At 40.8% G+C, this 288,358-nt stretch overlaps 1 protein-coding gene and 1 non-coding gene across 4 annotated transcripts; one reads left to right on the top strand and one right to left on the bottom strand.

Annotated features, from left to right (window-relative positions):
* Nucleotides 1-85,033: 85,033 nt before the first annotated feature.
* slc23a1 (solute carrier family 23 member 1) lies at nucleotides 85,034-224,391 on the bottom strand. 3 transcript variants are annotated; one of them, XM_073067581.1, is made up of 15 exons: nucleotides 224,255-224,391; nucleotides 152,705-152,788; nucleotides 131,295-131,414; nucleotides 129,918-130,075; nucleotides 128,101-128,189; nucleotides 127,541-127,608; nucleotides 123,187-123,368; nucleotides 121,901-122,021; nucleotides 113,133-113,289; nucleotides 112,269-112,416; nucleotides 111,841-111,946; nucleotides 97,210-97,339; nucleotides 96,375-96,518; nucleotides 90,211-90,306; nucleotides 85,034-85,807 (listed from the first exon to the last, which is right to left on the bottom strand). In XM_073067581.1, exons 1-15 carry the CDS (start codon nucleotides 224,285-224,287, stop codon nucleotides 85,560-85,562), a joined length of 1,884 nt encoding a protein of 627 aa, XP_072923682.1. In that variant the 5' UTR covers nucleotides 224,288-224,391; the 3' UTR covers nucleotides 85,034-85,559. The 3 variants fall into 3 exon arrangements, with proteins under 3 accessions (XP_072923682.1, XP_072923681.1, XP_072923683.1); XM_073067580.1 differs by lacking the exon at nucleotides 224,255-224,391 and adding an exon at nucleotides 154,878-155,007; XM_073067582.1 differs by lacking the exon at nucleotides 152,705-152,788.
* LOC140739632 (U6 spliceosomal RNA) lies at nucleotides 120,922-121,028 on the top strand. Its single transcript, XR_012101700.1, has one exon. It is a non-coding gene; the product is annotated as a U6 spliceosomal RNA (small nuclear RNA).
* Nucleotides 224,392-288,358: the final 63,967 nt, after the last annotated feature.

Below are 288,358 nucleotides of genomic sequence, written 5' to 3'. Positions count from 1 at the left end.
TCCCAAGTCGAAGGAAGAAATTTTAAACCTGGCAGATCGCTCACAGAGTGAGTCGGGAAATAGCGGGGCCCCCCACTCTATTGTTACGCCAGGGTGGGGTGTGAAGAGGTTGCATTCGAAATGCTACCTGAAAGAGGAGTTGGAATTAAAAACAAATAGCCTGAAGGGTCTTGACAGTTTGGGGCATGGTGTTGAAAAAATAGCCCCGATGAACGAGGCGGGCGGGAGTTCACCACGCCAAATTACTCAAAGTCCCAACGGGGGGACTCGCCAGAAAAGAGGTGACGGTTAATGGGGATGCCATTTTTTTTAAACAGCAAAGCAGGTTTTACGGGTTGCGCCAAAGCCTGTGAATAATAAAGACAGACCTTTGGAGACCTGCCGGCGAAGTAAACCGACCGAAACGATTAGTATTCGCATAAACTTTTGTAGATGCACCTAAGCTAAGATCACACCTCCGCAGTTTTGTTGCTGAAAACAATAAATAAATAGGTGGTTATTGAATTGAAGTCTGATGTTACAAGACTTTAGTACGGTACGCAATGTTAAGATATTAACTAAAGGGACACTGTAATTGTTAACTGTTTAGATGCTGACTTGAATGTATAACTGTATTACTCTGTAGTGAAAAGAAAAGCTTCTGTATTGTGTTAGATTCAAAATTTCTGTAAGACTCTGTACCACTCTGTGTTTTTAACCGCTGGTAAAAAACCTTTAAGAGGGGAGGTGTTATGATACCAACCCCCTCCTTTGTGAGAATTGCAAGAGCCCTAGTGAAAGGGGGGTCAATGACCCGAGAGAGAGAGCAAGAGAGAGAGAGAGACAGGCCGAATGGACACAGGAAATGGAAAGACAGCGACGTGCTGGATACCGCATTCCACTGGGACAAAAGCTGGCGACTGTGGCATTGTTCTCAGGAGACACCTGGGAACTGCAGACGTGCCAACTCGCAGGGACATTGTAAAGCCCTCGGGCAAAGTGGGCTGGTTGAGAGAGAGATTGCATCACCTGCAACCTGATTGACACCTGAGATCCCGTGAGGCAGTATAAAGAAGGGTCTGAAAGAGGACGACCCTCAGACGCACCAAGGAGACACCAAGAAGCACAATACCGCTTCCCGTGGGAACGGGAAGCCATTTTGAAGGAAGCCACGTGCGTTAAATTCCGAATGCGGAGTTTGTGGCTAGAACCAACGGAAGATCGCTTTTAACTAACAACGGGGAAGATCGCTCCCCTGATTCCACGGATGTTTTGGGCAAGTTTTTCCGTTTATCTCTCTCTCTCTCTCCAACACGTGAAACCAAAAGGGAAAAGCCTGCAGACTTCAGAGTGACTCTTTATATTTCCAATTGGACTCAGTATTATACCCTAGACAACGAAAGAGCTTATTTCTGAGTGATTATTAATGTACCTGCGTTTTAGATTGAGTATTGACGCATGTTATCTGAATGTTTGTATTAACCTTAATTTTTGTGCCCCTTTATTAATAAAACTTTTGAAAATAGTACCATTGGACTTCAACTGACATATCTATCTTTGCTGGTAAGTGAAACCAGTTACTGGTTTCATAACAAGTGGGGTTCTCGTCTCGGGATTTGACACCAAAAAGGGGGAGGTCAGTCAATCGGGATTGTAAGTCAAAAAAAAATAATTTGGATCTGGTACGCAGGTAGCCAGACAGAAAAACCAGCAAAGATGGACGTGTGTGAATTTATGAAAAACGCGACTGTGGCGGCGCTAGAGGTGAGCACCAAATCAGACTTGTTAAATTTGGCGAAGGGGTTAGAGGTGGAAAACGAGCAGGATCAAGCTGAGAGGCAAAGACAGCATGAAATTCGGATCAGAGAGTTAGCAGCAGCCGAGAGAGCGGCAGCGGGGAGAGTAAGAGAGAGGGAGGAGCTAAGGAGAGAGCGGTTTAATGTTAGTCGGGAGCTGAGAGTAGTACCTCCGTTCGAAGAGACGGATGTTGATAGTTATTTCTTGTTTTTTGAAACGGTGGCAGCTATGATGCCGACCCGCAGACTGGCGAGTGCGGTGGCCCCGCCCCTAGAGTCCCAAAGCTATCGCGCATGCGCGGTCACACGCAGCCTGTCCAGAAAAGCAGTGAGCAGTTTAAATCGGGCCAGCAGTAATCTGGCCAAGATGTTTTTTCCGACCCTGTACCATGAGGGTTCCGAGGGTGGTAAAACAGAAAGCAGTAAAGTAAAAGGGGGTAAGGGAGAGGAAATAGCCCTGCCCTTAGTGAAGAGAAAGGTCCTAGAGGTAGGAACTAAAGTTGAGAAACGGATAAAGTTGTTAAAATGTCCAGAGTTGGACATGGTTAATCTGTCTGGTTTAGCAGAATTGTTTGAAGAAGTTCAGAGTTCTAAAGGTGTTCTCGATGGTCCCGAGAGTGAAATGAGGGCAGTCTTAGAGAGGAAGGGTATCCTTGCTGTGGAGAAGTCAGCTGAAATGGCCGAGGAGGTTGTTTCAGCTCGCAGGGTTGCGCCTTCCCCAACGGGGGGCTGCCTAGAGAGTAACTGGAAGGATCGGGAGACGTTAGAATTTGAAAAAGGTACGGGTATTGAAAGCCTGGAAGGGGCCAATGTCCCGTTTGAGTGTGTCCAAGATGGGGGCGCACGTGGTGCTGAACCTGGTAACAGAGCTCAGGGGAAGTCTGAGGTGTTTGATTCAGGGGGACGGGGCGGCCGTCTTTGTGGATCAGATAGGGTTGGTTCAGTAGGAAAAGGGTTAACCTTGGTAACCGTGGGAAGTGTGAGTTCCACGGTGTTTGTATTCGAGAGTGGGGCCAAGGTTAATGCCGAATTTAAGGGGGGAATGAGGATTGTTATTGAAGGAAACGGAAAGTCTGTAGTTCCCAAGTCGAAGGAAGAAATTTTAAACCTGGCAGATCGCTCACAGAGTGAGTCGGGAAATAGCGGGGCCCCCCACTCTATTGTTACGCCAGGGTGGGGTGTGAAGAGGTTGCATTCGAAATGCTACCTGAAAGAGGAGTTGGAATTAAAAACAAATAGCCTGAAGGGTCTTGACAGTTTGGGGCATGGTGTTGAAAAAATAGCCCCGATGAACGAGGCGGGCGGGAGTTCACCACGCCAAATTACTCAAAGTCCCAACGGGGGGACTCGCCAGAAAAGAGGTGACGGTTAATGGGGATGCCATTTTTTTTAAACAGCAAAGCAGGTTTTACGGGTTGCGCCAAAGCCTGTGAATAATAAAGACAGACCTTTGGAGACCTGCCGGCGAAGTAAACCGACCGAAACGATTAGTATTCGCATAAACTTTTGTAGATGCACCTAAGCTAAGATCACACCTCCGCAGTTTTGTTGCTGAAAACAATAAATAAATAGGTGGTTATTGAATTGAAGTCTGATGTTACAAGACTTTAGTACGGTACGCAATGTTAAGATATTAACTAAAGGGACACTGTAATTGTTAACTGTTTAGATGCTGACTTGAATGTATAACTGTATTACTCTGTAGTGAAAAGAAAAGCTTCTGTATTGTGTTAGATTCAAAATTTCTGTAAGACTCTGTACCACTCTGTGTTTTTAACCGCTGGTAAAAAACCTTTAAGAGGGGAGGTGTTATGATACCAACCCCCTCCTTTGTGAGAATTGCAAGAGCCCTAGTGAAAGGGGGGTCAATGACCCGAGAGAGAGAGCAAGAGAGAGAGAGAGACAGGCCGAATGGACACAGGAAATGGAAAGACAGCGACGTGCTGGATACCGCATTCCACTGGGACAAAAGCTGGCGACTGTGGCATTGTTCTCAGGAGACACCTGGGAACTGCAGACGTGCCAACTCGCAGGGACATTGTAAAGCCCTCGGGCAAAGTGGGCTGGTTGAGAGAGAGATTGCATCACCTGCAACCTGATTGACACCTGAGATCCCGTGAGGCAGTATAAAGAAGGGTCTGAAAGAGGACGACCCTCAGACGCACCAAGGAGACACCAAGAAGCACAATACCGCTTCCCGTGGGAACGGGAAGCCATTTTGAAGGAAGCCACGTGCGTTAAATTCCGAATGCGGAGTTTGTGGCTAGAACCAACGGAAGATCGCTTTTAACTAACAACGGGGAAGATCGCTCCCCTGATTCCACGGATGTTTTGGGCAAGTTTTTCCGTTTATCTCTCTCTCTCTCTCCAACACGTGAAACCAAAAGGGAAAAGCCTGCAGACTTCAGAGTGACTCTTTATATTTCCAATTGGACTCAGTATTATACCCTAGACAACGAAAGAGCTTATTTCTGAGTGATTATTAATGTACCTGCGTTTTAGATTGAGTATTGACGCATGTTATCTGAATGTTTGTATTAACCTTAATTTTTGTGCCCCTTTATTAATAAAACTTTTGAAAATAGTACCATTGGACTTCAACTGACATATCTATCTTTGCTGGTAAGTGAAACCAGTTACTGGTTTCATAACAAGTGGGGTTCTCGTCTCGGGATTTGACACCAAAAAGGGGGAGGTCAGTCAATCGGGATTGTAAGTCAAAAAAAAAAAATTTGGATCTGGTACGCAGGTAGCCAGACAGAAAAACCAGCAAAGATGGACGTGTGTGAATTTATGAAAAACGCGACTGTGGCGGCGCTAGAGGTGAGCACCAAATCAGACTTGTTAATTTTGGCGAAGGGGTTAGAGGTGGAAAACGAGCAGGATCAAGCTGAGAGGCAAAGACAGCATGAAATTCGGATCAGAGAGTTAGCAGCAGCCGAGAGAGCGGCAGCGGGGAGAGTAAGAGAGAGGGAGGAGCTAAGGAGAGAGCGGTTTAATGTTAGTCGGGAGCTGAGAGTAGTACCTCCGTTCGAAGAGACGGATGTTGATAGTTATTTCTTGTTTTTTGAAACGGTGGCAGCTATGATGCCGACCCGCAGACTGGCGAGTGCGGTGGCCCCGCCCCTAGAGTCCCAAAGCTATCGCGCATGCGCGGTCACACGCAGCCTGTCCAGAAAAGCAGTGAGCAGTTTAAATCGGGCCAGCAGTAATCTGGCCAAGATGTTTTTTCCGACCCTGTACCATGAGGGTTCCGAGGGTGGTAAAACAGAAAGCAGTAAAGTAAAAGGGGGTAAGGGAGAGGAAATAGCCCTGCCCTTAGTGAAGAGAAAGGTCCTAGAGGTAGGAACTAAAGTTGAGAAACGGATAAAGTTGTTAAAATGTCCAGAGTTGGACATGGTTAATCTGTCTGGTTTGGCAGAATTGTTTGAAGAAGTTCAGAGTTCTAAAGGTGTTCTCGATGGTCCCGAGAGTGAAATGAGGGCAGTCTTAGAGAGGAAGGGTATCCTTGCTGTGGAGAAGTCAGCTGAAATGGCCGAGGAGGTTGTTTCAGCTCGCAGGGTTGCGCCTTCCCCAACGGGGGGCTGCCTAGAGAGTAACTGGAAGGATCGGGGGACGTTAGAATTTGAAAAAGGTACGGGTATTGAAAGCCTGGAAGGGGCCAATGTCCCGTTTGAGTGTGTCCAAGATGGGGGCGCACGTGGTGCCGAACCTGGTAACAGAGCTCAGGGGAAGTCTGAGGTGTTTGATTCAGGGGAACGGGGCGGCCGTCTTTGTGGATCAGATAGGGTTGGTTCAGTAGGAAAAGGGTTAACCTTGGTAACCGTGGGAAGTGTGAGTTCCACGGTGTTTGTATTCGAGAGTGGGGCCAAGGTTAATGCCGAATTTAAGGGGGGAATGAGGATTGTTATTGAAGGAAACGGAAAGTCTGTAGTTCCCAAGTCGAAGGAAGAAATTTTAAACCTGGCAGATCGCTCACAGAGTGAGTCGGGAAATAGCGGGGCCCCCCACTCTATTGTTACGCCAGGGTGGGGTGTGAAGAGGTTGCATTCGAAATGCTACCTGAAAGAGGAGTTGGAATTAAAAACAAATAGCCTGAAGGGTCTTGACAGTTTGGGGCATGGTGTTGAAAAAATAGCCCCGATGAACGAGGCGGGCGGGAGTTCACCACGCCAAATTACTCAAAGTCCCAACGGGGGGACTCGCCAGAAAAGAGGTGACGGTTAATGGGGATGCCATTTTTTTTAAACAGCAAAGCAGGTTTTACGGGTTGCGCCAAAGCCTGTGAATAATAAAGACAGACCTTTGGAGACCTGCCGGCGAAGTAAACCGACCGAAACGATTAGTATTCGCATAAACTTTTGTAGATGCACCTAAGCTAAGATCACACCTCCGCAGTTTTGTTGCTGAAAACAATAAATAAATAGGTGGTTATTGAATTGAAGTCTGATGTTACAAGACTTTAGTACGGTACGCAATGTTAAGATATTAACTAAAGGGACACTGTAATTGTTAACTGTTTAGATGCTGACTTGAATGTATAACTGTATTACTCTGTAGTGAAAAGAAAAGCTTCTGTATTGTGTTAGATTCAAAATTTCTGTAAGACTCTGTACCACTCTGTGTTTTTAACCGCTGGTAAAAAACCTTTAAGAGGGGAGGTGTTATGATACCAACCCCCTCCTTTGTGAGAATTGCAAGAGCCCTAGTGAAAGGGGGGTCAATGACCCGAGAGAGAGAGCAAGAGAGAGAGAGAGACAGGCCGAATGGACACAGGAAATGGAAAGACAGCGACGTGCTGGATACCGCATTCCACTGGGACAAAAGCTGGCGACTGTGGCATTGTTCTCAGGAGACACCTGGGAACTGCAGACGTGCCAACTCGCAGGGACATTGTAAAGCCCTCGGGCAAAGTGGGCTGGTTGAGAGAGAGATTGCATCACCTGCAACCTGATTGACACCTGAGATCCCGTGAGGCAGTATAAAGAAGGGTCTGAAAGAGGACGACCCTCAGACGCACCAAGGAGACACCAAGAAGCACAATACCGCTTCCCGTGGGAACGGGAAGCCATTTTGAAGGAAGCCACGTGCGTTAAATTCCGAATGCGGAGTTTGTGGCTAGAACCAACGGAAGATCGCTTTTAACTAACAACGGGGAAGATCGCTCCCCTGATTCCACGGATGTTTTGGGCAAGTTTTTCCGTTTATCTCTCTCTCTCTCTCCAACACGTGAAACCAAAAGGGAAAAGCCTGCAGACTTCAGAGTGACTCTTTATATTTCCAATTGGACTCAGTATTATACCCTAGACAACGAAAGAGCTTATTTCTGAGTGATTATTAATGTACCTGCGTTTTAGATTGAGTATTGACGCATGTTATCTGAATGTTTGTATTAACCTTAATTTTTGTGCCCCTTTATTAATAAAACTTTTGAAAATAGTACCATTGGACTTCAACTGACATATCTATCTTTGCTGGTAAGTGAAACCAGTTACTGGTTTCATAACAAGTGGGGTTCTCGTCTCGGGATTTGACACCAAAAAGGGGGAGGTCAGTCAATCGGGATTGTAAGTCAAAAAAAAATAATTTGGATCTGGTACGCAGGTAGCCAGACAGAAAAACCAGCAAAGATGGACGTGTGTGAATTTATGAAAAACGCGACTGTGGCGGCGCTAGAGGTGAGCACCAAATCAGACTTGTTAAATTTGGCGAAGGGGTTAGAGGTGGAAAACGAGCAGGATCAAGCTGAGAGGCAAAGACAGCATGAAATTCGGATCAGAGAGTTAGCAGCAGCCGAGAGAGCGGCAGCGGGGAGAGTAAGAGAGAGGGAGGAGCTAAGGAGAGAGCGGTTTAATGTTAGTCGGGAGCTGAGAGTAGTACCTCCGTTCGAAGAGACGGATGTTGATAGTTATTTCTTGTTTTTTGAAACGGTGGCAGCTATGATGCCGACCCGCAGACTGGCGAGTGCGGTGGCCCCGCCCCTAGAGTCCCAAAGCTATCGCGCATGCGCGGTCACACGCAGCCTGTCCAGAAAAGCAGTGAGCAGTTTAAATCGGGCCAGCAGTAATCTGGCCAAGATGTTTTTTCCGACCCTGTACCATGAGGGTTCCGAGGGTGGTAAAACAGAAAGCAGTAAAGTAAAAGGGGGTAAGGGAGAGGAAATAGCCCTGCCCTTAGTGAAGAGAAAGGTCCTAGAGGTAGGAACTAAAGTTGAGAAACGGATAAAGTTGTTAAAATGTCCAGAGTTGGACATGGTTAATCTGTCTGGTTTGGCAGAATTGTTTGAAGAAGTTCAGAGTTCTAAAGGTGTTCTCGATGGTCCCGAGAGTGAAATGAGGGCAGTCTTAGAGAGGAAGGGTATCCTTGCTGTGGAGAAGTCAGCTGAAATGGCCGAGGAGGTTGTTTCAGCTCGCAGGGTTGCGCCTTCCCCAACGGGGGGCTGCCTAGAGAGTAACTGGAAGGATCGGGGGACGTTAGAATTTGAAAAAGGTACGGGTATTGAAAGCCTGGAAGGGGCCAATGTCCCGTTTGAGTGTGTCCAAGATGGGGGCGCACGTGGTGCCGAACCTGGTAACAGAGCTCAGGGGAAGTCTGAGGTGTTTGATTCAGGGGAACGGGGCGGCCGTCTTTGTGGATCAGATAGGGTTGGTTCAGTAGGAAAAGGGTTAACCTTGGTAACCGTGGGAAGTGTGAGTTCCACGGTGTTTGTATTCGAGAGTGGGGCCAAGGTTAATGCCGAATTTAAGGGGGGAATGAGGATTGTTATTGAAGGAAACGGAAAGTCTGTAGTTCCCAAGTCGAAGGAAGAAATTTTAAACCTGGCAGATCGCTCACAGAGTGAGTCGGGAAATAGCGGGGCCCCCCACTCTATTGTTACGCCAGGGTGGGGTGTGAAGAGGTTGCATTCGAAATGCTACCTGAAAGAGGAGTTGGAATTAAAAACAAATAGCCTGAAGGGTCTTGACAGTTTGGGGCATGGTGTTGAAAAAATAGCCCCGATGAACGAGGCGGGCGGGAGTTCACCACGCCAAATTACTCAAAGTCCCAACGGGGGGACTCGCCAGAAAAGAGGTGACGGTTAATGGGGATGCCATTTTTTTTAAACAGCAAAGCAGGTTTTATGGGTTGCGCCAAAGCCTGTGAATAATAAAGACAGACCTTTGGAGACCTGCCGGCGAAGTAAACCGACCGAAACGATTAGTATTCGCATAAACTTTTGTAGATGCACCTAAGCTAAGATCACACCTCCGCAGTTTTGTTGCTGAAAACAATAAATAAATAGGTGGTTATTGAATTGAAGTCTGATGTTACAAGACTTTAGTACGGTACGCAATGTTAAGATATTAACTAAAGGGACACTGTAATTGTTAACTGTTTAGATGCTGACTTGAATGTATAACTGTATTACTCTGTAGTGAAAAGAAAAGCTTCTGTATTGTGTTAGATTCAAAATTTCTGTAAGACTCTGTACCACTCTGTGTTTTTAACCGCTGGTAAAAAACCTTTAAGAGGGGAGGTGTTATGATACCAACCCCCTCCTTTGTGAGAATTGCAAGAGCCCTAGTGAAAGGGGGGTCAATGACCCGAGAGAGAGAGCAAGAGAGAGAGAGAGACAGGCCGAATGGACACAGGAAATGGAAAGACAGCGACGTGCTGGATACCGCATTCCACTGGGACAAAAGCTGGCGACTGTGGCATTGTTCTCAGGAGACACCTGGGAACTGCAGACGTGCCAACTCGCAGGGACATTGTAAAGCCCTCGGGCAAAGTGGGCTGGTTGAGAGAGAGATTGCATCACCTGCAACCTGATTGACACCTGAGATCCCGTGAGGCAGTATAAAGAAGGGTCTGAAAGAGGACGACCCTCAGACGCACCAAGGAGACACCAAGAAGCACAATACCGCTTCCCGTGGGAACGGGAAGCCATTTTGAAGGAAGCCACGTGCGTTAAATTCCGAATGCGGAGTTTGTGGCTAGAACCAACGGAAGATCGCTTTTAACTAACAACGGGGAAGATCGCTCCCCTGATTCCACGGATGTTTTGGGCAAGTTTTTCCGTTTATCTCTCTCTCTCTCTCCAACACGTGAAACCAAAAGGGAAAAGCCTGCAGACTTCAGAGTGACTCTTTATATTTCCAATTGGACTCAGTATTATACCCTAGACAACGAAAGAGCTTATTTCTGAGTGATTATTAATGTACCTGCGTTTTAGATTGAGTATTGACGCATGTTATCTGAATGTTTGTATTAACCTTAATTTTTGTGCCCCTTTATTAATAAAACTTTTGAAAATAGTACCATTGGACTTCAACTGACATATCTATCTTTGCTGGTAAGTGAAACCAGTTACTGGTTTCATAACAGAGGGCAACGAGGAGGAGCGTTTTGAAAGTCATGCTTTTGCTGTCACCAAAAGGCATGATGGTGTTGCCCTGACAACAGGGTGGCACAACTGTCACTATCGAACAACTTCTGCCATTGGAATAACAGCCGGATCCTGCAAAATAGTAACCTGGGATATCACCTGAGGGGAATATATTCCTTTTGTGTGCATTTAAATGTTATCAGGATTTTGACATCTCTCCTATTGTCATACAGATTGAGTTAGTTACAAGCTTGGTTCTCAATTGTTCTGATGTAGCTAGAGTGATATAAAGTAAAATTACTGCTGTCAGTGACTTTGAATTTGGAAGGAGACAGACAGGATTTTAACTCCTATCATTATTCAGTGACTTTTTCCATTAAAGAGATGTGCTTTAACTTTAGAATGTGATGAGGCTACATTAAAATGTTCCTTTCACTAAATTTTCTTTTGGTACTCACCATTTTGAAGTACAGTTGTTTTCTTGTTTACTTAAGTTGCAAACTTCTGACCTTTGAACTCCATCACATGCTTCAATTTCCTTCAGGAATTATTATGTGCAATTTGAAAGTGATTCCAAATAATACTATACCCTGCAGTAATGTGCCCACTTTCCTGGCATTGGCCATAGCCTTTTCAAGGTGTGCTTATCCTTTATAGACCATTTTTGCTTTTATCAAAAGAGATATATAGCCTGCTTGTTACCCCTTGACCTCTCCTGAGGACTGTACTGTACTAATAGAGTCATGGTGTTGTATAGCACAAAAGATGGACCCTTCAGTTCAACTCATCCACACCCACCATGATATATTTATATATTAATTCCATATGTCTACATTGGTTCATGTTCCTCTGTTTCTCTCCAACCCAAATACCTGTCCAAATGCCTTTTGAATATTGTAATAGTTTCAGCCTTTGCCACCTCCTGACAACTTGGTCAAGATGATCACCACCCACCGTGTCAAAATCTTGCCTATAGATCTACACATTCAGATTCAAATGAGGACCTCATCGTTTACAACCTTGAGCTGCATTACTGGACTGACTGCTAATTCTTTATTTTTATTCTGCTTTGATATAAAAAAGGCTGCAAAATTAGTTGTTTTTTTGGGGAAGTAATCAATCATCTAGCAAAGGTTACAATTCTAATTATAGCATACATATTTCCAAACCATAGCAAATTTCTAAGTGTAAAAAGTATCACATGAAGGAATTCCTCAATATACTTTGCAGAACAAATGTGCATTGTATTTGAAAAGAACCAAACATGTATGGGTCAAATCTGTTCTTAATATGATATACTTCAGAAAAAAATATACTTCCTTTGTTGTTTGTTATCTAAGGATTTGATAACAAAAGATTTGTCTTACAACACTTCAGATTTTCACATAATAAGCAAAATAAGAAATCAATGTATATATAAGTAAAATTATTTACTGAATGAAGCTGTATGAGCACATTGTGGAACCTTACTGGAAATCTGCAGACAGAATTTAGAAGGAATAATCAAAGCATATAGGTTCCTTCAAATTTTCTACTTAGAAATTAAAATTTTATTTGGGACCTGTTTATCTCAGGATCTCTTGCTTCATTTGACCAATTGTCAAATAAATTTGCACTCCCAAAAGCACATTTTTACAGATACCTTCAAATTAGAGATTTTCTACGTTTCCAATTAGCTACTTTTCCGAAAGGCCCTGATAAAAATTTACTGGATGATCTTTTAAATTTAAAACCTTTTATCTATAACTTGTTGATTGATTCTAGACAAGACTTTTTAGATAAAATAAAAAAAGCTTGGGAGGATGACCTAAATTGTCAGATTTCTGATGATAGATGGAATAAAATTCTTAAACGGGTTAATAAATCATCTTTCTGTGCTCGTCATTCTCTTCTACAATTTAAAGTGGTTCATAGAGCTTACATTTCTAAACAGAAGCGGTCCAGTTTTTACCCAAATGTTTCTCCACTTTGTAATAAATCCAACTCTGCTGATGCCTCTTTAATTCATATGTTTTGGGTTTTGCCCTACAATTGAAAAGTTTTGGCGGGAGGTATTTCATACCTTCTCACAACTTTTTAGGGTCCAATTTGACCCAAATCCCCTTACTGCCTTGTTTGGTATTATTGCAAATGAAGATATAACTTTAAATACTCGTAACCTGCAGGTTTTAGTTTTTACCTCTCTTTTAGCAAGAAGAGCAATCTTGCTTAAATGGAAGGAGTCTACCCCTCCTACACATCTTCAATGGCTACGTGATATTATGTCTTATTTAAATTTAGAAAAGATCCGCTGCTCAGTCTTAAATTCGAAACAATCTTTTTATGATATTTGGGGACATTTCCTAAATTACTTTTCCAATTTATAAAGTTTAACAGTGCACAGACTTTTATGTATATTTTTATCTTCTCTTCTTAAGTCAATATGTTTTGTTTCTAATTATCCATTATCATCCATCAGCTTTTTTCTTTGGTAGTTGGTAGGGGGTTGACTTTTTTTTAACTGAAAAAAAATTCTTTTACGATGTATGACTTATCTTTAAATTTTTGATTACAGAGTGGTATACCTTTATGTCTTATGCTATAACATTTTGATCAATTTTATTACAATATATGAATGTACACAAGTTATGTTGAGATGTATCTATGTGTTGCACTCTGTAAATCTTTTTTTTCTTCTGAATAAAAATATTGTAAAAAGAAAAGAAAGAAATTAAAATTTTATAAAATGAAATATTGGACTTACTATTACTATTATTGTCATTCCCCAGTTCGCACATCTCCTCGAGAAAAAGGACAATTTCTGCATAGTATAAAGTGATTAGTTTCATTTGTCACATGTACATCGATACAGTGAAAAACATCAATGCATAAAATCAAATCAGTGAGGATTGTTCTGGGCAGCCAGTGTCACCACACTTCCAGTGCCAACATAGTGTGTCCATAATTTACTAATCCTAACGCATACATTTTTGTAATGTGGGAGGAAACTGAAGCACCTGGAGGAAACCCTAGCTTAACAAAAGCAGTGCTACTTCAACGAGAGAGACAATAAAATATTGAGACATATGATAGAAAGAAAAAGCCTGGATTTTCAGCCATTAGAAACAATTAGTTAGTTAGTTAAGTTAAAGTCTGTCCCGAGCCTTATAGGCTCATCAGGCCAGTGCTTATGCCGGTTTCCGTGGCGTGAAGCGACTGAGAGTACGAGACTCTCCCCCACCCCCGATAGGACACCAGTCTATCACAAGGTTAACCCCCAGCATTTTGCCTGTACCCATTTTCAGCTGGGTGGACTGCAGCAATGTGTGGTTAAGTGCCTTGCTCAAGGACACAACACGCTGCCTCGCTGGGGCTCGAACTTACGACCTTCAGATCACTAGTCCAACGCCGTAACCACTTGGTCACACCCGCCACACTAGAAACAATTAGCTTTGACAATTAATTTCTTAGTTTGTAACTGTTAATTGTCTTCTGATAGTTTATAATTCCAGTAGAACTTAAATTTAAATGTTCGCTTAGGCCTTAAGATCCAGCTCTACACTGTAGTGCACACAAAATAATGGAATCTGATGATAAGAACAATCTCTGTTCTCCACATTACCAAAGTTATATTCCTTTCGGAGAACTTTTACCATCCATTTTATTTGTCAGAGCACTGCCATCTAGTCTTTACAGAACTAATAGCAACAAACATATATTTTTCAATAAATATATTCCTTTGTTGTGCATACTCCAACATCTTAGCAAATATACAGACTGCTTACAGTATCATTTTAACCCTAAGGAGTTCAAGCAATTTATCCTATCCCAAGCAGGATGTTTATAGAAATAACATGCTGAATGGGCCTACTAACATATGGTGTAATGTAAATATTATCACCTAAAGCACATCAGTGTATTCTATTGTTAGTTGCTATTTCAAGATCAAAGATCAAGATCCAGGTCAGGTCAAAGTAGATTTATTATCAAGATATATTTATTAATGTATAAATTATACAACCTTGAGATTTGTTTGTTTCCAGGCAGCTGCAAAGCAAGAAACCCGAAAGAACCCAATTAAAAATATATAGACCAACCCACAACACGCAGAGAGAAAGAGAAAAAAACCACAAATCATACAAACAATAGAAATGAGTAATAACAGCATTCTGAACCAAATTGAGTCCTTAGATCCAAATCCCTGGAGCAGCCTGAAGTAGGCCCAAAGCCTCAGTATTCAGTCTGTCATATTTGCAGGGCAAATCACCACAAAGTTCACAGACATGAAGCACACCCATAGCTTATGTCCTTTACTAATAGAATCAGACATGGGCTAGAGCTGTGAATGCTGCATCAATGAACATACAGCAGATTCTATATGTAAGATTGCTATTTCAGTACACTGCACTGCAACAAATTGAAATTTTATGCATTATAGGCATTCAACCTTATTAATAAATAAATTTGAACTACAGTGAAACAAGTATAATTTTTGCAAAGGTATTGATATGACATTTTTATTGGTAGATTGGTACAATTGTAAGGTATGAATCCATAAAAGTTGCATAATCTAACAATATAAAGTTAATATTTACATTATTGTAAACTGTTATATTTAATTAGTGTGATTCCCAAAACACAAATAAAAGTTTCTCAAACACCAATAAGTTTTTCACTAACTCTAATATCCATCATGATCTTTTTAGAAATTACGCACTGTAGTGAATACAATTGTCAAGCATGAGAAACTATATGACTGCATGTAAAATTCTGAGGTAAATGTGTTAGAAATAAAAGTAAATGTGTGTATAATTAGCATATTCATTAAAAATGTTAACTGCATTCCCAAAGAATATAATTAGTAAAACATTTTTCTCCAGCTTTCAATTCTGTGATAACATCCAAAATGATAAATATTTTCCATTTTATTTAGATGGAGAAGCAACTATATCATCTATTCTATCCCAGATATGTAAATGTGGCAAGTTTTTTTTTTGTATTTATCCTTCCTTCCTTCCTTCCTTCCAGTAAGGAGGAGCACATTTTCTGTTCATTGCTTTCATTGCTGATACCTCCTTTATGGGGAGAAGTCTGGGAGCTCAGATGGCGAGATGTAGCGGATTTTAATTTTGTTAGGTTAATAGTTCAGGTACTGGCTTCAAAGTGCCAAAAGAAGTGCTGGCAGAGCAATCTTTCATACTGAATCTCAGACTAAATTTGGAATTTTGCATTTTGATCCTGATCCCCAGTATTGTTTGTGAGGACTTTACGCATTCTCTCCGTGCCTCTGTGAGTACCCTGAGAGTGCTCCTGTTGTCAGGCTGTTTGATGAATCACCCACTGTAAATTGCTTCTTGTATGTAACTGAATAATAGAACCTAGGAACAGTTGATTGGAATGTGGGAAGAATTAAACGAGATTATTGTAACTGGATGCTTCATGTTTAGTGCATACTCGATCAGTCAAAGGGCCTTTTGCTGTGTTGTACGATTGATTCCATAGTTTAGTTAAAATTTTGATCTGTTCTCATGCTAATAAAATTGGCCAGTCTTCAATTGACTGTTTTCCAGTGAACTTGTCTATATCCTATTCCATCACTATTCTTCACCTCATGATGTGAAGTTTACCCTTTCCTATATTTCCCTGTTTATGCTTGTTCTATATGACTTGGTTTATTTAGTGGAACCAAGTCCAGCATTTGTCATTTGGCCTGAAATAGCCACTCCACTCTCAGATTAATTTGAACTTCTTCCACTAATGATTAGCACTAATGGACCATCTCACACATGCCTTAGACCCACTGACCAATCTAACTGCTTGTACAGGTTCCACTTTTCTCAGTACAGTTCTTAATGTTCCAGCGATCAAAAGATGTCCCCCCTGCACCATCAGTGATAACATTTACCTGTATGGCCCTCCTTTTTCTGTATTCACTGACACATGGCAAAAGTAGAAAAGATTGATTATCATTTTCAAAATGCCATATCTCAGTCATTTTCCTTACTTCCTAAGATCTGCCTGGGTCTCTTCCTTTATTGGGTCAGTGGTACCAATATGAACCGGAACCTTTAGGTACTCCACCTTTCTCCTTTAGAATATTCTGACATTGCCCCTGATCTTTTTAACCTTTGCACAAAGAATGTAACATCCTGGAATCACTTCTTCATGTTGACTCTCCTTATAAATGCAGCTGTCTTGAACTACGTTCTCCCTTCCTCTAGAACTGAGTCACCCACCAGTGATAACAGAACGTCAGTAGTTCTTATGTCATTGCCACTGGCAGGAATCCCTAGTGAAATCTGCTCTTCCATTAATACTCAGATGGCAAATGAGATGCCCTCAGGAGCCTTTTGAACTACCTGGCCTTCCTTTTAATTAAGACTCTTGTAATTATTCATTTGCTCTCTCTTAAGCAGCAGGATGACCACCAACTGAACAGTGTTTTCAGACTCACTAACAGACTGTAGTAACTTCAACTATTACTCCAGCTCCAAACTGTAATCATCTTGCTTCTGCTGTTGTTCAGTACACGAGAAGCATCCCAGGTTTATTACATTGGACTAGTAAATCCACAGCATTGAAATATCTTGCCACTTACTGATAAAAAGATTAGTTCTCGTTTCCTGCACTCCTTTTGCTCAAGCAGGTTACTATTTTTTGCACTCATTTTAAAATCGCTGAGTCTCTGTTAAAGTTAAACACTGAGATTATGTCCCCCAAGCCCTATTGGGCTGTTTTTAAATAAACTGTGGCTCCGTTTCTCGTGTTTGCTTTATTGGCTGGGGCTGTGGAAGCTACGTAACATTTACTGAGGTTTTCCTTTTGTTCTCCCCCATACCTCCCTTTGCCACCTTTTTAAAATTGTGTCCTTTTTACTCTAACCTTTCCTATTTCTGGGGAAAGGTGACCAACCTGCAAGGTCTTCTCTGTTGCAAATTTCCTGTACTTCATGTTTTAATGGGAATATGTTTGACAGTCGATTGCAGATTTATTTAACGATTCAATTCTTTTTACCTCGGAGAGTTGGGATGGATTCCTTCAGCAGTGGTACAACTTACAATGTAAGCATCAGTAGGGCTCAGGTCTGTGCCACATAGCAAGTATTACAAAAAAAACTTTGAGGTAGAACATAAGTTATCCTCTGCAACTGATAACACAGGAAATTACCCTGCGGAACTGTGAACAAAAATACAAATAGCCTTTCTTATAAGCATCAATGCCATTTTACAATGGTGCAGAACAGATGACTGGGTAAAGCAAACACTGGTTAGACTGTTCTAATTCCAGCAGCATGTGGATTTGTTTCAGCATCAGGACAGGAAAACAGTTAACAAAACACAACATGACAATGGAATTCTTGATAATAGCACACAATTCACTGAGATAAATGCTTTAAAAACCCGACAGCTTTCCATGGCACTTGTGCTTTGTAGGTGGGGATAACAGTCAAATACAAGTAAATTATAAAGTATCCTAATCAAGTTCAAATTTAGTTATCATTTAACCATACATGAATATAGCCAAATGAAACAGTGTTCCTTCCGGGCCAAGGTGCAAGACATGTTACCAACAGCACACAGCACATAACATAAATAGCACATATGGTTATGATTTCAAAAAAACATACAGTTATAAATAGAAAAAAATAATATAGCCCAAGTCCTTTGATCGATCTACTGGAGGGTTTGGGGTGGATTCTAGTTGAATAACTGCAAGAACCTCACCCCCAGTGGTACCCCCTCCCAGACTGTCTATTCAATCACTAGCGCAACCACTGAAAGGTCCCGGTTCATTTGCATTCACTCCTCAGTCAGGCTGGGTGGCTGCCTTCGTAATCCGTGTGCAATTTCCTCTCCTCCTTGGTCAGCCTTTCCATCAAGATTGTGAAACTCGATGTCTCCGCCGTAGCTCAAGTCCCTCCCCTCCATTTTCCTAATATATTTCTATTCTTATCTATATAAATAATCATTTACCTTCCAGAACCAGCCTGCATTACAAAGTTTAACATTTTAATCAATATTGATGATAGCTTGTCCATTAATATTTCACATTGCCAGATCGCTAATAAATCTTTCGTGCACATCCTTGGGTGATAAGTACCATCAACAAATGCTGCCACCAGTCGTTTGCCTGACCTTGGATGCTCTCCTCATGTCCTCTGTTGTATGATTGGCAGTCAAATCGGACGGAGAGGGCTGACATTTTTGCCTGTTTTGGTGGGTGACTTTCACATCTTCTTCCCTCCTTAGGACACTGCCTCCAACTGTTCCCCAATAGGCCACAGCTGTGACATATCATCTGTTGTCTCCTATGTATAATGTATTTTAGCAGTTCCTTGCTACGCGCCCCAGTTGCTGGCACTCAAAGCAAGTCCTCTGTGTCCACACAGCAGCTACGTCTACTTTATGACCTCATTTTCCCTTTCCGCCGGTCTGTCTCCCTGGCCCATGACACTATCACTGGGAAGGTCAATCTCACTGCTGTCCCCAGTGTAAAACTTCAATGGTTCAATGGTTCCATGTAATAACAGAGAAGATAATACAGTGTACAACCTGAAATTCTTTCTCTTCAACAGACATCCCTGAAATAGAAAAAAACCTAAAGACTGAATGACGTAAAAACATTGGAACCCCAAAGCCCCCCTCCCTCCTCCCTCACACAAGCAGCAGCAAAGTTTCAACACTCCCTCCCAAATATTTCAGCAAGAGGCATCTGCACCCCTTCCCCACCATTCATAATGCAAGCAATACCAAAGCCCCTAAAGAGAACATGATCTAGAGTCCATCAAAAAACTACAGTCCATAACCCACCACTCCAACGTGCCACAGTCTCTCTCTCTCTCTCTCTCTCTCTCTCTCTCTCTCTCTCTCTCTCTCTCTCTCTCTCTCTCTCTCTCTCTCTCACAAGGGAGAAAGAAGTACCATTCCTTTCACAGTGAGAGGGGAGACAAACAGCTGACTGCTTTGATATTACAACCTGCAGTGTCACATTTATTTCTTCAACTCGAGAATCGGCAGCAGACTCAGTCACCATCAAGAGAGAGAGTCATCGCTCAAGTGCAAAAGGCTCCGACAGTCTCAATGTTCCAATCTCCTGCGACGGTTCACCAGCAAGGAATCAGACCCCAAAGGTGCATGCCTTGCAGGCCGCTCCGGGAACTACCGAAATGCTTGGCTGCTTAGCAAGCTCCAAGAGCGAGAACCCACTGCCATAAAGAACCACATTTTGCAGCTGTAGATCAAGGACTCCAACAGAACCCCAGCCACTTTGAAAAGGAAAAAAGAAACACTAAATAAAGGAATTTAAACTGTTTCACAGATGAACTCGAAGGAATTGCCCTCTGACACCATCTTAGTTCCTCCCTAATGGGTTGAGTTCTGGCCTTCTTTCAGCAGTTTTAGGGAAACTGGATTGTTCCTCTATGGATTTTCCAACCCTGAGTATGCCTCATATGCTCGATATTTATCCTCTGCATAATCCATGACTGTCTCTGAACTACTAACATTATCATTCTCCTGATATTCTCACGTACTACCCCACCTCTCAGACTCTGCCTCACTTCTCCCTTAAAAAAGCAATATCTCTCTTTGTTACTGACATTCCTGGTAGTTTTCCATCCTGCACTCCCTGGACTGTACTATCCCACATATTCCTCCGGCATTCTGCTTTTACCAACCTGTGTTTATCTTTTGTGTGCAGCTGGTGAATTTAAATCATCTCTTCGAGCTTGTGACAGAATTCTGAATTGCCACAAGCAATTTTAAGTGAGGGCAACTCTTAACAAAATGCTTTGCTTCTCCCCTGGTGTGTGGGAGTGCTGGCTAGAAGGGCCGAATGGCCTATTCCTGTACCTACTGTCTATTGTCTATTAACAAAATGTTTTGCTTCTCCCCTGGTGTGTGGGAGTGCTGGCTAGAAGGGCCGAATGGCCTATTCTTGCACCTACTGTCTATTGTCTATTAACAAAATGTTTTGCTTCTCCCCTGGTGTGTGGGGCCTGAGAATGGTGGCAATCAGGGTCAAGGGCTGACTGGGGTCATCAGAACTCTCAACTTACCATTGTCTAACTTCAATAGATGCCATCCGGACAGGTATCCCAGGTACAACCACTCCATCCAATACCTCCACAGTAATTCCCATACTAAGCAAAATATAAGGGATGGGTAAAAATTAAACAGTACACACTTAAAGCCACGGAGTATGTACCCTGCAATCTTCTACTTCTGTGCCACTGAACCCATGATGGCTGTTGTATACCCTTTCATATAAAAGCTGTTACCCCAAAGTTCCAAACACACTCTCAAGCAATTATGCTATATACAGTATCCCCACGTATACACATAGTATACAACCGAGTATACACACAATCCTCTGGCATCCCAAATGGTCAGTAACCACCTTTTGCAACTATTGGTTCTGCTTCATCAAGCTACCCAAAACTGTACCATAGCTGCTCTTACAGAAACAGTCATATAAGTGAATCTGCAGATGCTGGAAATAAATAAAAACACAAAATGCTGGCAGAACTCAGCAGGCCAGGCAGCATCTATGGGACAATCGTCACTACCTCCTCCCATAGATGCTGTCTGGCCTGCTGAGTTCTGCCAGCATTTTGTGTTTTTACATATTTACTGTGACAGGCACCTCTCAATGTTTAAACATCTTTGTCAGAATATAATTCACACGAATAGTTAAAAAGGTTCTGAAGACAGAGCTAGACACCTAAGGTTAATGTTGTTAGGATGGTCTCTGTGTAACCGAAAAACTATTGATTCCCTATTCCTATGACCTTGTTTGATTTGCTAAGTAACAACATCAATCTGGTCTGCCAAGTCACAATGGTGTAAATTACTTAGGCCAGGTTGCCTGATTTGATGCAATTAACACAACCCTGTTGTCTTACTGTTTGGCTCATGCATATGCAAACTCTCAGGATCACCATTTTGCAAACCATATCTTTTAATCTGTTGGCTTTTAACTTCAATTTACAATAAGAAATGAAGACTGGTTCTTGCTTGAATTAAAATCTGCCATATTCAAAGAACTCCAGAATACTCCTTAACATGAGCAAAGGTTTAGGTTGATCGCAGAGTAGGTTGACACAACGTTGTGGGCTAAAGCACTTGTACTGTGCTGTAGTATTCTATATTCTATGTAGGCAGAAACTTGTGTTGGGGAAATCCAAGGGATGTGAATCTGTTGTACATTAACAAAGTTGATCCACAAACTAAATTTTATTTAGCAGTCACTGTTCTGGGGCAATTGAGTACTTTACAATTAAATGCTGGCAACGTCACCTGCTCAGGGATTTTACTGCTGGGTTCATCTCTCCAGGCGCAAACACTAAGGACACATCAAAGCGCTCCGCACCAGCTCGCAAGGTCGATGATGGACATCCTGGTGGAGGGGCACAGGACTAGCTGCCTGTTTGACACGGGCAGCACTGAGAGTTTTATTGACCCGGCCACAGTGAAACGCTGCGGACTCGTGACACGGCCGGTCCGTCGGAAGATCACCTTGGCTTCAGGGTCGCATTCCACAGACATCCGGGGGGGTTGTGTAGCGACATTGGTGGTGCAGGGCACAGAGTATCGGAACTTTGCGTTCCTGGTCATGCCTCGGCTGTGCGCACCTGTGCTATTGGGGCTGGACTTCCAGAGCCATCTCGAAAGTGTGACTATGGCATATGACGGGCCCCACCCGCCACTCACTGTCAGGAATCCTCAGTTTGGTGGGACTTCGCCATATACTCCGTTACCACACGCACATACACCCCGAACCCCACATCCCGCCCAGCACCATGTCGATAGCTGTGCTGCTGACACTATTTGCAACCTCTCCACCCTCAAGATCCCTCCCCCATCGCTGTTCACCAACCTGACCCCCGACTGTAAACCTGTGGCAACTAAAAGTAGGAGGTACAGTGCGGGGGACAGGGCCTTTATTCATTCAGAGGTGCAGCGGCTGCTCAGGGAGGGGATCATTGAGCCAAGCACAAGCCCATGGCGGTCCCAGGTGGTCGTTGTTCGGACTGGGCAGAAAAATAGGATGGTTGTGGACTACAGCCAGACCATCAATAGATTCACGCAGCTTGACGCGTACCCCCTACCCCGCATCGCGGATATGGTCAACCAGATAGCTCAGTACAAGGTGTACTCGACAATTGATCTGAAATCCGCTTATCACCAGCTCCCCATCCGCCCAGAGGACCGCCCCTACACCGCCTTCGAGGCGGGTGGCAGGCTCTATCACTTTCTGCGCGTCCCGTTTGGTGTCACAAATGGGGTCTCGGTCTTCCAGAGGGAGATGGACCGGATGGTGGACCAGTACAAACTGACGGCCACATTTCCCTATCTAGATAACATCACCATCTGTGGTCGCGACTGGTCGGACCATGACGCCAACCTCCAACGTTTTTTCCAGGTGGCCGATGCTTTGAACCTGACTTATAACAAGGACAAGTGTGTGTTCAGAACCACACGACTCGCTATCCTTGGGTATGTCGTGGAGAACGGGGTCATTGGCCCTGACCCCGACCGTATGCGCCCCCTGTTAGAACTCCCTCTTCCCACTACTCTCAAGGCCCTCCGGCGGTGCCTGGGTTTTTTTTCCTATTACGCCCAATGGGTTCCCCATTACGCAGACAAGGCCCGCCCCCTGGTCAAGTCTACCACCTTTCCCCTCTCTGCCGAGGCCCGCGCGGCCTTCAGCTGCATTAAAGGGGACATTGCCAAAGCAACGATGCATGCGGTAGACGAGACCATTCCCTTCCAAGTAGAGAGTGACGCCTCTGACGTCGCGCTGGCTGCTACCCTCAATCAGGAAGGCAGGCCAGTGGCGTTTTTTTCCCGTACCCTTCAAGGCTCTGAACTTCGGCACTCCACGGTGGAGAAAGAAGCCCAAGCCATAGTGGAAGCTATTCGGCACTGGAGGCACTATCTCGCCGGCAGAAGGTTCACCTTGCTGACCGACCAGCGCTCGGTTGCGTTCATGTTCAGCAGCCAACAGCGGGGCAAAATCAAAAATGATAAAATTTTGCGATGGAGAATAGAACTCTCCACCTATACTTACGATATCCTGTACCGGCCTGGCAGGCTCAATGAACCGTCTGATGCCCTATCCCGGGGACCGTGTGCTAGTGCCCAGCTCGACCAGCTGTATGCCCTTCATGCCCAACTTTGCCACCCGGGGGTCACCCGGTTTTATCACTTCATTAAAGCCCGGAACCTGCCGTACTCCCTGGAGGACATCAGGACGATGACCAGGGACTGCCAGATCTGCGCTGAGTGCAAACCGCACTTCTACCGTCCTGACACTGCGCAGCTTGTCAAGGCCACCCGCCCTTTTGAGCGACTGAGTATGGACTTTAAGGGCCCCCTTCCCTCCACCGACCGCAATGTCTACTTTCTCAGTATTATTGACGAGTACTCGCGATTCCCCTTTGCCGTTCCCTGCCCCGACACTACTACCACGTCGGTCATAAAAGTCCTGCGCCAGCTCTTCACACTGTTCGGATATCCCTGCTATGTCCACAGTGATAGAGGGTCCTCCTTTATGAGTGACGAGTTGCGCCGGTTCCTGCTTGCTAGGGGCATAGCTACTAGTCGCACCACGAGTTATAATCCCCGGGGGAATGGCCAGGTGGAGAGGGAGAATGCCACGGTGTGGAAGGCCATACTTTTAGCCCTTAAGTCACAAGGGTTGCCGGTCTCCCGATGGCAGGAGGTCCTCCCTGAGGCACTCCACTCTATCCGCTCCCTGTTGTGTACGTCCACTAATGCCACCCCTCACGAACGCTTATTCTCTTTTCCCAGGAAGTCTGTCACTGGGACCACCCTGCCAATTTGGCTGACGTCCCCGGGGCCAGTGCTGCTGCGTAAACATGCGAGGAGTAATAAGTACTCACCACTGGTCGAGAAGGTTCACCTCCTGCATGCTAATCCCCAGTATGCCTACGTGGTCTTGCCTGATGGGCGGGAGGACACGGTCTCTGTCCGCGACCTGGCGCCCGCCGGAGCAGCAGACCACTACCCCGAGCACTCCACGGTAACTTTGCACCCTGTACCCGAAGTGACTCCGCGCGCACCGTGCCCCACACAGACTCCGTATGCGTCTGTTCCAGGGCCCTCGCTCACACGCGAGGGATCCCTGACACCTCCTGTTGGGACAGAATTAACCCACTCTCCGCCTTCGGAGCACACACCACCTCCGGCTCCTGTGCAATTGCAGCCGGAGCTCCGTAGATCGCAGCGAACGATTCGACCACCTGATCGACTTAACCTGTAAATATACTTGGGAATTTTTTTTTTAAACAAAGGAGGGGTGAATGTGGTGAACTAGATATACCTGTCTGACTGCTCCTGTGGCTCCTCCCAAGACCCTGCTGACTACCCCTGTGGCTCCTCCCACGGACCCCTGTATAAAGGCGACTGTGGCCTGCTGCTCTCCCTCATTTCCCCAGGATGTAGTGTTCTTCAGTCAATAAAAGCCGATATCTCACTTCCTAAGTCTCGGCGTGAGTTATTGATGGTGCATCACTGGGGGAGCTTTACGGCATCATCAGCTCTGAAGAAAACATGTATCTGGACAGTTTCTTCATAATTTCAGGAGACTTCCATCGCATTATTGAATTGACTTTATTTCTTACATCCTTCACATACATGAGGAATAAAAATCTTTACATTATGTCTCCATCTAAATCTGCAGTGTGCAGTCATAATAATTTATAATAAATAGAACAGTCAATGTAATATAGAATACACTCAAATCAGTGTGAGTTATTCAGCCTGGTGGAAGAAGCTATCCCGGACCCTGTTGGTCCTGGCTTTTGTGTTACGGTACCACTTCCCAGACGATAGCAGCTGGAATAGATTGTGGTTGGGGTGACTTGGGTCCCCAATGATCCTACAGACCCTTTTTACACACCTGTCCTTGTAAATGTCCTGAATCATGGCAAGTTCACAACTGCAGATGTACAGGACATCTGCAGGACATTTTACCCAACAGCCATTTTATACATCACCATGGCCACTGGGGGAACAAACAAACTGGACCACGTTCATACAGACAGACAATGTACTTACAAAGCCATCCCATGCTACATGCCGTCATCTTGGCTTCTCAGTCCCCGTTTCCATAATGTGAATCCCAGCATGCTGACGGCAACTGAAATTGGAGAAACCTGTCATGATGACCATCACTGTATGCCCTGATGAGACAATCTCTATGGTTCAGGACTGTTTTGAAAGGACTAACTGGCAGATGTTTAAGGAGGCACAGACCTTGAGAAATATGCCTCATCTGTTACCGACTACATCAGTAGGTGTGCAGACGACATTGGTACCTCAAGAATGGCCATCTTACAGCTCAACCAAAATCCTGTGTGTGATGCACCATCAATAACTCACTCTGCGACGTAAAGGCGAGGTATCGGCTTTTATTGACTGGAAGAAGGAACAAGCAGTGATTGACCACCATACTACATCCTGGAGACAGAGAGGCCGGGCTCAGACCTCCATCACCTTTATACAGGGGTCTGTGGGAGGAGCCACAGGAGCAGTCAGCAGGGGGCGTGTCCAGACAGGTATATGTAGTTCACCACAGTGTGAACACTAAGGGGCTCTTCCTACTAAAAGCCCAGGACCATGCCTTCAAGTCTGGTGACAGAACAGCTTACAGAGCAGCCAGGAGAACCCTCATCTTAGGCATCGAAAAGGCAAAGATAACCTACACAGAAAATGTTCAGGAACACGTCTGTTAACAATCCCTGGGCATTACTGACTGTTTAAGGAGAAACAGTTTGACTGCACCAGTGACACCACCCTCCCTAATGCTCTAATCAGATTTTATGCAAACTTCAAGGTATGCAACAGAATGTCAGGCAAAAAAGCTCCCCCTCCCCCCTCCAGCCAGGTGAGCAGACACCGTCTGTAACATCAACAGATGTGAGAAGGACTCTTCAGAGAATCAGGTCCCATAAAGGTGCCGAACCCAACAAAATGCCAGGCCGAGTACTCAGGGAGTGTGCATCATACCACTGGCATCTTCACCAGACATCTTGAACACTTCACTCATCAAGGCTGCTGTCCCCACATGCTTCAAATCAGCCACCATCATCCCTGTACCAAAGAACTAAATGACTACTGCCCAGTGGCACTGACGATTATCATCGTGAAGTGCTTTGAACAGCTGGTAACGGCACACATCAAAAATTCCAGTACTGCCACATTGGACACTGGCCAATATGCTTACCGATATAACTGCTCTACGACAGATGCAGTACCATCTGCAGTGCACCTGCCTCTGACACTCGAGAAAACAAGGACACTTATGAGAGAATGCTGCTTCTAGATGTCAATTCAGAATTCAACTCTATTGTCTTCAGATCTTGGTGAACTTCTACTCCTCGGTCTAAATAAGACAGTGCAACTGAGTGTCGGACTACCTAACAAACAAGCCTCAGTTAGTAAGGATGCACAGCCAGTCCTCCCCCTCCATCATCCTCAACACTGGTCCCGCCAGTGCTGTGTGCTGAGCCCATTACAGTACACTATGCTCAAGCATGATTGCACAGCAAAACAGGTTGTCAAGTTCGCCAATGACACAACATTGGTGGGGCTCATCACCAACAAGGATGAAATGGTCTAAAGAGAGAGGGGGTAGAAGAGCTTGGGGGCTGATGCCAGACAAGTAATTCCTTCCTCAATGTCAAGAAGACGAAGGAGATGGTTATCAACTTCAAAAACTCATACCGCTTACACCCATCATTACATCACTGGTAGGGCAGTGGAAACTGCAAGCACTTTCAAACTCCTAGGAGTCCACATCTCATACAACCACTCAGGGACTCAGAACACATTTTGCACAATGAGGAAAGCTCACACCTCTACTTTCTTAGGAAGCTGAAAAGAGATGGACTAAGCACGTCCATACTCACGTCATACTAGAGCTGTGCTGTAGAATGCATCACTGCACGGTATGGAAACTGCACTGTTGCGGACAGGAAGGCTCTATAATGTTTAAGTTCAAGTTCAAGTTCAAGTTGCTTTTATTGTTATTTCGACCATAAACTGCTGGTACAGTACACAGTAAAAACAAAACAACATTCCTCCAGGGCCCTGGTGCTACATGAAACAACACAAAACTACACTAGACTATGTGAGACAGCACAAGACTACACTAGACTACGTAAAACAACATAAAAACTACACTAGACTATGTGAGACAGCACAAGGCTACACTAGACTACGTAAAACAACACAAAACTACACTAGACTATGTGAGACAGCACAAGACTACACTAGACTAAGTAAAACAACATAAAAACTACACTAGACTACAGACCTGCACAGGATGGCATAAAGTGCACAAAACAGTGCAGGGCAGTACAATAATTAATAAACAAGACAATAGGCACAGTAGAGGACAAATTACAATGTCAGTCTAGACTCTGAGTATTGAGGAGTCTGATAGCTTGGGGGAAGAAACTTTTGCACAGTCTGGTCGTGACAGCCCAAGTGCTTCGATGCCTTTTCCCAGACAGCAGGAGGGAGAAGAGTTTGTATGAGGGGTGCGTGGGGTCCTTCACAATGCTGTTAGCTTTGCAGGTGCAGCGTATTGGTGTAAACGTCTGTATTAGTGGGAAGTGAGACCCCAATGATCTTCTCAGCTGACCTCACTATCCACTGCAGGGTCTTGCGATCTGAGACGGTGCAATTCCCGAACTAGGCCGTGATGCAGCTGCTCAGGATGCTCTCGATACATCCTCAGTAGAATGTGGTGAGGATGGTAGTCAAAACTGCCTAATGAATCACTGGCACCAGTCTCTCTGCCGTCAAGTGCCTATATATAGAAAGGTGCCCAAAAAAGGCCAGTAACATCAAGTCAAGTCAAGTCACTTGTATTCTCATTTTGACCATAACAGCAGGTACCGTGCATAGTAAAAATGAGACAACGTTTTTCAGGACCATGGTGTTACATGACACAGAACAAAAAACTAGACTGAACTACGTAAAAAAAACAACACAGAGAAAGCTACACTAGACTCCAGACCTACACAGGACTGCATAAAGTGCACAAAAACAGTGCAGGCATTACAATAAATAATAAACAGGACAGTAGGGCAAGGTGTCAGTCCAGGCTTCGGTTATTGAGGAGTCTGATAGCTTGGGGGAAGAAACTGTTACATAGTCTGGTCGTGAGACCCCAAATGCTTTGGAGCCTTTTCCCAGACAGCAGGAGGGAGAAGAGGTTGTATGAGGGGTGCAAGGGGTCCTTCATAATACTGTTTACTTTGCGGATGCAGCGTGTAGTGTAAATGTCCGTGATGGCTGGAAGAAAGACACCGATGATCTTCTCAGCTGACCTCACTATCCGCTGCAGGGTCTTGCGATCCGAGATGGTGCAATTTCCGAACCAGGCTGTGATGCAGCTGCTCAGGATGCTCTCAATACAACCCCTGTAGAATGTGATGAGGATGGGGGGTGGGAGATGGACTTTCCTCAGCCTTTGCAAAAAGTAGAGACACTGCTGGGCGTTCTTTGCTATGGAGCTGGTGTTGAGGGACCAGGTGAGATTCTCCATCAGGTGAACACCAAGAAATTTGGTGCTCTTTACGATCTCTACAGAGGAATTGTAGATTTTCAGCGGGGAGTGGTCGCTCTGTGCCCTCCTGAAGTCAACAACCATCTCTTTTTGTTTTGTTCACATTCAGAGACAGGTTGTTGGCTCTGCACCAGTCCGTTAGCCGCTGCACCTCCTCTCTGTAACCTGACTCGCCGTTCTCGCTGATGAGACCCACCACGGTCGTGTCATCGGCAAACTTGATGATATGGTTCGAGCTGTGTGTTGCAGCACAGTCGTGGGTCAGCAGAGTGAACAGCAGTGGACTGAGCACACAGCCCTGGGGGGCCCCTGTGCTCATTCTGATGGTGTTGGAGATGCTGCTCCCGATCCGGACTGACTGAGGTCTCCCAGTCAGGAAGTCTAGGATCCAGTTGCAGAGGGAGGTGTTCAGGCCCAGTAGGCTCAGCTTTCCAGTCAGTTTCTGAGGGATGATTGTATTGAATGCTGAACTGAAGTCTATGAACAGCATCCGAACGTATGTGTCTTTTTTGTCCAGGTGGGTTAGGGCCAGGTGGAGGGTAATGGCAATGGCGTTGTCTGTTGAATGGTTGGGACAGTACGCAAACTGCAGGGGGTCCAGTGAGGGGGGCAGCAGGGTCTTGATATGCCTCATGACGAGCCTCTCAAAACACTTCATGATGCTGGATGTGAGTGCAATGGGATGGTAGTCATTTAGACAGGACACTGAAGACTTCTTCGGCACGGGGACAATGGTGGCGGCCTTGAAGCACGTTGGAATGGTGGCGCTGTTCAGGGAGATGTTGAAGATGTTAGTGAGAACATCTGTTAGCTGATCTGCACATCCTCTGAGCACTCTACCTGGCATGGTGTCTGGTCCAGCAGCCTTCCATGGGTTGACCCTGCACAGGGTTCTTCTCACGTCGGCCACGGTGAGACACGGCACCTGGTCATTTGTTGTAGGGGTGGACTTCCTCGCCGCCACGTCATTTTCCACCTCAAACCGGGTGTAGAAGTTATTCAGCGCATCTGGGAGGGAGGCATCACCTGCACAGTCAGGTGATGTTGTCTTGTAATTGGTGATGTCCTGGATGCCCTTCCACATGCGCCACGTGTTGCTGCTGTCCTGGAAGTGGCTGTGGATTCGTGGGGTATGTGCACGCTTTGCCCCTCTGATGGCCTGGGACAGTTTGGCCCTTGCTGTTGTTAGGGCTGCCTTGTCGCCTGCTCTGAAGGCGGAGTCGCGGGACCTCAGCAGCACACGCACCTCTGCGGTCATCCATAGCTTCTGGTTGGCATGTATAGTGATGGTCTTGGACAGAGTAACATCATCAATGCACTTATTGATGTAGCTGGTCACTGATGCTGTGTACTCCTCTAAGTTGGTAGAGTTGCCATCGGTTGCAGCCTTCCTGAACATTTGCCAGTCAGTGTGCTCAAAGCAGTCTTGAAGAGCAGAGATGGCTCCTGCTGGCCAGGTTTTCACCTGCTTCTGAACTGGTCTGGAGTGCCTGATGAGCGGTCTGTATGCTGGGATTAGCATAACAGAGATGTGGTCTGAGTATCCCAGGTGGGGGCGGGGCTCTGCCCAGTACGCATCGGAGATGTTTGTGTAAACCAGGTTCAATGCGTTCTCCCCCCTCATTGCAAAGTCCACATACTGATGGAATTTGGGGAGCACTGACTTAAGGTTTGCGTGGTTAAAATCACCGGCGACAATAAACAGACCATCAGGGTGTGCGTTCTGCCGTTCGCTAATAGCCCCATACTGTTCACAGAGCGCCTCCTTAGCATTAGCGCTGGGGGGAATGTAGACACCGAATATAAGGACAGAGGTGAATTCCCATGGCAAATAAAATGGTCTGCATCCAACAGCCACAAACTCCACTAGCGATGAGCAGTGTCTGGAAACCAGCACAGAGTTCTTACACCATTCCATGTTGATGTAAACACACAAGCCACCACCTCAAGTCTTACCGGAGAGAGCTGCATCTCTGTCCGAATGAAACGAAGCTAGCCCGTCTAGCTGGATGGCAGCGTCCGAAATCCCATCAGTGAGCCATGTCTCTGTGAAGACATACGCGGAGCAAACTCTGTACTCCCGCCGAGTATTACGTTGGAGTCGGATGTAGTCCATTTTATTGTCCAGGGAGCGGACATTGGAGAGCAGAATGCACAGGAGAGCCGGCCGACTAGGGTTTGCTTTTAGCCTGGCACGGACCCCTGCCCGTTTAACATAGAAACATCGAAACATAGAAAATAGGTGCAGGAGTAGGCCATTCGGCTCTTCGAGCCTGCACCGCCATTCAGTATGATCATGGTTGATCACCCAACTCAGAACCCTGTACCTGCTTTCTCTCCATACCCCCGATTCCTTTAGCCACAAGGGCCATATCTAACTTCCTCTTAAATATAGCCAATGAACCGGCCTCAACTGTTTCCTGTGGCAGAGAATTCCACAGATTCACCACTCACTGTGTGAAGAAGTTTTTCCTCATCTCAGTCCTAAAAGGCTTCCCCTTTATCCTTAAACTGTGACCCCTCGTTCTGGACTTCCCCAATATCGGAAACAATCTTCCTGCATCTAGCCTGTCCAATCCCTTTAGAATTTTATACGTTTCAATAAGATCCCCCCTCAATCTTCTAAATTCCAGTGAGTATAAGCCTAGTCGATCCAATCTTTCTTCATATGAAAGTCCTGCCATCCCAGGAATCAATCTGGTGAACCTTCTTTGTACTCCCTCTATGGCAAGAATGTCCTTCCTCAGATTAGGGGACCAAAACTGCACACAATACTCTAGGTGCGGTCTCACCAAGGCCTTGTACAACTGCAGTAGAACCTCCCTGCTCCTGTACTCAAATCCTTTTGCTATGAATGCCAACATACCATTTGTCTTTTTCACCGCCTGCTGTACCTGCATGCCCACCTTCAATGACTGGTGTACAATGACACCCAGGTCTCGTTGCACCTCCCCTTTTCCTAATCGGCCACCATTCAGATAATAATCTGTTTTCCTGTTCTTGCAACTAAAGTGGATAACCTGACAATTATCCACACTAAATTGCATCTGCCATGAATTTGCCCACTCATCTAACCTATCCAAGTCTCCCTGCATCCTCTTAGCATCCTCCTCACAGCTAACACCGCCGCCCATCTTCGTGTCATCCGCAAACTTGAAGATGCTGCATTTAATTCCCTCGTCTAAATCATTAATATATATTGTAAACAACTGGGGTCCCAGCACTGAGCCTTGCGGTACCCCACTAGTCACTGCCTGCCATTCTGAAAAGGTCCCGTTTACTCCCACTCTTTGCTTCCTGCTGCCAACCAATTCTCTATCCACATCAATACCATACCCCCAATACCGTGTACTTTAAGTTTGCACACTGATCTCCTGTGTGGGACCTTGTAAAAAGCCTTTTGAAAATCTAAATATACCATATCCACTGGCTCTCCCCTATCTACTCTACTAGTTACATCTTCAAAAAATTCTATAAGATTCATCAGACATGATTTTCCTTTCACAAATCCATGCTGACTTTGTCCGATGATTTCACCTCTTTCCAAATGTGCTGTTATCACATCTTTGATAACTGACTCTAGCATTTTTCCCACCACCAATGTCAGACTCACCAGTCTATAATTCCCCAGTTTTTCTCTCCCTCCTTTTTTAAAAAGTGGGGTTACATTAGCCACCCTCCAATCCTCAGGAATTAATCCAGAATCTAAGGAGTTTTGAAAAATTATCACTAATGCATCCACTATTTCTTGGGCTACTTCCTTAAGCACTCTGGAATGCAGACCATCTAGCCCTGGGGATTTATCTGCCTTTAATCCCTTCAATTTATCTAACACCACTTCCCTACTAACATGTATTTCCCTCAGTTCCTCCATCTCACTAGACCCTCGGTCCCTTACTATTTCCGGAAGATTATTTATGTCCTCCTTAGTGAAGACAGAACCAAAGTAGTTATTCAATTGGTCTGCCATGTCTTTGTTCCCTATGATCAAATCACCTGTTTCTGACTGTAAGGGACCTACATTTGTCTTGACCAATCTTGTTCTTTTCACATATCTATAAAATCTTTTACAGTCAGTTTTTATGTTCCCTGCCAGCTTTCTTTCATAATCTTTTTTCCCTTTCCTAATTAAGCCCTTTGTCCTCTTCTGCTGGTCTCTGAATTTCTCCCAGTCCTCAGGTGTGCTGCTTTTTTTTTGCTAATTTATATGTTTCTTCTTTGGCCTTGATACTATCCCTAATTTCCCTTGTCAGCCACGGGTACACTACCTTCCCTGGTTTATTCCTTTGCCAAACTGGGATGAACAATTGTTGTAGTTCATCCATGCGATCTTTAAATGCTTGCCATTGCATATCCACCATCAACCCTTTAAGTATCATTTGCCAGTCTATCTTAGCTAATTCACGTCTCATACCTTCAAAATTACCCTTCTTTAAGTTCAGAACCTTTGTTTCTGAATTAACTATGTCACTCTCCATCTTAATGAAGAATTCCACCATATTATGGTCACTCTTACCCAAGGGATCTTGCACGACAAGATTGCTAACTAACCCTTCCTCATTGCTCAATACCCAATCTAGAATGGCCTGCTCTCTAGTTGGTTCCTCGACATGTTGGTTCAGAAAACCATCCCGCATACATTCCAAGAAATCCTCTTCCTCAGCACCCTTACCAATTTGGTTCACCCAATCTATATGTAGATTGAAGTCACCCATTATAACTACTGTTCCTTTATTGCACACATTTCTAATTTCCTGTTTAATGCCATCCCCAACCTCACTACCACTGTTAGGTGGCCTGTACACAACTCCCACCAGCGTTTTCTGCCCCTTAGTGTTATGCAGCTCTACCCATATCAATTTCACATCCTTCAGGCTAATGTCCTTCCTTTTTATTGTGTTAATCTCCTCTCTAACCAGCAATGCTACCCCACCTCCTTTTCTTTCCTGTCTATCCCTCCTGAATATTGAATATCCCTGGATGTTGAGCTCCCATCCTTTGTCACCCTGGAGCCATGTCTCTGTGATCCCAACTATATCATATTCATTAATAACTATCTGCACATTTAATTCATCCACCTTGTTACGAATGCTCCTCGCATTGACACACAAAGCCTTCAGGCTTGTTTTTACAGCACTCTTAGCCCTTATACAATTATGTTGAAAAGTGGCCCTTTTTCCTTTTTGCCCTAGATTTGCCTGCCTGCCACTTTTACTTTTCACCTTACTACTTTTTGCTTCTACCCTCATTTTACACCCCTCTGTCTCTCTGCACTTGTTCCCATCCCCCTGACACATTAGTTTAAATCCTCCTGAACAGCAGTAGCAAACGCTCGCCCTAGGACATTGGTTCCAGTCCAGCCCAGGTGCAGACCGTCCTGTTTATACCAGTCCCACCTCCCCCAGAACTGGTTCCAATGCCCCAGAAATTTGAATCCCTCCCCCTTGCACCATTTTTCAAGCCACGTATTCATCTGAAATATCCTCCTATTTCTACTCTGACTAGCACGTGGCACTAGTAGTAATCCAGAGATTATTACCTTTGTGGTCCTACTTTTTAGTTTATCTCCTAACTCCCTAAATTCACCTTGTAGGACCTCATCCCATTTTTTACCTATATCGTTGGTACCACTGGCAGTTCACCCTCCCATTCCAGAATGTCCTGCAGCCGCTCAGAGTCATCCTTGACCCTTGCACCAGGGAGGCAACACATCATCCTGGAGTCTCGTTTGCGGCCGCAGAAACACCTATCTATTCCCCTTACAATCAAATCCCCTATCATTATAGCTCTCCCACTCCTTTTCCTTCCCTCCTGTGCCACAGAGCCACCCATGGTGCAATGAACTCGGCTGCTGCTGCCTTCCCCTGATGAGACATCTCCCCCAACAGTATCCAAAACAGTATATCTGTTTAGGAGGGAGATGACCTCAGGGGACTCCTGCGCTACCTGCCTACTGCTAAGCTGTCTAGTGGCCACGCCTTCCCTTTCTGCCTGTGTAGCCTTTACCTGCGGTGTGGCCAACTCACTAAACATGCTATTCACGACTTTCTCAGCCACGCGGATGCTCCAGTATGAACTCAATCACAGCTCCAGACGCTCAATGCGGTCTGCCAGAAGCTGCAGCTGGACACACTTCCTGTACACATAGTCGTCAGGGACACTGGAAGTATCCCTGATTTCCCACATGCTGCAGGATGAACAAACCACGGGGCTGATCTCAGCTGCCATGACCTACCCAATACTTGCCTCAACTTTTGAAACTTTCTCCTTTGAAAGGAACTTACCCGGCCTTACGTCACTTGGAGTGAAGCTCGTCCTCAGCCTCTGCTTGCCGAAGCTTCTGGAGACAAAGCCTTCCTACTCTGTCTCCCTCTACTCCTTCGCCCGCTACAACGTTGCCCGCTCCGTCTACTGTTCTCTTTAAATACTCCCGCTGCCTCACTGTCCGACTTACACGCGCTTGCGCAGTCGTGCCCCCGTTAAACTGCCGAAGGAAAAAAAAATTGCCTTGCTTCTGCTTCCTCGCACATCGCTTTCGTCGTCTCCATCTCCCGCTACCAGCATCAGGCAAATCCGAGGAATGTAGGCCCGTTCCCCTCAGCAAGCCAAGGTCGCGTAATTCAGCCAGCAAATCTTTGTGAAGGCTTGTTTTTGAGCGATCTCTGTATTGTAGTTGTATCTGGCGATGGTAGATAGCTGCTCTGTTATCCATGTGCCCTAATCGAAAATTGTGGATCAAACTTAAAACTTAAAATAGATCCCACACACTCTGCTCACAGCCTGGTTGTCTCACTCCGAGTCTGGGAGGAGGGTATTTAGCATCCACACCGGGACCGCCAGACTCAGAAACAGTTACTTGCCCCAAGCAGTAGGCTGATCGACACATTCCTGACACGAATCTCCCCTCTACTACCCCAACCACTGCTACTATATCATTCCTGTAAGTCACCTTATGTGCAGGCACTCCTGTGCCTAGCATCTTTATCAGGGAATCTGTTTTTGAGGAGAGATCTTAATAAATCTACAAGTCCAAAATACAGTTTTTAACATAAGCATGCAGCTGTATTTCTTTTTCAGAGCCGAGGAAAGTGAATTAGGACCATACACTGGGGTCTAGTGAATCTGGACTTCATTGGATCGCCTTTTCAGCACACTGACACAGGCATGGAATAATGTGGAATTGTTCCACCATCAGTTTTTTGATGAGTGTAGCCAGTGGAATGATGATATTAGATGTATTTTTGACATCAGAGATATATCACCACCACAAGAATAATTCATAACTGGAAAAGCTCAGCTGAGTTTTTGAAGTGGTGTTATCTAATGCAGGCTAATGCTTACAGTAGCATTCCACACTGGAAAAAGTTCTACATAACATACATGTAATTTATTGTCTTTTTTTCTCAGCTCAAGTTGGTAGAACCTGAGGTACAGACATAGCCTAAAGCACTCATTTCTCAATTGTTAGGAACCTTCCGACTGTTCTGGTGCTGTTCAGTACTTTGATTTTTTTTTGTGTTAACCACCTGATCCTGTATTGCCACAAGGCAACACAGGACCTTTTGTTTCTGGGAAGAGATCTCCAACTCTGAACCAGGCGTTTGATGCTGCCTTGTCAGTATCTCGTCTGCTCAGGTCCTGCAGATGTCTTCCATGGAGGGTCATGCTCTTCCGTTGGTTAACTTTCTCTTCTATAGTGATAATTTCTTCAATTTTCCAGATTGGTTTCGGACCAAGATGTTGTGCCAAAAGAATAAGTTAATATGGGTATAGTGAAAGTGTTTATTGCCTTTTGTTATATTTTTACTATTGAGCTCTGTTTGGCAGATTTTCTTCGGACTTGAAGTAAATTCTGTTGAAGCTATGTCTTTTAACACAATATGATCTGCTTCCTTTGCTTGTTGATATCCCAACTACTTATATGCTTCATATTCATCCATCAGTTGTACTTTTATCCTGCTGCTCTCTTTTATATTCTATTAGCTATATTGCAACTTTCTTTACGTTTAATGTCCTGCACTTATCCAGTCCAAAGTTCATGTTTATGTCTTTGGAAAATAATAATATCTGGTAGCAGCAGAGATACCGAGGAGCAGGTTGGGAGGCAGATTTTGGAAAGGTGCAAAAATAACAGGGTTGTTATCATGCTTGACTTTAACTAATATTGATTGGTACCTGATTAGTTCCAATGGTTTAGATGGGGTAGAGTTTGTTAAGTGTGTCCAGGATGGATTCCTGTCACAGAATGTTGACAGGCCAACTAGGGGGAATGCTGCACTAGATTTAGTATTAGGTAACGAACCGAGTCAGGTCACAGATCTGTCAGTGGGTGAGCATCTGGGGGACAATCACCACCGCTCCCTGGCCTTTAGCATTATCATGGAAAAGGATAGAATCAGAGAGAACAGGAAAATTTTTAATTGGGGAAGGGCAAATTATGAGGCTAGAAGGCTAGAACTTGCGGGTGTGAATTGGGATGTTGTTTTTGCAGGGAAATGTACTATGGACATGTGATCGATGTTTTGGGATCTCTTGCAGGATGTTAGGGATAAATTTGTCCTGGTGAGGAAGATAAAGAATGGTAGGGTGAAGGAACCATGGGTGACAAGTGAGTTGGAAAATCTAGTAAGGTGGAAGAAGGCAGCATACATGAGGTTCAAAAAGCAAGGAAGGAGCTTAAGAAGGGGCTGAGGAGAGCAGGAAGGGGACATGAGAAGGCCTTAGCGAGTAGGGTAAAGGAAAACCCCAAGGCATTCTTCAATTATGTGAAGAACAAAAGGATGACAGGAGTGAAGGTAGGACCGACTAGAGATAAAGGTGGGAAGATGTGCCTAGACTATACTATTCTATGTTCTGTATTTCTACTTCTTGAATTAATTGCTTTTACTTTACTGATTAAGTAGTGTATAATTTCAAATCATCTATGTATAGAAGGTATGTCAAGGTATAACTTGTTTTGCCGTCTCTGATTTGATACCCTATTTTCATCCGGTTTAGTAAATTAGAGAGCAGGTTTAAATTTAGACAAAACTATATCGTGAAAATGCCTCAGATTATTTTGATAATGGTGGTTATTCTTTTTTTGGCTATTAATAGATAGGGTGATTATAGTATGCCAATGCTTCATCAAATGATTTAAGAATTTCACAAGTATTGCATGCAGTTTATATATATTTAGAGCTTTGATTAACCGTACGTGTGGAATAGAATCAAATGCTTTTTTGATAGTCAATATAACAACAGGGAAGACTTTCGCTTTTCTGCAGAGCTTGATTTAGAATTACAGAATCTATTGTCAGTTTTTTTGACATCCTTTTGTGCACTTACAACATCTTTTATGCTCTTCTGTCAGTATATTGTGATTGTATAAGTGAGTGGTGATTAGTTGCGTGATATTACAATTTTATACATAGTTTGTAAACAAGTAATAGAATGATATTTTGATGGGTCATTTTGTGATTTTTCCTCTAGGTAAGAGATATGTTTTAGCTATTGTCAAAAACTCAGACTCTTTTTCAGGATTTTAAGAAAATTTTCGATATGTATTTATAGGTACGGATGAAGGCAAGTAAATCTTTTATGCAAATAATTGTAAATATTATCACTACAGGTACTTTTCTAGTTGTGGGTATTTTTTTATCACTGCTTTTAGCATATCCATTGTAGCTTCAAGTGTCTGCATGGCTTCAACTGTGTGAATACATTCTTTTTCCTCTCTAATCCAGCTTGCTTCTTGATTGTATGTCACCCTGTTTGACCAGATATTAGACCAAAAGTTCATTATCTCTTTTCTTTTGGTAAGTCTGTACTAAGGATGGTGACACTCTGGTGCATCAAAGTTAGCTTCAATACCCTGTATTAACCTTTTCCATTGTTCCAGAACTGATAATTCTGTTTTCTATGTCTGGTGCATTTCATGTATTTATTTAGTCTGGCTTGTACACATCAAGCTTGTGTTTTAGTGCATCTATAAATACTGCAAGGATTTTGTTAGGTTGATAAGGTTGTGTATGGACCTTATACTTCCTTAGTTTTCCCTTAGCTTTTCTCTTAACATTCTTGCTCATGTTATCCATTTTATACTCCATTAGGTGGGCTGTTTCTCCTCCCAACGTTTGAAATTTGTTTCTTAATCTCTTCTGTTATTTTGATGTTCCCATTTCATTACTCAGTTTTGGGTTTCTATTAATGAATGCTTCTATTTTGGAGACATTGCACCACTGCTATTAATGCTCTGCAGTATATTATTGTATGTAGTTTCAAATTTTCCTAAATTGTGTGATACTATAATATTATTGAGAACATTAACAATTTTTTCAAATTTTGATTATGTGTTTTGGTATGTAGGGTATTTTTGGTGGGTCAGCACCCATGCATTCTGTTACTGTGGTGTTATTAGGATAATTTTGTCTGTAAACTCAGCTTCATCATCAGCATTCTGCAAGGGCTGAATATCTGTGTTGTTGCTGGTACCATCAGGCTGTGGAGCAGTTTTTGAAATAATTCTATTTTCCTCAGAGCTTTGGGGGGAGGGGTGACATTTTCATTATTATTTGTATTATTATTGTTATGCATTTTCACTGTTTGTTTCGTTTTGCACATCAGTCTTTGTGCATAGAAATTTGAAATGTAATAGCAGTTGCAATCTAGAAAAGACGACAGTTAAGCTATGAACAACAAGCTCCAAAAAATAGTAATGTGGTACAGGTCCACAATCCCATATCTGAAATCATTTGGGCAAGTTGCATTTCGGAATTCAGAATTTTTCAGATTTCAGAATCCCTCCTTATTGGTTCCGGCACTCCCCGCAGATACCAAAATACACATATGCTCAAGTCCCTTATTTAACCTGACTCAGTGCCAGTGGACTTCAGGGCCCAGCAGAGCTCCAGACCTATGCACATTCTCTCATTTACTTTAAATCATCTCTAGATTACTTATAATACCTAATACAATGTAAATGCTATGTAAATTGTTGTTATACTGTATTGTTTCGGGAATAATGACAAAAAATTATTTCCAACAAAAACATTCAATGCAACATAAAAATGTTGGAATAAATGTAGAACTTCACTGTCACTATAAATCTTCAGTAACTTGTCTTTCTGTTTCTTTAAATCATATACAGTGGTAGTTCCGTCACCATATTCTTCAGTAAGACGCCGCACAGACACACCATGATCAAGCTACTGCAATAACTCCACTTTCTGTGTTATTGATAACGATAGATGCTTCCTTCTCTTTTTCCCATTGTTACCCATAGGAGTATCTGCAGCTCTTTTTGACATTTTCACAGTGAAATTAAACACAAAGTCAACAGTGAACACAAAAAATCAGCGAACAGCAAATGCGCGTGTAACCAGTACGAGCGTTAAGCTACAACTGATGTCTGGCGGCCTCTGCTAGTGCTGCCACATCACACCTGAGTGACGTCAGCTGTTGCTGAGAAAAACTTCGGTTTTCGGAGCTTTTTGAATTTCAGAATTTCGGATAAGGGACTGTGGACCTGGATTTATTACAATGCAGAGGAGATCATTCAGCCCACCAGCTCTATGCTAACTCAAAGCAGACAAATCCTGATATTCCCTTCCCTCCTTTTATCCTTATAGCTCTGTACTATGTATGCCCATCAATTTCCCATTGATTCTGATGTGGGAGGCAACTGGAGCACCCGAAGGAAGCCCAAACAGTTACGAGAAGAATGGATCAACTCCACTTGATCAGCTGATCTATCTCACACTTGTATGCTTCTTCATTGCCATATGAGATTTTTCAACTATGGTGTCACCTGTGAAATTATAAATGACATTTAAACTAGTCACACAGTCATTAGTGTAGAGGAGGTAGAGTAGTAAGCTAAGCAGGAATCCTCAAGGTGCGCTTGTGTTGATTTTCAGTGAGGAGGAGGAGATGTTTTCATAATTCCTTTTTTGACTGTGGTGCTTTCCTGATCAGGAGGTCAAGGATCCAGATATAAAGGAGATACAGCGGCCCAGAATTAGAAGCTTGTTGATTAAATGAGAGGATGATGGTAATGATTACCAAGGTGTGATCAATGAACAGCAGTCTGATGTATGTTTTGCTATTATTTATTCAAAGCAGAGTGGAGAGCCAGTGAGATTACATCCAGCTAGACCTGTTACAGCAGTAGGCAACTTGCAATGGGTTCAGGTCCTTGCTCAGACAGGAGTTAATTCGACCTGTAACAAAACTCGTCTTGGCAGATGTGAGTGCTATTGATCAATGGTTATTAGGCAGCTCACATTCTCGGGCCAATATCATTGCTGGCCTTTTGAAGCAGCTGGGAACTTCAGACCAGAGCGTTGAAATGTTGGAAGTGTCCTTGAACACTGGCCAGATGATCTGCTCAGGTTTTCAGTGCCCAGTCAGGTACACCATCAGCACCTGGACCAGTTGAAACGTGTTTTTTTGACATCAACCACTGAAACAGAGATCACAGGATTGCCAGGTGCCATGGGAATTTGCACAGGTGTAGTGTTACTTTTCCTTTCAAAGTGTGATAAATGTATTGAGCTCATCTGGAAGCAAAGCATCACTTCCATTAATGTTGTTAGGTTTTGTTTTATTGAATATAATGGCCTGCAAACCCTGCCACATCTATTGTGCAACTGATTGTGTCCACTTTCACACAGAATTGCTTTTGGCTCCCCTGATGGCCTGCTGTAGGTCACAGCTGGGCTTCTTGTAGAATTCTGGACCACCCGCCTTGAAGCCCATGGACTTTGCACTCAGCAGACAGTGGTTTTAGGTTTGGGAATACTCAGTATGTTGTCGAAGGTACATACCCATTTGCTCAGCTCTTGTAGTCAGTGACAGCCATGGCATATTCATTCAGCTTTGAAGATGAATCCCTGAAAATGGTCCAGTGCTGTAAATGCTCCTTGGCTCCCTTGTCCATACCTTTGCCATCTTCACCACTAATGCTATAGTCGTAAGTGTCTGCCTATATGCTGGGAGTAGAAGTAATGCCAAGTAATTAGATTTGCTATAGTGCGGGCATGGGACAGGATGGTAAGTGTTTTGATTATGGTCTATCAGCGATCAAATTTAATGGCACTTCTGGTTCCATATGTAATATGTTGGTGGTAGTTTGTCACAGACGTCACCAAGTTAGCCTGGTTGAAGACCCCTTAGTGATCAGCTAGGCATTAGAGTGTGCTGTTGTGACTGTTAATCATGGTGCTCAGCTCCTCCAATGCCAGTTTGACATTTTTCAGGAATGGAATGTATATCTCTATCAGGATAATGGTGGAGCTGGATAGAACAGATGACTTTTGACCACCAGATGTTCCAGGTCAGTGGCAGGAGGTCGGGAAGGGCGTAGGCAGGACTGAAATGTAATTGTCATGTCTGTGCGCCACAATTTGTTAATCATGAACAAACACCACCACCTCTGCCTTTAGCTGTTGCCGCCATCCTTTCCATGCAGTGGATGGTGAAGGCCTCAGGCTGGAATACTGTGTCCAGAGTGCTGGGGATGAGCCCAGTCTATGTGAAGCAGAGATCCCTCTGCTACTGCAGTCTTGTTCAGAGGTATTTGATTTTATTTTCTGGAGACTGTGCATTAGCCAGCAGGATGGTAAGGGAGGGAAACCTTAGGGCCCTGCATTTCTGTTCTACAAGCAGAACTCCTGAGTAGCCACATTTGCTGAGATAATGGAGACATTCCCTAAGCTACCTAACACTTCATGAAGCCATTGTCACAGTTCATTTGGGGAGAGTGTTTTAGGATTTTGACTCTGTAGTGCTGAACAATAATATACTTCCAAATCATGCTACTCCTTGCCCAATAGTAGAATTGGAGTACTTTCATCAAGAATACTGCCATAGTTGACTAGGGTATCTCATTTACCACCTTCTAAGTGGCAGTTATGAATGGCAACAAATGTCAGCCTAATTGGTGATACCCACTTTTTGAAAATTAATATATAAAAAGGATGATGTGTGATTAGGCTAGGAGCTGCAAACTAAAGTTGCCGGATTAGAGAAAAATAAAACTAATGATTGAATTCTGAAATATAAGAAAAACTAATTTGCAATTACATTGCAGAATAATTAGAATATAACAAAGTGATATTTTCTATGTGCACTTCCCATTACACCCTCCCATTTGCCAATTAGTTTTCCACTTTTAGTCAATTGCACTAGCTCTCATAGGTCTTTTACATCTTCAATTGTCTCATTATCTTTCCAAGTATAACATTATAGTAAGATGTTTTTGAAGATCCCAGGACAACACCAAGCAGCAAGCCTGATGAATAGTTAGCATTTTAATTATTTATCTTTTCTCAATTTTAAGTTTTTCTATTTTGAAACGTGCTTTTATTACCATTCCCCTTTTAATAGATCTCCTTAAGTAGATTTTATTGATTATATCTATCAGACATAAAGTAGGTTCATTCCAGAAATGCTTTGTAAATTGAAAGTAGATGCCACCAGACCCGATGAACATATGCAGCAAGACTTTTGTCCTTAATCAATGTTCTTTCCATTCATGTTCCAGTTGTTCACTAACTTCTGCTGTGTGTTTCTCTTTGAAGTGTTAAACTTGCCTCACTGTTAAACATGTGGACATGTGTGAGTATCCAATAATTGCTGTATCTAATTGGAAGAAATAATACAACTTAACCAGGGCAAATTTAAAGATGTTATGTTCTGTAAAGGAACATATATTCATAGAAACATGGAACAGAGAAACTAAACAGAGATTGATGAAAGAATTAGCACTCTCAAACTATCACCTCAATTCTTTACACAATTACTTGCCTTAATTTGCAAACTTTCCTAATGTTCTCCTACCAGTGAAAAATACCCTGATACAAACCCAATCCATCTGCTCAATACCACTCTGGCTACCTTATTTAGTTCAATCACATGAATCAAAGTGACATTTTGTGCAGTACTAAGAGGGTGTTGTTTTGTCAGACAGAACATTAAAAACAAGTAAGTACAAAGATATATGGCAAAAAACTTAGAATTCCCCCAGTCAAAAATAAAACAAAACAAAATCAGAAAAAAAATCGGAATGTACAGAATGCATACCTCTTTTCCCTGCATTATAACGGTAAACCTGGTACTCGGTAAAATGTGTTTCAATGAATCAGAATCAGAATTAATATCACTGACATATGTCGTGAAATTTGTTGTTTTGCGGCAGCAATAATACAGAGATTTTGAAAATGTATTAATATTAATGCAAGTATGTTCTTTCAAATAAAATTCTTGACGTATAAAATGCAGGAAAATGGGCAACTGCAGCAAGAATTCTACCGTGTGTAGATTCGGTATGACACCAAAAACTTTGACAAACTTCTATGGATGTGGGGTAATGGAGAGTTTATTGATCAGATGCATCATGACCTGGTATGGGAACACCAATGTGTTTGAATGAAAAATCCTACAAACGGTGGTGGATTCAGCCCAGCACATCACAAGTAAAGTCCTCCCAATCATTGAGCACATCTACATAAAGCACTCTCATAGGAAAGCAGCATCTGTCGTCAAAGGTCCTCACCACCCGGGCCATGCTCTATTCTTACTGTTGCCAATGGTTAGAAGGAACAAGTGCTTCAGGGCTCACACCACTAGGCTCAAGAACAGTTACTACCTTTCAACCATCGGGCTCTTGAACAACAAGGGTAACTACACTCATCTATTGAGATGTCCCCACAACCAATGATCTCACTTTAAGGACTCTTATTTTGTTATTTCATATTCTTGTTATTTATTGCTGTTTATTTATATTTGCATTTGCACCGTTTATTGCCTTCTATGCTCTATTTGATCTTCCATTGATCCTGTTATAGTTTCTATTCTATAGGTTTGCTCAATGATGCCCGCTGGAAAAAGAATCTCAGGGTTGAATGTGGTGATATATATGTACTCTGATAATAAAATTTACTTTGAACTTTGAACCTTTGCCTTAACATTCTGACTAACCTATGCTTCTGTCACTGCAACAGTTTAGCCTGCAAGGATCTGAAAGGTGACAGATGACTGGAGAGTTGGTTTAAGTGGTTGAAGTTGAGCTGTTCCTGATGAAGCTTCCTGATAAGTAAGGATTACAGCAGGCAAATACATGTCAGCTATGTGCTGATGCCTCTTAAATTCTACATCAACAATGCTACTCTGTGATAGCAGGCTTAAAGGTCTTCATATGTTATTAACATACAATACATTAAAAGGACACCTGCAGCCAAGACAATGCTGACTTAAAATATTTATTTCTTTATCCTGTTATTTTGTTCGTGCTTTTTCTAACACATATAATGGAGAATTTTCAACAAACAGAAGAATAGAAAATATCATAGTTTAGAACGGAGTCTGATCCTGAGTTCGCTCTTACCTGTGCACTTTCAGTCACTGTCCAAGTTTAAAAAACATTTATTCACTTACGTGTCATGGACGTCGCCAGCTAAGCCCGCATTTATTCCCCATCCCTAGTTGCCCTTGAGAAGGTGGTGGTGAGCTGCCTTCTTGAACCGCTGTAGTCTCTAAGGTGTAGGTACACCCACAGTGCTCTTAGGATGAAGATTTTGCTCAGATTCATTTCTGAATTTTATCCTTATAGTTATTAATTGAATGTCTACAGCCCTATTACAGGGACAGTTGAAAGAAATCTTACAGTACTCACTATTTTAAAGGTTAAATTTGACTTATTTCAGATACAAACAGAAAATGCTGTAATGACACAAAGTCAAGTGGTGTCAGTGGAGAATGAAACAAAGTTTGCATTGTAAGTCAATAATGTTTCTTCAGAAAATCAAAAGATCAGTATTTAATATTAGCAGCACCTACAGTATTCTGCTTTTGTGCTGTTACTTATATTTATATTGGTTATAATATACCCAAAAGAATATGACTAAGAGGAACAAATCCCGAGCCTGTTGGCGTGATCATAATTGATCTTCTACCTCAACACCAGTTTCCTCCCCAATCCTCATACCCCCGATTCCTGTCGTATTCTGAAATTTAGATAATTCTTAGAGATTCGATGCCTGTAGGTGAACAGCAAGCAGTAATAGTATTCAATGTATCTAAGTTAGACATAGCTGAGAAAGTACATGTGAAAGAAGAACAAAATTATGTTGCATTGTACCTGAAGATATTTAAAACATATGACACAGTAAGCAAGCAACACACACAAAATGCTGGAGGAACTCAGCAGACCAGGCAGCATCTATGGAAAAAGTACAGTTGACGTTTCAGGCCGGGACCCTAGTCCTGCCGAAGTTTGAAGAGATTTGGTTTGTCAACTAAAACACCAAAAACCTCTATAGACATACCATGGAAAGTATTCTTTCAGGTTGCATCACTGTCTGGTGTTTTGGGGGTGGGGCTACTGCACAGGACTGAAAGAAGCTACAGAAAGTCATGAAATTAGACAGCTCCATCTTGGGTACTAGCCTCCTTAGTACCTAAGACATCTTCAAGGAGCAGTGCCTTAGTATGGCAATGTCCACTATTAAGGACCCCTGGGCATGCCCTCTTCTCATTGTTACCATCAGGAAGGAGGTACAGAAGTCTGAAGGCACACAGTGATTCAGTAACAGCTTCTTCCCCTCCACCATACATTTCCTAAATGGATGTTGATCCCATGAATGTTACCTCACTTTTCTAATATATATTATTTCTGCTTTTGCACTATTTAAAATCTATTCAATAAATAAATAAATATATACTTACCGTAACTGATATACGGTATTTATTTAATTTATTCTTCTTTCTATATTACCATGCATTGCATTCAACTGCTGCTGCTGAGTTAACAAGTTTCACAACATATCCCAGTGATAATAATTCTGATTCTGATTCAATAATGGTGTAAAATAAGTACCTTTGCCCTTTTCTCCTGATTCATCGCCTGACCATCCCCAGTGAAATAATAGGGTTTGATGTATTGTGCTGGGTCTATTCTAGTGCCCCTGAGAGGGGATTCCATTGTGTCATGGTTGAAATCCCAGCCAGACAGCATTTTGAGTGAACTCATAATGTCAAATCTGTCCAGGACTTCAGTGAATTCAATGTTTACATGAATTTCCAGGACTAAGTTAACAGTTAAAGCATTAGCAGTAGCAATCCAAACCACTAGCATCAGATAGTAAGATGCTGCTGGCTGCAAAGCATAAACCTCCTCAGAGACCAGAATAACAAAATATGACAATTTATTTAACAGAATAGGTGAATGTTAAGTACATGTTTTTAAACAGAATTGTTATCAGTTAATGTAAAGTGCATGTGTGGAAGGTTGGGTGTTCGATTGTAATAATTTTGTGGATGTCATGGGGAATATTAACCTAGATTAGAGAGAAATATACCAAATCAATTCAACCAACATAATCATTCAGATTACCCACCTGGATATACAGTTTTCATTTCAGGGCCTTCAACTATTCTGTCTACCCAGGGTTAACAAACTTTTCAGACTTGCAAATTCAATGAAGGGTGGTTATCTGATAATAGCCAAGAATACTCAGAAACTATCGTAATGAGGAATAGCAAGGATAGAAGCTCATAGTTTGCTATGGTGATGGATCTGAAATTTTGGCTTACATTTTGATGATTGGGTCTTGCTGCCTCTAGTTACCCCTCTCCTTAGCTAAACAAAATTGGATGAGATCTTGCCAGTCGCAAATTCTTTGATAATTCCTTGTGCAGCAAAGCCACAATTAATATGCTGGAGAAGCCCAACCCCCAATATTTCTCTGATTTCCTCTACAGCTGGCAGACACTTAACCTGGCAAATTTCTACTGGAGGCACTTTTACCACATTGCAGATGTTTTAAATAGCTTACCAGTTTTAACTGCAAAAGTTAACTAGCAATGCCCTAATCTTAACTCACTATTGCATTCTTACAATAAGAGAATAATTGATGACTATACTTCTTGCTTTTATAAATCTCACTTCCATGTTTAACAATAGTTACACTGTCCATCATGTTGTTAATGCCAATAAAAAGTAATAACTTCCTTTAGTACACAAGTGGATAGTATCAAATTGCAGAGCAGTGAACTTTGTAGCAGCAGGATTCGTGTTATGTGGATGATGTTTCCCTCTTGGATCATTATTGTCCTGTTGCATCTAAGAGAAAATTAAAGGGAGACTGCGCCTGTCTGTAAATGGAACAAAAGCAGTTTCTGTGCTGCTCCTAGTTTTGTTCCTTTCCCCCTAGTTTAAACTTCAAATTTAAAATTTTTAGTTGCTGATTTTTGAAGGGGAACAATATGTCTTTGAGGAGTGGGAAGAACTTGTCTGAACCTAGTGATAAAGGCAACGGAAAAGGAAAGACGCAAAAGGAAAGATCTGATGAAATGCCGTTGTGGGCCAAAGATATGGTTCAGACACTGAATTCAATTAGAGACCAACTGGAAAAGAACAGTAATGAAATGATGTCATTTCACGGAAAACTTAAAGATCTGGAAACTCAAGTCATTACACATGAAGAGGAATCGAAGGTAACTAAGCAAAAATTGCTTGAAACTACAACTTGTTTGAAAAGATATCGAAATAAGATTGTAGACCTGGAAACTAGGTCTCGCTGAAGGAATATACGAATTGTTGGGCTGCAGGAAGGAATCAAAAATAGAGACTGAACTGTTTACTTTGGTAAACTTTTTAATATCTTATTTCCTACTATACTATCGCAGCCACCTACTATAGAAAGAGCACACAGATCGTTTACTTCAAGACATCAAGATAAACCACAGTCTGTTTTGGTCTGTTTTCATCATTTTAAGATTAAGAATCAAATAATGCGACAGGCAAGAAAGCAGAGAGTTTTCAGATTTGAGAAATCTGAGCTCCGTTTCTATGAAGATTATCCTAAGGAGGTAATGGAGCAAAAATCAAAATTTGCTCTGGTAATGAAACAGGCATATGAAAAGAAATTGTTTCCTTCCTTGAGTCACCCAACAAGAATGAAAGTTTTTCCTCCTGATTCTCCTCCTCGTACATTTTTTGATCCTAAAGTTGCACTGGCGTTTGTTCAAACCATATCTGCTGTAACTGCTGATTGAACTGTCTGGAAGGTTGTTTGGTTATCTGCATTAGCATTTCTGAAAGAAGATTTATGAAGGCTGATTTATGAAGATCAGGGGACGTGTTCATTATTGCATATCATCGGTTTGTTTTGGAAAGAAGATTCATGGTTCAAGTATGACTGTTTAAATGGTTATTCGGACATTCAACTGAGTAAAAGAAGATAAGAGGACATTCGTTTAACCTAATATCTGGTCTGATGTTTCTTTTGTTTCTTTCATAATTAACTAACTGGTAGTTTTTCCTACTAATGGGGCTATTTCCTTTATATATATATACACACACACACACACACACACACACACTTACTTAGCGGAGGTTTCAATTATTCATATAATATTATTAGCTAGTATTTTTTGAAAATTCAGTTGGGTTAAATATGCTATTAATGTTTCTTCTTGCTTTTTTTTAGCTTTTTAAAAAAAATTGTGTTGATTTGTTATTAAATACTATGTTTGGTTTCTCCAGGTAATATATTTTAGATCATAATAACTGCTTTTTAAAAAAAAAAAATTTCAATATATTAGTACGTTTTTATGTAAGAGAATACTATAGCGTCTTATAACTGAATTTAAAGCTTTTTGGGGGATCTAATGTTAAATTTAAGATGGCACTGGTTTTTCTTTTAAAAAGGTAATTTTTTGGTTTCCTCTTTGTTTAAAAAATGATTAAATATACTGAAAAATATGCTGGAATGTAAATGCTTTTCTCTGTTGAGACTTCCTTGTTTCTCTTACAAGATCAGTGGATCTCATTTTTTTTAACTAGGGGGCAGGGTAGAGAACCTTTTTAAATTGTTTTGGGGTGGACAGAGCAGTCCTTGGCTTTGCTTTTCTATCATAGGGTGCTTGCTTTTTTCTGAGCTGTGGCGGGAAGGGGGTGGGGTTAAAGTTAGAGTTAGGGTTTTTTTTCCATTGGGTGGTTCCAGAGCACGCGTGTTTTTTTTATGTGGTTGTATTCTTCATTGCCGCCATTTTTGATCATCCTGTATTGGTATCTGCTCTGCGCGTGTGTAAAGTAGAATAAAATTACGGTACGGTATTTAAACGCATTAATGTAATAAGTTGGAATGTATGTGGTTGGAATCATCCTATCAAACCAAAAAAAGACTTTTAAAATCATTAATCGATTCCAGCCTGATATAATTTTTGCCCAAGAGATGCATATCAGGGCAGGAGATCAAGACAGATTTTTTGGATCGTGGAATGGTTTGCAATTTCACTCTGCTTCTCACAGTAAAACTAAAGTGGTGCCTATTTTTAATAAATCCAATATTTTGTTCCTTCAAGAGGGTATTAAGTCAGATTTTAATGGTAGATTTTTAATTGTTAAAGGAGTAATTTGTAATAGAAAAGTTGTTTTGGTCAATTTGAATGGTCCTAACTTAGATGATCTTGTTTTAAAAAATGTATTTGCTCTATTGCCTGATTTAAATGAATATATGTTGATAATGGGCTGGGATTTTAACTGTTGTTTAAATCCCTTGATTGACAAGAGCTCAACCAATCAGCGACTTCCAAATCACTCTGCGTCACTTATTAATTCCTTTTTGACTGATTTTGGATTGATTGAACAATGGAGGTATTAGCACCCCGATGACAGAGAATATTCTTCTTTTTCACTGTTTATAGAAAATATTCGAGGATCAATTATATTATAGTCGACCCTCGCCTCTTGCCTAGTGTTAAGAATTGGGAATATGATACTATTGCTATATCTGATCATGCGCCTTTGAGTTTGTCTTTCAAATTCAATGATGTCATCCTTGCCCGCCCACCTTGGTGCCTATCTCAAACATTATTTCAAAATTCTGACTTAGTTAGTTTTATTGAAACCCAGATAAAAGATTTTTTTCTTTTTAATGAGTTAGGGGGTATGTCTAAATTAATCATATGGGATACATTTAAAGCATTTTTACGTGGTCGGATCATTTCTTCGTGAGCTAAGCTTAAAAACCAGACTAAAGTAGAATTAGATAAGATTTCAAAACAAATTAAAGATTTAGATAATATTTATGCGATTCCCCCTAATATTGACTTATTTAAACAAAGGGTGGAATTTCAATCACAATATAATTTATTATTAACTCATCCTATTGAAGGCTACTTGCTTAAGCTAAAAAGTCAATTTTATATGTTTGGAGATAAAAATAACAAACTGCTTGCATCTCAAATTAAAAACAGCCAGAGTCAAAAGGCAAATTTTGAAAATCCGTAGGAAAGATGGTACCCTGGCTTGGGAATATGAAGAAATTAATAAGATTTTTCAAGATTTTTAAACTGAACTTTATAAATCTCAATTTCCAGTGGATTCTTCTAAAATGAATGTTTTTTTTTAAGAAAGATTGCTTTTCCGCAAATTTCTGTTGAGGATCAAAAAACTCTTAATGCTCAAATTACTGAAGCCAAAACTCATAAAGCTATTTTTTCAATGCAATCCAGTAAGGCCCCTGGACTTGATGGCTACCCTGTAGAATTCTATTAAAAAATTGGAAAATTGCTTTCTCCGTATATGTTGGAAATGCTTAAGGACTCTTTTGTGAAAGGTGATTTACCCTCTACTTTTTATAAGGCTTCTATTTCTTTAATTCTTAAAAAAGGATAAAGATCTTACTGATTATGCCTCATATAGAAATATTTCATTATTGAATGTTGATGCTAAGATCCTGTCAAAGATAATGGCCAAATGGTTGGAAAATATATTTGGTGAAATTATTTTTAAAGATAAAACAGGATTTATAAAAGGTCATTCAGAGATTGTTTAACATTATATTTTCATTTTCTTTTAAAACTCCACAATGTATCATCTCTCTGGATGCTGAAAAAGCATTTGATCAGGTTGAATGGAAATATTTATTTAATATTTTAGAGAAATTTGGTTTTGGTGTTAACTTTAATAATGAGATTAGAATGATATATAAAACTCCTATTGCTACTGTTATTACTAATAACTGTAGATTCTCTTTTTTCAGCTTTCACGGGGGACAAGACAAGGTTGTCCATTAAGTCCTTTGTTATTTAACTTAATATTAGAACCCCTTGCTATTGCTCTTCGTGGAGCTAAAGATATTCATGGGATTCTTGTGAATGAGACCATTCATAAGATTTTTCTTTATGCTGATGATTTACTGGTTTATATATCTAATCCTGAGGAATCTATCCCTGCCTTGCTAAAATTATTTTGTGGATTTGGAGATTTTTCAGGACAGAAGTTAATTTTAATAAAAGTGAACTGTTTCCTTTAAATGAATCTTTTTCTATATATGATAATACTCCTTTCAAAGTTATGGATCCCTTTAGATATCTAGGAATTTAGTTGGAATGATAAAAAACCAAGAATTGGTAAATGTCACTTACAAAATTTGAAAAATGACGGAGGTCTTGCTTTGTAATTTAAGAATGTATTGCTGGGCTGTTAATGTGCGATATATGTCCTTTTGGTTACATTGGGTTGATAAGAACGAGCAGCCAATTTGGGTAGATTTGGAATTGAAAGCTGTGAAACAGTTTTATTTAACCTCATTATTGGAAGCTGCTCTACCTATACAATTAGTTAAAGTTGCTAATTTAAATTTATACCCTGTGATTAAGTATTCTTTACAAATTTGGCTCCAGTTCCGTAATTTTTTTTAATCCTAAAAAATTTAAACTTTGTAGCTTAATTTATCAAAATTATTTTTTAAGCCTTCCTTGAGTGATCCAATTTTTTATTTTGGAAAAATAAAGGTATTAATTCTTTTTTAGATCTATTTAAAGATGATAGACTCATGGCTTTTGAACAATTAGTTGATAAATACTCTCATTGTCACACTTCTTACAATACCTTCAAGTTAGACATTTCTTACAAAAATATTTAAGTAATTTTCCTTGCATATTAGAGGCCAACCTATTAGATGCTATTATGAGTATGAACCCTTTGATGAAAGGTTCCATTGGAAGAATTTATAATTTATTATTACAATGGGATAAGTGCCCTTTCTTTAAGATTAAACAAGAATGGGAAAAGGAACTTAATTTGACTTTTATAACGGAGGACTGGATGCAGATCTTGAAGTTGTATAACTCTTCCTCGATTTGTGCTAGCCATTCATTGATTCAATTTTAAATTGTACATCGTCACTATTTGACGAAAGAGAGATTATCTAAAATCTTTCCTAATGTTGATAGTTATTGTGATAGATGTAAAACTGAGGCAGCTACAGTGACACACGTTTTGGTCTTGTTCTATACTGGAACAGATTTGGAAGTCAGTTTTTCCTACAATTTCTAAAGCACTTAAAATTAATTTACAACCTAACAAATTAACTGTGCTCTTTGGAAGAATACCTCAAAATATCCGTGGTATTTCTTTGTCTGACCAACATGTTATTGCGTTTGTTACATTGATAGCTCGGAGGGCCATTCTGTTGAAGTGGAAGGATATGTCGGCTCCCACTCTGTCATAATGGTTCTCTCAAGTGATGTTATATCTTAGCTTGGAGAAAATTCAAAGTCGAACCTTCAAAATCAAACCTATGTTTGATTTTGAGGAAAGATGGGGTTCATTTGCTCGTTACTACCATTTGAGTTAATTGATAGATTTCCTCCACGATCTAATTGTAAATTTTGGTATAATTTTTTTTGCTGGCGGTTTGATGTTTATCGTTAGAAGCTTTTTGTATGACGCATAGCTCCGGGGTTGAACACCTAATGGGTTCTTTTTTTTTCCATCTTTTTCTTGCTTTAGTAGGTTTTTTTTCTTTTCTTCTCTTTCTTTTTGTGTCACCATATTTTTCAATACTTAATACTGTTTTCTTTTTCCCTTTGAGGCATTGTAAGTGTTACTTGCTTCGATGTACTCTTGTTATTTTGGATAATAATAATAATAAAAAGATTGAAAAGAAAGAGAAAATTTTAAAAAATAAGGAGTTAAATCTTCCAGTCTTTGGCTCTTCTATTAGAAGTGGCCTTTGATTCACTGTTTCCTTTGAAATGAAGGATGTTTGAAATACCTGCTTTTATGTCATTCAAACGCTATGATATTTCATGTAGCATTGCAAAGAAAAGTTTTTACACAGCTATCAGGACCCTTTCTTTTTTAAAAAAAGGTGACAATACTGCATACATTTTCCCAATTGTTCTTTAGCCTTCACACTATCACTCTGCATCTACAGAACGTTCCACAATAAACTCTTTATACCTTCCTAGTATACCATGGCAAGGGAGACTAGTGGCACAAGGTCATTTTCATGTAGTTCTAAAGCCATTCCTAATGAAGAGGATGATCTAAGTAAACATCTGACATATTTTACATCTCTCCTGTCAACCTCCATCTAAAATCAGCATGTTAATTGCCACAAGACAGAAACAATATGAAATACAAAGGCACTTGAAAAAGCAAAGAGCACAGGTCTGGACAGTGCACATTTTATATTTTACTTTTATGAGTGCATCAATATGTTTCCTCATCAGAAATATCACTAATCAAGAATATTATGTCTGTCTTTCAAAAGTACTTGAATAATAGTGCCAACTATTCATTTGTATAAGCAGTTTATTCATCAGAACAGTGCTGTGAATCAAAATAAAGTACATAACAGGTAACTTGCTTCCAAACTCTTTGTGAAACCAAATCAGTTAAGCTTGCACTCATGCCATTCATCATCACAGGAGAATACTTGAGGTTATAATAGGGTGGAAGGCACGAAGGACAAAACAGCAAAACTGATGAAGGTCTAGGCAAAAGAAGCAAGTAATGATGTACATATGGACAAAAAATAGGTCTATGAGGAGTATATCAATGCCTAGAAACTGTATGTTACTGCTTTTTGGTGAGATAAATGGGTGCCATCATTTGCTCCACAGCCAAACAATGTGCAAACAAAACATAGATTACTTGTTAGACGATAGGAAGAGAATTAGATAAGACATAAGACATAGGAGGAGAATTAGATCATTTTATCCCATTTCATTATGACTGATCTATTTCACTCTCAACACCATTCTTCTGCCTTCTCCTCATAACCTTTCATGCCCTGATAAATCAAGAACATCTTAACATCCACCTTTAATGCACCCAATGACCTGGCCCTCACAGCTGCCTGTGGCAACGAATTCCACAGATTCACCATCCTCTGGCTAAAGAAATTCCTCTTCATCTCCATTCTAAATGGATGTTCCTCTATTCTGTTTCCTCTGGTCCTAGACTCCTCCACCACCGGAAGCATCCTCCCCACATCTACTCTATCTAGGCCTTTCAACATCTGATAGGTTTCAATGAGATCACTCTCATTCTTCCAAATTCCAATGAGTACAAGCCCAGAGCCATCAACCTCTACTCATATGATAAGCTTGTCACGCCTGGAATTATTCTCGGGAACCTCCTCTGAACCATCTCCAATGTTAGCACATCCTTTCTTAAATAAGGGGCCCAAATCTGCACACAGTACTTCAAGTAAGGCTTCATCAGCACCTCATAAAGCCTCAGCAATACACTCTTGCTTACATATTCTAGTCCTCTGGACAGAATGCTAACACTGCATTTGCCTTCCTCCCTAACAACTCAACCTGCAAATTAACCTTTAGGAACTCCCAAGTCTCTTTGCACTCAGATTTTCAATTTTCTCCCCATTTAGAAAATAGTCTAAGCTTTTCGATCTTGTCCCCATTTTAGACTGCAACTCATCCCACTGACTGCAATTTTGCCCTGTCATCTGCCTGTTCTTCTTCACTGTCTCACTACACACAGCATCTGCTTATAAACCAACAGCCCGATTCTCAGCACTATCACTCTGATTCCCATACCTCTGTCAAATTAGTTTAAACCCTCCCCAACAGCTCTAGCAAACCTGCCTGCAAGATATTTGTTTCCCCCCTTGTGTTCAGGTGTAATCTGTCCATTTTGTTTAGTTAATACCTTCCCAAATAGACCCCAATGATCCAGAAACTTGAAACCCTGCCCCCTGCACCAGTTTCTCAGCCATGTATTCATCCGCCAAATCATTCAATTCCTACAATTCCTGGATGGTAGCACAGGCAGTAATCCAGAGATTGCTACCCTGGAGTTGCTGTTTTACAGCTTTCTACCTAGCTCCCTAAATTCTCTCCTCTGGCCCATCTCCCTTTTCTTAGCTGTGTCAATGGTGCCAGTGTGTACCAAGACCTCTGGCTGCCGACCCTTTCCCTTTAAAAAGTCATGGACTTGATCTGAAACATCCCTGACCCTTGCAACTGGAAAGGCACATGCCATCTGGGTGTCTCTATTCTGTGCACAGAATCTTGTGTCTGCTCCTCTACCTGTGGAATCCCCTGTCACTACTGCACTCCTCTTCTCCACCCTTCCCTTCTGAGCCACAGTAACAGCACCAGACTCACCAGAGGCCCAGTCATTGTTAAGTTCTTTAAAATAAATTCTCAAGTTGTTTATGCTTCTATTTCCTAGTAAAATATTGTACGTGTCTCAATGGCAGCTTATTGTAGAGCTTGAATTATTACATCATTCCTATTCTGACCACAGGGAAGCAAGTCAGAGCCTTAAAGCACACTCCCTGAACAAGCACAACAACATAAAGGCTACTGTGAAGTTGGAGAATTAGAGGGATTGGGGAGGGATGATGAAGAAATGAGAACAGGAGAGGAGTGGGGTGGACAGTCGCTGCATTCTAAATAGAGGCCCCTGTGCAATAGCCTGGCCTAATGGTCTTCTGAACTGAGATTATCAGAGGACTAGTGAGCACAGAATACACAGAAATACACAAAGAGGTACTACAGATATCTTCACTGAGATACACAGAAAGATACTGCAGTCATTGTCAGTCATGATGGGGAGATGTTTTCAGCAAATAATAATGGTCATAGCCTTAATAAGACCATATGATATATGAACAGAATTAGGTTGTTCAGCCCATCTAGTCTGCTCTATCATTCACTCTTGTCTGACTTATTATCCCTCTCAACCCCATTCTTCTATCTTTCCTCCATAACCTTTGACACCCTTTGTGAAGAAAAGCCTATCACCCTCCATTTTAAATATGCACATTAGCTTGGCCTCCATGGCTGTCTGAGGCAATAAGTTCCACAGATTCATCAACATCTGGCTACAGAAATTCGTCCTCATCTCTGTTCTGAAGGGACGTCCTTATATTCTGAGGCTGTGCCCTCTGGCCTTAGATTCTCCAACTATTGGAAACATCCTCCCCACATTCATCTTCCCAGGCATTTCAGTATTCAATAGGCCTCAATGAGATTCCACCCCCCCCCCCTCAACATTCTTATAAACTCCAGTGAGTACAGGCACTGAGCCATCAAGTTCATACATTAACCCTTACATTTCTGGAATTATTCTTGTAAAAGTCCAATGGGCACTCTCCAATGCCAGCACATCTGTCCTTAGATATCAGGCTCAAAATAGCTCACAATACTCCAAATGTTGCCTTACAAAGTCTCAGCACCACTTATTGGCTTTTCTATTCTAGTCTTCTCAAATTGAGTGCTTACATTGCATTTGCCTTTCTTTCCACCAGCTCAACCTGCAACTTAACCTTTAGGAATCCTACACTAGGACTCCCAAGGTTCATTGCATCTCCAATTTCTGAATGTTCTCGCTATTAATCCTTTGACAAAAGTGCATGACCATACATTTCCCTACATCACGTTCTGATAATTTACTTACTAGCAATGCCAGGCTCACTGCCCTATAATTTTCTGGTTTATTCTTAGAGCCTTTCATGAAATACAGAACAACATTAGCTATCCTCCAATCCTCCAGAACCTTATCTGTGGTTCAGAATGTTTTAAATACCTTTACCAAGACCCCTAGACTCCTACAAGTTCCAAAGGGACCCCTTATCAACCCAGGGATTCATGCACCCAAATTTATCTGAAGACAGCAAGCACCTCCTCTTCTGTAATTTAGATATGTTGCATTAGCTCTCTACTGTTTTGCCTAAGGTCTATAAACTCAGTGTCCGCCACCCTAGTAAACAGAGGTGCAAAAATCCATGTAAGATCTGCCCCATCTTTGGCTCCAAGCACAGATGACCACACTGATCTTCAAGTAGTCCAATGTTGTCTCTCGCTATCCTTTTGCTCTTATATTTGCAGAGGTCCTTGGGATTCCCCTTCACTTTCTCTGCCAGCCTCCCATGTGAAATTCCTGTCTTTTCAATAGGATGTGTATCCTGGATGCTTAGGTCCCAGCAGTCTTCTTTCAACCACAACTCTGTGAAGCCCACAAACATAAAACCTTCACTCCTATATTCATTTTTTCCCATTCTAAACTTTCTATCTTATTCTTTATTTTGGAGAAATCTCCTGCACTTTCTTTCCCTTTTATTTTATCCATACTTTTCCAAGCAGTTGAACCAAACTCACCACTATTTAGTTTAGTGGCCTATCATCAGTCCTCATTATGCGATTTGCCAGGACCCTGCTTCTAGCATGATTTAGGTCCCATCGGACCAGCTCCTTCCTTCCCCAACATGGATGCTGAAGTCCCATGAATTAAGATTTACTGAATAGCATTAACTCTCTGATTTTATTAACATTCTACCAATTTGTACATGGCTCAGGTAACAATCCAGAGATGATTACGGTATCTTTTTGGTTCTGAGTTTTAATTTAGTCCCTAGCTGTTCAAATTCCCTTAGCAGAAACATTTGTTTCTCTCTATGACTTTGGTACCCATATAGACCATGACAACTGGATGTTTCCCTATCCACTACAAATTCCTCTGTAGTCATATGAGATGGTTCAATAGGTCCACTTAATATCGTATACAACCTGAAACATTTACTCTCCACAGACATTCTCAAAGCAGGTGAAAAACCCCAAAAAATGAATGACAGAAAAGATGTTAGAAACCCAAAGCCCCACCTTTCCCCCTCCACACACAAGCAGCAACAGAACAATCCTCCCCCCTCCCCCTCCCTCACCTGCCTCAGCAAAAGCATCAGGACCCCCACAACGAACCATGCAAGCAACAGCAAAGCCCCCAAAGAGACCATGGTCTAAAGTTTATCAAAAAATAACACTGTTCATCTAACACGTCGATATCCACAGGCTCTCTCCCTCTCTAGCAAGGGAGAGAGAGGTATCGCTCCTGCCACAGTGAGAGGCAGACCAACAGCTCACTGTTTTTATGTAACATTCTTCAGCATCACTTATTTTGACAGCAGTGTGCACTGCTGTATCAGTATTCTGATCTTCAGTCGGTGACTCCGGCAATCAATCCAGTCATTCACAGGGCTGCACCATGAAGGTGCACATCTTCCAGGCCGCTCCTGGGGATATCAAAAACACTAGGCTAGTCAGCAAGCTCCAAGAGCAGGAACCCACCACTGTGAAGAAATGCAGTATGAATGTATCTATAGATCACCAGCTCCAGCAGGGCCCCAGTCACCTTGAAAAGGAAGGTAGAGATGTTAAATAGAAGTGTTTAAACTGTTTCACAGATCTGACACCAGCCTTAGCTCCTCCCCTACCAGGTAATACAGCTTTAGGGACTCTCAATGCTTGCAAAAGGGAATTGTGTCTATTCCAATGACTATACTGTCCCAAATTACAACTACAATTCTCCCTTCTTGAATAGCCTTCTGTTTGTTTGCTCTTCTTTTCTATAATCCCCACTCCCATCCGCACAGGGAAGAAGAATCTCAGACCTGTTGGATATGCTCAAGGCCGAGATTCCTCCAGCAACTCTTCAACCCTCAATACCTGCCTTCACTTGCAGTTGCACACTCTTGCTCCTGACTCCAGATTGAATCTAATGATGTGACAGAGTGTGCAGGTAACTCTCCCCCGCCCTGATGCATTGAAGCTCATTTGAAGCTCAGATTCCAGGTAATCGGTTTTGAGCCCGAGTTCCTTTAATATTGAAGTTTCAGCAGACGCACTTGACTTCTCACAGAATTTCTAATCCGAATTCTGAGATGTTAAATTGTCACATAGTTCTTTGTTGGACTAAGTGTTAAAACTGAATGTCATAGATTATGACTTTACAGTATATCTAATTTCATTTAAAAACACACATTAGGCATGTTGATGATATCTTCACATGCACTAATGTATATTGTAACATAATAGAATTAATCTAATCCATAATGGCAAAGGTTTCGGGTACAATTGGGCACAATTGTGTTAATACATGGATGATTCACACATATATTAAAAATATCATAGCCATGTACTTAAATTTCTAGGCAGAGAATACTCACTTCCAGCTACTATGGAGATATAAAAATGATACGAAATTGTTAAAACCGAGAATAAAATGTGTTTTCATAGAATTTTACTGGAACACGATAGAAACCCAAGGAGGGAGGTTGAAATGCTGTGGAAAGATAAAATGACTATATTGGTTTCAAATTGAACAGAACTGTTCAGCAAGGTAGTCCCACAATCTAGGTTCCAGCAGAGGAACAACACACACAAAATGCTGGTGGAACCCAGCAGGCCTGGCAACACTTCTCCCTATAGATGCTGCCTGGCCTGCTGTGTTCCACCAGCATTTTATGTGTGTTGTTGTTTGAATTTCCAGCATCTGTTGATTTCCTCGTGTTTGCTCCAGCAGAGGAAAATGTTCACTACGCCAAAAAGAGAACAGCACAAAGAGAAAAACTGTTTTCCTATTTTGGAAAGTGTAAATCAGACCCAAAGAGAGGAAGAAAGAAGCTAACAAAAAGGGTAGGACACTAATGAAAAGACACAGCCTTGCATACCCCAAAGGCTACTCCTTCACCCGGTAATTTAACATACCACACGCTTCCTCTCTCCCTAATAAGAGGAAAAGAGATGTCCTCATTTCACAGTGAGAGGTGGAGACATATCAAACAAAAGTGTGTTGCGTTACTTTTTCAGAGCTCTGTGCCCAGACAGTCGGTCCCAGAAAGGCGCAGCTCTTCAGAAACACAACCCATGGCAGCTAATATGCTGCTCCCGATGTTCCATGTTCTCCCACAATGCTTCAGTCAGGGGTATCAGCCTAGAAACAGCTCATCTCAAGAGGCACAAAAATCTGGCACCCTGAAGGTGCACTAGTCTTTCAGGCTGCATCCTTGGGATATCAAAAAGCAGCCAATCGTGAGGCCCTGAGAGTGGGTCCCATTTCCGCAAAGAATCAAAGCAGAGTGTAACTCCAGGTCAGGGCCTTCAAAAGAACCCTGAAAAAGGAGATATCAAAGATAGATATAGAACTGTTTCCAAACATGCAAGCAAAGGAGTTGCTCTTTAGCGCCATCGTAACTTCACTCCGCCCCTCCAAAACCGCTGATTTTCACACACAACATTCTCTAGAGTTTATGGAAAATGGTGGAAAAAGCAGACATCCAGTGAGCAGCTGTTCAATGGGTGAAAACACCTAGTTAATGAGAGAGGTCAGAGGAGAATGGCCAGACTGGTTCAAGCTGACAGGAAGATGACAGTAACTCAAATAACCACACATTACAATATGGTGTGCAGATGGACTACAGCAACAGAAGACCATGAACATACACTCAGCGCCCATTTTATTAGGTACAGGAGGTACCTATCTACTGAGTATGTAATCAAATGTGGAAATCATTTAAACAAATACGTAACACATAACTGGTCTGTATATTTTCTCTAATCATCCAAGTTATAGCTTTGCAAAATCAGTCAGTATAAATGCCCGAAAGTAATTCTTGAAGCTCATATGTTCTATATTTAATGAATCTTTTGAAAAATTATTTAACTAATATATCATTTCCCTCTTTCCAAAAGCTCTGCATTGTATTTACATTTTCTGATTTAATTTTTTTCCTACATGCTAGACTCTTCTTCTTTTTCTATTTCCAGCAGTTTAGACCCATCTAGGCATATTACTGCCCTCCGCAGGATGTACAATTAACTACGGAATTTCAAGAAACTCAAATTCTCAAATATAAACTAGTCACATGTAGAAACAGAATAATAAACTTTTCAATCAGATGGTGTTTCTCTTGGTGGCCTTACAAAAATTTAATAGAAAAACAAAACACATTTAAGTCAGACAGCCTCTTGAACAATATTCTTCTTTCAATTTTATATTACAACTCAAATTGCAACTCAGCAGAACATGCTGAACTGTCTCTGGGCTACCACAGTCACATAATCCAGTTGAATGTTTTCCTATTATCTTTAAGTAATAGTTCAGCCAACAATGCCCCAACGTACGTCTTGTTAATTAGACTCTTTTGTTTTTATTTGGAAATTTGAGTGCTTTACAGCAAACAAAAATATTATTGCAAAAGTGGAAATCACATAGCAATTTCCAACGTTAAAAAGGATAAACAAATTTGCCTCCCATTGCACCAAACTAATCATTTAGTGAAAGAGTCAAGATACAAGAAGCCAACAAACAAAACTAGCAATTTAGAAGGAAGGTAGAAACATCAAATTGCATAACAGGAGAAAGGAAAGGAAGCTTGATTATGAACACTGTTTCCCTTGACCATCTCTACTTCCAATTTGTTGTTACTTTTTATACACAAGTTATCAGAATTTTCTTCTTTCACACATAGAATCAAGGTTAAAGATGTAGTTTTGTCCTGCACCAATTTATCTACTGAGCCAACTTTACCGTTATTACTAAAGGTGCTTAATCCCCAATAAAGGTCAGAACAAACTGGCTCAGAGAATAGAACTGTTAATTGGACGCCCAAATCCAACAGCACTGCAGCTCCATCAGGTTAGCTTGGGGTGGGATGGGGGTGGGGGTGGGGGGGGTCTTCACTTCTCCCTTGTACAGAAGCTCATACACCACCATTCTAATCCACACAGTTAAACTTTCGCTCAAAGGGAACAGCAATTCCCTTTGTATGTGGATGTTGTTGCTGAAACCTTAATAAATCCTAGATATAAACAACTCCTCATGGAATATATGGAACACTCTTTCTTCTAATTGTACTCGGGTCACTTTAAGTGTTTTCTCTGCTGCATGGATGATCATGTTAATGCAGATGATGCTGTTCTTACCACCTGGAAAACACTACCATTTTTCTTTAAATTTCCATCTTGACTTTATCTTCATGTGATCATCAACTTTCTCACCTTCCCTTTCGCCATTTCTGAGGAATTGGATATTGGTCAATATCCATGAGAAACTCATCAACTCTCACTTCCAACTTCCTTCTAATAACAAAGAAAAGAGAAGCGCAACATTCACTCTGACTCCTGGAAATCTCTATCCCATGGCCGTACAAGCTGGAGAAGGATTCAAAAAAGGTTCAAAGGTTCATTTGTTATTAAAGTACGTATCCATATACAGCTCTGAAATTTGTCTTCTCCAGATAGCAATGAAACAAAAGAAAAACATGAAAATCATTCAACGAGAAACATCAAACCCAACTCCCACAAAAAGAACAGCATCCCACTCATAGGCCCACAAAAAACCCTAACACCCCCCCCCCCCGACGCAAAACGGAATAGGAACATCAACCCCTCTTCTGGACAAAAAACTAACAGAACACAACAGAACATCAACACCCAAACACCCTCCCTCACACAACAAAACTGGAGAGGAACGGCGATAAAAACACATAATATAAAAACCATAAGTATGAAAATGTCCACAGTCCGTATGCAGTAGTCCAATCCATAAACACAGAACCACGATATCATCCTCTGATATCACTGACATTCATCAAAAAAGGACACCACATGAGGCAGAGAGGCCTACCCACCTTCTACAGCAAGCCACACAGTGATAGGCTGCTCACAGATTCCTTCTCCGGCAGCGATCAAAAGTTAGGCAGCCAGCGCTGAACTCTCACTCACCTCCTGCATTCACATTGATGCCTCAGTCTTCCTCGACGCTGCAATCTACAAAGGATGGGCATAGACAAATCCAGTACCTCCTGATTAGTGACTACCTGACAGACAGATCCTAGTTTGTTCGGCTGGGTAGTTCTCTGTCTGCGATGGTGGCACTGGAGCACCACACGGGACTGTCCTGTCTCCGTTTCTGTTCAACACTGTGCACCTCAGATTTTCAGTACAAATCTGAGTCTAGTCACTTGTAGAAGTTCTCTGATGACTCTGCGGCGGTTGGGTGTATCAGAGATGGGCAAGAGTCGGAGTACAGAGGAATGGTGGAGTGGTGCAGGAGGAATCACCTGCTCCTGAATGTGGCCAAAACCAGGAAGATGGTGGTTGATTTTAGGAGGAAGATGACCTATTTAAATTCTGGGAGAAGTTGTGGTGGTGGAGGAGTACGAGTATTTGGGTGTTCACCTTGACAACAGACTTGTCTGGAAAACCAACACCCAGTGGAGCACCCTATTGAACAGACTAATTCAGCTCCACTGTTAGAAGGATCATTACAGAAAATCTTTCCCACCAAATGCAATAAGCATATACATCAGTTCATTTCTGTGTGACAGGAGAACTCACATCAAAGTACAATAGTCTCTGTTTTATTATTTCATACATTATTATTACACAATATTGCAGATTGGTAAATTATTATTGTGTATATTATTATTCTGTACTTTTTTATTATTTAAGTCTGCACACTGGTAAGTGTGTTTTTAAATGTTGCTGCTGTAACAAAAGAATTTCCCACTTGGGATCAATAAAGTATTTTTATTATCATTATTATTATTATTAATCAGTGATTAGTAAATGCTTTAATGAGCGAAATGGAGTCGAACATCGACATGCGCCCTGTCTCAAAGATACTTTGTGTCGAGTCCATCCGAGTATGTGCTGACTTCTCGGAATCTTCTCAGGGACAGCAAAGCATTGGATCACTCAAATGATCTCCAAACTGTAAATCACAGGCTCTAACAGTCCCAGAAACATATTTAAGGTGAAAAGCATTCAATGAACAATCAGAAAAGCATTGAAGGCATCAAGACCATATATCAGGATTACACAGATGCCCTATATAAATGGTGGAATAAATGACCACCACATAAGCTACTTCCTTCTCTTTCTGTGGAAGAGTGCACATTAGCCATCGCAAAATCAGCAAAACAAGAGCAGACTGCTGAGGAAGATGACAGTAATGTAATTAATTTTATAATATATATTCTGAATTATTTTCCTTTCATATTAATACAATGATTTGGTAGGTGAAAGAGTACCACAACAAGATTTCAACTATAAGGTGAATCTTGAACCTGCATTCGCATTTTTGTACACAATCCAGATCTGCAAGATGGTGAGATGGATGTGCAGTAAGTGTGGCATGAAGTAACTGAATGTTTGCTGTTTGGAAGCATGCCTAAACAGAGCCAAGTTACATCTTCAGCCAAATTTATTTCCAGTTCCTAAGCTCACTGTAAACAGCATTGATTGTGAGGTTTGTCTTCTAGGGTTGCAGGCAGGGAAGATTCTCCTTGTAAGCTCATAATGTAACAGCACTACACATTTTACAGACATCAGCCAAGGAAGCTGGGCAATTCAACTTACCAGCCTCTAAGTTCAATACAAATATCAAGCCTCCCCACACAGAAAGGAAAAGTTACCTGAATCATTCAAATGAAATGTCAAATTTATTGCAAAATAAGTTGCAAAGGTTCCTGAAAACAGGGGATTTTCAAAAGGGCCATACACGAAATGCTGGAGGAACTCAGCAGGTCAAGCAACATCTATGGGAAGAAATAAACAGACTGTGTTTTGTGCCAAGACTCATCATCAGGAGCGGAAAGGAAGGGAAAAGAAGCCAGAATAAGGTGGGGAGAGGTGAAATTGTACAAGCTGGTGGGAGATAGGTGAAGCCAGATGAGGAGGAAGTTGGGTGAGTGGGCAAGACGGGATGAAGTGATACGCTGAGAAGTGGAAAAGATAAAGGGCTGAAGAAGAAGGAAACTGATAGGAGAGGAAAGTGGATCATGGGAGAAAGGGAAGGAGAAGGAGAACCAGGGGGATGTGATAGGCAGACAAGAAGGGAAATTGCTGTCTTTCTTAACAGAGTCGACTCTAGCTTTTCAAGTTTGGTTATCTCAGTGCAGTTGAACCAACATCTCAGGTTGCAGTTCATTGTGACTTCAGAAACACACTGTGTACCAATTAAAAGCTTCTGAATTTGATTGGCTGAAAATATAATTAACTTCCAAAAGTACCTGCCAGTGGCCTTAATTTTTTTGTTGCTGATCCACTGTGGCCACTGAGTGAGAGGAAATATGATTGTGTTTTCCAGTGATTGGAGCCAAGCCACCAATGTAACAGTAGTGCAACCCTACTACAGCTCAGCATGCTCCGGAGTTCAGATTTCAGTCCCAAAGCCGTAACGTAAGGAATCTCTGTACGTTCTCCATGTGGAATGCGTAGATTTCCCCAAGGTACCCTGGTGCTGGTGATGCCTCCCTCCCAGATGCATTGAATAACTTTTACACTTGTTTCGAGGCAGAAAATGACATGGTGGTGAGGGAGACACTCCTCCTCCCAATGACGAGGTGCTGTGTCTTACCGTGGCTGATGTGGGGAAAACTCTATGCAGGATCAACCCATGGAAGGCTGCTGGACCAGACAACATTCCTGGTAGAGTGCTCAGAGGGTGTGCAGACCTGCTGGCAGATGTTCTCACTGACATCTTCAACATTTCCCTGAGCAGCACCGTCGTTCCAACGTGCTTCAAGACCACCACCATCATCCCCGTGTTGAAGAAGTCTTCAGTGTCCTGTCTAAATGACTACCGTCCCGTTGCACTCACATCCATCACCATGAAGTGTTTTGAGAGGCTCGTCATGAGGCATATCAAGACCCTGCTACCCCCCACCCCCACTGGACCCCGTGCAGTTCGTGTATCGTCCCAACCACTCAACAGACGACCCCATCACCACCACCCTCCACCTGGCCCTCACCCACCTGGACAAAAAAGGCACATACGTTCGAATGCTGTTCATAGACTTCAGTTCAGCATTCAACACAATCATTCCTCAGCACCTGACTGGAAAGCTGAAACTGCTGGGCCTGAACACCTCCCTCTGCAACTGGATCTTAGACTTCCTGACTGGGAGACCTCAGTCAGTCCGGATCAAGAGCAGCATCTCTAACACCATCACACTGAGCACGAGGGCCCCCCAGGGCTCTGTGCTCAGTCCACTGCTGTTCACTCTGCTGACCCACAACTGTGCTGCAACACACAGCTTGAATCACATCATCAAGTTCGCCGATGACATGACCGTGGGTCTCATCAGTAAGAACGACAAGTCAGCTTACAGAGAGGAGGTGCAGCGGCTAATGGATTGCTGCAGAGCCAACAACCTGTCTCTGAATGTGATCAAAAATAAAGAGATGGTTGTTGACTTCAGGAGAGCATGGAGTGACCACTCTCCGCTGAACATTGACGGCTCCTCCGTTGAGATCATTAAGAGCACCAAATTTCTTGGTGTTCACCTGACAGAGAATCTCACCTAGTACCTCAACACCAGCTCCATAGCGAAGAAAGCCCAGCAGTGTCTCTACTTCCTGTAAAGTCTGAGAAAAGTCCATCTCCCACCCCCCATCCTCACCACATTCTACAGAGCATCTTGAGCATCTGCATCACTGCCTGGTTCAGGAATTGCACCATCTCGGATCGCAAGACTCTGCAGTGGATAGTGAGGTCAGCTGAGAAGATCATCGGGATCTCTCTTTCCACCATTACAGACATTTACACTACATGCTGCACCCGCAAAGCTAACAGCATTGTGAAGGTCCCCACGCACCTCTCATACAAACTCTTCTCCCTCCTGCCAGCTGGCAAAAGGTACCGAAGGATTCGGGCTCTCACGACCAGACTGTGCAATAGTTTCTTCCCCCAAGCCATCAGACTCCTCAATACCCAGAGTCTAGACTGACATCTACATCATTTATTATTATATTGAAATTTGTCCTCTATTTGTGCCTATTATTTATTATTATTATTATTATATTGAAATTTGTGCTTATTGTCTTGTTTATTATTTATTAATTAATTTTTGTACTGCCCTGCACTGTTTTGTACACTTTATGTAGTCCTGTGTATGTCTGTAGTCTAGTGTAGTTTTTGTGTTGTTTTATGTAGTCTAGTATAGCCTTGAGTTGTCTCACATAGTCTAGTGTAGTTTTGTGTTGTTTCATGTAGCCCCAGGGTCCTGGAGGAACTTTGTTTCATTTTTACGGTGTACTGTACCAGCAGTTTATGGTCGAAATGACAATAAAAAGTGACTTGACTTGACTTGTATCCTCCCACAGTTCAAAGAGGTATCATGTAGGTTAATTAGTTACTGTAAATTTTCTTATGATTAGGTTAGGGTTAATCAGCACTGTAGGGTTGCTGGGGCAGCATGGCTTGAAGGCCTGGAAAGGTCTTCTGCGAGCTGTATCACTGAATGAATAGATAGATAGATAGATAGATAGATATTTACTATACCATTTGCCTGTCCTCCCTTTATACTCAGTCCAAATGCATGGACTCAAAACAAAACATAGACCATTCTTTAATCTCTACAGATGCTGCTTGATCTGCTGACTTCCTCCAGAAGTTTGTTTTCTGCTCCAGGTTACAGAACCTGCAGTCTCTTGTATCACTGACTGTTCATTTCTAACTCATTTCCTGTAACTTCAGATCCCCTTATGAACCAACTAATCAGAGTAGAGAGTGATACTATCAAACACTTTGTTGATAGAAAGCCCAGTTATAATGAAATGCCAATAATACTGCATATTACTCTCCACTTTCCTTATAATAGCTTAATACTACTCACTGAGGTATTAAGGAAAAGGCCACAAAGAAACTATATCTATTGTGTAACACTGATTGAGAAAGAAAAGCCAAAGCTTTATTAAGCAAAAAATATGTTCTTATTCTGCTATTGTCACTTAATAGCCTGAAATTACACAGAAACTGCTGTAATAACCATTTAATTAATTATTTGAATATTTTCAAGTTATTACAATCTAGGATCACTCAATAAAGCTAAAAGAAGTAAAGTATGTGCAATTAGCATTTTGAATCTATACAATCATCAACGGAATAGTTTACTTACTAAGCTGTGATTATTTCACATTGGGGGCTTGCACAGACAGGCTGAAAGCAAATTTATTCCATTCTGAAGTTACAAGAAGAAAAATTTGCTCACAGAATGGTGTTACCAGGTTCCAGATAGACCTGCTACATAGATTAGGTTTTAGATTTAAACATTTGTACAAAGGAACAAATTCATTCAATTAATTGTACCCCTATCATCCAATTCCCATCTAAAGAATAAGCGATGAAATTGATAAAATGCACAGCACATCCACTGAACAAACTCTGATATATGTGCTTAATTCAGGATTTGATTGGAAGTATCTTCCCAGTTAAAGTGAACTTTACTGAATCAATGGCAAATCTGCACTATTACTGCAAAATTGCATTGGGCAAGCAATTACAACACATAGAGCACAACAGGTCACTTACTTATTACTATTTCAGCTAAAGGTTCAGCAGTCACTAAGGGAGTTTAAACCCCATCATTGGTTATGTCAAGAATGATTCAGTCTGTTGTCGTCTTCCTCCACAGTGTCTTTTTAATTGATTTTGGTTATGTACTTTATTTGAGAGACTGATAAACTCCAAGACAAATCATTTAATCTATTATCTCCCACCCCTCGCCAATTCTCAATAATACAATTAAATCAGGACACAGACAGTCTTCTTTCAACTTAGGACCAAGCTATGGGAAATTGCCTCATTCTTCATCTTCTACAGACACATTCTATTAGTTTCCAATACAAAAATAACCATAGGCCCTCTCTGATATACTTCGATGGACATGGTCATCTGAAAATTATTTGGTGCCTGGAAAGATTTCTCTTGCGTTTACATTTTCTATTGTCTTTCCTTGGCATGAGGACAGTACCCCTATGCTCTCCAGACTGAAACACCATTATTCAGAATAGAAGGAACACAGTGATGATTGCAGGGCAAGATGATAATGATGATTATTGCAGTACATTATTATACTATTCATAATTATGAGCAAAATTTAGTCCTGAGCAATGGAGTTACTGCACAGAAAGTAGTTCATGTGAAAAGCAGAGCACTTAACTTGATCCCACTTGTCAAGAAAAATAGTGTGTTGAAAGATCTGGGAATTACGCATGGATATGTTATACAGAATGCAGAGGGATCTGCTCAGCAAGATACAAGGGAAAGTCATGCTTCAGTTGGGATCACTTAGCTGATTATTTTTGTTCTCCATATTAGTGTTAGGAACTGTTCATCACAGAGAGTCATTTGACTTGCATTAACAACTGTTGTCTTTGGTTAGCTATGTTGTGCAGCGTGAAGTGCACTATAATGAGGTCTAAGTAGCTCATTGCCGTTCAGAGCAAGGCAACTCCAGACAGATGTAGATAATGTAACACATTTTCCACCATGATTCTAGTACTTCTCCAGCTTTCTCTAAATCTACACTCAACTTCTGTACAGATGCATCTCTCAGAACCATCCCTCTGCAGAGCGCAGGCTGTTTAATGCTCAGCAGAGGAGTCTTGGTGACAAAAGAGTAATGTGCTTCCTGATGTCATGGTATTAACCAGAAGGAAATCCTTCTCCTTATCTGCAATAACTTACACATTGAATGAACAGAAATGTTCCCTGGTGATGGAAATGTCCAGGATATAAATGGTAGCCCTTATGGTCATGAGAGCAGTTAAATCTGATTGCACAGACAAGAAGCCCAGAAAGCTGGCAACTTAAATTTCAGCAGTTACCACCTGCCCCTGAGCAAACAGTAGCTGAAATCATTTCTTTGTTTGAACTGTGCTTGGATAACTTATCTACCAGGGAAGGGAACAGTAAACAATGACACATTGGAACGGACTCTTGAAATCACTTAGCAAGTCTGTGTGCTGAGGAAGTTGAGAGTCAACATGACTTGGACCGCCTGAGAGAGAACATTTCAGGTATGCACACATACCACAGGATGTTAGGTATCTCAGTGGCAACTGCCTACGAAAATCCAAGCTTGCAGGTATAGTTTTTCATGAAAGAGGTCTGGATATTGTAGCTTATGATACTTCTGAAGGTTCTCCGGGTATATGTGCTTTGCATGTGGGGATCCCTTTAGTTTTTGGCCTGAAGGACTGGACCAGTGGCCAGCTCTGTTCACAACAATTCCTCTAGTGATGGAGAACTGCCACAGCTGACAGCAATTAGGCATCTATGGAATAAACATCTCAGCAAGCAAGTCCTGCAGAAAACACTCATTTTTGGCTTCAGTGCATTAAATGTTCTAGAGACAACAAAATTAATCTAAACAGCACGCAGTTAGCTCTAAATATACCAATTAGGTTTCTTGCTGGTGGCAGAATGTCTCTTTAAACAACCAAAGCAATTAACTAGCACTTCTAAGCATGGCAGTCATATTTTGGAGCCATGCACTATAATTGACATTTGAATAGGCAGAATATGAATAGCAATATCATTTGGTAATCTGTGACATCAGGAAATAGTCAGGGACACCATTGTGGATGTCCCATCAGAGTGGAATTGGAACAGACACTTTTAACTAGTCATTAGCACTATCGTTTTCAAGTAAAGTGAAATTTTATTTGATTAGTTAAAAAAAGCATAAAAGGTGCTTTTCAATCCAATTTCAAGAATCAAGATTGTTCATTGGCATTCTTCAGAACACAAGAGTAAAGGAGAATGAAATCATTATTGTGCAGCATAAAAACAATATAGGCACAAAGAATAGAAGAATACAATAAAAACACAATAAATATAAATACCCAAGACTAGCTTATAAACATAGCGATTGTATGTATGTAAATTGATGCTAGGCACAGGAATATCTGTACATAAGTTGACTGACAGAAAGTGATAAAACAGTGATGGTTGGGGGGATAAGTTAATGGATGGAAGTGTTGACTAACTTAACAACTTGGGGGAAATAACTGTTTTTGAGTCATGTTTCTGGCATGGATGCTACATCGCCTCCTCTCTGATGGGAGTGGGACAAACAGCCCATGAGCAGTGTGGATGGGATCCTTTATGATATTGTTGGCATTTTTCTAGCTATTTTCTGTATATACTGTATGTCCTTGATGGCAGGTCGGTTGGCATGAGTGATGCAATGGGCAGTTTTATCTACCCATTGCAGAGCCTGCTGTCCACCACAGTGTGGTTTACCAAACCACACAATGATGCAAAATATTAAGATGCTCTCCACTGCTCAATTGTAGAAGGTCATGGGAATTGATGGGTTAGTCCAGCTCTGTTCGGTTTCCTCAGAAAGTAGAGGCATTGGTGAGTTTTCTTGACTGTGTAGGATGTGTTCTGGGATCATGAGGGACTTTATTGAAATGTACACTCCAAGTAGTTTGAAGCTGCTCATGCTTTCCACTGGTGTACTACCGATGTGAAGTGGATCTGAGTGGTGCGAGTTCTCCTAACGTTGATAACCATCTCTTTTGACTTGTTGACATTGAAGAAGAGGTTTTTTGACAAGCACCAGGCCTTGAGCTCTTCCACCACTTCTCCATAGGCCATCTCATCGTTGTTGGTGATGAACCCCACCACAGTTGTGTCATTAGCAAACTAGACAATGCGATTTCTCGGGTGATTGGCTATGTAAGAGTGTACAGCAGTGGGCTCAGCACGCATGCCTGGGGAGCTCTTATGTTCAGGATGATGAGGAGGGAGGAGCAGTTCTGCATCCTGATTATTTGAAGTCCGTTGGTTAAGAAGTCCAATGCCCAGTCACACAGTGGCATATTTAGACAAAAGAGTAGGAGTTTGTTCACCAAGATCTATGGGACAATAGAGTTGAATGCCAAACTGAAATCCAGAAACAGCATTCTGACATAAGTGACCTTGTTTTCTAGGTATGTCAGGGCCAGATGTGTGACAGACACTATGGCATCTGTTGTAGAGTGGTAATGTCAGTATGCTTATTGGTGGGTGCCCAGTACAGCAGAAATGAAGTTTTTGGTGTGTGCCATTACCAACTTTTCAAAGAACTTCATGTTGATTGGCATCATCAGGTGGTAGTCATTTAGTTCTGAAGTTGTACAATTCTTTGATATAGGGATCATGGTGGCATGTGGGGAGGTTCCAACCTGGGGTCCAAGGACCACTTGCTTAATGGTATTGGTCCATGTCATATAAAAAAATGATTGGGAATCCCTGCTCTAGTGAATCAGGAAGAATGGATGGGGAAAAACAGGATGTTTACAGCTATTAAAGAGACTATACAGATAGTATAGAATGCAGACATCCTAAACTTAATTGGGGAAATCAGAAGCAGAAGCAGGTTTAATATCATCGATATATGTTGTGAAATTTGTTAATTTTCTGCAGCAGTACAATGTAATACATGATAACGAAAGTGAATTTCAGTATATAATAGTTAAATTAAATATGTAGTGCAAAAAATAGAAATAAAAAAGTAGTGAGGTAGAGTTCATGGGTTCAATGCCCATTCAGAAACTGGATGGAAGAGGAGAAGAAGCTATTCCTGAAACATTGAGTGTGTACCTTCAGACTTCTATACCTCCTTCCTGATGGTAGCAATGAGAAGAGGGCATATCCTGGGTGGTGGGGGTCCTTAATGATGAACTCTGTTTTTTTGAGGCACCGCTCCTTGAAGATGTCCTAGATCTAATGGAGACAGTGTCCATGATGAAGCTGATTAATTTTCCAACTCTCTGCAGCTTACTTTGAAAGTGTGCAGTAGCCAACCTATACCAGATGGTGATGCAACCAGATAAAATGCTCTCCACAGTACATCTATAGAAATCTGAGAGTCTTTTTGATGACATACCTTTAAACTCCTAATGAAATAAAGCCACTATCATACCTTCTTTATAGCTGGATTGATATGTTGGGTCCAAAGATATTGACACACTCTGATCCCTCTATGAGGACTGGTGTGTGCCTTCTTCTTGCCCTTTCTGAAGTCCACAAATAGTTCTTTGGTCTTACTGATATTGAGTGCAAGGTTGTTGCTGTGACACCACTCAACTAGCTGGTATTTCTCACTGGAAATAGAACAAACTAAAAGGAGAATTGAAGGAGATATATCAACCAGAGAATATCAACCTTTCAAATTGGCATAAATATGACTCAATATATTTTAAAAACATCCATTCTGAATAAAAAAGGTTTCTAGATGAATGAGCTTGTGAGCAAAGTAATCTTGTCCATGAAAATTATTATATGATTTTCTAATCTAATTGATTGCTGCAGTTTGCAAACTTAACTCTGCTGTAAATAATTAATAGATATTTTAGAATATCATTTTACATGGTGATTCAACAAAGCATTCAAAAATAAATCACAGGTATAATTAATTCATAAAGTTAGAGATGCAATTATTTAAGATAACTGATAGATTCCCTATTGCAATGAAGGTGCAATTACCAGCGACAATCAGATTGTAGATTTTTTAAAAATATGTACTTAATTACATCTTTGGTTATATCATCACAGTTTCTTGAAGGCAACTGCAAAGATTATGAAGATATTTAGCAAGTCCCAAATATCTTGCAATATTAAAATTAGACAAATTGGCTTTACAGATAAGCAATTTAACTTGTTCTACATCCAAAAAGTGATTGATATGTCACACAGTATAGTTATTACATCAAATAATACCCATCTCTAAGAAGTAGCATTAATTATCTTAAAGAGATCCAGCACCACTAACAAAAAAATGGTCATAACAGGAAAAATATATCCTCATATATTAAGCAGTTCAAAAATTGATAAGAGCAATTAAGAAACATAATTCTGTTTTAGAAAGCTTAGTAAAGCTCATAGTCAACTAGCCAAAATAGAATAAATGGAATGGGATAATGTTTAATATAGTTTTTCCAAGGCAAAAATATTCTGTCTAATCTTCATTTCATGAAGTTTTCCAAAAACCTGGGCATTCCTACAAATGAGAGGATGGGGAGGAAGGAGTGGTACTCAGCTCTACTGATGATGCTGGGAATCAGAAGCAGGAATTGCTGGCTTGATTATTGCCTGGGAAGAGTTGGGGTGAACTCTACAGATGAGGAGCTTTACAAGCATGAATATAAATATTAGTTTTCTTGAAGACTTTACAGAGAAGCACCATAGAACGACATGCATTTTCCCAACTCAGCATCATCCAGGTTTTCCTGTAGTGACAAAAAGGAATGGCATACAGCCACAATGGAAGAAATTGCAAATCACAGTTGCAAAGGCGACAAATGGCTATATGTTTTTGTGACGAAAAGCAACACAGAATAGCCATTTCCCAATCCAAGTCCACTTGCTGCCTTCACCCTCTTCATAAATTACTTTACTACTGCTCTTTGAGCTACTGAAGATGGGCAACAGCTTACTGGCAGCTTATAAAGCAAGAAATAAAACCAAATACTTTATTAAAAACATTTTTCTGGGGTAAATCGTGATAACCTATCACCACAGGCAATGAAGAGGTGAGCAAAGGCAAGGCTGACTCGAGGGTCAAGGGGAGAGGGCACGATGCACAGTCCGAGTGAGATCGAGGCATGTTTGAGACAGTGTTGGAGCAAGCAGAGCAGGGAAACCTCAGAGCGCAGGAGTTTCAGAGCTGGTCCATCTAAGCCGAGAGCAAGGTTGGATCGGTTTAAATACCAGGGCCAATTTGAAAAGGTCAGGTAAGGGATGGAATGTGGCATCAGGGGTCAGGCTCAGAGTTTATCACTGCAGTGGGGCCCAGTTCCTCACGTGGAGGTGGGGGAAAACCCAGTGTTTGAACAATTTAAATGCCGGGCCAGGTGAACTATAAAGGCAGAATGTCAGGACCAGTGGCGAGGGTCAGTCCAGTTCTACTCCTTGCTCAGTAATGTTTATTCTGCTTTCCATGGCACTGCTGATGATGCTGTGTCCTGCTCCGGCCACTGCTGGCTTCATGTCTGTGAGCTTCGTAGTGATTTGCCCCACTGTGTGATGAACTGAGGCTGAGGCCATGGGCCTGCTCTGTCTGGGCATTTGGGTGTTCATCTTTTTTTTAATTGGTTTCCTTCAGGTTTTTTGTTGTTTTGTGGCTGCCTGTAAGCAGTTGAATCTTGAAAATAAAGATACTTTGAACTTTGATATGCCTTGCTGACCAGAGAAGGTCTCAGGTAATGGCTGTTCCTCCATCTCTGTAAGCAGCACATTACATCCTATACTATGTTTTTAGTTCTAGCAGTAATGTGGCACATTTTCAAGTGCCTTCTGGAATATATGAGAATAGGAGCAAAAGTAGGCCCCCTCCAGCCTATCCTTCCATGCAATGTGATCACGGATGGTCTGTCCCAAGTCCCAAACAAAGTCCATCTTTATCCATAGAACGCTTACCCACACACACCATGCAGTGTATTCAATATTCCTGCAATATTTGAGAAATATTATAAATATAGTTAAATATAGTTTCTTGTTTGTTTACATAACTTATTACAGGTTATATGTAAGAAGTACATGAATGACATACATCATGACACCATCACATCATCTGTGAGTACCTCTCTAAAAGCAAGAGAAAAGATAATTAAGTACAGGAGTATCCCCAGGCTCCTGTTTATTTTACTTTTAACTAGTTTCTTGAGTTACAAAGCCTAACAGTGGCGAGGAGGAAGTTTTAAAAGGAACCTGAGATGATAACCCACCTGTTGAAGCACAGCAAGATATCTGAATTTCAAAAAAACTGCAGCATGTGTTTCCTCAAAAGTGGGTAGAGATGGCCGAATTGTTTAAAAAATAGCAAAAATGGACAAAGGTAACAAGCTGTGGGTACTGCCTTGGGTTCATAAACATTGAGTACCAAAATGATAATAATCATAAAATAAAAGAAAGCAGAAATAGCTGGCTGCGTTAGAAGGTTAGACGCATTCAATTACACAACAGATAACTGAATGTTGTATGCTGAACAAATTGGGCAGTACTTTGAAGTAAATGAAATAGACAATGAAAAGCAAGTGTAAGTGTTCCTGAGTGCAATAGATGGAAAAGCACATCCCTAGGTATCCACGGGGGGTCGGTTCCAGGAACCCCACAGATACTAAAATCTGTGGATGCTCAAGTCCCTTATATAAAATGGCATAGTATTTGCATATGACTTACTCACATTCTCCCGTACACTTAAAATCATCTCCAGATTACTTATAATACCTAATACAATGTAAATGTTATGTAAATAGCTGTTATTGCTTAGGGAACAGTGACAAGAAAAAAAGTCTCTACATGTTCAGTACAGACGCAACCATCATAGCACTTCTGGGAATGCTGATGCTGCCTCGGCATCAGCCAATGCCAATTATCCCATGATCTTTAAGTTCTTGAGGCTGTAGCGCTTTACATAGCTAGCCAGCCATCACGTACTAGCCTTAAACTCCTTTCTTTCGCTCACAACACAAGTAGCCCAATGCCCAAAAAATGAGTGCTGGAGAGAGACTGAGGATCTGTGAAATGGTGGGAGGCTACAGCAGGGTATGCCTACACATCACTTCATTTGCATGGATTCAGCGTAGTGCTCGGCACGCGGCAAATTCAAGTTTTGCTTTTTGGAACTTTCTGGAATTTTTTTTCCAATATTTTCGATCCGCAGTTGGTTGAATTCACAGATGCAGAACCCGCTGGTATGGAGAGCCGACTGTACTTTGCTTAGAAGTTTCATTGCTCCATTCAAATCAGCCAAAGTAACCTTTTCTGATACCATAAATATAATGCAACAACATTTAGAACAGAAACTGTTTTAAATGCTGATTACAGAATGTTTTAGTTTTCATAAATGGAATCAGAGGGAAGGGGTGCCCATTTCAGCTCACTTGGCTGAATTGAAGAAATTGTCTGAACATTGTGAGTTCAGTGATGGGTTTGATGATGCACCAAGAGATTGTTTAGTTCGTGGAATCTTACAAGAAAGCATTCAAAAACAGATCCTAACTGAAGCACAACTCACATTTAAAAGAGAAGTTGAAATCATTGTATCAATATCCAAGAAAAGCAATTGAGTTGCAGTCAGAAATGAAAGTAAGTGTGAACAAAATTGCAATTCTAAACAAAAACCTGCCGGGCCCTGCAAATTGTGTTACTGTTGTGGCAGAGGTTCACATACATCAGACCAATGCAGGTTTAAAAGCAAAACTCGCCAAAAATGCGACAAAGTAGGACATATACAATAAGCATTTCAGGCAGGCAATAAAAATGAACTGCACGGGGAAGAGGAAAAGATAAAATGTCAAGTTGCAGTTACAAAAAAAGCACTAATCTGCATACTGTTGATGAAATATCTGATAATGATGGCTGAAGGGCCTGTACTGTGCTGTATTGTTCTATTGTTCAATAACACAGGACTTGGAAGGCATAAAACATAAATTCATAACAGTGAATACAACAACCAACAAGCCACATATCAAGGGTAAAAAAGTGTTAAATGAAAATGCCACACCCACATTTTACAAAGCCTGCCTGGTTCCTTATATAACACCGGATAACAATATTTTTCAAAAGTGTTGCTTCCTCAGATTTTTTTTTGTTTGTGATAGACCGCTTGAAAATGAACACAAATATAATTTCAGAATACTTGTATCACATAGGAATTTGGAGAAACAACAAATTAACTTTTATTGAATATAATGTGTTTAATTGCAAAATGGTGCTGATGCTTTGCAATAGTTCAACTAAGTTAAAAATATTTTGTTAATGATTTTCATTTGTACTCAGTGTTTGAGGCTTCTTGCTTAAGTGTCTAACAATAATTCACTAGCATTGATGGATTCCAGCTACCCTAGCATCTTTTCTCCATGACTGCAATGTCCTGGTGAAACCTTTCACCATGCTCGTCACTAACAGCACCAAGATTTGCAGGGAAGAAGTCTAAATGGGAATGCAGAAAATGAATCTTTAGTGACTTGCTGCATTTCATAGTTCTATATGCTTGAAGCATGCTTTCAACCAGCTGCCTGTAGTTTGGTGCTCTGTACATGCTGAGAAAAATTTCAACAACTTCCTTGAATGCCTTCCATGTGATTTTCTCCAGTCTCACTAGAAATTCTTCAAATTGCCTATCATTGATGACCTGTTTGATTTGTGGACCAATAAAAATGCTTTCCTTAATCTTGGCATCAATTATTCTGAGAAGCATCTGTCTCAAATATCAAAATCCTTCATAGAAATGTTTGTGCCTGGTGATAGCAAATTCCATCCTTACAGTCCTGAACCCAGTAATTATTACTAAAACCTGCCCTGCCATGCGGCAGCCGTGCCGCCTTAGCATGCCCAAGCATGCCTGGACAAGATAGGAAACTTTCCAGCTTACATTGTAGGCAACATTTTAATTGACTTGAATTATGAATTGAAATAATAAACATAAGTTTATTTAAAAAATGGTTCATGATAGGGAAATTTCATGGTGATTTTCATGATCAGCAGTCCAAAATTCATAAGATACACCTAAATGTATTCATGAAGCTTTGTTGTCCAATGAAAATCCATGATACAGTAGCCAGTGAGCTAGCATGCATGGATATCGAAGGAGTTATGCAACCCAGTACTGAAAGTAAATCAGTATCCTCTGCCTAGGATAGATGATATCTTTGAAAATCTTTCTGGAGGAAAACACTTCAGCAAAGTAGACTTAGCTGAGGCCTACCTACAGATGGGAATTGGAGAAGAGTCCAAAGTGTTTCTTACCATGAGCACTCACAAAGGGCTTTATTTTTTGGGATAGTATCAGATCTTGCACTCTGGCAGAAAGTTATGGACCAGGTGCTACAAGACTGCCCAGGCACTCAATGTTAACTGGATGACATCATTGTTACTCGTGACAATGAAAAGAAACATCATCAAAATCTGACAACAGTGTTAAAAAAAATTAGAAGATTATAGGCTCAGAGCATGACACAACAAGTGGGAATTCTTTAAACCAAGCATCCCTTACTGTGGTCACGTTATTGATGCAGAAGAATTTACACGAGTGTGCTGAGAATATACAAGCAGTGGTGAATGCCCCGAGGCCAAAGGATGTGTCACAGGTTCAGTCCTTTTTAGGATTTGTCAATTACTATACAGCATATATGTCAAACTCAAGGCCCGCGGGCCAGATTTGGCCCGCGGTGGAATTATCTTTGGCCCGCGAGATAATATCTAATTACTATTAAATCTGGCCCCAGTAATCAAAGCGCCTAGGCGTATGATATGGCTAATGCTGAGTTTATTCAGGTACCAGGTTTTCAGGGTTTTTAGTGTTTATTTGGCAGTCTTGCTCGGCAGTCTTCTTCATAAGAAACGGAATTTGTAAAGTGAAACACTTTGTAGTTATAGCAGAGACTGAGACACATGAGAGCAGGCTGAAAAAACGGAGGCAATGAAAGCTGCGTTCGCACGCGTCCGACTGATCCGGCCCGCATGAAGCTGCATTTTGCTCAATCCGGCCCGTGACCTAAAATGAGTTTGACACCCCTGCACAGGTTCCCCCCAAACCAAGCTACTGTGCTCTACCCCGAGAACTCATTACTACAGATTGGGAAGAAATGTCAATGGACAATGTAGTCATGTCACAGGCTACGAGTGATGGAAGTGAATGCACCATAACCTTTGCATCACATTCCCTTACCGCTGCAAAGAAAAAAATTACGCAAATTGACAGAAAGGCTTTGAGTCTGGCTTGGGGTGTAAAGAGTTTCAATCAGTACCGGTATGGGAGAAAGTATATCCTTATTACTGATCATCAACCACTAGTGTCCATTTTCAACCCACAGAAGGGAGCTGCACTAACAGCAAACAGCACAAATGCAGAGATGGGCTCTATCTCTTGGAGGACACAAATACAAAATCAAATTCAAGAGGATGACTAATCATGGAAATTCTGATGGATTGTCCCATTTACCCTTGGAAAAGGAAATACCTGAAAAATTTACAAAAGAGGATAATGCTTTTGACATATTCTCCTTAATGCGAATCAGAAGTCTCCTTTTTACAGCAGAGATGATCCAAAGGGAAACCAGAAAAGACAGGACACTGTTTCAGTTCTACATGGCCACACAGAATGGCTGGAACGTGCAGCAGAAATCCCAGTTCCCCCAATTTTACCAGCATTGAGATGACCTGGCCCTCGACAGTGGTTGTCTTATGTATGGATTGAGAGTTGTACTATCCAAGCTGAGAGCTAAAGTGTTGGAAGGGCTACATGCCGATCATCAAGGTGTACTCAGAATGAAACCATTAGCTTGAAGTTTTGTCTGGTGGCCTGGAATAAATCAGTAGGTTGAGCAGCTTGCCGTGCCCTATTCAGAATGTCAACATGTGCAGAGAAAGGAGACCAGAACTGGCATAACTACTTCCTGCATTTCCAGAGTCAACTCCTACAACCACCACAGAGGATGCCCAGAATCTGAGACTGTTTCACAGCCACAAGGCTTACCTGCAAAGCAGAGTAACCACCACCACCCCTCAGGAAAAGTGTTATCCGAAAACAGTAAGAAATCCTCCACAAGGACAATGAAAAGTTTATTATGCTGTGGATGCCTATATGGTAGCTGTATTAAATAGTATATGGTGGATATAAGATGACTAGAAAGCAAAATGTTGCATTATTTGAGTTGGAGTTTATAGCTGAGCAGGAAGGAGTGTAGAGTACTCAATTTTCAATAATACTTGAGTAATATTGCAAACATATTTGGATAAGCATTCATTATTTACATTTTTCATTTTGGGTTATATATAAGTAGTACATGAGTGGTATACGTCATTCCACCACCACAACATATGTGTGTGCCTCACTAAAAAAAGGGAAAAGTAAAGCTAAATATATGAGTATGCCCCCAGGCTCCTGTGCTTTTCTTTCAATTAGTTTCTGGAGTTACAAACCATAACACCCTGCTCATGGACTGTTCTCCCAGTTCCCTCGGGGAGGTGACTACATAGCCTCCACACCAGAACCACCAGACTCAGAAACAGTTACTCTCCTCAAGCAGAAAGGCTGATCAACACCTCCTCCCACTAACTCTAACATTACTGTATTATTTGCCATCTCTTATTTAGCATCACTTTATGGACATAGAATCAATGTCTATCTTATGTATTTATATTTATTGTATGTTTTTATTATTATTGTGTTCTTTACCTTTTGTGCCTTTTTTGTGCTGCAACAGATCTGGAATAGCTATTAGGTTCTCCTTACACTTGTGTACAGGAAATGATATTAAACATTCTTGAATTATTTCAAAAGGACTCCAGTACATTGATCAAAAATGATTTCTCTTTGGCAAACTGCACAATAGAGGCTGGTTTATTGGGCCATCAGTTAATTACAACTGTTGCTTATTTGGGACCTCACTTAAAGAACAAAAGCTAAATTGAGAAAATGGCTGGGATTTCCTTCAGTTATTTGGGACAGAATGCCACTTAATTGGGGCAGGAGACTGGTGTGAATAGCTTCTAACTAGCATCAGTTGCATGAACTTCCATGGCCATTATGGTATACAGTGTTCAGAAGGCTCAGTTTTTAAACAGTGTCAGTTGTATGTGTTTGTGTGTCAATAATTTATGAAACCGAGTTAGTGAGAAATTAGCAGGAAGACAACTCAGAACTGGTTTGCTCACCACAGTTGTAAGCATTCAGGTTTGGAGATGCCAGAGAAGGCCAGGAGCAAAAAATGAAATGATTTTATATTTTAACAAGGTAGGAGTTACGAAGGATTTGAACGTCTTTCCATGAAACTTCAGCCAATTGGTGCAGCTGCTTAATTGGGCCAAGATGTATTGGTCCTAATGTGTCCCAATTAATCAGAATCCACTGTATTGCCTTTACCAGTTTACCTTGAACGTTTCTGTGTCCTCCATGACATCCTTAAGAACTTCCAGCTCTTCCTGTGAAAGAAGTTACATTAAGGGGGACAGCAGGTCCTACTTAATTTTTGAATACCGACACTTGCCTTTTCCAAACACAAAGTACACTGCAGATGCTGTGGTCAAAGCAACACGTACAACAGGCTGGAGGAACTCAGCAGGTCAGGCAGCATCCGTGGAAATGAGCAGTCAACATTTCAAGCCGAGACCCTTCGTCAGAACTTGCCTTTTCCAACCTCTTCCAATTAAGGGAATTGAAAAAAAAAATGTATCAGGTATCTCATCAGCTACCTAAAACCCTAGTTTCATGTCCATCAGGATCCAAGCACTTGCCAACCAGCGGTCCAAAAATTTGTAATTTGACTAATTTTTGTGTTTATCCCATCATAATTTGAGAAAATATTTGTGCCAATTCACTTTAGCTTCCACAATCTCAAAGCTACCTAAAGAGTTTTAAATATTTCACTTAGATCCATTCTTCTCTCCGTGAAACTGAAAGCAAAAATTCATTGCTATTGTGATTGCTGCTATCTAGGGGTAACTTCATTAGAAGATCTTCAATTAATTCTAATACATTGCAGAACACAATGTAGCACTCTCTGTTGTCTCCAGGAAGCGCTGTTCCAAGAAACACTTTATAAACTCCTCAGTTAGGCTGTCCTTGGCCAATATATTTTTAACTATATGTAGCTTAAAACCCCTACAGTTATCGACATACTTTCCAGACAAGCTCCCATGCTTCCTTCCTTTTTGCTCAAACTGTAGGATGGTTACTGTTAAGGGAACATTGCACTTCTCTCATGTGACTTCTTGCTTTTGTTTATCACCTCCTCCAAGCTGTGCCTACATCTGATTTCTTGAATTTAGGTCACTCCCCTTGTGCAGAGAATATCTTCAATTAACAGAGGTACTCCTCCACCTGCTACCATTTTCTTGTCTTGAAGCACCATGTATCCTTTAAGAGATTTTTGTCATTTTTATAACCTTTTGCTTTATCTGCCAATTCATTGTTAGATTTTTTATGCTGTCCCTTCCCAGCACAAGCTGTTTATCTTTACCAGTGTTAGTTCCTTCATCTCTAGCTTTGTTTCCGGTTTTTGATTTCCTTCAGCTTCCTTGTTTGATCCCTTCTCCCAACATCATTTAAGAACCTACTTCCCCAGTTATGTAACCTGCCAGAGTTAGCATAAGCACAAGAATCTGTTGATAGATAGCTCACCAAAAGAAATGAAAAAATGTTTTTGGTCTTGGAAATATTAAAATTGGTTTAAATGGTTTGGCATGTTACATCATCAAGAACTGTGAATACCAACTATTAAGTTCATTCTATCTATCATGATTTGACAGTCCAAGTAATCTAAAACATCAACAATAGAACACACAAGGCCTTACAATAAACTTTATCAATTAAATTTAATCTGTAATGAGATGCATCAAAATAATGTAGTTATCAGAAAGGGTAGCCAGAGCATTGTTTAGTTCTATTTTAAATGATATGTAAATCTGTATGTCAACCTTTCAGAAGTATACATCAAAACAATCTAAGGATAAACCAGATCAAGTGAGTTGGTGATTTATACATAAAAGCAGCTCTAGCTCAAACACAAAATCCTTAAAACAAACAGCAGTTATATAAGAAAATGTCAAAAAGCTGGGTCAATTGCATGCTTTGTGTGTAGGAAGGAAAAAATGTTTATTAGATTGCATAATCACATTCCATTCTTATCATTCAAATTTCTACATAAATGACATAAGTTCAACCTGTACCTTTTCCATTGCATCAATCAAATAAATGACAAGCTACTGACTCTTCTATGGTCTCTTACCAAACTCACAGCTAATATACTGTAAGTCTTGTCAAATTCCCAAACCACATTTTTGGCAGAGTGCAAGATGAATGAGGAAGGTTATGAAAAAAAACTTCCAACGCTTGCTTACCGCTGAAAATTGCAAATTGTTCTGTAGTGCTCCCATTGAAATGAAGCACAAAATTATGTAAGGGTATAAAATGAGTATTGCTGCCTTTCTCAAAGCAGATAACCAGCAGCAAAGTGAAGAACATTTCATTACCATTATGCTGGAAATGATTTGTGTTTATCCAAATGGCAGAATGGGTCAAATGCAATGACTGCACAGTGCTGGTATCATCAAATGCAAACATTTTGATCCCTAGCATTAATAAAATATTTACAGAACAGAAGTTTTTCCAAACAATATAGAACAATTTGGAAGGGAACATTATAAACTCAAGTATAAAACTAATTACTTCTGAAAGTGCAACTTGTAGGGATTCTCAACCTGGAGTCCATGGACCCCTTTCTTAATGGTATTGGTCCAGGGCATAAAAAAAAGGTTGGCAACTCCTGCAACACTCTTAAAAAAAAGTAGAAAATATTCCTTAAATCTACAAATGTTTAACAATATTTAATTCAAGGGTAGAAGTCTCTGAAATAGATGATTGTAAGTTTTGTTGATCCGATGTACTACCTGATTTTACCAAATTAAGCTATCTTTATTAAAACATTCTTAGACACAAAATTATATTTACAACATTAAAATATTTATTTGGTAATAAAATTCTTAAGCATGATGAAAATATTTCTCATCTATGCTTGCCAAATCTTTCAAACCATAATTAGTGACTTGATACAACTTGAATTTAATTAAAAAATCCAAAATCCAAAAAAGTAACCTGACATGAAAAGAGTGCTTAATATCATTTTTATCTGAAATCAGCTGTTATGAACCTTCAGTGGCCCAATAAGAAAAATAGCTTTTTATTTGAAACATTTAACAGAGAAAATAAGGCTTCAAAACCTTAGTAAAATTCCACTATTTTCATTTAAACAACCAGATGTTTTAATCTGCACTTTTAAGTTAAATCAATTAAATGCTATTAATTAACAAATGTGCAAAATTACCCAGTTCTCATTTGATCAAAGAGATATTTGAGAATTTACAATGTATAAGTGATGCGAAGGCTGCTTTGCCTGTGGTGTCACCGTGGGGTTTGCAGTGAAAAGACCAGCATATCAAGGTGCGTCATATTTCCTACCAAGTCTCATTATACTCTGGTGCATACAACAAAGTTGTCACTATTTCCTTTCAGGCTTTCAGTCAAGTTAGGATTGTGCTTCTTCTTTGAATAATACCCTTTAAAAACTGGACAAATTGGGATGTATTGTAAACACTGAACTTGCTTCAATTGGTTCATTCCAAATGGAAAGTCATATGTTTTCACATCTGCACATGTGCCAGAGTTTGCAAGTGCTCCTTCTTTCCATTGTATAAGTCCACGCTCCTTTTCTGTACCTGGTTAATAAGGTTTTACAAAATATTAAAATGCATTGAATTAAACAAACTGTAGAGGGATTTTCCAAATTGAATATTTCACAAAGAGAATAATAATGGAAAAGGTTAAGATTATTTATAAAGAAATAGGTAGGTCTCCACTTATCACCAAACATAATTTTCCCCTTTCTGAAGATCAATCAATAAACCTTCCACATTTCCAAGCATCGAAGTGTAAATCCCTGAGTCCTGACAGAGCATCCACAAAATGATGGAGGGAATGGTTAAGAAACAAGTATCAGCTTATTGCTCACTTCTCCTACAACAGAGCATCATGTAAATGTTATCGATGATTTGTAGAATCTGAACACAGGACCCAATTATGCCAAAATAGTTTGTCCTGGGCCCACCCACACCCAGTAGCACTTCATGCATTATTGATATGCCAAATGAAAGTCATGTATTACCTACAGGTCAAGCAGCAAGTGATTCAACAAGAGCTTCAATTCACGTGCAAAGATTTAACTTGTTCAACGTAAGGGATTCTGCAGATGCTGGAAATCCAGAGCAATACACACAACAAGCACAACATGCTGGAGGAACCCAGCAGGTCAGGCAGCATTTATGGAGAGGAATAAATATGAATAAATAAAAGAGTGGGCGAGGAGAAGAGAAGTTACAAGAAGTTTAGAATCAGAATCAGGTTTATTATCACCGGCATGTGATGTGAAATTTGTTAACTTAGCAGCAGCAGTTCAATGCAATACATAATCTAGAAGAACAATAATAATAATAAGAATAAAGTAAATTTTATTCTGTATACATTTATACAGTTTATGTATATTGAATAGATTAAAAATTGTGCAAAAAACAGAAATACTATATTTTTTTTAATGAAGTAGTGTCCAAGGGTTCAATGTCCATTTAGGAAATGGATGACAGAAGGGAAGAAGCTGTTCCTGAATCACTGAGTGTGTGCTTTCAGGCTTCTGTACCTTCTACCTGATGGTAACAGTGAGAAAAGGGCATACCCTGGCTGCTAGGGGTCCTTAATAATGGACACTGCCTTTCTGAAACACGGTTCTTTGAAAATGTCCTGGGTATTTTGTAGGCTAGTACTCAAGATGGAACTGACTAAATTTACAATCCTCTGCAGCTTCTTTCAGTCCTGTGCAGCAGAAGCCCCACCCCATACCAGACAGTGATGCAGCCTGTCAGAATACTCTCCATGGTACACCTATAAAGGTTTTTGAGTGTATTTATATATAAACATATAACAATTACAGCACAGAAACAGGTCATCTCAGCCCTTCTAGTCCGTGCCGAATGCTTACTCTCACCTAGTCCCACCTACCTGCACTCAGCCCATAACCCTCCATTCCTTTCCTGTCGATGTACCTATCCAATTTTTTTTAAAATGACAAAATCGAACCTGCCTCTACCACTTCTACTGGAAGCTCGTTCCACACAGCTACCACTCTCTGAGTAAAGAAGTTCCCCCTCGTGTTACCCCTAAACTTTTGCCTCTGAACTCTCAACTCATATCCTCTTGTTTGAATCTCCCCTACTCTCAATGGAAAAAGCCTATCCACATCAACTCTATCTATCCCCCTCATAATTTTAAATACCTCTATCAAGTCTCCCCTCAACCTTCTATGCTCCAAAGAATAAAGACCTAACTTGTTCAACCTTTCTCTGTAACTTAGGTGCTGAAACCCAGGTAACATTCTAGTAAATCTCCTCTGTACTCTCTCTAATTTGTTGACATCTTTCCTATAATTTGGTGACCAGAACTGTACACAATACTCCAAATTTGGCCTCACCAATGCCTTGTACAATTTTAACATTACATCCCAACTCCAATACTCAATGCTCTGATTTATTAAGGCAAACATACCAAAAGCTTTCTTCACCACCCTATCCACATGAGATTCCACCTTCAGGGAACTATGTACCATTATTCCTAGATCATTCTGTTCTACTGCATTCCTCAACGCCCTACCATTTACCATGTATGTCCTATTTTGATTAGTCCTACCAAAATGTAGCACCTTACATTTATCAGCATTAAACTCCATCTGCCATCTTTCAGCCCACTCTTTTAACTGGCCTAAATCTCTCTGCAAGCTTTGAAAAACTACTTCATTATCCACAACACCACCTATCTTAGTATCATCTGCATACTTACTAATCTATCAAGCCATTATCCAGATCATTAATGTATATGACAAACAACATTGGACCCAGTACAGATCCCTGAGGCACACCACTAGTCACCAGCCTCCAACCTGACAAACAGTTATCCACCACTACTCTCTGGCATCTCCCATCCAGCCACTGTTAAATCTATTTTACTACTTCAATATTAATACCTAACAATTGAACCTTCCTAACTAACCTTCCTTGTGAAACTTTGTCAAAGGCCTTACTGAAGTCCATATAGACAACATCCACTGCCTTATCCTCGTCAACTTTCCTAGTAACCTCTTCAAAAAATTCAATAAGATTTGTCAAACATGACCTTCCACGCACAAATCGATGTTGACTGCTCCTAATCAGACCCTGTCTATCCAGATAATTATAAATACCATCTCTAAGAATACTTTCCATTAATTTACCCACCACTGACGTCAAACTTACAGGCCGATAATTGCTAGGTTTACTCTTAGAACCCTAAGAGTATTTGTTGACATACTAAATCTCTTCAAGCTCCTCATAAAGTATAGCTGCACCGATATGTTGGGACCAGGTTAGATCCTCAGAGGTCTTGACACCAAGGAACTTGAAGCTGCTCACTCTCTCCATTTCTGATCCCTCTATGAGGATAGGTATGTGTTCCTTCTTCTAACCCTTCCTGAAATCCCCAATCAGTTCTTTCATCTTACTGATGTTGAGTGCCAGATTTTTGCTGTGGCACCACTCCACTAGTTGGCATATCTCACTCTTGTATGGCCATTTGTCACCACCTGAGATTCTACCAACAATGGTTGTATCGTCAGCAAATTTACAGATGGTATTTGAGCTATGTCTAGCCACACAGTCATGTGTATATAGAGAACAGAGCAGTGCGCTAACACACACCCCTGAGGTGCGCCAGTGTTGATCATCAGCGAGGAGGAGATGTTATTACCAGTCCACAAAGATTGTGGTCTTCCAATTAGGAAGTTGAGGATCCAATTTCAGACGGAGGTACAGAGGCCCAGGTTCTGCAACTTTCAATCAGAATTGTGGGAATGATGGTATTAAATGCTGAGCTATAGTCGATGTACAGCATCCTCACATACGTTTTTGACTTGTTCAGGTGGTCTAAAGTCTCGTGGAGAGCCCTTGAGATTACATCTTCCATTGACCTATTGTGGCAATAGGCAAATTGCAATGGGTCCAGATCCTTGCTGAGGCAAGAGTACAGCCTAGTCATGACCAAACTCTCAAAGCATTTCATCACTGTAAATGTGAGTGCTACCAGACAATATTTTATTAAGGCAGCTCACATTCTTAGGCACTGGTATAATTGTTGCCTTTTTGAAGCAAGTGGGAACTTCCGCCCGTAGCAGTGAGAAGCTGAAAATATCCTTGAATACTCCCGCCAGTTGTTTGGCACAGGTTTTCAGTTAGAAGTTATTTCTATACTTCCCTCTCCTTTCTTTTTATGGCTCCCCTCTTATCCCTTCTATTCTTACCTGAATATCACCTCCCTCTGATACCCCTCTTCCTTCCTTCTTCGATGGTCCATTGCCCTTTCCTATCAGATTCTTTCCACTTCAGCCCTTTATAACTTTTAAACCTATCAAATCCCAGCTTAGCACTTCAATATTCTTCCCCACCCTTCCACCTCCCCCACTCTTCCACCTCCCCCCTCACCTGATTTCACCTATCACATATCAGATTACACTCAATTCCCTCCTCCACTTCTTCTGGCTTCTTCCCTCTTCATTTCCAGTAATGTAGAACCTCAATCCAAATGTCAACTGTATCTTCCTCTCCTGGAGGAACTCAGCTGCCTTACCTGAATTCCTCCAGCATTCTGAGTATTCTACCCTCTTCCCTCTTCTCACATGCCTATCACTGACTCCTGGCTGCCCTCCTCCTTCCCTTTCTCCTATGATCCACTTCCTCTCCAGTCCTTTACCTTTCCTATTCACCTGGCTTCACCTATCATTTTCAAGCTGTTCTCCTTCCCCTGCCCCTACCTTTTTATTCTGGCATCCTCCCCCTTCATTCCAGTCCTGAAGATGTGTCCTGGCCCAAAATCTCAACTGTTTATTCATTTCCATAGATGCTGCCTGACCTGCTGAGTTCCTCCAGCATTTTGTGTGTGTTGCTTTGGGTTTCCAGCACCTGCAGATTTTCTCCTGTTTATTATTCTATGTACTACATGTTGTTTTAAGATGTTAAATAGTATTCAGTCAAATATAAATACCTACCTGGAATGGTGTTATCCAATATGAAAGCAAGACAACCTCCAACAAACATTTCTGTTGTCAACAAGACAGTCAAAACCTGATTAATTTCTGGAATACCTATGAAAGAGAAAAAAGTTCATCAAGGATTTTATAAATCATTTGAAGGATAAGTAGACCAGGGAAGGGTGTGGATGTATGCTGTGCTAGCAAGTTGAGGGAGTGATTTTTTTTTTCCAACATAAAAAAAATGTTGATAAGCTGCTGGAGGCCAACTGCGTGATTAACTAGAAGGTCAGAATTAAACAACATTGCAAAAGTAATGTCTTGGCTGGATTGGGTCTAGAGCAGCAGTCAAATCATGTTGCTTGATTTTTAGAACAGTTTACACAACGCCAGTAAAAACTAATTAACTTTAGTTATTTTCATCTCCATGCAAATCATTATTACAGCCTTGGACTGAAATTATTATTGGATTAAAAGTAAAGCCCTTTAAAAATCAAATATACCAAATAATGAAACTGTTCCAACAGGGGCATATCACGTATACTAAAATATTCTCAGGACAGAAACTAGTTGATGCAATCATTCTGATAACTCAAAAACTTAAAGCGAGATGTTAGGGAAATTAAATTTTAACAAGCTTTAGAAAATCAACTAAAATGCATTGTCAGGATTTATTTTCCTTATCGCATTTCACATTCACATACTTTTATCCGATTACTTCCCACACAGAATAATTTTCTTTAAGTTTCTGCTGGTGAGTCTTTGCTAAATGCCAATTTGCACAACATTCCCTCCCTCTTTATAGCCCTCCACCTGATTTCTTTAAAATCAATACCCATTTGAGGAGAAATGGACTGGTGCCATTTGACCATGCTTCGAACTGGGCTTGCAGAGATTCAACTACAATTCAGGTAAACCATGGTGTTACAATGTTTACATGTTTAGGTTGAGCAATGCTATTTGCTCTCTTAAACATTTAATTGCCCCTTTTCACCCAACAATACTCGTATATTCATTCATGTTTTATACTTACATATAAAAGCAAAGGGATAACAATAGGCCTGTTAGATACCAAGATAGTAACCCGTACAAGAGAGAAAGAGGAGGAGGAGGATGTGGATAGGGTGCTTAAATGAGGTTGCCTTCACAATTACTACACAATTAGATAGAATAATGAAAATCAAGATGGCACTGAGCTGCAATATCATAGCTCAGGCATTGTTGTTTTTCTAAGATTTCTGTGGATTGTTTTGGGGTAAGTGTGGGGAGTTAGGGTCAGAGTTTCAGGACAGGGATTAGAAGACGGGCAGTAAATAAAAATGTCTTGGCAAGAGTTCAAGTCTAGGTCAGGGTGCTCCACGGGTGAATGCAAGCAATCCCAGAGGTCTGCTCATATAGTATTGAGAGAACCAGCAGTTTCCCAACTCAGCGAGTCTCAGTCCTGGTTTGAAGATCCTTATGGGCAAGAGTCAAGAAGGCCAGTGACTCCTAAGTTTTCCAAGGTAGGAAGTCCATAAGAGTCCAAAATTTGAGGCCCAAAGGTCAAACCCATGATTAGTGAGTCTGGGGTTTACTATAGATGAAGTCCTGAGTGCAAAGCCAAATGTTGAAGCCCAGAGTATGGCGAGACTGGAGGTAGAAAGCTGACGGTTGGTCAAAGACCAAAGTCAGAGGCCTTAAAAAGTCATGATGGTCTGGGTCACTGGAGTTAGAGGTCCGTGCAAGTCTTTAAAACAAGGCCCAAAAGTCAAACCCATGATTGGCAAGTCCTGTGCAAAGTCCAGAATTGGAGGCCTGATGTCTATGAGTCTGAGGGTCTGGAGCTAAGGGCTGAAGACTCAGAGGTGGACTGTCCTGGGGCTGAAGACCAGTCTGTATGTGTGTGAGATGGGATCGATGGGTGGAAAGGGGACTCAGTTTGCCATTGTCATCTTTTTTGGCTCTTGTCGCTTGTGTTGTTCTGCTGAACACTATTAGCGGGCTATGTTGGTGCTGGAATGTGCTGTGACACTTGTGTCGTGACTGCCCCCAGCACATCCTTGAGCATGTTGGTGGTTCACACAAATTATGCATTTCACTGTATGTTTCAAGGCACATGTGATAAATCTGAATCTGAATTTAAGAGGAATTTAGACAGGAACATGAAAAGCCAAGGAATGGAGGGAAATGGGTCATGTGCAGAAAGGTGGGATTAGTTTAAATTGGTATCATAGTCAACGCAGGTGTAGTGGTTCAAAGGGCCTTTTCTAAGAGAGTTCTATGAGTTATGTTAATTCTAAGTCCAACTAAATCTAATTAGTTATTCTAAGAATTCTAAGAGCATGTCCTAAAAGAGGAGAATGATGAAATTATTACAGGATAATTGTCAAATGACAAAACTGCACCAGTACCCAAAAAAAGGGGGAAGAAATCAACGAAATTATAGGACCTTTTGTTCTGTATACTGGCAGAAAATGTTAGTAAAGCTGAGCAGCTCAGGCAGCATTTGTGGAAAGAGGATCAACAAGTCTGAAATCACTCCCAAATAGAGAACAAGTTAACTTCCAATAGCAGAGGAGGTGGGGGAAGGGATGGGCAGAACTAAAGGCATTGCTGATGAGATAATACAAAATAGCTTAATATTATGGTTAATGCAAAACCTGCTGCTATGTGTTGCTAACACTTTGGCTGTGGGACAGGGCCATCAGGCCATACAATAACTTGTAGTGCTAGATAGATCACTGGAGTAAAATCTAAAGGAGAGTATAAACCTTAATTTACAAATGACATGGTCAGCATTTATGTGAAAAAAGTTGGTTCTGACAAATAAATGTTTGTTTTTTAATGTAGGCTGCATAGACTCAGTAAGGCTTGTGAAAAGATTTTGCATGATAGACTATTGAAACAAATAAAGCTCAGGAGATCCAAAGGAGAGAGGCAAACTGGGTTTTTTTTAAAAATTGCCATATTGCAAGAAACAAAAGGTAACAGAACCCAGGTGTTTTTGGGGACCGAAAGATTGTGCCTGTTGAGGGGTATAGGGGGTTCCCTCAGATATCCACAATTTTGTAATTTTATAACTTAATTAATATTGGCATTGATTTAAAATGCAGTGTTCAGATAATATTAAAAAAATACTTGTATTGTTGACAGAGGACAATTTATTAGCAAACCAAATGTTATCTAGAGAAGTGGAAGTACAAGGTAATATATTTAAGAAGGAAAACACGGCAAAGGAATATGCGATAGGTACAAGAAAGTTTAATTCTATAGAGGAATAGATGGAGCTTGGTTAACACATCTACAGGTTGTTAAAGGAAACAGGGCAGATGACTGAAGGTATTTGAGAAAATATGGCATCCAGTCACCACATAATGGGAAAAAGGTTACTGCTTTCGAGGGTGCGGGGGAGATCATTGAGGACATTTCTAAAGGCCTCTAGATTGTAGTGTTGAAAAATTGGATAGGCTAGAATGGTTTCAACTGAGAAAAGGTGGTTCGGGGAAGGTTTAATTGAGGTGTATAAAATTAGTAAGTGCGTAGGAGAGACCTATTTCCCAAACCAATAGCTATAAATTTACAATAATTGGTAGAAGGATTAGAATGGAGGTGAAGAATGCATTCCCCTCCCCCCCAGAGGGTTAAAGGGGGTCTGGAATTTACAACTTGAAAAGGGTGGTAGAAACACACTCAAATGTTCTGCATGAACATGAACCTGCTTTAGAATAAACACGAGAGATTCTGCTGATGCTGAAATTCCAGAGCAACATACACAAAATGCTGGAGGAATTCAGCAGGTCAGGCAGCACCACTGGAAAGGAATAAAGTATCAACCTTTTAGGCCGAGAACCTTCATCAGGACTGGAAAAGAGGGGTGAAGAAGCTAATGGGAATCATGTAGAAAGCATTCTCATGGCTGTATTAGATCCCACATAATGACCGAGGTTAGAGGTAAATTATCTGAGCCCATGGTATTCACTGCAGGTGTTACACAACAGAATGACCAAAGTCTAAGTTCCTTCACCCATTTCATCAATGACTTTGTGCCATCAATGACCTCCTCACTTCTGATTAAAGCAGTACTCCATTACAAACCTCATTAATGAGGTTCGTAGAATGGATAGTGGAAAGGTATTTTCCCGTTAATTTACTCTTAATACTTTACCTCCTTGTTCAATTCTCTCCTGTTAGAAGAGTGTTGGGTGGAAGTAAGGAGAAATATTATCAGTCAAATGGCAGTAAGCTGTGGATTTTTTTTTACCCGAGAGGCCAGCAAAGACGTAGTCATTGATTGCATTCTAAAATAAAAATCAGAAGATTTCTATATATTGGCTAGTTGGCATCCAACTGTATGGGTGATGATAATCACCATCACAAATCTGGGTGGAAGGTATGGAGATCCTGAGATGCCCAGTCATCAAGATTTCCCTCTCACCCTCACCACCAGTGTAGTCCTAAGGAAAGCTTATGAAGCAATACGTTTGGCGCCAGCTTGGCTGCAGGAGCTGCCGGAAGGATGTTCAATGACATCCAGCTGCCTAGGGGCTCCACTCCAGATTTGCTGTCTGGGTTTACTCCCGTAGCCTTTGTCTCTCCTGAGGTTGCCCACAAGGCAGTGGTGCTATTTACCCATAGCTGGGAATCCAGTTCACGAGCACCAGGGTGAGTCCCCACACCGCTGGGCCTGCGTGCTAAATGTGCCGATATTAGATGAGTCGTAATACAGGGAATGAGACACGGATTTGGCATTGAGGTAGAAGATCAGCTATGATATTATTCAATGATAAAGCAAAATCAAGGGATTTAAAGGTCTAGTTCTAGCTCCCATTATTACGGTGTGATAGTAATCTATGGGATGAATGGGAAACTATTCAATTTTTTCACCTCCATAGTAGACACAAAATTGCAATTTCAGTCAACTTGACTTACAGTTTATTAACAGTGTATTAAGGTTAAGCTAAAATCCACCAGGGAACAGTCACACACTATTACATCCAGCACTAACTATCCACCTTGAGGTGCGTGGTAAGACCCAGTGAACCAATGTGATCGCTTCCCATTCCTTGATAGCACATCTCGGTGGATGCAAACATTGACCACCTCCTATAGTCTAAATTCCAGATCAAACATTTTAAATTTTTGTTAGTTATTTTCAGAACCTCGGAAGAGCTAAACATGATGGACAGGGTAACCCGCTGAAAATTATTTTCTCATTTCACTTGGACCTGAACCTCAGTACATAGCATTACATCTCAAATCTTCTGATGCTGCTTAATTGTCCGATTAGATTGCACTTCACTCTCCAAGCTCAGAATGTAATTCTATACGATCTTATGTTTGCTATTAATTTTTTTTCTAATTTGAAATGCCTTCTAGAAACTCCCTTTTATTGTGTTAATACCCTCATCAAAAGAAAATCTATTAGATATGGATACATTTCTCATAATCCATGGTGACATTCTAATTAACCAATATAGGCTCACTGATAATGATAGATTCCTAATGTAAAGTGGCGCAAGAATAGGCAATCAAAATCATTTGCTTGAAAATATCTAATTACCAGTTTCATTCTCAGGAACATAGTAAGGACATGAGAGATAAAATGAAAACATAATGCTGGAGGGGTAATCAGCAGGTCAAGTAGCATCCGTGGGGAGAGAAATGCCAATGATCTTTCATAACACAAGAGCAGGGCTGCTAAAGACATGAAAAGGTCGCAATTGTCTCATTGGGGAAGGAAAAAAATCAGGCAAGTTCTAAATGATACTTCAAATAGATATGCCAGACATTCACAATCAATGCAATTTCATTTCACTTACAGTTACAAGCAAAAAGGCTAATGCTTTTAAACACTAGTTGCTTCTCTTCTGCAACGATTTCATTCAATGCACTTTATTGATCTGAAACCAAAAATACCCTTTTGCAAAGGCTGCCAGAGATCAATGAATCTATCAATATTACAAAACATCAGATAATTCTTGCAGAAATCATTTGCTTAACTAAGGAAGGAAGAATTGCATTAATGTATTTCAGATCTGACATTAAGCCAAAAACCCATCTGTCTTCTCAGCTGGAAGTAGTTGCAACTTTTGAACAGCAAATATGTTCAAATGATTAGTCATGAAGGAAACCTGTTGTTGTAGAAATTGGGTTTTTCACTATGTCAATCATGGTTTTAGTTGAATTTGCAGTAGTTGGCTTACCTGTATCAATGGCATTCGGGTTTTCATCCAAATAACTTGGTAATGTTATGCCAAAAAACATGGAGAATCCCAAAATAAAAAGATTGCGGGAGGAATTCATATCTACAAACTGAAGGTTGGAAAGTCCAACAGCTGTGATCATTCCTGAAAATAAGGCAGTGACAATTTGAAATTAAAATTTATTCTAAATATTCCAAAATACAAGATGACTAGAACAGGTAATTAACAAAGTATTTTGCACCCGCCATGTTTGGTTGAATTTGTTGACAAGGGCTCAGCTGGAACTCCGATAACATTAAAAAAAGAGATGTGGGAAGCGCAAGGCAATAAATTGCCAGTATGCACCCACAATGAAAACAGACACAATGAGTTTCATTTACCACATTTCAAGTGGTTTCAATGAGGATTCATTTACATCTGAGCTTGGAAAGCCTTGGTTTAAAAATAATAGGTCTTCCATCAAAACAATAGTAGATGCAGAAATATAACTTTAATATCCGTCCAGCCAGTAATGACTTGACGGCAACAGAAGTTCATGGAAGTTTAAATATAAATAGACAAATGTTTTTGTTTATGTGAGACAACTCCATACATCATTTCAGCATGAACAAATACATAAGTATTTATTATCACTATAGAGATCAGTAGAAAGATAAAGCATACGATTATATCACTGCATCAATATTTCCAAAGACAAAACAGTATTTAACTTGTTGGTAAAATCAAGGAAGCATATCAAAACCTGCAGAGCAATGTATCTCTGGGGAAAAATGTGAATCATTTTCCTTGAAGTAATATAAATAGATTGATTTATATTTTGGAGGCTTCCACTTACCGAATAAAGTGCAAAACATGCCGCCTAGAATGGGATCTGGGAGTGAGGCAAACAGGGCAGTGAACTTTCCTACAGTCCCCAAGACCAACATAATTACTGCACCATACTGAACCACTCGTCTGCTACCAACCTAGGAAACCAAAACACTATGGTTTAGAAGAGTTAACAGCATCTTGGTGTCTTTAATAAAAATTGCCTGCAAAAAAGCAAGATTAATTTTCCCAACAGAAAAAAAAATACCAAGTCCTCAATTTAATAAACCCTGTATGAGGATCTAATGGAAGGTATTCAAGCTTTCAAATAAGAATATTTGCATGTTACGTTCGTCTGGCTGAATAACAAATTTGAACTGAAAAGATGTTTGCCCGGTTAAAGTCAACATTTCAGCGATTCCTTTAAGATTATAGGAGAATCTCTACAATCCAGTTAAAGAACACCTTCTCAATAAAATGTTAGTGTGGGATTCATTCCGCCCGATGCAATGATAAGCAAACTATTTACGCCAGTTTCAAATAAACAACCTTCACATGCCAGTGAGCATTAATGAATGAACAAAAGTGGAGGAAAAGCAATAGAAAAAAATACCTTAAACTTAGGTCAAATAAGTGAGAAAACACAAATTCACACAGGGTTTGCTTCATGCAGTCCACGTTAATAGCATAATTTTAGAATTGGTTAGGCAGCAGAATATCCCAACATGTAACTAAAATCCTCTGCGCCCTTACCTTTCTCTCATTTCTGAAGGTACTACATAATAGCCCACTAAATCTAAAATTTTTGACAATAAAAATGTGGTAGTCTAATAAGTTTGGAAGAATTTTATAAAACTATATTTTGTGCAATGCAATAGTTATACAATTTGGCCTAGGCACAGCAAGCAGGGCCATGTTTCATGGCAATCATAAATGGTAGCTTGGTTCATTGGAAACCTTCAATTTGAATTCACTTATGGTTTAAACTCCACATCAGAATTTTGGACGTATAATCTAGATCATCCGTGCAGGACACTGTACCAAAATTGGTGCTTTTGAGAGTCTGTTATTGAACAAATTTACATTTGACTTGTGGCTGTCCTTTAAAGACCAGCTGGTCATAATTCAGGACTGGCAGGAGGAAGACAAAGAAGTTTGTGGAAACTTTGGTGACAAACATTGTTCTAAGTTTAATTACAATGAGTAAACAGTAAGTTTAGGACATAGAACACTGCAGCAGAGGAACAAAGCCCTTAGGCCCACTATGTTGTACCAAATTAATTTAATTAGAGATCAAATGCCCAACTGAACTAATCTCTCTTGCTTACAAAAGTTCTATATCCTTCTATTTCACAGACATTCTTATGTCTATCTAAAAGCCTCTTGAATGTCCTTATATTTGCCTCCACCACAACCCCAGATACCCACATCTCCTTTGAACTTGGCATTTCTCACCTTAAATGCATGAAAGCTAGATACATGTGTAACTCCCTCACCAGAGCTTGTTTGCCAGCTTGGGTCGTTAGCTAACTTTGTTAACAGCCACGTGATTCAACAGTGAGAAATGCACTTTTCTAAGCAATATACATCTAGGTTGGGTATGATTTGGGGTTCAACCAAACAGGATTGTTAGGAACTTCAATTAAAAGAAGCTTGATTTGAGCAAATGCTGTGTAAATACTGCCCATGCATAATTATCAGTCGCCATGAAATAAATTGTACATCAGCATAAAACTACAAGTATAGTAACCAATTTCAGCTTTATCAAACAGTTAATAGGAAAATGAAAAGGATAAAAACAAAAGGGCCCATTACAATTAAACCAGTCTAAATGTGCATATAAACATTGGAATTTATGTCTGTAGTGGTTGGGTGTACTACTTTACTCATGGTGCTGAATTCTCATCACCAATCACAGGTAGAACTTCCCTTCTTGGATTCCTTCATCTCACAATGCATTTCTACTATTAAAGTCTTCCCTTTGGATAGGATCCTCCAGGCATCTTCTCTGGTCCTTTCTTTTCCACAACTCCTGCCAAAGGACCATCAACCCAACTATTATTGATCAGAAATCTCTCTCCACCCAGCTCTCTCTAGTACCTTCTCTCCATCCCACCATCCTGATTGTCTGACAGAACATTCCTAATTTGAACAACATGGCCCCTTATCTTCAGCCAAAACCGAAACACTCTCACCAGCAGGGCACACTGCTTTTACAGAGAACTGCTAAAATAAAATACCTCACTGTATAGCAGTAGAAATCTTAACCAGGGCATTACACATGGGAGCTGAAATCAGACAGGGACTGTATGGAATAAGAAAGCAGTGAAGAACTCAAAATGAACCAAGAGGGTTACAAAAAAGAGCCATGAAATGTCCTTGATGAATAAGGAATTAAGGAAAGATAGGTCAACTCAAGGGCAAAGAACGGAATTTATGCTTGGACCCAGAAGAACTGGGTGACCTACCAAATGAGTACTTTGTATCAGTATTCACTAAGGAGGATCATGTTGATATCAAGATGATGTTAGGTCTCTTGAAAAGTCCTCAGAGCCTGATGAGATCTACTCCAAGTTACTGAGAGAGGCATGAAAAAAATTCTGTAGCATTAACGTAGATCTTTGTATCTTCTAGCCATAGGCAAGGCCCCAAGAAGATGAGAGAGTTGCCAATTCTGTTCCTTTAAGAAACACAATTAGGAGTAATCTGATATTACAGATAATCAGCATGGATTTGTGCACTTTGGGGGGGTCAAATGTAAGAAATTATATAATAAATGGCAAGACCCTTAAGAGCACTGTTGTACAGAGGAATCTTGTGGTGTTAGTTCATAGCTTCCTAAATGTAATGATACAAGTAGATAGTGAAGAGCATGCTTGCCTTCATTGACTATATAAGCTGTATAAGAATTTGGATAGGTCACGTTTGGAGTAATGTTTGCAGATCTGGTCACCACCTTGGAGGAAGGATCAAGGGCCTATGGAGAGGGTGCAGGGAAGCTACCTGGATAAGAGAGTATTAGCTACAAGGAGAGGTTGAATGAAGTAGGGTAGATTTATCTAGCATGTAAGAAACTGAAAGGGTGATCTGATAGAAGAATAGAAGATCAAAGGCAGAATTAGGACAGAAAAACAACCCATTTTCCCAGAGTGGAAATGTCAAATACCAGAGCGCATAGCCATTCCCACCATTACAGACATTTACACTACACGCTGCATCTGCAAAGTAAACAGCATTATGAAGGGCCCCACACACCCCTCGTACAAACTCTTCTCCCTCCTGCCATCTGGGAAAAGGCACCGAAGCATTTAGGCTGTCACGACCAGACTATGTAACAGTATTTTCCCCACAAGCTATCAGACTCCTCAATACCCAGAGCCTGGACTGACACCTTACTGCCCTATTGTCTTGTTTATTATTTCTTATAATGCCTGCACTGTTTTGTGCACTTTATGCAGTTCTGTGTAGGTCTGTAGTCTAGTGTCGTTTTTTTCTGTGTTTTTTTTTTGACATAGTTCAGTCTAGTTTTTGTACTGTGTCATATAACATGATAAAATCTGAAAAAAATGTTGTCTCGTTTTTACTATGTACTGTACCAGCAGTTATGTAGTCGAAATGACAATAAAGAGTGACTTGACTTGACTACAAGGTGAGTGGGGGAAACGTTTAAGGAGATGTGAGGGGCAAGTTTAATAACATTGAATGGCAGGTACCTGGGGTGGAATAGGGGCAGCGGAGGTTTGCTGAAAATGGATGCAATAATCACACATGAACATGCAAGATTTCAGCAATATGATGTGAAGCTAGATGGTATTAGTTCCAGTTCGTGTTAGTGCCAACTATGACAGAATGGGTCTGTTCCTTTGCTGTAACAATGTATAGCTAATGTTTCAAGCCAAGACCCTTCATTAGGACTGAGGATCTCTGCACACAATGTCAATTGCTCATTTTCCTCCACAGATGCTGCCTGATCCATTGAGTTTCTCCAGCATTTTGTGTGTTGATCCAGATTTCTAGCAAGCTCAGCCTCTCTAATGTCTTAGAATTAAAGTTGATGGTTTCACTGAATTTCTTAATTATGCAACTAAACAGTGGGGTATTTTGAAGAATGGGATGCCATTTACATTAAAATGGACTTGATCCTAGATTTCTACACAGTATCATCTCAGATTTGGAAAATTCTTTGTTGGTTATTTACTGAAAGTGCTGTCGTAAGTAGATAGGGTGATGAAGAAGGCCTTTAACAACTGGTCTTCATCAGTCAGGGCACTGACTATAGGAAATGGGAAATTATGGTGCGGTTATAAAAGATTCAAGTGAGGCTGCGCTTGGAGCAATGTGCACAGATTTGGTCTCTGTGTAGTAGCAAAATGTTTTAAATTAGAGAGTGTCAAAAAGTTTTACCAGGATATTGTCTGGATTTGGGAGCCTGAGATACAAGAAATGGTTGCAGAATTGAGCACTGAACTTGGGGCGGCATGGTAGCACAGTGGTTAGTACAAGGCTTTACAGTACCAGTGACCCAGGTTCATTTCCCACTGCTGCCTGTAAGGAGTTTGTACATTCTCCCATGACCGTATTGGTTTCCTCCCACGTTCCAAAGACATACTGGTTGGTAGGTTAATTGGTCATTGTAAATTGCCCCATGATTAGTCTAGGATTAAATTGGGGAATTGCTGGGCAGCATGGCTCAAAGTGCCAGAAGGGCCTATTCTGTGCTGTGTCTCATTAAATTCAAAAAAATAAAATGAATTCACTACAAGGCAGGAGATTGTGAGTCAACCCCTCAGAGGTAGATATGATCATGAAGGGCTTAGAAAGGGTGAAAACACATAGTATTTTCCCCCAGGGAAGATCTACTAAAAACAAGGCATAGGCTTAACATCAAAAGGAAGAGATTTAAAAGAGACAGATTCTACACACAAAGGGTAATGTGTATGAGTTGCCAGAAGTAATAGTTGAGGCAGGCTCACTAGCAAATATTAAAATGCCACCTAGATAAGTTCACAAATGGGAATGGTTTAGAAGGCCAAAGGCAAAATACTGACAGATGTAACTAGCTCACTGAGCAACACAGTCTGCATGGAGGAGATGAGCCAAACAGCCTGCTTCGATTCTGAATGACTCTATTTAGAATGTCTGTATGGTGCCCCAAATATAATATGCATTAAAAGGTGTCATGATTAGGCAAAAACCATATTTGGTGACAATTTCCAGCCTTCATAACATGTTGTCTACTGGGAATTCTTCAGAGTGCAAAGCTCTCATGTTGAAGAAAATTATTAATCCAGTATTTCCTTTGTGATGACAAGATGAGATCATATTCATTAAAGAATGAACTTTACTATTGAGATGACTATACATGTAATTATTTTACATCCTGTTAAGATGCCTTAAGTTGCAGTAGGTTCAAGTTATGTATTAAAGTAACTTAAAAATAATTAGTTAGCTTTGCAAATTTACTGAAGTGAACTTCACCAGTTGCCAAATTGTTACCAAGGTAGCTTGACACAATTAGAATTTAGTCACTTGAATGTGATCTCCTCAACCTGTGTGTAAATATAATGCTATTTAATAAATGCAAACCCTCATCAAACCAGTCTGTTATTAAAAATTATTTTCCTTTTCTGGTTGGCTGCCCGTGACTTGTGGAGCTGTGCAAGATTTGATATTAGGACTGCTTTTATCATATTATACTGTATATCAATAATTTGGATAATGGAACTGATGGCTTTGTAGCTAGGTTTTTCAAGGGACAGAAGTGAGTTTAGTTGCTATTACTAGGGAGATGGTGCTTGAGAAACTGAAAGGTCTGAAGGTAGATAAATCACCAGAACCAGATGGACTACACCCCAGGGTTTTAAGACTGTAGCTGAAGAGATTGTGAAGGCATTAATAATGATCTTTCAATAATCAATAGAGTCTTGCATGATTCTGGACTACAGGAAAATAGCAAATGTTACTCCATTCTTCAAGAAGGGAGGGAGGCAGAAGAAAGGAAATGATAGGGCAGTTAGTCTGACCTCAGTGGTTGTGAAGATGTTGGAGTCAATTGTTAAGGATGCGGTTTAAGGTTTTCAGACAAAATAGGCCAAAGTCAGCAAGCTTTCCTTAAAGGATACACAAAGTACACTGCAGATGCTGTGGTCAAATCAACACGGAGAAACTGCTGAGTTTCTCCAGCTTGTTTTTCCTTAAAGGAAAATATTTCCTGTAAATCTTTGGAATTTTTTGAGGAAATTACACGCAAGGTAGATAAGAAGAATCAGTGGAATTTGTGTACTTGCATTTTTAGAAGTGTGGTGAACTACATATACCTGTCTGGACTGCTCCTGTAGCTCCTCCCACAGACCCCTGCTGACTGCTTCTGTGGCTCTCCCACAGACCCCTGTATAAAGGCGATTGAGGCCTGATGCCCGGCCTCATTCTCCAGGATGTAGTGTTGTTCATTCTTCCAGTCAATAAAAGCTGATACCTCGCTTCTTATGTCTCAGAGTGAGTTATTGATGGTGCATCAAGAAGGCCTTTGGCAAGACGCCACACAAATTAGGCTGCTAAAAATAGTAAGCGGCCATGGTATTACAGGAAAATTATTTGCATGGATAGAACATTGGCTGATTGACAGGAGGCAAAGAATGGGAATAATGGGATCTTTTTTGGATTGCCTGCTGGTGACTAATGGTGTTCCACAGGGGTCTGTGTTGAGAACGTTTCTTTTTACGTTGTATGTCAATGAATTTGCATGATGAAATTGATGGCTTTGTGGCAAAGTTTGCAGATGATATGAAGATAGATGGATGAGTAAGTAGTGTTGAGGAAGCAGAGAGGCTGCAGAAGGATTTAGATTAGGAGAATGTGTAAAGAGGGGCAGATAGAATTCTGTGTCAGGAAATGTATGGTCATGCACTTTGGTAGAAGGAATAAAACATAGACTATTTTCTAAATAGGGAGGAAACTCAAAAATCTGAGAAGCAAAGGGATTTGGGAGTCCTTGTACAGGATTCCTTAAAACTTAACTTGCTGGTTGAATTGTTGGTGAGGAAGGTAAATGCAATGTTAGCATTCATTTCAAGACTAGAATATGAAAGCAAGGACATAATGCTGAAGCTGTTTCAAGCACTGGTGAGGCCTCACTTGGAGTATTGTGAGCATTTTAGAGCCCTTATGTCAGAAAGGATATACTGACATTGGAGAGGGTTCAGAGGAGGTTCACGAGAATGATTCCAGGGTTGAAAGAGTTATCATACGAGCAGCGACTGAAGGCACTGGTCCTGTACTCACTGGAATTTAGAAGGATGAGGGGTGATTTCATGGAAACCTATCAAATGTAATAAGGCCCAGAAAGAGTGGATGTGAAGGAAATGTTTCCTTGGTTGGGAAAGTCTAGGACCAGTGGCCACAGACTCTAAACAGAGGGATGCTCATTTAGAACAGAGATGAGGAGGAATTTCTTTAGCCAGATGATGATGAATCTGTGGTGAATTAGTTGCCACATTTGGCTTTTGAGGCCAGGTGACTGTGTGAATTTGAGGTGGAGGTTTACTGGTTCTTGATCAGTCAGGGTGTGAAAGGTTATGGAACAAACGCAGGAGAATGGGGTTAAGAATAGATCAACCATGACAAATAGTGGAGTAGTCTCAATGGGCTGAATGGTCTAATTCTGCTCCTATGTCTTCTTGTGGTGTTATAAAACATAAAAGCAAGGATGTAATACTGATGCTTTATAGGGAATTGGTCAGACCACAGTTGGAATACGTACGGTAAGCAGTTTTAGGATAATTATCTAAGAAAGGAAGTGTTAGCATTGAGGGGGTCCAGAGAAGATCCACGACAATGATCCCAGGAATGAAAGGGTTAATATACTAAGAACGTTTGATGGCTCTGGCCCTGTGCGCGCTAGAGTTTTAAAGAATGAAGGAGCGGTGTGTCTCATTTAGATATCAAAAGGCCTAGATATAGTGGACATGGATTGGATTGGATGTTTCCAGCAGTGGGGTAGTCTAGGAGCAGAGGGCACATCTTCAGAATAGAAGTGCATCCCTTTAGAACAGCGATGAGGAGTCATTTCTTCATCCAGAGTATGGTAAGTTGTGAAATTCATTGCCTCAGACAGTTGTGGAGGACAAGTCATTAGGTATATTTAAAGTGGAAGTTAATAGGTTCTTGATTAGTAAGGGCATCAAAAGTTATATGGAGGAGGCAGGAGAATGGGGCTGAGAGGGAAAATAAATCAGACATGATTGAATGGTGGAACAAACTCGATAGGCCAAAAGCCTAATTCTGCTTCTATATCTTGCAGTCTTACTGTCCTATGGTCTAAAATATACCCACCTTGTTTCTGGGGCACCACTTAGTGATGGTGGGACAGCACGTTTTTTCCACACTGTGCTCTGGTGGGAGTAGGTCACAAGGTTCAGGATGATCATGGGCTCGTCTTTTTATTTTCAAATTACATTCTAGAAACGCCTAAATAAGCTCTAATAACTATTTTTAAATAAAATATGAGTTTTACGAAGAACATATTGTATAAAAAGGCAAAACATTCCATATCTATCATAGGAAGGATATTGAGCACAAAGTGTAAATACAGTCTTAAAAATGCCACTGGACTTGTTCCACCTTAAACATTGATATGCTTTCTGCATCTACAAAATAAAATTAATATAATAAACCATCAATAAATAAAATTGTAAGCAATTTTTGAAGTAGCATCTTAGCACAGTTAACAGCAAGTACTCAAACACCCCAGTACTTGAACATTTATTACACGAGTGTGGTTCCGCGATAACAAATGAAAGTAGCATTGCAGAAGCACATCAGAATTCTAATTCAAGCCTACCCATCATATCTTGAAATTCAGGTGAATGATACAAATCCCTAAGCAAAACAGAAGGATTTTCACCTGTTCTTAGGCGACATTATTTTCAAATGTGAAAGGTGTCTAGGTGACAGCCATGATGGATTGGCAGAGCAGACTCAATGGACTGAATAACCTAATTCTACTCCTATGTGTCATGGTTTTGTGATCTCAAAACAGCATTATGAAGAAAAAAAAACTATCACAGCAAACTGAAATTGATATCAAATGCATAATATTCTTTTCTGTCACGTCTGCCTCCAGCCTTTCTAAAAAGCAGAAATTACTCAAAAGAAAATTTTCCTCGTAATAAATGGTTGCCTGAAAATGAAAACCAGTAACAGCTCACTAATTTTTTATTCTAGGATTAATTCGTTTACAGAATTACTCTGAAATTTATTCTAAATTTAAGTGGCTACATTTTGGGCAAAACTTTTTGAAATCAATCTTCAACAAATTTTAATGACTAATAATTCCAACCACCTCCCTCCCCCCCACTCAAAACCTTCAGCTGTGTGACTGTCAAGAGAGGGAAATGAAACGGGCAATCAGTGTAGAGTACCCCTGCTTTGGATACTGTTTGGAGGGGGTGGTGATCTATCAGAGGTAAGCTGCAATGACCAGGTCTCTTGCACTGAATCTGGCTCTGTGATTCGGAAGGGAAGGCTGGGGGGAAGTAGAGAAGTGAAAAGGTGATAGGAAATTCAATAGTTACAGGAGCAGACAGGGCATGAAAGAGACACCTGGATGGTACATTGGCTCCCAAATATCAGGGTCAGGGACATCTCAGATCTGGTCCACAGCGTTTTAAATGGGGAGGGTGAACAGCCAGAATTCATGCTACATTTATGTACCAGCAGCACAGGTAGGAAAAGGAGATGTGGCTCTAAATTGAGAATATAGGGATCCAGGTAGAAAGTTGAAAATCAGGACTTCAAGGGTAGTAATTCCTAGATTACTTCTTGTGCCATGCACCAGTGAGGCAAGATATAGGATGATTTGGCAGTTGAAAGAGTAGCTGAGGAATTGGTTAGTGGGGCAAGGTTTCGCATTTTGTGAATCATTGGGGTATCTTCTGGTGAAGGTATGACCTGTATAAAAAGGACAAATTACATCTGAATTTGAGGGGGACAATTATCATAGCAGTCAGGTCTGCGAGTGCTGTTGGGAAGGGTTTTAAATTATTTGGCAAGAGGGTGACAACCGGAATGATAGAGCAGAGGATGGGACAGTTGGTATGTATGTATGTAAATAGATGCAGTGTGTAGTAGTGAAACCATGAGGAAGGATAGGGCAAAATTACAGTCAGTGAGATGGGTTGAAATGTATCTTTAAGCTAAATAGCAACAGTTTGGCAAAGTGAGAATAAAGTAAAAGGGAAGAGAGTGCAGGAAGGTACAAAAGTCTCTGGAATAAATATAATCACAAAATGTTTAGAAAGGGAAGATGGCACCAGTGAATAATGCGACCAAGGGTGACATCAATCAGACAGTTCTCGAAACTACTTCTATCATATCTTCTTTTTTCTTTTAAGTGTGGTCTCGCTACTGTTGGAGCCTGGGATCATTTTGGCGGTGTGTTTTTGGGCTGACAGAGTGATCTGACATTTTGCTGTCCCTGAGGGTGTTCGGTGAGGTTTCAAGCAAAGTGTGCTGCCTTAAGGCCAAGAGGCCAGAAAGCCATAATCGAATCTATTTCTCACCAATCTCGCTGATTAAAGCTTCGAGTTAGTTTGAAATCATCAGGGCAAGAGCAGAAGGCAAGCAAGTGTTCAGCGCCGTCTAACAGCCTCTCGCTTGCTGCTGCTGGAGGAAGGTGTCTGCATGTGACAATCTCTCTCTCCCTCTTGCTTGCTGCTCCTGGAGGAAGGCCCGAGTTGGAATAGTCGCTCTCTCTCCCTTGATGCTGTAGGAGGGCGGTGCCAAAGTCTTCAGTCTTGTGCGAGGTTGAATCAACGTGGTTTGTGGAGTCTGTCGTTCTCATTATAATGTGTTTCTGGTTTCTTGGCATTCTTTTTTTGTGTCTTTTTGATTGGGATAGTCTGAACATAACAAATGACAGAGCACTAGTTTGAACTGAAATGTGCTGAACTAAATATGCCTGGACTTTTCTGATGACTTTGTGGGTTGGTGTTTTATATTCCGTGTCTGTGTTTTTGCTATTTTTTTGCCACTTGTGCAATTTTTTTTAGGTGTGTTTTGGGGGAGGAGATTGTTGATGTTTCTCTTTGAATGGGTTCCATGGTTTTCCTTGTTTCGTGACTGTCTGTGGGAAGACTAATCTCAGGGTTATATACTGCATACAGACTTTGATAATAAATGCACTTTGAAACTCTGGATCTTAAATCTTGAAAGGAATAAGAATTCAACTTTCAGTGGTGTTCCACAAGAGTCAGTTTTGAGACCTCTTCTTTTCACATTATATGTCAATGACGTGGATGACAGAATTGATGGCTTTGTGGCCAAGTTTGTGGAAATATAAAGATAAAGATAGTGTTGAGGAAGCACGGAGTCTGCAGACAGATTAAAGGATGGGCAAAGAACTGGCAGATGGAATACAGTGTAGGTAAGTATATGACCATCCACTTAGGTAGAAGGAATAAAGGCCTAGACTATTTTCTAACTCAAAAGAAAATTCAGAAATCAGAGGTGCAAACAGACTTCAGAGTCCTTGTACTGGACTCCCTAAAGATTAACTTGCCAGTTGAGTCAATGGTGCAGAAGGCAAATGCAATATTGATATTCATTTCATGAGGATTATAATATGTGATATAAATAATATGTAATGCCTCTTGGCCTGTACTTTTGCTGGGTTTTAAGAAGATTGAGGGGATCTCATTGAAATTTATAAATATTGAAAGCGCTAGATAGAGTGGATGTGAAGAGGATGTTTCCTGTAGTAGAGGAGTCTCGGACCAGAGGTCACAGCCTCAGAATATAAGGATGTTCATTTAGAACAGAGATAAAGAGAAATTTCTTCTGTCAAAAGGTAGTGAATCTGTGGAATTCATTACCACGGACAGCTGTAGAGGCTGAGTCACTGGGTATATTTCAAGTAGTGTCTGATAGGTTCTTGATTAGTAAGAATATCAAAAAATACAGGAAGAAAGCAGGAGAATGGGGTTGAGAGAGATGATAAATCACCCATCATGGAATTGCAGAGCAGACTCAATGGGCTGATTGGTCTATTCTGCTCTGTCTCATGGTCTTATGGCCTCTACTTCCTACATATAATGAGGCAACCAAAATGAACACAATTCTCCCAGTGTGGTCTAACTAGGGTTTTAAAGCTGCAGCATTATCTCACGGCTCTTGAACTCAATCCCCCGACAGATGAAAGTCAACAGGCCATACACCTTCCTAACAACCCAATCAGCTTGCTTCCATGGCTATATTTTTTAACTAATTAGCAAAGGAAGAATGAATATCCAATTTTTCTTCCAGGCCACAAGTTGCCCAAATCCTACTGCACGTTTTCATTAAGTGAAAGAACCTTCATTAGAAACTCAAGGCGAGGCAATGCACCCCTCTAGACAACCCAAATATGTTGCAACAGGAAGAACTGTGCCCTCGTACTATTCAAGAAAAATGCACTTACCCACAAATTACTGAGGAAATGCAAATTGTGCTACCTGGATGCCAAGTGAATAGACCAGCAATTAGATTTAAAAATTTAAAATTGAACATTAAATACTGACCAAAATGGGAATTAAATGGGAAGTGAATTGAATGTTCAATTAAGCAAAAACAAGAATTTTGCACTATTCAGCTCTTCTCAATACAAAGTTCTCAAACCTTTTTTTAAAATTACTAAAAAAATTGAAGTTAAAAAGTAGAAAAGCACTGTACCTGTGAAATCTAATATCCACACAAGGATGTTTGATAGACATTAACAACTTATAGAACCAATATGCTTGTAAAAAGAGTTGAATTTTCTCTGGAGCATTTGATGCCCAAATTCAGCACGTTCAAAATCAAATAAAAATACTCAAGTGCAAGAAGACATTTTCACAAAGCTCATATTATTGTAACTCGATACAAACACTAGCTTTTAGAGTTTTTTGCTTTGAACTATGGATTTGTTCATCTGAGGTTACATAACATTGCAATACTTAGATTTAACTTCACTTCATGGGATTTGAGAGATAGCTCAAGTAGCTTTAAAATTTTTATTTCACCTTTGTATCGCGAAATGGTTAATTTAGTCATTTCCAAAATGCTTTAGGGTGCAGGGTGCCCAGGAAAAAGGATATTTGTTATTTAGCCCTTCCGCGATTTCAAATGGTGCAACTCATTTTTTGACTGCGCTATCATAGAAGTTTGCAAAAAAAGATGTCTTCCTGCCTATTACATGGCCAAACCAGCCAAACTATCCTTTAAACTAATCTCCTTTCTTGGCACTTCTCCAAAGCACTCACACAGGTTTTTTCAATTACCCTTTCAAGGAGAGCGTCTAAGACTCTTTGTGTTATATCTATAGACCTCTTCTACATCTTCTACCCAATTCATATGGGAGGGAAACAGCAAAGAGAAGTAAGGTCTATCCATTAGTGCCCAATGCAATAACAATTTCCATTCATAGGCCTACTGCCAAAGCTAGTATTGATCTGTCACATTATGTCTGTTTACCATGTCGCTCAAACAATAATGAATTTTTAAGCCAGAGTGCACTCATGTCTTAGTCAAACACTACTATGTTTGATGTTTAATGTCAGTTTTAAAAATTCCTACGTTGTTCTTCCATAAATAATAGCAGGCACGTAGCACCATTTGTTAGATTTATTTAGACAGCAAGACCTAGTCCAATTTACAGATTGAAGTAATGGTAACTATTATCGTCAGTGGCACAAGAAGGCAATCAATTCAGATGCTATTCTACACATTCAGATCCTCCATATCCATTTATCTCTTCAGTATTCGGTTTTTTACAAATCTAGGAACTGTAAATGATAAAATGTAACATTGCACCTATTTCTTGTACTATAATTCTTGGAATAAGTACTGACAAGGAAACATACTGGGAGGCTATGTATGAACCTACAATAAAGACCATTGAGTAGAATTGGGCCATTCAGCCCATCAAGTCTACTCTGCCATTTCATCATGGCTCATTTATTATCCTTCACAACCCCATTCTCCTGCCTTTCTCTATGCAATCTTTGACACCCTCACTAATCAAGAACCTATCAAGCTCCACTTTAAATATACCCAATGACTTAGACTTTATAACTGCCTGTGGAAATTAATTCCACAGACTCACTAACTCTAGCTACAAAAATTCCTCTGCATCTCTGTTTTAAATGGATGCCCCTCTATTCTGAGCCTGTGTCCTCTGGTCATGGACACAACACCCCACCCCCCTTCCCCCCCCCCCCCCACACATGGAAACATCCACTTCCACTCTATCTAGGCCTTTCAAAATTCAATAGGTTTCAATGAGACACCCCCCACTCGGCCCACTTAATTCTTCTAAACTAGACCCAGAGCCTTAAAACACTCCTGATACGTTGACTCTTCCATTCCCAGAATTATTCTCGTGAATCTTCCCTACAGCTTTACTAATGCAAACACCTCCTTTTCTAGTTAAGGGGCTAAAACTGCTCACAATACTCCGTGCAGTCTGACCATTACCTTATAAAGCCTCAGCATCACACATTTGCTTTCTATATTCTATTCCTTTCAAAATGAATGCTAACGCTGCCTTAACCTTTAGGGGATCTTGCATGAGGACTCCCAGGCACACAAGGACACAAAACAGCAGAAAATAAAAGGAAAGACATTAAGAGACAGAGATTAAAAATACCTTTGTAATCCCAAGGACCCCAATGTTTGGGCTGGATGATGTAGAACCGTTTCCTGTACCAAATAATCCTGCAATGATACATGATATTCCTTCAGTGAAGATCCCTCTGGAAGACAAAAGGAGTCTTATAGGTTCCAATCAGTTCTGCTACTATGCAAGCAGGTAAAACAGGTTACCTATTATCAAAGGATTTTAAATGACAGGCAGGATTTGAAATCTTGTCGATATCTTTTATATGTTCTATCGACTGATTTAACATTCAAATTTATGCATCCATTTCCAGAAGTTTTTGAGAATCCTTAAAGTAACCTTGCTTTACTGGTATGAGTTTAGTAAATTATCTGAAATTCTTTGCAATTTTGCACAAATGATTAAAATTGGCACACGTGCTCACAGAACTTGCTGAATAAGAAGAGTAGTTTATTTACCTGTTTAAGGCATGGATCGGTGGAGGTGGGGCTCCAGCCAACCTAGCACAGGCATAATAATCACCGATCGATTCAATTATACCTGCTAAAGTTGCACTGAACATTCCCAGCACTCCAGCAGCTGTGATTGTGGGTAAACCCCACTGACCTGTTTAGATTTAAAAATAAATAATATTTAAAAGCATTTGTTGCTTTCACAAAATGCTTGCCCAAGTTCAATTTAAAGGAAGCGATCACAGAAAGGCATTCTGCCAGGATCCATACTGGTTCAACTCCCTCACTGTCTCATGGCCCTGCAATCTATCTTCACTGGTTCCTTTGACAGTGCATTCCAGATTCTAACCAGGTGCCATGTAAAGGTTTCTACGAGTCACTTTTGTTTTCCTTGCCAATTACCAACACAATCAGTTACTTTCCATCTACTTCATGATTATAACTAGTTCTACTGCATCTCCTCTAAAGTTCCCCTGTTTAGAAGGGAAGAACCCCATGCCCTCCATTAAATCTATACATTTGAAAGCTCAAAATAACTCTGGCAAATCTCTTGCGTATGGCCATTAAAGCTTTTGAATCTTAAAATAATAAAAGCAGCATTAATATTTGATTACTTTTACCCTTCTTATAGATATACAGAACTGGCTTATTGCAAAATAAGCAGAACATTTCTATCACATGCAGATTTAATATAAAATAGATCACTGATTTTATAATGAACTAGTTTTGTTCGTTCAACAAACACCAATTTGTCTGAGTGTTAGTGTTTATTTACAGGATTTCTCTTTGAGCAGTAACTGCAAGTTTCTTTCCCCCACTCAATAAGAAATTAGATCTTATATAAATTTTCTTATATTTCCAATTACTTACAAGGATATGGCATACGGAACCAGGGTGCTGTTGACATTATTTCACCTCTAGCATCTGTTCGTGCTTTGAATCCATACTGTTCAGGAGTTTTTGGAAATACATCAGTGAGAGTTAATAGATAACAAATTAACCATACAACCATGATGGCCATTATAATCTAGAAAAAAGGGAACAATTATGACAGGTGTAAGGCCCATGCAGGATTCATAACACAAAAGCCATTTTGAAACTCACTCTGGGCTGCAGAGAAGAATTACATAACCCAAACTTTGATGAGAGTCACCTTTTTCCCATATACTATAAGCTAATTAAACTATTCAAAACTGACAAGTTTTGTGCTCAGTTTGACTTGCATGGATATACAACATATTTTGATTACTTCAATTTATTGTGCTTTTGCAATCTTTGACTGTAAATGTCAACAGATTTGACAGCTCTGAATATTACAATGAAAAATGTAAGCATTTAAATATCTAAATACTTAAAAACAGAAGTTTGGCCTGAATTTCAATTATTTTAAAATTATCATTTTGAATGAAAAAATAATCCTTTCTATGAGGGATATTGGGTATGGGGCTGAACTCAAAATAAGGAATGCATTGGCACAAGGAACATCGTTATAGTCAGCTGGCACAAAATATTTTACTAAAATCAGCTGCAGCTGGTGAATAAATACTAGTGCTGGCCAGGTTCTGCCCAATTAATCTGCACTGGAAAATATGTTTGAATAGGAAAAATAAGCATGTAATTTCACAACTAGACTGACATTTTGCTGAAATGACAGGGACTCAGTCCAAACCAGTACACAGAAGTTTGAATTCACTTTTCTGAGTGAGATATACAGAGGGAGAAAAAAAGCTGGATGCAAGGTAGGAAAGCAAAAGGTCGTAAACAAAATAGCTCCAAGCTGCCAGCGATGGTGGTGGAGGTGGATACAATAGGGTCTTTTAAAATACTCTTGGACTGGTACATGGAGCTCAGAAAATAGAGGGCTACGGGTAACCCCGTGTGGCGCATGGCCAAGTGGTTAGGGTATTCAAATAGCGACCTGAAGGTCGTGAGTTCGAGCCCAGCCGAGGCAGCGTGTGTCCTTGAGCAATGCTCCAGTCTACCCAGCTGAAAAATGGGTACCGGCATAAAAATGCTGGAGGTCAACCTCGCGATAGACTGGCGTCCTATCCGGGGGGAGGGGAGGAGTCTCTTACTCGGTCGCTTCATGCCACAGAAACCGGCATGAGCACCGCCTGATGAGCCACAAAGGCTCAGGAACGAGCTAACTAGTAACCTGAGGTAATTTCTAACCCAACGACATGTTCGGCACAGCTTTGTGGGCCGAAAGGCCTGTGTTGTGCAGTAGGTTTTCTATGTTTCTATTCAACTAGCGATATGCTATTAGCCAATACATTGAGTTGGGGTCCCCTTCTGAAATATCTTCTTAGGTAAAAAGACTAATGAGTTAAAAGAAATAATGACCAAAACCTTGATGGGCTGTTAGAGCATGAATAGTCTAAAAAGACCTCAGATTCTGTTTATTTGCTGCAAATGCTGGTTATCATTTCACTGCATCTCTAGACTTACAAGCAACTACTTCAGTATCAGAATCAGGTTTAATATCACTGGCATATGACATGAAATTTACTGTTTTGTGCAAGTTGTACATTGCAATACGTACAGTAAAAAAATCTAGAAATTACAATAAGCATAGATAAAAAATTACATTAATTAAGTAGGGTAAAAAAAGAGCAAAAAAAAAAATAGTTCTAAGGTAAGGACATGTTTGGCACAGCTTTGTGGGCTATAGGTTTCTATGTTTCTAATTTCTGTACCATGGAGAGCATTCTAACTGGTTGCCTCACCATCTGGTGTGCAGGGGCCAGGGCACAGGATTGGAAAAAGCTGCACAAAGTTGTAAACACAGCCAGCCCCATTATGGGCACTAGCTTCCCCAGCACTGAGGACATCTTCGAAAGGCATTGCCTCAAAAAGGCGGCATCAATCATTAAGGACCCTCATCGCCCAGGACACGTCCTACTCTCATTGCTACCATCAAGGAGGTACAGCAACCTGAAGACACACGCTCAGTATTTTAGGAACAGCTTCTCCACCTCTGCCATCAGATTTCTGAATGGGCAATGAATTTACGAATGCTACCTCACTATTTTTCTAAGCTCCATGTATCCATCCAGGAGTCTCATAAAAGATCCTATTGTTTCTGTCTCCATCACCGCCGTCAGCAGCCCATTCCACTCACTCACCATTCTCTGCGTAAAAAGACTTACCCCTGACATCTCCACTGTACCTAATTTACGAATCATTGGTGACATACCAAGTCTCCTGAAATTTCTAATGAAATATAGCATTTGTTTTGTAATATTTCTGTAATTACATCAATATGTTGGGCTCAGGATCAATCTTTAGAGATGTTGACACTCAGAAAACTGAAACTGCTTACCCTTTCCACTGCTGAACCCTCGAAGAAGACTGGATAGTGTTCCCTCGACTTAACGCTTCCTAAAATCCACAATCAATTCCACAAGGAATTGGCCTTACTAATGTTGAGTGCAAGGCTGATCTATCTCACTCCTGTACATCTCCTCATCACCATCTGAAATTCTGTCAACAATAATTTTGTCATCGACAATTTTATAGATGGCTTTTGAGCGGAGCCTAGCCACAAAGTTATGGGTGTAGAAAGAGTAGAGCAGTGGGCTAAGCACACACCCTTGAGCTGTGCCAGTGTTGACTGCCAGCGAGGAGGAGATGTTATTTCCAATGCACACTGACTGTGGTCTTCCGGTGAGGGAGTCAAGGATCCAGTTGCAGAGGGAGGTACAGAAACAGAGGCCTAGGTTTTGGAGCTTGTTGGTTTGAACTGAGTGTACGATTGTGTTGAATGCTGAAATGTAATCAATAAACAGCAGCCTAATGTAGATACTGCTTTTGTCCAGGCGATCCTAGACCATGTAGTGAGCCAGTGAAATTGTATCTACTGTAGACCTATTGTGGCAAATTGCAGTGGGTCCTGGTCATTGCTTAGGCAGGAGCTGATTCTGGCCATAACCAAGCTCTCAAAACACTTTATCACAGTAGATGTGAGTGCAACTGGGTGATATGCATTGAGGTAACTCACCCTGCTCTTCTTGGGCACTGGTATGATTGTCACCCTTTTGAAGCAGTTGGCAACCTCTGACTGCATCAGTGAGATATTGAAGATGTCCTTAAACACTTCCAGCAGTTGTTTGAGACAGTTTTCAGTACACCATCAGGGCCTGACGCTTTGCGAGGGTTCACCCTCTTGAAAGATGTTCTGGCATCAGCCTTCAAGGCAGAGATCACAGGTTCACCAGATGTTGTAGTTGTTTATTCTCTCTTTCAAAGCGTGCAGAACAGGTGTTGTGCTCATCTGGGACTGAAGCATCACAGCCATTTATAATGTTAGGTTTCTCTTTGTTGGAAGTAATGGCCTGCAAACCCTGCCAGAGCTGGCACATGCAATTCCATCTCTGACTTTAATTGGAATTGTCTTTTTGCTCTTAAAATAACTTTCCAGAGATTTTACCTAGACTTCTTGTATAGTTCTGGATGAGCGGTCTTGAATGTCACAGATCTAGCCCTCAGACTCCTGCTTCATCCATAGCTTTTAGTTTGGGTATGTCCATTGTGTTCCCAAAAGCACAAGGTCATCCACATAGATGAAGTTGGTAACAGCTGTAGTGCATTCATTCAGATTCATGGATGAATCCTTGAATATTGTCCAGTCCACCGACTCAAAGCAGTCCTGTACGCACTCCTCCACCTTCCTTGAACATGTCTCCTTGGTCCTCACCACTAATGCAATGTTCGTTGGTCTCTGCCTATCTGCCAGAAGTAAAATAACAGCCAGGTGATCAGAATTTTCAAAATGTGGGTGTGGGATGGCACAGTAAGGAATTCTTTATGGTGGTATAGCAATGGTCAAGTGTATTGGCTCCTCTCGTTCCTCAGGTGATATGTGGGTGTAATTGTTCAAGGACTTCAAACTGGCCTGCTTGAAATCTCTCGGGTGATAGGGAAGGCATCTAAGTACACCGTTTCATGACTGCTGATCACAGTGCTCAGCTCCTCCAGTGCCTGCCTGGCATTGGCCTGAGGTGGAATGTACACCACCAACAAGATGGTGGAAAACTCCATCAGTAGATAAAATGTACAACATTCGATCACTAAATGTTCCAGGTCAGGTGAGCAGGATTGAGAAAAAACTGCCACATCTGTGCATTACGATTAGTTAATCATAAAGCATACATCACCTCTAAACAACTGATCTCTCCTGTCTTTGCAGAGAATAGTGAAGCGATCGGGTTGCAGCACTACATCCAAAATGGTGGCTAATGATTCAAAGTACAGAGCAGTCCCTAATGTCCCTCTGGTACTGCAATCTTGCTCTGAAGTCTTCAGTTTTATTTTTCAGAGACTGCATTTTCCAGCAGGATAGTCAGAAGTGGAGGTCTAAGGCTAGTGTTTCAATCATACCTACAGACAGGCTCTTCTTCTGTACTTCTATTTCCTTAAAGGGGAACTGCACTCGCAACCCAAGTCTGCAGTCCAGGATCCACCAATTTTGGGTCTCAGTAGATTTTTAAATGTCTTAAAACAATGTTTCTTACTGAAGTACCCACTTGTGACTGGTTTTCAGCTGCAATACTTCTAAATGGGAATATTCGATGATTTCGATTGGGGCTGCATGCAAAGAGCCACCACTTATCACCACCATCTTCACAAGATAGCTAAGAATTTTAAAAAAATGCTAGAAACACACGGCAGATCAGGCAGCATCTCCAGAACAAAGAGGCTGAAAAGTTCATGAGAAATAGGAGACGTGAGAAGTGAAAGTTGCTTTAACTTGCAGAGAGGGGCAAGGAGATAACAAACCAGGAGACCAAGAGAGACTGATAGCCCAGTGGTCACGGTGTCAGCTGAAAAAGAGTGGCAAAGGCTTGGATATGACTGTTTTCATGGGTCACCCATTATCAATGACAAAAGGTGTAACATACTTCCAATAGTTATGGATGCTCCTGAAATTTTTCAGTGGAGGCACACAATTTAAATAATAATTAACATCCCATTGCTAACCTCTCCCAGCCCCTCTATCTCTGCTACTCCCTTTGAGGTGCACCAACATTTCCAGGATGCTTGGAGAATATTTGCTTAACTTACAAAAATAATTGCTACTTTCAATGCAAGATATTACAAATACTTACTAAAAATTATAATTCTCAATATTACAGCAATGATTCAGTAGAGATCAATGTCATGGCATTCCAGCAATTTGGAGTAAACATTGGATGGACTTACCCTCTTCAGTGAACTAAGCATTTTGTTTTTGAACAGGCTAACAGAGAACATTAGTGTGGGACTCCAGATACACATGGATTTTGGAGCATTTCAAAGATATATGGGAGGGGGGGTCGGAGAAACTCATATTAAAAATGTCCCAGCTACAACAATGGATTGAAAAATATTCCCTCTGCATGTGACACAAATGCATTGAGAATGCATTTTGGTAGCATGCTGATGCATCATTCCCACATTCCTATTCTCATTCAGGTGCAGTTTGTCAGGGATAAATATCTGAATGCAAAAAATAAACAGAATCAATAAAAGCTGTGATGAACATATTGATTTTTTTGACCTCACGGAAGGCTTTGTGCACATCAGGCAATGGTATTGTTTTGAACAAGCAGAATTGAGTAAATATAGCCAATTAATGACAAATCTGGAGCTGACAGAGTAGGAAAATGTCATATATAATACTGGAAGAATCTTATGATTTCAAGCAATTATAAGTAAGTGACTGAGACAAAGAGCAACTAGAATTTGTTGATAGCTTTCATAACCTCAGTATCCTACAACACCTTCCAGCCATCAGAGTACAAAAAGTGTTCTTTCTCAGTTGTAATGTAGGAAAAATGGCTGCCAATTTACACATGAACAGCAAAGTAGTAAGAATCAGATAGCTGCCCTGAAATTCAAACATCTGTTTTTAAGTAAGCATTACGTAGCTGAAAAACCTAATGGTTCCTGAAGTGAAACTATTCCTTGGTCATTATGTCCTCTGGAAACTTCAAGACAGTTCTAAACCTGACATTATCATTGCACCCAACCTGTTGAATAATGCAAGACACTTAGACCATGTCCAGGAAGCAGACCTCACAGGGTTTCCACAGGGCAACTTCATACATCTATTTCACCATAGCAGATAACCAGTCATCAAAATGCCACTACAACCTTTTGTGTACCCTTTAACCTCACTGAGGTTTCCAATCCAGTCTACTATTGAGGAAGAACTTCTGGCCAGATCATCTTAGTTAAATCCTTCACTTTGTTTTCCCCAGAAATACACAATAGGATGCTTTGTTTCCAACTCAGGATGGAACACAACTATTCAACCGTCCAACACAATTTAAATCATTGAGTTTCAATACAATTTTAAATGCTCTTTTCAAAGTTATTCCTTTTAATGGCCTTGTGTAGTTAATTTGAAAGTTAGTACTATGGTCAATTATGACATTAATTACATGACACACTTTCAGTTGAATATCCTTGTACAATGTTTTTAATAATCTATAGGTAGATCAGTTTCTGCAAATCACATGAAAATTAGTTGATGAGTTGACATGCCTGCTTCAAAATTTTAAAAACAGGCTTCATTTAAAATTTAAAACAAGTTGAACATTAGGTCACAAGGATAACAATTACTACCAATGTCGATATAGCATCCTGCGTTTTGCTGCATGATGTTCCCACTCCCCCACCCCACACCCCCCAAACATATACCTACCAGGAACAGCAGCCTCCAACAATGAGTGCAATATTTAAAACTTAACAGGGTGGCTTTGTATCAGCGACCTTGTGACCTTTCAGGTTACTAACTAGCTCATACGTTGTGCCACACTATATCATCTATGAATGCACAGCTTTGTGGGGACAGCAACAGATGGGTCTTGCCATCTCATAGAGTTATTCCAAAGTCTCTGGTATTTGTTGTAAGTTACTTGGGAAAAAGGGTAAAACTAGAAATTAAATAATGAAGATTACCCTTCCAAGGCGTAGGTTGCCAGTTATTTTTCAACTCACATTTGCAGGAAAATATCCTCAAAAAATATTTCATACTAGGACATTCTACAATTCCCTGGCATTTTTGCACATCATCTTTGCTTTACATTTAACTCATCTGGAATAGATAAATGTAAAATTGAGGAGAAGTATTGAAAGTGGGTTCTTAAACCTGTGCACAAATGGATAGTTTCAAAGTATGGAGGCATTCAAAAGGAAAAGAAACCAAATTGGACAATATATTGTCTGCACTAATACTAACCGGTTAAACATAAAAAATGGGAGGTTATCAGGAAACAGAATATTAGGGCTTTGAGGTACATGTACAGACTGCTAGTGTGTTGGGAAATAAGCTCCTATAAAAAAAATCCCATTGTTATCTGGATTGGGGAGCATGCCTCATGAGAATAGGTCGAGTGAACTCGGCCTTTTCTCCTTGGAGTGATGGAGGATGAAAGTTGACCTGATAGAGGTGTACAAGATAATGAGAGGCATTGATCATGTAGATAGTCAGAGGCTTTTCCCCAGGGCTGAAAAGGCTAGCACGAGAGGGCACAGTTTTAAGGTGCTTGGAAGAAGGTACAGAGGAGATGTCAGGGGTAAGTTTTTTTTTTACTCAGAGAGTGGTGAGTGCGTAGAATGGGCTGCCGGTGACGGTGGTGGAGGCGGAAATGATAGGGTCTTTTAAGAGACTCCTGTGCTCGCTTCGGCAGCTCATTTACTAAAATTGGAACAATACAGAGAAGATTAGCATGGCCCCTGCACAAGGATGACACACAAATTCGTGAAGCGTCTATTTAATTTTTAAAAAAAGAGACTCCTGGATGGCTACATGGAGCTTAGAAAAATAGAGGGCTATGGGTAAAGCCTAGGTAGTTCTAAGGTAGGGACATGTTCGGCACAGCTTTGTGGGTTAAAGGGCCTGTATTGTGCTGTATGTTTTCTACGTTTCTAAGTCCTGCAGTTGCTTGACAATTATAAGATAGATCTTTCTAACTTCTTCAAGATGTCAAACAAGTAGTGGTGGAACCACAAGCCATCAGATATCATGCCAGGTATAGATCTCTACTGAAATTAAAAATGTAAAACTGTAGTTTATAAAGACAACTTTCTTATTGTCAAAGCATATATTTCATCCCATTATAAACAACAATGTAAAAATCTTCCAGCTCTTAATGCACACATAATACTACACAACTGAGAAAGTTCCAGAAAATACACTTGATTGTCCAAATGGCAGGAAGAATACATTTAATAACTTACAGTTCTTCAAACATCAAACAAAGTCTAAAAAATAATCTGTTCTGTATTAAATGTCAGCTTCAATTGTCTCTGATACAATTAAATGTTTGTTACAGTTGGAAAGCTACATTTGAGAAACGTTTATGTCATATAAATTACCTGGAGAGCAAAACTCCTTCAAATTTGTTGTTTAGAAGAAAACTATTTAAAACTGCATTTTAAGTTACACATTTTTTTAAAAATTATTTGGCCAAGTATCCAATTATTTAGAAGTTTTGGTATTTATTGTTTGGAAACATCAACTTACATATTCAAATATAGAAGAAAGGTACAAAAATTGAATAGAAATCTTTTTGCAGGGCAGAGTAACAACTGGTAAATTGAAATGTGACTAAAACTTATGAATAGTATCAAAATTTAATTAATTTCTTTACCGGAAACATTTTGAAAACTTTTATCTTTGCTGTTGTGCATCCCTTTCCACGTCTAAAAGCAGGTACTATGAAATTCACATCACGCAGGTACTGGGCAAAGAGTACAATCAGAAAAATAGTTCTAAGAAAATAAAAAGAAGTTGCAATATAAATGTAGTGACATTATTTATAAATTAACTCATTACTTGCAGCACTAGCAAATAGCTGTCATTGCTTATGGTAATAGATTATGATTGGCACTCAAATTTATATTTGTTGTGTTAAGACATTTTTATATGACATGTACATTAAAATTAGAAATTTAATCTGTGCAATAACATGAAAGTGAAAATATCCTGATGCTCCAAGAGGACCACAACCTTGTCGTGGTTTGTAGGCTTGTGTGCTTCAGTAACCCAGAGGGCTACATTGGCTGGAGTCAGGGCTTTATGCTTTGGCTCTTGGTAGGATCACCCATGCCAAACAGGTTAGACCAAGAGTAGTCCGCTGGTCCTCCAGGTTTGGGAGTTCAGCTCAGGGCTAACAACCCACAAAACAAAATTGTTATGGGAACAGCATTGAATAATCCTGCTGCATCTGAGTGCAACTGTATTCCTGAGTTTCCTCCTGGGACTTGCATGACTGAGAGTAGTGAAAACCGAGAGGAAGCTGCTAACATAATGAAAGAAGTCCTGAACACTGCCAGAGATGGAGGACCTTCATTGCTACCCTGAGCATCAGTGGCATGAGGGCAGTAAAGGGCAAAAATGGAAGGATCCATACATGGGGAGCATATTAGTTCCATTACAGTATCACACACTGTGTGTTCAGTGGCAATGGGACTAAACACAGAGACTTTGTTGATTCTTCCAAACCAACTGATAATTTACTCAGGTCAGCTTAGCTTCTACATCTGCATGTTGCAAGAGGGATTAAGCTGAAGGTGTATTCAATTTCCTGCTCACTGCTGCCTTCAGCACCATGTCATGACAAAGGCCAGATATCATATACAGTAAGAGTCATTCTGCTTCATCTTAAACTTGAGGACGCAGTTTCTCATGGTCCAGTGATATTATTAAATTTCAGGCACATTCACAGAATTCACCAAAACCACGCTAACCATTTAACAGAGATAAAAGAATCACCAGCTTTTGGACAAAAGAAGATGGACATCTGAGGACAGTGATAGAGATAGGATGTGAAGACCTCGGTAAAGGAAAAGTTTCAGGTGTGTGATGCTTTACATTGTCTTTATTCTTGCCCGGGATAATTGTTATTACAAAAAGTGAATCAGATACTGTACTTACAACATGGAAATGCCCCAGTGTGACCCAGCTCTCTCTCCAGCTGCTTGGAACACAGACAATCCAATCAAGGATACTGTAGGGGTAACAGTGAGTGGTCCTATGTAACTCAAGAGTGCTCCAGGAAGACCCAGGAAGCCAATCAGCACTTCAGCCAGGCTGGATATGATAATTGCACCTTGTATCTGAATTATGTAAGGAAATTCAGAAATGTTACTGCTCAAGTGAGACATCATATACTCAAAGATACTGTGGTAGTATTATTAACACAGATGCAATATTCAGTAGCATGTATAAAATAAGCAATTTTTATAAACTATTCATGTAGAATCATGGCAATAAGTAAATGGTCTAAGAATTTGTTAGCTGAGGGTTAATCGCAGCATACAAGAGACAGCAAGAATGCATGCTTCAATTTTTAGTTAATAACGTTAAACAGAGGCTCTGCAGTAAAATTGAATGGGGTAGTAAATTAGAGATGGGGAGGACAATGCAATTTAATGCTAAACTCGAGAGGGACATTGCTGCTGACACAATGAAATTTAGCACCCACCTCAATGTGGGAGCTTCACAAAACAGGAAAATATTTAAAATATTTTCATTATTGAATAGGTGCATTGACTATCTCTGCATGATGTATTTGATTGCACGTATCATTGCCCAGAGGAATAAAGAGCTTCATTTGGAACATTTGGTCATTGTTTAACAAAAAGTTTTATAGCTTTGTTCAGTAGCTAGTGTGGATAAAGATCTGGAAGAACCAGGCAAAAGTACACATTCCCTCAAGATTGTAAATCAAAAGGACAAACACCGCTTAAGGCTATTCCAGTGTGTCCATATAGATTACAGCAAGAAAGGCATGGTTAATTGCACATAATGGTAAGTAGTTATTTAAAATGAACTACTGTAAAGCATGGGGGGTGATGGTCATATATCAACACTGAAGACACGATGGAAGAACTCCAATTTATTTTTGCAACAAATTCTCCTTCGAGGGAGATTGTATGGGATAAATAGTTCACAGTTCTAGTCATTTCAATTTAAACAGTTTGTGAAAAGCAATAGAATCAAACATTTCATATTTTCTTATCATTCAGCTTCAAATGGAAAAGATGAAAGATCAGCAAAATATCATGGAAGGCAGATTAGGTATTATTATGAAGTAATGACTTGCAGATTCTCTTCTGAGCTATAAATCAACACCACATTCCATTATCGCGTAGTCAGCTGAAGGAATGCTGATGCACAGAAGACAAGATGTAGTATATGAGTCTGCTGAATCTGAAAGAGGATAGACAGCAGGAGTTGAAACAAAGCAAACATCACCACACATTCTCTTAAAAGGGAACAGGCTATCATTACAAGATCAATGTACCAAGAACACTAGGAAGGATAGCAATATTAGACAGCAAGATATTAGAGACTGGAGATATGGAGTTCTGAGCATCATCTCAAACATAGGTGAGAGATTTGTACAGGTTCTAGTAGTTCTCAGTTTCAGAGTAAAATATTTCAGTGAATAGAGGGTCCAATGATTTATACAATCAAAATGACATCGACATAGTTGAAGAAATTACATGGAACAGTTGAATAAAATTAGAGAAACACAGACATGTGTGCAACAGTAAGTTGCCAAGATCAGCAAAATTAAACATTGATATAATTAAGTTAAAAAAAATTGAAACCTCATTGAAGTTCAAACTTGCTCCACCATTTCTTTCCCCATTTACACTAATTATGCTGCCTCCCTTTTTAATAAATAAGACGTATTTGATTGAGTGTATCATCAAGCATATTCTGAGAACTTGAAATGACCAAAATATTTTAGAGCTGTGTTTGCCAAGTATTACTCTGCATGTGGCTTCATTAAAAACCCTTAGGAAAACACAGATTACAAATGCCTAATTGTTTCCAAATTAAAAATTTTATTTGGTCAACAGTTATCATATCTCAATGCTGTGCAAACCTCAGATGGGAGGCAGGTAAACAAGAAATTCCAACAAACTGCCTAACTACAGAAATTATAATGCTTGCAAATAAATTGGATATGCATATGCTTGCACTAAGGTCTGTAGAGTTATATATTAAAGGCTTTGTTAGTTTCACAGAAAAAGTATTTTATATTCTAGTCCATTATGTTGATAGAAAAATTCAATTTAAAACTATAGGTCAGGAAATAGTAGCATTGTTTTTAATTACATACTATGATTCTAATTACTTTTGCCATTTGATCAACAGAACAGTTATTACAAATGACTAGGAACTCCACTGGACTCCAAAAATGAAACTGCTTTTTTTTCCTGAGCATTCTTTCAGACAAATAAAATGGAGAGGAGAGACACTCATCTACAATAGTGTCCTCTGGCATTTAACACCACTAACAGTGTACATATTTTAAACAGTATGTACAGTATAATGTGCATATAAAACCCAATGGGTAATAAATATGAAAAGCACTTATGTTGCTGGACATTAAAATGCAATTTTACTTTGAATTTACTCAGCATCCATTAAACTTCAAAGCTAAGATTGGGTGATTCAGATTGTAAGCAATCATCACAAAAACTCTTATTAAATTATTTTACCATGTATTATTCCAAAAGAATTTCTCTATAGTAATGCGGCTGAATGCTTTAAACAGAAAATACTTGTGGGTTTCCCCCATTTCCTCCCTCAAAGTGCTCCAGCTTCATAGGACAATTAGCCATTAGACTCTCTAGTGTATTGGGAGTGGTAGAGGCTGAAGGGATAGGAGGTGAATGATTAGTGTATATGGAATGGACACTTAATAGTCAGCATGGACCTGAAGTCAAAGGGCTGCAGATTCCGTAAAACAGCTACACTCTACTATCAAATTACACAGAAGGCAAAATGCATTTAAATTGTGATATGCTTCAAAAAGAAAAAAAAATACAAGACTATAAGACACAGGGGCAGAATTAGGCTATTCGGCCAATTGAATCTGCTTTGCCATTCTATCATGGCTGATACATTATCCCTTGCAACTCCATTCCCTTGCCTTCTCCCTGTAACTTTTGACACCCTGACTAATCAAGAAACTATTAACCTCTGCTTTAAATATACCCAATGACTTGGCCTCCACAGCCATCTGTGGCAATGAATTCCAAAGACCCACCATCCTCTGGGTAAAGAAACTCCTCCTCGTGTATTTTTTTCTATTCTGAGGTTATACCCTCTGGTGCTAGACTCCTCTACTGCAGAAAATACCCTCTCCAAATCCAATCTAACTAGGCTTTTCAATATTCAATAGGTTTCAATGAAAACTCCAGTGGGTTCAGGCCCTGAGCAACCAAATGCTCCTCATACAATAACCTTTTCATTCCTGGAATCATTCTAGTGAACCTCCTCTGGATTTCTCTCCAATGTTAACCCATTCATTCTTAAATAAGGGCACAAAACTGTTTACAATAATCCAAGTACTGTCTGATCAATGCCTTATTAAGTAGTACATCCTTGTGTGATATTTAATTGTTCCCTCAAATTTATGAATGTGTTGTAGTTTTCAAAAATTCAAAGTAAATCTAGAAAGCAAATTACATTGCAGCTTTGATTGTCTTGTTTTAAATTTGCATTGTTAAGCAGTTAAGTGCAAAGTGCAAGCAAAATTTCATCAATTGACCTACTTGGTTCGATGGGGTTTCAGACTCCAGGGTGCCCATTGCAATTTCTATTTTTGGTTATGTATAGGGATTCACTGAAACCACCAGTAATAGGAATAAAGGTGACATTACCATTATATACTGATCCTGTTAGGGGTTTTAGCTCGGATAAGAAACTAATTATTTATAAGAAGAATTTCTCAAATATGCAAAGTGGTATACATTATTCATTTTGAAATATCCATTCAAATGTAACACAGTTCAGAATCTTGGGGATAATCTGCAGAATATACAGACTGAAAGTGGGAAGTTTCCTGACAACTGCCAAAAAATATTTCATGGCTATATGTTTAAATTTCCATTTCTAAGAAGAAGAAAAAGAATGCAATGCAATATAAAAAATACTATTTTTGAGATGAAAGTCTTCATCAATGCTGACTATTTGTCACTTCAATGTTTAAGCTACTCAAACATATTGATTTCCATTTTATTGGCATTCCCCCAACCCATCCACCATACAAGTGATAAGCTGTTAAGATAATTATATTTTTAAAATGCTTTCAATCTGCCAAGCCACCAAGAACTGGATACATTTTTTCATTTGAAAAATGGGTGACTCTACCAAGGATTTGAAATGGAAAAACTGGATAATAAAAAAAACTGAAAACGATTTCCCTTTGGAGCCAGCAGTTGATTTCCTTGTCGGTATCAACAAAGCTTCATATTTGATACTTTACTTCTCTTATCCTTGGATGCCATATGTGACTTGTGTTGAATGGCAAGGTCCAATTTCCATAAATCTCCTCTGTAAAGTAAATCATGGAAATTAATGATGAATTATTGTTCCAAAATACTTCTTTAAAATATATTTGCATCCCATTCACTTTATAGATACCTTGTCAAGTTTAATGCCTAAATTCAATAACCACTTTTCAGTGTGATATGGCATGGCAGGTTGTGTATTGTTCAAAAGAATGATTTAGTGGTCAAGAGGTTTGCAACCAGTTCTTATCTAGAACATGCAGGTTTGTCTAAATTTTAGACTGTAAAATTTAACAGCTTACTCAAATACAGTGTGTACATCTGTGTGTACATAATGCAACAGGGAGTTTGAGTGATAGCATTCTCAGATGTACTTTTTTACAATGCCCCACATTTTACACCAGTGAGATATAACCAGAGTGCGCAATTATCATTGTGTTAGTCATTGAATGATGAGCAGTAGCCTAGAATTGTACTTTTGAGGATTTGTAAATGCTTTGCTCAGTTAATTCTTAACAGAAGAAGCTTTAAATACCTTCAGTTGGACACTTCCATTTGTCTAGAGCAAGAATAGCTCTGGCAGGAACAAGAAACGCTAGGGCACTTGCTTGAAATAAGGGAAGCCTAAGCAAATCAAAATTTAGAAAGTTTAACAAAGCAGACAAGACTGAATTTTAAGCAGCTGTAATTTTGGTGATCATGATCTGCAAATTACTGCATGCTTTGTGCACAATAATTAATGACACTTCAACGTAGCTTTAATTGATTGCTTTGTTATCAGCTTTAATTAGCAAAGTAATACATAATTATGGATCAAATGCATGTTCTAAATGTCCTAGAGTAGCTGCATTATTTTTGGGTCAAATTTTCCGAAGCTTATCTTGCTTCTCTTTGTTTAAAAAAAAATCATCCCAAGGAAATGCACTAATCCTAACCTCACCATCAAACCCTCAGATAAATGGGGTACTGTAGTAGTCTGGTGGGCTGACATCTACCTTGCAGTGGCCCAGTGACAACTCTGACACCTCCTCTTACGTAATTACCTCTCAAACAGGACACCACCAAGAAGCACCAGGCCATTGTCTCCCACACCATCACTGACCTTATTAGTGCTGGGTTTCTCTCATCAACCCTGCACCTCCCATTTCTACCTCCTACCCAAGATCCAGAAACCTATTGGTCCAGGTCGACCCATTGTTTCAGCTTGTTCCTGTCCCTCTGAACTCATATTGGCATACCTCGACTCTGCCTTATCCCCCCTAATTCAGTCCCATCTTATCTACATCCATGACACATCACACACTCTAGATCCTTCCAAATGATTTCAAGTTCCCTAGCCCCCATCATCTTATTTCCTCTGTGGATGTCCAGTCCCTATACATTTCCTTCACCCGCCAGGAAGGCCTCAAATCTCTCCATTTCTTTCTTGACACCAGACCCAACTAATTCCCCTCCACCACCACTCTCCTCCTTTTTCAAAGAAAGGGGCTTCCCTTCCTCCACCATCAATGCTGCCCTCACCTGCATCTCTTCCACTTCACACATGTCTGCTCTTACCCCATCCTCCCGCCATCCTACCAGGGATAGGGTACCTCTTGTCCTCACCTACCACCACACCAGACTCCGCATCCAGCACATAATACTCCAGAATTTCTACCATCTCCAATGGGATCCCACCACTAAGCACATCTTTCCCTCCCCCCACATCACCCTCCGACTTTCGGCTTTTCGCAGGGATCGCTCCCTACGTGATTCCCTTGTCCATTCATCCCTCCCCACTGATCTCCCTCCTGGCACTTACCCTTGCAAGCGGAACAAATGCTACACCTGCCCCTACACTTCCCCCTCACTACCCTTCAGGGCCCCAAACAATCCTTCCAGGTGAGGTAACACTTCACCTGTGAGTCTGTTGGAGTCATCTACTGTATCCAGTGCTTCCGGTGTGGCCTCCTGTATATCAGTGAGACTCGACGTAGATTGGGAGTCTGTTTTGCTGAGCACCTATGCTCTGTCCACCAGTGAAAGTAGAATTTCCCAGTGGCCACCCATTTAAATTTCACTTCCCATTCTGGTATGTCAATGCATGGCCTCCTCCACTGTCTTATTATATTCCATTTGGGCAGCCTCCAACCTGATGGCATGAACATCGATTTCTGTAACTTCCTAACTCTTTACTTCATCCCCCCCCTCCCGATTTCCCCCATCACCTTCTGTTTATCTCTCCCTTGCCCCACCTTTTAAATCTACTCCTCATTTAACTCGCAACCTTCTTTAATTATAGTAATATTCGAGCCGATGATGAAAAGCTTTTAAAAGGAAAAAAATGACCCATGTTATTCAGAAGTCACATACCTGCATCCAACAGTTGTCTGAATAAGTGTAGTAATTCCAACACAAGTGAAGATGGTACCAATCAGCTGACTGACAGTATGCTGATCTTTTCCAACACAGAGTGACTCTGCCAGCAGAAAGGGTACAGCTATGGTTCCACTAAAGCAGGTCAAGTAGTGCTGGAAGTCCAAGATAAAGTTTTGTAAACAGGAACTCCCTTAAGTTCTAATATACAAATAATTCACTTCAAAAATAACAAAAAAACAATGCTGCCAATCTGAAATAAAACTAAAACTATTGGAAATATTCAAGATGACCAGGCACCATTTGTGGAGAAAATCATCAATGTTACAGACCTGGGAAAAGTCAAAGATAAAACAAGCTTTGCAAAGTTGGAAAAAGGAAATGGATATCTACATGGTTTCTTATAGAATGGAGAATGGGAGAGAGGATTAAGAAGGTGAAGAGAACAATGAGGGGATTATCTTTTTAAATCTCAGCTGATAGATTCGTTCCATTTGTCTTTTGGTAGGGCATTTTCAGCTTTACTATGAAAATTACAAAATAAAACCATTTATTCAGAAAATGAGAACAATGATCAGTGCAGGCCCTTTGGCCCATGATGTTGTGCTAACCCTTTAAGCCTCTTCAAGATTATTTTAACTCTTCCCTGATGTATAGCCATCTATTTTTCACTAATTCATGTGCTCATTTAAGAGTTTCTTAAACGTAGTAAGAGGTAATTATATTTCTGCAATGAGCCCTGTAAGGTTATAAATTAAAACACAGAATTTTGATAAACTCAAGAGATTATGAAATTCAAAGGTGTTGCTATTGTTGGAAAGCAAACCATAATGCAATTTAATTCATATGAACAAATATCCTGAAAGTCTCTTAGTCTCATGCCAAACACATTATCAAATTCAGTTCAAAAATTCTTGTGATTTTTATTTGATCTACAAAAGTCCATGTTGAAATGAAGCAACTTTCAGGAACTGTATTTCCTTTCTACCTCTTATTCTATAAGGCAAAATAGCAATACCTCTGCAGGCTGTACCACCATACTAAAATTTTAATTAGAATTTCAATATATAGACCGGCTGGGCAGAAACATACACCTCCTGTTCTGACAGACAGATGATTCTGGTGATATTTTGCCTTAGGTTGTTATAAATAGTTTCATTCCTTCAATCCCCTTGACAACTCTTCAGCAAAAGCTAACAGCAAGGACAGCTCGGAATAAAAAAAAACGTCAGACACAAGAATTAACTGAAAAATAGCCCCAACCAATATTTACCTCAAGTGCAAAGATCTAGAGGAGATAACAATAAAGACATTAATTGCCAAGATCAAAAAATGCACATTTACAAAATGAACAAGTAGAAGCAAAATGAATACCTGAAATCCAAGCAAAATGCAAAGGTACCAAGGAGGAACATCTTCTATTTTGTAGATCATATCAAAACTGCTGTTAGGAAGTGTGGATGATGATGGATCATTTACATCAGTTTCATTAGTCTAGGAAACACAACCCGAGAGAAAACAGGGTTACAAAATCTTTTAACAATTGTGATTTGTTGTTACATCCAGATACAAGTCACATTTCAACTATCATTCGCAACCAGAATAAATGGTGAACCATACAAAAGTAACTTTCTGACATGGCTTTTGATAGCAATGGAATATCTATGACTAAAAATCTGATACATTTTGAAGGAAGAATCTGCAGCACAGTTCCAAGACAATGCAGGCCAACCGTTTCTCTGCTCACATAACAGTCTACAACAAGTACACTCTCATTTGGTTGGGCTGGTGAATATAATCTTGCCACTTTTGTCCTTCAAGAAACTCAATACATAAACAATTAAGCAATGATGTGGTACCAATCTGAAGCAGCGTGGTTATTTATTCTCCAGACATCTACCTCATGACCAAAGAATCTTACGCCCCATTTAAGAATATAATTACCAAGTCAGTCCAAGTAAAACCCTTCATTAATTGTAAGGACCAACACATAATTGTTTTGTTCATTTGCCCACTGAGTTAGTTAAGCGGACAGTGTTGGTGGAGAGATGCAATATATTCCTTGAATAAATAAAGTCCAAGTCTGCTTTGTGCAAAGTTGCTCTTGATAGTCTGTCTTTTAACATAATTGCTTCAATGGAATTGATGCACCATCAATAACTCTCGGAGACGGGAGGTGAATGATAGGCTTTTATTAGCAGCAAAAGGGAGCACGGCATCTCGGAGACTGAGGGAGGAGCAGTGCCCCAATCGCCTTTATACAGGGGTCTGTGGGAGGAGCCACAGGAGCAGTCAGCAGAGGGGCATGTGCAGACAGGTATATGTAGTTTACCACAGGAATGCCGGGCTGTAAAGATTGTTCACGTTAATGTAAATGTTGAAAAGCAATAAAACCATGCACAAATTCAGTTAAGTGTGTCCTGATGAAGCCTGAAACATTGGTGGTTTATTCTGTTCTATAGACAGCCTGACACGCAGAGTTTCTCCAGTGTTTTGAGAGTCTAACTTAATTAAAACAGCATAAAGACAAAAAAGCATAAATCAATGACAATGGCAAATGCAAAGAAAGATTGAAAGGGAATTAGTTTTAATGTATGTAAAATATGGTTATTAGGCTGCTGATTTAGACTGTTGGATATGGGATTACTGTATCTTGGAAGCAGGCAGCTTTCCTGGGACTGATTAAGTATATTACATCTACCAGGAAAGTACGAATAAACAGGGGTACATGAAACAGGGAAAGACTCATACAAGATGGCACAGTAGTGCAACTAATAGAGATATTGGCTCATATGTCAGACACTGGGGTTCAATCCTGTCTTTGAGTATTGTCTGTGTGGAGTGTGTATATCCACACAGTCTTCCTGGTGCTCCAGCTTCCTCCAGCAACACAAAATGTACAAGTTGGCAAGTGAAATGCCTCGACTGCTTCAGTGAGTGAAAGAACATTGGAATTCAAGTCGGATTAGTGAGATCGGGCTGTAGATGGTTGGCAAAGGCTGAAGCATTTTTTTCTGTACCATTCTGCGCAGTCTTTCCCTAATGATTGCAGACATCGAATGCGACCTTGCAATCAAACTAACAAGGCAAGAAGAAAAAAGAAAGCAGCATCACACTCACTGAGGCCAAGCCTCTACCTGTGAGATATGTGGAACAGACTGCACCTATTGTCTGCATGCTTACTCAACAAATCTGTTGTGATATATCTGCATCCAGAGTGACTTATTGCGGTCACAAGTAAGATTTATTTGAAGTAGGGTATTATTAACTATGGGTCGGCTGGTCGTGCAGTGGCATCAACCCTGGACTTCGGGGTGGATTGTCCTGAGATCGAATCTTGCCAGGTCCCAACCCGGGCAGCAGCAGTGTCGGCACAGCAGAAAGGCCCAGCAATCTACTTCTCAGTCTTGCCGTGAAATCCCTATGGACAACTACACGATCCATGGAGTTTCCATGACTTGACGGCACTCAACAGCAACAACAATTATCAACTATAATCATAGATATGTGTGTGGAGAGAGCAGCAATATTGTGAAGGGTGAACCAAAATACTAATGTGCAACTTAAACCTTTGGGCAAATTTAATTTTGAGTTCTACCAAATTATTGCCAATACCTCATTTTTATATAGCGTTTAAAAAAGTAAGGGAAAAAGCAACCATCTTGGCATTAATTTGCATTGTACAAGCCAAAGTTTGCCCACTCACTTTGTTAAAAAAAATTGCATTTACAGAACAGAAAGAAAGAGAACAGACCAAAAGGGACAAGGTGCCCCCACCTACTTTACCCACCCACCTGATTTGTTAAAAACTAAAAAGAATATTGCATGCTGTGTAGATGAAAAAATAGAACTTCTATGTTTTCCAATAACTTATCGTCAACCTTCCTATAATGCCCATCATTGTGACTTTTGAGAGACTTCTGGAGCTTAGAAAAATAGAGGGCTATGGGTAACCCTAGTAATTTCTAAGGTAGGGACATGTTCGGCACAACCTTGTGGGCCGAAGGGCCTGTATTGTGCTGCAAGTTTTCTGTGTTTCTATGTGACATCAGCAAGTAGCCAAGCTATTCATATATAACAAACATTTGAGATTCCAGCTTGCATTTTACCAGGGATGTCACTAGCTATTTCCCTCTTAGTACACTCTTACTCTGGTCTTCAAGGAGAGGGAAATCAAGAGTAATATTCCCAAAAAGCAAAAGGTTAAAGAACAAGATCAAGCAGAGACACACATGAGAGATGGCAGGGTATTATCTTGGCAATACAGAGAAATAAAAGTCAGGCCATTTAGAAAAGCTACAGTTACAGAGGCACAGATCAAAAAAAAAGACTAGGAAAAGAAAATACAAGTATAACAATAAGTCAGCAACAAGCAAAACTCAAAGCAAACTATTAGCACAGTCGTAGTAAAGATGATTAGAGAAATAGTAAAGACCATAAGATGATAAGATATAGAAGCAGTGTTAGGCCATTTGGCCCATCAAGCCTGTTCTGCCATTTCATCATGGCTGATCCAATTTTCCTCTCAGCCCCAATCTCCTGCCTTCTCCCTGTATCCCTTCATGCCCTGACCAGTTAAGAATCTATCACCCTCTGCCTTAAATGTACATAAAGATTTGGCCTCCACAGCTGCCTGTGGCAAAGAATTCCACAAATTCACCACTCTCTGGCTAAAGAAATTCCTCCTCATCTCTGTTCTAAAAGGATGTCCCTCTATTCTGAGGCTGTGTCCTCTGGTCTTAGACTCTCCCAGCACAGAAAACAAACTCTCCACATCCACTCCAACAAGGCATTTCACCATCCAATGTGGTCACCCCTCATTCTTCTGAATTTGAGTGAATACAGGCCCAGAGCCATCAAATGCTCTTCATATGACAAGCTTTCAATCCTGGAATCATTTTTGTGAATTTTCTTTAAACCCTCTCCAATTTTAGCACATTCGGCACAGGGACCCAAAACTGTTCACTATGCTTCAAGAGAGGCCTCACCAGTACTTTATAAAGTCTCAGCCTTACATCCTTGCTTTTACATTCTAGTCCTCTTGAAATGAATGTTAACATTTCATTTGCCTTCCTCACCACAGACTCAACCTGCAAATTAACCTTTCAGGAATCCTGCACATGGACTCCCAAGTACCCTAGCACCTCAGATTTTTTAATTTTCTCTCCACTTAGAAGAAAAATAGTTTACCCTTTCATTTTGTTTACCAAAGTCCATGACTGTGCACTTCCTGACGTTGTATTCCATCTGCCATTTCTTTGCCCATGCTCCTAATCTACCTAAGTCCTTCTGTAACCTCTCTACTTCCTCAAAACTTTGCAACAAAACCATCAGTTCCATTATCAAAATCATTGACATATAACATAAAAAGAAGCAATCCCAACACAGACTCCTGTGGAACACCACTAGTCACCAGCAGCAAGCCAGAAAATACCCCTTTATTCTCACTCTTTGCCTCCTGCCAATCAGCCAGACCTTCATCCATGACAGAATCTCTCCTGTAATACCATGGGCTCATAACTTGTTAAGCACCGTCATGTGTGGCTTTCTGAAAATCCAAGAACACAACATCAACAAATTCTCCGTTGTCTATCCTGCTTGTTATTTCTTCAAAGAATTCAAACAGATATGTCAAGAAAGATTTTCCCTTGAGGAAACCATGTTGTCTACAGCCTATTTTATCATGTGCTTCTAAGTACCCTGAAGTGTCATCCTTAATGATTGACTCCAACATCTTCCCAACCACTGAGGTCAGAGTAACTGGCCCATAGTTTCCTTTCTTTTGCTTCTCTTTTTCTTGAAGAGTGGAGTGACATTTGCAATTTTCCAGTCTTCTGGAACCACTCCAGAATCTAGTAATTCTTGAAAGATCATTACTAGTGCCCCCATAATACCTTCAGCCACCTCCTTCAGAACTCTGGGGTGTACACCATCTGGTCTAGGTGACACATCTGTTTTCCAAGAACCTTCTCTCTAGTTACGGTAACTTCACACACTTCATGCCCCCGACACCTGGAACTTCCACCATACTGCTGGTATCTTCCACAGTGAAGACTCATGCAAAGTACTTTTTCAATTCATCCGCCATTTTGTTGACAATTGGCAGGCAAGTAGACATTGGCTGTTGGTGCAAATAATATAGGCAAGGCTCTAAAAGAATGCCCCACATTGAAAATCTGTAAAACATGTCAGGCACAATCTGTGGAAAGGGAAACAAAATGCAACCATTGTTGGTAGAATCTCAGGTGGTGACGAGAGGGCATACAGGAGTGAGATATGCCAACTAGTGCAGTGGAGTGGTGGTGCAGCAACAACCTGGCACTCAACGTCAGTAAGATGAAAGAGCTGATTGTGGACTGCAGGAAGGGTAAGACAAAGGAACACACACCAGTCCTCATAGAGGGATGAGAAGTGGAGAGAGTTAGCAGCTTCAAGATCCTAGGTTTTCAAGATCTCTAAGGATCTAACCTGGTCCCAACATATTGATGTAGTTATAAAGAAGGCAAGACAGCAGCTATACTTTATTAGGAGATTGAAGAGATTTGGCATGTCAACAAATACACTCAATAACTTCAATAGTTGTACCATGGAAAGCATTCTGACAGGCTGAATCACTGTCTGGTATGGAGGGGCTTCTGCACAGGACCGAAAGAAGCTACAGAAGGTTGTAAATCTAATCAGCTCCATCCTGAGCACCAGCCTACAAAGTAACCAGGACATCGTTAGGGAACGGTGTCTCAGAAAGGCAGCGTCCATTATTAATGACCTCCAGCACCCAGGGCATGCCCTTTCCTCACTGATACCATCAGGTAGGAGATACACTCAGCAATTCAGGAACAGCTTCTTCCCCTCCGTCAATCGATTCCTAAATGGGCAATGAATCGTTGGACACTATCTCACTTTTTAAAAAATATACAGTATTTCTATTTTTGCACTTTTTAAAAATCTATTCAATATATGTAGAAGATTTACTTGTTTATTTTATTTTTTTTATTTTTTCCTCTCTGCTAGATGATGTATTGCATTGAACCGCTGCTGCTAAGTTAACAAATTTTACATCACATGCTGGTGACAATAAACCTATTTCTGATTCTGAAAATGATCATGATGAGTCTGGAGTCAAACAAGGCTTAGATAGCGGATTGCCTTTTCTGAAGACATGCAGACCAAATACAATATTTTCATTAAAAGATGCAGAGTAACACCTTTGGACCAATAGTTCAGAACTCTGGCTTCCCATACAATAAGGTAACCACTACAATACTGTACTCTAATGTCACAACCGTGGACACTAATGCGGAGTCTACGCAATCTCACGGGCAGGCAGCTGAAAGAAGATAGCAATCACGCACGTGAGAATGCCCACATTCCAGCCAATTAAGGTATCTTGTACTAAACTCTCTTCCTTTTGTTTCAGTCTTGCCATGTTTTGACTGAGGGACAGCAACGGCAACACTCCCCAATCACTTTAGTCCTTATTGCAGGAAAGATTAGTGAATTAAAAAGAAACTGTTAAAGCAGTAGTATTAATTTAGTTCTAGGTTACTTCTTTTGAGCCACAATGCAGCTTTAGTGTTTAGTTTGAGAGTTTTTAGTTCACGGCCATGTCGGCCTTGCATTTATTATTTTCCTTTGTTCTAAGTCCAGTGAACTGTTCATTCCTTGGCTGTGTCCCTTGAGTCCGTAAGACTTGAACACCAAAATGGACCCAGTGCAGAGAGGACAGCTGAAATCCTCCCTGAGCTTCATTGTCAGGTGAGGGAGAAGTTAAAGTCATTGGAGGGTGGGATGGCAGAAATGGCTTCCACAGAGCGACAACTACTCTCAGAGTAGCAAACCAGTCCATGCTCAAAGAACAGGTGACAGCACTCACAACACTGGTACAGCAAATCACGACACATAGTCTGAGTTTTGTGTTCAGGCAGGGGAGAGGTTAAAGTCAGTGGAGGCTGAATTAGCAGGAAGGGCTCTAACAGTGTGACGACTACTATCAGATCAGCAAGGCCAGTCCATGCTGAAAGAATAGGTATCAGAGCTCACGACGATGGCTCAGCAATTCACAACAGGAGGATTAGGAGGCAGCCATTACTGCGCTCACTGCCGCTATTCAGTAGCCCTCTGCCAGGGCAGCCACACTTCCAGCACTGGCATGTTCCCCATCCTCCTCTATTGCAGCTCCAGCCCCGAATGCCCCGATTCCCTTGGCCACTTCCTGATCTGAACCAAGCATTCCTCCAACCTGTTGATAATCCAGCGACCCTGGGGACAGCTACCGGAACTTAGTGTGATCTGCCTTTCCAAGCCCAGCCAGGCCGGTTCAGAAATGATGCTTGCATGGCGAATTTCTTCAACGACTCCCAGTCAGCCTGTTCAATGCCCTGTGAGAATAAGGTTCTCACGCAGACTAACCTTTTCAACAATATGTAGTTGAGCTCTAGACAGTGTCTGACCTTCCAGTACGGGGTCAGCAGATTGCCCACTGACTCCTGAACCTGCTCCAAGGGAGAGGGACAGCGAAAGACCAAGCAGTAAAGTTCCACACTCTTGCGGTCCAGATGTATGGTACAAAGTATCTCCCATCACTGCCTTCCCTCATGGGCTGAGCTCAGAGTTCTGGCATAACATCGCAGTGTGTGATGAACAGGACAGCCAGATGACCAGATAAATCTGGCCATTTGAATAGACAACCAGGCAGCTGAGTAGCACAGAGAGAGAATGCCCTGAACCTCCTGCTCATTAGATCTCTGCCTGCCTCCAGCCCATAGAACCACAGAACATTACAGCACAGTACAGGCCCTTCAGCCTTCCATGTTGTGCCGATCCATATAATCCTTATAAAAAGTACTAAACCCACACTATCCCATAACCCTCTATTTTTCTTTCATCCATGTGCCTGTTCAAGAGGCTCTTAAATACTCCTAATGTTTTAGCCTCCACCGCCATCCCTGGCAAGTCATTCCAGGCACTCACAACCCTCTGTGTAAAAAACTTACCCCTGATGCCTCCCCTAAACTTCCCTCCCTTAATTTTGTACTTATGGCCTCTGGTGTTTGCTATTGGTGCCCTGGGAAACAGGTACTGACTATCCACCTTATCTATGCCTCCCATAATCTTGTAGACCTCTATCAAGTCCCCTCTTATTCTTCTACGCTCCGAAGAGAAAAGTCCCAGCTCTGCTAACCTTGCTTCATATGACTTGTTCTCCAATCCAGGCAACATCCTGGTAAATCTCCTCTGCACCCTCTCCATAGCTTCCACATCCTTCCTATAATGAGGTGACCAGAATTGAACACAATACTCTAAGTGCGGTCTCACCAGAGATTTGTAGAGTTGCAACATGACCTCTCTACTCTTGAACTCAATCCCCCTGTTAATGAAGCCTAGCATCCCATAGGCTGTCTTAACTACCCTATCAACCTGCGTAGTGACCTTGAGGGATGTATGGATTTGAACCCCAAGGTCCCTTTGTTTATCCACACTCTTAAGTAACTGACCATTAATCCTGTACTCAGTCTTCTGGTTTGTCATTCCAAAATACATCACCTCACACTTTTCCAGATTGAACTCCATCTACCATTTTTCTGCCCAACTCTACAGCCTGTCTATATCCTCTTGTAACCTTCGACAATCTGCAGCTCCATCCACAATTCCTCCAATCTTCATGTCATCTGCAAACTTACTCACCCATCCTTCTGCCTCTACATACAGGTCATTTATAAAAATCACAAATAGCAGGGGTCCCAGGACAGATCCCTGTGACACTCCACTAGTCACCAACCTCCAGGCAGAATACTTTCCTTCCACAACTACCCTCTGCTTTCTTCCTTTAAGCCAATTTTTTATCCAAACAGCCAAGGTTCCACTTATCCCATGACTCATGACTTTCTGGATGGGTCTGTCATGAGGGACCTTGTCAAATGCCTTGCTAAAGTCCGTGTAGACCACACCCACTGCCCTACCCTCATCAATTTATTTTGTTACCTCTTCAAAAAACTCAATCAGGCTCGTGAGACACGATCTTCCCTTCACAAAGCCATGTTAACTATCTATGAGTAGACTGTACTTCTCCAAATGCTCGTAGATCCTATCCTTAAGAATCCTTTCCAGTAGTTTGCAGACCAGTGACATAAAACTCACCGGTCTATAGTTCCCGGGTGTCTCCCTATTACCTTTTTTAATCAAGGGAACTACATTTGCCATTCTCTAGTCCTCTGGCACTTCCCCTGTAGCCAAAGAGCATTCAAAGATCATAGCGAATGCTCCTGCGATCTCTTCTCTCAATTCCCACAACAACCTGGGGTGTATCATATCCGGCTATGGGGATTTATCAATCTTGATGTTTTTAAGAAGATCCAGCACTTCTTCCGTAATTTCCAGATTATCCAGCACACAGGCCTGCTCTACTTCAACCTCACCCTGATCAAGATCCTTTTCAGTTGGGAATACTGAAGCAAAGTATTTAATTAGAACCTCCCCAACCTCCTCCGCCTCCAGGCACATGTTGCCCTCTTTATCCATTAGCGGTCCCACCTTCGTTCTCGTCATCCTCCTGTTCTTCACATATGCATAGAACGCCTTGAGGTTCTCCTTAATCCTACATGCCAAGGCCTTCTCATGCCCCCTTTGAGCTCTCCTAAGTCCTTTCTTTAGCTCCTTCCTGGCTACTCTATATTTCTCATGAGCCCATCCTATTTCCTGCTTCTTATATCTAAAATATGCTTCCTTTTTCCTCTTGACGAGTTGCCTCACATGTTTCGTCAGCCACAGTTCCCTTTTCCTACCATTTTTTCCTTGCCTCAGTGGGACAAACCTATCCTGAACCCTCTCACATCATCCAGTACACAGCCTGCATGCAGGTGAGGGGTGGAGGGTCAGACTCCACCTCACTCAGGAGGAAGACTGACACAGAGGAACAAGATTGCTGCCTCTCCAGGGCTCTTCTGTATCGGGTCCCAAGTGCTCAACAAGAAGGAGAATTCTGATGAGTCAATTCTCCCTGTAAGCATCTGCCCCTAATCAAATGTTCTGTGCTATAGTTTGCTATGACTGAATAATGTTCCCAGCTTCCTCATATGGGTGGGTTCCATACCCATGAACTTCAGGCATTTATCGACTCCGAGGAGGCCAGAGGCCTCGTGGATATCTCTCAGGCTCAAAGATGGGGAGCTTCCACTCAATAACTGAGGGAGAATATTGAGATCAAAGCTCTGGATAGTCAGCATCTGGGCATCAGCAAGATCCACCTTTCGACAGTACCCCTCCAACCAGAGCTCGAGGGCAACCATAGGGAACAGCTCTCCTTCGATCATGTTGATTCACCTGAACAGTTGCTGGTGCTTGGTCTTCCCTGAGAGTGGAGAGCCACACCAGGCTACATGGGACCATTCATAGTGGAGAAGGCTATCAACAGAGCTTCCTGTAGGCTGCGGCTACAATCATCCATGAAGATTCATCCAGTGTGTCATGCTTCAAGCCCAGTGGTTTCCTCTCCCCTTGCTCCAGTAACCACTCCCCCACCTGGCTTGGTTGATGGATCCACGGTCTAATCTATGTGTTGCATCCTGGCATCTCGCCAGGTGTGGGGCAATATCCAGTTCCTCGATGATTGGAAGGGGTAAGGGCCAGAAGAATATTCTTGGGTTCCAGCTCTACACATCCTGGACATGCAGGATTTCCAATGGGCACAGGCCTCTAGCGGTACAGATGCTGCACCTAGAGAGGGGGTCTTGTCGCAAGCATAGACACTGCTGTGGCGCCTGGGTGCTCTCGCAGCCTGGTAGCTGAAAGAAGACAGCAATCGCGCACATGAGAATGCAGCCAACCAACCAATTAGAATTTCTTTCTAATAGTATTTAACTCTCTTCCTTTTGTTTCAGTCTTGTCAAGTCTTGATCAAAGCACAGTAAAGACAATGCTCCCTGTTTACCTTAGCCCACATTCCAGAAAGATAATTAGTGACTTCGATAGATGTTTTTAAAAGAGCGGTATTAATTTAGTTCTTGGTTACTGCTTTTGAGCTGCAGTGACAGAGTTAGTTTTTTTAGTGAGATTGAGAGTTCATTATTTTCCTTTGTTCTGTACAGTTCTTATTAAAACTAAGAGAATTGTTTATTCCGTATCTGTGTCACTCCCTCTGTATTTGGGCCATCATTGAAGCTCTGTGTCACCTAAAAAGAATAATGATGGAATGAGACAAATTCAATGTAACACTGAATGATATAGCCTTACAGAATGGGCACCTGCCAAGATATCCAAGGGGTCTGTGTGACAATTTTTATGTTAGCAATGGATATGGGATGGTGAGCTTTGTTAACAAAGACACAACACAGCAATAGATGCATGTACTAATATTCCAATCCTGGTTGTTGCAGGGTAGTAATAATAGAAAAAATGTGTTTTTGGAGGGACTGCAGAAATGTTAGAATGGCTCCAGTGAATAGAGATAACAGTTACATGGATAGTCTCACACTGCAGGTTTTATTCTCTTTCAAAAAGAAAAAACCAGGAAATGTTATTAGTTTTTAGTATGAAGGGGACCAATTGGGTAATTTAGCAAGTTTCACATTGAGGGGATCATTCGTGACCAGAGGGCACTTGCCCGTGGACCAGTAATTAAGACTGGAAGGTACTCTTATGATATAATCTATATACTTCATTCTTTGCACTGCTCTAGACAAGAGGAATGCAGGAACATGGTATTATGGAGAAAGAGAGAAAGACTAACTGGATTGCTCTTAGAAAGAGATCCACAAAATCATGGGTGAAATGACCTTCAGACCATAGGATACAGCAGCAAAATTGGGCCATTTGGCCCATCAAGACTGTTCCACAATTTCATCATGGTTGATCCAATTTTCCTCTCAGCTCCAATCTCCTGTCTTCTCCCTGTATCCCTTCATGCCCTGACCAATCAAAAATCTATCAACCCCTGCCTTAAATATACATAAAGACTTGACCTCCACAGCTGCCAGTGGTAAATAATTCCACAGATTCACCATTCTCTGGCTAAAGAAATTCCTCATTAAGTCCATTCTAGAAGGACACCCCTCTATTCTGAGACAGTATCCTCTGGTCTTAGATTCTCCCCAGCGTAGGAAACATCTCTCCACATCCATACTATCAAGACCTTTCACCATTCAATAGGTTTTAATGCGGTCACCCGTCATTCTTCTGAATTGTAGTGAATACAGGCCTGGAGCCAACATACCTTCTTGATATGACAAGCCATTCAATCATTAAATCATTTTCAGGAACCTCCTTTGAACCCTCTCCAGTTACAGGATATCCTGTCTATGATAAGGGGCCCAAACTTGTTCACAGTTCTCTAAGTGAGGCCTCACCAATGCTTTATAAAGTCTCAACATTACATCCTTGCTCTTATATTCTAGGCCTCTTTAAATGAATGCTGACATTGCATTTGACTTCCTCACCACAGACTCAACCTGCAAATTATTTTTTAGGGAATCTGCATTAGGACTCCCAAAGACCTTTGCACATCAGTCTTTGGTATTTTCTCTCCATTTAGAAATTAGTCTCAACTCTTTCATTTCTTCCACCAAAGTGCATGACCATATACTTTCCAACACAGTACTTCATCAGCTGTTTCCCAACACAGACCCCTGTGGAACACACCTTGTCACCGGCAGCCAGTCAAAAAAAGGCTCCCTTTATTCCCATTCGTTGCCACCTGCCAATCAGCCACTGCTTTAGCCATGCTAGAATCTTCCCTGTAATACCATGGACCCATAGCTTATTAAGCAGCCTTATATGTGGCATCTTGTCAAAGGCCTTCTGAAATCCAAGGACACAACATCAACCAATTCTCATTTGTCTATCCTGCTTGTTACTTCAACAGATTACAGCAGATTTGTCAGGCAAGATTTTCCTGTGAGGAAACCATGCTGTCTACGGCCTATTTTATCATGTGCCTCCAAGTACCCCGAGACTTCATCTTTAATATTTGACTTCAACATCTTCCCAACCACTGAGGTCAGACTAACTGGCCTATAGTTTCTTTTCTTCTGCCTCATTCCCTTCTTGAAGAGTGGAGTGACATTTGCAATTTTCCAGTCTTCCGGAACCATTCCAGAATCTAGTGACACTTAATGGGGGTGTACTACAAATGAGTACCTGTATGTCCTAGTCCTTGTGCTTTAGGATGTTGCCTTTGGGCAGGTGGGGCTCGTCAGCCTTGGACGACAGCCCGCCTAGGAGAAGGAAAACTCTGATTTTAAACCTCCGCTGTCTTGCGGCCATACCCACCCATGGGAAAGTCTTTGGGAGGAAACCCCAATGAAGAAATCTGGAGCTGGAGCCCCTAAGGTAGTTTGGTGTTGTTTACAACTTCACTCTGGCAACCTCTGCGACAACACTGGTGCCAAGCTGCATCAGCATTTGCCCTTCCCTTGGACTACATTAGTGACTTGGAGAGGGGGGAACCTGCTGCATGGGCAACAGCCGGTTCTTCTAATCTCCCCGCCCAGGCTTGTGCCCTGGAGAGGACACAGTCCACCAGAGGCACAAAGCTATGATCCTCAGTGATCGACAGCTGCCTACAGAAGATATTGCCTTCAGCCTAATATACTTCAGTATTTGTGCCTTCAGTGTGCCCAAATAAACTACATCAAAAGATATCCCTCAGAAAAACACAAATCAGGTTACAAGCCATGATCTTCTGGATAAAGCACTATTGGCTCTTTCCAAACTGTTAATATTGTCTAACGGCTTGTCACTCTGCCTTTGTCATTAACTTCCCCAGACAGTAGTTAGATTGGCAAGTCAATAAGCTTTGAATCAGAATTTGAGAGAGAAGTTATATTTTAAGGAAGGGATGATTCACAAATAATCAACGCTTGGAATGCCCTAATCATTTTAAATTTCTTCATTAGCTTTCTTTAGACCCAGTCATAGATATCATCAAATTTTGCTGAGTTGTTAATCTTCACAGCTGTCATCTCATTCTGACAAGGTTTCCTGATAACTTTTAAACTATAGCTTTTGCTCTAACTTGTCATTGATATCCCAATAAATGTGTATATTTTCTTATTCCATAAATATTAATAATGAATCTATAATTGTTCCATTTCCATTTACAACACATCCCTTTAAAACAGAGGTAATCTTTTTGACAACCTTCTTATCTACAGTATTTTTAAACTTTGTAAATAAATACCTTTTTGAAAGGCTTTTATATTCCTTTTGGGAATGTTCTTTCCTTTTTTCTAATTGCATGTTTCTCCCCATTCATCAATTTATAATATTTTAAACATACCATTTAATGTTATTTTTTTCACTCACTGTTTTATATCCTGACTATTTTTGCAATTATATCTAATATCAAAGGGCACATGATCATTATAAAGCAAAATTTTTGGAATATTTCTCATAGGTTATCTGCAAGTGTGACCAGTTTTCTGTCACCTCATGTTCCAGAAATTCTTCTGAAATTTAACATTTTAAGCAAAATTATCCTTTATCAGAGTAAATATCAAATTCAATCATCATCCGTGGTAGATAAGTATTTCTTTACTGTTAGATTATTGCCAGCTAAATCACGAATACTGTATTTCAATAAAGAAGCATTAAGATTCACTGCCTTTCTCCTTAAATTAAATTCAATTGAATTGACTTTATTTCTTACATCTTTCATATACGTGAGTAGTAAAAAATTTTACGTTACATCTCTGTCTGAATGTGCAATGTGCAAATTATAGAAATTTGTAATAAATTGTATGTACAGTAAGATATTCAACAGAACAGTCAATGTAGCTTAGAAATACAACTGTGTCAGCATGAATTAATCAGTCTAATGGCCTGGTTGAAGTCACTGTCCTGGATCCTGTTGGTCCTGGCTTTTATGCTGCAGTACCATTTCCCGGATGGTAGCAGCTGGAATAGTTTGTAGTTGGGGTGACTTGGGTCCCCAATGATCCTTCAGGCCCTTTTTATGCACTAGTTGCTGTAAATGTCCTGAACAGTGGGAAATTCACATCTACAGATGCACTGGGCTGTCTGCACCACTCTCTACAGAGCCCTGCAATTGAGGGAAGTACAGTTCCCATACCAGGCAGTGATACAGCCAGTCAGGATGCTCTCAATTGTGCCCCTGTAAAAAGTTCTTATGATTGGGGGCCCATACAAACCTCTTCAACTGTCTGAAGTGGAATAGGCACTGTTGTGCCTTTTCATCACACAGCCGGTAAGTACAGACCAAGTGAGATCCTCGGTGATATGTATACTGAGGAACTTGAAGCTGTTCACCCTCACAACCCCAGATCCATTGATGTCAATAGGGGTTAGCCTGCCTCCATTCCTTCTGTAGTCCACAACCAGCTCCTTTGTTTTTGCAACATTGAGGGAAAGGTTGTTTTCTTGACACCACTGTGTCAGGATGATGACTTCTTCTCTGTAGGCTGCCTCGTTATTATTTGAGATAAGACTAATCAATGTTGTATCATCTGCAAATTTAATTAGCAGATAGAAGCTGTGGGTGGCGACACAGTCATGGGTGTACAGAGAGTAAAGGAGAGAGCTTAGGACACAGCCCTGAGGGGCTCCTGAGTTGAGGGTCAGAGGGGCAGAGTTGAGGGAGTCCACTCTTACCAACTGCCAGCAATCTAACAGGAAGTCCAGGATCCAGCTGCACAAGGCAGGGTGAAGGCCGAGGTCTCTGAGCTTTTTGTCAAGCCTGGAGGGAATTATGGTATTGAATGTTGTCCAAGAATAGCATTCTCACATAGGCATCCCTCTTCTCCAGGTATGTAAGGACAACATGAAGAGCTGTGGCTATTTCGTCATTTGTTGATCGGTTGTGTTGGTAGGCGAATTGTACGGGGTCCAGTATGGGTGGTAGCATGCTGCAGATGTAGTCCTTGACCAGCTTCTCAAAGCATTTCCTATTATTGAGGTGAGTGTGACAGGACGCCAGTCATTCAGACACGTTACCTTGGTCTTTTTAGATACAGGAATAATTGTGGATGTTTTGAAGCAGGAGGGCACTCTACATTGGGGGGGAGGGGGGGAGAGGGGGGGAGGGGGGGGAAGGGGGGAGAAGGGGGGAGAGGGGGGGAGAGGGGGGGGGAGAGAGGGGGAGAGAGGGGGAGAGAGAGAGATTAAAACTGTCTGAAAACACAACAACCAGTTGTGCCACGCACACTCTGAGAACCCGCCTGGGATGCCGCCCAGTCCCGCAGCCATGAGGTTGCTCACTCGTTAGAAACACCTGTGTACTTCAGGCTCGGAAATGACCAAGCTGCAGATCACATCGCCAGCTCTCCTCAGGGGCTCAGTGTTGGCAAAATCAAACTGAGCGTAAAGAAGATTTAGGTCATCTGGGAGAGAGGCAGCGGTGTTGGCAGCACCACGGCGTTTAGCTTTGAAGTCTGCGATGGTGTGCAGACCTGTGTCGTTGGTTCAGAGTTGTGTCTGGATCTTGCCCCTGTATTGTCGTTATACTGCCTTGATGACTTTGCATAAATCGTAGCTGCGTTTCTTGAGTTCCTGGTGGTTACCAGTGGTGAATGCTCTGTCTGGTGCGGTGAGTGCAGCATGGACAGAACTGTTGATCCAAGGTTTCTGATTTGGATAGACTCTGACCGATTTTTGGGGGACAACGTCCTCAATGCACTTCCAGATGAAGCTCGTGACCCCATCTGACTTATACTCTGCTGCTGAAGGAGGGAAGTACAAGTCTGCATTGTTGACAAAACTTGGTAACCTATTAAGAATAAGCTCTCTGAAGTATTTAGAAACCCCCATGAAAGAGGGAGACAAGAAGAAAGTATGCAGCAAGCAAATCTTAAGAGGAGGTACAAAATGGAATTCAATGGAGTTCACTGGCAAGGACTTGGGTAAGGGGTAGTGGTTAGGTAGTACCATAGTATAGTACAAGAGCAGAAGGTTTTGAAATCCTTGAAGACAATTTCAAAGGATGATGTTAAGCATTGTTGGCTTAACATCAGATCAAAATTTTAAAAGGGAATTTTGTTAGACCTTTCCAGAGATAGTTGTCAGTATCAAAGTCCTAATGCGAGGCACAATCCGCTGTTTGGACAATTTAAATGCTGGCCCAGACAGACTGGAAAAGCAGGGTGTCTGGATCAGAGGCAAGAGCTGATTCAATTTCCCCTGCTCTCCTGCAATGTTCACTCATCTCTGCACAAAGCTGAGGCTGGGAAAGTACCCTGGTGACTCTGCTTCATGGCGGTGAGCCCTACAGTGATTTGCCCTGATAATATGGGCCTACTCTGGGCTGCTCCAGGGATTCTGATCCAAGCACTCAATTTGGTTCAGACTGCTGTTGCTTGCTTCTATTGTTTGCATGATTTGTGTTTTTCTCTCTTTCTCTGTGCATTGGGTGTTGGCCTTTATTTTTTATTTGGGTTCTTTCATGTTTTTTACTTTGTGGTAGCCTGAAAGCCAACAGTTCTCAAGTTTGGATAATTTATACATTCTTTGATAATAAATGTACATCGAACTTTTTGAATCTTTGAATCATGACATTGGCAGACAATTGACAACTCAAAATTACAAACCCTATATATGTGAAAATTAAACTGATGCAAATTTAAACTTAAAAAAGGCAAGTAGCCTCTGTGCTGGCTCTTTAACACCTCTGAGGAGGAAAATCCGCTGGCTTGCCCTGTACACAACTCCAGATCCACAAGAAGGTGCTCAACTCTTAAACAGCTGAACAAACCACTCTGTTCTATCAATGCCACATTAAAGGAGAAAAGGAATATAGTCAACCCAATTTCTTGAACTTAGCACCATGTACAGACACAAAATTTGCACCCAGCCAGTCCGTTGTCTCTATTCAACAACAGTAGGAAGTAGTTTTGATACTATTGTGAAGAGCTAACTGCCAATAACCTGCTTGGGTTTCAGAGTGGCTCAGGTATCAACTCCATTATAGTTTCTGTCACGTATCAACCAATGAACAAAGAAGTGAGGTGAGGTGTGTGTCATTGTTCTTGATGTCACCGCAAGACCTGACACAGTTTCAAAGTACCCAGGTAAGATTAAAGTCAATGGACATAAAGGGGGAGGAACCTTCTCCCATGGGTGAGTCATAACCCTGCACTAAAGGAGGTCAGTCACCTCAGCCTCCTAAATTACAGGAGGCATCCTTGGAGCAGTGCTCGATTCCATCCAATACTCTTCAGCATATGAAGCATGCCACAGCTGTCTGCATCAACAATTGCCATTTATCTGCTCCCTAACTAAATGTTGTACAAGCAATACAAATGTCACAAGAAGTACCAAGCAATGACTCTTTCCAGAGTCTAGTCACCCATCCTTGGCATTCATTGGCATTAGCATTGCACCTAGGGGAGGACAGAGGAGGGAACAGGATGATCAGAAACAAACTGGATCCATCACTTATTTGCAGATGCTACAAGAATCAGAATCAGGTTTATTATCACCGGCGTGTGACGTGAAATTTGTTAACTTAGCAGCAGCAGTTCAATGCAATACATAATCTAGAAGAGAAAATAATAATAATAAATAAAATAAAACATAATAAATAAACAAGTAAATCAATCATGTATATTGAATAGATTTTTTAAAAACGTGCAAAAACAGAAACACTGTATATTAAAAAAAGTGAGGGAGTGTCCAAAGCTTCAATATCCATTTAGGAATTGGATGGCAGAGGGGAAGAAGCTGTTCCTGAATCGCTGAGTGTGTGCTTTCAGGCTTCTGAATCTCCTACCTGATGGTAACAGTGAGAAAAGGGCTTGCCCTGGGTGCAGGAGGTCCTTAATAATGGACCTTAATAAGAGCAAGTCAGACTGAGTGTTTTGTGATAAAAACACTCTAATACCCCAAGGTCTTTCCATTGTCTGCAAGGCAGAAGAGGTCAAGGTCATAGTAGAATACTTCCCACTTGACTGGATGAGCTTGGCACCTTTAATTCTCAAGCCACTGAACATCATCCAAGACAAAACAGTCTTCTTGATTGACACCCTCTCTACTACCCTAAACATTCCCTCAAAAACTGGTACAGAATGGCTGGTGAGTAGGTACAAAATGCACAGCTGCTTTTTACTCAGAGTGCTTTGAGAGGAACTCTCCCATCAGGACAAGGGAAAAAAATGTATGGGAACACCACCTTCAGGTTCCCCAGACTGGGTAACCATATGACTTGGAAATCACTGCGTCTAAATCCTGGAACTCCCTCCCAATTGCACTGTCAGTACCCTCACTAGACTACTGTGCTTCAAGATAACTGTTAGAGTGCGTTTTTGTGCAGATGATTCATTTACACTTAAATGACTTTGGCAACCAGTCTTCTGTTCTTTGACAAAGTACTGTGGATTGAGTTCTTAACAATGCATTTCCTAAAAACTGTGAACCCAGTTCTTTTGTAACAATGCTGTTCCTAAAAGCTGTGAATACCAGAATACTAGCCCAGGTGCTGCGGATGGAAGTGTGAAGTTTACAGTTAGACTCGAAGACAGCATTATCTATACTTTTATGTTAACACGTAAAATACCAAATAAACGTATTGTGGATTTTAACTTGGATTCCGAAAGGCTGTGAATACCAGCCCAGACATGTTGGTGTCGGGAGGAATGGATGAAGTCAGAAGGTGTGGTGGTTTGTATGTAGCTTCAAAAGAAGTATTGTCTATACTTTGTAAATATAAAGTGTCCTTTGTGTTTAACAAATAAACATCGAGCCCACATTTCCACCGGTGGAAAGCAGACCGAAAGCGTTTCCGTCTGTATGATCAAACACGAGGAAATCTGCAGATGCTGGAAATTCAAACAGCACACACAAAATGCTGGTGGAACACAGCAGACCAGGCAGCATCTCTTGGGAGAAGCACTGTCGACGTTTCGGGCCGAGACCCTTCGTCAGGACTAACTGAAAGGAAAGGTACAAGCAAACAACTAAATATGTCAGGGATGGGGTAAGAAGGGGAGGAGGGACCCATCCCTAACATATTTAGTTGTTTGCCTGCTCTCCATCTCCCTCTGGTGCTTCCCCGCTCCCCACTTTCTTTCTCCCGAGGCCTCCCGTCCCATGATCCTTTCCCTTCTCCAGCTCTGTATCACTTTCGCCAATCACCTTTCCAGCTCTTAGCTTCATCCCACCCCCTCCGGTCTTCTCCTATCATTTCGCATTTCCCCCTCCCCCCACTACTTTCAAATCTCTTAGTATCTTTCCTTTCAGTTAGTCCTGAAGAAGGGTCTTGGCCCGAAACGTCGACAGTGCTTCTCCTTATAGATGCTGCCTGACCTGCTGTGTTCCACTAGCATTTTGTGTGTGTTGTCCGTCTGTATGATGCCTGCTGAACCTTGTGTTGTCAAATAAAGAAGCTGCTTTGTATTTACAAGTAACTCTCTCTCCAGTGATTTCATCTACGCTACAACAATAACAATTCACTAACACTGTTAGATAAATTGAAGATGGAGAGCAAATACCATCCCTGCCAGTGATGCCTACAATCAAAAAAATGTATAAATAGAAAGAAAATTCCTCTACCCTACTTTAGTTAAGTGTCAATGCCTCAAAGAGCACAGAAGAAGAACAGATCGTGAGGACCTCAGTGGACAGAGAAATCAGGATTTTTGGCATTTCCATATCTTCATTCACCTTCTCCCACCCCACCAACCACCCTCTATAAAATTGGCAGTGGCTGCGTAATGCCAGTAAGATTTCCATAGCAATTATTGAGAGAGGATTAATTTGTAAAACTGAATTATTCAGTTAGCCGTCTGCCCAAAAAAAAAATTATCTTGTTCAATTGCACTTTGTTCAAGCAACCACATGGGTGTACACTGGTCACAAATTTATATTCTCTACACCCTTATCACACACCCAGACCCTCACACCACTGAACCTCTCCTCCACAAGTCAAGCCTGAACCAGAAATCACATTCCTTCCTGGGACTGCACTCAGCCAGTAGGAAGTTGCTGTTCAGCAGCATCAAATATAATCCATGGCAATGCTATATCATTAAATAATGGGAGTGCCAGGCACCAATATGAAGGCTGCGATATTTCACTTCTAGTAGTACGATGAGAGATCAGTGAGGCATCCATTTCAGTTGCAAATAGAGAAAAAGAATCAGAAGGTTGATGGTACAGTAGTTGTTAGTAGGCTCAAACCAACAATGCCAGATGCAGGAATTGACTGACAATCATAAAGTAAATAAAGTTTTTGCCTGTACAGCTGTGCAAATTCTTTTACCCGTAGAGCAATATTGAAAACATGGCTTTGGTCAATTTCCTCCTAAGATGCTATACTTGCTCTCTTCTATTTGTGGGCCCAGCAACTTTCACAGTATTGTTGATAGGAGGAAGAAGGAATAACATCCTTCATCTAGCTCCAAAATGAAAACTAAAATGTTGAAAATTTGAAAAGCTGGAAATACTCAGCAAGCCAAGCAGCATTTGTGAAGAGGAATTTCAGGTCAATAAAATGAAACCATCCCAAGATATTAACTCTTTCTTTTTCCATTACATAAGCTGTCTGTCCTATCAAATAATGATCAGTCCACAGCTGTTAACCATGCTAGCAAGAAACTATAAGGGCAAATAAGGGAAAATATATTCAAAACGTCTGGTTGCATTAACTTGCTTAGGAACTTTTATTTAAAAGGCTATTGGACATATACTGAAAAAGGGTTCAGTTTTCATCTCCATAGAAGAAATGTCTCAGTGGGGGATCTTAGACTGGTAAAGAGCTAAGCAAAAAGGAGCTGGCACAAAGTGCCACTCAGCTCCCTTTCAATGGCCTCCGTAACCTGAATATCAATCAAGTTTAAAATTACCTTGTCACTTTGGTTTTGATGTCTTCCATCCACAGTTGTGTTGTTCTCAGACAGTTCTTCATACCCAAGGCTTGGAATCCCATTCTGGCTCAGAGAATTTGAATATATTATTTGACTGCTGTGAAATAATCGCCCCTATGATATTTTTTCAAACTTTCAAACAAATTTCTTGTCCAGTAAAACATAATTTGTTTTCCTTAACAATTCATTCCAGTTGTGTAACAGGAAAGCAAATTGTAAAAGGATGAGTCATTATTGCATACTTTGGAACACATTTTACAAATGAACTGAAGTTGCACGGAGTTGGCTATTAAATATTCTGCTTGTTTTTCCAACTTCATCTTGTTATTACAAAAGGCAGATTTTTAAATAGTGCATATAAATCAAATTACAATGAAGCACACAAGGGAAAGCAGAGGTTATTAGAAGCATCATTTGCAAAACTCAGTGGACATTCAGCTCTTTTTCCATTGAAAGCTTGATTCTGTTCCAAGTTACACAAGCTCATGAAATTTTAAAGATTTTTTTACCTGCGCCGGTAATGGCTATAGTTCTGAAATGATAGACCTTGACAACTCTCAACTAGAAGACACAGACACACAACACACACACAGACACACACTTCCTTATCTTGTCATTTCTAACTGTAAAGATTTGTCTTCAGTAGTTGGATAATTAAGGGATGAAATGAAGAAAGATGATTAGATAAATTTCAATTGCGTTTTTGCCAAGTTGGTGCTATAGATTCTGCAAATCCAGAAAACATATTGGAGATATTCAAGTCAGGCAGCAAGTAGGACAAAATAAATTACATTAATGCTTTCTAGTCAATCATCCAAAACATTAACATTATTTCTCTCTCCACTTTGCCTGTCTTGAGTACTCTAAATATATATCCTGCAAATACAGCCTTTATAAGCAATGGTGGGTATACACAATGTAAAATTTATGACTTGATTAAATCTATTTGTTCAAATATCTTGCAAGTTTAACAAATCCCACTATTGTTACATTATGTAATTATATTAAATTCAGCTCTAAACATTTGTTAAGAGTCTAGACATGCTACTAAATGGTTGGTGAGTTTGAAACGACAATTAAAATTACAATTCAATGCTCACCCATCATGTCCTAAGGCCACTTTTAAAAATAAAATGTCTACAACTGGCTTCCAAAACAAACTAACAATAAATACACTCAAGTGTATGATTTTCTCAATGCATAACAGAATTAACATGGAGTTATAATCAAGCTTGATATTTTATAGAAAATGTAATGATTAATATTTATGAAAGAAAATGGATTTTTCATAATTGTTTCATTGAACATAATCATTGCTATAAAGGCCAGCAATATTTTATCTATCACTAATTGAATTTAAGGTAACAGTGAGACAGTATTTTTGAGCTCCTGAAATTATTATGCCCTACTTCTGTTGAGGATGGTTTTTCAGGATGATGAGTTTGCAATAATGATGTAGTTCCAAATCAGAATGGTGCATAACTAAAGGAACCATGTACGTGGCAGCGCTGTTCTGCATCTCCTGCCCTGGCCCTCCTGAGAGGTAGAGGTCAGCCCGCAGTACTGGGACATGCTGCAGTTCATCCATTGTGGGCAGGAAGGCAGGGAGTTGAATTGTTATTTTGGATGTAGGACGTGTGCTTAGAAATTCATCCCTGATTGATTAAGCTGTAGCAGGTGAGTTATATTTGGCACAAGCATTACTTAACATTTAAACAAAATGAAGCCATTTTAAAAAGCAGAATTGAAGACTTTAGAAAAAATATCTGATCTTGGCCTGAAACATTCACTGATTTATTCCCTGCCATAGATGCTACCTAACTTACTCAGTTCCTTTAGCATTTTGTGTGTGTTGCTCTGGATTTCAAGTTTCTGCAGAATCTCATACATTTATCTTTAAAATTACATACTTAATTCAGTTCTCAGAAGTCAGGAGAAAATCAGGGACTGTAACCTTGTGGATTAAATTCAAAGATTCCAATTTCCTAGTATTCAGTAATTTACAGTAAAAGCAAACAAAACGATCACTTTATATTCTACTTTACAAACATTTCAATTCAAATCAAAACTTTCTACAACTGCCTTGTTTTGTCAAGAGTTTCAAGAAATAAACAATATAGTTTAAAACGCAGCATAAGATGAAATATGTTACCTTTAAACCGTCCCTCATTCTGGTCTCTGAGAACTTGGTCCCTTTAACACATTGCATGCAGGAGAGACTTTGAAACAATGCTGCATTTCACTCCATTTTGAGAGTAAAAGACATTCTTCCTCAGCTGGTTAAAAATTAACCTTTCAGTTGAACTGCTGAACTTTAATCAACAGTTCATCATACAGTAGCTCAGACCAAATGAGACGTCAGAAGTGTTGAAGGTTTTCAACCCCAGTGGAAATGAACTGACATCCTCAAATCATTTTGTATCCACAGCCAAGTTGAGTACTAACCTTGGCAGATATACTCAAGTGAACTATATTAAAATAGATCACCTCAGCTGGTTGATTTGATTATTCTCACCATAAACATCTGCAAAACAAAGCTCACTTAAAGCATCCCCAGCCAAGCAGATCAAATCAAGCGGTTGCCAGGGAATGGTAATGGAGTCATTGTGAGTGATGATCATTAAACAACATACCAGAATGGGGAAAAAAATGAGTTATCTCTAAAACAAACACACACATGACTAGCTAACACAAAGGAGTAGCATTTAAAAAAATCAAAGAGAATAGTCTTGAGCAAACAAAAAATATAAAATAAAATCTGGAGTATTTCGCTCATTGTTGGTCTCCGTCCTTAATGATGTACGTACTGAAGGGAGAGTGGTGAAGATGCGCTAGACCAGTTTCAGAGACAGTGGATTTGCCGTGAAGGAAAACAGTAAGACCATGAGACATAGGAACAGAATTAGGCCATTCGGCCCAGCAAGCATGCTCTGCTATTTGATCATAGAAGATTTATTTTCCCTCTCAGTCCCCATTCTCCTGCCTTCATCCCTGTAACCTTTGAAGTTTAATAGATTGACCCATGTTCTCGAGAGTTCAGGGTTGAATGAGGCATGCCCTCATGCAAAGTCAAAATTCTTACAATACCCAGGATGGTTGCAGGGAAAATCTTTTACTGGCCATTTTCAAGAACAGAGTGGGATTACATAAAATTCCTTCAAGAAGAAGGTAAAGAATGCTGAGAATTCTCTAATTTGATGGATTGTGGAGATTTATTTTCTTCAAAGCAGAGATCAGATAGCAGGGCAGGCTTGATGGGCTGATGGCCTAATTCTGCTCCTACGTCTCATGGTCTTACTGTTTTCCTTCATGGCAAATCCACTGCCATTTGCTGGCAAATCTCAATGCAGAGATCAATAGACTTCCAGATATCAAGGGCAGGGGAATGAAGTAAGAAAACGACTTTGAGGTGGAAGATCAGCCACAATAGCAATGAATAGCAGAGTAGTCCTGAGTGGCCAAAAAGCCCACTCCTGCTTTTATTTCATATGTCTATGTTAAAGCAGTTTCAAAAGAACATCATAGGCTCATCTAAAGTGACTTTCAGCCAATTTAGGAAGAGCTGGACAAGGAACACCTACTCAGTAATCGATTTGGTGAGAAAACAAGCCAATTCAGATGACACATTAACTTATTCAGGAACCTATGTTAATATTCAGTGGGTGTCTGGGAATCTATTCCAGTCCACTCCATAGCATGCAAATGGCAAGATATTTTCTAAAAGTTTTGGGAGTTATGTAGCACGATCGTCATTGCCCCATCTCTCAGAAATTTTCTTTATCTAAGCAAAGGAAAGAAGTCACCACAATGAAATCATGTTCTCAACATCTGTGCTATTCAGACTCAGGTAGGTAAACAGTGATTTCTTCTTTTTGATCTTGGGAGTGGGTATAAAAGATTACTGGTACAGTGGCATGCAAAAGTTTGGGCATTCCTGGTTTCAAAAGAACATCATAGGCTCATTTGAATTGACTTTCAGCCAATTTAGGAAGAGCTGGCCAAGGAACACCTACTCAGTAATCGATTTGGTGAGAAAACAAGCCAATTCACAGTAACAGAAATTTTGACCAGGGGTGCCCAAACTTTTGCACACCACTGTATATTGTCCTCCCTCACCACCACCAAAAGCTGACCAACCCTCCCATTTTACTATTCAAACCAACTGTTTCCTGTTACTGTTCAGATCTGTGTTAATATAGCTGAATCTCTGTACTTATTTTGGAGTTCAAATTCAAAAAGGAAATTAGAGTTTTCTATTAATAATTGCTTATTGCTCTCTTACCTTTCCCAGCTGAAAACTAATTACAAAGTATTGCATTACTTTCTATGGCCTTGCATAGCTTTGAGCATCTTTAAAATTCAAGTGGTGCTTGCTTATAGGCTCCCATTCCTAAGAATGGAATAGAACAGGATTCCTCAGGCATGATACAACTCCGTTTAGTGAGTATGGATATGTTCCCCGTCACCATGAGCCAAGCTTCAAGGAAACAATACAGAAACTCAGTCACAACCTGGACCACTGTTCTTTTGATTATAAGGTATCTTTATTTATAAGAGTTACTATGAGCTTTAGCTTATGCCATCATCAATAAAGCCCAAAACAGACCATATTTGAAAGAGTAATGAACCAACTAGCTATGGTGCATCAAATAAATAACCAGAGACCATTATAACTGGTTAATAAGTTCTCTGAATGAAGGGACTAGTTACTGAGAATTAAGTAAAATAAACTTTCTCTCTTTCTCGAGTACAAGTATTCATCAATTGCACATACATTGCCATAATATGTTCTATCCAAAAAAATTCTGGCTAACAGAATTTTTCTAAAAAAAAGTTTGAAGATCCATGACCAACACTGAAAATTAACTTTTTAAAATCCTGGTAAACTGCCATGATTCCTTCATACTGCTGGAATCAAACTACAGAAAATATACAATAATAACCTCCCAGCTACAAAACATTTCTGAGAAGCACTGCAAGATAAAATTCGCCAAGCACTGCCTGTACCTGTTAGAAAAAAAAGGATCCTCGATCTTCCTCTCCATGGAAAACATTTACAAACAAACATTTGCCTTTCACTCATAAAACTACAGGCAAAAGTAATGCCTTTTAAATAAAAAGTATCCAATAAATTCAAACATCCAAGATGAAATCTTGAAGAGGCATGTGCATCAGGAAAAGTGCACAGTAAGCTGTTCATGACCAGTTACATCCAACACTGATTCAACACTCATTTCCATTTTGGAACTCTACCCTCCAGCCCATTGTCCTCACACAGCCTCACACACCCGAATGCTATAAGCAGATTCTCCATTAGCCTAAAATTACTGGCCATGTTCTCCAAATCCAGACCATATGTTTCTTCTTTGCCTTGGGTCCAACCTACTGCTGAAAGCAGTGCAGGCATTACCTTAGAATGGATAGCCTCCTGCACTCACAGAACAGCTTTTTCAGTCAGAGAAGCCCCATCTGGAGCTTCCCAGACCAACCAATCATCACTTATCAGAGCAGTTAAATTGCTTATGACATACCCAAAATAACATGAAACAAATCTGTTTCAAACACTTTAAACAAAAGAAATAGCCTCCATAAGCAGCACCAGCTTTATTAGATCATAAAAAATATTTACTTTCATGCACATCCACACACCCCCATGGCAGCTGATAATTCCTTTTCAATTCTACGTGGACTCCTATCCTTGCATCAAATTCTAATCCCAAAATAAACTTAATGGATAAAATTTCCCAGCCTGAAAACTGGAAACAGTACACTTTCATGCTGTGTTGGTGAACTCCGCAAGGAGGTAGAGCACAGGGGAAGGTAATGGCAGTAGGGTAGAAGATATTTTTTATACAGAGACTGCTTTTGGAAATGGATTCAGAAGAAGAACTTGTAGTCGCCAGCAGAACAGTACAAGCTGCTGTTATTAGGAAGGAGAAAGCTGCTGAAGGTGATTGGGGATGAACTTAATTGTCAGCCAGGAACCAAAAGCTCTAGGCTTCACAGTTGTCAGTGAAATCAGCCATTACTCCAGGTTCACAGTATACCATGGATGACATTGCCCTGGCTGAACTTCGTTCAAACAAGTACTGAAAGCGGAGGAAATATTTTTCTGATTGTAATACAGTGTCCCATTAGGGATATCACTGAACCACTCAAACCAAAGTGTCAACTTGGTCTCTATCACTTGCAAAAGAACGCCAGAGAGAGTGCTCAGAAGAATTTCAAGCCATCACATGATTCATTGTGGCCCGACTTGCAGAGCCATTCCTTAATTATGTCATGTTTTGTCAGATTTTTGGGGGGGGATCTGGTACCCATTGATTACATGCACATCACTCTGTGCTTGCCGAGAAGTCAGACAGGATTATAGATTCCATCCCATTGTTATGAAGTGATGAGTCACCTCAGGCAGCAAATCAAGCAGGTAAGCAGCCCATATCTTGGCAGTAATAACAGTGTGTGCATTCTCTGCCAGTCCTCTGTGACACATGTATTTCAATCATGAATAAAACAAGAAATACTTTGACCTGCTGAGTTTAGTATCAGTTCACAATTCAGGTTGACAATCTTTCATAAGAAGCAGAGAATAGAGCACAATTTAAGCAGCAAAATATACGTGAGGAAGACTTTGAGAGAACAAAGGGGATGTCTGTACTGTCCTCTATGCCAGCTTCCTTTCAGCCATCAAGGGAAACATTTCTTATCTGCAATCTATGCACATGTACAATGAAGCAATGAGTACAGTGTTACAGTAAGAAATTTTAGATAGCAGAATATCAACATCCCAAACCAAATCTGCAGTATGAGCAATCTTCAACAGTTTCTGCAGAATTCATGATCATGAACAGATCATGACCTGCTGTGACATGCTGCCAAGGTGAGGATATGCTCTTCCCACTAGTTATCAGGCAAGGAATTGTTAAGCAGGATTGCAATCGGAAGGCATGGTTGCCCAGCAAGTGCTTTCTGATTACTCTTTTCATGAAAACCCAAAGCAGGTAACTTCAACTGCTGATTTCTTTGATCTAAGTCCTGCTTTTCCCCCATCTTACTGACAATCACATCACTTTTCACCAAAAGCAAAAATAGCATGCAAAGTGCATTCAGACATTAGCTCACACTATCAAGGAACTCACATGCAACCCCACAGTGCCATACCTGTCCTTGTAAACCTACGAGGCCCTTCCTGATTGACTGCTGGCTTTCTTTGAATACCATAGCTGATATTTTGATAAAAATAAAGATGAAGAAAGTGTTCCAGCTGGAAGAAGCAGTAACTATTTGACACAGACGAAGATAATTGGCAAAGGAATCTTGGTAGAGCTAAACAATATTTTAAGTATGGCAATAAGAACATACACTGCAGGGGAATAATTTAGTAATAACTTTCAAAACACAATTTGATGCATACTTTAAAAGGACAAGTTGCAGGACTAAAAACTGGAATTGTTAAAGGATTGCAGGTGACTTCAGCAGTCTCTGATGTTTAGTCATGGAATCATTGGTACACTGTACATAAAAGGAACACCTTTCAGTACACTTCATTCCTGCACTAAGCACTTATCTAATAAGATGAAGGGTCTCCCTCCAAAACGTTGACTCTTTATTCCTTTCCATAGATGCTGCCTGATTTGCTGAGCTCATACAGCTTTTTGCATGCGTTCATCTAAATTGATCCCATTACTCCCTCTTGAATCTCCATTTCCTCTACAAAGGACAGGTTCAGAGAGTCCATTCATCCTTCTACCAGCACATTTGAGAAGTTTGAAGAAGAAACTGACACTGACACAGACAGAATATGCAACACACATGAAGTGCTGAAGGGGCCAGCAGGCCAAGCAGCATTTTATGGAGAAAAATAAACAGATGATGTTTAGGCCAAGACACTTCGTCAGAACCAGAAGGGAAGGAGGCAAAAGTCAAGATAAGAAAGTGGGTGAGGGAGATGGTGGAGAGAGGGAAGAAGCAGCAGCATAATCTGGCAGCTGATGGGTGAGACCAGATGAGGGGAAGGTGGGTGGGAGAGGGCATCTCGATTTGAGAAGTTGGAAGATGACAGGTGTTATATATTTAATGTTTCAATACTATTTGAGTAATTTTGTATAGATACTGGTTGATTAAGCATTCACGTTTGTTGAAATAATTAACTACAGGTTCCATGTATAAATATGTTAATTGCATATGTCATCATGCTACCATGTGATACATGCACGCTTCACTTAAAGTAATCTCAAACTTCACATGTGTTTTTAGACTCCCATGAGTTTCTTTGAATTAGTTTCATGTTTTGAAGGTACAAAACACAACAATAGGTGTAAGAGGTAAAGGGCCGAATGAGGAATCTGATAGGAGAGAACGTTGGTATAAAGGGGATGAGGTGGGGAACCAGAGGGAGGCTATGCATGGCTCACAAGGGCAGAGGAGGAAAAGAGAAGGTGTGCGAGGGATACCAGAATATGGGGGAATACAAAAATGGGGGGAAAACAGAGAGGAGTGGTTATGAATGTTAGAGATATCAATATTTATGCCATCAGGTTGGAGGCCACCTAGACAGAATAGGGGGTGCTGCTCCTCCAACCTTAATTTAACCTCATCATGATGGTAGAGGAGGCCATGGAAAGACATGTATGAGAATGGTGTTGAATTGAAACAGATGACCACTGAGGGATTCTGCAGTGAACAGAGCAAAGATGCTCAAACAAGTTGTCCCTAATCTGCAACGTAGCGGAGCCCACACGAGAAGTGCCTGATACAACAACTGGTCCCAATAGACTGATAGGTGAAGTGCCACCTCACTTAGAAAACTGTTTAGGGGCGTGAAAGGTGGTGAGCGAGGAAGTGTAGGGGCAAGTGTAGCACTTGTATAAGAATATGCAAACTATAGACAGACACCAATCAAGGTCATGATCAAACTTGATTCTTCAGATTTTTAAGCCAATTATGTGAAGCACTGCATCATTGTCTTTAAATAGCGGTGTTTAATCATTGGAGAATTGTCAACAGAGGATATTAAAACTCATTAGAACACAAAGACAAATAGAAAAAACATTAGCTGGCATCAACATACAACTATTTTTGAACCAGAATGTTTACAAAGGCATATTTAATACATTATTCCCCACTAGCAAAATTCAACTTGGAATCAAGATTTATACTTGTCAGGAGTGCCTCTTCAGAGGTCAAATGCAAGAGGAAAGGATATAGTAAATGACAGGACCCTTCGGAAACGTGATGCGCTGAGGGATCTAAGAGTACAAGTCAGTAAAGAGGCAACAGAAGTAGACAAGGTGGTAAAGGCAGGAGATGGCACACTTGCTGTCAGTTATCAAGGAGCTGAATATAAAGTTAGGAAGCCATGTTGTAGCTGCATGGAACTTTGGTCACATTGCTGCTCTGGTCACCATATGTAGACCCAAAGAGGTTCACCAGCATGGTGCCTTGATCAGAGAATTAACTATAAGGAGAGTTTGGACAAACTTGGATTGTTCTCTCTGGGTTATCAGAGACTGAAGAGTGACCTGACAAAAGTGCATAAAATTTATGAGAGGCATGGACATGGTAGATAGTTAGAATCCTTCCCAAATACCCCTACTCTCCAGTCTGGAAATGTCAAATACTAGGGGGTCATAGTTTTATGGCAAGAGAGAGAAAAGTTTAAAAGACACTTGAAACAATTTTATTTTTAATTATACAGTGAGTGGTAGAATCCTGGAATACACCACCAGGGGAGGTAAAGGAAGCAGGTATGATGGCGATGTTTACAAGGCATTTTAGACAGGTACCTGAACAGGCATAACCTCCTACAAAGTTAAATCAAGCACTTGCAGATGAGCTCAGTGCTTTCTATGTCCACTTTGACTGCCAGAACATGGTGGAACTATCATGCACCCCCATATCTCTAGATGATTTTTTGGTCTCAGTATTTGAAGGTGATGTGTGGGCTGCCTTCAAGAGGGCATAGTACCTGGCCAAGTACTGAAGACCTGTGCTGCCCATTTGTCTGGTGTGTTCATGGATATCTTCAACCTCACACTCCAGCAGTGTGTGGTACCCACCTGTTTCAAGCAGGCTTCAATCATACCGATGCCCAAGAAGAGCCCGGTAACCTGTCTAAATAACTAGTGCCCACATCCACAGTGATGAAGTGTTTTGAAAGGCTGGTATCGAAAGATATCAGCTCCTATCTGGAGTGGTGACTTGGATCTGCTCCAATTTGCTACTGGAGCAACAGGTCCACAACAGATGCTATCTCGTTGGCTCTTCACTCAACGCTGGAACATCTGAACAGCAAAGGTGCATACATCAGGATGCTCTTCATTGATTACAGCTCAGCATCTAACACCATCAGCCTCTAGAAACTAATTAGTAAACTCCCAGACCTGGGCCTCAATATCCCCTTCTGCAATTGGATCCTGGACCCCAGTCAGTTTGGATTGGCAAACACATCTCCACAGAAGCACCGTAGGGATGTGTACTTAGCTTCTCACTATACTCACTTTACACCTATGGTTGTGTGGGTAAGTACAGCTCCAACACCATATTCAACTTAGCTGAAGACACCATTGTTGTGGACCAGAGGACCTCTTCGGTGGATCAGAGGTGAAGAGGGTTAGTGACTTTAAATTCCCAGGTGTCACGATCTTAGAGGACATGTCCTGAGCCCATCATATAAATGTAATTGCAAAGAAAGCACACCAGTGTCTCAACCTCCTTAGAAGGCTGCAGAGGTTCGACATGGCATCAAAAACCCTGGCAAGCTTCTGTAGATGTGCAATAGAAAGTGTGATAGACTGGCTGCATTACAGTATGGTATGGAAACACCAATGCTTTTGAATGGAAAATCCTACAAAAGGTATTGGATTCAGCCCAGTACATCATAGGTAAAGTCCTGTCAAATATTGAGCACACCTACATGAAACTAATATCTTACAAAAGCAGCATATATCATCAAAGATCCTCACCACTCAGACCATGCTTTTTTCTCACTGCTGCCATCAGGCAGAAGGTACAGGAGCCTCAGGGCTCACACCACCAGGTTCAAGAACAGTTACTATCCCTCAACCATCAGGCTGTTGAACAAAAGAAGATGATCACACTCATCTGTTGAGATGTTTCCACAACCAATAATCTCACTTTAAGGACTCTTTACCTCATTATTTTATGCTCTTGTTATTTATTGCAATTTGTTTATATTTGCATTTCAACAGTTTATCTTCTATGCTCTTGCTCTTTTATTTATCCTGCTTACAATGACCATTCTATAGATTTGCTGAGTATGCCTGCAAGAATCGCAGGATTGTATGCGGTGCCATATATGTACCCTGATAACAAATTTTACATTGAACTTGGTGTGGAAATATAATCCACAAAAATATGAATTTATTTAAGTTTAGCATCATGGTCTGCACAGATATTGTGGGCCAAAGGGCCTCTCCCTCTGCTGTACTGACTTGTACATTGCCACACTGAATCCACATTGCCTCCCTAAAATGGTACCATTTCCTGTGAAGCTCTATAGTCATGGTTTATGTTCCTTGAAGTGTCAAGCCATGATAAGCATCAGATTCAGGCATTATCCTTCAAACGCAGTCAGTAACAGACTATAGACCACCTAATACAAGTCTTCTAATTAGTTCTTATTTCTCTCCTCCACTTTCTATGTAACTGTTTTGGGTAGCCTTTGTCTTTTGGTGGGGATGGGATGAGGTTGGGGAAAAGCAGTTTTGTTGCTCAGAACTCTATACGTGCTCCCTTGATTTAATGACTGCAGACGGTCAAGGTTTTCACTGTGTTGCTCTGCTGGTAAAGGTAGCATTTTTCCACAGTGGTGTAACACTATTACAGCGTCAGGGGTTCAATTCCTGCCACTGTAGGTAAGGAGTTTGTGCGTTCTTCCTGAGACTGCATGGGTTTCTTCAGCTACTCTAGTTTCCTCCCACGTTCCACAGACAAAAGGGTGAGAAACAGCAAGTCGACATGCTATGCTGGTACCAGGAACATAGTGATACTTATGAGCGGCACCTAGTACATCTCGGACAGTGTGTTGTTTGTTGACGCAATTGCATTTGCTCTTTCATATTCTACAAAGTAATGGTAGGGCTATTTTATCCAGGCAAATTGCAAAATTCCACATGATTTATTAATCCTAAATGGCTATTGAAATCTTGTGCTATGTCAGAATCCATTTTCATCCAGTCTACTGAATATTTTTAGTTTACTGAAGCCCAGGAAAATACCTATATTGACTTCATAGGTTAACAAGTCCAGTTCAAAGCTCTGTTAGCACCCTTTAGATCAAGATATTTTCTTAGCTTGTTAACTAAAAGCTTTGTGCTTCCCCTCAATCTACTGAAGAACAGGAAGCTTTTCTACCCTACTGTTGTTCTCAGTGGTTCGAAGAGAAGCATAAAGCTTTGTGCACTACTGACCGCTTATAGGAAAGAAATTCCACTTACCTCCTTGTTTCCTTGCTCTAAAAATAAAGATACACACAAGTATAAATATAAATCGTATGAATGAACTTAATGTTTTTGTTGATACAATGATGGTACTGCTGTCATACTTAATCTGCCACATCTGTTATTCAAAATGCAGAAATGAAATTGTTTTGGTCCACTGCAATGAAATCATATCTTATTTCTTGATTTCTTATAAGCAACTTCTTTAGACAGCAAGTCCCAGCTAGATAAAATCCACTGATTTTATCTGGATTCTTAAAAACATTAAACAGTCAAAATTTTATAGTTTGGAAGATCATTGACGTGAAAAGTTAACTCTGCCCCTTTTTCCACTAGTGAATACTGTAGATTCCGGACTACAGAGCGCACCTGATTAAAAGCTGCTGGCTCTAATTTTAGAAAGAAAATCAATTTTTTACTTGTACAGGCTGCACCGGATTTTAGGCCGCACCGGATTTTCGGCCGCAGGTGTCCCACGTTGTAATATGAGATATTTACAAAGAAAGATATTACACGTGAGGATTTTTTAACTTTTAATTAAATCCATATGGTAACATAAACAAATACATATTGCAAATGCTTTTTTTCGAACCGTGCCTGTAACGCGGCTACTTTTAAATATACGTTGCGTATACTTCTTTACTGAACAACATTCCAATATCTCCTAACGACTGGTAAAAAATATATATACTGCAGCCTACCAGGAAAAGTTATTGATCGCCTTTAATTTAAAAGCAGCGTTTTGGCTCCGCCGCTCCGCCGCTCGCCCCCCTCCTTCCCGTTTTTCACAAACCGGCATTTTTCCCACAAGACGCAGCGAAACCGGGTGTGACGTCATAGCATCCCGCGATGTAGTACAGAAAACAAATATAGTTAAAACTCTTCTAACTTTAACTAGAAAATGAATTACTAAGCGAAAATATTATAAACTAAATAACTGCCATAAAGGCAGCACAATGCTTTTCTTCGAGTGTTTTCCATGTTGATGAGGGTGAGTACAAATGACTGATTTACAATAATTTAATTGTGAAAGTGCGCTTGATTTATCGTACAATTTCATTGGACCTCTGTGAACTACTCATCAATTTTATTGGTCTACTGTTACGAGGCAAAATGTTTTTGGCGGCCTGAAAAAAAACCATGTATTAGCCGCTCCGTATTAAAGGCCGCAGAGTTCAAAGCTGTTCAAAATGTGGGAAAAAAGTAGCGGCTTAAAATCCGGAATCTACGGTAACTGCTTCTTTTCACGTTATACAGTATGCCAGTGACTTGGATGAAGAAATTGATTGCTTTGTGGCCATTTTTGTGAACAATATGAAGATAGGTGGAGGGGTAGGTAATGTTAAGGAAGAAGGGAGTCTGGGGAGAAGGGGCAATTAAGTGGCAGATGGAATATAGTGTCGGGAAGCGTATGGTCATGCCCTTTGGTAGAAGAAATGAAGATGTCAACTATTATCTAAATGGAGAAAATCCAAAAAACTAAGGCTCAAAAGAACTTAGGAGTCCTCATGTAGCATTCCATGAAGGTTAACTTGCAGTTTGAGTCAGTGGTGAGGAAGGCAAATGCAATGTTAGCATTCCTTTTGAGAGGGCTAGAATATAAAAGCAAGGATACAATGCTAAGGCCTTATAAGGCATTGGTCAGAGGGCACTAGGAGTAATGAGAGCAGTTTTAGTGAATTGAATTGGCTTTATTTATTTTATTTTTTTTTTAAACTTTTTTTATTGTTTTCAAATAGTTACAGAATAAAAGTGTATGAGAAAAAAAAATGTTACCCAGCCCCCCTCCCCTTAACCCCTCCCCCCTAACATCCCTAAAAAATTACATCCTTCATATACATAAGGAGTAAAAATCTTTACGTTACGTCTCTGTCTAAATGTATGATGTGCAATTATAGTAATTTATAATAAATACTACGTATTATGTACAACAGGATAGTCAATATAACATAGAAATACAGTTGCATCTGCATGAATTAAGCAGTCTGATGGCCTGGTGGAAGAAGCTGTCCCGGAGCCTGTTGGTTCTGGCTTTTATGCTGTGGTATCGTTTTCTGGATGATAGCAGCTGTAAGTTTGTGATTGGGGTAACTCGGGTCTCCAAAGATCCTTCAGGCCCTTTTTACACACATCCTGAATGTCCTGAATAGTGGGAAGTTCACATCTATAGATGTGCTGGGCTGTCCGCATCACTCTCTGCAGAGTCCTGCAATAGAGGGAAGTACAGTTCCCATACCAGGCAGTGATGGAGACAGTCAGGATGCTCTCAGTCGTGCCCCTATAGAAAGTTCTTGGAATCTGGGGCAGGGCATACTAAACTTCTTCAACTGTCTCAGGTGAAAAAGGTGTTGTTGTGCCTTTTTCACCACACAGCCACCATGTGAGATCCTCGGTGATGTTTGTGCTGAGGAACTTAAAGATGTTCACCCTCTCAAACCCCGATCCATTGATATCAATAAAGGTTAGCCTGTCTCCATTCCTCCAGTAGTCTACATCCAGTTCCTTTGGTTTTACGATGTTGAAGGAGGGGTTGTTTTCCAGACACCACTGTGTCAGGGTGATGACTTCCTCTCTATCGGCTGCCTCATTATTATTTGAGATTAGGCCAAACAGTGTAGTGTTGTCAGCAAACTTAATTAGCAGATTGGAGCTGTGGGTAGCAACACAATCATGGGTATACAGGCAGTAAAGGAGGGGGCTTAACACACAGCCCAGAGGGGCACCAGCGTCGAGGAGCATAAGGGCCGAGGTGAGGGAGCCCACTCTTGCCACCTGCCAGCAATCTGACAGGAAGTCCAGGATCCAGCTGCACAAGACAGGGTCAAGGCCGAGGTCTCTGACCTCCTTGTCGAGCTGGAGGGAATTATGGTATTGAATGCTGAACTGTAGTCCAAGAGCAGCATTCTCACATAAGCATTCCTCTTCTCCAGATGTGTAAGGACGGTGAGTAGAGCTGTGGCTATTGCATCGTCTGTCGATTGGTTGTGTCGGTAAGTGAATTGTAGGGGGTCCAATGTGGATGGTAGCATGCTGCAGATGTAATCCTTGACCAGCCTCTCAAAGCATTTGCTTATTATTGAGGTGAGTGTGACAGGACACCAGTCATTCAGACATGTTACCTTGATCTTTTTGGGTACAGGAACAATGGTGGGTGTTTTGAAGCAGGAGAGCACTCTACAGTCTAAAACAGAGGGATTAAAAATGTCTGTAAACACACCAACCAGTTGTGCCATGCACGCTGAGTATTCGCCCTCGGATACTATCTGGTCGCACAGCCTTGCAACTGTCCATCCATTGGAAACACCTGCGCATTTTGGCCTCAGAGATGACAAAGCTGCTGGTCACATCATCTGCAGGCCTCCTCTGGGGCTCAGTACTGGTGACATCGAATCGAGCGTAAAAAAGATTTAGCTCATCTGGGAGAGAGGCAGCGATGTTGGAAACTCCACACGTTTAGCTTTGAAGTCTGTGCCGGTGTGCAGACCTTGCCATAAGCTGCGTGTTTTGCTGGAAAGTTGAGTCTGAATCTTGTCTCTGTATTGTTTTTTCGCTGCCTTGATGACTTTAGCAGATCGTACTTGCATTTCTTGAGATCCTGCTGATTACTGACAACGTAAGCTCTGTGTTGTGCATTAAGTGCTGGTCATACGGAACTGTTAATCCAGGGTTTCTGGTTTGGAAAAACCCTGACTGATATCTGGCAGACAATGTCCTCGATGCACTTCTGGATGAAACTCGTGACCCCTTCTGTGAAGTCGAAGACATCCAGTTGATATCATCAAAGCAGTCCTGCTGCATAGAGACCAATTGGTCAGACCAACAGTGGATGGTTTTAACTATGGCTGCCTCTTGTTTCAGATTCTGCCTGTACTTTGGCAACAGCATAATGGAGGAGTGATCTGATTTTCCAAATGGGGGGACATAGGAGTGCTTTGTAAGCATTGCGGAAGGAAGAGTAGCAGTGGTCGAGTATGCTATCTCCCTGTGTGCTCACCTGAATGTGTTGGCAATACTTCGGAGAAACTTTAGTCAGTGATGCTCTATTAAAGTCTCCAGCAACGATGTTGGCAGCCTCCAGGTGTGCAGTCTCCAGGGTGCTGATGGTCTCGTACAGTTCCTTCAGAGCCAGGTCAGTATCAGCCTGAGGTGGAATATACACTGCTGTGATAATAACAGCCGTGAACTCCCTAGGCAGCCAGAAAGGTCTACACCTTAGCAAAAGGTACTTCAGATCCGGGGATTTGAGGGCATGCATGTTCCAAGGGCTGCACTAGGCGTTATTGACCCATGAAGCATACCCCACACCTCCTTTACTCTTCCCAGAGAGGTTCTCGCCTGGAACAGGGAGAACCCAGAGGGCTCGATGGCATGATCCGGTATCTCCTCTGTCAGCCAGGTCTCCACGAAGCACAAAATGTTACATTCCTTTGTTTCCCACTGATAGGAGATTCTGGTTCTCAGTTCACACAACTTATACTCCTGAACGTTAGCCAGGAGTATGCAAGGGAGCTGCGGCCAATTAGCACGTCGTCTAAACCACACCAGAACGCTGGCCCTACTCCCTTGCCTCTGACACCACTTCTGAGGTAGTGGCGATGTAGTAGATGAGCCTCCCATTGATCGCGCAAGCAAGGGATCCCAGTGTAGAAAAGGCAGCATGTAGTGGGTAAATGTAATTTTCCTGATGTTCAGGAGAGTCAGTCTGATGTGACTATCAGCTACTTAAATAAGAAATGTGACAGAAATTGCAGAAATTAAAAGTAAATCCAAGAAAATTTGTGCAGACTTTGGAGATCATTAAGAGCACCGAATTTCTTGGTGTTCACCTGGCGGAGAATCTCACCTGATCCCTCAACATCAGCTCCATAGCAAAGAAAGCCCAGCAGCGTCTCTACTTTCTGTGAAGGCTGAGGAAAGTCCATCTACCACCCCCCATCCTCATCGCATTCTACAGGGGTTGTATTGAGAGCATCCTGAGCAGCTGCATCACTGCCTGGTTCGGAAATTGCACCATCTCGGACCGCAAGACCCTGCAGCGGATAGTGAGGTCAGCTGAAAAGATCATCAGGGTTTCTCTTCCCGCCATTACAGACATTTACACTACATGCTGCATCCGCAAAGCAAACAGCATTATGAAGGACCCCACGCACCCCTCATACAAACTCTTCTCCTTCCTGCCATCTGGGAAAAGGCACCGAAACATTTGGGCTCTCACGACCAGACTATGTAACAGTTTCTTCCCCCAAGCTATCAGACTCCTCAATACCCAGAAACTGGACTGACACCAACTTACTGCCCTCTATTGTGCCTACTGTCTTGTTTATTATTTATTGTAATGCCTGCACTGTTCTGTGTACTTTATTCAGTCCTGGGTAGGTCTATAGTCTAGTGTAGTTTTTTGTGTTGTTTTACGTAGTTCAGTGTAGTTTTTGTATTGTTTCATGTAGCACCATGGTCCTGAATAACGTTGTCTCATTTTTACTGTGTACTGTACCAGCAGTTATGGTCGAAATGACAATAAAAAGTGACTTGACTTGACTTGAAAGGAGGTTCAGGAGAATGATTACAGGAGTGAAAGGGTTAATGTACTGGAAGTATTTGATGGCTCTGGGCCTGTACTCTCTGGAATTTAGAAGAATGAAGGGAAATAGCATTGAAACCTATTGAATGTTGAAAGGCCTAGATAGAGTGGATGTAGGGAGGATATTTCCTATGGTGGGGTGTCTAGGACCAGAGTTCACAGCCTCAAAATAGAGGGACATCCAATTAGAATGGAGACGAAGAGGAACTTCTTTAGTCAGAGGTTGGTGAATTTGAGGAATTCATTGCCACAGGCTGGCTAGGTCATTGGGTGTATTTAAGGTGGAGGTTGATAGATTCTTGATTAGTCAATGTATGAAAGGTTACGGGGAACCTTTAAGGTTACGGGGAATTGAGTTGAGAGGGAAATGGATTAGCCTTGAAGGAATGGTGGACCAGGCTCAAAGGGCCAAATGGCCTAATTCTGCTGCTATGTCCTATGGTCTCACATTTAGCAGATGCTCCTTCCATAACATTTGCAGATTTGGAGTCCACTTCGCCAAGTACTTAAGCTCTGTCTGTCAGAAAAAGTGGGATCTCTCGGTGGCCACCCATTTTAATTCCACTTCCAAAATGCTAGTCCAAGGCCTCCTCTGCTGTCGCAATGAGGTCACATTCAGGTTGGAGGAGCAACACCTTATATTCTGCCTGGATAGCCTCCAACATGAACATTGAATTCTTGAACTTCCAGTAATGTCCCCCTTCACCATTCCACACTTCAATTTCCCTCTCATTAGCCTATCACCACACCCCTCTGGTGCTCCTTTCCCTCTTCTTTCTTCCATGACCTTCTGTCTTCTTCTATTAGAGCCCCCCTTCTCCAGCCCTGTATTTCTTTCACCAGCCAACTTCCCAGTTCTTTACTTCACCCCTTCTCCCCCGGTTTCACCTATCACCTTGTCATTCTTCTTCCCCTCCCCCCATCTTCTTACTCTGACTCCTCATCTTTTTTTCTCCAGTCCTAATGAAGGGTCTTGGCCCAGAACGTTGAGTGCACTCTGTTCTATAGAGGCCTGCAGTGTTCCTCCGTGTGTGTCGTTACTTCATTTTTACTTCATTTTCATTAGAAAATTAATGAGGGGCATCAGTTTTGTAGGTCAAGGTTTCTTTAGTTTATAGGGAATATTTAATCTACAATGGAGAAAACATTGATCCAATGAAAGCAAAATACTTCATTTGTCATCCAGATTAATCTGCTGCAAAAATTTAATAAATACTTGGATTAGAGATTATTCTGAAATGAAGCAGATCATGGGAAAAAACTTCAAAGACTTCACATCACTAATGTAAATGACTAAGAAAAAAAAACAGCTTTGTCAAAAATACATGCTTAGCACCAAGTGCTATTTGTGCGTGTCTGGAACCTCGTAGGTTGTTTGACAAGAGTCCAATCATTCTTGTTCTGCCACCCATGAATAGGTGGTTGCTTGCAGTTGAGGCTTAACGTGTTTATGAAATGATAATTTATTTGAGAGACTAGTCTAACCAGAGCCTTAGGGAAGAAAAACAAACTCAAACAGCATGACAATAGAATTAAAAATCAATTTTTAATACCCAACCATTAAAAGGTTATCACTAAATATCTTGTAAATCCTGGCATTAAAATTCACATTTTCTGAGGTTTAGAATTTTACTGCTGATTGACATCAGCTGGGGAACAAAGGATGCAGTCAATTTTCATTATAATCAGACATTTAACACTAACTAGTTTTGACAACCACAAGTGCCATGGAAGTGTAATGCCATTATTTGCATAGACATCTGTTACTGAAGGGAGACGATCACCGACACCTTCTCACTTACCTACAGTACAGCATTCTCTTTAAACTGCACCACATTTCTCCATATGTCAACTGTTTACTCAAATTGATAAAAAAAAGTCAAAAGAACTACATTTTAGTAATAGATTGCAAACAGTATACTTTGGCTTATAAAAAATTAATAGCTCACACCAAACATCACTTTGCCTAGTGTATAATCCTTACAGTAACTGAAAATATACCCATAGATGACTTAGAAACCAAATGAAAACCATTAACATTGCTCCGCTCCCCACAGACGCTGCATAATCTGCTGGGTATTTTTGTTACATGGAAACCAAAATCTGGAACACAAGGCAGTTTCTTGCAATGTCGGCACTTATTCAGAGAGCAGCAATAGCCAAATTTCATTTAAAAAAATAAGTGATCCAATCAATCAATAAGGAGCAAATGTAATCTTAGGTCCTGAGAAAATAACCACCTAAAATATTATGGAGTTTGAGGGGGGAGAAGATAAAGTCAGATGTATCAGCATTACAGTGGGGCAATTGGAATTACAGTGGTATGAGAGAGGAGCTAGCCAAAGTTAATTGGAAGGTGACACCAGCAGGGATGACAGCGGTACAACAATGGACGGATTTTCTGGCAGCAATTCGGAAGATGCAGGGTAGATACATATCAATGATGAAGAAGTATTCTAATAAGGCAACCGTGGTTGGCAAGGGAAGTCAAAGTCAGCATAAAATCAAAAAGAGAGGATATAAAATAGAGCAAAAAATTAGTGAAAGTTAGAGGATTGGGAAGCTTTTAAAAACCAATAGAAGAAAACTAAAAAAGAAAACAACATAGGGAGAGAAAGGGTGAAATCTAAAGCTACAATTAGCAAACTAATATAAAAAAGATACCAAAAGTTTTTCCAAATATCTGAAGAGTAAAAGATAGAAAGGAATAGATATCTGACCCCTGAAAAACTACATTGGAGAGGTAGTAATTGGGGGCAAAGAAAAGTCAGAAGAACTTAATAAGCATTTTGTGTCAGTCTTGTCTACGGAAGACATGAACAGAGTGCCAGAAAGTCATTGAGTATATTTAAAGTGGAGGATAATAGGCTCTTGATTAGTCAGGGAATCAAAGGAGAAGGTTACATGATGGGTTGAATGTCCTAATTATGCTCCTATGTTTTACGGTCTTATTTACCAAATATTTAACAGAACATTGATAAAGAAGAAAATGAAAAATGTTTTTCAAAACTGGTCTACAATTTCTACTGTTGGTTTATGCAGTTTGAGATGTGAAAAACAAGCAAGCAGATCTTCATGCTTTTGCTTCTGGATATTCTAAATCCAAACACATGGACTTTAACAAATTAATACCACAGATGAAAAAAATCAATAATCATATCTTTCAGTTATGCATTTCCAAGAAAATAGTTAGGATTGTTTTATCTATAATCCTTAGCTAAATCACCAATACCTGACCTTGGTTCATTTTAACTGCTACAGAATAACTCATCCATATTTTGTTAGCTCCACTCCCACGGCCTGCACAACCATTTCCTATCCTTAAGCTTGACCTCATCCAAACCTCTTTTCTAAATTCCCAAGTGAACTCTCTTACTAAGTAGAACAATTGGCACTTAATCATTAGATGCTCCAGGTCAGGATAATGAGAGTGAAACAAAACTGATACATCTGAGCACCACAATGAGTTTATCATGAAGCACACTCACAGTTCCTTGCTTTTACAAAGATGTAGTTTGGTCCATCCAGTGGATTGATATTCCTTTGAGCTGGTATGCCACATCCATAGTGTCAGTGGTGGGCCATATCTCTGTGACACAGACTGTACCAATCCCTCATTTCCTTCCAATAGAGTATTAGGTCCTCTATCTTGCTCTCCAGTGACTGTAATTATAAAGTAGCTGAGCTCCCTGTCACTTTAGTCTGGCTTGATTATGAATACTGCTTTCTTGTGCAACATCAAGGACTCCCACAACTTAGGCCATGTTCTCTTCTCCCTGCTGTCATCAGGAAGGTGGTACAGGAGCCTTAGGTCCCACACCATGAAATTCAGGAACAGTTATTACTCTTCAACCATCAGGCTTCTGAACCAATGTGCAGAACTTCACTCACTTCAACTCCAAGTTAATTTCACAACTTCTGGACTCACTTTCAAGGACTCGATAAGTCATGTTCATCCATCCATCTATCTAACTATTTGTATTTGCACTGTTTATCTTTTTTTGCACATAGGTTCTTTGTCTTTATGTGTCATTTGCATTTATTCTATTGTATTTCTTTGTCCTACTGTGAAAGTGTACAAGAAAATTAATCACAAGCAAAAGAAAATCTGCAGATGCTGGAAATCCAACCAACAGACACAAAATGTTGAAGGAACTCAGCAGGCCCAGTAACATCTATGGCAAAAGAGTACAGTCTACATTTTGAACCAAAACCATTCATCTGATGAAAGGTCTAGGGCTGAAACATTGACTGTACTCTTTTCCATAGATGCTGCCTGACCTGATGAGTTTCTGCAGAATTTTGTGTGTGTTGCAAGAAATTAATCTCAAGGTTGTAGATGGTGACATACTTTGTATACATACTTTAATAATAAATTTACTTTGAAATGACAATTTTCCCTCACCCATACATCGATGCAAAATTCTTTTACACATACTCAATTCGCTCCATGTTCTTGCTGTTCCTGTAACTACCTTCTGCCCATTTATCTTTAGAAAGCCATGTTCCTTCATCTCCTCCTTATGCAATCTACATTTCCTCTAACTACTGGTGGTAGTGCATTCAATGAATTGAGCACCCCAATGCCCCTCACACCTCAAAGCTCTAGAATTATTCCACAAACTATCCACTTCCCTCAAACTAAACTCTTGGAATTTTAGTCACATTTTTCTCTCAATTTTGTCTGATGCTCCTGGAAACACCCTTAGGATATGTTCTGGTGTTTAAAATGGTGCAAGAAAAATATCCAGGTTGATAAATTTGAAATTAAATCCAAGGTGCTATTATTTGCAGCAGTCAGTTTAAATTTTTCAGCAAGATAGATCTCCAAAATCAAGGAATACTTCAGGCAGTAGTCTCATTCAAAGAAAAAAATAAAACAGATAAATAGCCGTGAGGAAAGGGTATATACCTATACTAGTATTGAACTGCTCTCACAAGCAGTGAATGAATATACAGAGGAGACTGACATTAACTTTTCTAAGAATTGAAATAAAGATATTTTTGTTCATGTTGTTCAATTTTACTTTTCATTAAAGCAAGAGGAACTGCAAGTCTTGCATATTCAAATTATGCAATTTGCTCCCACAATACCAAGTCAAATGGCATCCTGATGTGATACAATTTATATTATTTAAGTGGAATCTGTCTTATAACATGCATGCAAGTCATAGTCACACAACTCAATCTGATGTTGTGAGCTACATTAAATTGCTGATTATTTTGTCTCAAAGACAGTTAAACAGAGTCAATAAGAAACAATAAGAAAACATAAAGAAAAATATAAAATTAAACTATATTATTCTAGGTAATTTCTTCACAGTAGACTCCACTGGCCTCAAATCAGTGAAAAGTTTAGTGAGTTAAATAGAAATGCTATTGTGATGACACCTTAATGTAATCATATTAAAATTGTTACACTTCTGTATGTCTATGAAGCCTGTAATGATCCAGCCCAAAAATTAATACATTGGGATCTATTTAACAATTACGGACTCTCATACACACATACACATACCTATTTTCAATAAGTATCCTTAGTGTTCCAATCACTCAAAACACACCAAGGATTTTGCAGTGTCCTTAAACTGTGAAACCATCAAAGAATTATTTCTAAAGGTAATTCACATTATCACATTATCTAAATTAGATAAATATGGCAGTTGATTTTAAGATCTTAGGATTTCTAAAACAGAAGAAAGAGGCACAAACAGTTATTCATTTTTGATAGAAGAATAAATTCAAAATTTCCCCAATCCTTCAAATATTTCCAACCAAGCAGATGGATAGGAACCTTGTTTTACCATCTCGTCACAAGATGGTATCATCAATGCAGGCTGCTATTCTTCCTGCATCAATTCATAAGATGCAAGGCAGAAAGGTTTATAAAGTAACTATTAACCAAAAGTTTAGTTATTAAATAGAGATGCGACCTTTTACCCCAATATTTTGCCAGATCAATGTCAAGAATGCAGGAGTTCTAATTGTCTAATTACTTCTACAAAATGATTAATATTTCCATATTTTGAGCAGCATATGGTTAATTTAAACAATGCATAGGTAAGCAGCAGTTCCTCAGCTCAACCTATTGATATAACTGAAGTATTAAAGTGGGAGCACTGACGTTATTAAGCAAAATGCCAAACTCATCATTGGCTTCAGCTGCTTCCCTTTGCAGAGTACTGGATTATTATCAAAAATAATAAGCACAATTACTGAAATTCAGACAAGAGAAAATCTACAGATGCTGGAAATCCAAGCAACACACACAAAATGCTAAAGGAACTCAGCAGGCCAGGCAGCATCACATTCTGCTAAAGGGTCTCGTCCAAAACACCAGCTTGTACTCTTTTCTATGGATGCTGCCCGGCCTGTTGAGCGTTTTGTTTATGTTACTGAAACTGATCCATGACTTCCACCATTGTAATTACTGGCTGCTATATTATTAGACAAGCACAGATATGCATATAAAGAAACTAATTACTCCCTCTCCTCACAGGGCTGTACTTCAAATTAATTTAATGTACCATTATCCCCATCTCTGTACCCCAGAAAGATTAATAGTAGCTTAGAAGTTTATTTAGACTAATATTCACAACAGCATCAGCAGTTCCCTCTGATTTCACTTCAAAAAGCTTTTAAAACAAAGAAAAATAGAGAAGTTCCAAAAGCAGAGCCACCAGACTCCTTCATGGAACAGTTGCAGAAACAGCATTCATTAGGATTTTTATTTTCCGTATTAGTTTCTTTCTCATACCTTTCTCATACCTTGGCCTCAAAAGGGTGTTTAAGAAGTTACAACATAATCAGCATTCTTTCAGTTTTTGAGAAGTGTTGACAATGAATGAAGTGCAGTGGAGAAATTGGCAGGGTTCTTTTTGAGTGGACAACCTGGACAGAATGAAGAACAGTATCCACTCCAGTTACAATGAAGGCCCTTGACAGGAAAATGCCAGAATAATTACAATACAAATCCACTACAAATACCTGCACCTTTGGGAGCTTCAACACCTCAAAGTATGGAAACAAAAGGTATATTAACCAAAGATCAAATGTTCCTCACTGCAGCATCTGAAGTATTTATTATTGGAATATTGTGTGGAATTCTGATCAACCATCACAGGAAGGGCCTGGAAGTTTTGGAAGGAGTGTAAAAGTAATTAAACAGGGTGCCATCTGGATTTGAAGGTATGAGCTATGTTATGTTTGTTCTTAACAAAGGCAAACTTGATGTGGGTAATCACTGGAACATTACGTTTACTGAAACATTTTCAACTCAACACTGACTCTCACAGCTACCTGGACTATTCCTCTTCCCACCTTGTCTCTTGCAAAAAGGCTATCCCCTTCTTACAATTCCTCCATCTCCACCGCATCTGCTCTCAGGATGAAGCTTTTCTTTCCAGGACGAAGGAGATGTCTTCCTTTTTTAAACAAAGGGGCTTCCCTTCGTCCGCCATCAACTCTGCTCCCAAACGCATCTCTCCCATTTCCCGCACATCTGCCCTCACCCCATCCACCCGCCACCCCACTCGGGATAGGGTTCCCCTTGTCTTTACCTACCACCCCACCAGCCTCCAGGTCCAACATATAATTCTCTGTAACTTCCGCCACCTCCAACGGGATCCCACTACCAAACACATTTTTCCCTCCCCCTTCTTTCTGCTTTTCACAGGGATCGCTCCCTCCGCGACTTGTCCACTCGTCCCCCCCATCCCTTCCCACCGATCTCCCTCCTGGCACTTATCCTTGTAAACGGAGCAAGTGCTACACCTGCCCTTACACTTCCTCCCTCACCACTATTCAGGGCCCCAGACAGTCCTTCCAGGTGAGGCGACACTTCACCTGTGAGTCGGCTGGTGTGGTATACTGCGTCTGGTGCTCCCAGTGTGGCCTTTTATATATTGGTGAGACCTGACGCAGACTGGGAGACCATTTCGCAGAACACCTATGCTCGGTCCGCCAGAAAATGCAGGATCTCCCAGTGGCCACACATTTTAATTCCACGTCCCATTCCCATTCTGATATGTCTATCCATGGCCTCCTCTATTGTCAAAATGAATCCAAACTCAGGTTGGAGGAACAACACCTTATATACCGGCTGGGTAGCCTCCAACCTGATGGCATGAACATTGACTTCTCTCACTTCCGTTAATGCCCCTCCTCCCCTTCTTACCCCATCCCTGACATATTTAGTTATTTGCCTGTTCTCCATCTCCCTCTGGTGCTCCCCCTCCTCCTTTCTTTCTCCTGATGCCTCCCGTCCCATGATCCTTTCCCTTCTCCAGCTCTGTATCACTTTCGCCAATCACCCTTCCAGCTCTTAGCTTCATCCCAACCCTCCGGTCTTCTCCTATCATTTCGCATTTCCCCCTCCCCCCACTACTTTCAAATCTCCTACTATCTTTCCTTTCGGTTAGTCCTGACGAAGGGTCTCGGCCCAAAACGTCGACAGCTCTTCTCCCTATAGATGCTGCCTAGCCTGCTGTGTTCTACCAGCATTTTTGTGTGTGTTGTTGTTTGAATTTCCAGCATCTGCAGATTTCCTTGTGTTTGCTCACTGAGTACACTTAATCAGCTTACCAATGTCACTTCCGGTTCTAGGGTGAACCCCTCCCTGCACTGTCCAATGGGAGCTGAAGTTCTTTATTATGTATGCACATGTTCCCCTTTAAAGAAAATCAAACACAGTACCATGCCCTGATAAACCTGCAAGGAACAATAATCCATTCCAACAAAGTTATTTACATGAACTTCAATTGTAATGAGCAAATACAGACCATTATTCACTCAGCAATTTCAGTCAGTCTATGAGTTAGTTTAATAATACTTTTTGATCTGCTATTTGTTTTCACAGATGCATTACTTTCATTCTCTGCATTAATATTAGTGTATTTCGGAGAACTCTGATCAACACATTTATTTTTTACATCTACTGGTCTCTTCGGTGAACTGAGAAGTGATGTGTCACAGATACAGGTTGGAGCTTGTGATTATAGATCTATATGGTTCCTTCTCAGAGGTATTCCTAGCCCCATTAGGATCTGTTAAGAATGTGAGGCTACTTCCTCTTGCACATATCCTTGCATGGACCATGTGCCAGAATCGTGTTCCCAGGTTCACACTTGATCTCCAGGCATTGGGACTGGTAGCATTTTCACAGACTTGCCCTGATACTCCTTCAGTTTTTCTTTCCCTTTCTCTTTAGCCAATTTGACCTTGTGTGCTCCTTTAGGTGTCAACACGTTTTCATGCACTGGACGGTTAGTGCGTATGCTTCGACCTATCAGCATTTGGCCTGCTGAAAGGCCTTTCTACAATGGCGCACTTCTGTAGCTCATCAGACTTTTGTGGAAATCCTTCAGTCCATCCTGAGTTTTCTTCATGAGGCTACCTTCACTACCTCGACCGAACTCTCTGCTAGGCCGTTAGATTTAGGCTTGAAGTTTGATATCGAACCCCTACCCCAGACCTTGGCATGGAGTCAAATTCACAGCTTGAAATTTGTGGACTATTATCTGGTACCACTTCACATGGAACTCCATGACTCACAAACACAGCTTTCAGGAAGGTGATGACTGCTTTGCTGGATATTGATTGCAGTGTTTCAACCTCTGGGTAATTGGCAAAGTAGTCTGCGACAACAATATGACTTTTCCCATTGAGGTGAGGGCCTCTGTTAGTGAGAGTCGACAATGGATATTGCATCCTAGCTGTCTAGATATGCAATCCTGGGCAGTACAATCTGGAGAGCAAGCTGTTGCCCATGTAGCAAGCTCCCCCACTCGATGCAACTGATGAACCCAAATGAACAGTAGAGACCAATAGAGTTTAGTACCAGCAGCATCACAGGAGTTGCCAGTCAGTATTGAATTCAAAGTAGGAATACCTTGGGACTCCATCTCTGGATTTTTCTCTCAGTGTTTACTCCTGAAGCCTTCTCCATGAGTTGGTATAGCCGCAAGGCAGCAGAGGTTTTCCTTCTCCTAGATGAGCTGATGAGCCCATCTGCCCAAAGTCTTCCCATTACAATCAAACAAAACCACTCCAATTTTGAAGTACGGCCTGTCTAGTACAGGGTGCAGACTATTTCACATGAGGCCATGGTCTGGCTGATGTCTTGGTTCATTCTTAGCCGGTACATCACTTTATGAGTTCTACATTTACATTCTTCCTGACCAAAATGCCCTTCAAGTACCTTCTGGAGTATTTCTTTGTGTAGTAATACTGGAATCACAAATTTGTTTCCTTTGAAGACCATATCTTCCACTACTGACAGATCAGCTCTGCGTGCCTAAGAATCCTGCGTACACATTGGACAGTCATTATAGTTGCTGGCCATACTTTCTGTATTGTCTCTTTGAGTACTTTCATCATTTCATCTGTCCCTGCTGCTTTCCTAATCATCTCTGGAATGGGGGTGACTATCATAGGCTTGTATATCTGAATTAATCACTTGGTCATTCTTTTCTTGCTTGTTGACTACTCAAGACAACACATCAGCAACAAACATATATTTTCCCATCATGTAGGTCATCTTCACATCATTTTTCTGCAGCCTTATCAACATGTACTGTATCCTCATGGGACAGTCTTTCAGTAATTTATGGTCCGTCTCCACCTCAAAAGTTGGTCCATAGATGTACTGATGGCACTTTTTATATGCATATGTGCTGGCAAGAATTGCTTTCTCTATTTGTGCATGGTTGGCTTCCACACTTGTTAAAGCCCTTGAGCCTTGGGCCACAGGTTGCCATGTGTCATCGTGCTGCTCCAAGGCCATACTGGGATGCATCAGCCAAGATCCTAGTACACCTTCCAAGATCGTAAAACTTCAGAACCAGCTCTTTGGTTAGAATACTTTTCAGAATCTGGAAACACTCTTCTTGTTCCTGAGACCAAGTACACTCATTTCGCCAGTCAAGGAGTGACTGAATTGGTGCTGGCACAGTAGACAGTCGAGGGATGGATGTAGCCAGTTAAGTCACCATCCGCTAGAAATATCTCACCTCCTCCTTGTTTTGGAGCTTCTCCATGTTTTGGAGCCTCTCCATGTTTTCAATGGCTGACATTTTTCTTGGGTCAGACTTCACTCCCTCTTCTAATGTGACATCTCCAATGAAAGTCAGCGTCTTAACACCAAATTTATATTTCTCTTTATTTAGTTTCAAATTGACATTCTGTGTCACATCCAGCACCTGTCTCTGTTGTGCATCATGTTCATCCCTAGTGAAACCCCTCCCCCCAGATGATGATGTCATCCATCATGATCTTGACACCAGGTATGCCCTGAAACATCATATGGATGGTTTTATGGTAGACTTCTAGTGTAGGCAGAATCCCATATCACAGCTGAGGAAAGCGATACCTTTCCTATGGTGTGTTAGTACACGATCTCAAAATTGCCTTATAAAGATTCATATACCAAAACCCAGATGACGTGTCAAGTTTGCGAAACCACTTGGCATCTGCAAATCAGGACATAGTCTCCTCCCATGTTGGTAATTTAAACTGCCCTCTCTTGATGACTTTATTGGGATCTCTTGGGCATAGACATATCCACACTGCTCCCTTTTTCTTTTGCACAATGGCCAGTGAGCTCACCGCTCTGTTGGTTCTTCCATTTTCTGTATGGCATTCATCTGTGCTAGTTCTTATTTAAGTTTGTCTCTAAGTGCAAACAGAACTTTCCTGCGTGCTTGGACAACAGGTGCTACTGTCTCATCTACATCAATTTTGTGAACACCAGGTAAGCATCCGAGTCCTTCAAAGAGGTTTGCATACTCTTTCACAAGTGTTGTATGGTCATCTTTGGTCTGTGAAACCACTATAACTACTCTTTTCACCAGGTTGAGCCTTTCACATGCGCTCAGACCTAATGTTGACTGTACTCTCTTTTCTATAATCAGTAGCTGTGACCTTAGATGCAGCCCCATGTGTTTCAGCTCCATTTTACTGAAATGTTCTCTCCCATATATCATGTCATTTTTAAATGCACTGGGTAAACCTTGCTCTTTATTTTGAGAGTCTTACAATCATCCATAGATAACAGATTCACCTGGGCTCTGGTGTCGAGCTTGAATGGAATTACTGTCTCATTCACAGTCACTGGAACAATCCACTCTTACCAGCACCCACAGTCTGCAGAAAATCTGTAAAGACTTCCTCCATTGTCTCAGCAACCAAGTTCACCTTTTCTCTTAGTAGCCGCAGCTGTGCAGCACTTTACAAAATGATTCTTCTTCCCACGATTATTGCTGGACTTCTGATAAGCAGGACACACCTTTGGAATGTGCCTACCTCCACATTTGCTTAGTTTGCTGCGGAGCCTATCTCTTTGCTTTGCTGTTGCTTTGGAAAATGCTTTATACATTGCCGCTCTGTTTCACTGTGCAGCTCCTTAGCTTGTGCTCACGTAGCCTCTGCTGCCTTGCACATATCCACAGCCTTTTCCAGCGTCAGATCCTTTTTGCAGACCAGTCTTTCTCTGAGCCCACTATCTAGGATTCTCCAGGCTATTTTGTTTCTAACTAGTACATCTCTCAAATCTCCAAATTCAGTATGTGAAGCTCAGTTAAGTATTGGTCAAAGCTAGCACTTTGTTTCTGTTCACAGGAAAAGAACTTTTATCTCTGAAACATTATGATTTTACTTCGGACAAAATATTCAAATTTTGTCATCAGAGTGTCCAATTTAAAGGCTGTCTCATCAATTTGAAAGCAGTTATAGATGTTCAAAGCACCTTTGCCAATTACATGTAGAAAAATAGGTGCTTTCAATTTTTCATCAGCTCCCCTTGCTCCACTAGCCACTAAATATATATTGAATCACCGTTTGAACCATTTCCAGTTATCCATTAAATTGCCAGAAATCTGCATAGGTGCGAGAGGATATGTGTTATCCATGAAAGAAAATATCAGCCTCTCACCTTAAATTCTCTTGATTAATTCAGGAACAACGCGTTCTCTTGCCTCGCCAACTGACTGACCTCACTTGCTCCTAGCATCCGTACTCGCGCAAGCTTTCTCAGCCGAGCACAGTATTCATTTGTTGTCTGCGTCTAAACTTCACGCCAACATCTGACAACATGTTATGTTTGTTCTTCGCAAAGACAAACTTGGCATGGGTAAACGCTAGAATATTTTATTTACAGAAGCGGCTTCAGCTCATCACTAAGCGCATGTGACCAGCTCACAAACATCACTTCTGTTTCCGGGATGAAACCCCTGCATTGCCCACAGGAAAATGAAGCTCTTTATTATGTGCACACATTACAACAGAAGCTATAAAAGGTCAGTGGACAAACTTGGGCTGGAATATCAGAGCATAAGGGAAAGTTACGAGAGGCAGAGAAAGAGTAGACAGAATCTTTTTTCCTCAGGCAGAATTATCAATTATTAGAAGATGTACATTTAGAAGGAAGTTGAAATTTTAAAGGAGAAGTGAGGGGCATTTTTTTAATATAAGAAAAGTAAATAAATATCAGAAAAATTCATAAAAATTGCATTGGCAGTAGCCAAAAAGACTATCGCAGTTACTTGGAAATCAGATTCATACTTAAGTATGGATCATTGGAATAATGAAATTTTTAGCTGCATTCCACTTGAAAAAATTACTTATAATTTAAGAAATAAATATGACATATTTCTGAAAATTTGGCGCCCTTACTTACAAAAGATAGGATTAAATATATAGGTGATCTGAAGATAAAGTTATTGGTCATCTGGGGAAAGAAATAAATACATATATTAAAGCTATTTTGAATTCCATGGAGCATGTGGGGATCTTCTGATATCCAGGCAATCTTTCTTTCTTTCTTTCAGACAGGGATGTTAAGGGGGTAAGGGTTAAGGGGAGGGGGGAGGGCTGATATCATATCATAATTCTATTCATTCTATGTAATTATCTAAAAAAATTGAATAATTTTTTTAAAATAAGCAAAGTGGTAGGTGACTGGAACAGGCTGCCAGGGTAGTGGTAGAAGCAGATACAATGGTGGCATTTAAGAGAAGCCGTTGGATAGATACATGATTATTCAGGGAATGGAAGGATATGGTTGATGCATAGGCAAGATATATTTTGCTTAATTTAGCACAGAGTTCAGTGCAGAAAGTGTGAGCTAAAGGCCTGATCCTATGCTGTACCGCTTTATGTCCCCATAGACTGCTGCAAAGCAGCAGGAAGTAACAAACAGTCATGTGCCTCTGCAAAAAAAAACATTGCAAGAACCTGTACAATATTTTTGAGGACAAAGGCAAGCCCAACTTTGAGAGCACAGGATTTTGTGCTTATTTAGTACTTTAAACTATTATGATGCAAAGGTAAAACATGTCTTATTGCTCATTCACAATTAGCCTAAAGAATCTGTGTACAGATTTCCCATTCCAATAGTTTAAAATATTATTGCAATAAGAATGAGGAGTGGAAAAAGAAACATTGAACAGAATTTACAATTCAGAGGTAGCTTGAGGACATGTGTATCAGGATTACCCAGACCATTAAATTCTCAAGAGAATTTGGCCAAAACACATCTTGTCTATTGATGCACCATCAATAACTCTGAGACGTGGGTTAAGGTAGGCTTTTATTGGCTGGAAGAAAGCACAAGCAGCAAGTGACCATCACACAACATCCTGGAGACTGAGGAAGGGTCTGTGGCTCCAATCCCCTTTATACCGGGGTCTGTGGGAGGAGCCACGGGAGCAGTCAGCCGGGGGGTTGTGTCCAGACAGGTATATGTAGTTCACCACATCTATAAAATTTGTTAAGCTATTGTAGTGCATCTTTCAGCAAGGACATGCAGCCTTTTGTATAGACAGAAGTATTCACATTGTAATGCTGTTTGTACAGGTGACTCATACAGCAACAGATTATTTACTGGATAGTTTTAAGCATTTAATCTACAGCAATAATATAATCAATTTGCAGCTAATTTAATGACGTTACCTAACAAATAAAACAATAGATCTTTGTATACATAGGATATGAAGAAATACAACTAAACCTCCTTTCAAAATGCCACATGTCCTGCTTTATCAATGACATATTTTACAATACCTACAGATCCACTGTGCATAGGCTTGGAATTATCCAAGACTCCATCTAACAAAGTAATACAAGATAGATGAAAATTGCAACAAAAAGACATGATTATTCATTGTTTTAAACATTGCAAAACTTAATTTGTGCTGTATGCACATACAACACTAAATCTTGAAAGTAAGTTTTGTAATTTTCAGAATATGCATTTATGAAAACCTTCTTAAATGATTTATATCCTGTAGTCTGAAATGCAACTTTTAACTGGATGTATTGGTTCATAATTTCTGTTTGACAACATTCTTAATTAAAAAAAAGCCTTTTGCAAACCACCATTTTTTCAGATCTTGAAATAAAACTACCCTTAATCACTTTTTAACATTTTCCTTTATGTTAAAAGCCTTTTTCATGTAGGTTCGTGTGTTTACTTACAAAGTAATTACAATATCCAAAATACAATACAATATAATTAATCATACAACCCAAATATGCACCAAATCAAATTAGATATATCTAAGATAGATAATACATTTGGCATTTCAAGGTTTAAATAACAATATGAAATTAATTGGTCGGATCTTTTAAAAGCATTAGACCTTCTAAAACTAGCATAAAAAGCTTGTTATTAAAAGCAAAAGATAAAATGAATGTCGTCCAGCAAACGACTCAAAGATTTTAATTTTAGAAAGCAGCTTCAGAACCACAATTATTACAGAAAACTATTCTGATCTAGTGATTGAGATAAATCATGTAATGGTTTGACTTCTATCCATTAGCCAAGAATTACAGGAAACCAGGTGAAGTGATCAACAATGGTTGTGTTCTTCAAGATAACAACAGGTACCCCCATTGTTTTTTACAAAAATGGTGTGAGCATTGAACATGCTAATTGATATGAAAGCTACGGCACTTTTCAAGACAAGCGTACTTGCAACACATTCAGGTTCTATTTCTTGTGAACATCTGTGATAAGAATGAGCCATCATTTCAGTCCATATTTTACTCTATCATTAAAACACTGGAAATATTAACCCTATTCTTTGTCACCTACTTTTATTTGAACTGAGTGCAACAGAATATTCTTGAACACAATCGAAGGGTTATTTTAAATCTCATCACACAGCTATTACCATAAGAGCAAATTAATAACTGCAGAATATACAATGTTTCAGGCCAATTAGTCTAATTACCTATCTTTTCTAAATTAAATAATAATGACCAATTTACCTCAATGGAAAACCTTAACTTTACAACACACTGAGTACAGCTGTGCTCAACAAAACCATCTATCAATAATGTCAATTCCTCCATGGAATATAATAGAAAGTCATCATTTCTCTAACATTAATTAATCATTTGAAAAGGTGGCCTTTCCCCTCTGCCTGTGGTTGATTTAAGCCTTCATGAAAAGATCAAGATGAACAGTGGCATATCAGTGATTGGATATCAGTGGCACAGAAAGTGCAGCAATATATGCAAGGCAGATATTATGGCTTCCTGCATATCCACACAGTTGGTTCCATAGATCCAGAGACAGAATGTTCAGGTGTTTCTATTTATTTTCCAAAGTTTCAGGTGATTATTGAGAAAAGATTATCAAAGTATCAGTATTCACGTCTTGAGATGCTTGCAGTCAGTTTAGCCTTGAAATGGGTTGAAGAAGTATACCCTGATTATCTACTTCGGTGCTCTGATTTATTCTCAATCTTGACATCTACTAAAACAGGTATTTCAACTTGTCTCCCAGATATTCTTCCTGAGATTGGACATTATCTGTCGAGGCTGCAGGGTCTAGGCTTGTGTATCCAGTCCTGATGGGTTCCTGCCCATGTTCGTGTTGAAAGAAATGAGGAGCCAGACATTCTAACCAAGCAATCACTTAAAATTAAAGATATAAATGCAGTGGTGGTAAAAGTCATAATTTGGGTTTCTTTGTTTTGTAGTTGCCTTTAAGAAGACGAATCTCAAGGTTGTATAAAGCATACATACTTCGATAATAAATGTACTATGACTTTGACTTTGTTCCAAATCAATATGAATGATACGGGCATTTGTAAGGAGTGCATTTGTCAAGAAATGATGCAGCATATATTGTTTCAATGCAGATCCTTTGAGAGGCAAAGGAAATACCTAATTACAAAACTCAGATCTGTGGGACAGACACAGTTTAATATGGAAGTTTGTTAGGATATCACTGCCATCACAATATATATAAGCAACACACACAGAATGCTGGAGGAACTCAGCAGGCCAGGCAGCATCTATGGAAAAAAGTAAAGTTGACATTTCAGGATGAAACCCTTCGGCAGGACTGGAGAGAAAAAAGCTGAGGAGTAGATTTGAAAGGTGGGGGAGCGGAGAGAGAAACACCAAATGATAGGTGAAACCTGGAGGGGGCGGGATGAAGCAAAGAGCTAGGAAGTTGATTAGTGAAAGAGACAGAAGGCCATAGAAGAAAGGAAAAAAGAGGAGGAGGAGCACCAGAGGGAGGTGATGGGCAGGCAAGGAGACAATCAGAATCAGAATCAGGTTTATTATCACTGGCATGCAACATGAAATTTGTTAACTAAGCAGCAGCAGTTCAATACACTACATAATATAGAAGAGAAGAAAAATGTAATAATAACAAATAAACAAGTAAATCAATTATGTATATTAAATAGATTTTCAAAAATGTGCAAATACAGAAATACTATATATTAAATAAAAGTGAGGTAGTGGTCAAAGATTCAATGTCCATTTAGGAATCTGATGGCAGAGGGGAAAAAGCTGTTCCTGAATCGCTGAGTGTGTGCCTTCAGGCTTCTGTACCTCCTCCCTGATGGCAACAGTGAGAAAAGAGCATGCCCTGGATGCTGGAGTCCTTAATAATGGATGCTTCCTTTCTGAGACACCGCTCCCTGAAGATGATGTCCAGGATACTTTGTAGGCTAGTGCCCAAGATGGAGCTGACTAGATTTACAATCTTCTGCAGCTTCTTTCAGTCCTGTGCATTAGCCCCTCCATACCAGATGGTGATGCAGCCTGTCAAAATGCTCTCCACAGTACAGTTATAAAAGTTTTTGAGTGTATTTGTTGACATGGCAAATCACTTCAAACTCCTAATAAAGTATAGCCACTGTCTTGCCTTCTTTATAACTGCATCGATATGTTGGGACCAGGTTAGATCAGCAGAGATCCTGACACCCAGCAACTTGAAGCTGCTCACTCTCTCCACTTCTGATCCCTCTATGAGGATTGGTACGTGTTCCTTCGCCTTACCCTTCCTGAAGTCCACAATCAGCTCTTTCATCTTATTGATGTTGAGTGCCAAGTTGTTGCTGCACCACCACTCCACTAGTTGGCATATCTCACTCCTGTACACCCTCACGTCACCACCTGAAATTCTACTAACAATGGTTGTAATACAAACTTTCTAATACATAGTTCAAGATAAATCTTACATGCCTTGCCTCTAATGTGGACCGATTAACAGTTAATTGTTTTCCTAAACATCACAATGACCCAAAGAAACGGAAAGGTCTATTATGCTGAAAATTTCTTCAGTGATTGGTATGGATTTGGTGGGGTGAGTGACAATCTCCCATGCTGTATCTCTATATTTATTGAAATCACCATTCTCATGTCAGTCTTCCATTGGTAGGGTGTCACCCTGGGTTGTCAATGAAAATGATTCCATATTTTCCAGATGAAATAAAATCATTGGATTGAACATTATGTTGGTCTGCCAAACACAATTAAACTTTACAAGAATCAAAGGTGGCCTTACAATGTGAAGTCAACATTTTGTTTATTTATAATATTAATTTTACTAAAAGTCCAGCAATTCAACTTAAAAGCATGCATATTTTCATATCAAAAATAACTAGTATCTTTATTTTCTCAAAACTAAAGCAATTTTTAGAAGTTTAATCATTCACTGCCAGTGGACAGGTGGAGGAAGTGTACTTATTCATGTTAACATATCATTGAAACACCTTTTTATTGACCTGAGATGTACAGTTCCACAATAAGCCTTTATCAATCAGTGCTCTTCACTCCAATGATTTTATTTCATCTGGAAAATATTGAATTATTTTCATTGACAATCCAGGGTGACAACCTACCAACATGGAAGACTTTCAGTTACATAAATCTTGACAAAATGTATTTTCAAACAAGTTCTGATTACACAATTGAGTTCGGTGAGAGTGGTCATATAAATATAGACATACAGCATGGGAGCTAGTCCATCCCTCCACCGAATCCATGCCAATCACTGAGGAACCTTTCACCACGATAGACCTTTCTCTTCCTTTGGCTCATTATGACATTTGAGGAAAACAATTAACTCTTAATTAGTCCAACATAGAGGCAAGACCAGTAAGAGTTAACTCATTATTGAGCAAATAGAATCACTGCATACTAAACACATTGAATTATAAGACCATAAGATATAGGAGCATAAATAGGCCATTTGGCCCATTACCATTTCATCATAGCCTACTATCTTCTCAGCCCTAATCACCTGCCTTCTCTACTTCAAGGGCAAAGAGACAATTTTGAATGAGATTGGAGGCAACATCGGATGCACAGCAACTCTGGCAGGGTCTACAAGACATTACTTCCTACAAATCAAAACCCAACAGTATGAATGGCAGTGATGCTTCACTACCAGATGAACTCAATGCTTTCTATGCATGCATTGAAAGGGAGAACACAACTACAGCTGTGAAGGTCCCTGCTGCACCTGATGACCCTGTGATCTCTGTCTCAGAGGCTGATGTTAGACTGTCTTTAAAGAGAGTGAACCTTCACAAGACAGAAGGTCCCGATGGGGTACCTGGTAAGGCTCTGAAAACCTGTGCCAACCAATTAGCAGGAGTACTCAAGGACATTTTCGTACTCTCACTGCTATGGGCAGAAGTTCTCACTTGCTTCAAAAAGGCAACAATTATACCAGTGCTTAAGAATAATGCGGGCTGCCTTAATGATTAACACCCGGTAGCACTCACATTGACAGTGATGAAATGCTTTGAGAGGTTGGTCATGACTAGACTGAACTCCTGCCTCCACAAGGATCTGGACCCATCGCAGTTTACCTATTGCCACAATTGGTCAACAGCAGACTCAATCTCAATGACTCTCCACACAGTTTCAGACCACCTAAACAACAAAAACACCTACGTCAGGATGCTGTTCATCAACTATAGCTCAGCATTTAATACCATCATTCCCACAATCATGATTGAGAAGTTGCAGAACCTGGGCCTCTGTACCTCCCTCTGCAATTGGATCCTCAACTTCCTAACCAGGAGACCACAGTCTGTGTGGATTGGTGAAAACATCTCCTCTTCGCTGACGATCAACACTGGTGCACCTCAGGGGTATGTGCTTAGCCCACTGCTCTACTCTCTATATACACAGGACTGTGTAGCTAGGCATATCTCAAATACCATCTATAAATTCACTGATGATACAACCATTGTTGGTAGAATCTTAGGTGGTGATGAGAGGGTGTACAGAAATGAGATATGTCAACTAGTGGAATGGTTCTGATATCCCTTCATGCCCTGACCAGTGAAGAAACGACCAGCCTCTGCCTTCAATACACATAAAGACGTAGCTTCCACAGCCACCTGTGGAAATGAATTCTATAGATTCACCACTCTCTGGTTAAAGAAATTCTTCCTCATCTCCATTCTAAAAGGGTGCCCCTCTACTCTGAGGATGACTTCTGGTTCTAGATTCTCCCACCATAAAAAACATTCTCTCCGCATCCACTCTATCATGGCCTTTCATCATTCGATAGGTTTCATTTAGGTCACCCCTCATACTTGTGAATTCCAGCAAATACAGGCCCAGAGCCACCAAATACTCTTTATATGACAAGGTACTCAATCCTGGAATCATTTTCATGAACCGCTTTGAACCTTCTCCAGTTTCAGCACATCCTTTCAAGATAAGGGACTCAAAACTGTTCACAATACTCCAAATGAAGCCTTGTCAGTGCTTCACAAAGCCAATAGCCAATAGGATGGTCCTGGACTAATTTCCATTTAGCATAATTTACTTATTATTATTTAACTATTTATGGATTTTTATATTGCTATATTTCTACACTATTCTTGGTTGGTGCAACTATAACTAAACCCAATTTCCCTCGGGATCAATAAAGTATGTCTGTCTGTCTGTCAATATTACATTCTTGCTTTTTTATTCTACTTGTCTTGAAAGGAATGCTAACATTACTTTTTGCTTTCCTCAGCACAGACACAATCTGCAAATAAACCTTTAGGGAATCCTGCACAAGGACTCCCACGTACCTTAGCACCTCATGTTTTTGAATTTTCTCTCCATTTAAAAGAAAAATAGTTCACCCTTTCATTTCATCTACCAAAGTGCATAATCATACATATCCAAACACTATATTCCATCTGCCATTTTTTGCCAATTCTCCCAATCTGTCTAAGTTCTTCTGTAACCTCTCCACTTCTTCAAAACTATCTGCACTCCACCTATCTTTGTATCATCCACAAACTTTGCAAGAAAATCATCACTTCTGTCATCTAAGTCATTGACATATAATGTAAAAAGAAGCAGTCCCAACAAAGACTCCTGTGGAACACTACTGGTCATCAGGAGCCAGACAGGAAAGGTCCCCTTTATTCCCACTCTTTGCCTCCTGCCAATCAGCCACTGCTTTATCCATGCTAGTATCTTTCCTGTAATACCATGTGCTCTTAACTTGTTAAGTAGACTCATGTGTGGCATCTTGTCAAAGGCCTTCTGAAAATCCAAGTACACAACATCAACCAATTTTCCTTTGTCTATCCTGCTTGTTATTTGTTCAAAGAATTCAAACAGATTTGTCAGGCAAGATTTTCTCCTGAGGAAACCATGTTGACTGCCGCTTAGTTTATCATGTGCCTCCAGGTACCTTGAAACCACATCCCTAACAATCAACTCCAACATCTTCCCAGCCACTGAGGTCAGACAAACTGAACTATAATTTCTTTTTATCTGCCTCTGTCCCTTCTTGAGGATTGGAGTGACATTTGTAATTTTCCAGTGTTTTGGAAGCATTCCAGAATCTATTGATCTTGAAAGATCATTACTAATGCCTCCACAAATTCTTCAACCAGCTTTTTCAAGACCCTCAGGTGTACAACATTTGGTCCAGGTGACATCTACTTTTAGAACTTTCAATTTCCCAAGAACTTTCTCCCTAGTAACGACACACTTCTGACCCCTGACACTCTGGAACATCCACCATACTGCATGGGTCTTCCACAGTGAAGATTGATGCAAAATGCTTATTCAGTTTGTCTGCTACTTCCTTGTTCCCCATTAGTACCTCTCCAGCATCGTTTTCCAGCAGACCAATATCCACTCTCACCTCTCTTTTACACTTTATGTATCTGAAGAAACTTTTAGTAAACTCTTTAATATTATCAGCCTGCTTACTTACATGTTTCCTTCTTAATAACATCTTTAGTAGCCTTCTGTTCATTACTAAATGCTTCCCAATCCTCTAACTTCCCAGTAACAATCCTCTAACAATCCTCTAACTGCCCTCTCCTTGACAGCATTCACTTCTCTTGTTAGCCATGGTTGTGTCATCTTGCCTTTAGAATACTTAATCCTCTTTGGATGTATAGATCATTGCTGGTCTGCCATTATCCCTGCCAGTGTTTTTTTTCAACCAGTTTTGTCCAACTCCTCTCTCATGCCTCTGTAACTCCTTTTACTCCACTGTAATAATGATATATTTGACTTTGGCTTCTCCTTCTCAAATTTCAGGGTGAATTTGATCAGATTAAGATCAGTTGCCCTTTGGCTTTTTTTTTCCTAAATTTCTCTAATCAATTCCAATTCATTGCTCAACACCAAATCCAGAATAGCTGAATTCCCCCCAGTGGGCTCTGCAATACCTCAAATGGCCAGCAGGCAGCGCCAACACCTCCAAGTCCAATGATGTCATCTGTCTTGACAGAGATCCTCATCCCTAATCACTGGGAGGAATCTCAACTAAACTCACAAGACATACCTGAGACTAACTGAGTAATGTTTAAGGCTGTTGGCTGTGGCTACTAGTTGCTCAGTCTTGTTACTTGCTTTGCTTGTTAGAATCAACTGCTAGAGTTAGTCATTCGGTGTGGATTTACTTACCTGTGTCTGTACTGTGAAAAGACTTGCATGGGTTCTAGCCTGTGGAAACGCCCCCTGTGTTGTCTGAATTTCTACTGAAGCCTTGGTTATTGTGAGGCAGTTTATCTGAAGCCTTTTTGTTATATTCTGTAGGAACTCTTAAGTTGCCTCTGTACTTTGGTTGGACTCTGAACATGAATGTGGTTAGACAGTTGTGTTGAGTGCCTCCGACTCTTGGAGTAAAGTTTAAAGACATCTGACTAACACTGTCACGGTCTCTGTCCACAATTGTGCTCAGACCCACCTGCAATCATTACAGGCTCAACCATGATCTGCTCTTAAAAAGCTATCTCATAGGCATTCTAGAATTCTCCCTGTTGGGATCCAAAATCAACCTGATTTTCCCAATCTACCTGCATATTGAAACTCCCATGACTATTGTAGCATTGCCCTTTTGAAATGTATTTTCTATCTCCCATTGTAATTTGTAGACCACATCCTTTCCTTATTATTATTTGGGGGTCTGTATATAACTCCACTGGGGTCTTTTTCTCTTGCAGTTCCTTAGCTCTACCCACAATAATGATTTGTTTTCATTGTTTACTAAAGGAGTCACGCCACCTCCTTTGCCTTCCTGCCTGTCCTTCCGATACAATGTGTATCCTTGGACATTAAGCTCCCAGCTATAATCTTCTTTCAGCCATGATTCAGTGATGCCTGCAACATCATACATACAATCTGTAACTGAGCTACAAGTTTGTCTACCTTATTCTATATACTACACACAATGAAGTACAACACCTTCAGTCCTGTATTCACCCTTTTTGAATTTGTCCACCTTATTGTTGAGACTCATCCTGTGGGCTACAATTTTGCCCAATCATCAGTCTTTTCTTGCCAGGTTTCTCACAGCACTTTACGTTTCTTTGTAAACCAACTACCTAATCCTCAGCACTATCACTCTGATTCCTAACCTCCTGCCAAATTAGTTTAAACCCTCCCAAATAACTTCAGTAAATCTGCCCACAAGGATGTTGGACCTCTTCAGGTTCAGGTATTATCCGTCCCTTTTGTACAGGTCATATCTTCCCCAGAAGAGTTCCCAATAATCCATAAATCTGAAATCCTGCCCCCAGCATTAGTTCCTCAACCACACATTTTCACCTGCCAAACTATTCTATTCTTACCCTCACTGGTGCATGGCACAGGCAGCAATCAAGAGATTACTACCCTGGAAGTTCTGTTTCTCAACTTTCTACCTAGCTCCCTAAAATCTCTCTTCAGGATATCCTCACTTTGTCTATCTATGTTATTGATGCCAATGTCCACCAAGATTTCTAGCTACTCTGCTCGCCTTGAGAATGCAATGGACCTGATCTGCGACATCCCTGACCCTGACATCTGGGAAGCAAAATACCATCTGGTTGTCACTATTGCACCCACAGAACTTCATCTCTGCTCCACACATAAAATGTTGGAGGAACTCAGCAAGCCAGGCAGTATCTATGGAAAAGAGTACAGTTGACGTTTTGGGCATTAGATGCTGCCTGGACTGCTGAGTTGCTTCAGCATATTGTGTGTGTTGCTTGGATTTCCAGCATCTGCAGATTTTCTCTTGCTCATCTCTGTTCCTCTGTAATGGAATCTCCCAACAACACTGCAGACCTCTTCACCTCTCTGCTCTTCTGAGCCACAGCACTAGACTCAGTGCCATAGATTCACTCTTCATGGCTCCCCCCTAACAGGTCATCCCCCCTCATGGGTCTCTAAAGATAGATACTTATTATTGAAGTAAGCTGCCGCAGGTGTACTCTGCACTCGCTGTGCATTTCCCTTCCTTCTCCTGACAGTCACCCAGTTCCCTATCTCCTGTAACCTAGGGGTGACTGTCTCCCTGTGTCTTCTGTCTATCACCTCCTCATTCTCCCGTACAAGTCGAAGGTCATTGATGCAGCTCCAGTTCTGTAATACCTTCTCTCAGGAGCTGCACCTCAGTGCAGATGTACTTATCCGGGAGACTAGAGGTCTTCCAAACTTCCCACATCCCACACACACTACACACAGCCCCTGGAGCCATTCTCACTATACTACTATGCCCTAACAGACAGGGAATGAAAAATTAAGAACAAAAAAGAGAGAAGCTTACCAGATACTTCACTTCACCCAAGCCTGATAAGCCAAAACCACTCTGTCTGAAAACTAGCACGCTGAAAAGAATGGCCACTCAAAGAATGGGCTTTGTGTTTGCATTATTTTTATTCACCCTTTCTAATGAATCCCTCTCATTGATTAGTCAGGTTCATATATTTGGACAAGTAAATTCAGCTAGTTGAAATGCCATTCTAATAATAATAATAATAATAATAATAATAGTGGGAAACTTCTGCAGTATACCAGATATTCAAGAGTGTCAGGGAAGTGAAGTTTGTGCGGTGAAAATTATGACTGAGCAGGTGCTCAGGAAGCTTAATTGTCTGAGGGTGGATAAATCTCCTGGACCTGATAGAATGCATCCTGGGTTCTGAAGGAAGTAGCTGGAGAGATTGCAGAGGCATTAACAATGATCTTTCAAGAATCAATAGATTCTGGCATTGTACCAGATGACTGGAAATTTGGAAATGTTACTCTGCTAATTAAGAAGGGTGGGAGGCAGCAGAAAGGAAACTATAGACCTGTTAGCCTGACATGAGTGGTTGGGAAATTGTTGGAATTGATTGTTAGGGATGAGATTACAGAGTACTTGGAGGCACACGACAAGACAGGCCAAAACCAGCATGGTTTCCTGAAAGGAAAGTACTGCCTGACAAACCTACTGCAATTCTTTGAGGAAATTACAAGTAGGGTAGACAAAGAAGATGCAGTAGATGTGGTGTACTTGGATTTTCAGAAGGCCTTTGACAAGGTGCCACACATGAGGCTGCTTAGCAAGATAAGAGCCCATGGAATTACATGTAGTTTACTAGTGTGGGTGGAGCATTGGCTGGTCGGTAGAAAACAGAGAGGGAGGGGGAATAAAGGGATCCTATACTGGCTGGCTCCTGGTTACCAGTAGAGTTCCACAGGGGTCACTGTTGGGACCGCTGCTTTTAACGATGTATGTCAATGATTTGGACTACGGTATTAATGGATTTGTGGCTAAATTTGCCAATGATACAAAGATAAGTGGAAGAGTGGGTAGTGTTGAGGAAACAGAGAGCCTGCAGAAAGACTTAGATAGTTTAGGGGAATGAGCAAAGATGTGGCAAATGAAATACAATGTTGGAAAGGGTATGGCCATGCACTTTGGTGGAAGAAATAAATAGGCAAACTATTAGTTAGATGGGGAGAGAATTCAAAATGCAGAGATGCAAAGGATCTTGGGAGTCCTTGTGCAAGATACCCTAAAGATTAGCCTCCAAGTTGAGTTGGTTGTGAAGAAGGGGAATGCAATGTTGGCATTCATTTCTAGAGATATAGAATATAAGAGCAGGGATGTGATGTTGAGACTCTATAAGGCACTCATGAGACCACACTTGGAGTATTGTGTGCAGTTTTGGGCTCTGTATTTTAGAAAAGATATACTGACATTGGAGAGGGTTCAGAGAAGATTCACGAGAATGATTCCAGGAATGAAAGTGTTACCATATGAGGAATGTCTGGCAGCTCTTGGGCTGTATTCCCTAGAGTTCAGGAGAACGAGGGGAGATCTCAGAAATATTTTGAATTTTAAAAGGCCTGAACAGATTATATTTGACAAAGTTATTTCCCATGGTAGGAGATTCTTGGACAAGAGAGTATGAAGGAGGTCCATTTAGAGCTGAGATGCGGAGAAATTACTTTAGTCAGAGGGTGGTAAATCTGTGGAATTTTTTTGCCCAAGTGACTGTGGAGGTCAAGTCATTGGGTGTATTTAAGGCAGAGATAGATAGGTTCTTGATTAGCCAGTGTTTCAAAGGGTATGGGGTGAAGATAGGGGAGTGGGGATGACTGGAAGAATTGGATCAGCCCATGATTGAATGGCAGAGCAGACTCAATGGGCTGAATGGCCTGCTTCTGCTACTGTATCTTATGGTCCTATAATAATAATGAAAACCTTGTTGATCCTGAGTGGGAAATTTTTCGTTACAGCAACAACATTTAAAAACACACTTAGCATTGCGCAGACTTAATAATGACGTACAGAATAATAATATACACAGTAATAATTTACCAATGTGCTATAATTTGCAATAATGTACAATAATAATATATGAAATAATAAAACAGAGACTATTGTACTATCATGTGTTTTCTTCTGTCACACAGAGATGAACTGTTGAATACACTTATTGCATTTGGTAGGGAAGATTTTCTGTAACGAGCTTTGTGACAGCAGAGCTGAATGAATCTGTTCGAAAAGGTGCTCCACTGCTTATTCAGAAGGTCATGGAGAGGATGTGCCAGATTGCCCATAATGGATAGGAGTTTGTTTAGTGACCTCCTCTCCACCACTAGCTCAAAAGAATCCAGAGGTTGTAGCCACGGACAGATCCAGCCTTTTTGCTGAGTTTATTTAGACTTCTTGCATCAAATGCACCAATGCTGCTCTCCCAACATAAAACCTCAAAGAAGACTGCACTCACTACAACAAACTGGTCAAAGATCTCCAACATCCAGCTGTACACACGGAAGGATCTCAGCTTCCATAGAAAATAGAGTCTGCTCATCCCCTTCTTGTAAACAGCCTTGATGTTGGCTTACCAGTCAAATCTGTTGTCGAGGTGAACACCCAAGTATTTGTACTCCTCCACCACCGCAACTTCTCTCAGAATGTATACAGGACTTGGAACAGCCCAGTTCCTCCTAAAATCAATCACTATCTCCCAGGTTTAGGCCACATTCAGGCGCAGGTGATCGCTCACGCACTGGGCTCGTATGCAAACTTGGCTCAAGAGTGGACGCAGCTAACAGCCACATGACTCAGCGGTGAGAAGGCTTCTTTTCATAAGTGATATACATCTAAGGTCAGTATGATTTGGGGTTCATCCAAACAGGAAAATTGGAATTTGGCAATTAACAGAACCCTAATTTCAGCAAATGATGTGTAAATATTGTCCTTATGCAATTATTAGTCAGCAAGAAATCACAGATCAAACACCACATAAAATTATAACAGAAGTATATTTACTAATTTCAGCTTTATCAAACAGATATTAAGAGAAAGAAAAAAAATAAAAAGGTCCAGTACAGTGAAACCAGTCTAAATGTGCACATGACATTGGGTCTCGTATCTTCCAAAAGCTGAGTATAACTGTTACTCATGGCACTGACTTCACATCACCAATCACTAATAGAGCTTCCCACTTTGGATTCCTTCATCTTGCAAAGAACTCCTTACAATCACACCTTCCTGTTGGACAGAATCCTACAGCCTCTCTCCTGATCTTCTCTTCTCCGCACCTCCCATCAGATTACCATGAACCCCACCAGTGTCCATCACAAATCTCTCTCCATTCAGCTCTGTCTAAAAACTTCTCCAAAATCCACCATCCTGACTGGCTGACACAACATTCCTCAGTTGAGTATCATAGTCCCTTATCTTTGGCCAAAAACAAAATACTCTACCCGCAGAACACACTCCTTTTCATAGAAAGCTACTAAATGAAATGCTCCACAGCATTAGCAGTAGAAATCTCAACCAGGGCATTACATCCCCCTCCCAAACAAAAATACTCATGTCCTCATGACTTTGAAACTGATCAAATCATTATTAATAATATACTATTCAAATGAATTTCATGATTTTAGGTAACACTCTCATTTGCTCATCCTCTGTGCCCATACAGCATTCAGTGGTTGGGTCTTTTTCAGGTTTCTCCGTTGATTGTCTTTCTGTCCTCATCCTTTTGTGCAGTGTTCTACTTCCAAGTGTAGCTTCCATGTCAGGCTCATTCCAGGTCTACACATACCTCCTGCCCTGTGGGCAAAAGGTGATCCTGATAGAGAATTTTTACAGGGCCATTCCCATCTTCTGACTTCACCTCGAAAACTGGCACATTTAGCATCTGGTTCTACGCAAGGCATGGACACCCAGCAGTCAGCTAACTTATGCTTCCCTGGTAGCCTGTAATATCCTATTAAAACTCTGGCTCCAGGCATCAGTTGAGAGAAGCTAATCTTTTGATCATATCTCTTCTTTTCCTTGATTTTGCTTGGTAGCAGTAACTGCTGCTAGCTCATAAACCTTTTGCAGTTCTTTCCTCATATCAGGCACATACTTGAGATAGGTTTTCTGTGGCAAGCCTTCACCATCGGCTCCAAAGCAGAGATCTACAGGCAACCTCACTTTGAGTATCCAATAGCTTCATTCTAAGTGCAGCTGTAGCAGTGGACCAAATGACTCAATTTGTTCCTTTTGCTGATCTCCAGGGTTCTGAGCATGTCTGACAATGTCCGGTTGGACCTTTAGGCTGAGGATCACCCTGAGGGTGATAGGGCATAGTCCTCGACTTCTCAATTCCAAAGATGCTCAGTAACTCATGCATGAGCAGACTCTCAAAATCCCTTCCCTGATCACTGTGTATTCTTCTTGGGAGGCCATAATAAACAAAATACTTCTCCTGTACCACTTTGGCAGCTGTGGACGCCCTCTGATTCTTTGTAGGAAAGGCTTGAGCACATCTGGTGTAGTGATCAGTGATGACCAGGACATTCGCAGAGCTGCTGGAATCAGGCTCCATGGAGAGGAAACCCACACACATTAAATCAAGTGGTCCTGCACACTGTAAATGAGATAATGGAACTCTCACAGGCAGTGTTTTCCTCTGAATACGTCGGACGCACAACTTCATATCCAGAGTGGTCAGGTTGTGGAAAAGCACAACCAGAAGCTCCCAAATGATCCACTGCTCTGTCATGGCATAACCTTGCCTCTGATTTCCCCACTGTGGTAAACTGGCACATTGTTTTAATGGAAGGAATGCCCTTCCACTCTCCGTTTATTTCTGTTACCTCACGCGAGCATCAGGACAAAGCATCTGCATCAATGTTCCTGCCCCCCAGCCGATATTTCAGGCTGAAATCTTAAGCAGACAACGCCACCAACCAGCAATGACCTGTCGCATCCAACTTCAGCGAGGTCAGGACGCAAGCCGATGGATTGTTGTCAGTCTTCACCTCGAACAAGGCACCAAATAGACAGTCACTTAACTTATCCAGCACAGCCCATTTCAATGGCAGAAACTCTGATCTGTGTTTAGGGTAGTTTAGTTTGGAGGGTGGCAGACTCTGGGTGATGAAAGAAACAGTTCTCAATCCTTTGCCCTGGTCCGTATGTAGATCACTGCCTAAACGCTCACGGGAGTTTGTGAAAGCCAACTTAAGTGCTTTAGTCAGCAACTTTTTCAGCAGTGAAAGGCCTCTTCACATTTTACAACCAATTTTTCCCCAAAAGGCTCCGAAGGGCTAAGATAGACTTTAGCTTCTTTGCCTTTTGTTCTCCTCCGTTTCTTCCCTAAGTAAGGGTATCTACACAGAAGCTGATTCAAAGGGTGTCTTACTTTGGAATGGTTTCCAGTAGTGCCCTCAGAACCCAAGGAATGAACATAGGCACTCACATCCTTGGGCCTTGGCCATTTGGTCACTGCCTCTAACTTGGATGGATCCGTAGCTTCTCTATCCTGTGAAACTATGTACCCGACATCATTGACTGACATCTTACAGAATTGGCACTTTTCCAGTGACAGTTTTTAACCTGTCTGCTTTCAGGCAGTCTAGCACCTTCAATAGCCTTGTCTCATGCTCCTCCAGTACAGACCCATCCAGATACACCAGTACCTCAAGCAAATTCATGTCCCCAACAGTCTTCTCCATGGCATGTTGGAAAGTAGCCCATGCTTCTGTTATGCTCTGGGGCATTATTTCAAACTAAATGAATCCAAGTGGACATATAAATGCTGTCTTTTCTTTATCAGCTTCGCTCTGGGTATCTGATAATACCCACTCCTTAGGTCCAACATGAATGAAAAATTTTGCTCCACTCTGGCAGACTGGAGCATCCTCAATCTGTGGAACAGTGTATTGGTTGGGGACTGTACGCCGGTTCAATTTCTGACAGGCAACACCCATTCATACCTTCTCATTCTTCTTTCTTATCACCACTATGGGTGATGTATAGGGATTCTGTGACTCAGTGATAACTCCAGCTTCTTTCAGTTTCAGCAAATGCTGGGGCTAACCGTCGAGACCCTTCTCTGAAAGGTGCATACTGTGTCACTCGGGTAATGTGGCGGAGTACTCCTGGAGCAACCCACATCAAACTCATCAATAAAAAAGACATCTTCAAACTTCAGCATCTTCTTCGTTAGTCTCCTTATCCATTCCTAGGGTACCGGGGAATCACCAATGATGAATGACTTTACTGTTAACTTTCCCAATCCAGGAGACTGTCTCTCTCACTGTTTCCTCACCAGAAAACTACTTTGTAGATATACGGCCACTGGAAAAAGATGTACCAATCCATGTCTGACGATGGCCTTTCTCTTCAAGGTGTTCCTGACAATCACTGCCATCCTGCTTACCCATACAGCCAAACATTTCTGAAGCTCAGGTCTCACCAGCACCCCAGCAGGTAAGTATAGACTCTTCTTCATGATCTTCCGGAGCATCCACTTGGAGGGCCTTGGCATCAGGCATTCCGAGAATTTGGGGTTTCCCATCACTCCAGCTATTTCTCCAGGACATAACACGACAGGTTAGGTCTGGATGTACTACACAGTTCTTCATTTATGCTCATCATCCTGCTTAGCAGCAACTTGCACCTTCTCGAAAACAGCTCTGAATGGACAAGGTTTTCAAAAAAATTCTCTCCGTCTCTCTCCTTGCAAGCTCCCACAAGCCGTCTCACAATGGGAGTTTTTGTTCTACAATAATGGAATTTTTATCTTTTTCAACCGGATTAGGACAGACTAACGGTAATGTATCAAGTGCATCAGCTACATCAACATCTGCTTCTGAAAACTGCAGCTTCAACGACAAGTAACCATCATATGGATAATCATCAGTGCCCATGCCCCAAGTTTCTAGGGCACTGAGTAGCATTAATGGTAAGTGCGTCAAACCCCAGTTGTAAAAAGATCCGGAGAGGAGAGTATCCTGAGAACCTGTGTCAAATATGGCACCAACTTAATTACCCTCAGTCCAAATGGAAATACCCAAGCTTGGTCCCACTAAGCCTTCAGGAATAGGGTTTTGCGCTTCAGCATTTTCCTTGATATGTTGGAACGTGTTCTGTCTGAGACACCTGACCGTTCCCCTTCTCTACAAAGTTTCCCAGCTTCCTTTTCTATTTAAGTAACTGCTTTGTTACATTCCAAAGGTTTCCCTGTCCTTCGCACTCCCACTTGAAATGTCCATCCTTACCACAGCTGTAACAGAAAGTACTGGTCGCTTCCCCTGTCAGCAGCAGCCCTCTGCTTGATATGTTCCACCAGTGGGTCTATTTTCCTACCGGACTTTCACCCTTGGTGGCAGCACTAGCCGACATCAACTGAGATACCTTGTCTTGCAGGTTTTTCACCACATCCTCCAAAACCCCTGCTTGTGTAGCGTCAGGGGTTGCTTCAGCAACAGAGGCTACAACTGAGGACTTTGCCCTGCCAATGGAGGCTTCCTACTCCTCCATTGTATTTTCCTCTTCTCTTATTTCTCTGATCAGCTCAACAAGCGAGGGAGGGGGAAGCATGTCTTGAGAGGCATTCAAGTGCTTGAAGCAATCACGTTATGTGACTGTGCACCCTTCACAACCTGCTCCATCTTTAACTGATTTATCTCAGCCAGACGAATAGCCCCTTGATGGCAAAAGCACTGCAGCTGACTCTCTAGGAAGGAAGTTCTCCCCTTTCTCCTGGAATGTGTGCCTAAATCTCATCATAACTCTGCTGGGCTGTTCATTGCACCAAAAACATCTTGTAATGCTTGTATGTAGTCTATGGAAGTGACCAATGGGTTGTCTGCCTTTAAGATCTTCACCTCAGCAGCTGGATCTTTTAGGTTCTCTACCAGTCGCTCTCTTTTCATGTTATCTGAGCACTGCCAGTCATCCAGTAACTGAGATGTCTGCCAAAGTCTCATATTCTTCCTTCCCATCGGAGGTGGGCTTGACTCCAGCGCACAGAACTCAGCACCCTAATTAGCAGTTCACCAGGGCTTCAAATATCCACCCACACAAAACACAAACATTATTAATGGTTCTTCTCTTTGAATTGCACAAAACTAACCAAGGACTGGAGAAACTGACAAACCAGTTGAATTTGTCCCCCCCCCCCCCCCCCATTTTGTGAACTCTGAACTGATTCTTGCTCCGGGATAATCTAATCAGAGCAATTGAACGTGGACACAAAGAGCTTCAGGTAATGACCTTGTAAACCTAAGGCCATTCTCAGATGACTAGCTACTTATTATGTAAAATGTCAGACTTACCAAAGAAGCAATCTGTAATCTCATTAGACTAAGTCTGGGTCACCTCATTTTAATGGTTTGGACTAGTCAGAATTGGAAGACACAAATAAACAAAGCTGGGGTGGGCAGAACCATGAAAGAATGTTGGTTGTAGCCCTCGGCTAGAACCAGTAAGAAGGGCGCCCAGGTAGGTCAGGTGATCTTAGCCAATGAAATGGAGATCCATCAGTTCAACTGATGACGAACAGTCTAAGAGTCGGGAGCTCCAAATACACAGGGGTGAAAACTCTCTAGCAACCAGAGATCAACCATCACAGATAAGGAGAGACCTCCCCCAACTCCCCGACATGTGGAGATCAGAATCACAAGGAACACCTGGCTAATGTAGACTCCTTTCCCGGGTAATAGCATTTCTCTTCATTGACTATTCATGGAGGGTCAAGGATTCTAGTGGGGTACACACAGGTAACTAGTTTGTGAACCCATATGCTTTTTAGTTCAGACAATACAAGTTATTTGTTGGTAAATACAGCTGCTCTGTGTCTCACTGATCATTATTACAAGGGGTGATTCTTGTAACAGAATTGGCATCTCTGTTGGAGGCTGGAGGATAAATCTCTTCATTCAGCAGGAGGCTCGGGTTGGACCACACGGGTGAGGTACACAGAGATCAGGGGCTGGCTGGTCATTGGTCACTAAGCCAGGATGAAGAATTCAGGAAAAGCTGCAAGTCTGAAGGACTCGGTTTGTTTTGATTGGAGGAGATACCTCCAGAAATTCGTGTTAGGGGAAGTGGCCACAATATGGGGAATTCGTCGGTCACCCTGTCTGTGAAGGGAAAACTGCTGGGGATGCTGTTTGGAAAATCACCCAAGGGAAACTGTTGGATGCCTTGGGGTTTTCCTTAATCCTGTCAGCGAAGGCCTTCTCATGGCCCCTTCTGGCTCTCCTAATTTCTTTCTTAAGTTCCTTTCTGCCAGCCTTATAATCTTCTAGATCTCTATCATTACCTAGTTTTTTGAACCTTTCGTAAGCACTTTCTTTTCTTCTCAACTAGATTTACAACAGCTTTTGTACACCGTAGTTCCTGTACCCTACCATCCTTTCCCTGTCTCATTAGAATGTACCTATGCAGAACTCCACGAAAATACCCTGAACATTTGCCACAGTTCTTCCATACATTTCCCTGAGAACATCTGTTCCCAATTTTTATGTTTCCAAGTTCTTGCCTGTTAGCCTCATATTTCCCCTTACTCCAATTAAGCGCTTTCCTAACTTGACTGTTCCTTTCCCCCTCCAATGCTATGATAAAGGAGATAGAATTGTGTTGACATTTTCCATTTTCTGTTTCTAATCTGTGCCGTTCTGCCTTGGAATTCTGTTGTAATTCTATCAAATCTTCAATTAAACAGCAATTGCAACTGGTTTTTGTAAATGTTTAAACTTCAAAGTGTATGACTGACCTGGGTGGAAAACGTACTTGGGGGGGGGGGGGGGGGGAGACGACTAACTACACGTGCTACAGCTGCCAATTCAGCTGCCTGTGCACTCATGGTTTTGGGTAACTTTAAAGCCATACTATACCTTTCCCGGCCATGTTCATCCACTGCATATGTGCCATGCCCATTCTCCTCTTGCCATCCTGTACCAATGAGGAGCCATCTACAAAAATGTTTAAATAGGGTTTTCTTTTTCCTTTGTGTCTTTGTTCTACTCATTACTTTATCTCATCTGCTTCCACCTCCTCCTTTTTGTTTTGATACAAATGGACCCTAGGGATCATTTGCTATTATAACTTGATACTCACGTTCACTGCCTTGTTATTGGCGAACATTGAGGTAGTGTTTACTCGCTTTACACTAATATTTCTCCCTTGCAACAGCAATGTGCATCTAACAATTCTGTTTCGGCTTACTGAACCACCTTTAATCCTTCCATCTAACAGTAATTATATGGAGGTGTGTTCTGTCAATATTGTAAGTGGATTAAGTCTCAATATGTAAGGAAAATGTTGTACCACCCAGAAATCTACAAACAAGTAAGAAAAACAAGTGTTTTTTCATATACAGTATGCCCCTGTTCTACTGGTGAGAGCATGCGTGAAGCATGGTCTCAACTTCCCATGCGTCTCCTGTAATAACACTGCTGAGAGGGTGATGTCAGTTGTATCCACCTCTAATGAGAAAGGCTCATTCAGATTTCGGGTTTTTAAAGCAGGCCCAGTGGCCAATGCTTGCTTCAGAGCTGTGATGACTTGGGTATGTTCTGGTTTCCATCCCCACGTCACATTCTTTTTCAGTAACTCCATTAAAGGAGCTCCCTTAGTGGAAAATCCATCAATGTGATCCTTTCAGAATCCTACCAGCCCCAGAATTGACCACAGCCCTTTCGGGTCTCTGGAAGTAGGCAGTTAGATTACGGATTCCACTCTTGCTTTGTAAATCTCTCTTCTTCTCAGTGGCTAGATCATTCCCAAATAACTAACAGGTTTCATCACCTGTGCTGTTTTAGGTTTACCTTTAGTCCCAATGCAATTAATAATTGCACCAGTTCTGTCAATAGCTGAAAATGTTCCTGTTTGGTTTCAGACTGCAGAAGTAGATCATCTACATATTGTACCAGGCACTCAAGCTTTGAAAACGGTTTTAACCCTTCCCCTAAATGCTGCTGAAGTATAGATGGGGAATTATAGTACCCCTGTGGTAGGCCAGTCCATGTATACTGCCGTCCCTGAAAAGTAAATGTAAATATAAGATGATAAGATCATAAGAAATAGGAGCAGGAGTAGGTCATCTAGCCTGTTGAGCCTGCTCTGCCATTCAATAAGATCATAGCTCATCTGACCATGGACACATCTCCACCTACCTGCCTTTTCTCCAGAACCCTTAATTCTCCTACTATGCCAAAATCTATCCAACCTTGTCTTAAATGCATTTACTGAGGTTGCCTCCACTGCTTCATTTGCAGAAAATTCCTCAGATTCACTACACTTTGGGAAAAGCAGTTCCTCCTCGTCTCCCTCCAAAATTTACTCCCTCAAATCTTGAGGCTATGTCCTCTAATTCTAGTCTCACCAACCAATAGAAACAACTTTCCTGCCTCTATCTTATCTGTCCCTTTCATAATCTTATATGTTTCTATAAGAGCACACTGCTCACCACCGATTGCCAACCAAAGAAACACCCATGTATCCCAACTCCCTGCTTTCTATTGGTTAACCAATCTTCTATCCATGTTAATGCATCACCCCCAACTCTATGCATCCTTATCTTATAGATAAGTCTTTTATGTGGCACCTTATCCAATACCTTCTGGATATTAAAGTAAATAATATCCATCTGTTCCCCTCTATCCACTGCACTCATTACATCCTCAAAGAACTCTAGTAAGTTTGCCAAACAGGACCTGCCTTTGCTGAATCCATGCTGCATCTGCCTGACGGATTAATTTCTTTCCAGATGTCTTGCTATTTCTTCTTTAATGAAAACTTCAAGCATTTTCCCAACTACAGATGTTAAACTGATAGGCCTATAGTTACCTACCTTTTGCCTACATCCTTTTTTGAACAGTGGCATGATATTCACCTTCTTCCAATTCACTGGGACCTGCCCAGTGTCCAGAGAATTTTGTTAAGTTATCACCAAAGCCTCTACTATAACCTTTGCCATTTTGTTCAGTACCCTGGGGTGCATTCTATCAGGACTAGGGGACTTGTCTTTTGCTCAGCACTACCTCTTTAGTGATAGCTATTGGTTCAAGGTCCTCAGCTCCCAACACATCCATATCATCTCTTTTTGGCATGTTGGACATTACTTCCACCATAAAGACTGACACAATTCATTTACTCCTTACCCAATATCAGTTCCCCTTTCTCGTTTTCCATGGGACCTATGGTCACTTTAGCCACCCTTTTCCACTTTATATAATTATTAAGACTTTACCCATCATTACCCATGATAACTTCTGCTGCTTCGTTAATGCCTCAGATATTTCTCGGTTTATTGCCTGTGCCACTGTAATATTATTATTTGGTGGCCAATAGAAAACTCCCACCAGTGATTTTCTCCCCTCATTATTCATAATCTCTACCCAGATGATTCACCATTCTGCTCCTTAGATCTTATATTGTCTCTATCACCCTGATTCCATCCTTAATCAAGAGCTCTACCAACAGTCCCCCCTGTCCCGCCTCCCTTACCTTCCTACCTATCCTTCTGTGTTACCTGATATCCTTGGATATTTACTTCCTAACTTGTATTGACACTTTCATTCTACTGGGATAGACCAACATCCATTACTTATGTCTAAAACTGAACCATTTTGCTCTTTCATTCTGTTTGACCACTGTCTCCAGGTTAGTTGCTACTATTGGGGCTGTTAATAGGGTTACTTTATTCATCTCTTGATGGTCTATTTTCAACCAACTACCATCTGGCTTCTTCACTGGCCATATGGGTGAGTTATTAGGGAAGCTTATGGCCTCAGCACCCCTTGGTGTACCAAACTCTGTATTACCCACAACTTCCTCTGCTTTCTTTGGGAAACTCATATTGCTTTTGTGGTTTGGGGTCTGGACCTTGAGTGCACACACTGCCAGCCATCTTTCCAGTCACACTTGTGCCTTGCAAATGTTCTGTGCAATAATTTGCTGCACCTTCTGATCATTGAGCATCTCCTTCTATTTTACTGACATTTCACCCATTGTGCGTATTCAATCCTGATATTCTCCTGCTGGTTTCTGCATGTGGTGCACATTATTCATGCCATTTGGTATCAGCCAAATCATACAATTAACTGGGTCAAAATAAATCCCGCTTTGGCCATATAATCACTCCCCAGTATATGTTCCTGCTCCCTGGGTAATTCCAACAGCACTATTGAATGTTCCAATGCTATGTCTCCTATTCTTACTTCCAATGGTACACTCATAAGTCCCACTTGTGAATGTCCTGTGAATCCACTTAGGATAATTTTACCTTGCATCTCCCGATGTGCATTATTTACATTAGTGGTGTTGACAGTGGTTCGGAATCCTGCAGTGTCCTATAAAAACAGATCAGCCTCTGACCCTACTACTCACTAGAGGTTTTTTGGTTCTGTCACCTTGCGTCACACACCCATGTTGCCGTGACCTAATACTGTCATTGCAGCTTGGGGTACAATTCCCTGGACGGTGGGGTCTCCACCATGTTATTTAGTGGGTGTAGTCTTTCTGGCCCCTCCATGGGCAAATCACCTTCCTCTGCTCTTTCTCATCTCAAGTTTGGACATTCTCTCTTAGTGTGACAACCTTGAACCTAGTTATAACATTTAATTACTCCACTTTCAGTTCTCCCTGTTTCTGGCCCTGTTCCACTTCATCTGCCTTTCCTGTCCCTTGATAGCATGGCAGGGAGGCCTCCGGGTGTCCCCTACCCTCAGTACTGCAGGCAGTTGCCTGACTTTTAAGAGGCATCACCTTCCCATTAGAGGGCTTAGTTGGTCTTTGTATCACATTTTCCCACACTCTCCTTATTTTCCTCAGTATGCATGGGTTCAGAAGGATTTTTAGATTTATTGGTACAGTGAGACACCAGTGTCCTCAACCATCTATCTGAGACCTCTGGTCCCAAATGGTCCCAAATACACCCTTTGGAACACTGTCCATGAACGGGATACAAACGCAGTAGGATGTTTACCTCCCCACTGGTAACATTTGGCTAGCTCTTCAACCAGGTCCCCTCTCTTAATATCCCCATAACAATCAATATTGCATTTTTTAATTCTTCATTTCTTTTCTCCCACCATGTCATTTGTATATCTGGCAAAGATGAGCATATATCTGAATGCAAACACATCAATTTCCTTTCCTCGGAGTTATCTAGGCCACGTATGATGACCAGTTGCTTGGAAAAGATTTTGAGGATTGTCTCGGAGCACACATATCCCAATTTCCTTAGCAATATCTCTAAGCTGCTGTAGTCCGAAAGGTGTGGTGTATGCTATACTCTGATTTTGATTTCCTCCCCTGGCTCCCCACTCTCTGATAGTAACTAGGGGTGCCAATCATGCAGACTGTAGCACCGGCTCCCGTTGCTATGGTGTCGATGAGAGTTCCTCTAGAAATGTTGCTTTGTAATTATCGTAACAGTATCCATTGGCTTTATCTGCTAAATCACTCCAATCAATATCACTATATCCATCTTCATCACTTTTTCAGATCCAAAAGCACATATTATTTCTCACTGTGCAGCAAATTGGTCTTGTAGCTTTTGAATCTGCTTTAAGTGCTTTGCATGATTGCTAGTGCTACTCTTCATTTCTTGTGCTCAACCAGTCTTTAAATCATTGATAGCCATCTTTAAATCATTGCACTGTTTCCCTAATTCTTCCACTTCATCATTCGCCAGTTCGGCTGCTTCCTCTTGTATACTTTTTTTATTTAAGTAATTTCTCACACTTCAGCTGAAACTGGTTCATATGCATCAAGTCCGTAGCCCTCTGACCCTGTAATTCAGTATATCTCTACCTCCTTTTGGAGCTTTTAACGTTCTCCTCCTAATGTCTTTCACTCAGCTTCAGTTTTATGCTGATATCCTAAAATTTCCTGTTGTAACCTATCTCGCTCGGCTTCAGTATTTTGCTGATATTCTACGATTTCCTGTTGTAACCTATCTTACTTCGCTTCTGCTTTATGCCAACATTCATAGAAACATAGAAAACCTACAGCACAATAAAAGCCCTTTGGCTCACAAAGCTGTGCCGACCATGTCCTTACCTTAGAGATTACCTAGGGTTTCCCATAGCCCTCTATATTTCTGAGCTCCATGTACCTGTCCAGGATTCTCTTAAAAGACTCTATCATATCTACTGCACCACTGTTGCTGGCAGCCCATTCCAAGCACTCACCACTCCGTGTAAAAAAAACTTACCCCTGACATCTCCTCTGTATCTACTTCCAAGCACCTTAAAACTGTGCCCTCTCGTGTTAGCCATTTTAGCCCTGGGGAAAAGCCTCTGACTATCCACATGATCAATGCATCTCATCATCTTATACACCTCTATCAGGTCAACTCTCTTCCTCCGTCACTCCAAGGAGAAAAGGCCGAGTTCACTCAACCTATCCTCATTATGCATGCTCGCCAATCCAGGCAACATACTTGTAAAGCTCCTCTGAGCCCTTTCTATGGTTTCCACATCCTTCCTCTAGTGAGGTGACCAGAACTGAGCGCAGTACTCCAAGTGGGGTCTGACCAGGGTCCTATATAGATGCAACATTACCTCTGGGCTCCTAAACTCAATCCCATGACCGATGAAGGCCAATGCACTGTATGCTTTCTGTAACACAGAGTCAACCTGCGCAGCAGCTTTGAGTCTCTTATGGACTCAGATCCCATGATCCCTCTGATCCTCTACACTACCAAGAGACTTACCATTAATACTATATTCTGCCATCATATTTGACCTACCAAAATGAACCACCTCACACTTATCTGGATTGAACTCCATCTGCAACTTCTCAGCCCAGTTTTGCATCATATCAATGTCCCGCTGTAATCTCTGACAGCCCTCCACTGTCCACAACACCCACAACCCACATCAGCAAATTTACTAACCCATCCCTCCACTTCCTCATCCAGATTATTTATAAAAATCACAAAGAGAAGGTGTCCCAGAACAGATCCCTGAGGCACATCACTGGTCACCAGTCTCCTTGCAGAATATGACCTGTCTACAGCCACTCTTTGCCTTCTGTGGGCAAGCCAGTTCTGAATCCACAAAGAAATGTCCCCTTGAATCCATGCCTCCTTACTTTCTCAATAAGCCTTGCATGGGTACCTTATCAAATGCCTTGCTGAAATCCAAATACATTACATCTACTACTCTACCTTCATCAATGTGTTTAGTCACATCCTCAAAAAATTCAATCAGGCTCGCAAGGCACAATCTGACTTTCACAAAGCCATGCTGACTATTCCTAACCATATTATGTCTCTCCAATTATTCATAAATACTGCCTGTCAGGATCTTCTCCATCAAATTACCAATCACTGAGGTAAGACTCACTGGTTTATAATTTCCTGGGTTATCTCTATTCCTTTTTTTGAATAAGGGAACAACATCCGCAACCCTCCAATCCTCCAGAACCTCTCCTGTCCCCACTGATAATGCAAAGATCATCGCCAGAGGCTCAGTAATCTCCTCCCTCACCTTCCACAGTAGCCTGGGGTACATCTTGTCCAGTCCCAGTGTCTTATCCAACTTGATGCTTTCCAAAAGGTCCAGCACATCGTCTTTCTTAATATCTAAATGCTCAAGTTTTTCTGTCTGCTGTAAGTCATCCCTACAATCGCCAAGATCCTTTTCTGTGGTGAATACTGAAGCAAAGTACTCATTAAGTACCTGTGCTATCTCTTCCGGTTCCATACACACTTTTCCACTGTCACACTTGATTGGTCCAATTCTCTCACGTCTTATCCTCGAGTGATCCAGACTTTTGGAATAAGTTTTGGAATTGGGGTTCAAATACATCTGTGAGTGAGAATAGCATCACATGCGGCTGCAATACTAATTTCAAGCACCCTGATTAATTTATAGTATTGCTTAATGTATGGCAACTGTGAAGAAAGAAGGCTGAAATAATGGAAATAAGACAATAATAATGCTTTCATGAAACAGAAGAGATGATTGTCAGTATAAAGTGGGTGAATTCAATAGATGAATGTTAATATTATTTATTGAATGTAAGTGTTGCACAACCTGTGGGTTTCCATGGCAGACCTATCAGCAGTTAACTGAATGAGAGGAGGATAATGATCCTAAGATAAATATCTTTAGAATAAAGAGGAGGGAAATGTTGGCCAGAAGAAACTATAGTCTACAGTTAGTGGATTTGGTGAATCAAGAACAGAGGAAGCAGACAAACCAGATCATTTTGTTTCCCCCCATTTTGTGGAGTCTGAACTAATTCTTCCTCTGGGATAACCTAGTTAGAACAATTGAATATGGACATAAGGAGCTTCAGGTGTGACCTGCTAAACCTGAGACCTTTCTCAGAGGAATAGCTACTTATAATGTAAAATGTCAGACCTACGAAAGAAGCAATCTGTAATCTTGATAGACTATGTTTTGGTCATCTCAGTGAACTGGTTTGGACTAGTCAGAGTTGAAAGGCACAAATACACAAGACTGGGGTGGGCAGAACATTGAAACAATGTTAGTTGTAGCCCTGGAATAGAAACAGTAAGAAGGTTACCCAGGTAGGTCAGGTGATCTTCAGCCAATGGGAATGGAAATCCACAGGTTCAACTGATGAGGAACACTGAGAGTCAGGAGCTCCAAATATGCAGGAGCGATAACTCTCAGCAACCAGAGACCAACCATCACGGATAAGGAGGACCCCACGGACACGTGGAGATCAGAACCACGAGGAACACCTGGCCAATGTAGACTCCTTTCTCTTTCTTGACTGTTCATGAAGGATCAGGGATTCTAGTGGGGTGCACACAGGTAGTTACTTTGTGAACCCAAGTGCTATTTAGTTGAGACAATTGAAGTTAATTGTCTGTAAATACAGATTCTCTGTGTCTCACTGATCATTATTACAGGGGAAGATTCTTGTAACACCCCAATCCCTGTGATGTCCATAATAAAGTACCTTAATCACTTTCCCCAACACTAGCTTAAACACAGCAATCACTTAATAAATGCTTAAAAGCAATCACAGAGCATTCAGTAAAACCCAGACGGGCACCCCACAAATGTCACCCTCTCATCAAGCTCATATACAAATGTGGCTTGATAAAAGAATCAGCTAACAGCGCATGACTTGGTGGTGAGAAGGCTTCTTTTCATAAGCAATGTATGCCTAAGGTCAGTATGATTTGGAGTTCAAGCAAACAGGAATGTTAGGATGTTCAGATGAACCTTCATTTGAGCGAATGCTGTGTAAGAACTATCATTACACAATTATCAATCAATAAAAAAAATCACAGATCATACACTGTATAAAATTACAACAAAAGTATATTTACCAATTATAGCTTTATCAAACAGTTATTAAGAGAAAGAAAAGAAAGATAAAATAAGAGGGCCCATTGCAGTTAAACTAGTCTAAATGTGCACATGACTGTTGGAACTCATTGTCCAAAAGCTGGATATAACCATTCTCATGGTGCTGAATTATCCTCACTAATCACTGGTAGAGCTTCCCGTATTGGAATCCTTCCTCTTGTGAAGTACTCTTCGCAATTGCATCTTCCTATCTGAACAATTCCTATGGCCGACTCTCCCAATCTTTCTGCATCTCCCGCCAAAAAGACCACAGACCCCACTAGTGTCAATCATTAATCTCTCTCCACTTAACTCTTAGAACTTTCTCCCAATTCTATCATCCTGATTGGCCGACACAACATTCCTAAGTTGAGCATCATAGCCCCTTATCTTTAGCTGAAAGCAAAACATTCTACCAGCAGGACACACTATTTTTACAGAAAAGTAGCAGTAGGAATCTTAAACAGGGCATTCACCATCTTAAAGGCAATCTTATAGGAGCCTCTGACACCATAGTACTTGATTCATCAAGAGATAAGATAATGTGATATCTCGCAGCCTGCGCAAGGACAAAATCATATACAGATGACTAAGGCATACTGAGAGGAAATAATGGATAAATTCTGTCCAAAGGAAGAAGACAAAAGTGATCATTTACAGACAGACCATCAGACCAGAGTGTCTTGGAGCCCCCAGAATAATAATGGACAAGCAAGCTGTCATAGCACCAGAATAGTAGTCAAGGACTTAGTTGAATGTCTTGGGCATGAGTCCACCATTCCCTGACAAAATGTAGACATCTGTAAGGTGCAAGAAGGTCATGCAGGGAAGGTGATGTCACAGGCAACTTCCTCCCTGCTTCCCCTCCCCCACCCCTTGATCTTTCCTCTGATTGGTTTTCCTACCTCTCCCACCTTCTTTATAGGGCCCCTGCCCCTCCTTCTTTAATCCTGACGAAGGGTCTTGACCCGAAACGTTGACTGCTTCTTTCAATGGATGCTGCCCGACCTGCTGAGTTCATCCAGCTTTTTTCTACATCTTGATTTGACCACAGTATCTGCAGTGTACTTTGTGTTTCCCACTTGGAGTACTGTGCTCCGTTCTGGTCACCTCACTACAGGAAAGATGTGGAAACTATAGAAAGGGTGCAGAGGAGATTTACAAGGATTTTGCCTGGATTGAGGAGCATGCCTTATGAGAATAGGTTGAGTGAACTCGGTCTTTTCTCCTTGGAGCAGCAGGGAATGAGAGGTATCCTGATAGAGGTGTATAAGATGATGAGAGTCATTGATCGTGTGGATAGTCAGAGGCATTTTCCCAGGGCTGAAATAGCTAGCACCAGAGGGCACAGTTTTAAGGTGCTTGGAAGTAGGTACAGAGGAGATGTCAGGGGTAAGTTTTTTATGCAGAGAGTGGTGATTTTGTGGAATGGGCTGCCAGGACAGTGGTGAAGGCGAATACCATAGGTCTTTTAAGAGACTCCTGGATAGGAACATGGAGCTTAGAATAATAGAGAGCTATGGGCAACCATAGCTACTTTCTAAAGTACATGTTCAGCACAGCATTGTGGGCCAAAGGGCCTGTATTGTGCTGTAGATTTTGTTTCTATATTTCTATTAGCACTTGCTTTTCTAGTTAGCTGTATTTCCTACTCTAATTTTCCTTTCCTTATTAGTATTTTGGTCATCCTTCATTAGTTGCATATATTGTCTCATTGAACAAGGATCACATTATCTGACATGTTATCTGTTAATGATTTGGATGATGGAATTGAGGTTTATGGCCAGGTTTGAGAATAAAACAAAGATAGATGTAGGGGAAGAAGTGTTGAGGAAGCAGGAACTGTGCAGAAGGACTTAGACAGATCGGAAGAATGGGCAAAGAGTTGACAGATAGGATATTGTAAAGGGAAGAGTTTGGTCATACACTTTGCTAGAAGGAATAAAAGCATAGGCTTTTTTTTCAAACCAGGAGAAAATTTGGAAGTCAGAGGTGCTAAGGGACTTGCGAGACCTCATGCAGGCTTCCCCAAAGGTCAACTTGAAAGTTGAGTTGGTGGCGAGGAAGGCAAATGCGATGTTGGCATTCATTTCGACAGGATCAGAATATAAAAACTAGGAGGCTGGCGCTTTATAAGGCATTGGTCAGACCACACTTGGAACTTTGAGAGAAGTTTTAGGCCCCTTATCTAAAAGATGTACTGGCTTTGGAGAGGTTTGCGAGAATGATTCCAGGAATGAAAATGTTAACTTATGAGGAGCAGTTGATGGTTCTGGGTCTGTATTCATTGAAGTTCAGAAGAATAAGTGGGGTGGGGGGGGGGGGGGGAGAATCTCATTGAGAGTCAAAAAAAACTCAAACATTTCAGGACAAATAGTGACCGCACTATCAGCATGAGCAATTACACACTCTTTTTTGCTTTATTTGAGAATGCATGATACAAACCACTGTATGGTAGTGAAAGTCACATGCTGGTTCATTTATCATTTCTGTCAGGTGTACTTTGTCACTCTTGGTTAACTTATTTACTGCAGAATATCAACAAATTGTTGAAGTGTGGAGATTGATGTTGTCCTTGACTTGTTTCTCACTCTTGGTAAAGGATTGTTATGAATGTACCACAGCTCTGAGGGGCCGAAGGGTGCGGGGGTAGCCCCCTCCTTTGTGAGAATCGCAAGATCACTATTGAGTCAATTCAGGAGACACAGGAAATGAGAGAAAGACATGCAGAATCCACAAAAGGGTTAGAATGTGTCCTGGCCTCTGAAAGGCGGACCCATTGATAACCGGCTATTGTCTCTTGGAGACGGACTTGTGTATTGCATCCTGGACGATGCAATCAAAGCCCCAGGCAATGAACCAAGGAGGAGGTTGGTGGAGGGATTGCATCATCCCCAACCTGATTGACACCTGAGACCCTGTGAGTCAGGATAAAAAGAGGGTCTGTGGGAACAGCCCCTCAGACGCACCAGAAGAAACGCTAGCGATCCCGTAATAGCGAAAGCCGGTGGAAGGCCACGTGTGTCCGCTTCCATTTGCCCGGAATCGGTGACCTTTGCCACGGAAAAACGGTTTTTAGCTAACAACGGGGAACTCAACTCTCAATGACTCTCGAAGGATTGACATCATAAACAGAATGGGCAAGTTTTAACCCGTCTCTCTCTCTCTCCAACAATTGCCACACAGGGTCCCCAACGGCGGCAGCCTGTATGAACTGAACGAACTATATATTTCCATCGGACAATTCATTATCCCCTAGACAACGATACAGCTTATTTCTTATTGATTATTATTATACCCGCGCTTTTAGATTTAGTATTGATGACGTATATTATCTGTGTGTTTGCATTGATATTATTTTTGTGTACTTCTATCAATAAATACTGTTAAAAATAGTACCATCAGACTTCAACGGACCTCTCTATCTTTGCTGGTAAGTGACCCAGTTATGGGGTACGTAACAGGATCTTGACTTGTTTCATAGAAACTGATACAGAATTTAGCTTCCCTTCATAATGGAAGTAAAAGAAATGTTTAAAGTATTATAAATAATTGTACTTTGCCAAGGAATAATAAACAATTTTAACAATATATTGCTGAAGGTTCTACAACTCAGTAAGGTCTCTCCTTCTAACAGAAGCTTTTACATTTTCTAGTTAGTTTATATAAACTCAAACATTTCATTAAGGTGAAAATAGTCCTTCATTAAGGTGAGTGGTTGAAGTCAGAGGTGCAAAGGGACTTGAGAGTCCTCATGCAGGATTCCCTAAAAGTTAACTTGCAGGTAGAGACAGTGGTACTTTTCCTTCATTAAGGTAATTAATTGTCCTAAAAAAAATAACTGTGCAATTCATAATGCAAAATAAAAAGATGGCAGATGATTTAAATAGGTATTTTGCATCCATCATCACTACGGAGACTATCATCCCAGAAACACCTCTAATTTAATCATCAGAAGAAAAGGAAAACTCGGGAAAATTACAATCACTAGGACAATGTTTCTAAGCAAATTTTCAGAGCTGTGGCCTGACAAGTCCTGACGTCTTTATGATAAGATTTAACTGGAACTGATAGGCAAAACAGCTGATATGCTGGTTTTAGTTTTCCAAAATTACCTATATTTAGGGAAATGCCCATTAGATTGGAAGATGGTAAGTAAAGTTTCCTTTACACAAAAATGCACATGGTAAATAAAGACTAGTTAGCTGCTGCCAAAGAGGAAATGTTAGAACTTAGAAAAATTAACTGTAATCAGACAAAGTCAACATAGTTTTGTTAAAGGGAAATCGTGTTTGACCCAAATTCTATTGCAAAAATAGCATGTGTTGAGAATAAGGAGGAACTGTTGGATGTACTTTATTCAGGTTTCCTGAAGGCATTTGATAAAGAGCTGAATCAAAAGTTATTAGAGAAAATAAAAAGCTCAGTGTTAGCATGGCTAACAGGAAAGAGAGAGTAAGCATAAACAGGTCTTTTTCCTGGTTGGCAAGATGTAGTGAATGATGTGACACTGGGATTAATGCTAGGGCCTCAACCTTTTTACAATTAATATGAATGACTTGGATGAAGAAAACATCGAAGATATAGTTCCTACATTAGGTGAGGGCACAAAGAAAGGTAGAAAATTAAGTTGTAATGACATAAAAAGCCTGCAATGGTAAAATGACTGGTCAAATATCTGACAAATAATATAGGGCATTTTTGAAATTATTCATTTTGGGCAGGAAATATACAAGAAAAAAATATCATCTGAACAGTAAGGTATTGCCAAATTCTGAGATGCAGATGGATCTTGGTTTCTTAGTGTATGGTTTTCAAAAGGCTAGATGCAGATTCAGTAAATAATTTTCAGAGGGAATTGAGTAAAAAGATGCATTTTTCTGAACACTGGTGACACCGTATATGAAGTACCATGGACAGGATTTGTTACTTATTTAAGAAAGGATGTTAATATGTTGGAAGCAGTTCAAAAAAGGCTTGCTAGACCAATACCTGGAGTATCCAGGTTATCTTACAAACAAGGGTTGAACAGGTATCAGTTGAAAGTTTAGAAGAATGACAGGTGACTTGATTGAACCACAAAATCCTGACATCTTTAATGTAGAACAGGTGTTTCCTCTTGTGAAAGAGTCCAGAACTAGGGGTAAATATTTAGAAGGATTTGCCAATTAAGGCAGTGATGGGGTCTAAGACAGTAAGGCAGTCTTAGGCACCCTTTTCCTCAACTAGGGTGGAAGCAGAGCCTTTACATATTTGGAAATCATTTTGATTTTGGTGTATGGTAAAAGCTATGAAAATAGGAACAGGAGAATTATTCTTTTAAATTAAATATTTTCAGTGAAAATGTGTGCCTGAGTCCATGCACATACTTCACATGTGTATGCATGCACATGAACTTTCATGTGCCAGTGTTTTTTAATATGCGGGTGTCCAATTGTGTGTGTGTGTGTGTGTGTCAGTTTTCATGTGTGTATGTATACATGTGTATGTGGTAAGTTGATTTTGATGTGATTTTGCTTTCACTGAGGAAACACATTTTTATTTATCCCTATAGATGAGAAAAACAGCACTCCATTAATGCATCCAGATCCAGCTTTCCATTTACTGGATGAACAGTTACATGTTCCCTTCAGTCACTGTCTAAACTTCAGGTTAGAAAAGACAAGCAATCTATCCCAGGTTAATCTGCAAGTGAAAGCTAAATTAAAATGGAAAAGAGTAAAGCTCAACATCTGCCTGCCATTACTTCTTGTAAAAAATAAGGGAAGCTTCTTAAAACAAAAGCTATTTTAGTTTCGTTTCGAGTTGCACGATAAGCAAAATAAAGCCACATGGAAAGAGCAAGTAAATTGGATTTCAGTGCAATAATCCTGACATTGAGGTATTAGGCAAACTGATGCCTTCTGTTCTGAGATGATGTTGATTTGGTGGTCATCCCTATTTGCCAAACACTGAATCTAATCTTTGCAGAGATTTATTTGTATGATTCATGCAGAATTAAGTAGAGAATGCAGCATAAAAACAGGTGATTAAATGTCCATGCTGGCGCTCACACATCACTGAAGCCTCTTCCTGCTTGTTATCAGTAACAAACTATTTTATGATATCCTTCTCCACGATACCTTTAATCAGAATCAGAAGTACTTTATTGCCAGTATATGAAACATACCACAAGTAGGACCCCTTCCTGTCAGGAATTTCATAATCCACTGACAGATGCTGTAGGGTACACTGAGCTTGTTTTGGAAATAAAAGCCCAAGTATTCTTCCATAGAAGAAGCAAGAGAGAGGGAGATACCTGTTTTATTTAGGCAATCTTTGATTTTAAGTAATTCAAATCCAAAGACAGTGTTTGGACAAATGGGACTTGCTCATCAGGATTTGCAATTTCAGTCACAGCATAAAGAAGCAAAAGTGAGAAATTACATTACAGTTAGTCTTAGCCAGATAAGCAGCAGGAAATATTTTAAATGTTTTGTGAGATATTAGGTTTACAGGAGTTCAGAAGAGCTATAGGTTTCCCTGTATGACATCTTAATGATGGAATTTTGAAATATTGTGATGATTGAATGTTTCTTAAGGTAGCGATTTCCATTTTCTCATTCTTCTTTAAAAAGTTTCCTTCTGAAATATTTTCTTGATTTCTTAGTGACTTCCCCATGATGATAGTATCTAATTTTTCACTTAATCAAAATCTTTAATAACCTTAGACATGCCTGTAGGGTCACTGTCAATGATCCTCTCCTACTCTGTTCTCTTTAAGAACAAAGGGAGCCCCAATGCTAAATCTTACAGATCACCTATCAGTTAAAATCAACCAATTGTGCATCCTTTCCAGCGCTCCTATATCCTTACCATGATAAACCATATCCTGTTTACAAGTCTGGAATTCTAACTAGCATCTCCCCATGGAACTACATACCTGATCCAGATTTTGAAAGCTGCCACAAACCATGACCGGGATGACAACTTCATCAGTGTGCTGAAGAAGCACAGTTCCAAAATCCACATTGAAGCTCCATTGGCTCGCAAATCATCATCTCCAGTTTTGTATGTAATCAAAACTATTATAAACTTGAAATAGCTTACAAACATTTGAAAATAAAACGCTAAATTATCTAAAATACATAAACAATAACATTAAAAATAAACTTGTATTTTTTTTTTGTTTTATAGCCAATGGAAACCCTACACTGCTTATGAACTGGCACAGGATGAAAGAAGCACTTTCTCTTCCACAAGTGCTGGGGGCTCTCATCCAAACTGAGGTGTGACTCTGAATGCATCCAGTGATAGAACACATTGATTGATAGTAAGCAATTCAGTAAGCTCTAGGCTTCTGTATTCAATAAGATGTCAATTCAAATGATATGAACTGCCAGCTTTTATCATGAAATATCCCTATATGATAAATAATCGCGTATCAAACCATTCAAACATGATCTACACGAAGTTCCACTGAAGCTTAACATAAAACTTCTCTACTGTACTTTTAAAATTTATTCTTCCCAGAGATAATCACCCATACTTGGTTTTGTTTTTGTTATTGACTTGTGTTACAATATTTAAATGTTATATGCATTTAACTCCTGTGTCCATTTGCTCCTCTGCATCACTGTTTTTCTCCAAAACAGACTACTCAAAGATGAAATGCAGTACCTAAAAGTTATTTGGTCTCTTGATAATCATTTATCAATTTTTTGCATATTCTTTAACAGGACTGATATTATTTTGTAATGTGATACAGTACTGACCATCAGCCTCCTATCCTTCCCACCCCATAAATCAACATAATTTATCATATCAGTTGTGAACAAGAGCATTGAATTGAACAAGTCTAAGGTCTAGGCCAGACTTATTTCAGAATTGAGTAGGCATACATCCAACCTTGCAAACATGTTATTGCTCCTGTTAATTAGTTGTTTCAAGTCCAAGCAATACATGTTTGCTAATTCAGACTGTGTAATCAATCTCTAGTTCTGCAATCAATCTGGTTTGTCATCAAAATAATCAGTTACTATAAATCAACAACACTGAATTTGTTCCATGGAGGTTTGCCATATGAAGGTGCACAATTTTAAAACAGATCCACGGCATCAAAGATCATCAGAGTCTACGCTCTCTCAGAAGGGTCTGCATGCTAGGCAGCACAGCATGTTCAAGGACACTGTTGTTGGTAACTTTGTCCCTCCATGAGATCCAGAGGATGCATCTGAGACAGCGCAGGTGAAAGGTGTTCAGCCTCTTTTCTTGGTGAGCATACAGGGTCCACGTCTCACTTCCATAGAGGAGGGTGCTGAGAACACAAGCTCTGTAGAACTGTATCTTGGTATGCAAACACCATCACATAAACTACAGTACAAGCCCATTTTGGCTTTAGTTCTAGTGTTTTGGAACTTTTATAAAAAATGGTTTTGAGTTTTCAGTCAATTTAAGTCTAAAGTTTAATACTGTAAATCCAATTATTAACAAAAATATCAAGTGTTTACATTGTATTAAAATACGTAGGTTTTCAGTAAATAAAGCACCTAGGAAATTCATCTTTTAACACTGCCCAGATTTTGACATCATGGGCAGACATTTATTATACTTGAACTTGTACATTAAATTCATATAGATGATTGTGCTGGAATCTACTGAGATTTAAAAAGCCAAGATAATGCAGCACTCCCTAAAGGCATCTACAATTTATGTGACTGCGGAACACTGCTGCACATCCTTAATCAGTCAGACTGTAGAAACTATATTGATTCCCATAGACTTTGCTTCAGCATTCATAAATTAAAATGGCCAACAATGCCAGATCATAAAGAAAAAGATGAAATAAATAGAAAAGCAAAGACAAAATAATGATAAAAGTGGCAAAGAAAACATAATTTTTTAACGTAAAAGGAAAATACTTGCAACAACTGATATTAAGTGATTGAGAAGGATTTATTACTATATTAAATACTATATACTATATTACTGTAGGATTTATTACTATATTAAAATTTTACCTAGGAAGGTTTTTGAGTAGAGTCAGTATTTATCACCCAGATGTAGCAATTCTGTACTGTTCTAAATAGTTCAGTAGAAAATGTCTTACCAAGGTAATCATTTGGTTGCAATATCTAGAGAAGCAAAGCAACTTTATTGCAGCTTCTTAATGATTGCTTATGTATTAGAGTTGCTGCCTCATTTCCTCATTAATTTTTATGGGTGTTGGTGTCTTCCCTGCTATCTTCAGTGTAAAATCTGGGGTTAAATTTGTTTAATTTTTACATATGTTGACAAAATATAATAAGGCATCATTAGTCCTTAAAATAGGGAACTACTTAAACCTTCAGTCATTTTGATTGCTATGTTAAGTTAATCTATGAGAATTATTTTGTATATTAAATAATTTTTTCATACTAAACACTTAATTGTGAAAGACGTGGGAAAATTCTAGCACTTGAAAAATGTAATGAAAAGCAAAGTAGTCTCCAATAATTGACATGTGGCAACAAGATGATTTCAGCTAAGTAGGAATCTATACATCATTTTGAACCACAGCAGCAAAGATTTATCTTTTCTTTTTCTGTGTCTGTAAAATTTGATAGCAATGAGCTCTGACAATCTAAATTGTTTCCATTAGAAATAAGCATTGATCTTCCAGTTACAGTTTCGTACTCAAAGTCACAAATTAACTTATCTTTTTTAAACCTGTAATTTTGAAACTGAATTTAACTTCAAGTTATTTTTAATGTAACAGGGATAATACATATTTGAAATTCTAAAGGCACCAGATACGAAGTTTCTAAGTTTACTCATGACTCATCAATTTTAATTGTATTTCTAACAATTAACCAAGTTAACCAAATTCATGATAAAATTTAAGTATTTTACCTTTTGTTGACTTGTTTCTGAAATATTTTTCATTTTCTTGTTTAATCTCTATCCTTCTCAAAATGAAACACAAATGAAGTCACAAAGGGGCCAGTAGGTTTCACTTGAAAGTCTGGAAGCATTGACTCTTCAAGTCACTTGTCAGCACATTCAATAATAAGAAGGAATGAGTAAGTTAATGATTTTTGAAATAGTGTGAAGGACTTTAACCGATGGACTGGGAGATCTTGTACAACAAAGTGAAACTATAACCAAAATTATCTTTGGATAAGTCTTTTATCACAAAGATATGCATCAGCTGCACTGATTCTGTGTAGCTGATGCACATCTTTATGGCCACATTGGGCTATTTTTTGTGCTCAAGATCTTAAAGAAGCACAACTACCTTTGCTGATTCCAGAAATATGCATGCATTTTTTTTTTACCCTTATCACTCATTATGGAATATAAAAACAATTTTCAAAAGACTAGAATTTGGTAAAGACATAGAATTTATTTCTGATAGATGCAAGGTGGTGCACTCTGGGAGGATTAATAAGGGTAGGACACAAACAATAAATGGTAGAGTTCAAGAGAATCTAAGGGTCAGAGAGACCTTCATACACATGTGCAAGTGAAGGTGGTACTACAGGTAGATGAGGTGGAAAAGAAAGCAGATGCTTCTGTTCTTTAGTCAAGACATAAATTAGAAGAAGAGTGTTTAAGCTACAACATTTTAAAACAATTGTTCAGCCACGTCGAGAGTACCATGCAGTACTGTGCACACTGTAGGAAAGATATAAAACATTGAATGGGATTGCATTGAGAGGGATCAGTTACTTAGGAAAATGTAATGTTTGAACATTTAATTCACGGAGTAAAGGCCTGTCACTCCCAAGGGACCTGTGATAGAAATCATTTGAGAGTCAGACATTTTATTTCTTTATAATTTTGAGATATTTCTCCTTACTAACTAGTAAATTGAGTTTTTCACCTAATAGTTGATCAACTACCAATCTGCTATGTAATTAATTTATAATTACAATGAAGAAACTGTTAGAATTCAGGTGTTGGTCTAAGCTCTTTTGACATCAGGATAGTTATTAATCCTTTTGACATTTATTAGTGATGTAACAGCTGAATATATCAGCTATATCAAGAACACCACACCAATTGCTTTTTATGACACTATATTCGCCAGCTTTGATCCTACAGATTCAGTTTGAAAACCCAATGATAACTTTAGACTTTTATCCCTGAAAAACTAATTCCTATGACTATTAATCCCATTCTAAGCTTCTGTTCCTCCATATTCCAAGATGTTGGCATGAAAGCCGTACTGAAATTAAGAACACAGGAGCTCCTGTAAGAACTGAAATTATGTTCTGTCTTGCTGATCTTTAGACAGGAACCAACTAAATTAAATACCATTTAGATCCAGGAAAAAAATCTATTCCATCTAGATGTAACTGGTGACAAATGATTATTTTTCACATTTTTGTGAGATAGATTTTTTTTATTATACAGAATGCCACTCATCACCAATCAAGCTGAAAGAACAGTTTGCTTGATGGATATTTCTGATGCACTGACCACAGCCAAAGGTCACATCAAACAGCTTTGTCAGATTCTCCCAGGACTAGCATATTAATCACCTAATAACATAACATCACACTTCTGAAAGTTGAGAAAGAGCAGAGAAGGCAATAAAGTTGACTGCTAAAGAATACCATATTATCACAGTCAGTCCCTTATCTGAGCACCCTTATCTTTCATACTACCCCAGAACAAGGATGGCAAGCAATAATCTGCCAAGACATGTAGGCAAATAAGAACTTCATGCCCAGCAGCAGAAAACTGCTAGAACCAGATGTGTAAACAAAGTACAGGAGTGTAATAGGAGGCAGTCAAAAGCAGACAGTCACACCATTGCAACTGAGATGAATGGACCTGCCTCTGCTACAAGTCAGAAAGTTGGTGAAGATGCAGCACATATCAGACCACTGGACATGACAGAAGATTTCAATGTATTGATATATACTACATTCCATTTAAACAAGATATAATGAAGAAGGCTGCCTATCACTGAAGGAACAGGTGCCATCTCTGTGTGTTACTTGTTTTCTATTTAATTTGTTTTTAACAGTTATCGTGACTTTCTGATCTTAAAAAGTGTTTTGATTAATTTTATATTTCTCTTTAAAATAGCATTTTAAGATTATAGCATTCTTGGCAATATTTAAATGAACTTCAGAAATATAAAACTTGTTTAAAAGAAGAGGTCTTTCAGGCAGCACAGCTCCATGCCCAACTTTGCTTCCCGCCAAAGGCTATTGGAACCCTAGTGACATGTCACATGTGACCTATTCACTGCTGCAGTCCCACTTTGACTTGCTGGATGCCTCTGGAGTGTGAAATGTTACCCCCATCAGCCCTCTGCAACCTGCAGGTGGAAAGGGCCACAGGTAGTCAGTTCAATTACAGGCTCGAGTCCAACTCTACTTGATCCATACCGAATCTGTATATAATATAGAATACAGGTTGCTTAATTATGTTTGTAAGAAGTTCAAATACAAAATGATTTAGATTATTATTGCATAAAATATATTCAAAATAATTTCAGTAGTGAGTTGCAGATGAGACTGGCACAGATAGAACCAAAGAACACTACAGCACAGTACAGGCCCTTCAGCCCTCCATGTTGTGCTGACCCATATAATCCTTATAAAAAAGTACTAAACCCACACTACCCCATAACCCTCTATTTTTCTTTCATCCATGTGCCTGTCCAAGAGGCTCTTAAATACCCCTAATGTTTTAGCCTCACCACCATCCCTGGCAAGTCATTCCAGGCACTCACAACCCTGTGTAAAAAAAACTTACCCCTGATGTCTCCCCTAAACTTCCCTCCCTTAATTTTGTACCTACACCCTCTGGTGTTTGCTATTGGTGCCCTGGGAAACCGGTACTGACTATCCACCCTATCTATGCCTCTCAATCTTGTAGACCTCTATCAAGTCCCCTCTCATTCTTCTATACTCCAAAGAGAAAAGTCCCAGCTCTGCTAACCTTGCTTCATGTGACTTGTTCTCCAAACCAGGCAACATCCTGGTAAATCTCCTCTGCACCCTCTCCATAGCTTCCACATCCTTCCTATAATGAGGTGACCAGAATTGAACACAATACTCTAAGTGCGGTCTTACCAGAGATTTGTAGAGTTGCAACATGACCTCTCTACTCTTGAACTCAATCCCCCTGTTAATGAAGCCTAGCATCCCATAGGCTGCCTTAACTACCCTATCAACCTGCGTAGTGACCTTGAGGGATGTATGGATTTGAACCCCAAGGTCCCTTTGTTCATCCACACTCTTAAGTAACTGACCATTAATCCTGTACTCAGTCTTCTAGTTTGTCCTTCCAAAATGCATCACCTCACACTTACCCGGATTGAACTCTATCTGCCATTTTTCTGCCCAACTCTGCTGCCTGTCTATATCCTCTTGTAACCTTCGACAACCTACAACTCCATCCACAACTCCTCCAATCATCGTGTCATCCGCAAACTTACTCACCCATCCCTCCCCCTCTTCATTCAGATCATTTATAAAAATCACAAATAGCAGGGGTCCCAGGACAGATCCCTGTGACACTCCACTAGTCACCAACCTCCAGGCAGAATACTTTCCTTCCACAACTACCCTCTGCTTTCTTCCTTTAAGCCAATTTTTTATCCAAACAGCCAAGGTTCCACTTATCCCATGACTCATGACTTTCTGGATGGGTCTGTCATGAGGGACCTTGTCAAATGCCTTGCTAAAGTCCATGTAGACCACATCCACTGCCCTACCCTCATCAATTTCTTTTGTTACCTCTTCAAAAAACTCAATCAGGCTCGTGAGGCACGATCTTCCCGTCACAAAGCCATGTTGACTATCCATGAGTAGACCGTACTTCTCTAAATGCTCCTAGATCCTATCCTTAAGAATCCTTTCCAGTAGTTTGCAGACCACTGACGTAAGACTCACTGGTCCATAGTTCCCAGGTTTCTCCCTATTACCTTTTTTTAAACAAAGGAACTACATTTGCCATTCTCCAGTCCTCCGGCACTTTCCCTGCAGCCAAAGAGGATTCAAGGATCATAGCAAATGCTCCTGCGATCTCTTCCCAATTCCCACAACAACCTGGGGTGTATCATATCCGGCTCTGGGGATTTATCAGTCTTAATGTTTTTAAGAAGATCCTGCACTTCTTCCTTAATCTCCACATTGTCCAGCACACAGGGCCACTCTACTTCAACCTCATCCTGATCAAGATCCTTTTCACTTGTGAATACTGAAGCAAAATACTAATTTAGGACCTCCCCAACCTCCAGGCACATGTTGCCCTCTTTATCCCTCTTTACCCTCAATCCGGGTAAGTGTGAGGTGATGCATTTTGGAAGGACAAACCAGAAGACTGAGTACAGGATTAACGGTCAGTTACTTAAGAGTGTGGATGAACAAAGGGACCTTGGGGTTCAAATCCATACATCCCTCATACATACATACATACATACATACCTTCGTTGTCATCATCCACCTGTTCTTCACATACGCATAGAACGCCTTGGGGTTCCCTTAATCCTACATGCCAACTCATGCCCCCTTCAAGCTCTCCTAAGTCCTCTCTTCAGCTCCTTCCTGGCTACCCTATATTTCTCGAGCCCCTCCTACTTCCTGCATCTAACATATGCTTCCTTTTTCCTCTTGACGAGTTGCCTCACGTGTTTCATCAGCCACAGTTCCCTTTTCCTACCATTTTTTCCTTGCCTCAGTGGGACAAACCTATCCTGAACCCAGCTCAAGTGGTCCCTAAACGTCTCCCACATTACTTCTGTGCTTTCCCCTTTGAACATCTGTTTACTCGTCGCTAGTTCCTGCCTCATTCCTTCAAAGTAAGCCCATCCCCAGTTAAGCACTTTTCCATTTCGTCTGATTTTATCCCTTTCCATAGCTATGCTGAAGCTAAGGGAGTTGTGGTCACTCTCACCAAAATGCTCCCCCACCAAGAGGTCTATCACCTGACCAGGTTCATTACCCAGAACTAGATCCAGTATAGCCTCTCCACTCGGCCGATCCACATACTGTGTCAGGAATCCTTCTGAACACACCTGACAAATTCAGCCCCATCTATCTCCCTTGCACTCAGGAGGTGCCAGTCAATATGATGGAAGTTGAAATCACCCATAACTACTACCCTGTATTTCCTGCACCATTCTAAAATCTGCCCGCTTATAGAACCATAGAACATTACAGCACAGAAACAGGCCTTTTGGCCCTTCTTGGCTGTACCAAACCATTTTTCTGCCTAGTCCCACTGACCTGCACCTGGGCCATAGCCCTCCAAACCCTTCTCATCCATATACCTGTCCAAGTTTTTCTTAAATGTCAAAAGTGAGCCCGCATTCACCACTTCATCTGGCAGCTCATTCCACAGTCCCACAACTCTCTGCATGAAGAAGCCCCCCCTGATGTTCCCTTTAAACTTTTTCCCCTTCACCCTTAACCCATGACCTCTGTTTTTTTCCTCTCCTGGCCTCAGTGGAAAAAGCCTGCTTGCATTCACTCTATCTATACCCATCATACACATCTATCAAATCACCCCTCATTCTCCTACGCTCCAGGGAATAAAGTCCTAACCTATTCAACCTTTCTCTGTAACTCAGTTTCTCAAGTCCTGGCAACATCCTTGTAAACTTTCTCTGCACTCTTTCAACCTTATTAATATCCTTCCTGTAATTAGGTAACCAAAACTGTACACAATACTCCAAATTCGGTCTCACCAATGTCTTGTACAACCTCACCATTACCTTCCAACTCTTATACTCAATACTTTGATTTATAAAGGCCAATGTACCAAAAGCTCTCTTTACAACCCTATCTACTTGTGATGCCACTTTTAGGGAATTATGTATCTGTACTCCCAGATCCCTCTGTTCTACTGCACCCCTCAGTACCCTACCATTTAACCTTGTATGTTCTACCTTGGTTTGACCTTCCAAAGTGCAATACCTCACACTTGTCTGTATTAACCTCCATCTGCCATTTTTCTGCCCATTCTTCCAACTGGTCCAAATCCCTCTGCAAGCTTTGAAAACCTTCCTCACTGTCCACTACACCTCCAATCTTTGTATCATCAGCAAATTTGCTGATCCAATTTGCCACATCATCATCCAGATCATTGATATAGATGACAAATAACAATGGACCCAGCACTGATTCCTGAGGCACACCACTAGTCACAGGCCTCCACTCAGAGAAGCAATCTTCCACTACCACTCTCTGGCTTCTTCCATTGATCCAATATCTAATCCAATTTACTATCTCTCCATGTATACCTAGCGACTGAATCTTCCTAACTAACTTCCCATTCGGGTCCTTGTCAAAGGCCTTACTGAAGTCTATGTATACAATACACACTGCCTTCCCTTCATCCACTTTCCTTGTAACTTCCTCAAAAAACTTTAATAGATTGGTTAAACATGACCTACCACGCACAAAGCCATGCTGACTGTTTCTAATAAGTCCCTGTCTAGTCAAATACTTGTAGATCCCATCTCTTAGTATTCCTTCCAATAATTTACCTACTACTGATGTCAAACTTACCAGCCTATATTTTCCTGCTTACTTTTTGAGCCTTCTTTAAACAACAGAACTACATGAGCTATCCTCCAATCCTCTGGCACCTGACCCGTGAATGTCGACATTTTAAATATTTCTGCCAGAGCCCCTGTGATTTAAACTCTAGTCTCCCTCAAGGTCCGAGGGAATACTCTGTCAGGTCCTGGGGATTTATCTACTCTGATTTGCCTCAAGACAGCAAACACCTCCTCCTCTTTAATCTGTATAAGTATCTGCTCCTTGGTGTCCTGAGGGCTATTTAGGGGCCTATAGACTACTCCCAGCACAGTGACTGATCCCTTCCTATATCTGACTTCCACCCAGACAGACTCTGTGGACACTCTCTCTGCAGCACCCTCCCTTTCTATAGCCGTGATACTATCCTTGACTAGCAATGCCACTGCCCCCCCCCCTTTTCTACCTCCCATCTTATTCCTTTTAAAACACCTGAACCCTGGGACCTGCATCATCCAATCCTGCCCTTCCTCCAACCAAGTTTCAGTAACGACCACAACATTGTAGTTCCACATACTAATCCATGCTCTAAGTTCATTCTCCTTGTTCCTGATTCTCCTAGCACTGAAATAGACATTTCAACCCTTTTAACTGGCTACAATTATGTTTTGTCCCCTGCCTGTCCTTCCTCATCAACTCAGAACTCTTAGCATCTTGCCCTTGTCCTTCTATCTTAATCCTTGCACTCACATTCTGATTCCCACCCCCCACCAAATTAGTTTAAACCCTCCCCAACAGCTCTATCAAACCTGCCTGCCAGGATAGTGGCCCCCCTGGGATTCAGGTGCAACCAGTCCTTTTTGTACAGGTCACACCTGCCCCAAAAGAGGTCCCAATGATCCAGAAATCTGAATCCCTGCCCCATTCCCTCAGCCACGCATTTATCCTCCGTCAGCATTGTCGCTGAGGTGTTATTGGTTTCTTTACTTTCTTACTTTTATTTAGTTTTGGTAGACCATTTATTAATACTGTGTGTTTGCTGCTCCATTGATTCAATTTTTACTGCTACTTGCAGTGATATTAATTTATTGATTTCTTAGCATGCCCACTCCTCTTAGAATTTATGGATTGACGGAAGCCTGCAGCTCCATTAATTTATCCATTCAATGGTGCCCAATGCTCCATTAATTTATTGCTTTGTTGGTGCTTAGGTTGCTCTGTGAATTTATAAAGCTGATGTAGCCTGCATTCTCGTTTATTCACTCATGTATGCTGTTGTATTATTGAATCACTGAAACCTAAAGCACAGAGGACGAGACCAGGTCCATCATTGCCAGCCAAGCCTCATCTAATTTTCCAGCTCTTGGTAAACTTCTAGGCTGCAGCAACTCCTATATATCCAAGAAAGTTTTAAATTCATTGAGATTTTCTGCATCTAACATGTCTTTGATTAGAGTTCCTTCACCACCCTGTGGGTGAAAAATATTTTTCCTCATATTCCTTCTAAATTTCGGCCTATTGTGTTTCATTCATTTTCTAAAATCCACATTATTGGTGTTTATCTAAATACTTTACAGACTTGTGAAAGATAAGATTGAGATCCTATAAAATAGAAAATTCCAGGGATTAAATCTTGAAACATCATTTGAAATGTTCTCTATGAAAACATTGCAATATATGTTGTGCTTCTTTAGAATCTTATTTGTTTCAATAATACAACTCACTCTCCAAAGCATTCCAATCCAACTTGTTTTGCTTCTCTGGTCATGGCACAAACTCCATAGAATCAGTTTGGTGGCTAACAAGGGCTGGGAGACTATAAAATGGAATAATGATGAGGTGAGATGTGTCAAAGTCAAGTGGGAAATGCCCTTTGAAGATCAGTGATCTTAAGCACAGCAGGAGGACAATAATGTCGATACCACTTCACCACACCAACTTGTGTGCTCAAGGTTAGTATATCTTTGACTTCAGTATCTAAGAGAACAGTAGAAGCTCACAAGCTTTATTTATTCAATACAAAACTAATAGAGTTCAAAATATTAAGAGAGTCAAGGGAAATGCTTAGTGCAGAAAGGTGGTGCTGAGGTAAAACGCAGCCTTGTTCTGATTGAGTGGTGTAACTAGAATCAGGGGTAAAGTAACCTGGCCCCCTTCTACTTCCTATATTCTTCCATACTATTTCTCTGTTCCCCCTCCCTCTGCTTCATGGAGCTCTTTACTTTCTCTGACACACTCATTCCAGCCTCTCTGCAAACAGCCCTGGAGCTTGTGGATACAAGCACAAGTGTTCATATAATGGAAGATTAAACCAAAAATATATACTGGTGTGCCCCATTCATCAAAAGCTGTTGAATTCAATTTTCCTCCTCAAATGTTGTAACCTATACTGAATGAAGAAGTCATCTCTCCTGCTTTCAATGCATGAATGGCCACTAGACATTGAATGGTTCTCTCAAGCAGCTCCTTCTGAAGATGCATGCCATTACCATTCTTCAATGTACTGTGGAGCATCTTATTGTAAATGGGCTTTTTTTTCAAAGAAAAGATTCTACCTGTGCTAAGGGAAAGAAATCATTTGATTGCTGTAGAGACAGGAATGAATCACTGGTTAAAATTTCACATTCATATCAGTACAGGACCAGTCTAAACCTTCACAACTACAGCCAGGCTCGTCTCCAAAAGAAAGCTCACTTTATTTAGAATCATGGCTATGTACTCATTACATAAACAAGTTGTTACGAAAGTGCCACAACTCTGAAGGGCCGAAGGGTACAAAGTAGCCCCCTCCTTTTTGAGAATCGCAAGATCGCTATTAATTCAGGTCAGGGGACCCAGGAAATGAGAGAGAGATGTTTGGAATGTGTCCTGGCCTCCGCGATACAAAGCCACGGATATCGGCCATTGTCTCTTGAAGACGGAATTGTGTATTGAGTACTGTACTATTCCTTGAAGCCCTCAGGGAATGACCAAAGTGGGCTGATTGAGGGATTGCATCATCCCAACCTGATTGACATCTGAGACCCCGTGAGTAAGGATAAAAGAGGGTCTGGGGAACAACCCCTTCAGATGCACCAGGAGAAATGCTAGAAATCCCATGACAGCGTTTAATAGCGACAGCCAGTAGGGGGCCCGTGTGCGTCCTTTTCCATTTGCCTCGGAATTGGTGGGCCTTACCACGGAAGAACGGCTTTAGCTAAAAGGAGAAACCAACACCAACGGAACTCTGGAAGGCTCGACATCATAAAAAGGAAAAGCTGGCAAGTTCTAAAAATCTGTCTTTTGACTCCAACCAAAGGCTGCAGCCTGAATGAACTTGAGTGACTTTTATATTTCCATCAGACAATATATTATCCCCTAGACAACGATAGAGCTATTTCTTATTATTATTATACCCGCACTTTTAGATCTAGTATTGACGACGTATAGTATCTGTATGTTTGCATTGATATTATTTTTGTGTATTTTTACCAATAAATATTGTTAAAATAGTACCATCAGACTTCAACGGACCTCTCTATCTTTGCTGGTAAGTGACCCAGTGACGGGGTACGTAACAAAGTACATTTCATTGTACCACCTTAAGTAATGTTACCATCAAAATGTCTGATAATTAGACAAGCTAGTGCAACATATGAGGAATTATTTAGGTCCGTACTTTTTGTAATTTCCACCTTGACCAACTTTAATGAATTCTGTTCTTCGTGTTTCCTAAATACGCGTTTTCCATTTTATTAAGTACTGTTAGCTGTTCTCTCTTATTGAGTACAATTAATTAGCATGTGTTTTGAGGTCAGAAAATTCTCTTTGTTCTGTCTTTTATGGTCATTTCCATTTTACTTTTCAGCTTCTTGAGATATTTACAATTTTCTCATTTCTAACAGATTCTAGTTTTAATAACTTCCAAATATTGCTAAGGTATTACATTGATCTAAGGATTTTTTTTTTAAATTGTGAAAGTTTTTAAAATAGTTTGGAAACCTGAAGAGTTATCTAGGCTGTTTTAATAAGTGCAGAACATCACTAAACTCTTTACTAGAAGTTCAGTTTGGCTTTTGGGTATCTTGGTGTTCTGTCATGTTTGTAGATGAAGCTCCATGGTATGCCTTATGCATAGCTTTGCATAGATCTCACCATAGAATGTTTAAATACTTTCAACCAAGAAATTTAATCAACTGGATGCAAATTTGGGAAATGCATTAACTGTGGGTTATGGATGAGAGCAGTCAGCACATGCTAATACATTCCCACATCCAACTCTTCAGCTGATTGGACCATTGCAAGCTCATTGTGCCTCCTTTTTCTCCTATTGATGTGATGAATAGGAGAAAAAGGAGGCATGTAGATTTTCTATGTTTCTACAAAAATAGAGGGCTATGGGTAAGCCTAGGTAATTTCTAAGGTAAGGACTGTTCGGCACAGCTTTGTGGGCCAAAGGGCCTGTATTGTGTTGTAGATTTTCTATGTTTCTAATATTCACTGCCCAGGGCTGTGGGTCATTTTGCCAAGGTCAGCTTTCTATCACAGCAGCTGACATTTCCAAGGATAAAAGAGATGGTTTGGAGTAAGTTAAAGTCCCAACCAATATTCTTTGCTCAGCTTCTTACCAAAAACAAGAACCAATGTTCAGTTTTTAATGTAACTGGCAAGCAATAATCAGTCTGAAGTTAAGAGCTTTGCTAGCAATAAGTATTGTTTATTGAGCTCAGACCACTAGCCCACAGAACAGCGCTGGCTGATCCAGGGATGCACTATAAAACAATGTGGTTATGTTAATTGGCCTGCATCAAAAGAGACAATACTGGCTACATTAGTTAGCTCAAGGAAGCTTGCAGACCAGACTGATACTATCACCTCACACATCACATACCTGATCTATCAATATTTGGGAGATTTGTGTACTCAGAGTCAGCTTTGCAGCATTAATTTTGGGTGTTCGGCATTTCTGCCACCAGAAGCTTTTAAACCACCTGTGTGAAAAGGTATCTGAAAAAATACCACTTGGATGTGAAGTGGCAAACAGTATAAATGTTCAAGAGCAGTCAGGCATTTTAGGAATGGAGAAGGGATGACAAGAGGAATGACAGAAAGATGAGGTAACTAGATTAAAAACCTCCTGCCTTTGATTTCTACGATGGATGACTCATTCATCTGCAACTTGTCTTTTTAGCTTAGAGGAATTGTTCCCATATTTTGGAAATCCTTTGTTTTAGAAATCATTGGTAATTTGGAAAGATAGAATTTGTGTACGATAAAAAACCTCTAAGCTTTAAATGTATTTTAAGAATTTTATCTAAATTTAAATGTATATCATTGAAAATAAATGGTTAGCTTGTTAACTTTGTTAGCTGGAAGTATCTCCGCTTTGGTGTGGGGGGGGGGGGGGAAGGGGGGGAAGCCCAACACTGAAAGGGGTATTGGCAGCTAAAGTCAGTATGGAAGATAAACAGCAGAAGTGATTTAGCCTTTAAAGGGTAGTTGGCTACAATATAACCCCCTTTAGTAAGGGTGCCCATATTCGATAGGGCTTAAGATCTCTATTTCAATTCTGAGCTTCGTGGGCTGAAAACCTAATACCATTATATTGATAGTAACTAATTCATCAAAATATTACCTTCCACAATCCATAGTCTCTTTATCCACTTCTCTTCATCTAATTTCTTCCTCCTTCCACCTTCCTGTCTTAATTTCAATGTGTTCATGAGACACCATCAGCAAGATGTAAGTAATCAGTCATCTGCCCAGCCCTTCTGTTTAATGGTAGATTCCCAATCTATCTAATGTCAGAAAAAAACCTGCATTTTCCATCACATCTGCAGCATCTCTGAGCTCAACTCACACATTAAGAAATTCAAGCAAAGATTTTCTGCTGGATCATTTTGGCTCATTTTTGAAGATAATTTTAAGATGTTCCAATTTCTTGCCAGAGGTGTTATAGGATGAACAATGGTCAGGAGTGGGCAGCCTATCACAAAAAAAAACACCTTTTAAACAATCTTGCCCATTAACTGATGGTTTCCTCACACATTTCACAATGGTTGGGGGTCAGGACTTAAAGTGCGTGATTTCTGGTTAGGTAATGAAATTTAATGAAATCTCTGAAGTGCAGCTTTCACAATGTTATCTCTGCCATTACATCTTATCTCACTACCTCTTGCTCCCCCTCCTTGAATGAGTTCTTTTATCTCTGCCTCTTTTGCATCTAATGGAGTAGCATCAAATTGACAGAGAACGCAGCTAATTTATTGAAGTAAAATACATGATCCATTGTCCTTTTCAGCATACATCAAACTTGAGATTGAGCACATAATGGGAAGAAAAGTCTTGGAGTTCTTTTGCATCACATATTTGAATGTGTGGCTTCTAAGTTAATTTAGAGCACAATGACAGTTTTACATTTAATCTGCTCTGGCAATCTGATCATGCCTCACTACTAGACTTGCCCTTAATTCAACTATATTTCTTTGAAGATATCCAAGGATTATTTTTTCTGGATAAATAATCAAATAAGATTTTAATCAATAATATCTGCCTTGTATAACCAAAATGAAGGACTGCATTTTGACATTAGGATAACTATTTATTCTTCTGACATTTCATAAGGATAACTAAATAATTGTGATAATTGAATACTGATAATTTAATTAACTCTAATACCTAAACTTGCATTGCACCACTAACATAACATGAGAAAATCTACAAATGCTAGAAATCCAAGCAAAACCCACAAAATGCTGGAGGAATTAAACAGGCCAGGCAGCATCTATGTATAAGTCTATATTCAACATTTTGGGCTGAGACCCTTCTGTGTTGCAGGAATGAAGTCACCGAGGAATGTACTGTTAGATATGAAGCAGCCTCTTTATTCAAAGGTACAACAGGCATCCTATGGAGATGCTTTCAGTCAAAAGGTCTCCGCAGCCCAACGTGGGGCTCAATATTTTATGTGCTAAGCATCAAAGGATAATTCCATATTTACAATGTAAGACAATGCTTCCTTTGAAAATACACAAATCTTCACATGTCTGATTTGCATCCACACCACAAACATCCAAATGAATTTTAATCATCATTGTCTGGTCTGGGATACAGCTTTTAGGAACCCAATATTCAGAGCTGCACTCCAAATTAAATGCACAATACATTTTCAGATCTGAAGATAAGTAGCCAAACTCAATTGCTAAATGTAAATGTGCTAAACACAAAAATAACACCTTCCTCAGGTCCCAGTGAAAGGTTTCTTCCCAAAACATCATCTGTGCTCTTTTCCATAGATGCTGCCTGGCCTGCTGAGTTCCTCCAGCACTGTGTGTGTTGCTAATAGAACTAGATATCTGATTCACGTCCACTTAATGTTTGTGAGAAATTAGCACAAGAAATACTGGTAACTGAGAGATGCTGAGAAATTGCAAAATATCATAATTGTGGTCTAAAGTGTGATCAAAAACCAGAAAGTTCAAAGGAATGGGAAAAAGAGTAAAAGACTGAAAATACTCCTTGAGCTAAAAAGGAGAGATTGGGACTGTATTCAGGAGGGAATGGGAGCAGAGAGATCTGATATGAAGAGGGGATGAAGAACTGGGATGACATGTAGGAAGAAGCGTTGAGAACTTTGGACTAACATGTACAAAGGAAATCAAGAGCAGAAGCCTCTGGTCATGTTGGGGTGGCGGGGTAGGGTGCAAGGGAGTGTGTCTGGGAATATAATAGTATCAGAGGTGAAGATAATAACCACAGGACCAGAAGACAAAAGAGCAGAATTAGGCCATGGCTCATTAAGTCTACACTGCCATTCCACCATGGCTGATTTATTATCCCATTCAACCCCATTCTCTTGCCTGCTTCCCGTAACCTTTGATGCCCTACCTAACCAAAGACCTATCAATCTCTGTGTGAAGGCATATTCTGGAGTTATGGAATGCAGCAAATATTAATTTCATTAGCAACCGGTCTTCAGAACTGAATATTGATTGTAGATTGAGTTTAAAATGCTGCTCAGAACAACGTTCTTCCTGGAGCTACAGATTGAAGTTGATTTAAAACCAGGAGACACTGCATTAACCTGTGGTGTCTGCATGTGCATGAATGTAGTTTAGATGTAACAGTGATTAACATTCATTTTGAGTGCGTGGAGAGTTAGTCCGAAGGTCTAGGTGTTTGAAAATTACAGTTGGCCCTCCTTATCCGCGGGTTCCGCATGCACAAATTCAACCAACCACAGATCAGGAAAACCCAGAAGTTCTCTCCAGCACTCATTGTTTGAGAGTGTACAGACTATTTTTTTCTTGTCATTATTCCCTAAACAATACAGTACAACAACTATTTACATAGCATTTACATTGTATTAAGTATTACAAGTAATCTAGAGGTGATTTTAAAATACAGGCGGTCCCCGGGTTATGAACAAGTTCCATTCCCGACTCGGTCTTTAAGTCAGAACAGGTACAGCCAATATTATTTAACATCAGTTAGTCAAACATTTGTCTTAGTATATAGTATATATTTTACCTTTCTATGCATATAAAACATTTAAGAAACATATGTATTTCAATAATTAAACTATTGCCTTGCTTAGTAATAATTGTAGCTTTCATCAGGACAGGGCCTTTCTCACTATCCATTAAAATTGTTCCAATCGTTGATCGACTGTAGCCTAATGCTTTTCCAATGACCGATGGCATTTCACTTCTTTCCGATCGCTTTATTACTTCCACTTTATTTTCAATCATGATCATGATTATTTTCATGAACAGAAACACTGCAGATTCAGAGCTGCACTGGGTCCTAAAGTCCACCACACTGAGACAGGTTTAAAAAGGTCCAGGGTTCCGCTGGGTCCTAAAGACTACCACACTGAGACAGGTTAAATAAGGGACTTGAGCATCCGCATATTTTGGTATCCGTGAGGGGTCCCAGAACCAATCCCCTGCGGTTAAGGAGGGGCGACTGTATATGTAATTCAAAAGAATAATTGTGGATACATTAACTATAGAATTGTCCTGCTGTTACCCTTGTTCTTTAACATGTAAAAATGTTATGTAATATGGGGTAAGGCACCTCTTCTTCCAAAAGTATCACCAGTATGACGCCTGCTTGTTTTACTGAATAAAGACATCAGTATCTACCAGATTCAATGTCTCTCTATTGACTTAATTCACAGTCACAACATTCTGCTTTAAATATACTCAATGATTTGGGCTCCATGGATTCAAATTTCTGGAAAGATTTCAGCACAGAGTCTTCTAACTAACCATTAGAGATGGTAGTGTAGATGAAGATGCACATAAGTAATTGGGAAGGATATCCAAATTTAATTGCAAGACCAAAGAGCTGATTGTGGATTGTAGAAAGGTATGACAAGGGAACATGAACCAATACTCAGAGGGATCAGAAGTGGTGAGGATTAGCAATTTCAAGTTCCTGGGTGTCAATATCTGAGGATTTAACCTGTTCCCAACATATTAATGTAGTTATAAAGGCGGCAAGACAGTGGCTATATTTCATTAGGAGCTTGAGGAGATTTGGTTTGTCATCTAAGACACTCAAAAACTTCTATAGGTGTACCATGAAAAGCATTCTGACAGGCTGCATCACTGTCTGGTATGGGTGGGGAGGAAGGATTGAAAGCTACAGAAATTTGTAAAATTGGCCAGCTTCATCATGGATACTGGCCTCTGTAGTATCCAAGACATCTTCAAGGAGCAGTGCCTCAAAGGTGACATCCATTCATTAAGCATCCTCATCACCAACGATATGCCTTCTTCTCATTGTTACCATCAGGAAAGAGGTATAGAAGCCAGAAGGCACACACTCAGCGATTCAGGAACAGTTTCTTCCCCTTATCATCCGATTTTTAAATGGACATTGAACCCATGAATACTAACTCACTACTTTTCATTATTTCTGTTTTTGCACTACTATTTTTAATTCAACAATTTAATATACATATATACTTATGTAATTAATTTATATTTCTCTATTTTTATCATGTATTGCATTGTACTGCTGCCACAGAGCTACCAAATTTCACTGCATACTCCACTGATAATAAACATGATTCTGATTCACCACCCTCTGACTAAAGAAATTCCTTCTCATCTGTTCTAAATGGACACCCCTTTATTCAGAGGCTGGGCTCTCTGGTCCTAAACTCACAACAAGAAGCACCCTTTCCACATCGTCTTTCTAGACCTCCCAATATTTGATAAGTTTCAATGAGATAAACTCCTTAATCTTCTACTGCTCAGAGCCATCAGAAACTCTTCATACATTAACCTTTTCATTCCCAGAATCATTCTCATGAATGTGCTCTGGACCCTCCCTAATGCCAGATCATTTTTTCTTAGATATGGAGCCCAAAACTGCTTACAATACTCCACACGACCTGAACAATGCTTTATAAAGCTTTGACATCACATCCTTGCTTTTGTATTCTAGTCCTTTTGAAATGAATACCAATGTTATATTTGCATTCCTTACTACTGACTCAATCTGCCAGATAACCTTTAGGGAACTATGAATGAGAACTCCCAAGTCTCTTTACACCTCTGATTTTTGAATTTTCTCCCCATGTTTTGAAAGACATAGCTTGCTTGGGTACAGTTAGCTGACTTTGTATGGGGCAGGTGAAGTTTTTTTTTTAGAAGGGAACGAAGGAGCATAATATGGTTAAGGTGGTGGACGTTATCCACATAGACTTTTAGTAAATTATTTGATAAGGTTTATTCAGACGATAAAGATAATGGAATACAGGATGAATTGCAAAATTGGATTCAGAACTAGCTTGCCCACAGAAGACAGTAGAGGCAGGCTGTTATTCTGGCTGGAGGTCCATGATCAGTGGTGTCCACAAGGATCAGTCTTGTGATCTCTGGTTTGTGATATATTGAATTGAACTGAATTGACTTATTTCTTACATCCTTCACATACGAGGAGTAAAAATCTTTATGTTGCATCTCCATGTAAATGTGCAATGTGCAATCATGATAATTCATAATAATTTAGAGTAAATAGAACAGTCAATGTAACATAGAATGCACTCAAATGAGTATGAGTTAATCTGTCTGATGGCCTGGTGGAAGCTGTCCTGGAGTCAGTTGGTCCTGGCTTTTATGCTGCAGTACCATTTCCTGGATGGTAGCAGCTGGAATAGATTGTGGTTGGGGTAACTTGGTCCCCAATGATTCTACAGGCCCTTTTTACACACCTGTCCTTGTAAATGACCAGAATCATGGGAAGTTCACAACTACAGATGTGCTGGGCTGTCCACGCCACTCTCTGCAGAATCTTGTAATTAAGAAAGGTACAGTTCCCATTCCAGGCAGTGATGCAGCCAGTCAGGATGCTCTCAATTGTGCTCCTATAGAAAGTTCTTGGGATTTGGGGTGCTTAAACAAAACTTCCTCAACCGTCTGAGGTGAAAGAGGCACTGGTGTGCCTTTTTCACCACACAGCTGGTGTGTACAGACCACGTGAGGTCCTTGGTGATGTGGATGCCAAGGAACTTAAAGCTGTTTACCCTCTCAACCCCAAATCCATTGATGTCAATCACAGTTAGCCCATCTCCATTCCTCCTGTAATCCACAACCAGCTACTTTGTTTTTGCGACATTGAGGGAAAGGTTCTTTTCTTGACACCACTGTGTCAGAGAGATGATTTCTTCCCTGTAGGCCACCTCAGTATTGTTTGAGGTAAGATCAATCAATGTAGTGTCATTGACAAATTTAATTAGCAGGTTAGAGCTGTGGGTGGTGACACAGTCATGGGTATACAGTGAGTAAAAGAGGGGACTTAGTACACAGCCCTGAGGGGCTCCTGTATTGAGAATCAGAGGGGTGGAGGTGAGGGAGCCCACTCTTACAACCTGCTGGTGATCTGACAGGAAGTCCAGGATCCAGCTGCACAAGGCAGGGTCAAGGCTGAGGTCTGAGTTTCTTGTCGAACCTGGATATATTAATAATTTGGAAGAAAATGTAGATGGGATGGAACAGTACATTTGTAGATGATACCAAAATTGGTGGAATTGTAGACTGTATCAAAGAATTCAGTAGGATGTCAATTAGCTACAGATATGGGCAGAGAAATGGTAGATGAAGTTTAACCCAGAAGTTTAACTGAGATGTTGCACTTCGGGAAGCCAAATGAGAGGAGAAAGTATATATAAGACCCGTTAAAAGCATTGATGTATAGAGGGATCTTGAGGTCCAGGTCCATTGTTCACTTCATATGTCTACATAAGTGGAAAAACAGGTAAAGACAGATGGTAGCAGTGTTGAGTATGAGAGTAAAGAAGTCATGCTGCGTCTAAATAAAACTCCAGTCAGATCTCATTTGGTGTATTGCACAGTTTATAGGACATAAGATGTGGAATCTGCAGCGAGGGTACGGAAGATGTTTACCAGGATTCTGCCTGGATTAGAGGGTATGAGCTACAAGGTTGGATAAACTTGGGTTGTCCTTCCTAGAGTGTTGGAGGCTGACTAAAGACCTGATGAAGGTTTGTTAGAATTATGAGAACCAGAGCTAGTGTAGACAGTCAATCCTTTCCACAGGGTAGAAATGTGAAACAGAAGAACTTGCTTTTAAGGTTAAAGGGAGAAAAATTAGAGGTGACATGAGGGGAAAGATTTTTTAAACAGGGAGTGAGTGATAGGTACCTGGAATAGGTTACCGAGGGTGGTCATGGAAGCAGGCAGTTTGGTTAAGTTTGAGGTTTTTAGATAGTTGCATGAATATGAAGTGTATGAAGTGATAAAGGAGGGAGACATTTAGTTTAAAATGGTATCAAAATCAGCACAATATCATGGGCCAAATGACCTGTCTGATGCTGTACCACTATGTTTTATGTTCTTAAATGGAATCAAATGGTTAAACAATTTCTTAATGACTGCACCACACTGAACTTCAGTAAAAACTCTCAATTACCTTAATACCATGGTAATAGTGAGCTTTATTATTGCAAAAAGGGCTTGAAGGAATGATTAAATGAATATGCACATAACTGGTGCTCAGCCAGCACTTACCAATCCAAAAGCAAACAGAAATGCAAAACTTGTGCATTAATGTGCATTAAAGCAGATTACATCTTGAAAAGCTTTAAGTATGAGGGGAAAAATGAATAAATGTTTCAAATAGCTAATACAAATCATGGTACATTAAATTCACCTTACTGATTGCTTACCACATTGATTCTGCACCAATTGAATTGACATAACATGGATGCCAGTGATTTGAATAATCTATCACCAGGTAGGTTTTAAAAATATACTGTATGCCTTTGTGTAATGTAATGAAAGAGTGTAAATTGTGTCAGTATCACTTTAGTTACCATAACTGATAAGTAGATTCATATTTATTAAGTTCCTGACTATCATTTATTCAGTGGAAAAGATTAAATGGGACAAAAAGGTCAGTGGGACTAGGTGAGAGTGAGCGTTCGGCATGGACTAGAAGGGCCGAGATGGCCTGTTTCCGTGCTATAATTGTGTTGGTTATATATGATTATAAATCCGCTTGTTTGTTGGAGAAATTCTGAGTTTCTGTCAACATGTGTCTGATCTGTGAGAAGACTTGGCTTGTTGTTAGATTTAATCTAACCCTTATATTTGACAACAAACCAAGGTCCTGAAGTCAAGACTGGTTCCAATATATGTTTTGAATATCATTGTAAGATACATCATGTAAATAGCTGTCAGATCCATATCATCTGAGATCCAGTAAACCTTTTGTTAAATTAGAGTGCAAATATCTACACTGTATGTGGAAAACATGCTTTTATCCTGTGGACAACACCTGGCAAATAAACTGATGAGAAAATAAATCATCACCATCCTTATCTTGAAATATTGCATATTGCTGTTAGAATATATGGATTTATGCTGTTTAATAACTATTATAATATAATGTCTGTCTATTGATTGAATATTGATGGGTTTCTTCATTATGAATTTAATGACAGCCAAGCTTTACTTTCATTCACAATATTAAGAGAAATTGCTTCTATGCCAAATAGATTTAAACTGCCCATCATTTAAATATTGGCAAATTAAAGGCATTTTAAAATTCTTATACGCTAACTTACCCATATGAGGCATTCAGCCAATCCACAACAGTTTTCTATAGCAAGAAACAGTTATACTCAAACATCCAACTTCTTCTATAAGAATATGATAAATGTGATATGATACAACCCCACAGCTGTTTGCCATTCATTAAGATGATGGATCATCTATGATCAAAATCCATTTGCTGACATTTACCACACATCTTTTCTCTTAGCAAATATCTAACAATATCAGATTTTAAATGAACAATTTACCTGACAGAAAACTGAATCTGCAAGAAAGTTGTTCCAAATTTCCTCAAACCCTTCATCATTGAGTCGTATTGATAGTAGAATTTAATACTAGGAAAGATCATGATCCCTTGTCTTAGATTTCAAAACCAGTCAAAATAGTTTGACTGGTTTTTGGTTCTAACTAATCTCTAGTGACCTTAGTAACTATAGCATGTCTTACCACATGCATTCTACACTTTCATATGGAAGCTTCTGCATTGTGCTAGTGTAATTATTTGTTATTTAATAATTAGTTGACTATTTTTAGTGTGACAAAACAGTTTCCAAATAATACAGGCCCTGAACAATGGTCCTAACTCTTTGAGATAATGTCAGGGCATTCAATAGTGAGGCAATGGCCTACAGTTTGGAAAAATGATCCAGATAATTTCCAGCTCCAAAGTAAATCTGTCTTTTTTGGTGAAGTGCAATTATCTCAACATCGTGTGCCAAACATAAGTGGCACAATATCCCACTGTCAGTGAGAAACATTTGCCAGCAGTAACCTCCCTTCCATACAAGGGAATTTTTTTCCCCAACTAAAGGCTGGATGGTGGTAAAATTCTCATTACTCATGCAAATTTAAATTACTTTTTTGTGTGATTACATGCTTTGGGTTTGTAGTTCTAATTCACATGTTGTGTTGAACATATTAGATTGCAGGCTCAAACAAAATTGGCATTGGTCTTCTGTGCAACATCTATTCAAGGTAAACCACAATTCACTGAAGGGATCAGTATCAGTGGAGAGAAATAAACAGCCAATACTTCAGGCTGAGACCTTCATCTGGAGTGAGGAAGTGGAGGGAAAGGGATGAGATAACCAGAGCCAGCAACGATAGGTGGATATAGTGATAGGGAGATCCCACAGAATTATCTCCCTCTCCCTACCTGGCCTGCTCAGTGATAACCTCTTGACTTTTACAGTGCAAATGATGGGTATCAGCCCAAAACATCAGTTGTGCATTTCCCTCCATTATGCTGACTGGCCTGTTGACTACGTCCAGTGACTGGTTTGCTCCAGGATCCAGCATCTAGAGTTTATAGTATTGAAGCATCTAATCCTATAAACATGAATTCCAATTTAAGGCTTTTTTTAAAAATTCGGACAAATTTCTCTTCCCCTTAATATCTTGAGAAATAGAATGAAATCTTTCCTTTACCTTAAATTCCAGACAATGGAAGCCTAGTTTATTTGATCTCTTGTAATTTAAGCCTTGAAGAAAGTACTATTCTGGCAAATTTATACTCTGCTCCCTTGGAAGGCAATATCTTGCTGATAATGTAGTGTCCAGAAATGCTCACTTTATCAAGAATGATCCTTCTGGGATTTGCACAGTTACAGATTATTTCTAATCCCCATACTCTTGTCTTTATAATATCACAGCAATTTCCCCATTAGCCATTTTTGGTTATTTATGTTGATAACCCTGTGTGCATCATGCTCTAGTTTCCTTGGACTCATATGCTTCTATATTTTCATCATACGAATGTAGAAATCCATACTGGCCTGTGCAGAAAAATTGAATTTCTTCAAAATCACAATATCTCTATCTATCTCTGTATAGAGAGAGACTGGTACTGCACTAACCACATATGCTTGATGAATTGCTCTCCATTTCCCAGTTTTCCCCTCTCATCTTTCCTACCGAAATTTATTAGTCAAGGCACTGAGTTCAAAAGTCATGAAGTTGAAACAAACTCCTAAAACCATAAGTTAGACCATAAGACCATAAAACAGGAGCAAATTTAGGCCATTCAGCCCATCAAGTCTGCTCCACCATTCCATCATGGCTGATCACAGATCCTACTCAAGCCCATACACCTGCCTTTGTGCCATAACCTTTGATGCCCTGACTAATCAGGGAACTATCAATTTTCGCTTTAGATATATCTACAGTTTTGGCCTCCACAGTTGTTGGAGGCAGAGCATTCCACAGATTCACTACTGAGTAAAGAAAATTCCTCCTTACCTGTGTTCTAAAGGATTGCTCTTCAATTTTGAGGCTCCGCCCTCTAGTTCTGGATACCCTCACCATAGAAAACACCTTCTCCACATCCATGTTATCTAGTCCCTTCAACATTCAGTAGGTTTCAATGAGATCCCCACGCGTTCTTCTAAATTCCAGTGAGTACAGGCCTAAAGCTGTCAAATGCTCCTCATACGTTAACCCCTTCATTCCCAGAATCATCCTCGTGAACATCCTCTGGAGTCTCTCCAATAACAGCTCATCCTTTGAGATACGGGGCCCAAAACTGTTGCAAATACTCCAGGTGCAGCCTAACTACTGTCTTACAAAGCTTCAGCACTATTTCCTTGGTTTTATATTCTATTGTCCTTGAAATGACTGCCAACATTGCATTTGTCTTCTTTACAGCAGACTCAAACTGTAAATTAAACTTCTGGGAGTCTTGCACAAGGACTCCTATGTCCCCTTGCACCTCTAATGTTTGCATTTTCTCCAAATAGAACCACAGAACATTACAGCACAGAAACAGGCCTTTTGGCTCTCCTTGGCTGTGCCAAACCATTTTTCTGCCTAGTCCCATTGACCTGCACCTGACCCATATCCCTCCACACACCTCTCATCCATGTACCTGTCCAAGTTTTTCTTAAATGATAAAGTGAGCCCACATTTACAACTTCATCTGGCAGCTCATTCCACACTCCCACCACTGTGTGGAGCCCCCCCCCACCCATGATCCCTTTAAACTTCTCCCCCTTCACCCTTAACCCATGTCCTCTGTTTTTTTTTCTCCCCTAGCCTCAATGGAAAAATCCTGCTTGCATTCACTATCTATACTCAACATAAATTTTATATACCTCTATCAAGTTTCCCCTCATTCTTCTATGCTCCAGGGAATAAAGTCCTAACCTATTCAACCTTTCTCTGTAACTCAAGTTTCTCAAGTCCGGGCAATATCTTTGTAACCCTTCTCTGCACTCTTTCAACCTTATTAATATCCTTCCTGGAATTCAGTGACCAAAACTGTACACAACACTCCAAATTTGGCCTCACCAATGCCTTATACAACCCCACCATAACATTCTAACTCTTATACGCAATACTTTGATTTATAAAGGCCAATGTACTAAAAGCTCTCTTTACCCTATCTACCTGTGACACCACTTTTAGGGAATTTTGTATCTGTATTCCTAGATCCCTCTGTTCTACTGCACTCCTCAGTAGAACTCCTACCATTTACCTTGTATGTTCTACCTTAGTTTGTCCTTCCAAAGTGCAATACCTCACACTTGTCTGTATTAAACACCATCTGCCATTTTTCAGCCCATTTTTCCAGCTGGTTCAGATCCCTCTGCAAACTTTGAAAACCTTCCTCACTGTCCACTATACCTCCAATCTTTGTATCAGCAAATTTGCTGATCCAATTTACCACATTATCATCCAAATCATTAATATAGATGACAAATAACAATGGACCTAGCACTGATCCCTGTGGAACACCACTAGTCACAGGCCTCCACTCAGAGAAGCAATCCTCCACTACCACTCTCTGACTTCTCCCATTGAGCCAATGTCTAATCCAATTTACTACCTTCACCATGTATACCGAGCAACTGAATCTTCCTAACTAACCTCCCATGTGGGACCTTGTCAAAGGCCTTACTGAAGTCTATGTAGACAACATCCACTGCCTTCCCTTCATCCACTTTCCTTGTAACCTCCTCGAAAAATTCTACTAGATTTGTTAAACATGACCTACCATGCACAAAGCCGTGACAATGACTCTCCCCAACAAGTCCCTATCTAAGTACTTGGAGATCCTATCTCTTAGTATTCCTTCCAATAATTTACATACTACCGATGTCAAACTTACCAGCCTATAATTTCCCAGATTACTTTGAGCCTTTTTTAAACAACAGAACATAATGAGCTTTCCTCCAATCCTCCAGCACCTCACCCGTACTTACAGACATTTTAAATATATTTGCCAGGGCCCCTGCAATTTCAACACTAGTCTCCTTCAAGGTCCGAGGGAATACCCTGTCAGGTCCTGGGGATTTATCTACTCTGATTTGCTTCAAGTTAGCAAGCACCTCCTCCTCTTCAATCTGTATATGTTCCATTAACCTCACTGGTTGCCTTATTTCCATTGACTCCATGCCAGTTTCCTTAGTAAATACAGATGCAAAAAAACCCATTTAAGATCTCCCCCATTTGTTTGGTTCCATACATAGCCGACCCCTCTGATCTTCAAGAGGACCAATTTTATCCCTTAATATCCTTTTGCTTTTAATATACCTGTAGAAGCTCTTTGGATTATCCTTCACCTTGACTGCCAAAGCTACCTCATGTCTTTTTTAGCCCTCCTGATTTCTTTCTTAAGTATTTTTTTTGCACTTTTTAATACTCCTTAAGTACTTTATTTATTCCCTGTTTCTTATACATGTCAAACATCTCTCTCTTCTTTATTAGAGTTCCAATATCCCTAGAGAACCAAGGTTCCTTATTCTTGTTCACTTTGCCTTTAATCCTGACAGGAACACAAACTCTGCATTCTCAAAATTTCTCCTTTGAAAGCCTCCCACTTGCCAACAACATCCTTGCCAGAGAACAACCTGTCCCAAGACATGCTTTTTAAGATCCTTTCTCATTTCTTCAAATTTGACCTTTTTCCAGTTTAGAACCTCAACCAGATCTATCTTAATTCATGATCAAGTTGAAACTAATGGTGTCATGATCACTGGAAACAAAGTGTTCCCCTTCTCACACTTCCATCACCTGTCCTAATTTGTTTCCTAATAGGAGATCTAATATTGCATCCTCTAGTCGGTACCTCTATATATTGATTTAGAAAACTTTCCTGAACACATTTTACAAACTCTAACCCATCTAGACCTTCAACAGTATGGGAGTCCCAATCAATGTGGAAAATTTATTCCCACCCACTGCCTCCTGCTTGCTTATCAGTTATTCCTCTATCCATGCCAGTATCTTTCGTGTAATGCCATGAGACTTTATCTTGTTAAGCAGTCTCATGTTAGGACTGTTGGCCAGAAAGAACCACAGTCTACAAAGTAGTGAATTTGAATGAATCAAGGGCAGTGGAAGCAGACAGACTAATAGTCTTTGTTCTTGCTGTGTGTTTGGGGATGGAGGCTGCTATTTTGTGAAGACACTGTTCTCCATTTTGTGAGCTTGACCTGCTTGGCTCAATCAATGTTTTAAAGATGACACAATGATACTTCAGGTAATCTGCTGGACTGGAGACCATTTCCAAATTAGAAGTTACTTGTGAGATGTTTTTTGGTTGGACATAACATGCAGGTTTGTAAGTGTTGGGTTGGTGTCTGCCTGGAGTGATTCGAGCTTGTTGCTGATAGAGAACATAGAGGCATGAATTAACACTTGATGGGAAGAGGGCAATAAATGGATGCTGGCTTGGAGCAGAGCCAATAACAAGGTGTTAAAGGTCAGACACATGATCTGTGGCCAATGACACTGGAATGCAATATTTGAATTGATAAGGAATGGATATAAAAGTGAATGGTTCGTGTGTGCTGGCAGTGGTAACCAAAGAATAACCATCACAGATACAAACGTGAGTCACCCTGCGTGAAACACGTGGCGAGTGAATCTGGACTACAAGGAACGTCTGGCCAGCATAGACTCCTTTGGCCTGGTAATACCTTTGCTATTCAGGAGAATCAGGGATACTTAGCAGGTGTGCACACAAGGTATTTAGTGTGTGAATTCATATACTTGTTAGTTTGGACAATAAAGGTACTTGTCGGTAAATGCAGACCTCTATGCCTCACTGATCATTGTTCTAAGAGGTAATTCTTACAACAGGACACATCTGGATTATTGCATGCAGTTCTAGTCACCCCACTATAGGAAGGGTTTGAGGTTTTGGAGAGGGTGCAGCAAGGGTTTACCAGGATGCTGTCCGATTTAGAGAACATGTGCTATCATGAGAGGCTGAACAAACTTGGGTTATTTTCTCTGGAGCGCTGGAGGCTGAGAAGAGATCTGATAGAGGTTTACAAGATCATGAAAGGCATAGATAGAGTGGACAGAGAACGTGTTTCCCAGAGCTGAAATCTCTAAGACCAGGGGGTAGCATTGAAGGTGAAAGTGGGTAAGTTCAAAGGGAATGTGAGGGGTAATTTTTTTTTAATACAAAGTTGGAGAGTCATGGATACCTGAAATAAACTTGCTGGTATGGTTCTAGATGAAAATACATTAGAGGCTTTTAAGAGATGTTTGGATAGACACATGGATGTAAGGAGGATGGAGGGATATGGACATTGTGTAGGTCACAGGGGTTAGTATTTGGGTGCTTTTGATTTGCTTTACAGCTGGTTTGGCACAACATTGTGGGCTGAATGGCCTGTTCCTGTACTGTTCAATGTTCCATCAAGTCAAGTCTATTGTCATTTAGCTATATGTATATAACCATATAATGTATATAGAAACAGTTTTCCTCTGAACCAGGATGTAAAGCAAAGTGATACACTTAATACATATAACAGTAACTTATGAAGGTTCAAATCTAGAAATGAATCACACAGCCAACTAAAGTGCATTAATATTGAATATTGTAAGGTACAGAATAAACTAATCAGTGACACTTCAAATACGTTGCGGCAGGGAGTTCAGAAGCCTAGTAGCCTGGGGAAAGAAACTGTTTCCTGACCGTTCTAATTTGTATGCTTTGTAGTCTTCTGTTTGATGGTAGAAAATTGAAGAGGATACTGGATGGACGGGTGGGATCCTCAATAATACTAAGGGCCCTGTGTACGCCCACTCCTGATGGATGGTAGGGAGAACCATATGATCCTCTCAGTTGTCCTCAGTCCTTTTATGTTCTATATGTGCAATTCTCAGATATAAACTATGGCTCTAAAATTAAGAAAACTATTAAGATTTTAGGAACTACATCTGTTAATAATTTCAATTTCCTTTCATTGCGCTTGAGTAAAGATTAGGATAAGCACACGAGCTCATCAGAGAAGTAATGAATTTCTGGAGTCTATTTGGTAAAGTTTTCTGCAGCAATATGTCCTTGAACCAATGCAGTTAATCCATATAAATTGTACAAGTAAGAGTGTGGCCCTAGAGATTTTGAGTCCTCTAGTGACATTGTTTTACTTTGTTTTTATCTTTCTTCAATTAATTTTGGTGAGTCTCTCTACTTGATTCAATTTCACTCAGTATGCTATCCTCAACCAATGTGAAATAATCATTCAATATTTGAGCTCTTTCCTTTTATCATTTCTGGAATCTGTAAATCCCGATTCCCTTCTGTCACTTCATTTATCCCTGTCACATTGGCCAATAGAGAAAATATTGATAAGATCGATTGTATTGGTAAATTTTTAATGCTGTAGTAGCAGTGTGACATGAAGTTAAGGGTCAGATGTGACAGTTTTCTTCTAATAATGCAAATATCATATTAGTCAGTAGATCATGACTCATGAATTTGATCGAGTATTTTGAAGAAATAACAGGTTGATCAGGGCAGTGTGCTAGGCATAATCTATATGGACTTAAGGCCTTTGAAAAGGTTTTGCATGGTAAGCTGATCTAGAAAGTTAGATCACATGCATTTATGGAGAGATAGCTAATTGGTGGTAAGCAGCAGAGTGTGATGGTGGAGGTATTGGACAGGAGGCCCATGATTGATGTGTTCCCCAGGAATCAGTGTTAGGTGCATTGCAAAATGTCATCTATATCAATGATCTGGATAAAAATGCCCAAGGCATGTTTGGTAAGTTTATAGATGACAGTAAGGTGGATAGTGAAGATGGTTATCAGGAATTATAGAAGAATCTTGATCAGGTCTGTATGTGTGCCATGAGGAATGCAAATAGAGTTTAATTCTGATAAGTACAAGATTTTGCACTTTGGGAAGATAAATGAGGGCAATACTTTCACCATGAGTAGTAGATCCTGAGGAGCATTGTAAAACAGAGGAACCTAGAACAAATATATGGTTCCCTGAAAGAGTTGCAGGTAGATGGCATGGTGAAGGCAGCTTTTGGCCATAGGACAACAGGGCAATGTGTACAGAATCTGAGGTGTTAATGTTGCAGTTCTGCAAGATGTCAGTGAGGCTGCATTTGGAATACTGTGCTTAGTTTTGGAAACCCTACTACTGTTGGGCTTAAACTAGTGCAGAGAAAATTTACAAGGATGTTGACAGGATTCAAATGACTTATTGGGAGAGGTTGAGCAAACAGACGTTTTTCATTGAAGCTTAGAAGAATGGGGGGGATCTTAAAGAGCAGTATAAAATTATAAGGGTGACAGTTATGGTGATTGTCCCCAGTCTGTTTCCCAGCATTGGATAATTAAGAACTGGAAGCCACAAGTTTAAGGTAAGAGGGGAGCAATTGATTAAGAATCTGGGAAGTGGGTTTTTCCCCACCTAGAAAAAGGTCAGCATATGGAATAAGCTGCCAGAGCATGTCGTAGAAACAGATACACCAACATTTAAAAGTAGTCAGATTTGTATTTGAATATGAAGAATTAGAAGGTATGGGCCCAGCAAAGGCAAATGTTATAAGCTTACTTTGTATCTTGGTCATCATGGAGCAGATGGGCTAAGGGTCTGTTTCCATGCTGTACATCTCCCTGACTCAATATATTTAACTACATAATGTACTAAGTTTTGAAAAGTTTTTATTTTTAAAATATCAATAGACCTAATCAGAGTAAATATCTATCTTAATTCCCAAATGCAGAATGAGTTATTCTATTACTGTACTCAGTAACAAGAATTCAGCCTTTAAGAACTACTTTATTTATCATTTGCCTTTCAGTATTTACTCAAAGGAAGGAAACTCAAAATAGAGTGTTTCACTGTTGTGCGGAATTTGATGATGTAATTAACATTCCCAGGCAATTTGATTTGATCCTAAATATATCTACTTTTACTTGCCAGATCCATCATGCTTTATGTGCAATATGCATGAATGTTTAACAAAAAGTTATAGGCCAAATTAAAACATTTGATATGTATGCTTAAAAGATGTATGTACGTCTCATTTCAAAATTGCAATAGCCAAGATTAAGAAATGATTTGTGGGGGAGAAATAAAGTGTCAGAATTTAATTAGTTGAGAGATAGGAAACTTGTATAGATCAGACAGGAGAGAAAAAAGATGGACTTTATGCTGGATGGAGAGGAAATTAAAAAGACCCTTAAAGCTGTTTGAACTGGAAACAGTGATATGGATTTCAGCAAAAACATTGTAGATTGGTACTAAGTAGATTTGGATATGAATGGAGTGTATGCTTCAAAACATACTTTGAGAATCAAACAGAATCTCAAGTTCAAGAGCAGATTACCTTTGCCTGAGGTAGGTGGAGCTGGGGATGGTTTCAGTGTCAATGGAGCAGATGAAGCTTTTTGAAGATAATAGATTTTTTGCCTGCTGTTAATTTGCAAGAGGTTGTGACTCAGCAAAATTTGTTAGACAAACAATCTGACATCACAGAGGCAATAAAGATATTGAGGGAAGTGGTGGAATGACAGAACTTGGCATCATCAATTTAGATTAAAATCTGATCACATTCTTTGTAAGATGGTGAAGAGGGAAGGGAAAGCATAAACTTGTGGGAGACTCCAAGTGGTCCATGTGGGGAAGGGAAAGGAAGGCATTATTAGATGTGCATGAATATGTAGGGTAATGTAATGGGTGGAAAGAAATACATAATTCACAACTAGCAACATTGAATTAGGCTTCACTTTAAGAGGCTGATCTGAAGTGATGACAATTATGTGAAGTTTTTAAACCACACTTTATGTTCTGTGTTTGGAGGGCAATAAAGGAGTGGTCAGTTTCCCTTAAACATAAAATGCCTCAACCATTTAACAAAAACCTTTTGGGTTCTAATAATTTTCTTAGTGTTTTTTCTGTTTTGTGGATGTCCACAAAGAGTTAGAATCTTAGGTTATATACTGTACATTCTGATATTAAACAGACCCATTGAACCATATTTTCTGAAATCAATTACGGTAGTATCATCAATGGAACTGTAAAATCATTAATTTGTAAGTAAATCATTTCTTGTATATCAAGTATAACTAGCAAAGAACAGTTTATCTCACTACACATACCATCATTGAAATTTATTTTTAATGTTTTCTGTAAATTCTATCCACTCACTTTGATATACCATTTAAGAGCTTTTTACCTGAGAATAGTCTTGAGACTACCAAAGCTGCTTAAGATTGGCACTCACTTCATGTTCCATGGTAAAGTGTACAAAGGTTTCTTACAATGAGCAAATAACTTCCACCAACAGCAAAAGAAAATTATGTACTGTATACAAGGTAAGCCAAGCTTGAATTAGTGAATTATTTTAGGTGTTAATTTTCTCATATCTAGTGATTTTACATAAATTTTGTGAATGACCAAAGAAAAACACACAACACCGATTATGAATATTAGAGAACAGAAACAGGCCAATCAGCCTAACTTGTCTATGCCAAACATGATGCTTATCTACACCACTCCCATTTGCCTGAATTAGTTCTACGTTCCTCAGTTTCTTTTCCATCCAAGTATCTATGCATATGCCTCTTAAACATAGTTATATCTTCCTTTACCATTTCTGGCAGCTTATTCCTTATCAAACGATCCACAGAAATCCTTTTAATTTCTCTACTCTCACATTAAACCAATGCCTTGGTTTAGACTCCCTTGGGGACAAAGCTCTCACTACCTGCCCTATCTTCTAAACATCTATAAGGTTACCTTTTATCCTACTACACTCCACTAAGAGCAAACTATCAATCCAAACACTTTGTAACCAGGTGAGTCTATCCTAGACTCTTTCTAATGCTACCATTTTCTTCCTGTATTCTATTTCTCAGTAATATTTTGCATTATCTAATTATGCATCCATTCTGAGGGATTCTAAAACCTGCTGTTAATCAGTTGCTCAGTGATAGTCATGTCTCAGGTCTTAGAATGTGGAATGATCTTTTTTCCTTGTTGTGATATTAAATGCAATGATCTCTGGGCAAAGGTCTATCTGTATCAGCTTTCATTATCATTCCTTTGTCATTCTGGCAACAGAAATTTACAATTTGTCACTGATAAGAAATCACACACTTACCCCTGTATTTTTTCCATTACATATAGACACAGCTATTCACTGTACACAAGAAAAAGTAATAGTCATGTGATGAATTATCTAGTAGCAACTTGTAACTGAAGAATAGTACAAGGGAGGATGGTGGTCAAAACCAGTAAAGTAAAATATTGATGGACTACATCTTCACTCTTATTTTGGAAATTAATTAAAATTCTACTGCATCTGTACACTATATTACATAGGAACAAATTAGGCCATTTGGCCCATCAAGTCTGCTCCAATGTCTAATCACAAACAAGAGAAAATCTGCAGATGCTAGAAATCAAAGCAACACATACAAAATGCTAGAGGAACTCAACAGGCCAGGCAACATCAATGCAAAGTACAGTCTGTCATACAGGGGGCATTGAGACTGGACCCAAGTACAGGACACATACACTGAAGTACTAGGAACAGGGCAAGGCAAAGCTAAAGGACAGGACAGGTCACCATTCATACCAATCCTAGGGTTCATGGCAAGGCTTTGGGGTCCTGAGTTCATGCAGCTAGCCTCCTGGGCAGGTCACAGGACACAACCCAACAGAGGCAAGGAACCAGAAGGGACAGAACCAACCACAGGGCAACAGCAATCAGCCTGGCTTACCCAACAGAGGCAAGGAACCAGAAGGGACAGAACCAACCACAGGGCAACAGCAATCAGCCTGGCTTACCCAACAGAGGCAAGGGACAGGAAGGGAGCTCAGTCTGGGGCATCTTCAAGACTCAAAGCAGCCAGTAACTATCAGCAGGCTATAAAACAGCCAAATCTATTACTCACTGAAAGCCCTCACCTTCCACTGGTAAGCTACTCCAAACAGCAACAACCCTCCAACTACACTCAATTCCCGAGCCACTTATATTCCCAACAAACCAGATGAGCATCAGGTGCAAATGCTTGAGTTCAATCTGAAACAAGGGACGGTTGGAGGACCTGGAGTCCGGAGCCCACGGACCAGACCATGAACCGGAATGCGGACTTTGGACCAGACCATGACACAGTCGACCTTTCGGGCCGAGATCCTTCGGCAGGACCAGAGAAAAAAAGATGAACAGTAGATTTAAATCATGGGGGGAGGGGAGAGAGAAACGCAAAGTGATGGGTGAAACAGGGAGGGGGAGGAGCAAAGTAAAGAGGAAGGAATTTGATTGGTGAAAAAGATACAGGCCTGGAGAAGGAGGAATCTTTTAGAAGAGGATAGAAGGCATGGAAAAAAGAAAAGGGGGAAGGAACATTAGGGGTGATGGGCAGACAAGGAAGTAAGGTGAGAGAGGGAAAAGGGGATGGGGAATAGTGAAGTGGGGGGGGCATTACTGGAAGTTCAAGAAACTGATGTTCATGCCACCAGATTGGAGGCTAGCCAGAAGGAATATAAGATGTTGTTCCTCCAACCTGAGAGTGGCCTCATCGCGACAGTAGAGGAGGCCGTAGATTGACATATTGGAATGGGAATGGGAAGTGGAAATAAAATGGGTGTCCACTAGGAGGTCCTGCTTCTTCTGGTGAACAGAGTGTAGCTGCTCGGCAAACCAGTCTCCCAATCTATGTTGTTTCTCACCAATATACAGGAGGCTGCACTGGGAGCATCAAACACAGTATATGACCCCAACAGACTCACAGGTGAACTGTCGCCTCAGCTGGAAGGACTGTCTGGGGCCCTGAATGGTGGCGAGAGAGGAGGTGTAGGGGCAGTTGTAGCACTTGTTCCGCTTGCAAGGAGAAGTGCCAGGAGGCAGATCAGTGGGGAGGGACAAATGGACAAGGGAGTCGAAAGCAGAAAGTTGGAGAAGGAAAAATGTGCTTGGTGGTGGGATCCCACTGGAGATGGCAGCAGTTGCAGAGAATTATGTGCTGGAGACGAAGGCTGGTGAAGTGGTAGGTGAGGACAAGAGGAACCCTATCCCTGTTAGCATGGTGGTAGAATGAGGTGAGAGCGGACGTGTGTGAAATGGAAGGGATGCGGTTAGGGGCAGCATTGATGGTGGAGGAAGAGAAGCCCCTTTCTTTTAAAAGGGTGACAACTCCCTCATTCGAGAATGAAAAGCCTCATCCTGAGAGCAGATGTGGCGGAGTCAGAGGAATTGAGAGAAGGAGATGGCATTTTTACAAGTAGCAGTCTAGGAAGAGGTATAGTCCAGGTAGCTGTGACAGCCGTGGGTTTATAATAGACATCAGTAGATAAGCTGTTTGCAACTATAGATACAGTGAGATCGAGAAAGGAGAGAGAGGTGTCGGAAATGGACCAGGTAAAATTGAGGGCAGGGTGGAAGCTGGAAGCAAAGTTGATGGTGGACTAGCTCCACATAGGTGCAGAAGCAGCACCAATGTAGTCATTGATGTAGTGTAGAAAAAGTAGGGGATGATATCAGTGTCGGCTTGTAACATAGACTGTTCTACGTAGCCGACAAAATGGCAGGCTGGGACCCATATGTGTGCCTATGACTATACCTTTGCTTGAAGGAAGTAGGAGGAGCCAAAAGAGAAATTATTTAGAGTGAGGACAAGTTCCACTAGACAGAGGAGAGTAATGGTGAAGGGAAACTGATTGGATCTGGTGTCCAGAAAGAAATGGAGCTTTGAGGCCTTCCTGGGGGATGGAGGTGTATAGGGACTGGGCCATAATGAAAATAAAAACACAAAAATACAACTGTAGATGCTGTGGATCAGATTATGAACACAACGCTGGAAGAACTCAGCAGGTCAGGCAGCATCCATGAGAAAAGAGTAGCCAACGTTTCAGGCCAAGACCTTTCATCAGGATGAAGGGACCCTTCCTGATGAAGGGTCTCGGCCCGAAACGTTGGCTACTCTTTTCTCACAGATGCTGCCTGACCTGCTGAGTTCTTCCAGCATTGTGTTCGTATTCCATAATGAAAATAAGATGCTGGGGGCCAGGGAACTTGAAATCATTGAAAAGACCCAGAGCGCATGAAGTATCACGGATGTAGGTAGGAAGGGACTGAATTAGGGGTGATAAAAACAGAGTCGAGGTATGCAGATATGAGCTCAGTGAGGCAGGAACAAGCTGAAACAGTGGGAACTCATATCTGCATTCCTTTAATTTCCAGTAGTGTCCCCTCCCCCTTCACCATTGCCCACCCCCTTTTCCCTCTCTCACCTGCACATCACCTCCCTCTGGTGCTCCTCCCCCCCCCCTTTTCTTTCTTCCTTGGCCTTCTGTCTTCTCCTATCAGACTCCCCTTTTCCAGCCATGTATTTCTTTCACCAACCAACTTTCCAGCTCTTTACCTCATCCCTCCCCCTCCTGGTTTCACCTATCACCTGATATTTCTCTCTCTCCACTCCCCCCACCATTAAATCTACTCCTCAGCTTTTTTTCTCCAGTCCCGCCAAAGGGTCTCGGCATGAAACATTGACTGTACTTTTCTCCATAGATGCTGCCTGGCGTGCTGAGTCCTTCCAACATTTTGTGTGTTGCTCCCAGGTCTAATCCAATTCCATATTAACTGATCCAAAAATTATTTTAACATGTAAAAGTTTGACTTTTACATGACTGCTGGTGCTGCTCGTTAAGTGGAAGAGCTGGGTGAGGAGGGAGGGAGGTGAACTTTATAATGTCAATCATTCTGTCATTATGTGGCCAACTAGACAGCCAATATTTTATACTTCAGTTATGTGTTACTGAGAGCTGCTGTGATAATGATAGAAAAGAATCATTTAACTAATGAACCAAATGCAACATTATCAATAAAATTAATCTGAAGATATCAAAAGTTGTGTTTTAAATCAACGTGCTTTCAGAGTTAGAGATGTTGATTGAAACAGGCAGGGAAAGCAGCAAGTTAAACAGTACTGTTGAAGTTTAAATATTATTTTGGTTGATATTTTATTATCTGTCCACAAAGTGTGCTCAGTAAACCTACTCTCAGTTTTAGTCGGGGTTGACATATTTCATAAAAAAATTAGTAATCACCTCCTAGCCTTCCATCTTCCTCATCTTGGTCCCGTCTGTTTGATAGGAGTTAAGGTGCCATTACTGCATTCACTATTGTCATTACTTTATTTTACATCAGAGACTTGTGCATGTTGATTAGTATTTAACTTCAGACTTCCAAAGTCAAAAGCACTTCACCCATCTGAATAAAGTCACTTCTTTATCTATTAGCAAAATTTCAACAATGATAGCAGGCAGTTCATTATTTTCTCCTTGCTGACGCTAGAAAAATGAAAAAAATGAATTAAAGCTATACCAATGAAACTAAAGACTTTACAACATCAGACAATAAGGGACACAGATCTTGACAATTGGGCTGGGATTAGTAACTTCAGTTACGTAGTCCTCAGATTAATATAATGAGCTTTTGTAAATTGTACATATTCTAATGCCCACACTGCAATCTAAGATAGTGGGTTTGAAAGAATTACAGGATAAAATGACTTTTTATCTTCTTAGCGCATTGAAGATGTCAAAATAATTATTCCTTAGTCTTATTAAAACCAAGGGGCAAAGTTGTATCCCTGGAGAATTATTCAATCAGCCACCATTCCTAAACACAGGCAGAACTCCAACTGTGAAGAAAATCAAAAGGCTTCTTAAGAAGAAATGAACAAGGAAAAGATCAAAAAGTAATCATTTGACAGTGTTTCAGACATTGGAAGCTTCTTTTTTTTTAAATTCTAATATAAGTACACTTTGCACAAATATGAACCTAACCAGGGTCAACTTTCAAATGTTTTGCAGAATATTAACTCTGCAAAATGTTGTATCAAAAATATGAATAGATCTTGACAAAATGAAATTCACTTTTTACATATCACAGAAGTTTTCATAACATGCATGCTCCAAACTAATTACATTTTGACATTTAACACAACTAGAAGGTTGAATTTCCACAGTTATTCTCAAAAGCATTTGCTGCAGCATTAGAGTTATGGAGTCGTAGAGCCATCTAGCATGGGAAAAGCCTTTTAACCCCAACTCACTCATTCCAACCAAGCTGTTTCTTGAGCTAGTTCCAATCTTCTGCATTTGGCCCATATCCCTCTAAACCTTTCCTATGCATATACCTGCCTAAATGACTTTGAAATGTTGAAATTGTACCCATCTGTAGTACTTCCTGTGGAAACTCATTCCATATATTCAACAACCTCTGCGTGAAAATGGCGTCACTAAGATCCCTTTTAACCCTTTCCCTTCTCACCGTAAACCTGCACCCTTTAGTTTTGGACTCCCCTAGCCTGGGGAAAAGACGGTGACCGTTTAGTAGAAATGCAAAGATTTCCTACAATTTTCTGCCAGAGTTATAACAGATGATCAGGAGAAATCTCAGAGAAATTCAATTTTTAAACAGTGTTACTCTGAAGCTATCTCCAATCTTTTAACTGACCTTTCAAAAACATCCAAAGTTATGAACAATTAACTAAAATAGCAACACACACTGTCAGACATCAGGAAAGATAATCTGCTTGTTTCCTTACAACTTCATAAAGCACAAGTGCAGTTGTTGAATGGTTTACTATTTAAAAGCTACTAGGAGTTGGTAGAGAAAAGAGAGCAGAGGTTAGGTAGAATCTAATCTTCGATTGCATCAGCTGAGTGCATCTTGGTGGAGAAGATGGTTCATCTGCCATTCAATTTAATTCAGGCTCAAACACTTATTTATTGTTACCACATTCTGAGGAAATTTTTCTTCAACAGGTATACAAAGTATTTTTTTTAATGAACTGTTGATGGACACTTACAAAAAACAGGTACAACTTCCCTGATAGATAAGTGGGATGCCCAGGGAAACAAAGGTATTATATTTGACTTTTTTTTCCCCACAGGTTTGAATCAACGTAAGGAGGGCAGAACAATCCTTATAACAGCCTACGAACAATCAAAGATATTTGTTCCTATCTATACTTATATTGCTCAGGGACATCAGAGTGATTGTCCTGATTCCAGTTTATTACATTTTATTATTATACCTTGGCCTTGTGAGTGAGTGAGGAAATAATAAGAAGGGTGCAGCTTAAGGCAGAATTGCATTTCCTTGATCTATCATAGTCCATCAAACTTCAGTGATAACTGGTGATACTGAATAATATAACATGCACACATCATTACTACTTGCATTGCAAATATTCATGCAGATCATTATATGTCTTGGATGTGGCTCACTCCTTATGGAAAAAAATACAGAGTTCTATTAAAGAAGCCAGCCCTTTCTGGAACCCACCATTTGAAAAATATCGACAAGCATGGATATCATTCTTGGTGAAAGTAATAGATCTGCTTCTTCTGATAAAAATTGCAAGGATATTGTAATGCTTCTTCCTTTCCCTGATCTCACCTTTGAGAACTGGTTTAACATAATTTTCTAGTTTAATGGTGCCGTATAAGTGTAACTTGATATTAAAATGTTGAATACAAATTAATTCTTGATGCCCATCAAATTTCATCCAACTGGTCACTTTTGATTTGAATGTCTGTATGATTCTTCAGTCATAAAAGTAAATACAAAACATTCTAATAAATCTGTTATATTCACCAAAGCATAAATAATTTTAAGTGGTCTGTGTAAGAAAGCTAAATGAATATGGAGCAGTTTTCTGTTTTTATACTTACCAAATCATGACTTCACTTCATTTTATCTAAATAAACAGAAAGCTGTAGGTGCAGAAGCAATGTGTCCCAACTCCAATCGATTCAAGTACAGGTCATTTAATAATTTTATTATCATTTAGTGTTTTTATGCCGGTATTTCTCCATGTCTGAATTAATCTCCATTACTGGTGTTCTAAAAATGGCTTCACATCAGTTTGTTCTAAAGCTCAATTCAAAAAATATCTAAAATTCACCTCTCAATTTGTCTGCTGTCCACTTCAGCTTGAAGGACACCATAATGTGAAGTAGTTAAGTTGACATCTGCTAGAATTTTTGTTCCTGCTAATGGACTGGGTCAACATTACTTTGAATTTTGAATTTGCCAATATATTCTGTGGGTATCAAGTATTCTACACCCTGTTAGTCTGTTAATTATATTAAGAGGTCGTTGTTAGTATTAAAATGGATAGTCTACATAAATAAACATCGAGCTGGTTGTAGACCTGAAGTCTAATTCCTTAGTCGATAGATGCTGTCTCATCTTATGCAGATTTCTAGTCCTTCCTGTTTTTATCTGAAGTTTTCAGCATGTCAAAATTGTAGACAGTAGGGTAAAGAAATGGGTGTAACCTCAACTATTGAAAACCCTTTATAACTATCTACTTAATTTGCCAGTTGGAAAATCTTTCCATCCATTAGTGCCTAATCATTGGTTCCAAACACTTTACCCGACTTTCCAACGCATTAAATCCTGGAATCTGTCTTGACAATTTTCTCAGACACAATTTCAATATGCCAGCTTTCATGCATCCAAAAAGATGATTAATGAACCAAATTGACTCTTTTGGTGATGACATTTAACTTCAGAGAAATTTACATATTTTTGGGATGTATTTGTTGTTTGTCACTTGTTTTCAAGTAAAACCATAGGATCTAATCTATAGTATTGCAATGTATATGAAGATGGTTGATATGCCAATCTGGGCTCAAATCCTTCATTCACACAGGTGAAAGAATAGCAAGAAAGCTGCAGCCTCAGTGTTCTTGATTTTCAATATTCCCTTTTCCTTTCAATCCTTCATTCTGATCTTCTCATATGAGTGAGCACCACTTCTTATGCAGGTACACCATACGGGATGGTGGGGGGATGATCTGATGTTTGTAATTCCCTGTGATATGTGTCAATGCTAACTGCCGAACCATTGATCTGCCGAGTCCTGTCGACCTGCACCCGGACCATAGTCCTCCATACCCCTCCCATCCATGTACCTATCTAAATGTATCTTAAACGTTGAAATCAAAACGGCATCCATCATTCGCACTGGCATCTTGTTCTACACTCTCACCACCCTCTGCGTGAAGAAGTTCTCCCTCATGTCCCCTAAAACATTTCACCTTTCACCATTATACCATGACTGGTATGCTCTGTAACTCCAAAACATTAAACATGAAGACAAGAGTCCGAAATGTGAGTCTAACTTAGTTTTACTTTAAGTGAGACACACATGCATCACATGGTAGTGTCATGATGTATGCAATTCACATATTTTACATATAACCTGTGGTGAATTATTTAAATAAACAAGTTTGCTTAATAAAACAACATATTTATAATATTATTCAAATATTACTGATCTATTAAATACACAACAATGACATTTAGCTATAGTCTCACTCACCCTCTGTGGAAGAAGTCTGCTTGCATTCATCCGATCTATATCCCTCATATTTTTGTATACCACTATCGTATCTTCCCTCTATTTGTCTCTGATTCTTTCAGCAATGTGTAAGTGCTGGATGGTGGTTTCAGGTAGAGAGCTGTTTGGGACAGAATCTTTTTGTCTAGAAACTTGCCCTTCAGGTCAGACAGGTCACATGGCCATGTCCTGTTTTCTGGCACGTCTGGCATATCCAGGTTCGCAAACATAGAATGAAAAGGATGTGACAACAACATGATACATATTCAGTTTAGTCTATAGGCTGATTTCTCTTTGTTCCCACACTTTACTTCTCAGCCTTCCAAAAGCAAACCGTATTTGTTAATCTATTGCAGACTTCATCAGCAATATTGATCGATCTTGAGAGTACACATGCCAAGGTATGTGAACTTGTTCACTACCGAAAGCCTCTGACTATTCACAAGGATATTTGGTTCTGTGTGTGGGATGTCTGGTGCAGGCTGGTGCATAATTTATGTTTAATTTGTGGTAACTGTGAGAAGTTGCCTCAGGCACTGGCAAAGTTTTGTCCTCGTCTTTCCACATATCAACTTCGGACTTTATATTGAATGCAGAGTCATCAGCAAAGAAGATATAAATTAAAGTGGATTCTTGTACATTGGTTTTGGGTGACAGTTTCCTTGGGTTATTAAAAAAAGCACTATTAGTCCTGTATCTAAGGTTGATTCTATCTTTATCTGGGTAGACATTAGACAGCTTTAAAGGAACATCATAGTTAACAGCCTGGGAACAACCACACAGCCTTGTTACATCCCATTGGTGACTGGGAATTGATCTGAAGTCAAAATCCCTTACTCTGGCCATCATAATGTCATGGACATGTCAGACAATTGGGATCGACTTCCAGAGCAACCATGCCTTGCCATTATCTTGCAAAGGCCTTCACGACATATGACGTCAAAAGCTCAAAGGTAGCAAGCAACACCACAGTTCTATTCTTGGTCCTTCTCTTGGAGTCTGCTTTTCCATGCCCTTCACAGTAACTGCAATGGCTTCCTGAAGTAAGCCTCTTTCAATGTGAATGAGGGAGTCTGTTTGACAAGACTTTAGCAAGGGTTTTACCAGCATTCACAACTAAAGAATTGACAATGTAGAGACCTTAAGATTCTGGGATGCTTCTTCCTTGGTCCCCATCACCTAAAGTAGCACTGTCAGATTCTCAGTCAACAGTGGATCCCCTTCTTGGAAGAATTCTGCTGGCATTGCATCTGCTTCTGAAGCTTTCAACATGATAATTATGAAAATGACTTTTGAACTTCTGCCAGATTTGTAGCTTAATCACAAATTGTTGATTGTCTTTTTGGGACAGAGTTAAATACTCAATCCTTGTCATTAAGATCTCTCTCTTTTCAGTGATGAGTGGATGTCCACCTGCCCTTAGTTGAGGTGAAGCACCAGATGGCTGAGGACCATGGACAGAAATTAGAATCAGAATCAGGTTTAATATCATTGGCAAATCCTGTGAAATTTGTTGTTTTGTGGCAGCAGTACATTGCAATACATTATTTTTTTTAAAATATATATTACAATAAGAAATACACGTATAAATTTAATGAAATGTGTAGTGTAAAAGGAGAGCAAATAAAAGAAAGAAAAAGAAAATAATGAGGTAATCTACACAGGTTTATTGTTCACTTAGAAATTTGATGGCAGATGAGAAAAAGCTGTTCCTAAGATGTTGAGTGGGTGTCTAGAGGCTCCAGTTCCTCTTCCTTGTTGGTAATGAGAAGAGAGCATGCCCTGGGTGATGAGGAACTTAAATGACAGATGCTACTTTTTCGAGGCATCACCTTTTGAAGGTTTCCTTCATGCTGGGGAAACTAATGCACATGATGGAGCTGGGTAAGCTAGCAACTTTCTGCAGCTTTTTCCCGATCTTGTGCAGTGGCCCCTCAGTACCAGATGGTGATGCAAACAGTTAGAATGCTCTCTAAGGTAAATCTATGCTAATTTGCTCATCTTTGGTGACATACCAACTCCTAATGAAATATAGCCACTGTCTTTGTAATTGCATCAAAATGTTGGGCCCAGGATAAGATTAAAAACAGCATAGAAAATTTTAGAGTTTCTCTGTTCAAGATAGCTCACTATATCATCTGCTTTCTTACTGAGCCACAGATCATGCATCTCATAAAGCACTTTTCTGTTGGACACCTACAAACGTTAGAAAAATACATGCACTTCAGAAATGGATGAAGGATCACTTAGGTATGCTCTGTGAAGTCTGTGTCCTTTATCAAACATAAATTTGATTTTCTCATCATTTTCATGTTTTTGATCCAAGTTTTCCATAGACCATTCTGCACTGTATATCAGCGGTCCCCAACCACCGGGCCGCGGACCGGTACCGGGCCGCAAAGCATGTGCTACTGGGCCGCAAGGAAACTATATGATTTGTTGATATGAAACGATATGAGTCAGCTGCACCTTTCCTCATTCCTTGTCATGCCCACTGTCGAACTTGAATGCACGCAAGGTCATTACGCACGCAAACTCATTACCCCCGCGAGGTTATCGGTCGCCTAAACGCAGTGATACCCTAGCACCAGGGATCACTGTTTGGCGTCAGGTAACCGGCCGCCTTGCACGGCCGGCGAGAAGTACCGATGCTACTGGCCTGGAGTACGGACCGATGGGCGCCGCCTCTAAACCTGTTTAGCACACCAAATGTTCATGGGGAACCCGGTGCTAAAATATTTGCAGATGACCTAATTTGGGCTCAGGGTTTCGTAAGTAGCAGAGCAGCTACCTCACTGCGATCTACTGAAAGTCATTCCTCCAGCCAAACTTTTGTTGGCCGATAGATCCTTCCTACCTACAAGAGGGGCGGGCACGCATCCTGTCACACTCCTTGCTCGGTCGGTCACTTTCTCTGGACTGCGAATGCCGCGGCCCCAGTACGGGGACCTCCGGCCCTTACCTTGTCCTCTCACTGATGTGTTGCAATGATTTTAAATGTTTATATGAGGAAAATATGCGCTGTGTGTTTAATATCCAAACGTTACTTAAAATGTTATGATGCTATTGACTTATAAGTGAGTTATAATTGACTTATCACTATGTTCATGCGAGGAAAATATGTGCTGTGTGTTTAATATTAAATTTATTAGATAAACTCTTTTAGAAACAAAATTGAGTGTATTAGCCATTTATAAGTGACTTATAGTTGACTTATCACCTATATTCCGGTCAAGATTAACACCCACGCCGCCATCCCCCCCTCGGCTGGTCCGCAAGAATATTATCAATATTAAACAGGTCTGCGATGCAAAAACGTGTGGTGATCCCTGCTGTATATGATGTCTCTGAATATGGCCCAATCATTCTTTACGTCATCTGGCTAAATCTTGCGGTTATAATTTTTAACTTTCGTGAAACACACTTACTATTGTGGTGTAACTATTTCTTGAGTAGTAATCCAAAGAGTAGTGATCTCACAATGGTACTTGGTAACTTTAAATTTTGCTAAATAAAATAACTTTAATATTTTATGGTGACCATAAACATACCATATTCTTGGGAAAACACCAATAAATCATTAACATCCTTTTTGGGAAGGAAATATGCCATTTTTATGTAGCCTGGCTAACGTGTAACTCCAGGCCTACAGCACCTAACTCCACTAGGAACACACTTAGGATAACTATGTATGAGTACTCAATGCTATCTTCACAGCAATGCCTGCTTTCAGTGACCTTCCATTCTCAGAGCAGTCAAAAGTATGAAAACTGTGATTTAACAGTGAAAGGTCCAATATATTTGGACCTTGCAATATATTTTACCAGGAATCTCATCATTCACTGGGGCATTTCTACTCTGAAACCAATGCTGTTGGTGGGACTGATACATTCCACTAGTGACTCATATTTTCAAGTACGTCTAGCACACCAACTGTTTGACACTCTTCAAGAAGGGTTGGAGGCAGAAGAAAGGAAACTATAGACCAGTTAGTCTGACCTTAGTGTTTGGAAAGATGTTGAAGTCAATTATTAAAGCTGAGGTCTCAGAGATCTTGGAGGCACATGATAAAAGAGGCCATAGTCAGCATGGTTTACTCAAGGGAAAATCTTGCCTGACAGATCTGTTGCAATTCTTTGAAGAAGTAACAAGCAGGATAGACAAAGGAGAATTGGTTGATGTTGGGTACTTGGATTTTTGAAAGGCCTTTGACAAGGTAACACACATGAGGCTGCTTAACAAGCCATGAGCCCATGGTATTACAGGAAAGATTCTAGCATGGATAAATAATCTGAACCTGAATCAGAATCAGAATCAGGCTTATTATCATCAGCATGTGACGTGAAATTTGTTAACTTAGCAGCAGCAGTTCAATGCATCTAGAAGAGAGAGAGAAAAAATAATAATAATGATAAAAACACAAAATGCTGGCAGAACTCAGCAGGCCAGACAGCATCTATGGGAGGAGGTAGTGACGACGTTTCGGGCCGAAACCCTTCATCAGGAGTGAAGTAACATGGGATGGTCGAGGGGGGATAAGAAGTGGGGGGAGAGATAAAGTAGAGAGCTAGGAAGTGATAGGCTGGAGGGAAATGGGCTGGGGGAAGGTGGAGAAATATGGGAAATAAAAGAGAAAGAAAGGTAGGGCTGGGGGGAGATTATAGTGAGGGGGGAAAAAAGAGCGACAAAGAGAACCAGACCAAAATAATAGATAGGGATGGGGGTAAGGGGGGGGCAGGGGTATCAACAGAGGTCTGTGAGTTGGATGTTCATGCTGGCAGGAAGGAGGCTACCTAGGCGGGAGATAAGGTATTGCTCCATTGACCTGCGTGTGGCCTCATGTTGACGGTAGAGGAGGCCATGGACAGACATGTCGGAGTGGGAGTGGTCTGTGGAATTGAAGTGTGTGGCCACAGGGAGATCCCGCCACTGCTGGAGGACCGAACGCCGGTGTTCGGCGAAACGGTCTCCCAGTCTGCGGTGGGTCTCCCCAATGTATACATGGCCACATCGGGAGCACCGGATACAGTATATCACCCCAGTTGACTTGCAGGTGAAGTGGTGCCTCACCTGAAAGGACTGTCTGGGGCCTGGGATGGTGGTGAGGGAAGAAGTGTGGGGCAGGTGCAGCACTTCTTCCGTTTGCAGGGATGAGTGCCCAGAGGGAGGTCGGTGGGGAGGGATGGGGGGGATGAATGGACAAGGGAGTCGCTTAGGGAGCAATCCCTGCAGAAAGCCAAGAGTGGGGGGGAGGGGAAGATGTGGCTGGTGGTGAGATCACGTAGGAGGTGGCAGAAGTTACGGAGGATTATACGTTGGATCTGTAGGCTGGTAGGGTGATAGGTGAGGACCAGGGGGACTCTATCCCTGGTGGGCTGGTGGGGGGATGGGGTGAGGGCAGAGGTGCGTGAAATACAGGAGACGTGATAGAGGGCAGAGTTGATAGTGGACAAAGGGAAGCCCCTTTCTTTAAAAAAGGAAGACATCTCCTTTGTCCAAGAATGAAAGGCCTCATCCTGAGAGCAGATGCGGCGGAGGCGGAGGAATTGAGAGAAAGGGATAGCATTTTTGCAGGAGACAGGGTGGGAGGAGGAATAGTCTAGGTAGCTGTGGGAGTTAGTAGGTTTGTAGTAGACGTCGGTGGATAGGCTGTCTCCAGAGATAGAAACAGAAAGATCTAGAAAGGGGAGGGAGGTGTCGGAAATAGACCAGGTGAATTTGAGGGCGGGGTGAAAGTTGGAGACGAAATTAATGAAGTCAACAAGCTCAGCATGTGTGCAGGAAGCAGCACCGATGCAGTCATCGATATAATGCAAGAAAAGAGGAGGACAGATACCGGTGTAGGCGTGGAACATAGATTGCTAAACAAGGCCAAATTTATCATAATGATAAATTCAGATTCAGTTTATTGTCATTCATAACCACAAATACAATGCAGTTAAAAATGAGACAACATTCTTCGGAATGATATCACGAAAAAGCACAAAAAAGACCACACAAGAAAAACCACATTACGTTTGGTAATCCCCAGTCCAGAGTCCGGAGAGGCTGCTGCGTATCGATATCGATATCCGGAGAGGCTGCTACCGTCTTAGCACGTTCCCCAGAAAGGAACTTACAAACCCATCAGATAAAACTAAAGCTACAAGACATACACAAAACCATATAGTTACGTATAGTTATAGTTGACATATAGTTTCAACAGTGCAGACAATACCATAATTGATAAAAGACTAACTGACAAAGACCACATATTTATAACAGATAGTTTCAACAGTGCAAAGCAATACCGTAATCTGATAAAGAGCAGTCCATGGCACAGTTTAAAAGAGAGTCTCAAAGTCCCGACCGCCCATTATCTCACGCAGACAGTAGAAGGAAGAAAAACTCTTCCTGCCATGAACCTCCAGCGCCGCAGCTTGCCGATACAGCACTTTGGGAGCCCCGACGACAGCCAACTCTGAGTCCGTCCGAAAACTTCGAGCCTCCGACCAGCCCTCCGACACCGAGCACTGAGCACCGTCTCTGCCGAGCGCTTCAACCCCGGCATCGGCCACCAAGCAACAGGCAAAGCCGAGGATTCGGAGCCTTCCTCCCAGAGATTTTTCCAATCGCACAGTAGCAGCGGCAGCGAAACAGGCATTTCAAAAGTTTCACCAGATGTTCCTCCGTGCTTCGCACGTCCGTCTTCATCAAATCAGGATTGTACACAGCTCCCTATTTGACAGATTACAGATATTCATTCCAAAGTGGCCGCTGCGCGTTGCGTCGCGCCGCCATCTTGAAGCGAGAATGCTTTAGTGTTTAAAGTAGTCTCTTATTGGCAGGAGGCAAAGAGTGGGAATAAAGTAAAGCATAATAATAAATAAACAACTAAATCAGTTATGTGAGGTAGTTTCCAAAGATTCAATGTCATTTAGGAATCGGATGGCAGAGAGGATGAAACTGCTCCTGAATCGCTGAGTGTGTGCCTTCAAGTTTCTGTACCTCCTACTGATGATAACAGTGAGAAAAGGGTATGTCCTGGGTGCTGGAGGTCCTTAATAATGGATGCTGCCTTTCTGAGACACCACTCCCTAAAGATGTCCTGGGTACTTTGTGGGCTAGTGCCCAAGGTGGAGCTGACTAGATTTACAACCCTCTGCAGCTTCTTTCAATTCTGTGCAGTAGCCCCTCCCCACCCCATACCAGACAGTGATGCAGCCTGTCAGAAAGCTCTCCGCAGTAAAACTATAGAAGTTTTTGAGTGTATTTGTTGACATGCCAAATCTCTTCAAACTCCTAATAAAGTATAGCCCATGTCTTGCCTTCTTTATAACTACATCGATATGTTGGGACGAGGTTAGTGTTTAAAGTAGTCTCATATTGACAGGAGGCAAAGAGTGGGAATAAAGGAAGCCCTTTTTCGCCTATTTCCAGTGACCAGTGATGTTCCACATGGGTCTGTGTGGGACTGATTCTTTTCATGTTATATGTCAATGGTTTGGATGATGGAATTGATGGCCCTGTTGCAAAGTTTTCAGATGATTTGAAGATAAGTGAAGGGGCATCTATTTTGAGGAAGTAGAGACTCTACAGAAGAACAGACAGATTAAGAGAATGATCAAAGAAATGGGGGATGGAATATGTTGTTGGGAAGTGTATGGTCATGAACTTTGGTGGAAGAAATGAAAGTGTTGACTATTTTCTAAAAGGAGAGAAAATACAGAAAACTGAGATGCAAAGGGACCTGGGAGTCCTTGTGCAGGATTCCATAAAGGTTAATTTGCAGGTTGAGTCTGTAGTGAGGAAGGCAAATACAATGTTAGCATTCATTTCAAGGGGACTAGAATATCAAAGGAAGGATATAATGTTGAAACTTTATAAAGCACTGGTGAGGCCTCGCTTGGAGTATCATGAGCAGGTTCAGGCTGCTTATCTTAGAAAGGATGTCCTGAAACTGGAGAGGGTTCAAACAAGATTTACGAAAATGATTCCTAGATTAAATAGCTTGTCATATGAAGAGCGTCTAATGGCTCTGGGCCTGATTTTGATGAGAATTCAGAAGAATGAGGGGTGACCTCATTGAAACCTATCAAATGGTGAAAGGCCTTGATAGAGCAGATGTGGAAAGGCTGTTTCCTATGGCAGGGGAGTCTAAGACCAGAGGATACAGCCTCAGAATAGAGGGGTGTCCTTTTAGAATGGAGATGGAGAAGAATTTCTTTAGACAGAGGATTTTGAATCTTTGGAACAGGCAGCTATGGAGGTCAAGTCTTTATGTACATTTATGGCAGAGGTTGATAGATTCTTAATTGGTCAGAGCATGAACAGATATGGGGAAAGACAGAAGATTGAGGCTGAGAGGAAAATTGGATCAGCCATGATGAAATGGCAGAGCAGGCTCAATGGGCCCAATGGTCTAATTCTGCTCCTATATCTTATGGTCTTATGGTTCCACTCACCGCTATACTACCTTTTGTGAGTGTACATGCTACAGTGAGTCTGCAATTGAGTAGCGTGTGGGGTTCTGGTCTCTCAGCTACAGAAATTATGGCACTAAGCTGTAAAGGCACAGAAACGATTCATAAGGAGGTCAACAGTACTGGTGGATTTGAAATATCAGGGTAAGCTTGAGAAGCAGGGTTTTCCCTGAAGCTCATGAGGATACTGAGCCTCCACAAAGGCATGAATTAAGTTAATGGTTACAATTACTTATTTGCCCTGGGTAGGAGAATCTAAAACTAGTGGGCATAAGTTTAAGGTGAGGGTATAGAGATTTTAAAAAAGGGTCGTAAAGACATATTTTTCACTGAGAGGGTGGTGGAAATATGGAACAAGCTGTTTGAAAAAAACACTTGGTCAGCATGGACAAGAAAGGCTGAATGGCCTGTTTCTGTCCTGTCTAGTTCTATGACTCTCCAGTTCTAATCTGGGCCAGAGCACCTGGAAATAGTGTTTAATGGCCAGATGAGAGTTAGAGTGCCGAAAATCCTTTAATTATTGAAAAATGATAATGATTATTAATGCCACCAGGGGGTGCAAATGTATCAAAGTGCAAAGCACTTCATGGTCATCCGCTTCAATGACAATGAAGTGCCAAGTCTTCGAATCTCTTATCTTGAGATAACTCCTCCAACCCTGTTAGTTTGTAAAAAGGATGTAAGTTTCTGTTTATGTATTGATGACACCACATAACACAACAAGAAACTGTTAGAAATAATACAGCACAGAAGGGTGCATTTGGGACTTTCATCTCATGCTAGCCCTTCAAGAATAACCCAGTCAGTCTTACTTCAGTAAGTCAGGAAATTTTTCAATCACAAATATCAATCCAATTTCCTTTTGCTTGAACATGCTTCCATCATATTTTGACAGAAATTATTTTATGAGAACATACCCCTCATGTCACCCCTTAATTCACCTTAATTCTTTATCCTTGATTCCTGATCTTTCTGCCAATGTAATTATTTCCTCTCTACTCACCTTTGGTAACTTTGGAAACACCTTACTAAATTATCCCTCAACTTTCTTTCCTAACTTTTCTCAGTGCAACAGATATCTATCCCCACTAGGACCATTCTGTTATCTTTTCTGCAACCTCTGAAAGGTCTTCATGCCCTTTGTATAATGCAGAAACAAAAATTAGACCTTTTATATTGCTTTTCCTCAGTTCTTCTTCCTAAATGGATCCCTTATGCTAACTTTCTTCTTCACTTGACTGTATACACCCTTTTGAATTCCATCCTTACCTTGCTCACTGTCCACTATCTTCTATGTTAAACTTCAAATGTTCTAATGGTCCTATATATGTAGTACTGATCCTTGGGGAACATCACCATATAAATTCTTCAAATTCAAAGAATCCTCGAAGAAGACCACAACCTTGTCATGGTTTGGAGGCTTGCATGCCTTAATGACCTGGAGAGCTATGTTGGCTGGAGTCAGGGCTTTATGCTTTGGCTCTTTGTAGGGTCACCCATGCCAAAAAGAGCAAAGGGGAGAGGGCAGACTAGAGTGGTCCACCAGTCCTCTATGTTTGGAAGTTTAGCTCAGGGCTAACGACCCTGATTGGTAAAACAAAATTGTTATGGAAACAGCAATGAAGAATCCTTCTACATCTGAGTGTGACAGTATTCTTGAGTTTCCACCAGGACTTACATGACTGACAGTAAGTGAAAACTGAGAGGAAGCTACTGACATGATGAAGGAAGCCCTGAACACCGCCAGAGACGGAAGAACTTCATTGCTGCCTTAAATGCCAATGGTGTAACAGCAGTAAGTCAGTAAGTAATTCAATGAATAGCTATTCTGTATAATTGTCTGTTTCCTGTCTTTTTGACAATTTCTTATTCATGAAGCCTTTGCCTCTACAGTTATTTGGGCTTATAATTTTTCTGACAAGCTTACTATGTGGCACTTCAACAAAAGCCTCTTATTAGTCCATACACAGAATACCAACCATATTTCCTTAATCAAACTTTCTGCTACATGCTCAAATAGGTCAATCAAGTATCTAGAGTATTATTTTCCTTTAATAAACTTTATATCATTGTCACGCTGCAGGACACTGACCATTAGCTAGTAGGTGAAACTAACAAGCTGCTTCATAAATAAAACAACTTACAGAGAAACATACTTTTATTCTATGTTGTATATCTAATATAACAAGACAACCAGGCATGTTCCTAAGAGAAAGACACTTTCTGAAAATGTCTCATAGATTGGAATATATATAAAGAGCAATTAGTCATATGCTGCAGCCCAATATTACAATGAGTCATATTCATTAAAACTTCTTTAATAATGAGTACAAAAGCATCCAGAATAACTGTGGCAGACATTCTTGCAGATATTTTAGTCAATCAAATGCCTTCTCAGTTCCAGCCTCTCAGGTACCTTGAACTGAACGGAGATTCTGTGGTCACAGAAAGGAATCTGGAATGGTGTGCTGCCTCCTAGGTGTCAGGTCTAGGATGTCACAGAGTGGCTACAGAACATTCTCAAGGGGAGAGTGATTGTAGACATTAGTAGAGAAAGGGGTGATTTCCTCTGGAATATATACAGAGTATGCTCCATTGACTGCCACCCGCTGCCTTTTGTGGGCAAGCTAATTCGAAATCCATGCAGCCAAATTTCCCTGGATTCTGTGCCTCCTAACTTTATGAATGAGCAACCATCAGGAACTTTATCAGACAACGTACTAAAATCCACATGCACCACATCCACTGCTCTCCCTTCAACAACGTATTTTGTCACCTACTCAAAGAAGACAATCAGGCTCATGATTGATGCTCAGAAAACCATGCTGACTATTCCTTATCAGACTGTACTTCTCCAAATACTCATATATCCCGTCTCTAAGAATCCTCTCCAAATTTGCCCCCCACCGAAGTAAGCCTCACTAGTCCCAGGGTTACCCTACTTCATTTCTGTTATCAGTCATTTGGTATTACTCCTGTGTCCCATAAGGATGCAGCAGTTTCTTCCTTCGATTCCTGTAGAAACCCAGGGCATATTCCATCTGGTCTCAGGGACTTATCCATCCTAAAATTATTCAAACGTTCCAAAACATTCTCTTTCTTAACTTCAACACAATGGCCTCACATTCATCAAGATCCCTCTCACTGGTGGATACTGAAGCAAAGTAGGGACATCCCCTACCACCTCCAACTCCAGTCAGATGTTTCTTCTTGTATCCCTGATTGGTGCTACCCTCTTCCTGTTCTTCATGTATGCATTGAAGGCCTGAGTGCTTTCCTTTATGCTTCTTGCCAATGCCTTCTCATGTCCCCTTCTAGCTCTCCTAATTTCCTTCTTAAGCTCCTTCCTGCTGCCTTATAACTCTGAAGATTCCTGTCTGATCTTTACTTCCTAAAACCTAAGTACATTACTTTCTTCTTCTGTTTCTTCTTCTTCTTGACAAAGTATTCCATCTCTCTTGTCAACCAGAGTTCCTTCACCCTACCATCCTTTTCCTTGCCCCCGTGGGTCAAAAAAATATGCAGAACCCCCTCAAGTGGTCCTTAAGCAGTCTCCACATTTCTATTGTACATTTCTCATGTCCATTATACATCTATTCCCAATTAATGTTCCCAGTGTCCTGTCTAATAGAATCACAATTAAATACTCTCCCATATCATCTGTTCCTATCCTTGTCCAAAGCTTTGCTAAAGATCAGGTAGTTGTATTTACTGTTAGCATGTAGAAAGACATGAAGGTTTCTGAATTGGGAAAAGTAAATAAGGAGATCTTGGGAATGTTTGCATTATAGTAGAGAAGGTTCAGAAAGTCTTAACAGGAATGAAAGTAGACAAATCTCCAGGCCCAGTGCAGACGTATTCAAGAACATTGCCTGGCTGAGATACATACATAACACTGGACAACAAAGTTTTTGCTTCCTGAATACTTTTGGGTGTATCTTATCGAGTTTGGGCCATTGATCATGAAAATCACCATGAAATTACTCTATCACGGGCTTTTTTTTTTACATTGTCTATATTTGTTATTTTCATTCATAATTCAAGTCAGAATAACTAATGCCAATATTAAGGAGGGCATTTTTGTTGGTTCACAAATCAAACAAGTCATTATTGACAGGCAAATCGAAGAACTTCTAGTGGGACTGAGTAAGATCACATGGAGGACACTGAAGGATGTTGTTGAAAATTTTCTTGGCAACTACAGAGCACCAAACTATGGACAGCTTCTTAACAATGTGCTTCAAGCATACAAAACCATAAAGTGCAACATGCCACTAAAGATTAATTTTCTGTATTCCCATTTAAATTCTTCCCTGCAAACCTTGGCACTGTCAGTGACAAGCACGGTGACAGGTTTCACCAGAACATTGCAGTCATGAAGAAACGGTTTCAGGGCAACTGGAATCTATCAGTGCTGGCTGATTATTATTGGACACTTACGCGAGAATCCTCAGGCACTGAGTATGAACAAAAATCACCAACACAACATTTTTAGCTTAGTTGAGCTATTGCAAAGCATCAGCACTGCTATGCAATTAAAGACCACTTATTAATTATTCAATTAAAGTCAATTTCTTGTTTCTCTGAATTCCTACATAATACTAGTAGTCTGAATTTATATTTGTGTTCAGCTTCAAACTCTTATCATAAACACAAAAAAAAAACCTGAGGATGTAACACTTTAAAAAAAAAATTGTTGTCCTGTGTAATCATTACCACAGATGAAGTGCAGGCAGAATGGAAGGTGGCTAACATAGTGCATTTATTATTCACATAGTGCACCAGGTACAACGTCTTCAACAGATGCTCTGCAGTTAATTCTGTTTCTGTTCCTATATGCATCACCTCATCCAAACCACAGTCTCTTGACACTCTCTTCTTGAGCAATATTTATAGAAATAATTTTCCAATTATCTTAACATGCACTTTTACAGTCACTCATGTCACTACGCACAATTCTTGTAACATTGCATCCTCCTTGGCTATTCTTTCCCTGTTCTAGCATTGTAGCTTCATTCTATTGACCATCTAGCATGTCTAACATCGTGTTAGATTGCTCTGAGCTTTGACCATCCATATATACTTTACAAAAGATAACTCTTAATTCCCTCAGATGAGAACACTAAGTTCCACAACTATTCTGAACTCTAATAAAGGAATCCTCTAAATCCAGAAATTCCACTCTTCTGCTAATATTCTGACCTCTGACTTAAAAGATTCTCCTTGCAGTTTCTACATTTGTTCAACAGGTACAAGTTGTTTGCTCCCTTTATGGATGAGGGTAAGAACTACAGAGAGGATGGGCAAGCTGTTTTATAGCACATGGAGCCATTCAAGTGAGGAGAGAAAAGAGAAATTTAGTAGTCATAGTGGATAGTATAATTAGAGAAACAGGCTTGTTCTCTACTGCAAAGATAAAGAGTATCGAAGGCCATGTTGCCTATCTGCTGCTAGGATTAAAGATATTTCTCTAGTCCTCTGGGATTAGGAGGAGGAGATCCAGTTGTCATGGCCCACATTGGCACTAATGGCATAAGTAGGGTTAGGAAGGAGGAGCTCAGGACAAAAGCGAAAGGCAGAACCAAAAAGATGATTACCTTCAGAGTAGCTAAGCTATGTGGAAATTGACAAAGCATAAATAGGATTAGGTAAATGCACGACTCCAAGTGAGTATGGTGGAAATGGATTCCAATTTATGTGATAACAAGTGTCAAGGTACAGCATGGTCCTATTAAGGTGAAGGATAGACCTGACAAGTTTTGAGAATGTTAGCTGATGAGAGGTATTGAGGTTCTAGTCAAGAAAAATAAGGAAGCATGCACTGGTTTTAGGAGGTTAGGATCAAGCAAATCTTTAAATGACAATAAAAATATTACGGATGACCTTAAGAAGGAAGTCAGGAGGGCAAAAAGAGGCGATGAAATGGATCCAGCAGATAAGGTCAGGAAAATCCCAAGAGGTCCTATAGATTTATAGAAAAATAAAAGAGTGGCTAGGGAAAGAATAGGGACATTAAAGATCAGCAGTGACACCTAGGTCCTGAGTTGCAAGAGATGGGTGGGATTTTTAATTAATATTTCTCCTCATTGTTTACGGAAGAGATAATCATGGTTGCCTCAGAGATAAGGAAAACATGCGGAGTTATTTTTGGAGAACATTCATATTTCCAGGGAGAGGGTATTTTCAGCCTGACTGAGTGCATCCTCAGACCTTGTGGGAGGCTGGAGAGGAAATAGCAGAAGCCCTTGAGAAGATATTTGCTTCATCGTTAGCCGCAGGTGAAGCTCCTGAAGACTGGAGGGTGCCCAATGTTGTCCTGTAGTTTAAGAAGGGGAGCAAGGATAAGCCAGGAATCTATAGGCTGTTAAGTCTGACTTCAGTACAGCAGAAGTTATTGGAGAGAATTCTAAGGGACAGTATATACCAGAATTTGAATAGACAGACTGATTAGAAAAAAAAATCAGCATGGCTTTGTGCATAGGAAGTCATGTTTGATAAATATTTTAGAATTCTTTGAAGATGTAACCAAAAGGAGGATAGAGCAATGGATGTTATCTGTTTGGACATCTGCAAAGCTTTACAAAAGGTCTAGAATGGTGGCCTGGTTGTCCCATTAAATCCCATTGAACCTAGGGAAAGTTAGACTATCATAGAGTCATAGAACAATAGAGTGCAGAAACAAGCCATTTGGCCTTCTGTGCCAAATTATTTGTCTGCCTAGTCCCATCAACCTGCACCTGGATCATGGCCTTCCGTACCCCTTTCAACCAAATTGGCTAGGATTGTTGATTATTTCTTGAAATATAAGAGAATGAGGGACAGCTATTTGTAAAAGTGTTTACAATTATGAGAGACATAGATAAGGCGGATGGTTCCAGCATCTAAATCAAATCAGGAGCTTTCACGGGCTTTTGACATCTTTCCAGTGGCCCAATCAAACTGGGAGTAAGAGACAAGGTGATTCACAAGTTGAGGAAAGAGACTTAAAAAGAGTGTTTGCAGGCTTTCATCATTTTTATGATGGCCCAATCAAGTCTCGATTCATTATCAAGGGCAAATAAAAATAAGGCAGGGACAAGCAGAGCAGCCATTGTTGGAACGGAGCAATGTCAGAGTGGGGAGGGATTAGTTTAACAGGCCTGGACAAGGTAAGCATGTGGTAAGTTTTTCTTTATTCTTCATTCTTTGTCTGTTAGTGCATTGTTAGAGCAGTGAGAATGGCTCCAGGGGCTGTGTTGTGTTCTTTGTGTGAGATGTGGGATTTCTAGATCTCCAGCCTCCCAGATAACCACATATCCACCAGGTGCACTGAGCTTCCGCTCCTCGGAGAACATGTTAAAGAAGTAGAGCTGCACCTCAGTGGCCTTCAGCTCATACGGGAAATGAAGGAGATGACAGAGAGGAGATACAGGGAGGTAGTCACCCCTTAGTTCCAGGAGGCAGGTACCTAGGTGACCATCAGGAGAGGAAAAGGAAATGGTACCAGTACAGTGTACCCCCTATGGCCTTTACCCTGAGTAATAAGTATACTATTTTAGATACTGTTCGGGGGACAACCTACTAGCAGGGAGCCACAGCAACCAGGTCTCTGGCACTGATTCTGGGATTATAGCATTATATCTGAACTCAAAGGGGACCAATATCATGCGGGCAGGTTTGTTGGAACTGTTGGTGGGTGGTATAAACAAATTTGTCAGAGGGATGGGAACTGGAGTGATAGGGCTGAAGCTGGGGCAGTTGGTATACAAGCAGAGACAGTGTGTATTGAAACTGTGAAGAAGGATGGGCAGATATCAGGCGAAAATTGCTGTTAGTGAAATGAATTGCACAGTACAAGGTACAAAATCAGAAAGGGTGACCAATACCTTTGGTCTAAGTTCTATGATACAGGAGAAAAAGTGTTATATTTGAACATACACAATATAGAGAATAAGATAAATGATCTTGTGGCGCAGTTAGTGATGGCAGGTGTGACGTTAAGGGTGTTACTGAGTCGTGGCTGAATGAAGATTATTGTTCGGAGTTTAACATTAAAGAATACACAAGGTAGGCAGTGGAGAAAGTGTGGCTCTTTTGGCTAAAAATTATATCAACTCCTTAGAAAGAGGTGACATTGGTTTGGAAGATGTAGAATCCTTCTTGATAGAGTTAAGAAAATGCAAGGGTGAAAAAAAAGTTATATGCAGGCCTCTGAACAGCACCAGAATGTGGGCTATAAATTACAATGGGGAAATAGAAAAGACATGCCCAAAGGGCAATGTTACGATGGTCATGGGAGATTTTAATATGCAGGTAGGTTAAGAAAATCAGGTTAATGCTGGATCCCAAGAAGGAGAATTTGTAGAATACCTACAAGCTGGCTTTTTAAAGCGGCTTATAGCTGAGCCAACTAAGGCATCAGTTGTTCTGGATTGGGTGATCAGTAATGAACTGGATTTGATTACAGAGCTTAAGGTAAAGGAATCCTTAGGAAGTAGTAATCATTATATGATAGAATTGACCCTGCAATTTGGGAGGGAGAAACAACAGTCAAATCTACAGTATCAATATTACAGTGGAGTAAATACAGAGACATGAGAGGGGAACTGGCCAAAAATGATTGAACGGAGATACTAGCGGGGATGGTAGCAGAGCAGCAATGGCTGGAGTTTCTGTGAGCAAGGATACATACATCACAAAGAAAAAGAAGTATTCTAAAGGCAAGATAACACAACCGTGGCTAACAAAAGAGAGGGCATTTAATAGAGCAAAAATTAGTGGGAAGTTAGAGGATTGTAAATCCTTTAAAAACCAACAGAAGGCAACTAAAAACCCATATGGATGAAAAACATTAAATATGAAGTTAACAAACAATATCAAAGATGACACCAAAAGTTTTTTTTGTATATTTGAGAAGTAAAAGAGGGGTGAGAGTAGATATTGAACCACTGGAAAATGATGCTGGAGAGGTATTAATGGGGGACAAGGGAATGATGGATGAACCGATTAAGTATTTTGCATCAGTCTTTGCAGTGGAAGACAATAGCAGTATGCCAGAAGTTTGGGAGTGCCAGAAAGCAGAAGTGACTGCAGTTGCTATTACCGGGGAAAAGGTGCTTGGGAATCTGAATGGTCTGAAGATGGACCACACCACAGGATTCTGAAAGAAGTAGCTGAAGAGATTGTGGAAGCGTTAGTAATGATCTTTCAAGAATCAATAGGTTCTGGCATAGTTCCAGAGGACAGGAAAATTGCAAGTGTCACTGTACCTTTCAGTAAGGGAGGGGGTGCAGAAGAAAGGAAATTATAGGCCAGTTAGTCTGACCTCAGTTTTTTGGGGGGTACTTGGAGCCACGTGATAAATAGGCGAAAGTCCGCATGGTTTCCTTAAGGGAAAATCTTGCCTGACAAATCTTTTGGAATTCTGAGAGGAAATAACCAGCAGAATAGACAAAGGAGAATCAGTGGATTTTGTGTTCTTGGATTTTCAGAAGGTCTTTGCTAAGCTGCAGCACATAAGGTAAGGGTCCATGATATTATAGGAAAGATAATAGCATGGACAGACCATTAGCTGACAAAAGGAGAATAAAGGGAACCATTGCTGATTGGCTGCAGGTGACGAGAGATATTCGCAAGAGGGTGGTGTTGGGAGCACATCCTTTATGTTATACAGTACTGTACAAAAGTCTTGGACATATAAAACTCTGGTGCCTAAGATTTTTATGCAGGACTGTAGTAATTTTATGTACTACACTCACATCTGTTGCAAAAAAAACCAAAAACTTCATGACATATATGAGGGCTGATAAACCTGGCTCTGATATGGGTCTGTATTTTGGACTGAAAATGTGAAGGACATAGAGAGAGAGGAATCATGGTTGGGAAAAGTGGAAGGGAGAGGGGAGGGAACAGGAAGCACCAGAGAGATATCCTGCAATCATCAATAAACCAATTGTTTTGAATCAAATTACTCTGCCTGGTATCCCAGAGCTGGGAGCATCTGCCCCCGTGCCAACCCAGGTCTTGGCACTACTTCTCTGCCACCTATCCCAAACCCCTCTCTGCAACTTCAGTTAACCCTACTCAAATCACAGGACAATTACAATGACCAATTAACCTACCCTAGACTGTGGGAAGAAATCAGGGCAGTTGGAGAAAGCCTACATATTCCACATGGATGACGTACAGAGACTCATAGAAACATAGAAAACCTACAGCACAATACAGGCCCTTCGGCCCACAATGCTGTGCCAAACATGTACTTACTTAGAAAGTGCCTAAGGTTACCCATAGCCCTCTATTTTTCTAAGCTCTATATACCTATCCAAGAGTCTCTTAAAAGACCCTATCGTATCCACCTCCACCACCATCACTGGCAGCCCATTCCACACATTCACTACTCTCCGTGAGAAACTTGCCCCTGACACTTCCTCTGTACCTGCTTCCAAGCAGCTTAAAACTGTGCCCTCTCGTGTTAGCCATTTCAGCCCTGGGGAAAAGTCTCTGACTATCCACACGATTGACTCCGTTCAGAACAGTGCCGGAAATGTAATCTGAACACCAGAACACCCCAAGCTGTAAAGCATCACTAAGAGGGATATGGGCCAGTTAGAGGACATTGGGACAAGCTGGAATGGCACTGGGCTCAGCATGGAATCTCTGGGCAAAATCTATATCTGTGCTGTATTGTTCTGTGTCTCTATAATATGGCATCAGTACAGGAAAAGGAGTTTGGGTTGAAACAGTGAAATGAAGAGAAAGCAGACATGAAGCAAGGAGCAGTCAATTTGCTGCCAAAATGAGAACTTTTGACAGGGGAAGGGGTGTTGCATAAATGGAAATACAATAATGGCATTTTTCAAGGGATCTGTAATTGTCATGGGTGATTTTAATCTACGTACTGATTGGATGAACCAGTTGGATGAAACCAGTCATGGTTTCATTAACCAGCATTTCTGACACCATACATCAGCCTTGCTCTCTAAGACGCTGTAAAATAGTCTGTAATTAAACCAGCAAAGAACTTGATTTAAAAAAAAGACCTAGAAAACGACTTGCATGTCCTGCTGTATGCCAATTACACAAAGTTAAGTGGCCAGCTTCAATGAAAAGCAGCACTTCCTGAAGCTTTTCCTACAGATTCTTGCATTACGTTTAGAAAAAAAAAAATCAGCATTATGTTGCAGTCTTTAAAGGAGTACAAACCCAGTTTTACATGAGCCAATCATGTTAGAAATATATATTAGCTTTCCTTCATCAGCCTCATTTTTCCAAGTAATAATCAATTTTATTCCTAATTATCATTTCTGGTGCCTTCCACACCACAGAAATCAAACTAACTGGACTGTAGCTGCTACATTTACTTTAAATCTTCTTCACAAAAGTCCTCCAGTTTGCCAAAGAATTGGAAAATGATGGCCACCAGCTCTCCCTTCACAACCTAGGATGCCCTCGTCCACACCAAATACTTAAACTCCTTTAGACCGGACTGTGACACTGCTGCAAGAGCAGCTGTTTCACAGCACCAGTGACCCAGATTCAATCCTGACCAGTGCTGCCCATGTGGAGTTTGCGCGCTCTCCCTGTGACCATGTACAGTGTGTTTCCTCTGGGTACTGCAGTTTCTTCCCACAACCTAAAGATATGGTTGTTGGTAGGTTAGTTGGCTACTTTAAATGGTGTGTAGTAATTGGTAGAACACGAGGGGGACATGATGATGGAAAGAGAAAGGATAGGTTACGGGAAAAATTAATTGGAAAATGGAGATACATGAGAGCTGGTTGGATCAAATGGCTAAATGACACTTTTCTATGTCAGTCGAAATATAAATACTGCAGGTCTGTCTAATTATAGACTATCTGGTATTTTAACTGTTTTTCTTTTTAATATTCAGTATATTCAAACTTATCTTTGTCCTTGATAATGATGCTTTTCTGAATTTTTCGTAAGTTGAGGTTTAAATTAACCAAACTTGCTAAATAGCATTACCCTTCCTGGGCTGTTTGACCTCAGGATGTTCAAGAATATACAGCCCTTCCAAACTATGTAGTCATGGCTTTCTCTATGTTCTTTAAAATCAATAATAAAATATTGCAGCGAGCATTCTCTCTATAATGACAGACGAGGAAACTCTTTAAACTCAACAACAGTTTTTATTGAGATAAACACAAAAAACTGGGCACCATGACCCGGAGAGTGAGCCTAACCAGTCTCACACAGACGTGGGAGGTGACCATCACATACCCTGGTTACAGTTAGGCTGACCCAAAAATACACAAGTGAATACCTGTATAACCCAAGCTAAAATGTAGCAATAAATGAACTGGAACTTCCCACCATAATCCCACAAAAGCATTTTAACACAAAAACAATAACCAGTACTGGTCATTAGAAATGCAGGGGCAGGCTGTCGACCATACACCCCCCCCCCCCCCAGAGTGTCACACTGCCCCCACCCAAGAGGTCAGCCATCCCCAGCGACCCCAGACTCCATAACAAAGTCCAAAAGTCCTGGTGGGCATCAACACTGACGCCTGTTTGTGTGAGGCAAGAGGCAGGGGACCCAGAGTGTCAGTTCCTTCCTTCAGCCTCGCTGGGTTTGTGGTGACCAAGGGCTGATATGGTGCCAGCTGGTCCCGGTGCAGCACGACTGCCTTCCGTCGCTCAGGCAACCGCACCTGATATACCACGTCAGAGATGAGTTCAAGCAGCTCGCCTGGCCCCTTCCAGTGACTTCCAAGCCTGGGGTATAGTCGCTTTTTCCGAGAGGGGTAGTAGACCCATACTGGGGCCCCACCATGTACTGCTGCATCGGCACCCTAGACTGTCAACCAGGCCCCTTCTGGGACGTGCAAGCATGGCAGCAGTGCACGAACAACTCCACATTCCCCCTGTACTCAGGCCAGTAGAAACGTTCACGCAGCCTGCCCAACGTCTGTGCCACTCCGAGATGGCCGGCCACCATCAGTCCATGCACCGACTGCAGCACCGCGGCATGAAGCCCCTGGGGACCACCAGGTGCAAGAGTTTGTCACCATCGGATGACTTCCACCACCTGAACAGCAACCCGTCGCCATCTCCAGTGTTCCCCACTGCGAGTACAGGGCTTTGGTCTCTGGGTCCAGGGTGGAGACCTCTGCCCACTCCGGCATTCGTCCCACAGTCAGCCAATCCCTCACCTGGGCCAACACGGGATTGCTCACCTGTTTGCCGCGCAGCTGCTCGTGGTCTATAGTGGAGAGGTCGTCGCTTGTTGTCACCTGAAAGGCCTTCAGCATCATTGCTCCTGATTCAGCTGTGTTGCATTGGGCTGCTGCAGGGTGTGCTGCACTGCCGGGGGCCGCTGTAAAACCATTGGTGGTTGTTGTCCCTTGCGGGATTCGCTTCCTGGAGCTGCCCTGCAGGAGAGCCACGGCTTCAGCACCAAGGTGGAGTGTTGCCCCCGACACATCCACACGGGCCCCCCAGCGGGACATCAGGTCCAGGCCAAGGATGCAGGAATCTCAGCCACACCCGGAGCTCTGCAGTGTTTCTCCCCTCTGTGATGCACAGGTTCCTCTTCACTCACATCATCACACAGTCGCCGGCAACCGTAGCCAGCTGGACTGCTGTCGTTGTCCACCCAGGTGGGGACGGCTGGTCCGTGTTGGGGAGGAACCCGGATGGATGATGGTGATGATTGACCCTATCTCCAACAGTGCACGACATCTGATGCCCACCACCGCACAGTCCACGTATAGGCTTGTGCTTCACTGAAACGGCCCACTCAGAGGGGCAACAATGGAGGGACTCTGCTAGAGGTCTCGGGAGGCGCTGCCCGCTTAACATTTCGTGATGACTGTTCTGAGCTGTGGCATGGTGCCGGTATGGGGCAATCCCAGGCCAAGTGACCTGCCTAACTGCACCGGTGGCAGAGATTGTTTCGTGGCCCACAGTGGGGTTGGCACGGTGCTCTTCGGAATTATCTCACGGGCTCCTCCTTGTCAGTTTCCTCAGTGATACAAGCCTGGGGTGAAGGTGTGCAGGGTGAAGCTGGAACACTTTGAGAGGATAAAGGTGCTTCTGCCTTCTCTACCTCGGCCAGCGCCTCGTCCAGCGATGATGGCAAAGTCGGGCGAACATGCTGCTGGAGGTGCTCCGGCGTCAGTCCTTTACAAAGGCATGGAGGACAAGCTCTTCCTGGGCCATGGGAGGGAACTGAGGATAGCCATGCCGAGCACAGTGGTGAAGATCAGCTGCCAATGCCCCCAGACTTTCCCCCATATGGTGCCTCTGCTTGAAGCGCTGCTCCAGCACCACTACCAGGGCCCTGTAGTCATGCTATTCTGCCGGCATTAGATCAAGAAGGGCCCACAGGGCATCTCCTTCCAATGCCAGGGCAAGGTGCACCACCATCTCGGTGGGGCTCCAACCATTGTGCCATTCTGCAAGGTTGACGCGCCAGGTAAGGCTTCAGGCAGCTGGAACCATCGTATCTAGAGAACTTCATGGTAGTCCTTGAGGCACAAATCATCTGCCATGGTTCTCATCCTCCAATGGCTACAATGTGTTGGATTCTCTGGTGTGGTTCGGTACGGAGGCAAGTGATGCGCTCCGCTCTGTCCCCTGGGTTGGGGAGCCTGGGTACGGTCTCTCTGTCAGGGCCCTCTGGGAAGGCACAATGCTCGGTTCCCAGGTCCTCCCTCCAGGTCTCATCTTCACGAGGGTGCAGGGGAGGCTGCTCGGTCCCTAGTCTTATTCCCCAGGTCTTAAGGCACTCTATCTGATGTTGTAGCTCTTCTATCGTCGTCGATCTGGCATTCCACTCCTGACACTAATATGGTGAGCATTCGGTCCATAATGACAGACAAGGAAGCTCTTTAAACTCAACAGCAGTTTTTATTGGGATAAACATAAAACAGACTGGGCACCATGGCCTGGAGAGTGAACCCAACCAGTCTCACACAGACAGGGGAGGTGACCATCACACACTCCAGTTACAGTCAGGGTGACCCACAAATACACACAAGCGAATAACTGTATAACCCAAGCTAAAATGTAACAATAAATGAACTGGAACATCCCACCATAATCCCACAGAAGCATTTTAACGCAAGAACAATAAACAGTACTGGTCATTAGAAATGCAGGGGTGTCCCCCACTCCCCCCCCACCCGCCAACAGAGCATCACGATATGCATTGAGCAATTTTCCCGCATCTCCAACATAAGTAAGAATTGTTCTTCCACCACTTGGTCGAGTCAATGAAAGGCAGGAATAATTTATTGGTTCCACTCTGCTGCAGCTGCTGGTAAAAGACATCAGCTGATGCCAGTAGATTCATGGGCTCCTGACGCATGATTGCTTGATTTGGAGGTGGGTGAGAAGAAGCTGATGTTT

Source organism: Hemitrygon akajei, chromosome 15 (genome assembly GCF_048418815.1).
Source record: "Hemitrygon akajei chromosome 15, sHemAka1.3, whole genome shotgun sequence".
Classification (NCBI taxonomy): Eukaryota; Metazoa; Chordata; class Chondrichthyes; order Myliobatiformes; family Dasyatidae; genus Hemitrygon; species Hemitrygon akajei.
This window is presented reverse-complemented; position numbering and strand designations above follow the sequence as displayed.

What these genes read in the sequence shown, in the direction of transcription:
- slc23a1 (XM_073067580.1), bottom strand. Translation starts at nt 154,934, where the DNA reads ATGCAATGTGTTAAAGGGACCAAGTTCTCAGAGACCAGAATGAGGGAC. An exon ending in CCCGAATGCCATTGATACAG is followed by an intron (nt 90,307 to 96,374) that starts GTAAGCCAACTA and finishes TCTCTTTCATAG; the next exon opens with GTATTCCAGAAATTAATCAG. An exon ending in ATTGGATAACACCATTCCAG is followed by an intron (nt 85,808 to 90,210) that starts GTAGGTATTTAT and finishes CTTATTAACCAG; the next exon opens with GTACAGAAAAGGAGCGTGGA.